Raw genomic sequence first — 288,358 nt, 5'->3', positions numbered from 1 at the left:
GGTAGTAACTTTATGAGTTGGTATTATGGCTCATTGTTTAGCTACATGTCTAAGCAAAAGACTCCACGATGCAAGTTACCATTTTAATAAAATGATGTCACTGTGACAACTGTTGATAGACGTAGTTGGTAAATTCGCTCTGATTTCAGAGCTCTCTCGTCTGAGTGTGCCAAAGCACAGAAAAACTGACGAATTTACGAATGCTCAACACCCGTTGAATATGGCCGGTGTCAGTAAACGTTGGCAAAAAAAGCGTAATTAAATTGTTGCCAGCAGCACAGTTGCAGTCACTAACGCTCTGAATAACATAACAACAGCCTAACCGACTCTGCTGGGGTGAGTAAAATGAGCTGTTCCCTCATTTATGTCAGGAAGCAGCTAGTAAGCTAGCCAACATTAGCCAGTTAGCTTGGGTGTTGTTAGGTCAGAGCGCTCGGATGAACCCTACTCCTTGGACAGAGCGTCCAGCGTGTGCTCTGAACGCTCCGAGAGCGAAACGCTCAGAATTTACGAACGGACAATCTGACAACGCTCTGAGATTATGAATGCCCAAAGCGAACTCTGAGCACACTCTGGCACTCCAGATTGAATTTACGAACACACCCGTAGTAAAAACCAGCCTTTAGTCTTGAAATCTTTGGTTGTTTAGTACATGGCCTCATGTGAATCCTTAAAGAGATGGTTTGGGGCTAAGGCTTAAGAGGGTGTGAACGATTCTGAATGGGTGTAGACAAAGAAGAGCTCTCCGGTAAGTGTATCAAAACATTCAAGGACAATTTTCTCAAAAGTGAGGTTTCAAGTTTATCAACTTTCAAACCAAAATTACTTTCCTATTTTTCCTCAACTGTAGTGTATGATGTACCATTTTCTAGCTCTGAGTCTCTGCTTTCATCCAATGTAAAAAACACTATTTCAAATTTTGCTACATAAGACCGAATTGAGCCGGTCCGTCACAAATTAAATGCAAACTCTGATCCCGGGTCAGCTGATCTGTGTGACGAGGCTCTGTTCAAAGCAGCAACAGGAAGTGTCTCCATTGAAAAGTGAACAGAGAAGCCTAACAGGCCTGGATGGCACAAGCCCTGCCATTCATCCCAAACATATAACTTTGCATGGCAAGTAGAGACCCATAGATATGCACAGGCAGACAGGCAGGGAAACTGTTATGGCCCAATAAATACAACACAGACAATGTTGCACTGCAGTGAGCAATGGTTACTTTTAAAAAGACAGTAGCATTAGTTTTTCAACTCAATACTTATTTCCTCTTTAGCATTACTTCATCATGTACTATGAACCCACTTTGAACTTGCATCAGTTGTTATATCGTATTTGATCAATGCATAAAATCACACACACAAACAAACGCGCATGAAGCTGCCTGCCTTCTACACAACACAGAGTGACTGTGACACAGACCTCACTTCAGGTATATGTTTTGAGAGAACAGAGCAGGCCTGAGACTATGTGCATGTGCCCTTTCCATGCTTTGGAATCTGTGTGCTGCTGAGTGTGATACCCATGTGCAACAGGGTGTGGGCTTTAACCAGCTCAACCTAGGCATGAAAACATCTATGCACCACACACACTAGGCCTTACTCAGTCCGCAGCAACACTGACTGAACTAGTCGCAACTAGCCTCTTTATTGTATCATTGAGGAGAATGTTCCCTCTTGTCAATCCATTAGGGCGTACTTTTTATCTGTGAAGCAACCATTCAATGGGAGCTGAGTAAATGGAAAAACCTTCCTCCTCATTATCTTGTCCACCTTCTGTCTACATCAGATGATAATCTACCCCCCCCCCCCCCCACTATTGTTTAGCAATCAGCCTCAAGTCACGTTCTGCAGGGGGGGAGTTTAAAGAGGCAATCTGATTATTGAGTCCCAAGTCACACACTGTACCCATGCCCACTGACAAAATGAAAAACTGATATGTTTTTGGAAGAATATATGACTTTAAACTGAATTGCAGTCCTGTAGGTGCCGGTCACTCACATAGAGTGTCTCTCTAATCCTTCATTGTGATGTCAAACTCCCAGTTATAATTCCCTTTAAAACCACCAGCGCAACTGCACAGACCATAGCCCTGCCTGCCAACCCCCACTATAAGCCACTGCTGCAGCTCGAGCACCAGCCCCATTCTACCCCTTCCCTCATCAAAGCCCCTGTTCCAGTCCCAGCTTAACCCCCATGAACCCTCAAAGTGAGTAAAAGCCCCAGCCTCATCCCCATAAATTCTTTTGCTTAGCTAATGTTACCTTGCTAGCTAATGTTACCTAGCTGTGTAGCCAATATTATAATATCAATTACACTGCATGATAACACTACTGTACTTTTATATTCGTATGGGAGAGGTAAATGTTCATAATTGATATGCTAACATTACTTGATCATGAAGCATGCCGTTAGTTAGCTAGCTAGCCAGCGGGAGTGAGCAGTATAGCCTATTGTCAGCTAATTTAAGTGTAGGGATGAGAAAATTAACACTTTAATTGTCTGCACATGCTTGTGGATTGTTGCATTACTCAAGAGTGTAATGTGGTTTGGTTTCATTATTCAATATTGCAACATGTTATAGAAGAAAAGTTGCTCGGATTGTTAAATAGTTTGTGCTTACTGGCTCGTGGCTACTGGGATATTTACGGTCAAAATGAGCTCCGGACCAAGAATGTCGCATTGCCAGCCACAATGAAAGGTAAGGATTTATTGTGAATTGAAAAGTAGAAATCTCTTTTGCCACTCCACTCCTCAGACTTCCTCTCTCATAGTGGGAATAGGGCCTTAGACCCAGCCACATGCTGACCCCCTGCCACAAGCGTCAGACAGGGACCAGACAGCCTGATGCTGTTGGCCTCACACTCACTAAACAGGTGCTGATTTAACATGGAACTCATTACAAATACATCATCAGCTTGTCCACATACTGAGCAGTGAAGTGATCACCACCAGCAAGGAACATCTCAATCTCTGCCATTAGCCAGGACCAGGCAGAGACAGTTTGTCAGAAGGAGGAAGAAAGTCCTGACAGAGTGCTGTACGGTGAGCTGCTGAACATGACTACAGAGGGGAGATTAAGAATGACGAAGGAAAAGAAACCGCAAACAGACAAAAGTGGCTCCCTGAAGTAGAAAAACACTATAGGATGGGCCAGGAGAGCGACTGTAGCGGCAAACTGCAGAATCAGCAAGGCTGCGGTTTTCCGCACCATATCCATGTCTAAAGGCATTCACAAAAAAGTAGAGAGGGGGAACTGTTGTTTGTGTGCCTTGGCTAGCTCTCTCTGGCACCGCTGAAACTCGACCCGTACATTGGTCTGCGCCAAAACCCCATAAACCCAATAAAAAGCCGACCATTTCAGAGGGGGAGAGGACAGGACAGGACAGGAAGTGGGGATCCAAATAGGGGGTATGGACAACAAGCAGCTCAGAGTCAGCTCCTCCCAGCATCATGAATAAGTCTGGAGGAGTGAGGGGGAATCCATCATGGGGCTGGTCATGCTCACTGTTCCTGGGACAGTTTCTAGTTCTTTCCTCTGTAAATGGTACTACTGTTGGAGTCAGATGCACAAACAAGTTAGAGGGATAATCAGCTGTCTCTAATTATACACATTGATCTCATCCTGATGCCCTAAGTCCTCACAGTCCAGTCTTGCAGACAGAAAGACAGACGGACAGAGGGATGGACACACACAGCCCTGTACCTACTGACTCACACAGACAGAGCTTGAACTCTGACCTGTAAAGCATCTGGACATCAACTTTTGTCAAAAAAGTTGAAAGGAGAGATGCTCGTAGGGCTGTCCCAGACTAAAAACAAATCTTGGTCGACCGAGAGTTGTCTGTTTCGACCAATCGATTGGTAGAAATTTTCAAACCTGTATTTTTCCATATATAGACACACCCTATGTTTGAATAAAATCAACTATATGTAAGCTAATGAGCTTGTCTGATGCTTTAAGCAGTGCAATGAAAAATGAAGACACACAAATTACTAAAGAGGGAGCCAGAGATCAATACGGCCTAACCAGAAAAAAAAGAAAAAAACTTTTCCTGACCCTTTTCCTTCCGCTGCCCAGTTAACCTCCTGATGTTGCTGGTAATAGGCTACACCAGCTGTCTGCAACCTTTTCCATTTGGAAAGCCAAGTTATCCTAACATTTCTACTGATCTGCGTGCCAGTTATGATTTTTACATGCACATTTTTGTGGAACAGTTTAATTTAATTTCAAATAAAGTGTTCATATCTCAAAATCAAATGTCATGTGGTAATTCTAAATTCTAAATGAAATTATATCAATCTAAAAGTAACTTCTATTGCATTGCCAATATGTAAAATAGCCAACATAAAGCTAACAAATAAAAACATTGCAGCCCGCAGGTAGAAAATATCCTGATTAAAATAAATATCCTATAAATCACATTGGCTACGTATGGCCTGTCTGCAAGGAACTTTAAAAATTGTATCAACTTTGTATTAACTTGGTCCTGCCCGAAGCAGTGCTAGCAAACTTGCAACATTGTATAAAATATAAGGGATAAGAAGTAAATTAGGTAGGCCTATTTTCTGAAGTTTCCACCAGATCAGAACATTACATTTTTTGTTTACTTGCTGTTTGAGGCAAAGAAAAAAATACTTTGAGAATCTCCACAGTGATTGTTAGTTAAGACAATCAGATCCTCAAATGGGCACACTTTTAGGCCTACATTTGCTCACGAGCCAGGTAGATGAGTCCTACTTCAATATGCGTAATCAGGTGCATGCCCTTATTCAAGATTGACAGGAGCTCTCCAAACAAAAGACAATGTATAAATTGACAAATAGTAAATGGAATGAAATAAAGGTAGTGCCCTCTGCAAACAACGTGTCAACTCGTACACCAACAAAGGTAAGACTGTAAAAATAATACAGTGCATTCGGAAAGTATTCAGACCCCTTGACTTTTTCAATATTTTGTTATGTTACAGCCTTACTCTAAAATGGAATAAATAAAACATTCTGCTCATCAATTGACACACAATACCCCATAATGAAAACAGATTTGTATAAATGTTACAATAAAAAACAGAAAGTCCTTATTTCCATAAGTATTCAGACCCTTTGCTATGAGACTCAACATTGTGTTCAGGTGCATCCTGTTTGCATTGATCCTCCTTGAGATGTTTCTACAACCTGGAGTCCACCTGTGGTAAATTCAGTTGATTGGACATGATTTGGAAAGGTCCACACATCTCTATATAAGGTCCCACATTTGACAGTGCATGTCAGAGCAAAAACCAAGCCATGAAGTCGAAGGAATTATCCCTAGAACTCCAAGACTGGATTGTGTCAAGGCACAGATCTGGGGAAGGGTACCAAAAAACAGAATTGAAGGTCCCCAAGAACACAGTGGCCTCCATCATTCTTAAATGGAAGAAGATTGGAACCACCAAGACTCTTTCTAGAGCTGTCCACCTGACCAAAATGAGCAATTGTGGGAGAAGGGCCTTGGTCCCTTTATGGGGTATTGTGTGTAGATTAATGAGGCAAAAAAATGATTTCATCTATTTTAGAATAAGGCTGTAACGTAATAAAATGTGTAAAAGGTCAAGGGATCTAAATACTTTCCGAATGCACTGTATATTGAATGAATTAACAGAAATCACCATAACAAAACAAACATTGTAGATTAGAAATGATGGGAATTAACAGTAAATGTACCACTGGTGATGCTAATGAATTTGTCCACTCAGACAGGCATGAATAAGACGTGTCTCGTGTGCCATGATGTTTAATTATATATTTGTTTAAAAAAATCTTGGTCGACCAACAGTCTATCGACCAGTCAACAAATTGGGGTCAGCCCTAGATGCTAGCCAAGCTTGTCTTTCAGAATTTCACACTCTGCCTCTTCCATGCAGCATATTTGTGTTAAAGTTACACAAACCATACCAATGTCTTTCAAAGACACAAACAAATAACACAAAAGTTAGACCAAGTGGGATTATAGCAGAAAACAGCTTCATGATTTCCATTACCTGGAAAGCGATTTGGACACATATGTTTCATGTTAGTTGCAGATGAACCTGCAGGGCTTCCGTAGTAAGTTTGTGTTCCCTGATATTAATCCTTAACAACAGGCCAGGGTACCTGCGGTGCATGACAGAGCATTGCCTGGAGATGATTCTATATATCCAGAGAAATACCCGTTACTAACCTATAATAACATCTGATCTTCAAAGGGAGTGAGAGAAGAGGGCCTGGCTCGCTGCTACTGCCCTGAAGTTGTAGTTGTTGCACAATAGACCACAGAACGAGTTCAGCCAGCGTAAACTAATACTGTCCCGCGTAAAAAAAATTGCTGCTATAAGTTATGTAAGCAATGTTTTTATTAATATAACACTTATTTTCTCCGCTATACAATCCAGTTTCCGAGCTGGTCACGGGTGCACCTCAGCCACGCTCAAGGTCCTAAATGATATCATAACTACCATCAATAAAATACAGTACTGTGCAGCCGTCTTCATCGACCTGACCAAGGCTTTCGACTCTGTCAATCACCGTATTCTTATCGGCAGACTCAACAGCCTTGGTTTCTCTAATGACTGCATCGCCTGGTTCACTAACTACTTCTCAGATAGAGTTCAGTGTGTCAAATCGGAGGGCCTGTTGTCCGGACTTCTGGCAGTCTCTATGGGGGTGCCACAGGGTTCAATTCTTGGGCCGACTATTTTTCTCTGCTGCGAGTGATTCTTTGATCTACCTCTACGCAGACGACACCATTCTGTATACATCTGGCCCTTCTTTGGACACTGTGTTAACCAGTTGGATTTAGGGGGAGCTATTTTAATTTTTGGATGAAAAACGTTCCCGTTTTAAACAAGATATTTCGTCACGAAAAGATGCTCGACTATGCATATAATTGACAGCTTTGGAAAGACGACACTCTAATGTTTCCAAAACTGTAAAGATATTGTCTGTGAGTGCCACAGAACTGATGTTACAGGCGAAACCCAGATAAAAATCCAACCAGGAAGTGCCACATTTTTTGAAACCGCCTCATGCCAATGACTCCTTATATGGCTGTGAATGAGCTACGAATGAGCTTACGTTTTCCACGTTTTCCCCAATGTGTCTACAGCATTGTGACATTTCCCTTGAAGAATGGCTGTAAGGGACCATATATGGCATGTGGTCACATGGTGTCTCCCGCAGAAAACCTTGCATAAAATACTGAGGTAGCCATTTTTCCAATCGCTTCTTATGAGAAACCCAACTGCCTCGACCGATATATTATCGAATATATTTGTTAAAAACACCTTGAGGACGGATCCTAAACAACGTTTGCCATGTTTCTGTCGATATTATGTAGCAAATTTTGAAAAAAGTTTGACGTTATAGTTGTAGCATTTTAGGGTCAATTTCTCAGCCAAGCATGATGAACAAACGGGAGCTATTTCGCCTACAAAAATAATATTTTTGGAAAAAGGGAACATTTGCTATCTAACTGGGAGTCTCCTGAGTGAAAGCATCTGAAGTTCTTCAAAGGTAAATTATTTAATTTCGTTGCTTTTCTTATTTTCGTGAAAATGTTGCCTGCTGCCAGCAGAGCCTAGCATAGCATTATGCCATGATAAACTTACACAAATGCTTGTCTAGCGTTGGCTGTAACGCATATTTTGAAAATCTGAGATGACAGTGTTGTTAACAAAAGGCTAAGCTTGTGTTTGAATATATTTATTTCACTTCATTTGCGATTTTCATGAATAGGAAAAGTTTATAGGGGTATTTATGTCCGTTGCCTTATGCTAATGTATTTGAGGCTATGATTACGCTCCCGGATATGGGTTTGCTCGTCGCAAAAGTTTAACAAACCTCCAGACGAGCTTCAATGCCATACAACACTCCTTCCGTGGCCTCCAACTGCTCTTAAATGCTAGTAAAACGAAATGCATGCCCTTCAACCGATCGATGCCTGCACCCGCCTGCCCGACGAGCATCACTACCCTGGACGGTTCCAAATTAGAATATGTGGACAACTATAAATACCTAGGTGTCTGGCTAGACTGTAAACTCTCCTTCCAGACTCATATTAAGCATCTCCAATCCAAAATTAAATCTAGAATCAGCTTCCTATTTCGGAACAAAGCATCCTTCACTCATGTATAAGTCTTTGCTAGGAAAAGCTCCGCCTTATCTCAGCTCACTGGTCACCATAGCAGCACCCACCTGTAGCACACACTCCAGCAGGTATATTTCACTGGTCATCCCTAAAGCCAACACTTCCTTTGGCCGCCTTTCCTTCCAGGTCTCTGCTGCCAATGACTGGAACGAATTGCAATAATCATTGAAGTTGGAGACTTATATCTCTCTCACTAAATTTAAGTGTCAGCTGTCAAAGCAGCTTACCGATCGCTGCAGCTGTACACAGCCCATCTGTAAATAGTCCATCCAACCAACTACCTACCTCATCCCATATTTGTTTGGTTTTTCTGCTCTTTTGCACACCAGCATTTCTACTTGCACATCCTCATCTGCACATCTATCACTCCAGTGTTAAATGCTAAATTGTAATTACTTCGCCATTATTGGCCTATTTATTGTCTTACCTCTTTACTTTATTTGCACACACTGTATATAGATTTTTCTATTGTGTTACTGACTGTATGTTTGTTTATCCCATGTGTAACTCTGTGTTGTTGTGTTTGTCGCACTGCTTTTCTTTATCTTGGCACTGGTCGCAGTTGTAAATGAGAACTTGTTCTCAACTGGCCCACCTGGTTAAATAAAGGTGAAATTATTATTAATATTATTATTTTGGGTATTTTTGGTTTTGCATTTTCATGCCAAAAATTGGCATCAGCAGAAAAAGGACGAGCCACTCATTCTGCATGTCACGACTAGTCAAGGTGGGTGGAATCAGGCGCAGAGAGCAAATAGTGAATAGAGGTTTATTCTCCGGTGAACAACAATAAACACGGACAACCCAAAATACAAACAGGGTGAAAAATATCCAAAACAGGAAATAACAGACAAACCGGAGAAATAAAAGACAAAAACAAACAATCCCGCACAAAACAAGGGCGGGACAACCTACATATTATACAGATACTAATTAACTAACACACAGGTGAAAACAATCAGACAAAACCAACAGATAACCGAAAAGGGATCGGTAGTGGCTAATAGGACGGTGACGACGACCGCCGAGCACAGCCTGAACGGGCAGGAGAGCCAACCTCGGCGGAAGTCGTGACACTGCACTTGAAAACATTTGAGTAAAAAGCGAGAAAGTGCTTACCGGTATTGTAATGGCAATAATGGCTTTACTCAGTAATGGAGCACGTAGTCTGACAAACCATGACACAACTACATATTTACTCTGTTTGTGTACATCCTTGGGTTGTTGTCTCAGTCTATGTGGATGAGAGGAGTGTGTGTGGAGTTGATTTGCTCTGCAACCACAGCCTCAGTGCCCTCAGTGGTGGTGGCCATGATGGCTAATCAGTAAACAGAGGAATTGTGGCACATACCTCAGAGTGGTAGAATGAGACATTGTTCCGCAAAAGAACAAGGTCAATGAGTTTAACTTGATTTATTAATCTGGTGAAACACAGACCCGCAACACAGATAGTTAGAGCAGGCTGCAGAGTCTCTCAGGTTAAAGACCTAGAAGTAGAGTATCCCACTAAACAAAAACAGACAACTATGGTCAATCCCAGAATGAGTGGAGAACTCTGTGGAGTTCAGCAACTAAGGCCAGACACCTGTTTGTTTAGTCTGAGTAAATACATCAGACCACAGACTCCTCAGTGCTATTCTCTACCTCTAGTCTCTTTTAGGGAGGCATTAACTGCCCTGAAATAGACTATTTCTCTTTAAAAATCATAAAATATTAAAGTTCTGCTGCAGAACTAACATACTGCAAATCAAATGCAAGGGAGTACCCCGGCAGTAAGTCTGGAGAGAGAGACAGCATTGACGTACTGTAGCTCAAGCCTAGGTAAGTCAATTCCCTATTGCACTACACAATTACCAGGGAGGGATATTAGTGTGGATGTGGATGATGCTGAGACAACAGCACTACACGAAGCCTGAAATAGCATTAGGTGATTACGGATTAGCTGGCTAACTCTAACCCATTTATTACATTACATTACATTTGGTTAGCTTTAACCCTCTCATCTGCACAATCCATCCCAACAGAGAAACAAAAAACTATGAATGGATGATAAGGACTCCCATGTCTTTCAACACAACACAATTACCGTCATGAGTTATTATATGAAAAGCATGGCAGCGATGAGGTATCATGGTACAAGAACACGGCTGGAGCCCTGGTGGAGACTCACGTGCTATTACATGTGCATGCCTCCGTCATGGTGGAGGAATGCATGAACAATCTGAGCTACAGGGGCTGATGTTCAATCACAAGGGTCTGCAGAAATCGTTTGGATGTCAATGTCCCTCCCGTTGGTGGTGTTGTTGCTGCGAGTCTGTGTGTGCATTTACAGAGTCGACTCAGAGGGATAACAGTGCATTGGGGGCTGATGGCGTCGACGCGCACACACACAAACACACTTGTGACATTAACAGGATGTAGCATGTGTCACTCTCTAAGGAACTCGCTAGTGGAACATAGGAATACTTTTGTACTGTGGACTAGTCAGGCCCTCTGAGAGGTCAGGGGTCATGCGCACCATCTCCTGCAGATTGCAGCATTACATAACTGGTTGTGTAGCTGATAGCCATATGCAAGACAACAGAGTACATAGCAAAGACTATGGGCTATCTGAATTCTTCTGAATTCTTCTTAATCAAAGCCTGGTATTTCTCTAACTATGACCAAGCCATCATGTGGTGGGAACAAATCATTAAGTTAGGTAATATTTACATTAAAGAGATTCTCCGGTAGGTTTGTATATTTTCTTAGCCGGTAGTTCTGAAAGTAGTGCTCAAGAGCCAAAAGTGGTACTGGCCTCCAATGCTCAGGAGCATGTCTCTAAGCACCAGAAGCATTCACTAGACTTCGAAAATACCAGCTTAAGTTGAGACCTTCAAAGCGCTCCAGCTTATCTACCCTACCATGACAGGATTCCAATTTTGGCAAATCATTCTTTATGCATTCAATACCTTTCTTATTTATTACACTTGTTTACCATAGACCTGGGGGGGGGGGGGTCTGTAAGAAGTCACCTTGGCCTTTACATGATACCATTGGCACCACTGTGACTGAGTTAACGGCAAGGTAATATTTCTAACACACACACACACAAAGGTGGAACATTGGCACAGATTTTGTTCGTACAAGGAGTGATTAGATTGCATATCTGGCTTAATCATTTCACTTCAGTCACACTTCGTGATTTTAGCTGCCTGTCTCACCTCCTGGAGCTCAACAAATCAGTTGTCTCACAGTTAAGGTCTCCATGCCAACAGACAAACAAAAACAGCTCAGTTAGGAGATCCCTGCTGCAAGTCAATCCCGGGATTTCTAAATGGAGCCCTAGCCATTAAGGGAGTTAGGGAACTGTAGTGCTGGTAAATCAGAAGGGAATATATAACAACTACAGCTGGTGCAGGATCATCATGTAGCAAGGCCAAGACTGCTTTCAGATATATTCAATGTCCTAAAAAATTACCCAACAACTGATGATTGATCTTACTGTTAATGCGTTTTGTAATACAATAGTGTCTAATCAGTCTTCAGACCAATAGCCTGGTGGAACACTTAACAGCTAAGAGTCAAGCAGAAATAGCCTGATGCTCACTGTGTCTAAATCTGTCTCTGGTGCTGTAAACAAGCCTTCTTCGTTTGGGGTCATGGCCTGTGTGCGACTGTGTGTTCTGAGGGTGGGACAGAATCTGTTCAGGTCAGCAGGACAGGAATATTGGGGTTTCATGGAGTTAAAGTTTAACCAGAGTCCTGGTTAATGCTCACCCCATTGGTAACTGCAGGAGAAACTAGCCTCCCACAAACCACCATGAGCCACCTCTCCTCCAGAGGGAAGGGGAAAATAAGGAGACAAAATGGAACATGTAGCATCTCTAAAGATCAGGTTTGGTATAGCAATTATTCAGAGTGCAAATAAAAAATATATATATTTTACTTTTAGTTTCTACGATGAGGTAAAACAATGTAACGGGACATCTTTCAAGTAAACATGGGTCTTCTTAAAAAGGTTTGGCATTTGAGTGGCTGCTCTGAACCAGTGAAGGGTTTTGGTGGAATGCATAACAAGGATGGAGAACACTCAGAACAGACGGAGCATCTAAAAGGAGCCTGATAACCGCCTGTTCTGAAGATGGCGGTGCCCAAATTAAGAGATCGTTAAGAGCTTGAGAGGTTTTCATGCCAGCAAGAACCACTGGTGCACAGAAGAAAGCAAGGCTCTGGGGATGTTAGAGGAGGAGTGGTGGGAGATAAAGTGAGATGAGGATCAGCCCTTGAACTGCAGGTAAAACAATCCAAATGTCGCTCAAATATACTGTAGCCTGGCAGCAATACTGGCATATTGGAAAGAAGTCATGAACTAAAAACAGAATGTGGCCTGTTGTTTGTGAAAAACAAAGCTCTGGATTTGCATATAGCCTAGGTGTGTAAAATCCCAAATACCTTAGTAGCTGTCTGATCACAGTGTTCTAAATGACCTCATAATGTCATCAATCACTTTCTATACAGGACTGACATTTTGCTCCATTATGGCCTGGAAACAGCTGTATTCTGCGAGTATACAGTGGGGTATAAAAGTATTTAGTCAGCCACCAATTGTGCAAGTTCTCCCACTTAAAAAGATGAGAGAGGCCTGTCATTTTCATCACAGGTACACTTCAACTATGACAGACAAACTGAGAAAAAAAATCCAGAAAATCACATTGTAGGATTTTTAATGAATTTATTTGCAAATTATGGTGGAAAATAAGTATTTGGTCAATAAGAACTTGCACAATTTGTGGCTGACTAAATACTTTTTTGCCCCACTGTATGTACAGTATAATCACTGTTTCTAACACATAAATAAGTTAAATAGTCTCTCAAACAGGAGAGAGGGCGCATCTGCTTGCCTCTATTCACCATAACTATGACTATCACATCATCACACACTACACTGCAGCACAAGCAGAAATCAGAGTCCAATTAAAAACCCAGTCTGATGACATTACCTCCCAGTCAGTCCCAGGCAGCGTGGCCGCTTGGACACTCTGGCAGAGAGACAGAGAGCTGCAGCTCATTCACAGACAGACAGACAGACGGACGGGCGGACGGACAGACAGACAGAGACATGCAGGCAGGGGGCTGTGCTGACAATCCCCAATTCTCATCCACCTTTACACAGACTGCCATCCATTTGAAGTAAAAACAAAACATGCATCTCCAAATAGTAAATGATACAAGTGTAAGGCAGGAATAACATGGTGCCCAAAGCGAGCCATGTCTGTCTGTCTATCTGTTCAATTACAGGTCCTGACTGAAACCATAACACCGGAAATGCCGCTACACCAAACTGGAAGTATTCCGACTAGCTTAGAAAGACAGTACCGAAGAGCCCTCACTGCTGCTCAATCATCCTATTTTTCCAGGTTAATTGAGGAAAATAAGAACAATCACAAATGTATTTTTGATACTTTCGCAAAGCTAACTAAATAGCAACATTCTCCAAGAGAGGATGGCTTTCACTTTTCAGCAGTGATAAATTCATGAACTTCTTTGAGGAAAAGATCACTAGAAAGCTAATTACGGCTCCTGTTTAAATCTGGATATTCCTCCAAAGCTCAGTTGTCCTGAGTCTGCACAACTCTGCCAGGACCTAGGATCAAGGGAGACACAGAGGTTTTTTAGTACTAGATCTCTTGACACATTGATGAAAATAATCATGGCCTCTAAACCTTCAAGCTGCATACTGGACCTTATTTCAACTAAACTACTGAAAGAGCTGCTTCCTGTGCTTGGCCCTCCTCCTTGAACATAATAAACGCCTCTCTATCCACCGGATGTGTACCAAACTCACTAAAGTGGCCTCTCTTGAAAAAGCCAAACCTCGACCCAGAAAATATTTTAAAAATATCGGCCTATATCGAATCTCCCATACCTCTCAAAGAATTTTGAAAAAGCTGTTGCGCAGCAACTCACTGCCTTCCTGAAGACTAACAATGTATACAAAACGCTTTAGTCTGATTTTAGACCCCATCGTAGCACTAAGACTGCACTTGTGAAGGTGGTAAATGACCTTTAAATGGCGTCAGACCGAGGCTCTGCATCTGTCCTTGTGCTCCTAGACCTTAGTGCTGCTTTTGATACAATCGATCACCACATTCTTTTGGAGAGATTGGAAAGCCAAATTGGTCTACATGGACAAGTTCTGGCCTGGTTTAGATCTTATCTTTCAAAAAGATATCAGTTTGTCTCTGTGGATGGTTTGTCCTCTGACAAATCAACTGTAAATTTTGGTGTTCCTCAACATTCCGTTTTTAAAACCACTATTGTTTTCACTATATATTTTACCTCTTGGTGATGTCATTCGGAAACATAATGTTAACTTTCACTGTTATGCGGATGACACACAGCTGTACATTTCGATGAAACATGAAACAAGCCCCAAATTTGCCCTCCCTGGAAACACAGGTTTCACACAGAGCATAAGGAAGTGGATGGCTGCAAATGTTCTACTTTTAAATTCAGACAAAACAGAGATGCTTGTTCTATGTCCCAAGAAACAAAGAGATCTTCTGTTGAATCGGATAATTAATCTTGATGGTTGCACAGTCGTCTCAAATAAAACTGTGAAGGACCTCGGCATTACTCTGGACCCTGATCTCTTTTTGACGAACATATCAAGACTGTTTCAAGGACAGCTTTTTTCCATCTACACAACATTTTAAAAATCAGAAACTTTCGGTCCAAAAATAATGCAGAAAAATTCATCCATGTTTTTGTCACTTCTAGGTTAGACTACTGCAATGCTCTCCTTTCCGGCTACCCGGATAAAGCACTAAATACACTTCAGTTGGTGCTAAACACGGCTGCAGGAATCTTGAATAGAACCAAAAATGTGATCATATTACTCCAGTGCTAGCCTCTCTACACTGGCTTCCTGTTATGGCAAGGGCTGATTTCAAGGTTTTACTGCTAACCTACAAAGGAGTACATGGGCTTGCTCCTACCTATCTTTCCGATTTGGTCCTGCCGTACATACCTACAGGTACGCTACGGTCACAAAACGCAGGCCTCCTTACTGTCCCTAGAATTTCTAAGCAAACAGCTGGAGGCAGGGCTTTCTCCTATAGGGCTCCATTTTTATGGAATGGCCTGCCTACCCATGTGAGAGACGCAGATTCGGTTTCAACCTGTAAGTCTTTATTGAAGACTCATCTCTTCAGTAGGTCCTATAATTGAGTGTAGTCTGGCCCAAGAGTGTGAAGGTGAACAGAAAGGCTCTGGAGCAATGAACCGCCCTTGCTGTCTGCCTGGCCGGTTCCCCACTCTCCACTGTGATTCTCTGTCTCGAACCCTGTTACGGGTGCTGAGTCACTGGCTTACTGGTGCTCTTCCATGCCGTCCCTAGGAGGGGTGCGTCACTTGAGTGGGTTGAGTCAATGATGTGATATTCCTGCCCGGGTTGGTGCCCCCCCCTTTGGTTGTGCTGTGGCGGAGATCTTTGTGGGCTATACTTGGCCTTGTCTCAGGATGGTAAGTTGGTGGTTGAAGATATCCCTCTGGTGGTGTGGGGGCTGTGCTTTGGCAAAGTGGGTTGGGTTATATCCTGCCTGTTTGGCCCTGTACGGGGTTATTGTCGGATGGGGCCACAGTGTGTCCCGAGGTGCTGACCTGTTGCACCCTCGACAACCACTGTGATTATTATTATTTGACCCTGCTGGTCATCTATGAACATTTGAACATCTTGGCCATGTTCTGTTATAATCTCCACCTGGCACAGCCAGAAGAGGACTGGCCACCCCTCATAGCCTGGTTCCTCTCTAGGTTTCTTCCTAGGTTCTGGCCTTTCTAGGGAGTTTTTCCTAGCCACCGTGCTTCTACACCTGCATTGCTTGCTGTTTGGGGTTTTAGGCTGGGTTTCTGTACAGCACTTTGTGACTTCAGCTAATGTAAGAAGGGCTTTATAAATGCATTTGATAAATTTGATACCAGTAGGCTGAGGTAGACAGAGTGCAGTCTAACGTCTTTATAGAGGTATAGAAGGAGAGGATGTTTTTAATCACCTGCTGTTTTTAAATCACCTGCTGCTGGATTTCTAAACACCCTATCAGGCCCTGAAAAGGCCTATTGTACAATCCTGTGCCACTATGTTTACACACTGGATATTCAATACTAGTTAAGAAAGGCTACACATCAGCGCACAGTCCACATCAGTAAATAACTTCACTGTTTTTTACAAGATGTACAAAGGTCATTTTGATGAATGATTTGACTTCCCAGAAGGACATGACTAAACACTCCAAACTTCTGCTATGAAGTGGACCATGAAACAGTGTTCATTAAAAGTCATTATTACATTTACATTTAAGTCATTTAGCAGACGCTCTTATCCAGAGCGACTTACAAATTGGTGCATTCACCTTATGACATCCAGTGGAACAGCCACTTTACAATAGTGCATCTAAATCTTTTAAGGGGGGGGGGTGAGAAGGATTACTTTATCCTATCCTAGGTATTCCTTAAAGAGGTTTTCCTAAGAGGAGAGAAATGTAAACGCTCTTACCAAGCCCATGCTCACACCCAAATGCTAAATACACCATCTGTTCTAAGGGTTGAAAAAATATTAAATGATCTTTCTGTGGATTAAGTAACAAAGTGCGTGTAGGGAATTCATAAATTAACAAATGAAAAAGATGGTGTCTCACTGACCTAACCTTTCATAAAAGTAGAAACAAACATTGTTACTGATAACACAGCACAAATGGCAATGTTTACAATTCACTGCACACGGGCTACAAATGGAATACTGCAAATAGCAAAAATCATTTGCAACATGACTCTGACCGATAACTGCTATGATTACATTGGGACTAAGTAGTAGCATATTAGCGACAGAGATCTACCACCACCACAGAGCATGACAAAGGGCAAGGGAGACCGAGGCTGAGCAGATGGTCATGAAAGCTACAGCAGTGTAGTGGATGTGGATAGGTCCAGCTAGCACACTGCTGCTCTGCTCACAGGAAGCTGTCCAGACGCAGGCACATCATCATTAAAAGTGCAGATGTGGGCTCAACTCACACAAAGGAAGACAAGTTGAAAAGGAAGCTGAAGAATCATTCATCTCAGAGGTAACTAAAGGTCACCAAAGTTCACGGCAACATTCAGATCTGAAAGTATCCCAGCACTTTAAAACTCTTGCCACTGGTAGAGTGCTTAACTGAAGGCACTTGTTGGAACTTGGAAAGGCCAGCCTTTTAAGGTCTGAGTGAGTGATTTTCATAACTTATTTTCCTTCCATTTACACGGAAGCTCAATACATATCGAATGCAGACTTTACATCAACAAAAAAATAGGAAGCAAGGCAGTGTTTGGAACATGCAGTGACTCCAGAGGATCCCGTGTGTGTGCTTGGCCAGGCTGAGGCCCACTACACTGATTACAGAAGGGCTAAATATGGAGATGGTGGTGAGGGGGAGATAAAAGCTGTGATGTCACAGTGGAGAGGGGGAAAGGCAGCCAGGCCACAGGCAGGTGTGTGTCAACAGCACAGTATGTGTCTGGGACATGTGCTGTTGGATGCTGTTGGTTGCACTCTCTAGTGCAGATTTGACTTGGCTTGTTTAACACATGCTCCCTTCTGAACAGTTGAGGGCCCTTCTGTAAACTCCTCTATAGTAGGAATGCTAAAAATGAAAGATTGGTACAGAGGATCTGGAGTGAGTTAGTCATGTGTATTATGATGAAATTTAACAAAATAAAACCTTCTGTAGTCATTGGGCAGATCAAGGAAGAACCAAGTTTAATTTGATGAAGTAAAATGGCAGAGATAGAACTCCGAGGCCTATCTGTTTGCAATCAATGTCGTCCACTACAACACAAGGCACAAGTGTGAGTATGACTCGACACAAAGAAAGCCTAACTTGGTTAGCTAATTGCATACTTTTGAATCAGTGCTATGAATAGGAGTGTTGCTTGGTAGTGCCATCAAGTTTTCAACATATTGTAACACAGCCTCTATCTGAAGTTCTATTGTCCCATCCTTTGTTGGAGTAAAAGGTGCTGCATGGTCAAGCCGACGTCTACAATGGCCATGGAGCATTTACGGTGATATGGCCTCTGAGAAGTCAGGTCATTCATACTTGTAAAGGAAATTGTCAAGGAAGTGAGTTTGAGTTTATACAGGACCTCCCACCGTCACCTACCATCAACCAATCATGTCAATGCGGAGCTATATGGAGCCCTCTGCATTATTAGAACATTTGGGAGGCGCACGGCGATATGGTACGGAGCTCAATTTGGCCTCTGCCTCTCCAGAGGCTCCACAATTGTGTCACACCATCCATACAGGACTTCCGACCACATTTTCGGAACATGGGCACTTAATGTGCGTTGCAATTGAGGACACAACCAGAGTTCGGTGTGCAATCTTTCATTAGGGGGAGTTAGCAGTAAGTCAAGCATGCTTCGTATCAGACCGAGACAGTTGGGCACTGGAAAACCACTTCTCAAGTCGCTTAAAACCGGAAATGCAGGAATGATTGAAATTGTGACCATGCTTACCATTGCAGAATAACCACAGACATATAAGTGGAGTGAAGAGAAAACAAAATCACTGGACAGGGAAGACAGTATAGAACACTGAGCTCTGCTCTCATACATTATTTCCCGTCTGAAATAATAACACCCCAATAATTCACCCAGTCCATCTGTGAAACAGCCCAACAGCTACAGTAGCCAAAGTAAGCTTATATTACAGTGGGTATCATAAGTATTCCCCCCTTTGAAAACAGTTTTAACTATTTGAACCAAGACTTAAAAATAACTGATGTTGGCACAAGATGGAGGGAATGTTGCAGCATAACTAACGAAATTACAGTTAATTAAAGTGCACGCTTAATCCAGTATTATCTCATGTATATAATTTATTATACAAGAGACAAAATTCACAGATTCTACAGCACAACAACAAAGTCATGTCTTAAGTGTAAACTAATAATTACTTAATAATCCATGCTTTCTGGGAATGCTATAAAGTACAAAAGTTATGGGTGGAGCTAGAATGTTGGCTGTCAGAAGTATTACTCTGTCTGCATATTTCAAGACAAGAAAGACTCATCTTGAACAAACATATACTAAAAACTTGGAGATCAATCAATCTGCCATCATTAACACAATATAAAGCTCTAATTATTTATTGAAATAGCATGGGCGACCGATAAAAATAAATTGGTAGAATTTAAGGCCATGTGGCCATCAATAATGCAGGCACTAGGGATGGGGGTGTGATCATGTGGATCTGGGCAGATGAGATTGTTGTTTGTGTGCGTCTGTAAATTGATGTTCGTATGTGTATCTGGTGTGAATAATTTGTATTTAAAAAAGAAATATTGTAAAAAATAAAAAACGTATTCACCCCCTTGGATTTCTTTACATTTTATTGTGTTACAAAGTCCGAAGTCAATTATTTTATTCCATTTTGTTCCGTTTTTTTTTCTGTGAGCTCAATGCATTTATCTAGAGATAAATCAAATCAAGCCTGAACTGTGCAATGTAGGGAGTTGAAGTTTCCAACAGGCCAATATTCTACAAAGTTTAGTGCAGAAGATGTGGTTATTAACTACAATAACCATAATCCATTGCAGACCTACCTGTCCGTCTGTGTGGGGCAGACACGAAGAGAGAGAGAAGACAGAAGAACAAGTGATCGAGAGGGCTAGAGAGCAGTTGCTTCTTGAGGAAAATACATGATCTAAGTGATTTACAGTTGGAATTCAGTTGGTATTCATAAAAATATGCAAACTAATCACTAAAATAGTGATTTTGTCATATAGCATAGGCAGCAGCTCTATAGAGATGAGATGAAATAAAGTCATCAAATAGCAACAATGTAATACACACAACAACTGAAATATTTTATTAAAGTAATGTGAATCATCGGGCAAGTAATGTGAATAAAGGATGGTTGCATTAATGGGCTGTCACTACCATCGTGGGAGTGGGACTTTTATTAATGGTTTTATTCTGTATTACATTTACATTTACATTTAAGTCATTTAGCAGACGCTCTTATCCAGAGCGACTTACAAATTGGTGCAATCACCTTATGACATCCAGTGGGACAGTCACTTAACAATAGTGCATCTAAAACTTAGGGGGGGGTGGGGTGAGAGGGATTACTTAACCTATCCTAGGTATTCCTTAAAGAGGTGGGGTTTCAGGTGTCTCCGGAAGGTGGTGATTGACTCCGCTGTCCTGGCGTCGTGAGGGAGTTTGTTCCACCATTGGGGGGGCCAGGGCAGCGAACAGTTTTGACTGGGCTGAGCGGGAGCTGTACTTCCTCAGTGGTAGGGAGGCGAGCAGGCCAGAGGTGGATGAACGCAGTGCCCTTGTTTGGGTGTAGGGCCTGATCAGAGCCTGGAGGTACTGAGGTGCCGTTCCCCTCACAGCTCCGTAGGCAAGCACCATGGTCTTGTAGCGGATGCGAGCTTCAACTGGAAGCCAGTGGAGAGAACGGAGGAGCGGGGTGACGTGAGAGAACTTGGGAAGGTTGAACACTAGACGGGCTGCGGCGTTCTGGATGAGTTGTAGGGGTTTAATGGCACAGGCAGGGAGCCCAGCCAACAGCGAGTTGCAGTAATCCAGACGGGAGATGACAAGTGCCTGGATTAGGACCTGCGCCGCTTCCTGTGTGAGGCAGGGTCGTACTCTGCGGATGTTGTAGAGCATGAACCTACAGGAACGGGCCACCGCCTTGATGTTAGTTGAGAACGACAGGGTGTTGTCCAGGATCACGCCAAGGTTCTTGGCGCTCTGGGAGGAGGACACAATGGAGTTGTCAACCGTGATGGCGAGATCATGGAACGGGCAGTCCTTCCCCGGGAGGAAGAGCAGCTCCGTCTTGCCGAGGTTCAGCTTGAGGTGGTGATCCGTCATCCACACTGATATGTCTGCCAGACATGCAGAGATGCGATTCGCCACCTGGTCATCAGAAGGGGGAAAGGAGAAGATTAATTGTGTGTCGTCTGCATAGCAATGATAAGAGAGACCATGTGAGGTTATGACAGAGCCAAGTGACTTGGTGTATAGCGAGAATAGGAGAGGGCCAAGAACAGAGCCCTGGGGGACACCAGTGGTGAGAGCGCGTGGTGAGGAGACAGATTCTCGCCACGCCACCTGGTAGGAGCGACCTGTCAGGTAGGACGCAATCCAAGCGTGGCCGCGCCGGAGATGCCCAACTCGGAGAGGGTGGAGAGGAGGATCTGATGGTTCACAGTATCGAAGGCAGCCGATAGATCTAGAAGGATGAGAGCAGAGGAGAGAGAGTTAGCTTTAGCAGTGCGGAGCGCCTCTGTGATACAGAGGAGAGCAGTCTCAGTTGAATGACTAGTCTTGAAACCTGACTGATTTGGATCAAGAAGGTCATTCAGAGAGAGATAGCGGGAGAGCTGGCCAAGGACGGCACGTTCAAGAGTTTTGGAGAGAAAAGAAAGAAGGGATACTGGTCTGTAATTGTTGACATCGGAGGGATCGAGTGTAGGTTTTTTCAGAAGGGGTGCAACTCTCGCTCTCTTGAAGACGGAAGGGACGTAGCCAACGGTCAGGGATGAGTTGATGAGCGAGGTGAGGTAAGGGAGAAGGTCTCCGGAAATGGTCTGGAGAAGAGAGGAGGGGATAGGGTCAAGCGGGCAGGTTGTTGGGCGGCCGGCCGTCACAAGACGCGAGATTTCATCTGGAGAGAGAGGGGAGAAAGAGGTCAGAGCACAGGGTAGGGCAGTGTGAGCAGAACCAGCGGTGTCGTTTGACTTAGCAAACGAGGATCGGATGTCGTCGACCTTCTTTTCAAAATGGTTGACGAAGTCATCTGCAGAGAGGGAGGAGGGGGGAGGGGGCGGAGGATTCAGGAGGGAGGAGAAGGTGGCAAAGAGCTTCCTAGGGTTGGAGGCAGAAGCTTGGAATTTAGCGTGGTAGAAAGTGGCTTTAGCAGCAGAGACAGAGGAGGAAAATGTAGAGAGGAGGGAGTGAAAGGATGCCAGGTCCGCAGGGAGGCGAGTTTTCCTCCATTTCCGCTCGGCTGCCCGGAGCCCTGTTCTGTGAGCTCGCAATGAGTCATCGAGCCACGGAGCGGGAGGGGAGGACCGAGCCGGCCTGGAGGATAGGGGACATAGAGAGTCAAGGGATGCAGAGAGGGAGGAGAGGAGGGTTGAGGAGGCAGAATCAGGAGATAGGTGGGAGAAGGTTTGAGCGGAGGGAAGAGATGATAGGATGGAAGAGGAGAGAGTAGCGGGGAGAGAGAGCGAAGGTTGGGACGGCGCGATACCATCCGAGTAGGGGCAGTGTGGGAGGTGTTGGATGAGAGCGAGAGGGAAAAGGATACAAGGCAGTGGTCGGAGACTTGGAGGGGAGTTGCAATGAGGTTAGTGGAAGAACAGCATCTAGTAAAGATGAGGTCGAGCGTATTGCCTGCCTTGTGAGTAGGGGGGAAGGTGAGAGGGTGAGGTCAAAAGAGGAGAGGAGTGGAAAGAAGGAGGCAGAGAGGAAAGAGTCAAAGGTAGATGGGGAGGTTAAAGTCGCCCAGAACTGTGAGAGGTGAGCCGTCCTCAGGAAAGGAGCTTATCAAGGCATCAAGCTCATTGATGAACTCTCCGAGGGAACCTGGAGGGCGATAAATGATAAGGATGTTAAGCTTGAAAGGGCTAGTAACTGTGACAGCATGGAATTCAAAGGAGGCGATAGACAGATGGGTAAGGGGAGAAAGAGAGAATGACCACTTGGGAGAGATGAGGATCCCGGTGCCACCACCCCGCTGACCAGACGCTCTCGGGGTGTGCGAGAACACGTGGGCGGACGAAGAGAGAGCAGTAGGAGTAGCAGTGTTGTCTGTGGTGATCCATGTTTCCGTCAGGGCCAAGAAGTCGAGGGACTGGAGGGAGGCATGGGCTGAGATGAACTCTGCCTTGTTGACCGCAGATTGGCAGTTCCAGAGGCTACCGGAGACCTGGAACTCCACGTGGGTCGTGCGCGCTGGGACCACCAGAGTAGGGTGGCCGCGGCCACGCGGTGAGGAGCGTTTGTATGGTCTGTGCAGAGAGGAGAGAACAGGGATAAACCGACACATAGTTGACAGGCTACAGAAGAGGCTACGCTAATGCAAAGGAGATTGGAATGACAAGTGGACTACACGTCTCGAATGTTCAGAAAGTTAAGCTACGTAGCAAGAATCTTATTGACTAAAATGATTAAAATGATACAGTACTGCTGAAGTAGGCCAGCTGGCAGTGGGTGCGTTGTTGACACTACACTAATCAAGTCGTTCCGTTGAGTGTAATAGTTTCTGCAGTGTTGCTATTCGGGGGCTAGCAGGCTAGCTAGCAGTGTTGTTTACGTTACGTTGCGTTAAAAGAACGACAATAGATGGCTAGCGAACCTAGAAAATCGCTCTAGACTACACAATTATCTTTGATAATACATAATATCAAAGGGCTACCCAGACCGCTCTTTTACGCTGCTGCTAGTCTCTGTTTATTATCTATGCATGGTCACTTTAACTCTACCTACATGTACATATTACCTCAATTACCGGTGCCCCCGCACAACGACTCTGTACTGGTACCCCACTGTATATAGCCTCGCTATTGCTATTATTTTACTGCTACTGTTTAATTATTTGTTACTTTTATTTTCTATTTTCTTGTTTTGTTTTTCTTCTTAAAGCATTGCAGGCAGTCAATTCAAAGGCACTCCATCAATATAGCGATGTTGCGCCTCTGGGTTTAGAAACTCTGTGATTTAGTGTTGTGTGCATTGTGCTGCACGTACCGCCCCATTTGTTACATTTGAAGTGTGTGTGACCTGAGATAAAGAGGCAAAGCAAGAGGTTTACTCCGCCAAAAATCTGGCCACAAAAATAAGCCCACGAATTTAGTATTTGTTTTATGGAGGTCAATGAGAGTGTTGAATTTGGTCAACTAAAAATTTAATTGCTCATTTGCCACGTGAGACGTATTTGATTGAAAAGAAGTTCCATAATGGTTAGGTTGATACGAATGCGCTGATATAAGTGGACGCACCTGGCATTACGGCAACTTTGAAAAAAACTCCTTTATATCGGAGTTGTTTTTTTGTCCTGCAGTATTACTCTAGTGCCTTGCTAAATCATGTCCACCCCTATTATTTTACATTGTGGGAACATTGTCCTTGACTTATTCCACATTTTGTTTTGTTACAGCCTGAATTAATTAATTAATTAAAATTATCTTCAGTGATTGTTCCTGTGCTTAGCTCCATTCTGTTTCTTTTTTATCCTGAAAACCTCCCCAGTCCTTAATGATTACAAGCATACCCATAACATATTGCAGCCACCACTATGCTCGAAAATATGGAGAGTGCTACTCAGCAATGTGTTGTATTGGATTTGCCCCAAACATAACACTTTGTATTCAGGAAAAAAAGTGAATTGCTTTGCCACATTTTTTGCAGTATTACATTAGTGCCTTGTAGCAAACAGAATGCATGTTTTTGAATATTCTTATTCTGTACAGGCTTCCTTCCTTCAGTGAAGGAAGCCTGATTTAGCATGTATTTCTTGGTATGGCAAACTCCCCAAAAATGTTTTAGATGCATGCCAGAAAAGCCACTACACAACAATAAACAATAAATTAATTGCACCACAACGGTGACAAAATGTGCCCATGGAGTGAATACTTACCACTACTACACCTGGCTATCAGCGGAGCCTTGTCTGGCAGCGAATGTATTGCCTTTTTTTTTAAACAGATGATATGGCCGACTTGCTTCAACAAATTTGGTTTCTACTGACAATTGAGATGTACAAATTATGGCATAAGGGGACAATGAGCAAATAAAAGGCAAGCCATAATTTCGATTAATAAATTATTGAGCGAGCTAGGACGGACAGTCAATAAAACTATTCGTTCAGCACTTTTGAAATGTACAGCGACAGAATTCAGAACATGGGCCATTCTTACAGTATTCTCCCTGTACACCAAGTCATAACCGTAGGATAAGAAAAAGGGGGCATATCAGCAGACAATGAAGCTGTTACAATATTCGATGATTACATTTCTCTAAAACAGGCTATAGGATACATGTGCACAACCAAGTCAGAACAGTAGGCTAAATTATGAGGGAGAGAGGGACCAAATGATGAGGGTGAGGCACATGGGCTACTAACAGCTTACTACACAACATACTAGGAATGCACGATATATCGGTGAACTTATCGGAATCGGACAACATTAGCTAAAAATGCCAACATCGGTATTGGCCAGATGTCTAGTTTAACGCTGATGTGCAAAACCGATTTCAAAGCAGATGTGTATACCTATATAACGTAGGTACATGACATAATGACTCCAAGGAAAATATTGCGCTACACAGGCAACACAGCATTCCTAACCTGGCCCACAATGTCTGCTGTGTGGATCGAGCAGTCATTTGAAAGAGTAAGACATTTTCAGCGAGACAACTCAAAGGTGAAATCTATTAATGTCAAGATAATGGAATTCATTGCCCTTGACAATTAACCGTTCTCTGTCGTGGGTGACGTTGGCTTTCACCAGCTGGTCGAGCACCGGTACACACTACCAAGTCAAGTGCGCTATTTTTCAGATGTTGCCCTACCGGAGTAATAGCGTCAGTGATAGCATCACTGCTATTAGCTTCACAACATACTATGGAACGCTGTGTGGGTCTTTAAGTATCAAAAAAGATACACGTCAAATAACACTATTTGACGAGTAAAATTCCCCTATTTGATGAGTTAAATTAGCTTTTAATTTGAGACGTCAAATAACACAGTTCTATTATAGAATGTTGTGTGTTCTGAATTAGCATGTGCAAGCTAAGCACCACCACTACTATTAGCCAAAGCTGTACAAAAAAGTCTACAAACAAGCAAACACCAGCCACGAATGATGTGTTTACAATACCGCGTTGGTAATAAAGCATTATTTGTTTGACCACAACTTCTGGGGTAGCTAGCTTTAGCTTAGTACCTAGCTAGCACTAATACAACCAGCCTGAAAACAATGACCAGAAGAAACTGCAGTCGTTTTCGTTATTCTTAGCAATGATTTAGGAATCCTTGTGAGTAAGTATTAGCTTGGTAGCCACAGGTTGTTCTCCTATTGAAATTGAACTTCAGTTCATGAAAATAATCAGCTGGCCTGCTACTTCCCTGTTGCCTAAAGCTAACGTCATAGGCAGTCAGCTAGCTTCATCTGGCTAGTGATGCTCGACCGGACCGGGATATGTGTTATGTGCTAGCCACAATAAGGATTAGGCACAATAGTGGAATTTTGCCTTCAAAACAAAAGTACCTCTTTCCAAGTGATGGAGACGTTTACAATTGATGGAATCATGCCATATTTAGACTAGATCATGTTAAACAAGGTTGGAATGTGAAGCAATGAAATGGGGTATCAGTCTACTCAGTGACACCCACAGAACACAACTGAAAAGCTTTTACACAAACATTAGCGTTGTAGCTCTTAAAGTGCTTTGAGAGACTAGTCAAGGACCATATCACCTCCACACTACCTGACACCCTAGACCCACTCCAATTTGCTTACCGCCCCAATAGGTCCACACACGACGCAATCGCAACCACACTGCACACTGCCCTAACCCATCTGGACAAGAGGAATACCTAAGTGAGAATGCTGTTCATCGACTACAGCTCAGCATTTAACACCATAGTACCCTCCAAACTCGTCATCAAGGTTTCGACCCCACCCTGTGCAACTGGGTACTGGACTTCCTGACGGGCCGCCCCCAGGTGGTGAGGGTAGGTAACAATATCTCCACTCCGCTGATCCTCAACACTGGGGCCCCACAAGGGTGTGTTCTGAGCCCTCTCCTGTACTCCCTGTTCACCCACGACTGCGTGGCCATGCATGCCTCCAACTCAATCATCAAGTTTGCGGACGACACTACAGTGGTAGGCTTGATTTCCAACAATGACGAGACGGCCTACAGGGAGGAGGTGAGGGCCCTCGGAGTGTGGTGTCGGGAAAATAACCTCACACTCAACGTCAACAAAACAAAGGAGACGATTGTGGACTTCAGGAAACAGCAGAGGGAGCACCCCCCTATCCACATCGACGGGACAGTAGTGGAAAGGGTAGTAAGTTTTAAGCTCCTCTGCGTACACATCACGGACAAACTGAACTGGTCCACCCACACAGACAGCGTTGTGAAGAAGGCGCAGCAGCGCCTCTTCAACCTCAAGAGGCTGAAGAAATTTGGCTTGTCACCAAAAGCACTCACATACTTCTACAGATGCACAATCGAGAGCATTATGTCGGGCTGTATCAACGCCTGGTACGGCAACTGCTCCGCCCACAACCATAAGGCTACCCAGAGGGTAGTGAGGTCTGCACAACGCATTACCGGGGGCAAACTACCTGCTGTCCAGGACACCTACACCACCCGATGTCACAGGAAGGCCATAAAGATCATCAGGGACAACAACCATCCGAACCACTGCCTGTTCACCCCGTTATCATCCAGAAGGCGATGTCAGTACAGGTGCATCAAAGCAGGGACCGAGAGACTGAAAAACAGCTTCTATCTCAAGGCCATCAGACTGTTAAACAGCCACCACTAACATTGAGTGGCTGCTGCCAACATACCGACTCAACTCCAGCCACTTTAATAATGGAAATAATATTTATCCGTTATTTTATCAGGTAAGTTGACTGAGAACACATTCTCATTTGCAGCAACGACCTGGGGAATAGTTACAGGGGAGAGGAGGGGGATGAATGAGCCAATTGTAAACTGGGGATTATTAGGTGACCGTGATGGTTTGAGGGCCAGATTGGGAATTTAGCCAGGACACCGAGGTTAACACCCCTACTCTTACGATAAATGCCATGGGATCTTTAATGACCTCAGAGAGTCAGGACACCCGTTTAACGTCCCATCCGAAATACAGCACCCTACACAGGGCAGTGTCCCCAATCACTGCCCTGGGGCATTGGGATATATTTTTTAGACCAGAGGAAAGAGTGCCTCCTACTGGCCCTCCAACACCATTTCCAGCAGCATCTGGACTCCCATCCAGGAACTGACCAGGACCAACCCTGCTTAGCTTCAGAAGCTAACATCTGCTAACCATGTGTATGTGACAAATAAAAATTAATTCGGTTTAAAAATATATACAGTATATATCTGAGCAGTAGACGTCAGCTTTTTGACTGCAAAAATGATCTGGCCACTGTTCTATGGCAACTGAGTTAGGAAGGATGCATCTTTGTAGTGACTGGGTGTACACCATCCAATGTGTAATTAATAACTTTACCATGCTGAAAGGGATATTTTATTTGAATTTATTTTTTATTTTTTATTGAATATCCGAAAAATACAACATACTTGCAGTGAAGCTGCTCAACAACTACACCATACCAGTCATCCAACAACTACACCATACCAGTCATCCAACAGACTCCCATTCAGAGCGACACACAGAAGCATCCAGAGTCAATGCCCTGCACAAGGGCACATTGACAGATCTCCCACCAGGCCAAAAAACATGAACCCAAACCCTGCAAGATCCCCCCTCCCACAGCTCCCCAATAGCTAACTAGACAAACCAGTTAAGAACACATTCTTATATTCAATGACTGCCTAGGAACTGTGGGTTAACTTGTCCAGGGGCAGAACGACAGATTTTCACCTTGTCAGCTCAGGAGTTTAATCTTGCAACTGCACAGTTAACTAGTCCAACGCTCTAACCATTGCACTCCACGAGTAATCTGCCTGTTACGCGAATGCAGTAGAAGCCAAGGTAAATTGCTAGCTAGCATTAAACTTATCTTTTAAAAAACAATCAATCATAAGCACTAGTTATACTACTAATCCAGTTAAGCAGGCAATATTTTCCAGGTGAAATTGTGTCATTTCTCTTGCGTTCATTGCACGCAGAGTCAGGGTATATATAGGTTTATATAGGTATATACAAGTTTGGGCTGCCTGGCTCATTGCGAACTAATTTGCTAGAATTTTATATAATTATGACATAGATTGAAGGTTGTGCAATGTATCAAGAATATTTAGACTTAGGGATGCCACCCGTTAGATAAAATAACAAACGGTTCCGTATTTCACTGAAATAATAAACGTTTTGTTTTTGAAATGATAGTATCATATTAATGACCAAAGGCTCATATTTCTTTGTGTTATTATGTTATAATTAAGTCTGATTTGATAGAGCAGTCTGACTAAGCAGCAGCAGCCCCGTAATCATTCATTCAAACAGCACTATTGTGTGATTTGCCAGCAGCTCTTCAGCAGCTCTCACAGCACTGTTTATGACTTCAAGCCTATCAGCCTAATGGCTGGTGTAACCAATGTGAAATGGCTAGCTAGTTAGCTGGGTGTGCGCTAATACTGTTTCAAACGTCACTCGCTGCAAGGGGAATAACTTGGGTAACGATGGGTAACGATGCTTCGAGTGTGGCTGTTGTCGATGTGTTCCTGGTTCGAGCCCAGGGAGGGGCGAGGAAGGGGATGGAAGCTATACTGTTACACTGGTAATACTATAGTCCCTATAAGAACATCCAATAGTCAAAGGTATATGAAATACTAATGGTATAGAGAGAAATAGTCCTATAAATACTATATTAACTACAACCTAAAACCTCTTACCTTGGAATATTGAAGTCTCATGTTAAAAGGAACCACCAACTTTCATATGTTCTCATGTTCTGAGGAAGGAACTTAAACGTTAGCTTTTTTACATGGCACATATTTTACATGGCACATATATATATTTACATGGCATTACTTTCTTATCCAACACTTTGTTTTTGCATTATTTAAACCAAATTTAACATGTTTCATTATTTATGAGGCTAAATTGATTTTATTGATGTTTTATATTAAGTTAAAATAAGTGTTAATTCAGTATTGTTGTAATTGTCATTATTACAAATTAAAAATTTTAAAATGTAAATCGGCTGATTAATCGGTATTGCCTTTTTTGGTCCTCCAATAATTCGGTATCGGCATTGATAAATCATAATCGGTCGACCTCTAGTACAAAGATAAAGTAGTTATCCAAAAATCATGTTAAACACTACCATTGTACACATTGTGAGTCCATGCAATATATAATGCAAATGTTTTCTCCTGAAATGATTTTAGGCTTGCCATAACAAAGGGGTTGAATACTTATTGACTCAAGACATTTCAGCTTTTCCTTTTTAATTATTTTTTTTTAAATCCACTTTGACATTATGGGGTATTGTGTGTAGTGACAAAAAAATCAAATTTTAATCATTTTAAAAATCAGGCTGGAACACAACAACATTTTGAAAAAGTCAAGGGGTGTGAATACTTTCTGAAGGCACTGTATGATACCCACCGTAGATTGAAAAACTGAAATAAAACTCTAACAATCCAGAGAGGTGTTGGTGATTCAGAGGTGTAGTGTGGTCTTCCCCCGTGTCACTCGTCCCCCCTCTCTACCAGGGTATCCAGCTGGTGTCATGGGTGTTTAGACACAAGGGCATATGTGGGAGTGCACGCTCTACTGTGGAGAATGTTGCTGACAAGATGCCAGTATGGCATTCCCTTTAACACCTCCATCCTTAGAGTCACACTTGAAAAATAAAAAAGGTCATATTTCAATCAGCAAGTAATGAAATAGGCGAGAAACAGGCACATTGCTCAAAGTGAAACTCAGACAGGATAATTTCATATACCCCTGTTTAACCCCAGGAAAACGTGAAAGCACTTTCAGATCAATCTTTAGCAGGCCCTGTAGTCTGTGAGGAACTACTCATATAAGGAGCTGAAACTGAAACCCAGGCAGTGAGTGGCAGACGGACCCTCTTGTGTTTCATTAGACAGAGAATTCCACTGTACGGAATGTTAGAAACCACTGTTTTACAGTTCTATTCCCAGAGCAATTTTTTCCCACAAGAGTGGCTGTTTTAAACGTCATATTCCAGAATACAATGCGTCAATCTTCAGAATACAATGTTTCTCATGGTTTTAGGCCTATATCATCAAAGTGCTAGAACAATCTTTATGAACCAATGTGACTAACTGCCCCATGCCAAAAGATATCAGACAGATTCAAATACAGTGCCTTCATAAAGTATTCATACCCTTTGAATTATTCCACATTTTGTTGTGTTAAATTGTTTATGCACAAAACACTTCTAGAAATGTTTGCAAATGTATTGAAACTTAAATACAGAAATCTAATTTACATAAGCATTCACACCCTTGAGTCAATACAAGTTTGAATCATCTTTGGTAGGGATTTCAGCTGTGAGTCTTTCTGGGTAAGTCTCTAAGAGCTTTGCACATGTGGATTGGACCATATTTGCACATATATTTTTTTTTATTATTCAAGGTCTATCAAGTTGGTTGTTGATAATTGCTTGACAACCATTTTCAAGTCTTGCCATAGATTTTCAAAACGATGTAAGTCAAAACTGTAACTAGGCCACTCAGGAACATTCAATGTCATCTTGGTATGCATCTCCAGTGTATATTTTGCCTTGTGTTTTAGGTTATCGTCCTGCTGAGAGGTGAATTTGTCTCCCAGTGTCTGTTAGAAAGCAAACTGAACCAGGTATTCCTCTAGGACTTTGCCTGTGCATAGTTATGTTCTGTTCATTTTTATATATATTTTTTTTAAACTCCCTAGTCCTTGCCTATGACAAGCATATTCAAAGTCTGCGTTTTTATATTTACACGGCATGGCCGAGTAATTAGGGCCGATTTCACGTTTTCAGAACAATCGGTAATCACCATTTTGGACACCGATTACAATCCACGAGGAGACTGCGTTGCAGGCTGACGACTTGTTACGCGAGTGCAGCAAGGAGCCAAGGTAAGTTGCTAGCTAGCATTAAACTTATCTTATAAAAAACAATCAATCTTAACATAATCACCAGTTAACTACACATGGTTGATGACATTACTCGTTTAACTAGCTTGTCCTGCGTTGCATATAATCAATACGGTGCCTGTTAATTTATCATCTAATCAAAGCCTACTTCGCCACAATCCTGTCTCTGAGCTCCACGGACATTTCTGTCACGACTTCCGCCGAAGTTGGCTCCCCTGCCTGTTCGGGCGGTGCTCGGCGGTCGTCGTCACCGTCCTACTAGCCGCTACCGATCCCTTTTTCGTTTGTCTGTTGGTTTTGTCTTATTAGTTTCACCTGTGTGTATGTTGGCGTGACCGTTTTTTGCCGGAGAATAAATTACGATTTACCGAACCCTGCTCTCTGCGCCTGACTCCAACCCACCACTCCTTGTAGGCTGTGACAATTTCCTTCAAACTCATGGCTTAGTTTTTAGCTCTGACACGCACTGTCAACTGTGGGACCGTATATAGGCAGGTGTTTGCCTTTCCAAATTATGTCCAATCAATTGAATTTACCACAGGTGGACTCCATTCAAGTTGTAGAAATATCTCAAGGATGATCAATGGAAACAGGATGCACCTGAGCTCAATTTCGAATTATATAACAAAAGGGTCTGATGACATATGTAAATAAGGCATCTCTTGTTGTTTTTATACATTTGCAAACATTTCTAAAAACCTGTTTTCGCTTTGTCATCATGGGGTATTGTGCGTAGATTGATGAGGATTTTTTTATTTAATCAATTTTAGAATAAGGCTGCAATGTAGCAAAAAGTGGAAAAATGGAATAGGTGTGAATTTTTACCAATTGCACTAGAGTTCAACTGATTATGATTTTTCAAAGCCGATGCCGATACCGATACCGATTTATATATATATATATTTATTGTAATTGTTGTAATTGTCAATATTACAAATATATATTGAATGAACACATTTCTATAAAGTTAATATAATACATAAATAAAAATACATTTAGTCTCAAATAAATAATGCAAAAACACAGTGTTGGAGAAGAAAGTAAAAGTGCAATATGTGCCATGTAAAAAAGCTAACGTTTAAGTTGCATATGAAAGCTGGTGGTTCCTTTTAACATGAGTTTACAATATTCCCAGTTAAGAAGTTTTAGGTTGTAGTTATTATAGGAATTATAGGGCTATTTCTCTCTATACCATTTGTATTTCATATACCTTTGACTATTGGATGTTCTTATAGGCACTATAGTATTGCCAGCCTAATCTCGGGAGTTGATAGCCTTGGAGTCATAAACAGCGCTGTGCTTCAAGCATTGAGAAGAGCTGCTGGCAAACGCAGGAAAGTGCTGTCAGACTGCTCTATCAAATATCAAATCATAGACTTAATTATAATATAATAAACACACAGAAATACGAGCCTTAGGTCATTAATATGGTCAAATCCGGAAACTATAATTTTGAAAACAAACCGTTTATTTTTTCAGTGAAATACGGAACCTTTCTATATTTCATCGAACGGGTGGCATCCATAAGTCTAAATATTGCTGTTACATTGCATAACCTTCAATGTTATGTCATAATTATGTAAAATTCTGGCAAATTAATTACGGTTTTTGTTAGGAAGAAATGGTCTTCAGACAGTTCGCAACAAGCCAGGCAGCCCAAACTGCTGCATATACCCTGACTCTGCTTACACTGAACACAAGAGAAGTGACACAATTTCCCTAGTTAATATGGCCTGCTAACATTCATTTATTTTAACTAAATATGCAGGTTTAAAAATATATACTTGTCACGCCCTGACCATAGAGAGCCCTTAGTTCTCTATTGGACAGTAGGTCAGGGCGTGACTAAGGGGTGATCTAGTATAGATATTTCTATGTGGGTGCTATTATGGTTCCCAATTAGAGGCAGGTGTTTATCGTTGCCTCTGATTGAGGATCAAATTTAGGTAGGTTGTTTCCCCACCTGCATTTTTGGGATATTATTTTGTGTTTTGTGCATGTGCACCACATTGTCATTTTTTGTTGTTAGTTTATTTGATTTATTGTTTTGTTTTGGCTAAGTTTCACTTTATAATAAATATGTGGAACTCAACATCCGCTGAGCCCTGGTCTGTCTTTCCTCACCTTCGTGACAGAAGATCCCACCATAACAGGACTAAGCAGTGTGCCCAGAAGGAGAAGGGATCCTGGACTTGGGACGAGGTCTTGGATGGGAAGGTATCCTGGACTTGGGAGGAGATCTTGGATGGAAAAGGATCCTGGTCTTGGAAGAACATCATTGCAGGACAGGATAGCCTTCCTTGGCAGCGGACGCAAGGAGAAGGGAGGACAGTGACGATGTCGGTGTTCGCAGCCACAAAGAAGACGTTTTTTGGGGGGTGGGCACAAGGGGTGGTCGGCAGAGCCAAGGAGTGAACCAGAGCCAGTCTGGGAGAAGAGGGATAAACTGGAGGAGAGTGAACGGAGAGTCAGAGACCGTCAGTGAGTGGATGGAGATATTGGAGGAGAGAGAACGGAGAGAGTTGTTGAGTTGGTGGAAGATGCACGCATTTGCCCTAAGGAGCATGTTATCAGTTTAATGCCACCTGAGTCAGCTCTCCGTACTCATCCTAAGGAGTGTGCTATCAGTCTGGTAAAAATCTGTGCCGGCTCCACGTACCAGGTCTCCGTACGCCTTCCCAGCCCTGTACGTCCTGTGCCAGCTCTCCAAACTCTCCTTGAGGAGCGTGTCATTTGTCCGGTACCAATACTTGTGTGTTGATTTTAAGAAAGGCATTGATGTTTATGGTTAGGTACATTGGTGCTTTTTTCGCAAATGCGCTTGTTAAATAATCACCCGTTTGGCGAAGCAGGCTTTGATTCGATGATAAATTAACAGGCACCGCTGTTTTTTATAAGATAAGTTTAGCTAGCACCTTACCATGGCTCCTTGCTGCACTCGCGTAACAGATGTTCAGCCTGCCACGCATTCTCCTTGTGGAGTGCAATGTAATCGGCCATAATCGTCATCCAAAAATGCAGATTACCGATTGCTATGAAAACTTGAAATCGGCCCTAATTAATCGGCCATGCCGATTAATCGGTCGACCTCTAAACTGCTCTGTACTTATTGACTCAGCTTTTCCTTTTTAATAAATAATAAATAGATTTGACATTATGGAGTATTGTGTGTAGGGCAGCGACACAATAATATAATCAATTTTAAATTCATACAACTAAAAAAAAGTCAAGGGGTGTGAATACTTTCTGTAGGCACTATATCTAGGCTAAAAGTGATGATTTGCAATACAATCCTGATTTCTTACAGACATTAAGGCCTAGCCCTGGGACAAGACCCAAGTGCAGAATTTTTTTTTTTTTTTATACCTTTATTTCACTAGGCAAATCAGTTAAGAACACATTCTGATTTTCAATGACGGCCTAGGAACAGTGGGTTAAGTGCCTGTTCAGGGGCAGAGCAACAGATTTGTACCTTGTCAGGGGATTTGGGTATTTGAACTTGCAACCTTTCGATTACTAGTCCAATGCTCTAACCACTAGGCATACAGATGAGCCACATACAGAGCTAAGAGGGAGAACATGAAACATGCATGTAATGCAAGACAGACTGCGAGTCCAACTGTGTGTGTGTGTGTGTGTGTGTGTGTGTGTGTGTGTGTGTGTGTGTGTGTGTGTGTGTGTGTGTGTGTGTGTGTGTGTGTGTGTGTGTGTGTGTGTGTGTGTGTGTGTGTGTGTGTGTGTGTGTGTGTGTGTGTGTGTGTGTGTGTGTGTGTGTGATCTGTAATGCATGCTGTGGGAAACATATGTTGGGAATTCCACTACTCCAATTCTTAACAACAAACTCAAAGCTACATAATGTAATCAGACATTCTGAGTTAAAAGCAATAAAACATCCAAAACAATAACATGTAGCATGTACTGCAGGCTAGCTCCCAGGCCTTGGCATGTTTTACCAATCACAAACTCTTGGAGAAGTCACACCGAAGTCTGTCTCACAACCATTTAGATGTTGTATGGTGAGACAACTACAGTGTCATGGGTATGTATGTGAATGACTACTGCTACTGTAGCCAATTGGGTATAAACATCTTATCTAAACAAATAGATTGTTTAAAATAAAAAAAACATGTATTATGTTTATCGCAATGCTAATGTTGTAGTCTAGTAATAAATGTTACATTAACATCACATCTGAATCAATGTGTCTGTGTGTTTCAGACCACATTCCCGAGCCCCTAACCTTACAGAAGAAATAGTCCCCTAACAACATATAGCTATTGTACTTTGGTCATCTGCATTTTTACAAAAGTAATACAATCTTAAATGGTGAGACACCTGTATAGTGAAAAGGTAACAGGCCGGATTTTGTATTGAACGAGTTCTATAAAAACTACATGAGATAACATCAGATAACATCAGATAACATCAGAATTACATGTAGGCTAAAGCCACTTTCTACCACGCTAAATTCCAAGCTTCTGCCTCTAACCCTAGGAAGCTCTTTGCCACCTTCTCCTCCCTCCTGAATCCTCCGCCCCCTCCCCCCTCCTCCCTCTCTGCAGATGACTTCGTCAACCATTTTGAAAAGAAGGTCGACGACATCCGATCCTCGTTTGCTAAGTCAAACGACACCGCTGGTTCTGCTCACACTGCCCTACCCTATGCTCTGACCTCTTTCTCCCCTCTCTCTCCAGATGAAATCTCGCGTCTTGTGACGGCCGGCCGCCCAACAACCTGCCCGCTTGACCCTATCCCCTCCTCTCTTCTCCAGACCATTTCCGGAGACCTTCTCCCTTACCTCACCTCGCTCATCAACTCATCCCTGACCGTTGGCTACGTCCCTTCCGTCTTCAAGAGAGCGAGAGTTGCACCCCTTCTGAAAAAACCTACACTCGATCCCTCCGATGTCAACAATTACAGACCAGTATCCCTTCTTTCTTTTCTCTCCAAAACTCTTGAACGTGCCGTCCTTGGCCAGCTCTCCCGCTATCTCTCTCTGAATGACCTTCTTGATCCAAATCAGTCAGGTTTCAAGACTAGTCATTCAACTGAGACTGCTCTCCTCTGTATCACGGAGGCGCTCCGCACTGCTAAAGCTAACTCTCTCTCCTCTGCTCTCATCCTTCTAGATCTATCGGCTGCCTTCGATACTGTGAACCATCAGATCCTCCTCTCCACCCTCTCCGAGTTGGGCATCTCCGGCGCGGCCCACGCTTGATTGCGTCCTACCTGACAGGTCGCTCCTACCAGGTGGCGTGGCGAGAATCTGTCTCCTCACCACGCGCTCTCACCACTGGTGTCCCCCAGGGCTCTGTTCTTGGCCCTCTCCTATTCTCGCTATACACCAAGTCACTTGGCTCTGTCATAACCTCACATGGTCTCTCTTATCATTGCTATGCAGACGACACACAATTAATCTTCTCCTTTCCCCCTTCTGATGACCAGGTGGCGAATCGCATCTCTGCATGTCTGGCAGACATATCAGTGTGGATGACGGATCACCACCTCAAGCTGAACCTCGGCAAGACGGAGCTGCTCTTCCTCCCGGGAAGGACTGCCCGTTCCATGATCTCGCCATCACGGTTGACAACTCCACTGTGTCCTCCTCCCAGAGCGCCAAGAACCTTGGTGTGATCCTGGACAACACCCTGTCGTTCTCAACTAACATCAAGGCGGTGGCCCGTTCCTGTAGGTTCATGCTCTACAACATCCGCAGAGTACGACCCTGCCTCACACAGGAAGCGGCGCAGGTCCTAATCCAGGCACTTGTCATCTCCCGTCTGGATTACTGCAACTCGCTGTTGGCTGGGCTCCCTGCCTGTGCCATTAAACCCCTTCAACTCATCCAGAACGCCGCAGCCCGTCTGGTGTTCAACCTTCCCAAGTTCTCTCACGTCACCCCGCTCCTCCGTTCTCTCCACTGGCTTCCAGTTGAAGCTCGCATCCGCTACAAGACCATGGTGCTTGCCTACGGAGCTGTGAGGGGAACGGCACCTCAGTACCTCCAGGCTCTGATCAGGCCCTACACCCAAACAAGGGCACTGCGTTCATCCACCTCTGGCCTGCTCGCCTCCCTACCACTGAGGAAGTACAGCTCCCGCTCAGCCCAGTCAAAACTGTTCGCTGCCCTGGCCCCCCAATGGTGGAACAAACTCCCTCACGACGCCAGGACAGCGGAGTCAATCACCACCTTCCGGAGACACCTGAAACCCCACCTCTTTAAGGAATACCTAGGATAGGTTAAGTAATCCCTCTCACCCCACCCCCCCTAAGTTTTAGATGCACTATTGTTAAGTGACTGTCCCACTGGATGTCATAAGGTGAATGCACCAATTTGTAAGTCGCTCTGGATAAGAGCGTCTGCTAAATGACTTAAATGTAATGTAATGTAAATGCTAATTACGTCATGGAAACCATGCATTGTATTAATATTGCAGGGGATAACTTTAAGGAGGTCATTCTATTCCGTTTGGTAATAAATGTGTCCGTTTTACTGGCACAATAGTGGAGTGCAACCCCCCACGTCTTTTTGGTGGACACTCATTTACCATTTATGTCTGATCCGAATTTAGGAGGGGATGCATGGGACAGGGTTGTACCGGTGTGTGCCACAATTATTTACCACGGACATAGCTTCGATTTGTTGGATTCTAAGCAGCAAGGCCACCTCGGGGTCACTACGACAACGTTCTTAACACTTTTACATTGGTGCAATCATGAGGCTAGACGCAATTAACCGGCTATAATCTGCCATCTCTAATATGGGGGAAAAAACATTGTATCTCGTGCAAAAGAGACCGAAATAATTGTTTCAAAATAGTTTACAGAAAACAGTTTGTTCACATTTCCCAAATGCTACTGTCCTTTTACTCAACTCGTGCTACAGCCTAAAATGTATCTTACCTCGAATTTAGCGGGTGTTTAAAGCGTGCGTTCCTCTTTCCGAAGCATTCCCCTCTCCATTCACAAGTTATCAGAACACAAACCACAACCTTTTCGTGCCATCTATACTCATTGATCTGCAGAGAGAAGTCCAGATCCCTTGGGCATCTAATTTTCATATAAAGTCCCTCTTCTTCTCAGCATAATGAATGGCCGCTACTTCTAAATGCAGTAGGGCTACTAGATAGTTCCCAGAGCGCCCACTTGTTGATCACGCTTAAAACTCTATTCTCAGTTCACCAGAAGACTAGTATTCTGCCAGCATCACAAACAATGACGTGACTATCATATGGTAATTTTGAAACCTTCAAAATAAAAGCCCGCATTTCAAAACACTGCAATGTGGATAATGCATTCATAATAAACTGAACAAAAATACAAACGTTGGTCCCATGTTTCATGAGCTGAAATAAAAGATCCCAGAAATGTTCCATACACACAAAAAACATATTTCTCAGAAATGTGTTTACATCCCTGTTAGTGAGCATTTCTCCTTAGCCAAGATAATCCATCCACTTGACAGGTGTGGCATATCAAGAAGTTGATTTAACAGCATCATCATTAAACAGGTGCAGCTCGTGCCTCTGGAAAATAAAAGGCCACTCTAAAATGTGCAGTTTTGTTACACAACACAATGCCACAGATGCCTAATGTTTTGAGAGAGCATTCAGTTGGCATACTGACTGCTGGAATGTCCACCAGAGTTGTTGCCTTACAATTAAATGTTATTTTCTCTACCATCAGCAATGTCGTTTTAGAGAATACGTCCAACCGGCCTCACAACCGCAGACCATGCCAGCCCAGGACCTCTACACCTGGCTTCTTCACCTGCTGGATGGTCTGAGATGAGCCATCCAGACAGCTGATGAAACTGCGGTTTGCTGATATCAACATTGTGAACAGAGTGCCCAATGGTGAGGGTGGGGTTACGGTATGGACAGGCATAAGCAACGGACAACAAACATAATTGCATCAATGGCAATTTGAATGTACAGAGATACCGTGACGAGATCCTGAGGCCCATTGTTGTGCCATTCATCTGCCACCATCATCTTATGTTTCAGCATGATAATGCATTGCCCCATGTTGCAAGGATCTGGAAGCTGAAGATGCCCCAGTTCTTCTATGGCCTGCATACTCACCAGACATGTCACCCATTGAGTATGTTTGGGATGCTCTGGATCGTTGTGTACGATAACGTGTTCCAGTTCCCGCCAATATCCAGTAACTTCGCACAGCTATTGAAAAGGTGAAGGACAACATTCCACAGGCCACAATCAACAGCTTGATCAACTCTATGCGAAGCAGATGTGTCGTGCTGCGTGAGGCAAATGGTGAACACACCAGATACTGACTGGTTTTCTGATCCATGCCCTTGCCTTAAAAAATGGTATCTGTGACCAACAGATGCATATCTGCAGTCAGGTGAAATCCATAGATTAGGGCCTAATATGTTTATTTAAATAGACTGATTTCCTTACATTAACTGTAACTCAGTAAAATCTTTTAAATTGTTGAATGTTTCGTTTATATTTTAGTTCAGTGTATATTGCATTTTAATCAATGGCCCCTTTTTATTGTTCCAACAAGAAAATGCAATGTAATTTATGAAAACAAATATGTAACATAAAAATAGAATTAAAAAATAGCTACTTAAATATGATCCCCAATTAGAGACAATGATTACCAGTTGCCTCTAATTGGGAATCATACAAACACCAACATAGAAAATATGAACTAGAACACAACATAGAAATTATAAACTACAATACCCCCTAGTCACACCCTAATCCACTAAGTTAAGGAGGTGGACTGTTTAATAGATATATGCATTTAGTCCTGCGTGTTATATTAATTTCAAACAACACATTAATATACTGTTGTTGTGTTGAATATCAGTTGGAAAGACAAAACCCCTTTTGTTGCTTTCTTTGTTTGCTCCCAGTGTGAAATAAAACTCCATTCCATCCTAAACTTTCATGTATTCTTGCCTTGCCCTAATGGAGGTGCCAAATATTGATTATTAGCAGTTGATTAGTCTACAAGACAACTCCTTCAAAGACACAATGTAACAATGATGGACTGGCAGGCCTGTTACTGACCTAGATTAACTTCATGGTGATAGTAATGGCTTCACCTTCACACATTTACATCAGCCCAAGGCCAGCCTTGACAAAAATGCATCAGGTCAATCTCTTGGCCTGGTAAATAAAATATTTTTTTAGGTTTATATCACCCCAATAATGCATAGCCTTCTAACACTTTCATAAAATCCAGCTCGGTCGCAATTAATCCAAAAGGTTTGCCTCTTGGACTTTGTCTTACATGTCCCTTCTTACTTACTTACTCTCTAAAGTAGTCTTATTAGCAGTCCTACTTTGTCACAATAGCATTTTTATTTGAGTTATTAGAGAGATAATTACTTTGTAATACATTTTTTGAATCTACAAAAAATGGCTGGTAATAGTCATTACATGTAATTTGTAAACGTAAAATGTAAATTAATTCGATTTTTGTTTTGATAGAAAAAAGGTTTGGCTTGAGTGTGTATTGATTTCAGGACCATGGATAGTACCAGGTTATTTGTACGACATGGTTATTTAACGCTGAATATGTATGGCATGGTCCTCCTCCAAAACTATCCATATTTGGTTAGTATCGACCCTACTGAGTATTTTCAACCCCATATTAGCTGAGACAGGCAGAAAAGTTTTCTCTAGAAGCCAATATGTATCCAATGTACACTTTGTTACAGCAGATTGCATTGTGGGCTATGGAGGGGGCGGAGCAAAAAGCCAGCAGCAGGCCATGCGACACAGTCCCCCTCAAAAACGAAACATGTTTGGTTAGTGAAGACTCAACTGAGTATTTCCCACCACTGTTTATATAAGACAGGTAGTAACCTGTTTTTTTTCATCTACAACCCAATAAGTATCCCAGATACAATGCATTGCATTGCAGTGAATGGAGTGGATGGAGTAAGGAGTCACCAGCACAGTATTAAACCCATTGCCCAGCAATGTTTTGCAGATTCTATTGGGTAATTCCAAAAACATATATTTGTACTTTATTACAAGTGTATTTCTTTAAATATAGTTTACACAATAGCTTTCAACATACCAGTATTTGTGTAAACTTTCAAAAGAAATGCTGATTTAAATAATACAATGTGAAAAATAAAATACATCAAATACACTCATTATCCATTTATTGCTTGAAAGGCGGTTGCAATGCTGTGATAAACAGTTGTGCTGCACTAGATGGCTAAACAAATCAATAATCCCAAAGTTTAGCATGTCTTTCCCTGGGGACTTTATTTTGAAAAATGTGTATCTGCGATCCTGCTAACTATTACAGGATAATATATTCTGCTGCTAGGAGAACGGTAATCACAAGACGGCATGCATCAGAGGGCGGTTATACCATCTCTAGGGAGGCGAGGTTTAGTTGGAACTATGTTCCATTGTCTTCTCTCACCAGTCCAACGAGCTGTCACTCAGTCATCCTTATAAAATATAGGTTAGTGCCACCAGAGATCCTTGGGACATCCCTACCCAACATCCTAACCCTAACCTTAACTATTTGAAATGTAAACTTCAGTAGGGTGATGTCAGAGTTATAAAATAGGGTGGGTTTTGGCATTGTTTCGGGTTTCAATTCACGTTTTTAAAATGCACCAATTATAGGTGATGAAACAACTGCATATAGAGTTCAACTTGTCATTTTCACATCATTGCATAAGACTGTACAGTATGCTCTGAAACCATGGAGTATTATGTGTGAAGGGTAAACACAGTACATTTATTAGGCAATAATGAATGTACTTCATGTAAGTAAGGTGGACTTCTAGAGGATATGTGAAGGGACATGGTTTATTAATGTCTCTAACTTATAAATGCATAAGCTTAGACTGCACTGTGATTGGCATGGCAATCATGCATTGCTTTGCATAACCAATAGCATGTAATGCCATCGCACTGTACCTGTTAACGTAGTTTATTTTGCCTCAGCTACTGTACAAAGTGTCATTAAGGGTGGATATTGGTAAAGACAAAACATAGGTGAGAAACTCATCAACTCCAACTTTAATGGTTTTTCATCAATTCTATTTAATGCACAATAGATCTAGTAGCAGGTCCAAGAATGGGGCCTTTAATTAGCAGCTTACGTGCAAGCTGCCCAATAGCACTTTGGTCCTTACTCCTGGAACGGGAGAGGGGGTAAACAGAGGGTTAGCTGCTCCCAAGCTGAAAAAACATTGTGTACGTGTACGTATACGCACACACACACGTACGCACGCACACGCACACATGCACGCACGCACGCACGCACACACACACACGCACACACACACACACACACACACGCACGCACGCACGCACGCACGCACACACACACACACACACACACACACACACACACACACACACACACACACACACACACACACACACACACACACACAGGAGAGGCAGTGTGAGTGCTTTGTGGTCATGCTGAGAATACGCCACAGTTTTATGTCCTCATGAAGTGTGGCAGTCTGTCAGAAAACAGGTGATTGAGGCCTGCTCTCACTGGCCCCCTCTATTTGGTCACCTTTGAGAGATAACTGTTCACGTGAACTGTCCTCGGCCCCAGCAGACCGTATAGTCATTTCAAGCACAGCCGGGGTGCCACAAGACATAGCCATAATAAACATATTATAACCATTAGTAGATGGGTTTTGTGAGTTAGAAGAATTTAGTTCAGCTAAGATCTGTTTATATCACCACCCAGGACCACCTGGCTGGAAGTGGATCATGCATCCTCAATGCTTTAGCAGATAATAAATATTACAACTGGAAACCTGTGTGGGACTGTGCTGTGTAGTCAGTGCATGCATGTGTGAGTGAGGCACCCAGTGTGGGTAGGGTACAGCTCCTTATTCGTATTTGGGGTAACAATATGGTCGAGACAGTGTTAGGTTTTATAGGGAGCAATGGACATTGCATACTAGGGATGAAGGCCTTGCATACTAGGGATGAAGAAGAGAGTGTGAGAGTCGGAGTGGGTGTCATGCAGGTGAAAGAGGACCCAAAAGCGACTTGGCGAAAACAGAGTCTTTAATCCAGTAAAGTAAATACAAACAAAAAACACAACTTTCACTCGAAATGACGAGGACAAACTGGAGACTCGATCTTGAACAGCAGGTGAACAGCAGGTTGCCTCGGGAAGGCACTTGAACCAGACAGACTCAGACACCTGCTCACCACGCAGCATCTGAGGAAAACACGACACGACAGGGCGATACACAAACACAGCACGGTGAATTCTAGACAAGGAACCGACAGGACAGGAACGGAACACAAAGGAAGAAATAGGGACTCTAATCAGGGGAAAGGATCGGGAACAGGTGTGGGAAGACTAAATGATTGATTAGGGGAATAGGAACAGCTGGGAGCAGGAACGGAACGATAGAGAGAAGAGAGAGCGAGAGAGTGAGAGAGGGAGGGGGAGAGAGAGGGATAGAAAGAGGGAAAGAACCTAATAAGACCAGCAGAGGGAAACGAATAGAATGGGAAGCACAGGGACAAGACAAGATAATAAATGACAAAACATGACAGTACCCCTCCACTCACCGAGCGCCTCCTGGCGCACTCGAGGAGGAATCCTGGCGGCAACGGAGGAAATCATCAATGAGCGAACGGTCCAGCACGTCCCGAGACGGAACCCAACTCCTCTCCTCAGGACCGTAACCCTCCCAATCCACTAAGTATTGGTGACCCCGTCCCCGAGAACGCATGTCCATGATCTTATGTACCTTGTAAATAGGTGCGCTCTCGACAAGGACGGGAGGGGGGGAGGGAAGACGAACGGGGGTGCGAAGAAAGGGCTTGACACAGGAGACATGGAAGACAGGATGGACGCGACGAAGATGTCGCGGAAGAAGCAGTCGCACAGCGACAGGATTGACGACCTGGGAGACACGGAACGGACCAATGAACCGCGGAGTCAACTTACGAGAAGCTGTCGTAAGAGGAAGGTTGCGAGTGGAAAGCCACACTCTCTGGCCGCAACAATACCTTGGACTCTTAATCCTGCGTTTATTGGCGGCTCTCACAGTCTGTGCCCTGTAACGGCAAAGTGCAGACCTCACCCTCCTCCAGGTGCGCTCACAACGTTGGACAAACGCTTGAGCGGAGGGAACGCTGGACTCGGCAAGCTGGGATGAGAACAGAGGAGGCTGGTAACCCAGACTACTCTGAAACGGAGATAACCCGGTAGCAGACGAAGGAAGCGAATTGTGAGCGTATTCTGCCCAGGGAGCTGTTCTGCCCAAGACGCAGGGTTTCTGAAAGAAAGGCTGCGTAGTATGCGACCAATCGTCTGATTGGCCCTCTCTGCTTGACCGTTAGACTGGGGATGAAACCCGGAAGAGAGACTGACGGACGCACCAATCAAACGACAGAACTCCCTCCAAAACTGTGACGTGAATTGCGGGCCTCTGTCTGAAACGGCGTCTAACGGGAGGCAATGAATTCTGAATACATTCTCGATAATGATTTGTGCCGTCTCCTTAGCGGAAGGAAGTTTAGCGAGGGGAATGAAATGTGCCGCCTTAGAGAACCTATCGACAACCGTAAGAATCACAGTCTTCCCCGCAGACAAAGGCAGACCGGTAATGAAGTCTAGGGCGATGTGAGACCATGGTCGAGAAGGAATGGGGAGCGGTCTGAGACGACCGGCAGGAGGAGAGTTACCCGACTTAGTCTGCGCGCAGTCCGAACAAGCAGCCACGAAACGGCGCGTGTCACGCTCCTGAGTCGGCCACCAAAAGCGCTGGCGAATAGACGCAAGAGTGCCTCGAACACCGGGATGACCAGCTAACTTGGCAGAGTGAGCCCACTGAAGAACAGCCAGACGAGTGGAAACAGGAACGAAAAGGAGGTTACTAGGACAAGCGCGCGGCGACGCAGTGTGCGTGAGTGCTTGCTTAACCTGTCTTTCAATTCCCCAGACTGTTAACCCGACAACACGCCCATAAGGAAGAATCCCCTCGGGATCAGTAGAAGCCACAGAAGAACTAAACAGACGGGATAAGGCATCAGGCTTGGTGTTCTTGCTACCCGGACGGTAAGAAATCACAAACTCGAAACGAGCGAAAAACAACGCCCAACGAGCTTGACGGGCATTAAGTCGTTTGGCAGAACGGATGTACTCAAGGTTCTTATGGTCTGTCCAAACGACAAAAGGAACGGTCGCCCCCTCCAACCACTGTCGCCATTCGCCTAGGGCTAAGCGGATGGCGAGCAGTTCACGGTTACCCACATCATAGTTGCGCTCAGATGGCGACAGGCGATGAGAAAAATAAGCGCAAGGATGAACCTTATCGTCAGACTGGAAGCGCTGGGATAGAATGGCTCCCACGCCTACCTCTGAAGCGTCAACCTCGACAATGAATTGTCTAGTGACGTCAGGAGTAACGAGGATAGGAGCGGACGTAAAACGTTCTTTTAGAAGATCAAAAGCTCCCTGGGCGGAACCGGACCACTTAAAACACGTCTTGACAGAAGTAAGAGCTGTGAGAGGGGCAGCAACTTGACCGAAATTACGAATGAAACGCCGATAGAAATTAGCGAAACCTAAAAAGCGCTGCAACTCGACACGTGACCTTGGAACGGGCCAATCACTGACAGCTTGGACCTTAGCGGAATCCATCTGAATGCCTTCAGCGGAAATAACGGAACCGAGAAAAGTAACGGAGGAGACATGAAAAGAGCACTTCTCAGACTTTACGTAGAGACAATTCTCTAAAAGGCGCTGTAGAACACGTCGAACGTGCTGAACATGAATCTCGAGTGACGGAGAAAAAATCAGGATATCGTCAAGATAGACAAAAACAAAGATGTTCAGCATGTCTCTCAGAACATCATTAACTAATGCCTGAAAAACAGCTGGCGCATTGGCGAGACCAAACGGCAGAACCCGGTACTCAAAATGCCCTAACGGAGTGTTAAACGCCGTTTTCCACTCGTCCCCCTCTCTGATGCGCACGAGATGGTAAGCGTTACGAAGGTCCAACTTAGTAAAGCACCTGGCTCCCTGCAGAATCTCGAAGGCTGATGACATAAGGGGAAGCGGATAACGATTCTTAACCGTTATGTCATTCAGCCCTCGATAATCCACGCAGGGGCGCAGAGTACCGTCCTTCTTCTTAACAAAAAGAACCCCGCCCCGGCCGGAGAGGAAGAAGGCACTATGGTACCGGCGTCAAGAGACACAGACAAATAATCCTCGAGAGCCTTACGTTCGGGAGCCGACAGAGAGTATAGTCTACCCCGAGGAGGAGTGGTCCCCGGAAGGAGATCAATACTACAATCATACGACCGGTGAGGAGGAAGGGAGTTGGCTCGGGACCGACTGAAGACCGTGCGCAGATCATGATATTCCTCCGGCACTCCTGTCAAATCGCCAGGTTCCTCCTGAGAAGTAGGGACAGAAGAAACGGGAGGGATGGCAGACATTAAACACTTCACATGACAAGAAACGTTCCAGGATAGGATAGAATTACTAGACCAATTAATAGAAGGATTATGACATACTAGCCAGGGATGACCCAAAACAACAGGTGTAAACGGTGAACGAAAAATCAAAAAAGAAATAGTCTCACTGTGGTTACCAGATACTGTGAGGGTTAAAGGTAGTGTCTCAAATCTGATACTGGGAAGATGACTACCATCTAAGGCGAACATGGGCGTAGGCTTCTCTAACTCTCTGAAAGGAATGTCATGTTTCCGAACCCATGCTTCGTCCATGAAACAACCCTCAGCCCCAGAGTCTATCAAGGCACTACATGTAGCACCCGAACCGGTCCAGCGTAGATGGACCGACAAAGTAGTACAGGATCTTGATGGAGAGACTTGAGTAGTTGCGCTCACCTGTAGCCCTCCGCTTACAGATGAGCTCTGGCTTTTACTGGACATGAATTAACAAAATGTCCAGCAACTCCGCAATAGAGGCACAGGCGGTTGGTGATCCTCCGTTCCCTCTCCTTAGTCGAGATGCGAATCCCTCCCAGCTGCATGGGCTCAGACTCTGAGCCAGAGGAGGGAGATGGTTGCGATGCGGAGCAGGGAAACACCGTTGATGCGAGCTCTCTTCCACGAGCCCGGTGACGAAGATCTACCCGTCGTTCTATGCGGATGGCGAGAGCAATCAAAGAGTCCACATCTGAAGGAACCTCCCGGGAGAGAATCTCATCCTTAACCACTGCGTGGAGTCCCTCCAGAAAACGAGCGAGCAGCGCCGGCTCGTTCCACTCACTAGAGGCAGCAAGAGTGCGAAACTCAATAGAATAATCCGTTATGGACCGTTCACCTTGGCATAAGGAAGCCAGGGCCCTAGAAGCCTCCCTACCAAAAACTGAACGGTCAAAAACCCGAATCATCTCCTCTTTAAAGTTCTGGAACTTGTTAGAGCAATCAGCCCTTGCCTCCCAGATAGCTGTGCCCCATTCTCGAGCCCGGCCAGTAAGGAGTGAAATGACGTAAGCAACCCGAGCTCTCTCTAGAGTATGTGTTGGGTTGGAGAGAGAACACAATCTCACACTGCGTGAGAAAGGAGCGGCACTCAGTGGGCTGCCCGGAGTAGCAAGGTGGGTTATTAACCCTAGGTTCTGGAGGCTCGGCAGGCCAGGAAGTAACAGGTGGCACGAGACGTAGACTCTGGAACTGTCCAGAGAGGTCGGAAACCTGAGCGGCCAGGTTCTCCACGGCATGGCGAGCAGCAGACAATTCCTGCTCGTGTCTGCCGAGCATGGCTCCTTGGATCTCGACGGCAGTGTAACGAGCGTCTGAAGTCGCTGGGTCCATTCCTTGGTCGGTTCCTTCTGTCATGCAGGTGAAAGAGGACCCAAAAGCGACTTGGCGAAAACAGAGTCTTTAATCCAGTAAAGTAAATACAAACAAAAAACACAACTTTCACTCGAAATGACGAGGACAAACTGGAGACTCGATCTTGAACAGCAGGTGAACAGCAGGTTGCCTCGGGAAGGCACTTGAACCAGACAGACTCAGACACCTGCTCACCACGCAGCATCTGAGGAAAACACGACACGACAGGGCGATACACAAACACAGCACGGTGAATTCTAGACAAGGAACCGACAGGACAGGAACGGAACACAAAGGAAGAAATAGGGACTCTAATCAGGGGAAAGGATCGGGAACAGGTGTGGGAAGACTAAATGATTGATTAGGGGAATAGGAACAGCTGGGAGCAGGAACGGAACGATAGAGAGAAGAGAGAGCGAGAGAGTGAGAGAGGGAGGGGGAGAGAGAGGGATAGAAAGAGGGAAAGAACCTAATAAGACCAGCAGAGGGAAACGAATAGAATGGGAAGCACAGGGACAAGACAAGATAATAAATGACAAAACATGACAGTGGGGCTAGATTAATACAACTTGGGGCCTCTGGGTTCAAATAAAGTGCACCACACTAACACCAGTGTACAGTATAGCTCGCCATTCTCTATTCATCCAGGGAGGGAGTCCGCTTGAAAGCCGGTCTGTCTTCTGAAGACTGTGGTATTATCTTGGGTACTGCTGTTATATCAAACGGTTTAAAGGTGTTAATGTTATATCAAACTGTTTAAAGGTGCTGCTGTTATATCTTACAGTTTAGAGGTGCTGCTGTTATATCATACAGTTTAGAGGTGCTGCTGTTATATCATACAGTTTAGAGGTGCTGCTGTTATATCATACAGTTTAGAGGTGCTGCTGTTATATCATACAGTTTAGAGGTGCTGCTGTTATATCATACAGTTTAGAGGTGCTGCTGTTATATCAAACGGTTTAGAGGTGCTGCTGTTATATCAAACGGTTTAAAGGTGCTGCTGTTATATCATACAGTTTAGAGGTGCTGCTGTTATATCATACAGTTTAGAGGTGCTGCTGTTATATCAAACGGTTTAAAGGTGCTGCTGTTATATCAAACTGTTTAAAGGTGCTGCTGTTATATCATACTGTTTAGAGGTGCTGCTGTAATATCATACTGTTTAGAGGTGCTGCTTTATATCATACTGTTTAAAGGTGCTGCTGTTATATCATACTGTTTAAAGGTGCTGCTGTTATATCATACTGTTTAAAGGTGCTGCTGTTATATCAAACTGTTGAAAGGTGCTGCTGTTATATCATACTGTTTAGAGGTGCTGCTTTATATCATACTGTTTAAAGGTGCTGCTTTATATCATACTGTTTAAAGGTGCTGCTGTTATATCATACTGTTTAAAGGTGCTGCTGTTATATCATACTGTTTAAAGGTGCTGCTGTTATATCAAACTGTTGAAAGGTGCTGCTGTTATATCAAACTGTTTAAAGGTGCTGCTGTTATATCATACTGTTTAGAGGTGCTGCTGTTATAGCAAACTGTTTAAAGGTTCTGCTCTTATATCATACTGTTTAAAGGTGCTGCTGCTATATCTGTACTCGATACCATCTACTGTATGCTGCTCTGTACCATCACTCATTCATATATCCTTATGTACATGTTCCTTATCCCCTTACACTGTGTATAAGACAGTAGTTTTGGAATTGTTAGTTAGATTACTTGTTGGTTATCACTGCATTGTCGGAACTAGAAGCACAAGCATTTCGCTACACTCGCATTAACATCTGCTAACCATGTGTATGTGACAAATAAAATTTGAATCGATTTGATTTGATTTGTTGTATCATACTGTTTAAAGGTGCTGCGGTTATAAACTGTTTAAAGGTTCTGCTCTTATATCATACTGTTTAAAGGTGCTGCTGTTATATCATATTGTTTAAAGGTGCTGCGGTTATAAACCAACTAAAGGTGCTGATGTTTTATATCAAACTGTTTGAAGGTAATTCATTAAAGTCTAGAGACTCAGGTTAGTGTGAATATTTCAAGCGGGTGCAATATATTTTTTATTTTTTTAATCAAGTGAGTCTGCCTCTTGCTCTTTTCCTATTCAACCCTTTCTCATTCCTGTCTTTTCCCGTCCTCCCTCTCCCTTTTCCTGCTTCTCCACCCTCCTTTCCTCGCCCCCTCCGAGAACGGGGCCCCTGGACTACACACTGGTTCCATGACTACCACGTGTTAGTGGGCTTTGAAGAACTGTCATGTTTTTTTTGGCTGAGAATGCGTCGCTGTCTCTTTTTCTCTCTCTCTTGGTTCTTCAGTAAGCAGCCCAAAGGTTAGATAAATAGGACACTGGGCGCGAGGAGATGCAGCTCAGGTTTTCTATCACGCTGGGCTGCTTTGAAATGCATTTGTCCAGGGCAGCATCAGGCCTGATTCTGAGGGTGGAGGAGCGTAGGGGTACTCTCAACGGCGGTGCTGTGGGACGCTGCTACTGTGGGCTGCCTGGGAGGATGAATGGATGGAGAAAAATACACAGGGGATCACTAACCAATGACCATTAGGACACAAATAAGCACGAAGTAGATTATGTGTTACAGCATCAGTGATTGTGGGTTAGAGGACATCTTGATATGTGCATACAATTGCCTTGTAGTTTTCAGTCATCCGTTATATAGTATGGTACTTATACAAAGGCAATCATATTTTTTCACCAGATAATCAAGAAAAATATCTTGATCCACTGCATATCTCATTTAAATACCCACCAGGCAGGAGACCTACAGGCAGGGAAGGAACAAGTGATATGTTACAGAGATTCCTGCCAAGAGCAATAGGCAGTAATGTCTGAGGCTGACAGACAGAGGTAATATAGAGTCTAAATTTAGTTTCTCTAATCCTGCAGGAGCTCTAATGTGCTTAACAATAATGAGATTCATCCCCCTGTAATTCTTTAGCTTCAGCATTTTATTTCACTAGGCAAGACAGTTAAGAACAAATTCTTATTTATGATGACAGCCAGTGGGGTAGCTGCCTTGTTCAGGGACAGAACAACAGATTTTCACCTTGTCAGCTCAGGGATTCAATCTAGCAACCTTTCAACCATTGGTCCAATGATCTAACCACTAGGCTACCTGCCACCCCAAAGCATTATTTTTCCTTTGCTTGATCTGGAAGTGGTATTCCATTCAAGGTAATTCATGAGACATTTCTAAGCAATGAAGTGTGTCCAGTTTTGGACAATGTAAAAGCAATTTATGTAAATTGAATAAAATAAAGTTTGTTTATACAGGTGGGACCATTATCAGTAAAAAAAAAAATATTACATAATTTGTCAAGTAGAGGGCACTGTTGTCATTTAAATTAAAACACAATGGATGTTTGTTTGTTTCAATGGGAGACATTTACTTGGGCCCGACTCCATGAGGGGGAAAAGGGGACTTAGCCCCCTCAGTTGAAACTTGTGCTCCCTCAGTTTTAGTTTTATGTCCCTATATAAAAATAGCAAAAAATTTCAAATGATTGAGTGACAGGTTGGAGCAAAATCTGTATCTCCGCTGCACATTGTAAGCAATGGACAGAGCGCGCCATGTGTGTTGGGGGGCTATGGAAAGCCTCTGGGACAATTAGGTATGAATCCTTTGGGTTTCCATAAAAAGCGTGAAAACACGCTTCTCTTCTGTTGTAGGCTAAGTAAATAAGGTGATGTGCCTCCGCCTGTAATATTATATTTGGATTTATAAGGGTTAAGTTTACCATTGAAGCTGCTTCACTCAACTTTGCCTCGCGCCCCACCATAATTTCAGAGTTAAGTTAGCTTCTTAGCTAGCTGTAAAAATGATATTAGCATATTTAGCTAGCTCAAACCAGCTATTCTGCAACAGCCACGCACGATGGATATCAGAAATTGGTTTCACCAAAGTATCCAAACAAAGCGAAAGGAGAAGGGGAAACCTGGCTAATGTGTCAGTGGTTGTTAAAAGTTCCACTCTGACATCAAAGTCAGACTCGAAGGTACAGGGCTGCTGAAGGCAGTGATGGACCCCGGCTTTAAGTTTCCAGCCACCAAGGTGCACAGAATCCTCAGTCTTCTCAATACAGATCTTTACACTGGAGTCAAAGTGGTCCGCAGTACTTTGGAGTGCGAGAGAAGCTGAGGTGTGACAGTGAGTTTGAAGTCATTTGGGCGCAGTGCCAGTGGCACTGATGCACCACCAGCTCCAAGCAAATGACTACCTTATGTAGGCTGAGTACAAATAACCAGCAATACGTGGTGGACAGTACCGTAGGCCACCAGGACAGAGGACAAGAGACTGTAAAAGACTGTTCTTCAGGCCGTTGGATGCTGTCATTGGTGTAGTATGAAATATTCTGCTAACATAAGAGCCAACTGGTGGAGGGCCTGCGTGCCCTTGACTGAGAGAGCCATACCTTTCTAGATGTGAAAACGTTAAACCACTGCTGGATCTACGCAAATCAAATTTGGTGGAAGCTGAGTTTAGTGTTGCCCACTAGTTTTTGCAGTTTGAAATGTCCGGCTCTGGTTCCAATGAGGACAAATGGACCAATCACCACCTTCCGGAGACACCTGAAACCCCACCTCTTTAAGGAATACCTAGGATAGGTTAAGTAATCCCTCTCACCCCACCCCCCCTAAGTTTTAGATGCACTATTGTTAAGTGACTGTCCCACTGGATGTCATAAGGTGAATGCACCAATTTGTAAGTCGCTCTGGATAAGAGCGTCTGCTAAATGACTTAAATGTAATGTAAATGGACCCCACTTGATATCCTGCAACTATTCTCTGGGCTATGCCGACTGTGCTTACCACACTGAAACATGTATTGACTTTTGGTGCATCCACAGCTACATCCAAGAACTCGTTTTTCACTTTGACAAACGTATTCAGTCAGCACAGAAGGAGTATGCTACACCTGAGGAAAGCTCAACTAATACAATTGGCATTTGAGGGGGATCTTAAAAAGAACAATGGAATGATTGATTACTCGGGAAGTTTTACAGAGCTTCAAAGAGGCTGCAACTCTTCTGTAAAGGTAAGAAACAATCTAGCTGGTTGTTTTTTAAATCAAAATCTTGGTGTTTTCAGCAAAAACATAGGGTATGGAATGGTAAAAGGACTTCATTAGACAGCCTTGATTTTCAACAGCATTGCTTTAGTGTGTGTCAATGGTGCTGGTAAAGCGCAGCGGAGATGTCGCGCCAACCTGTTCCTTCTTGGGCAAAAGCACTCAATGGTCTAGGCATTTGAACTTTTCTGTTTATTTTGGTATAGCATGAAACTATAGTTGGACATCTACTTTGTGCATGACACAAGTACTTTTTCCAACAATTGTTTACAGACAGATTATTTCACTTATAATTCACTGTATTACAATTCCAGTGGGTCAGAAGTTTACATACACTATGTTGACTGTGCATTTAAACAGCTTGGAAAATTCCAGAAAATGATCTATTAGAAGCTTCTGATAGGCTAATAGACATGATTTGAGTCAATTGGAGATGTACCTGTACCTTTCAAGGCCTACCTTCAAACTCAGTGCCTCTTTGCTTGACATCATGGGAAAATCAAAAGAAATCAGCCAAGACTTCAGAAAAGAAATTGTAGACCTCCATAAGTCTGGTTCATCCTTGGGAGCAATTTCCAAATGCCTGAAGATACCACGTTCATCTCTACAAACAATAGTACGCAAGTATAAACGCCATGGGACCACGCAGCCGTCATTACCGCTCAGGAAGGAGACACATTCTGACTCCTAGAGAATAACGTACTTTGGTGTGAAAAGTGCAAATCAATCCCAGAACAACAGCAAAGTACCTTGTGAAGATGCTGAAGGAAACAGGTACAAAAGTATCTATATCCACAGTAAAACGAGTCCTATATCGACATACCTGAAAGGCCGCTAAGCAAGGAACAAGCCACTGCTCCAAAACTGCCATAAAAAAACAGACTACGTTTTGCAACTGCACATGGGGACAAAGATTGTACTTTTTGGAGAAATGTCATCTGGTCTGATGAAAGAAAAATAGAACTGTTTGGCAATAATGGCCATCGTTATGTTTGGAGGAAAATGGGAGAGGCTTGCAATCTGAAGAACACCATTCCAACCGTGAAGCTCGGGGGTGGCAGCATCATGCTGTGGGGGTGCTTTGCTGCAGGAGGGACTGGTGCACTTCACAAAATAGATGGCATCATGAGGCAGTAAAATTATGTGGATATATTGAAACAACATCTCAAGACATCAGTCAGGAAGTTAACTTGGTCACAAATGGGTCTTCCAAATGGACAATGATCCCAAGCATACTTCCAAAGTTGTGGCAAAATGGCTTAAAACTTCTTAAGGCTAGGGGGTGGTATTTTCACATCCGTATGAATAGCGTGCCCAAAGTAAACTGCCTGCTACTCAGGCCCAGAAGCTAGGATATGCATATTATTAGTAGATGTGGATAGAAAACACACTAAAGTTTTTTTTTTAAATGAAGGATGTCTTTGAGTATAACAGAACTTATTTGGCAGGCAAAACCCAGAGGACAAAGCATCCAGGAATTTTATTTTGGAGGTCACTCTCTTTTCAATGCGTTTTCATTGGGAATCTAGAATGCTAAGGCAGTTGGTTGCAGTTTCTATCGCTTCCACTGGATGTCAACAGTCTTAAGAAATTGCTTGATGTTTTTCCTTTGTGTAATGAAGAAGTAGGGCTGTCCAGAATGAGGATCGAGTGAAGTGTACTGTTTGATAGAGGCAAGTGACCTGAAAAGCACGCTCCACTTTGTTTTCCTCCGGTATTGAACGCAGTTTATCCCGTCTTAAATTTGTATCGATTATTTACATGAAAAAATACCTAAAGTTGTATTATGAAAGTTGTTTGAAATGTTTGTTTGAAATGTTTGGACAAAGATTACAGGTATGATTTTTTGTAGTCATGTTGCGCCAGTTGGAACTGGTGTTTTTCTGGATCAAATGCGCCAAATAAATGGACATTTTGGATATATAACAACGGAATTAATCGAACAAAAGGACCATTTGTGATGTTTATGGGTAAGGCATGAATTATATCTTTATTTCTGAGTTTTGTGTCGCGCCTGGTGGGTTGAATTATGATTGTCTGTCTTTGTTTGATGGGGTGCTGTCCTCAGATAATAGCATGGTTTGGCCTTTTTGAAATAGCATGGCCTTTTTGAAATCTGACACGTTGGCTGGATTAACAACAAGTGTAGCTTTAACTTGGTATATTGCATGTGTGATTTCATGAAAGATAGGAATTTAATTTGAATTTGGTGCTCTGCCATTTCACCGGATGTTGTCAAATCGATCCCGCCAAAGGGATTTGATCCATAAGAAGTTTTTAAGGACAACAAAGTCAAGGTATTGGAGTGGCCATCACAAATCCCTGACTTCAATGCTATAGAGCAATTGTGGCAAGGAGGCCTACAAACCTGACTCAGTTACATCAGCTCTATCAGGAGGAATGAGACAAAATTCACCCAACGTATTGTGGGAAGCTTGTGGAAAGCTACCCACAACGTTTGACCCAAGTTAAACAATTAAAGGAAATGCTAACAAATACTAATTGAGTGTATGTAAACGTCCGACCCACTAGGAATGTGATGAAAGAAATAAAAGCTTAAATAATTTATTCTCTCTGCCATTATTCTGACATTTCACATTCTTACAATAAAGTAGTGATCCTAACTGACCTAAAACAGGGAATTTTTACTATGATTAAATGTCAGGAATTGTGAAAAACTGAGTTTAAATATATTTGATTAAGGTGTATGTAAACTTCCGACTTCAACTGTAAGCAGAATTCAATATAACGTAACAATCCGTATTATCAGCATATTCAACAGCATTTAAAAAATATAAATGTTATTTTGTTATTTTGTGATCAAGCCATCAATGTTTTGTGATTACTTGTGTTGTAAAAAAATTTGCTAATGGGTTACAATTAACATGTTTGACATTTCAGTGGAAATACTACTACTATCAGCTTTTTGATAAGTGGTTTAGCAAAGAAATACATCCTGTATTATCGGCATTTGGTCTCCAGTTATTGGCCACCTTACTATTTTGGTCAATTACAATATATATCCGTTTCATTTTGTTCAAAAAGAGACACCGACCTCGTATGCGAAGTGTTTACTAGATAGTTGACTAGCCGTCCAGTAAAATATATATTTTTTTTAAACGGACCTGTCAACTTTTCAATTCGTAGCCCGGTCCGATGTTAGGGGAAAATTTGCTAATTTCAATGCAAGAACCCAAATGACGTCCCTGCGTATAGTTACATATCAGTATGTTTCACCATAGAAATAGATAACTATAATAGACTTTCTTGGTAGCCTACTGGTTTTCGTGGTTATAAATGGAACTGCACGAATTGGAAATGTGTTTATGGTAGGCTGGCATTGCTTATTTGATTATGTGGGTTGAATTTGATCCACAGAAGTGTATCGTGTCGTATTACAACTCATGATTTCCATGTTTGAGGCGACCTATAGGTCTATTTATTTGACAGGACAGCTGTCGATGGCTGCATCTCACTGTAGTAGGCTGCATCTCACTGTAGTAGGCTGCATCTCACTGTAGTAGGCTGCATCTCACTGTAGTAGGCTGCATCTCACTGTAGTAGGCTGCATCTCACTGTCGATGGCTGCATCTCACTGTCGATGGCTGCATCTCACTGTAGTAGGCTGCATCTCACTGTAGTAGGCTGCATCTCACTGTAGTAGGCTGTGGGCTGCATCTCACTGTAGTAGGCTGTGGGCTGCATCTCACTGTAGTAGGCTGCATCTCACTGTAGTAGGCTGTGGGCTGCATCTCACTGTAGTAGGCTGCATCTCACTGTAGTAGGCTGCATCTCACTGTAGTAGGCTGCATCTCACTGTAGTAGGCTGTGGGCTGCATCTCACTGTAGTAGGCTGCATCTCACTGTAGTAGGCTGCATCTCACTGTAGTAGGCTGCATCTCACTGTAGTAGGCTGCATCTCACTGTAGTAGGCTGCATCTCACTGTAGTAGGCTGTGGGCTGCATCTCACTGTAGTAGGCTGCATCTCACTGTAGTAGGCTGCATCTCACTGTAGTAGGCTGCATCTCACTGTAGTAGGCTGCATCTCACTGTAGTAGGCTGCATCTCACTGTAGTAGGCTGCATCTCACTGTAGTAGGCTGCATCTCACTGTAGTAGGCTGCATCTCACTGTAGTAGGCTGCATCTCACTGTAGTAGGCTGCATCTCACTGTAGTAGGCTGTGGGGTATGTTTTGGTTATTTGGATCTCCATTCACCTTTTGTTTACCATGTTTGTTTACTATGAGTGTAAAATATAAATTGTGTCATGCCTTTATTGATCTGATATTTTGTTTTCTAGGCCTACTTGGTACCTCTGTTTTGTTCCGTTTACATTCATTCGTTTGCATTCGCAGTTGTCGGTATTCTAAGCCAAACTGCTATTCAGTGTTTTTGTTTGCATGCATGAACAAATAGGCTACTACTTACAACATTTAAATTGCATTATTTTGGTAAGACAGCAGTGTGTATGGCTGCATTCACATAGACTGTTTGTAATAGGTGAATTACCCTATCTATCTTGTAGCCTATATTCATTACCAAAATGGCCTTGCTTTCGTGTGTAGGGCGCTGTCCATTGTGCTGATACAGCACATTCCTTGGCAATCTGTCACTTCAAAAGCACTCAAAAGCATTTCGCTAAACCCGCAATAATATCTGCTAACGTGTATGTGACCAATAAAATTTGGATTTGATTTGATATATAAATTCTTTAGCATGGTGGTGGTGCTGGTATGTGATGTGGAATGCCCGTCCACGCTGCATACAATATGAAGGATGACTGCTGCTAGCTGTACTCTGCAATAATGTATGACAGACGCCAGCCTAACCCTGCAGCAGCCGGTGTGTAATGTCACGTTGATATTGATACATTATTTAGCTGTGAACTGCATGCAATCAGAGACCCTGGGTTTCTGGAGTTGGTAAAACAACAAATACAGTATATAATATAAATACATTTGTTTGTTGAAAATATAAGTGTGCCGTTCTTAATTTGATTATGTTTGTTCCCATAGAGAGTGTACTTTTCCTGTAGGATACCTGGCTCTACCTGCCATTCAGGTACATACAACCCTTGTTACAGTATGAGCAGTCAGTCAAGAGTTAGATGCAGGCTGGCAGTGGGTCTATGGTCTGATCCAGCCAGTGGATAGTGCTGACCTGGCAGGATTCTGGTTGTGAGTGGGTGTTACAGGGATATATATGGAGGGGGTCTGCTCTGCACTCCTCCACTCATGGGGAAATGCCTCCACTATCTGATTAGCATTCAGCTAGTGCCCAGACTGCATCAAGAAACTCCGCTGCTCTAAAACTCCACACTCCTTCCTCCCTCCCTTTCACCTCTCTCCCTCTCTCTGCATCATTCTGCTGGACCGGGAGGACCCCCCCAATACAAAGTGAATGCCGTGCAGGGGTCTTCCAATCTCAGGGATGAAGGTAAACACAATTCCATATTCTCTTGCTTTTACAAAAAATAAACAGCACTCAACTTGGCTGAACTCAGGGATTATTGTAGTTTGTTGTTGGGCTCACTGGGTGTACAGTAAGTTCTGCATGATGATTTTACAGAGGTTCCTCATTACATAACTGCTGTGGGAATATCAGTGTACTTATGGAAGACATACTGCAGCATAATCTGATGTCTTTGAAGCATTCCCTCTTGACTCATTACTCCATTATCACTACTGATTACAATTCTGACTCCGTAGAAAGATCAATCGATAAATTGATACATGAACAGGTTTTCATATACAATTTTAATTTATTGTTGGTTTTTACTGTAAGGCAGACTTTATAATGTTGCATAAAGACAGCGCTGTTGCAGTTGGTCAGGAGATTTGCTTGCCCAGTCCCAGGGTGGGGATTCACCTGTAGCTTATTGCAACTTTGATTTGCTAATATTTTCCATTTGTGTTCCAATTCTATTTGTGAATATTCCGATGTTTATCTTTCAGTCTGGAAGAACTCTGGGTTTTGTTGTGGTGTTGGTTGTGCTCTGATGCAGTAGGGTTGGGGTTGCAGCATCCCTGCATTTCATGAATCTTGATCACATTGTTTATTTGAATTCCCTTCGTAACATTAACATCCCATGATTGTGAAAATGGTTAGATTAAAATGGAGTGAAATGTCTTCATGTTTCTCGAAACATAATGAGATGGGCTACCTGAAAGGATAAAGAGTATTGAGAGAACTGATATAGCCTTGAGACCGGTACTGATGTTTCTGATTCAAGCCTTCATTTCCTCAGTGCATCCAGCAATGTCCCAGTTATTCAAAGGAAAATGTATGAGAACACATTATCCACAGTCCACTATCCTAACAAAGACTGTGGATTGATGGGTATCACTTGGATGTACAAAACTAATACACATAGAAAATCTATTGATTCTCAAGCCGTTTGTTTTGCTGGAGTTAATTGGGAGGTGAGTTATCCACTTATCCCAAACGATTCCTGAAAACAAACATTGTTTGTTGCACGTAATATCTGAACAGGGGAACACAACCCTTCTGGGCATAACGTGAAGCGGCAGGGCATTAAAGCATCTAACGACCCACTTAGCTTTTCTACAAGTGGTCTGAGGCAGTTGGTAAATATCGAAAGGCTTCAAGTGCAATTTTAGTAACAATGGTTTTAGGAAACAGATTTAACGATGCACCTACAAAGGTTATAAAGATAAACTTAGCCTTAAGATGCTTTTGTGGGCCTCCCGGGTGGCGCAGTGGTTAAGGGCGCTGTACTGCAGCGCCAGCTGTGCCATCAGAGTCCCTGGGTTTGCGCCCAGGCTCTGTCGTAACCGGCCGCGACCGGGAGGTCCGTGGAGCAACGCACAATTGGCCTTGCGTCGCCCGGGTTAGGGAGGGCTTGGTCGGTAGGGGTGTCCTTGTCTCATCGCGCACCAGCGACTCCTGTGGCGGGCTGGGCGCAGTGTGCGCTAGACAAGGTGGCCAGGTGCACTGTGTTTCCTCCGGTGCATTGGTGCGGCTGGTTTCCGGGTTGGATGCGCACTGTGTTAAGAAGCAGTTGGCTTGGTTGGGTTGTGTATCGGAGGACGCATGACTTTCAAACTTCTTCTCTCCCGAGCCCGTACGGGAGTTGTAGCGATGAGACAAGATAGTAGCTACTACAACAATTGGATTCCACAAAATTGGGGAGAAAAAGGGGTAAAAATTCAAAAAAAAGACAATTATTGGGCAAAATATAGGAATAGGGCTGCCTGTGTCAACGCAGCCTCAGTACCAGGAAATGAATCATAGAAATTAGGTCTGAGGGCTAAGATGGGAACACAGAGGCCATTGACACTACAGGGGAGTTAACGGAAATATGCAGTCCAGCGTTATCATCGTTTCGATTCAGCTCACACACACCCAAACATAATTATAGGGATTACCAATCAACAGGTCAAGAGCTGCTGGAGCTGGTGTTACATCCCTACATCCCATTTGTGATGAAGGGCTATGCTCTCAGGATATTTGAATACACCAGATATATCAGAGTAATGCTTTAACAAGATCATAGTGATATGGGCACCATTCAAAATATATATTTTAAGTGGTTTTGATATGGTATGGATAGGAGCGTTTCATGTTTATCCTAACATGTTCCAGCAGTACACGTTTATATCATACTAGGAGTATTTGACAAGCATAACATCATACAGTATTAGAAATAGCTGTCATTGTACTTTATCAAAGATGACTTATTCATTACTTACATAATATAGTTATTGAAGGGAAATGACCACAGGTGGCCCTTGGTGTCCCTACTAACATACTGTGTAGCCAGCGCAGCGCTAGTGCAGTGGGTGTCGTCATTCATTCACCTGCCCTAGTGCCTTTCAGCTGTGTAAAGAGCAGGAGAATAGACACTCCACCCCCACACCTCGGCACCTGGCCTCTCTCATGGGCATGGTTGTCAGGCAGGTAGCACTCTCTGTTCCCTTTTAGGGCTTTTAAGTATCTCCCTCTTTTCCCTGGGCTAGATCAAGGGGAGACAGACATTACAAGGCCTGATCATTATTTAAGTGGCGTCCAGAAGGGGTTATAAACCAGGGAAATAAAAACAAATATAAAGTTAGGTAAGGTAATTGTGTATCTGGGATATCTACAGTTGGTCTGATTGGGGGGGGGTCATTGTTTATTTCTGGATAATAATTAGGAATGAACTTGTGTTATTTACTGGTAAATGCTCATTGGGTGTTAATTACCCTGTTTTGAGGGGTTGATGCCCAAATGGGCCTGTCTTGTCTGGTCACTGCCATCTGTTGGTAGATAATTATCTGTTGGGGGGGAGGTAAAGTGGTAGTACAGCTGACGGTAGTAAAACATACATTATCCCTGTTTAACTGCGCTTGATCCAGGAGAGATGATAGGCTCCGCAGAAGAATAGAGAGAGATGCTCATCTGGGTCCACGCTGATTTATGAGAGAGAAAGGGAGGCAGAGATGGAGTGAAGGAAAGGGAGAGTCAGAGGGAGGGTGGACTCACTGGATGCCCCACTGGATTGTAATGATGATTTGTGTCAGTGCCTGCAGAGTGGCAGGCAGCATAGTATGGGGGATAGACAGCTCAATGATTAATGTTGGGGCCCTGCTGCACCAATCTGTTCAGAGGGATTTGATGATGCTGGTGTGGGTTTAAACACCCTCCCCATTCCTCCAGGACCCACCCCCTACAGGCTGATATATATATTTCTCTCTCTCGCTCTCTCGCTCTCTCGCTCTCTCGCTCTCTCGCGCTCTCGCTCTTGCTCTCTCTCTTTCTCTCTACCAGTTAACCAGTCACTGATACCATCTCTCAAGCAATGTAGCATTTTGTCATCTGCATATAAACGAATTCTATGGCAGAATATTTTGAGGCGGCAAGCATAGTCATCCCTATGAGGTTTAAGGAAATGCAGCTACACTGATATAATCAAAGTGGTTATGCATACAAAGGATGATGGATGACCACTGGAGAAATATAAACCAGCCAGGAATTATGAATTGAACTCAACTCATTCAAACCACTGAGAATAATCAAATGTGATTTTATACCCCTAGTGTGTACCCGGCATAATCCCTATATCTACCTCAGAGAGCCTCCTGCCTGAAAAGCAAACAGATACACGGGGTCAGTTGGAATCAAAGCTTATCGATCCTGTGTTGACGACTACAACAACTGGACTTGTCGGTTTGCTCTCAGGGTGGAGAGTAAATTGCCCCGGATGGCGTAGTTATTTTAAGTCAGACCGGTAAGAATGAGGTTGGTGAATGAGGTTTGTGAATGGATAAAGGTTAAATATTTTTTTCAATGTACTATACTGTAGTAAAGTAATTGTCAATAATGAAGACAGATTGTCGTGGATGGTTCTTCCTCCTGACCGACTATCTGTTGGAATGAATCCTCTTTCGAGCAGAATTATATGGCATGGGGATTAGGGATCTTTCCCCCTATGCTGTGTTGGCCATCTACTCTCCATAATGATGTCCTAGTAGGCAGCAGCAGGACAAACCAACTGGACCTCTCCAGGGGTGGGCCCTCCTGCCTGCCTGTATGCCTGGCTGCCTGGCTACAGGGAGGGGTTTAGGGGGAATCAGCCACATCACAGCTGTGCAGTTAGGACAGAACGATAGCGGAAGTCCCACTACACCATTTTAGAAGCATGTACAGTACATACATCATCGTAGACAGTTATTATTATTGTTATTATTATTATACAAGGGATGGGTGCGGAATGCTGATATTTGAATTATTGATGATCAATCTGAGGATAGTCTGAGGATAGGAAGTACCAAAAGTTGTATTCTCGTTCTGGGCTTTTCATGGCTCATCAGAGACAGAGAATGTAATTCTTTCTATTGGGTCATTCCTGCAAATGTTCAGTTGAATGTCACTGGTAATAGGAGAAATTAACTGTGTTTTAGACAGACTGGCTATTTCATCTCACAGATGCCATTTCCAGTCAAACTATTTTTATTGAACGTTATGTACATTATGTAGTTGGAATTTGTCAGACAACTTGACATCCTGAATGACCATCTTATGGACTCACCATATTATTAAATGAAGACAACTTTCTGAATCTTAGAAGACAATTACCTTTATTCAGTACAGTATAGGTCTTCTGGCAGAGTAATCAGCAGCCACAGCATCTGTCTGTGAAAGTCAAGGACCAGGCCAAGCCTTTTAATGAGCACAGTGGGTGATGCTCCATATGGACTGCCCTTGGTGCTTTACACCCCCCACACACACACACACACTCATCCACAGTTAGGTATACAGAAAGGTGAGAATAGAGGGCCTGCTGCTCTGGATCAGATAAACAGCTCTGGACAGAAATCTGTGGGCCAGTGTGGCTGTTAATCTAATCCTGACAGCGATCTTTGATTCCAGTATAATAGCTGGTTATTTATCACTGTACAATTTTACCCAAGGCACTCTCATCAATTAAGATGAACGAGAAATATGACAGGGTAGCTTCAATTCCCTGCCACGCTAAAATATATTTTTTAAGCACTATTGTAAAACATTCAAGGGGTGGAAGCCTACAGTTGTATTTGACAGTATGCTGCCAGCCGCATCCTCCTGTGTGTAACATCACTCCATCTTAGAGAGGAGCCAGAGCAGCATACTGTAGACGGCCTGCAGTAATTCATCTGTCCTGTGTGACACTGCTGAACTCCTTCTCCTGAAAACCCATCTGAAAGTGTCACAAGACAAACAGCAGCTCTGAGCTGAGCTGCCTCTCCTCCCACTGTCTATTGTAGGAGTACAGCAAGATCATCCATTTCCACTTTAACCTAAGCCAACACGAGGCATCAGATAACCTAGCTGTTAGGAGCATTGGACCAGTAACCGAAAGGTTGCTGGTTCGTATACCTGGGGGAAAGATTAACACGGTAGTTAACCCCCCAACAACACCGGCTCCCCAGGTGCCGATGACATGGACATTAAGGCAGCCCCCCGCACCTCTTTGATTCAGAAGAGCTGCGTTCAGTGCGGAAGACACATTTTGGTTGAATGCAGTCAGTTGTGCAACTGACTAGGTATCACCAGCCACCCATCTGCCAGCCTCAATCCCTCCTCCACTTCTCTGCGCTCCTCTCATTTTCACTCTCCCTCCATCACACACGCACACACAATTCAGCGCAGTAGTGTGTCTCTCCTTCCTGCCGGGGAAGAGGTGTGAGCTTGTTGCAGAGAGGTTGGGTGGACTCTACCATTGTGAGTGTGATGGGGTGGGCGTGATCAGGGATAGGGAGCTCCTCCTTTGATGAGTGGGGAGGATAGCAGGCGCAGACCCTAATCTGTTCCTGAGTTGTACACTGAAGCTAGAGGAGGGTATCCTCTGTTACTTTACGACCATAGGCCCCAGTCCTGGATTTGAACCTCTTTTAAGGGATGTTTTGGTCTTTATCTAAAGGAGGAATTACTGTTTTGATGCCAACACTGGTAAGATGACACATTTTTGTTTGTTTGTTGATGTTTTTTCATTTCAAATGCATTATTTTCTCTTGATTTTAGATTAGATTCTGATAGAATATTTGCTGGTGTTTTTATCCTAGAAAAAAGGCTGGAGGCAAAGGCTGAGGATGCGATCTCAAAAAGCCCTGCACTTTTCAGCACTTTTTTCACATCTTAAAACAGAAATCATTCCAGGGTAGTTTTGGGAAAACCTTACAGATAAGCAAATGAAGTAAACACGGTCTTCAAATAAATGACGAGGACACTAAGGAAGGAACTCCAATTTCAGCAAGATAGATTACGGGTGATATTGCACAATCAATAGATACGTTTCAGATACACTTTTCCCTGAAATGTTTTGAGTCATTAATGGAGCATTGCCAATGAAAATGTATTTGATACTTACATTTTTGTATTATTCATTTATTTAACCAGGAAAACCACTGTTAGGGTAAGAAATCATGACCAGAATAGCAAGGATGTGAAAACAAATGCAAAAAAAAAGAAGTTTAAATCATATCAAATTTGATTTCACATGCTTCGTAAACAACAGGTGTAGACGAACAGTGAGATGCATATTTTGACATTTTATGTTTGTTTTCAACATACTGTAATATCGTGAAGATACTCATGAAAGCGATTGCCACAGAATCCAGCGCTATTCATTTCTACTGTCGTGTGCAGTAAAAGGTGCTACGGATGAGAGAATGTTGTTTAAATCAAAGAATGTACCAAGAGTTTGTTGCTGTGCTATACAAGTTGTATCTGGATCCTCTGTTGAAGAAGCAGCAGCTATTCTTCCTGGGGTCCACACAAAACATAGAATACGACAAAATACACAACACTAATGGACAGGAACAGCATAGTACATAGATCACAGAATTGATGTGATGCTGCAGCTAAATTAGTGTAGGTTCTATTGCTCTACTTAGCTGGGCTTTACTGAGGGAGTGTGTGTGTGTGAGGGGACAGGCTGCTTCCTGCAGTGGAAAGGAACATATGCATTATTTATCAATAATAATCTTGCCTATGCAAGGCGGAAGCAAAGCACGGCGGTGCATTACTGTCTTTAGATCACATAACCAGAGCTGGCCTGTTAGCACGTTATTCTCCTCCTAAGAAGACAACAGCCAGAACAAGCCTACTTACACTCTCTCTTAACCTGCTGTCACATGCAAAGTGTGGACAGATGGGAGGGTGGAATGGGACTCCCATAAGCACCCTCCATACCAGGACACAGAGGCCAGTGGGCCCAGAGAGGTCCCTGGGTATTTCAGTCACGTTTTATCTGTATTCCACATTCATCTTAACCACGATCAGGAAGAAGATCGTATGTGTGTAAGAGCTCAATCAAATGCTCCAGAGCAAAATATCCAACATTTAGAAGTTGACAGGATATCTTAGACGATTAGATCTCTGAGTTGGCTGGTGTGCTTTGAGAAAGGGCTGATATGGTGTGCACCAATAAAGTGTTGCAGGTAAAATGTGTGTTTAATCAAAAAAGACAGGTTGAGGGGAGACTCGATATTAAACAACGGGACGAAACATCAATGCTTTACTGCAACAGGTTCTGTAGCTAACTTAGATGCCCAAGGGAAAATAACACAATCGACGGTCTACTTTCATCTTGACAATCTGACAGTTTGTCCCTGTTGAAAGGTCGAGAGAATGTTGTTTTCAATGCTGTACGTCTGATGATTTACACAGGGACAATAAGTAGCTTCTAAAAAGTGAAAACACCAGGACTATGTTAAAACCAGTTAGCAATACTTCATGCATGAAGTAAAACCCCAAAACAAATATAACTAAATAGGTAATTTAATTTGATGTTCAATCTATTTGGAGAAATGCTGATTGTCATAAAACAAATACATTAATCAAATGCCAAATACTTTCTCAATGCTCTTTGTATGTACCAGGGGGACATTATGTGGTCAGTTCAATTTACTGTTGGTTGAGAGCCAGGACCAGTGGTTTGTTTTTATAGTGGGCCCTCCACTATCGAGTGAGGAAATTGACTGACCGGCCTTTTCTCAATTAGATTTGCTCAACTCCTGCATCCTCACTCCTGCATCCTCACTCCTGCATCCTCACTCCTCCAACCTCTCTCGCCGCCTTTTAAAAAAGGTCAAAGGTAATCGAGGAGAGGTGGCGAGGAATATGAATGGAGATGAAAATGCTCTTGTTTGAAATAAGCTCCTTTTCCACTCGCTCGTCATCAGGCAAATGATGTTTACAAGAGTGGATATCAAAAGAACCTTGTAAAGTGATAAAAATGAAATAAGTCAGTTGTAATTAAAATGTTTAGTACCACATTGTTTTTAAATGTCTGCATGCTTTTCTCCTGCGACAATACAACAGCTGATTCAAAGAGTGTTTGGCAGATGTCAAAACTCTTCCACGGTAAGGTACACTTGTGCTTCTTCGCCAAAAGGAGGCTATAGAGGGGAGGACCGTTTGCCTGTTAACGAATTGGCACTCCTCGACCACTCTGCCACTTATCGGTTTCTGGGTCACAGAGAGAGGAAGGAAGATGGACTTTTACCCAAATGAGAAAAAGCCATAGAATATGCTAATGCTTGTACACATACAAAATAATTGCCTGCAATCTACGCAGATGATTGCATTTGTGGCAAGAAAATATGAATTTTAAATAAAAAGGACAACTTCAGTAATGTTACATTCATGATACTATACATTAGAAGCTCTATCCGGTGAATCATCAAGACTCTTCAAACATGGTTGAAAGTATTCCTTCTAATGCTAACTGCTTAAGAGTCTATTGATGCTATTTAGCTGTACAGCTGAGGCTTATTGGGGCTGAAAATAATGTGGTACAGACTGTCCCTGAATATGAATCTTTAATATGCTGCACTTTAAAGCATCTCTCTCGTTCTCTCCCCCATTCTCTCTCTCTCCCTTGTTCTCTCTTCCTTTTCATGACCCTCCTTCTCTCCGTGGCCTCTTTGAACACCTTCGTGTGTGTTTTTAAGCTTTGTTCTTTTATTTTATCTGCTAACACCATTCATAATGTTGAATTTTACCGCTACAGTACGTCCCTGGACATTACATAATTACAACACAATGGTCTTCCAGAACAATACCAGTAATGAAAATAGCATAGCTGAGACCCATCTCAGAGAAAGCGTCTCTCTCTGGCTCTAGGATGGACGATTGTAGGAGGCAGTAAATAGAATGTGCAGTCAGACGCCAGTGGGTTCTTTAATATTTAACCATGAGTTACAGCAGCATAGAGGCACTTCTCCTAACGACACAGAAGATCCTCCACTTCATCTTAAACCCACGGCTCGGCTATCATCGCTGAACCTCTTCCAGTGGACCCTTTGTTCTCCCCTCAGGTCACAAAGGCTGTTCAGACCCATGCCATCATATTTCATTTAACACATGTCAAGCAGCTTAGGGCTTCCCAACTGATTCCCTGACTTTGTCATTGTGACCATTCCTTTTGAAGTGAGTGATAGCTGCCCAGGGATATTGGTCATAGGAGACATGTCCTCTGTGTGCCTGAACATTGGACCCTGTTGGTGCACACACCGAGTAGTCCCTCCCCACAGCCACTGTAGTGAGAGTACATAGTGACAGTCATTGGGAGCTCGTCAATAACATCATGATGAGTTCTAGTCCGAGGTTATTATCTCAGTTCTGTCTTTGGTGATCAGTAAAGCTACAATAGATGGTATGGCTACCTCATGATGACACACTGCCAGCAAAGGAGGTACCATCGGCGATATTATGTCATTAGCAATCTTCAATTGCTACCTGGGCATGAAGATCATTGATGACCAATGGTTTACTCCTAACAATATATCCAATCTCCTGTGCTGAATCATTGGTCACACATCAATGTCATTAGGACACTTGTTGAATGACACTGATGAGACTGGCCGGAAATGAACAGTGGGTTCAATTAACAAGAGGCTATGAGAATGATCCAGTAAATTCCATTTTATCCGTAGAACAGGCCCCATAGCAATATGGAATCTCTCTGTCCATTGGTAGTGTTCTTGAAGAACTGAGGGCCAGAAAGTGAATCAATAACAAATTATTGAAACCAATGTGTGCTCTGTTCTATGTGCCTTGAAGCATAACGGTACACACTGGAGGGCCGAGTAATAGACATCAGCCTCCCCCTCTCCGTTTAATGGACCTCTCACTTTTATTTCTCCCTTTTTATTTGCTGGGTAGATGACAGCATGAGACCAGCACACTGCCACCCCTCACCCTGGCCCCTGACTGGCACAACAGGTCTTATAACATATATTTTATTCCCCCACCCAGGGATGGCTTGGTTTATATCTCTGATATTTACCATACATCCAAAATTGGGATGTGTCAGAACATATCTATCTTATTTGTATGTGAGATGTTGATGAAATACATCGCAATGGAGAGGTAGTGACAGTGGTGAAGATAAAAAATAATACTGCCAGGTCAGAACCATGAAATTAGCCTACGTGTGAACATTTTCATTTGCTGAGACTACAATGTCTTGCTCGGTTTCTTGAGCAGATGTAAAATGATTCGGTTTTGGCTTCAGTTCTGTTTTGGACTAAACTATGAGTCATTGCCTTTATGCGCAAAAAGCTCCAGCAAACTTTAATGACGTAACAACACCGAACACTAGGTACAGTATTCTTCCCTTTATAACAAGATTCACTCAAGCATCAGATCTGAATCTGATACACCAGATGCTTAAAACAAACCTCCTTTTGTTTTAGCACTAATTAAGATAGAAATACAGACATATGAGGCTCTAACGGAGATATACAAATATAAGCAATGGAATCCTCACATCACATCAATTAGTGGGAAGAGGGGATGACAGGACAGCACTTTTTTATCTTTTTTTACCCTTTTTCGTGATATCCAGTCTTGTCTCATCACTGCAACTCCCGTACGGACTCAGGAGAGGCGAAGGTCTTTCCTTCGAAAGACAACCCCGCCAAGCCGCACTGCTTCTTGACACACTGCTCGCTTAACCCAGAAGCCAGCTTCAGAGGAAACACTGTACAGCTGGTGACATAAGTCAGCATGCATGCACCCGGCCGCACATGGCATTGCTAGAGCGAGACGGGACAAGGACATCCCAGCGGGCCAAACCCTCCCCTAACCCGGATGACGTTGGGCCAATTTTGCGCCGCCTCATGGGTCTTCCGGTTGCAGCCGGCTACGACACTGCCCAGGCTCGAACCCAGATCTGTAGTGATGGCCTCCTGAATGGCGCAGTGGCACTGCCTTAGACCACTGCGCCACTCAGGAGGCCAGTTACAGACACTGATGTCAAGAGAACTCTTTTAAATGAACACGTATGCAAAAGAACAAGGCAGCATCATGAGCTATGTTTCCATTAACTTGTCCAGTGATTTTTCTGTAAACATTTAGAAAGTTTGCATAGAAAATAGATGCAACAATTACCTGCTAGGGTGTGTTTCCATGGAACTTTGAAAACACCTTGACGTAATGACGTCACAACTAAAAACTATATATCTCAAAAACCTACACTGTTGAATGAAAATATTGTGGTTGAAGGGTTTCCATTACCCATTTAGGCAAATTGTGCATTAATATATTGGCGGCAGCCTGTATGTTCTCCCACCTATCTGGTTCATGTCTCAGGTAGCCCGTGAAAGCCAACATGGATAGAATGCAATAATTGACTAATATTTGCATATTGTAATAATTCTCATGTGCCAACGTATCACCTCGGTTGATGACATGGTGAAATGTGCACTCCTGTAGATCTGAAGTAATTAGATGGTGAAACGTGCACTCCTGTAGATCTGAAGTAGTTAGATGGTGAAATGTGCACTCCTGTAGATCTGAAGTAATTAGATGGTGAAACGTGCACTCCAGTAGATCTGAAGTAATTCGATGGTGAAACTTGCCAACCAACCAGAAAAGTAAGATGAAGAATTTCAGGTATTCTTGAAAGTAAGGACAATCCATTTCCTTCAAATAAACATCATTTTTATAGTTGAAAATTGATTTTGCAAGACGTAGGCATTTACAATGAATTTTGGGGTGGAGCTTTATAGTTGACATCACGTGCCCCGCAGGCTACCTTCATTATTATTTGCCAATCATAATTTATTAGAAAAAAAGTTTCCATCATCATTTGTCTTAATAAAGAAGGTTCTTCTACAGATTTTTCTACGGAAGAAAAATCCACCCATGTCGAACAGATAGAAATGTGGTCGATCTTTAGAAAATGTATCCTAGATCTGCTGTTTCCATTACACATGTCGCAATGATTTTTTTTTGCGACATTGCGTTTGTCGAATAAACCTGGGTCAATGGAAACCTGCCTAGTAACAGTTTTGCGAGATGTTTTAAATCAACTTCTGAAGCATTCTATAAAGTACTGTATTTTTCCAACCAAACAAACCTATAGTGTCCTCTATATTAATCTAATGGCCTTGGGGATATACATTGATACATGATAGAGAAAGGCATAGATGGAGTCAAAGCCAGGTGGAGTCAAAGCCAGATAGATGGAGTCAAAGCCAGGTAGACAGACTCAAAGCCAGATAGATGGAGTCAAAGCCAGGTAGACAGACTCAAAGCCAGATAGATGGAGTCAAAGCCAGGTAGACAGACTCAAAGCCAAGTAGATGGAGTCGAAACCAGATAGACGGAGTCACAGATGCCATAGATAGATTTGTATGGTTCTGGATAGAGTACCTACCCAACTGAAAGGCACAAGCTAGTGTTATGTAACTCCCAGCTGGGCATGGCGTCAGCAAAGAGAGAACCACGGCAGGATGGGCAAGGCGGGGCAGTAACCTGAAACACTCTGGATCATGGGAGAAGTGTTGTCCTCTGACTAGAGAGAGAGAGAGAGAGAGCGAGGATGGTCACATGAGACAGAGTTTATTTTGTTTGTTTTCAGACCGAGATGATGAAAACTGGTGAAAATTGACAACCTGGTTTGAGATGAGTTACGAATGGACTCCTATGCCACTTTTCAGGGTAAATTTCACATTTCCCAGACTACAAAAACTAATGTCGAGATTAGATCCAGTCAAGGAATAGAGATGTCAACGTGCTCTAATAAAACCAGTCTACTCGTGTGTAGAAAGACACCAATGAAAGGGAGGGATTGTTTTTTCATTCAGCCAGACATTCATTTCCTTCTCATACGCAGCAATAAAAGCTGGGTCTCCTCCTGCCATCCTTCACTCCTGACTTTATCAGTTCAGTGTTGACATCGAAGCATGGAGTGCTGCATCTTTTATGTTTGGCCCTGTTTTTCTGCTGCTGGAACAATAATCTAAAGCTTTCGGAGCAGCGCTGGACATAATTACATGGCTGCAGTCTTCAGCAAGATTCAATTGCGGGGCAGCCGATCTCAATGTCTGATTTCTCTCTGTCCCTTTCACACACGCTCTCTCTCTTTCTCTCTCCCGCTCTCTCTCTGCATTAGCGTGAGGGTGGGTTAGAGAGAGAAAGAGCTAGACACAGATCGGGCGGGGGGGTCAGTCCAGTCACTGAGAATAAGTGTGCTGGTTGAGGTTTGATCTCAATGCGGGGGATTACAGATTGTGCACTGTGTTAGTTCCAGCCAACCACCAGTCTCTTTGGTCAACATGTATATTCCATCCAGCCATGCCAATAATCACCGTGACACACACCCTATAAGGACTTCTTACTTTGTTTAATATGGAGATTCTGGGTATCCGTTGCATGCCTGCCAATTAGTGAAAGTTGTTACACATACAAACTGAGAATTATATCTATACCTGTTCAGATATCATCAGTATGTCATGTGGCTTCCCATGGTTCATGTTGGCTGACTAACCTTTTCCTCAAACATTGATGTGTCCTGATTAGTCAGGGGGCAGACACAGAGGTTGTTAGAGAAGGTTGCTACTGTATTATTAAGGTTGCCACGATCACGTGATGCAGCACCCAAGTGCTCTCTGCTGTGCTGTGGCTGTAGCTCCACACTGGTTCTCATGTGCCTTTCTACTTGATTATCTGCATTACGCCCGTTTCTGGTCCTTTGATCCCTGAGGCAGTAATGATGTACTACTGCCCAAGAAAAAACCTCATCATCACACTAATAGATGATTTGAACATGTTGCGATGAAATGCTAATATCGGTCCCATAATTTGAATGGATTTGTGCCACACATGCTAAAACGTTAGCATTTGGAAACGGTGCCAGCCACTGCCAGGGAAACTAAACCAAAGCATGGATTACTGTAATACCTTGTACATAGACAGCTTACAGGGTAAGGAGACCAATGTGTCACTTTGTAATTTGGGTGAACTTTCCCTTAAAGAACAACACCAGGTACATAAAATATAAAATCGAGGATCAGGTCACCCCTGTCCATGTAATCTTATTCATGGTGTCATCTAAAAGGAAAAACTGATCCTAGATCACATTCCTACTCAGACACTTGATAGATATGCTGCTCCTTGCATAAAGTCAGGAGAAACCATAGAATCCTGACCATGGAAACAGAGACCATTTGTATGTACCAGCTTGACACAGATTCATGTCTGCAAACCACCTGCAGTTTCCCTCAGATGTAGCCAACGTAGGCAGCAGGTACCAAGGGAGTGACCGTCCGTAGCCTAGATAGGGAGTTTTGCTTGCTCTCTTGGGTTTTAGGCTCGGTTTCTGGATAAGCACTTTTTGATAACTGCTGTAGTAAAAAGGGTTTATAAATACTTTTGATTGCAATAGATTTGTTATATGTTTGGAGGAGTCATCCCCTTAGACATGCAGAGAAAGGTCAAACCTCATGGATGCAAATGTATATGATGCAGGTTGAAATCATCACATCATCTCATAGCGTGATTTAATAATGAGAGGGCAGAAAAAATAGTATATTATGAATACACCAGAATATCAGAATCACTGCTCACCCACTGGACACGCCCTGGTTCCCTGGTTGTATCAACAATGTTTCCACGTCATTTCAAGGAAATTACATTGAATCAACGTGGAATAGACGTTGAATTGACGTCTGTGCCCAGTGTGCAGGGCATAAACTGGTGAGTCAGCTATTATAGCATTATAGTGTTATAATGTTATAGACCCCAAACAAAATGTAGCTATTGCCACAGAGTCTATTTATGCAATAAGGGTGTGGTATATGGCCAATATACCATGGCTAAGGGCTGTTCTTAGGCACGATGCAACAAGGAGTAGCACGGCTGTCAGCCAATCAGCATTCAGGGAGCCACCCAGTTTATAATGGTATAATTCTCTGTCATCTGGAGTGGAAGTTGTGACTCGTGCCTATCCTGTGCCTGAATGTCTCGCTCGGGATGTCTATACCTGGTGTAGTCGTGGTGGTGCTCAGTGTCAGGAAACAGAGACTGTCCTCTCTGGTGAGACTACACTGGGAGGGAGGCTGGCACAAACTCAGCTCACAGACAATAAAATGGTGGTGCAAGGAGAGCATCACTGTACTGTGGTGGTAATCAGCTCCAGGTCGGTTCTAGTAAACTACCTACACACCACTGTCTGGTGTAGAAATACTGGAGTTTACTTGATCTGTTTGTTTGTGTCAGATTCATCCAATGTTCATGTGTTAAATATTACATTTTTTTCTGAAGAGGAAAAAAATATAGAATGAGTGTACAAAACATTAGGAACACCTTCCTAATATTGAGTTGCACCTCCTTTTGCCCTCAGAACAGCCTCAATTCGTCAGGGCATGGATTCTACAAGGTGTCAAAAGTATTCCACAGGGATGCTGGCCCATGTTGACTCCATTGCTTCCCACAGTTGTATCAAGTTGGCTGGATGTCCTTTGGGTAGTGGACCATTTTTGTTACACACAGAAACTGTCGAGTGTGAAAAACCCAACAGCGTTGCAGTTCTTGACACACTCAAACCGGTACGCCTGACACCTACAACCACTGAAACATTGTGTCTTGCCCATTCACCCTCTGAATGGCACACATGCACAATCCATGTCTCAAGGCTTAACAAGTGACATCAATAAGGATCATAGCTTTCACCTGGTCAGTCTGTCATTGAAAGTGTTCCAAATGTTTTGTACATGCAGTGTATGAGCAGTCTGTATGTAGCCTAGGGAGTGTCTGCCTCAAACACTTAAATTCATCAGAAGAAACAATATCAATACATAAACCTCATATTCACTCTGGCATTCTGCCTCTGGAAAATTTAGATGAGCATAAAGAAAAATATACATGTAGATGGATATTCCAATATGATTTAAGGGAGCTCCTTATTTCCCTTTACATTGTCTATAAAAACCACAAGCACCTTTCTTGTTTTGTTGTCATTACTGAAGCAGAAACAGACAGCCAATACCACAATACACAGTAATCATCATCAAGTAATGGCCCTTCATTTACCAAGCTCACTTCAGACATCCACCATGAATGGCCTTTTCACTCAATTTCTGGAAGGAGGCTTAGTGTGCATGAAATGGTATCTGTGTAAAGAAACTGTTGTTTCTCATGTCATGCTCCACTCAAAATAATGTGCTTTAGATGTTTTCATAGCAAATGGTAGAGAGATCCGTTTGATATATATCCTTTAAACTAAATACCACAGCACTGGATGGGCTCAGCTGATTATCACATAACCTTTATTTGCAATTTATTACACGGTCTGAGTAACATCATGAAAGAGCACTTGATCGCACCACAAAATATGATTTCCCTACCAACACATTAAAAAGGCTATAGATTCTAAATCATCCACTCCATGCTGTCACTTCACACTGTGGATAAAGCCTACCTCTCCTGATACCTGCTGGTGATTAGGCAGGAAAAACTGCAAACTATCATATACAACTGAAATATTTAGTGAACTATAAACGCAAATGTTCTTAGACACACTCTAGTAACCTCAGCTCTATAATAGCATAGAAGATTTTGTTATAGTGTCTATATGCCTCAAAGCAAACTCCATTCAGGGGTCAATTCCTGGGCAGTTGAAAGCACATATTATATTGGACTGGTGCAAGTAACACAGTATAATATGCCAATCTGTGCTTTAATAATCACCTACTATTCTGCATTTTGTTGATATTTCTAATGTTGCTGCTTCCCACATAAAGTCAAATATTGTTCAGACATTGGTGAGAAGGAATCGCTGTTTGAAAAGCACATCTCTAGGCTACCTGCAAAGTATTCTACCTTGCTCAAGGATGATTTGATTCCCATAGACAGCCTCCTGTGTCAAGCTTCCTGTGTCACTTTATGACACTACTGTTATTGACAGTCTATTGCTTATTCAATGAGTTGTTCAAATCTTTGATTCCCTGCTGCTGGTTCCCTCCAGAGGTCTGTGCCTTCTCCTGATGTTAGAGTGCCTTCCTTTCATCATGTCATCACAAGAGAACAGAATAACTCATTCAAACGTAATGTAGCTATGTAGTAAGATTCCTGCAAGCCTGAAATTTAAGCTGTCTTTACATGGTGCTCCCTGCATAATATAAATGAAATAGACTAAAACATATTATTTTAAACCACATAATAAACCAAAACAAGAAACTGACGTTATCTACAGCAGTGTTTCCCCCAACAGCACACATTGTTGTTGTAGCCCCAGACAAGCACACCTGATTCAACTTGTCAACTAATCATCAAGTCCTCAATGAGTTGAATCAGGTGTTTCGTCCGCGGCTACAACAAAAATGTGTGCTGTTGAAGTTACTGGAGGACCGGGGTTGGGAAACGCTGACCTACAGTGCTGGACTCGTACACACCTCAAACACAACCCTGGACATCGAAGCCAGTTCCATTAAATGTTTTCAGGGACTGATTTAGACCTGGGACACCAGGTGTGTGCAATTAATAATCAGGTAGAACAGCAGGCTCTGAACCTCATAGGGTAAGAGTAAAGTAACCCTGTCCTACATGGTTCTTACATGCCATACATTTGTGTTTGATCAAATGTTTTACTGGCCTGTCCTGCAGTCTTTATCCGACAGTGAATTCAACCATTTACACCTCATTGTATTGTACTCTGCTACCAGTACTTTTCGAACAGAGCATGGGTTAGCTACTGATCTTTTTCACTCTCTCTGTCCAATACCTGTTCTGTCTCAAAGGAACCGCTCATCTCTCTGGGATCTCAGAATACAGGGTATCAGGTAGAGTTGGCAACCGTGCTGAAAGTGATTCCCTCCCTGAGCCAAGTCCATATGGGCATCGTGACCTTCACTTGTCTTAGTCAACAAACAAGGAAGTGGCACTAGAGTAGGTTCAGCAGTATAGAGGCAGGGCCAAGGCTTTCAGTATGCATTTTCACACTTTATGAAGAGAAATAGAAGAAGGAAAATATATATCCTACATCAGTGTTATTCAAATCCAGGTCTCAAGCTGCTGCTGGTTTTCTTTTCTACATCACAGATAATTGATAGATATTCAGTTTTATACTCTACAGTATATTCGATTGGTTAGAGAAACAGTCCCTTATTAAGAGCCTAGATGGGCACGAGGAAAACCAGCAATGCTGCAGAACTTCAAGGCCCATATCCCATGTGCTTCATGGTCTTGCCACTGCAATATTAAACAAAATACACTACATGACCAAAAGTACGTGGAAAAAGCTCTCTAATTCATAGACAGAGGTTTGGATGCAAGGACTGACCATCCATGAGATCAAAATTATAGTTTTAACTATGCTTTGAGGCTATACAGTGTTTGTTTACATTTACATTGTTTACAAACCTTGGAGTAAACCAATCTTATTTTGGGTTCTGATGGGTACAACGGTTAAATTAACTCATGAGGCATTTAAGAATAAATGGTTATATATAATTAATTTATGAGTCCAAAAATGTATGTAGCAACTAAGGATTCCCGATTTAAACTAAACCCAGATGGACAAACAATATCATTCAGACAGCTATGGAATTGGGCAGGGGGAACAGCTGCTGCAAAATGTATTATAAATTGATTTTACTCAGACAACCCTTTTCAAACTAGTGGGAACAATGCCTTGGGGAGCTCTCATCCCATGCATTACTAATGATACTATACCTCATGGCATAAGCAGTCTTCTTTTCCTGAACCCCTATTCTATTCATGCAGTATGATTGTATCATACAGGACAACCCTCCAATCTGTCACAGGTATTGCTTTGTGCCTCTTTGCTCCCTGTTCTCATCCAATTTGCCATTCATTTCCTCTTTGTAGAGAGAAGGGCCTTGGTGCATGAGTGCTGTGTGATCTAGAGTGCTTGCATGGAGAGGTGAGAGAATGTTGCTGTATTGCTGAAGGCAGCCAGGCTGGGTGGGTGGGTGTGTGTGAAGGAGGATGGGAAGTGTTGATTAGATGTCAGAGAGGAAGACATGCACTATATATACGAAAGTGTGACCCCTTAAAATTAGTGGATTTAGAGGTTTCAGCAAAACGCGTTGCTGACAGGTGTATAAAATCGAGCACACAGCTATGCAATCTCAATAGACAAACTTTGGCAGTAGAATGGCCTTACTGAAGAGCTGTTATTGTGAAGTGGAAACGTCTAAGAGCAAAAACAGCTCAGCCGTGAAGTGGTAGGCCACACAAGTTCACAGAATGGGACCGCCGAGTGCTGTAGCGCTTAAAAATCGTCTGTCCTCGGTTGCAACACTCATTCCAGAGTTCCAAACTGCCTCTGGAAGTAACGTCAGGACAAGAACTGTTCGTCAGGAGCTTCATAACATGGGTTTCCATGGCCGAGCAGATACACACAAGCCTAAGATCATAATGCACAATGCGAAGCGTCTGTTGGAGTGGTGTAAAGCTCGGCGCCATTGGACTCAGTTGAAATGCATTCTCTGGAGTGACGAATCATGCTTCACCTTCTGGTAGTCCGACAGACGAATCTGGGTTTGGTAGGTGACAGGAGAACACTACCTGACCCAATGCATAGTGCCATCTGTAAAGTTTGGTGGAGAGGAATAATGGTCTGGGGCTGTTTGTCATGGCTCGGGCTAGTCCCCTTAGTTCCAGTGAATGGAAATATTAACACTACAGCATTCAATAACATTCTAGATGATTCTGCGCTTCAAATTTTGAGGCAAAAGTTTGGGGAAGGCCCTTTCCTGTTTCAGCATAACAATGCCCCCATGCACAAAGCGAGGTCCATTCAGAAATGGTTTGTCGAGATCGTTGTGGAAGAACTTGACTGGCCTGCACAGAGCCCTTACCTCTACCCCATCAAACACATTTGGGATGAATTGGAACGCCGACTGCGAGCCAGGCCTAATCGCCCAACATCAGTGCCCGACTAATGCTCCTGTGGTTGAATGGAAGCAAGTCCCCGCAGCAATGTTCCAACATCTAGTGGAAAGCCTTCCCAGAAGAGTATAGGCTGTTATAGCAGCAAAGGGGGGACCAACTCCATATTAATTCCCATGATTTTGGAATGAGATGGTTAACGAGCAAGTGTCCACATACATTTGGTCATGTAGTGTATATCCAGGGAATCATCATCACACACGCACAAACACACACACACAGTTCCTGGCTTGGCCTTCTGGGACTCCTTATCCGTTTAATGAATCCAAGATGATGCCCATGTACCTTCCGGTGTCCCTCATTACACCATGATTAAAATGGAGAAACAAATGAATCCTATTCTCATTGACTACCACTAAAAAATAGGCTATTAAATACTCAAAGGTTGGCTGATATAGAATATTTAGTGGGGTAGATTCACAAAACTTCTAAAAGATTCAAAAAGTAGAGATAATTCTCAGCGAGTCACATTTGCCTCATTCCTACCAGATGAATGATTAGACTCTGATGCCCATGTGGCAACACTCCCTCAACAGCAGCCATAGTGTCATCTCAGTGTAGTGACATGGTGGGAACAAGTGATAAGTTGGAGTGGAGGCATCCTATCCAGAGAGACAGTTGAGAATAGTGACAGCCAGCCAGCATCGCCCAAAGCGAGACGAATCTCATTTGTAGCATTACCAAGCTCTTTGGTGTGTGAGAGGGCTGAAGAAAAGGCCTGCTTGTGACTGTGACAGTGTGGCTTCCCTCCCTCACTTCTCTCTGGCTATAGAGATTTAAAGAGCACTGTTATGGGGTGGATTAGTGGGGAGATTCGTTACGGTTCCGCTGATCTCAATGTCAGAATGAATGTTCAGAGGTTTAACAAGAATCTAGATTCCAATCTGCACCATATGCAACTTTAGAATAATTTACAATTATAAAACAGGTTGTTTGGATCCAGGATGCTGATTGGTTGATAGCAGGGAGAAATAGCATCACAATCATCGCATTCTCCGGGTAATGCATCTTAACAGTTCCATTAGAATTATCAATGCGCATACACTGTCCCACAACCCAGCCAGTTAATGTATTAACTGTACAGAGAAGTTGTGAAAGTGATATATATAATTACACAATTATAAGGCTCATCGGGTATGTCGTGCCTTATTATTGTTGTCATTGTTGTGTTTAAGTGTTAGCTGAATGGTCTGAGAGGTTATATTATTACATTACATATTACATTATACATCTAGTCTATGACCTGAGGTAACTTATTGTTAGTAAATACATGCATAAGTAGCAATAGGAATTCTCTAAGGAACATATTGAAATTGATCATGTTAAGGAAATATTTTATCATGCCAGTGAACAAATGAACCCCCTAAGGCATATTCATTCCATTTGAAACACTTAAGGTGTTTCAGTATTGAGTGCATTAGAACAGCAGAAATGGTCTCATTATAACCCTTTTGTGTGGTAACAAATTAGATTGAAAACTAAAGTGCAGGATAACTGTTTTATTTATTCTGTTTTAAGAGAGAAGTGCAGGCAGATATCAAGGCTGTCGCTGAGACCCAATAGATAGATACAGTCAATAGGCCATATGCAGTATATCCCAATAATATACAGTATGTCTGAGTTCTAGTGTCAGCTCCCAGTCAAATCTATTCAAAATGAAGAAACATTCCTGTGTTTTCTGAGTAAATCAACAGAGTATTGATTTTGTTATCAATCATAAGAAATATGGATGGCATAACTGAATAAACTTCCTCTTTCAGGTTCAGCATGAGGCCTTGTGAAGAACTGAACAGTCAAAGGTAGTTATTCGAAAACAATCATTATTGTTCCAGTCCAGGTATTGTTCAAAATATTACTTGAACAACACCCTCCTCAGATTAGCAGAACAGGAACAAGAAACAGCTACAGCGTAGCACCTGGAATACCAGAACACATACGGAGCAGAACACTGGACCAAGGTGCCCAGAATTATGCCAATCTAGTCAGAATCACCTGAAGGATCTTACTGCAACAGTGCTGACTTGGCTGTAACGTCTCATCGATAGCATGGCTGACCCTTACCAGAACAATGTGTACCACCAAGGAGGAGGTGACCCCTACGGCACCTACGGAGAGGGAGGAGACCAGGAGGGCTACGGTTACCAGGGCGAGTCCTACCCTCAGGAGGAGGATGCAGCCAGCGATGCCACGGAGGGCCATGATGACGAGGATCAGATGTACGAGGGGGAGTACCAGGGGATCCCCCACCCTGACGAGGTGAAGGCGGCCCAGAGGGCAGCGAGGGCCAAGGCCAGGCAGGCTCAGGCAGGGGCCACGGAGCTGGAGGAGCTGGCTGAGCAGTATGAGGACATCATGGAGGACTGTGGGCATGGACGGTTCCAGTGGACCCTGTTTATAGTGCTGGGCCTAGCCCTCATGGCTGACGGGGTGGAGTGCTTTGTGGTGGGGTTCGTGCTGCCCAGCGCGGAGAAGGACATGTGCTTATCCAATGGAGAGAAAGGCATGCTAGGTGAGTCATGGCTAAATGCCAACACTTGTTCGAAGACATACAACCCATATTACGTAACACTTGTCTTGTATAATGTATTGGTCAATTCATTCTGGGAAAAAGGAATAAGAGGCTGAATTAAGAGTCTGAATTGTAATGGGAAAATAATAATGTTATATCTTCAAAAAGTCTTACTTAAAGTTCTGATACCAAATGAAAGAATTTATCAGAGGACACAATTCAGTCCCTGCATGACATTCTGAGGATATCAGTGCAAACTGTAAAATCAAAGCTAATTTGTGGATTGTCTTGGGGACGGTTCCAGCCAATAGCAGCCTTGCAGTCAAAACTAGCCGGCAGGTACTTAAGTGCTCCGTAAATTAGAAAAGTTCTCAAATAAGCTAATGGCACAGTTGATTTCAAGATGAATCTGGATGCTTTTTATGCTCTACTTTACTTCAATATATTCCTGCTTAGTGAAGCATGGGAAAAATTGATTATCCGTTTCTCCACAGCAAATAACACGAGTTTGGCAACCGGAGCGATCTGCGGCATGCCACCAATCACACTGATTGAGACTATGCAGTATTTTGTAGGCCCATGTCTGAGGGAAATGTGGTTCTCTCTCCATTCCACCCTAACATAAGCAGCTAGCTCTATGCAAAAGTTGCTCTCAGAGACTGCCGTAGAATATTGCAACACACAAAGAGACATCCAAATGTTGAAAGTTTTCTACTCAAAGGCTAGATGAAAGTTTACATATCTATAAGAACTGACAGAGCTATATCAAACTAGACTTGAGAAAATGGGGTTGATAATAGGACTTCTTTGAAGAGTTGGACACATTGTTCTAGTGCAGTGTTGGATTTGAAATTCAGAGTCAGACACCACTTTGAAACCTTTGAAACCTGTGGGTAGAAGCTGTCCAAGGAGACAAGTGTCTGGGATGAGAGGGCAGTTTTTTTCTCTTTCTCCACAGCCTTCCCAGCCTCAGTGGGCCAGCAGCCCATCAGGCTGTACTGGTTGATAGTACTGAGTCAGCAGGTGGCTGAGGAGATGAGATCAATAGCCACTCTACTGACCTTGTGTCTATGATACATACTGTTCGCCTGCTGCTTCACTTCCCTTTGGCTAACTACACTCTGTCAATCACAATCACGAGCAACTTTTATTCACTGCACTGTATATTCTGTAGCCCTCAGATCTCAGACTGACTCACATAGACAAAGTAATTGCCCTTCTGGGATAATTAAAAAGATATATTATTGAATGAAATTGAATTGAATAAATAGGGTGGAGTCATATTACTTTTAGGAACTCAGGGGATACAGGATAAGCTGGATCATACACTGACCAATAATATAAAAGCAACATGTAAAGTGTTGGTCCCATGTTTCATGAGCTGAAAAAAAAGATCCCAGAAATTTACCATATGCACAAAAATCTTATTTCCATCAAATTTTGTGCACAAATTTGTTTACATCCATGTTAGTGAGTATTTCTCCTTTGCCAAGATAACCCATCCAACTGTCAGGTGTGGCATATCAATAAGATGATTAAACAGCATGATCATTACACAGGTGCACCTTGTGCTGGGAACAATAAAATACCACTCTAAAATGTGCAGTTTTGTCATACTGTTGTGACAAAACTGCACATTTTAGAGTAGTATTTTATTGTCCCCAGTACAAGGTGCACCTGTGTAATGATCATGCTGTTTAATCATCTAATGTGTAATGATCAACACAATGCTACAGATGTCTCAAGTTTTGAGGGAGTGTGCAATTGGCATGCTGACTGCAGGAATGTCCACCAGAGCTGTTGCCAGAAAATGTAATGCAAATTTCTCTACCATAAGCCTCCTCCAATGGCATTTGAGAGAATTTGGCGGTATGTCCAAATCAAATTTTATTGGACACATACATATGGTTAACAGATGTTATTGAGAGTGTAGCGAAATGCTTATGCTTCAAGATCCGACAGTGCAGCAGTATCGAACAGATAATATCTAACAATTCCATAACAAAACCTAATATTGAACAAATTCCACAACAAAACCTAGTACACACAATCTAGTAAAGGAATGGGATAAGAATATATTGGTATTAAATATATAGATGAGCAGTGACAGAGCGGCTAAGATGCAATAGATATTAAATAATAGATAGTGTAGGATACAGTATATACAGATGAGATGAGTAATGCAAGATATGTAAACATTCTTAAAGTGGCATTATTAAAGTGACCAGTGTTCCATTTATTAAAGTGGCCAGTGATATCAAGGCTGTGGGTAGGCAGCTGCCTCTCTGTGCTAGTGATTGCTGTTTAACAATCTGATGGCCTTGAAATAGAAGCTGTTGATCAATCTCTCTGTCCCAGTTTTGATGCACCTGGACTGACCTCGCCTTCTGTATGGAAGCAGGGTGAACAGGCAGTGGCTCGGGTGGTTATTTGTCCTTGATGATCTTTTTTGCCTTCCTGTGACATCGGATGTTGTAGGTGTCCTGGAGGGCAGGTAGTTTGCCCCCGATGATGCGTTGTGCAGACCGCACCACCCTCTGAAGAGCCCTGCAGTTGTGGGTGGTGTAGGTGCCGTACCAGACGGTGATAAATTGTGCACGTGTAAAAGTTTAGTGAGGGTTTTCAGTGACAAGCCACATTTTTCAGCCTCCTGAGGTTGAAGAGGTGTTGTTGCACACTGTCCATTTCAGTTTGTCAGTGATATGTACACCAAGGAACTTAAAACTTTCCACCTCTCCACTTGCTGTCCCGTCAATGTGAATCGAGGGGTGCTCCCTTTCCTGTTTCCTGAAGTCCACAATCATCTCTTTTGTTTTACTGACATTGAGTGAGAGGTTATTTTCCTGACACCACACTCCGAGGGCCCTCACCTCCTCCCTGTAGTCTGTCTTGTTGTTGGGAATCAAGCCTACCACTGTAGTGTCATCTGCAAACTTGATGATTGAGTTGAAGGCATGCATGGCCACGCAGTCATGCATGAACAGGGAGTACAGGAGGGGGCTGAGAACGCACCCTTGTGGGGACCCAGTGTTGAGGATCAGCGGAGTGCAGATGTTGTTTCGTACCTTCACCACCTGGGGGCGGCCCGTCAGGAAGTCCAGGACCCAGTTGCACAGGGTTGTGTCAAGACCCAGGGTCTCAAGCTTGATGATGAGTTTGGAGGGTACTATGGTGTTGAATGCTGATCTGTAGTCAATAAACAGCAGTCTTACATAGGTATTCCTCTTGTCTAGATGGGATAGGGCAGTGTGCAGTGTGATGGTGATTGCATCGTCTGTGGACCTATTGGGGTGGTAAGCAAATTGGAGTGGTTGTAGTGTGACAGGTAGGGTGGAGGTGATATGATCCTTGACTAGTCTCTCAAAGAACTTCATGGTGACAGAAGTGAGTGCTACGGGGCGGGGCGGTAGTCATTTAGCTCAGTTACCTTAGCTTTCTTGGGAACAGGAACAATGGTGGCCATCTTGAAGCATGTGGGGACAGCAGACTGGGATAGGGATTGATTGAATGTGTCCGTAAACACACCAGCCAGCTGGTCTGCGCATGCTCTGAGGACACAGCTAGGGATGCCGTCTGGGCTGGCAGCCTTGCGAGGATTAACACATTTAAATGTTTTACTCACGTCAGCAACGGAGAAGGAGAGCCCCAATCTTTGTTTGGGGGCCGCGTCGGTGGCACCTTATTGTCCTCAAAGCACGCAAAGAAGTTGTATAATTTGTCTGGAAGCAAGACGTCGATGTCCGCGACGGGGCTGGTTTTCTTTTTGTAATCCGTGATTGTCTGTAGAACCTGTTTGAACCGTTTAATTTCGAACTTCACTTTGTCTCTAAAAGGAGGGCAGGCCTCACATCCGGCCTCACAACCGCAGACCATGTGTATGGAGTTGTGTGGGAAAGCGGTTTGCTGATGTAAACGTTGTGAATAGAGTGCCCCATTGTGGCGGTGGGGTTATGATATGGGCAGGCATGAGCTTCGGACAATGAACACAATTGCACTTTATCGATGGCAGTTTGAATGCAGATGATGAGATCCCGAGGCCCTTTGTCGTGACATTCACCCGCCGCCATCACCTCATGTTTCAGCAAGATAATGCATGCTCCCATGTCGCAAGGATCTGTACACAATTCTTGGGAGCTGAAAATATCCTAGTTCTTCCATGGCCTGCATACTCACCATGTACAACAGGTGTTCCAGCAACATCGCACAGCCTTTGAAGAGGATCGAGACAACATTCCATAGGCCACAATCAACAGCCTGATCAACTCTATACGAAAGAGTTGAGTCGCGCTGCATGAGGCAAAAGGTGGCAACACCAGATACTGACTGGTGTTCTGATCCATGCCCCTACCTTTTTATTAAGGTATCTGTGACCAACAGATGCATATCTGTATTCCCAGTCATGTGAAATCCATTGAATAGGGCCTAATTTATTTATTTCAATTGACTGATTTCCTTATATGAACTGTAACTCAGTGAAATCGTAGAAACTGTTGCATGTTACGTTTATATTTTTGTTTGGTATACTTATCTTGTGTAACATCCAGATTTAAAAAGAACAAGTTAGCAGCTTTCCTGTTTAAGTGTGGCATGATTACAAATTCAGTCAGGTATCCTATTAGTTATTCACTATCTCATCTTGCCCTAAATGCTGCTCTTTACGGTAATTTAATCTACAGTTTATCCAATGCCCCTCAACATTTTTCATTCCAAATGTACAGAATACACTACAGTTTACTTCAATGGTTTAGAATTTGACTTCCTAACCATAATCAATCAGCCTCAATTGGTCTACTAAAATATGAGATGTCTCTAATTCACACTTTCACTGTGATCACTGCAAACATTCTGACTCAATGGATGTAAACTGTCCAATCAGAAGGCAGAGTGGCAGCACTGTCACTGTTCTACAGGGAGAGGAGGTTGGGGGATTGATCCTCATCTCCATATGTTTATCCATTGACAGCAGGCCCGAGTCTTCGCTCTCAAACCAGTCATCACCCACACCCCCCATGGCATTGCCATCTGCAGTGACATCATGCCACCATGCTAGGCGCTGGCACTTGGCACAGGCTGCTGGTGGTAAAATGTGTTCTTTTTGGGAGATTCTTCCCCAGTGATAGAGTTAGGTTGATAGGCTACAGGTAAGCTGAGATGTACAAATAAAGTGCATAGAAAAGTGCTCTCATCTGCAATAGTCAAGCAGGCCACTGATGTACAGTACTTGAATGGGCACATGAATTATATCTACGGTTGGAAATTTACATACACTTAGGTTGGAGTCATTAACTCGTTTTCAACAACTACACAAATTTCTTGTTTCTAATTTTGGCAAGTCTGTTAGGACATCTACTTTGTGCATGACACAAGTAATTTTTCCAACAATTGTTTACAGACAGATTATTTCACTTATAATTCACTGTATCACAATTAAAGTGGGTCAGAAGTTTACATACACTAACTTGACTGTGCCTTTAAACAGCTAGGAAAACTCCAGAAAATGATGTCATGGCTTTAGAAGCTTCTGAGAGGCCTAATTGACATAATTTCAGTCAATTGGATGTGTACCTGTGGGTGTATTTCAAGTCCTACCTTCAAATGCAGTGCCTTTTTGCTTGACATCATGTGAAAATCAAAAGAAATCAGTCAAGACTTAAGAAAAAAAATTGTAGACCTCCACAAATCTGGTTCATCCTTGGAAGCAATTTCCAAACACCTGAAGGTACCACGTTCATCTGTACAAACAATAGTACGCACGTATAAACACCATGAGACCACGCAGCCGTCATACCGCTCGGGAAGGAGACACTTTCTGTCTCCTAGAGATGAACGTACTTTGGTGTGAAAAGTGCAAATCAATCCCAGAACAACATCAAAAGACCTTGTGAAGATGCTGGAGGAAACAGGTACAAAAGTATCTACATCCACAGTAAAACAAGTCCTATATCGACATAACCTGAAAGGCCGCTCAGCATGGAAGAAGCCACTGCTCCAAAACCGCCATAAAAAAGCCAGACTGCGGTTTGCAACTGTACATGGGGACAAAGATTGTACTTTTTGGAGAAATGTTCTCTGGTCCTGATGAAACAAAACTGGAACTGTTTGGTCATAATGACCATCGGTATGTTTGGGGGGAAAAGGGGGCTTGCAATCCGAAGAACACCATCCCAACCGTGAAGCACGGGGTGGCAGCATCATGTTGTGGGGGTGCTTTGCTGCAGGTGGGACTGGTGCCCTTCACAAAATAGATGGCATCATGAGGTAGGAAAATAATGTCGATATATTGAAGCAACATCTCAAGGCATCAGTCAGGAAGTTAAAGATTGGTTGCAAATGGGTCTTCCAAATGGACAATGACCCCAAGTATACTTCCAAAGTTGTGGCAAAATGGCTTAAGGACGACAAAGTCAAGGTATTGGAGTGGACATCACAAAGCCCTGACCTCAATCCCATAGAAAATTGGTGGGCAGAACTGAAAGTGTGTGCGAGCAAGGAGGCCTACAAACCTGACTCAGTTACACCAGCTCTGTCAGGAGGAATGGGCCAAAATTCACCCAACTTATTGTGGGAAGCTTGTGGAAGGCTACCCGAAACGTTTGACCCAATTTAATCAATTTAAAGGCAATGCTACCAAATACTAATTGAGTATGTAAACTTCTGACCCACTGGGAATGTGATGAAAGAAATAAAAGCTGAAATAAATCATTCTCTCTACTATTATACTGACATTTCACGGGATTAAATGTCAGGAATTGTGAAAAACTGAGTTTAAATGTATTTGGCTAAGGTGTATGTAAACTTCCGACTTCAACTGTACTTATCTGAGGCTTAAATTAATAGGCTTTATTACTCAAGGTTAGAAAATACTGTACTTTCTGAGGCAGAAACTCACACCTTCATGATTATATCAAATGTCAGCGTTTAGCGTACTTAAACAAAAACATATATTTTTTTAATGCAAGCATTCCTTTTTTTATGCAAGCATTCATTATATGCTAAAAATAGGTGTTCCAGTCAAGCTTTGAGAGATGGACAAATGCACACATTAAATACTTATGTTTCTTTTGAGACAGGTTAAAGTCCTAAAAGTGGTATGACATTGAAATATGATACCTGTTAAGGCTTCACAAAATACCATTCAAGGCTATTCAATTTGACCAAAAATAAATGTTGTCTGAAATGCGATTTTACCTCTCTGACCTAGCCTTGAGAATGAGTCAGAATGCAGAGTACAAAAATATATTTACAAATGCACAACTATTCCAAAAATGTTTTTTTTTGTTTTTTGGGTATTTTCAGTTAAAATATATTGTATTACACCGAGAGATTTCTCAATACTGCCCTAGGACATTGCCCTCCACTGTCTGTCTGTCAGGAGGGATGTACAAGCCTGTCTCCTGGTGGACAACATCAAAAGTGGCACCAATGTCTAGATATCCAGTTTCAGCATTGCTGCCGAGGCTGTGGTAGTTGTTGAGCATTCAAAAACAACTCTATATACTGTATGTCATCAAAGGTGTCCCTAAAATACCGTTCTGTGATCCATAAAAGCACACCGCATCACCAGAATGTATGGTCACCTCAAGTGTGCTGAGTGGAATCTACCTTCCTCTTTATTCACTGAGTTCAAATCAGTAGATACATGTCTGCTAGTGAACTGTACCTGTGCTGGCTACTAACTGTGTCTTGCCTTTCTCTCTCTCCTGCAGGTTTGATAGTGTTCCTGGGCATGATGGTTGGGGCGTTCATCTGGGGAGGCATGGCAGACAAACTGGGCCGCCGGAAGTGTCTGATCTGGGCACTCACCATCAACTGTGTCTTCGCCTTCTTCTCCTCCTTCGCCCAGGGATATTTCTTCTTTCTCTTCTTTAGGCTCATCTCCGGCATCGGGTAAGAAAGACCCCATCTATTGAGACAGGGGAAACAAGAGATGAGTTTCTACTTGAAGGAATTAGGGTTGTGAATGGGATGCTATAGGACAAGTGAACATGATCCTTTCGACCTGATAAAATAGACTTTGAACAACGTAACGGTTACAAAGCCACAGCCTCTGAAGAAGCTACATAGAAGAGGCAGTAGTTACTGTAGGACTCGTGCTAGATTACACTTCCTCCCATGTTCAGCACATTCAGAGCTACTCTCCTCCTCCACCTACAACAATGCAGCATTGTGCTATCTCAGAATAGCGTTGTTCCACAGGGATGTAAGCAAGCTTTGCTTACTGACTCCAGAATCAGGTCAAAGCGTACGCAAAAACATTGTGTATACAGAAGACCTCAGCTGGAGGAGCATGGCGTATTAGACTATTGTGTATCTATGTATGGTTGGATATTAGTGGAAGCTCAAACTACTTACCTTAAACTACTGACCTTTCGGAAATGTAACTGATTACAAAAATATTGAAGTCTGTTCTTCCTCGAAAAATAGATGATTAATCTAGGGACTTCCTGGATTCATAATGGTGAAATAAAAAAGCAAATATCTTGTGTAATCTACAATCATAATCTGTCAGTGAGTTCCTATACTAATCCTCTGTATCTCCCTTCAGTATTGGAGGTTCTGTCCCCATCGTCTACTCCTACTTCTCAGAGTTCCTTCAGATGGATAAGAGGGGGGAACACCTGAGCTGGCTGTGTATGTTCTGGATGGTGGGAGGCATCTATGCCTCCTTCACAGCCTGGGGCATCATCCCTCACTATGGTACAGTAAAATACTGCATACTAAACACTCAACAGACAACCCTTACTATATCGGCCATGACCTGGGATTAATATCATCCTCCTTGCTGACATAAGCAAGTTCACCCAAGTTCAGCTACAGCAGTCCCTGCATTGGATGTTATGGAAACGTAACACGACTAAGCCACAGGAGGTTGGCGACACCTTAATTGGGGAGAATGTGCTTGTGGTAACGGCTGGAGTGGAATAGGTGGAATGGTATGCCATTCCAGTTGCTACGTTCCAGCCGTTATTATGAGCTGTCCTCACCTCAGCAGTCTCCACCGGACTAAGCATATGTGTTGGGTTAATTAACTGGCTGATAGATTTGTAATCCTAATATTAGTCTGTAAACACACCTATAGACCCAGGGAGTGATTTGGCTTGTGTTCCAGGTTCTAGAGTCTAGACACAGGTAATGGATGATGATTGTGTGGTGGCTGTATTTTATTGTGCTGTGTTCCAGGCTGGGGCTCTAGACCGAGATAATGACTGAGGTTGTATGTTGTGTGTTGTGTTCCAGGCTGGGGCTCTAGACCAAGATAATGACTGAGGTTGTATGTTGTGTGTTGTGTTCCAGGCTGGGGCTTCAGCATGGGGACAGAGTTCCAGTTCCACAGCTGGAGGGTGTTTGTGCTGGTCTGTGCCCTGCCTGCCATCACCTCCCTGGTGGGGCTCATGTTCATGCCTGAGAGCCCCAGGTTCCTCCTGGAGGTAAGATCTATTTTCTTAAGATTAAGATGAACAGTACAGGAACGTAATACTCCGGACCTTTAACATATTGTGTTGATCATACAATATTTTCATACAAAACCCCAAACAGAGTTTGCAGGTGTATTTGGTTTAAAAACACACACAACTGAAATGTGTGGACTATAGGGAGGTTTTGACTTACAGTGCAACGATGTGCGCTGAGAGTCAGGAAGCAAGTTCAGGGAGTGAGTGTTTTTAATAAATAAACGCAACATAATATGAAACATGACCAATGCACAGATATGAAATACAGTATGTGGCTGTCTTTGACAGAATGCCAAACATGACGAGGCCTGGATGATCCTGAAGAATGTCCATGACACCAACTGGAGGGCAAAGGGCCAGCCTGAGAAGGTCTTCCAGGTGTGTAGAGACAACATCACAGATGACCACTAAATAACCCTTGCTTGAAGGGCTGCTTTGCCATTTTCAGCTTCACAGAATATAATGAAACAAAGTGAACATCATTTCATTCCCCTCAGGTGACACACATCAAGGCTCCTAAGACCCAGGAGGATGAGTTCATTGAGATCCAGAGTGCCACAGGGACGGCTATGCAGCGTTGGGCCATCCGGACCCTCACTCTGTGCAAACTGGTAGGACCAAACACATTACTAATACCAACAGGCTATTAGTATGGGATGTGTCACTATGCTGTGTTTTCATTGCAGGTGCTGAAGAACGTTGCTTCTCTCTTGGGACCTGAGCTGAGACTGAGTACACTGTTCATGGCCATCATCTGGTTCACCATGGCTTTCAGGTAAATACAGTGCCTTCCACATTTTGTTACCTTACAGCCTTATTCAAAAATGTATTACATTGTTTTTATTCCTCATCAATCTACACACAATACCCCATAATGACAAAGCTAAAACAGTTTTTCTGAAAATGTTGTTAATTTATTAAAAAGAAAAAATTTAAATATCACATTTTACGTAAGTATTCAGACCGTTTACTCAGTAATTTGTTGAAGCACCTTTGGAAGCGCCAAATACTTACAAGCCCTTAACCAACAATGCAGTTCAAGAAATGTAGATAAGAAAATATTTACTAAATCAACTAAAGTAAAAATATTGAATCAAACCAAAACGTAACACACGAAAATGACATAACAATAATGAGACTATATACCGGGGTACTGGTACCAAGTCAATGTGCGGGGTTACAGATTAGTCGAGGTAATTTGTAAAGTGACTATGCATAGGTAATAAACAACGAGTAGCAGCTTTCAATGTAAATAGTCCGGGTGGCCATTTGATTAATTGTTCAGCCGTTTTATGGCTTGGGGGTAGAAGCTGTTAAGGAGCCTTTTGATCCTAGACTTGGCATAGCTTGCCATGCGGTAGTAGAGAGAACACTCTATGACTTAGGTGACTGGAGTCTTTGACAATTTTTTGGGCCTTCCACTGACACCGCCTAGTATATAGGTCCTGGATGTCAGGAAGCTTGGCCCCAGTGATTTAGTGAGCCGTACGGATTACCCTCTGTACCACCTTACCGTCAGATGCCGAGCAGTTGCCATACCAGACGGTGATGCAACTGGTCAGGATGCTCTCGATGGTGCAGCTGTATAACTTCTTTTCATTCTCCTGAGGGGCAAAAGTTGTTGTCATGCCCTCTTCACAACTGTCTTGTTGTGTTTGGACCATGATCTTTAGTTGGTGATGTGGACACCAAGGAACTTGAAACTCTCGACCTGCTCCACTACAGCCCTGTCGATGTTAATGGTGGCCTGTTTACCCCTCATTTTCCTGTAGTCCTCAATCAGCTCCTTTGTCTTGCTCACATTGAGGATGAGGTTGTTGTCCTTGCACCACACTGCCAGGTCTCTGACCTCCTCCCTATAGTCTTGTCTCATCATTGCCGGTGATCAGACCTACCACTGTTGTGTCGTCAGCAAACCTAAGGATGGCGTTGGAGTCATGCTTGGCCATGCAGTCGTGGCTGTACAGGGAGAACAGGACGGGACTAAGCACTCACCCTTGATGGCAGATGTGTTGTTGCCTACCCTTACAACCTCGGGGCAGCCCGTCAGGAAGTCCAGAATCCAGTTTCAGAGGGAGGTGTTTAGTCCCAGGGTCCTTAGCTCAGTGAAGAGCTTTGTGGGCACTATGCTTTGAACGCTGAGCTGTAGTCAATGAACACCATTCTTGCATAGGTGTTAATTTTGTCCAGGTGGGAAAGTGCAGTGTGGAGTGCGATTGAGATTGCGTCATCTGTGGATCTTTTGAGGTGGTATGCGAATTGGAGTTGGTCTATGGTTTCCGGCATGGGGCTGTTGATGTGAGCCATGACCAGCCTTTCAAAGCACTTCATGGATAAAGACGTGAGCGCTACGGGGTGGTAATCATTTAGGCAGGTTACCTTCGCTTCTTGGGCACAGGGACTATGGTGGTCTGTTTGAAATAGGTAGGTATTACAGACTCGGTCACCGAAAGTTTGAAAATATCAGTGAAGACACTTGTCAGTTGGTCTGTGCATGCTTTGAGTACATATCCTGGTAATCCGTCTGGCCCTGCGGCTTTGTGAATGTTGACCTGTTTGAAGTTCTTGCTCACATCGGCTACGGAGAGTGTGATCACACAGTTATCCGGAACAGCTGGTGCTCTCCCTTTGTAGTCCGTAACATTTTTCAAGCCTTGCCACATCCGACAAGTGTAAGTCGCGTGTATTAGGATTCAATCTTAGTCCTGTATTGATGCTTTGCCTCTTTGATGATTCCTTTGAAGGCATAGCGGGATTTCTTATAAGCATCCAGATTAGTGTCCCGCTCCTTGAAAGTGGCAGCTCTAGCCTTTAGCTCAGTGCGGATGTTGCTTGTAATCCATGGCTTCTGGTTGGGAAATGTACATACGGTCACTCGATGCACTTATTGATGAAGCCGGTGACCGAGGTGATATACTCCTCAATACCATTGGATGAATCTCGGAACATATTCTAGTCTTTGTTATAAAAACAGTCCTGTGCGAGTCACTGGTACCACTTGTTTTAGTTTTTGCTTGTAAGCAGGAATCAGGCGAATAGAATTATGGTCTGATTTGCCAAATGGAGGGAGAGGAAGAGCTTTGTATGCGTCTCTGTGTGTGGGGTAAAGATGGTCCAGAGTTTTTTCCATCTGGTTGCACATGTGATGTGCTGGTAGAAATGAGGTAAAATGGATTTAACTTGGCCTGCATTAAGTCACCGGCCACTAGGAGCACCGCTTCTGGATGAGCATTTTCTCGTCCTTATACAGCTCATTGAGTGCAGTCTTAGTTCCAGCATCAGTTTGTGGTGGTCAATAGACGGCTATGAATAATATAGATGACAACTCTCTTGGTAGATAGTGTGGTCTACAGCTAATCATGTGGAATTCTACCTCAGGCGAGCAATACCTCGAGACTTCTTTAATATTAGACATCGCTCACCAGCAGTTATTGACAAAGAGAAGCTCCCCTCGACTTATCAGATGTAGCTGCTCTGTCCTTCTGATGCACAGAGAAGCCAGCCAGCTCTATATTATCCGTGTCGTCATTTAGCCATGTCTCAGGGAAACACAAGATATTACACTTTTTAATATCCTGTTGCTAGGATAGTCTTAATCGTACATCGTCCAGTTTGTTTTAAATGATTGCATGTTCTTGGGGACCTTCTTAACCTACTCCTCGTCTAATTCTTACAAGGCACCCCGTCCTCCTTCCCCTTTTTTTCTGTCTTTTTCACACTTATGACTGGGATTTGGGCCTTGTCTTGACAGAGCAGTATATCCTTCGAGTCGCACTCATTAAAGAAAAAATCTTTGTCCAGTTCCAGGTGAGTAATTGCTGTTCTGATTTCCAGAAGCTCTTTCAGTCATAAGAGACAGTAACAGCAACATTACGTACAAAATGAGTTACAAACAATATGAAATAATAAAACAAAATAGCACAGTTGGTTAGGAGCCTGTAAAACGGCAGCCATCCCCTCCGGCACACCTGTATTTGGGGAGTTTCTTCCATTCTTCTCTGCAGATCCTCTCAAGCTCTGTCAGGTAGGATGGGAAGCGTTTCTGCACAGCTATTTTCAGGTCTCTCTAGAGTTGTTCGATTGGGTTCATGTCCGGGCATCAAGGACATTCAGAGACTTGTCCCAAAGCCACTCCTACGTTGTCTTGGCTGTGTGCTTAGGGTCGTTGTCCTGTTGGAAGGTGAACCTTCGCCCCAGTCTGAGGTCTTGAGCAGGTTTTCATCAAGGACCTCTCTGCCCTTTGCTCCGTTCATCTTTGCCTCGATCCTGACAAGTCTCCCAGTCCCTGCCGTTGAAAAACATCCCCACAGCATGATGCTGCCACCACCATGCTTCACCATAGGGATGGTGCCAGGTTTTCTCCAGACGTGACGGTTGTCATTCAGACCAAAGATTTCAATCTTGGTTTCATCAGACCAGAGAATCTTGTTTCTTATGGTCTGAGAGTCTTTAGGTGCCTTTTGGCAAACTCCAAGCGGACTGTCATGTGCCTTTTTATTGAGGACTGGCTTCCATCTCGCCACTCTATCATAAAGGCCTGATTGGTGAGATTGCAGAGATGCTTGTCCTCCTGGAAGGTTCTCCCATCTCCACAGAGGAACTCTAGAGCTCTGTCAGAGTGACCATCGGGTTTTTGGTTACCTCCCTGACCAAGGCCCTTCTCCCCCGATTGCTCAGTTTAGCCGGGCGGCCAGCTCTAGGAAGAGTCTTGGGGGTTCCAAACTTCTTCTGTTTAAGAATGAGGGAGGCCACTGTGTTCTTGGGGAGCTTCAATGCTGCTGAAATGTTTTGGTAGCCTTCCCCAGATATGTGACTTGATACAAGCTCTATGGACAATTCCTTCAACCTTTTTGCTCTGAGCAAAGAGTTTGCATACTTATGTAAGAAGGAATTTCTGTTTTTTTATTTTATAAATTTGTTCATTTCTAAAACCTGTTTTCCCTTTGTCATTATGGGGTATTGTGTGTAGATTGCTGACAATGTTATTTTTTTAAAGTCCATTTTGAATAAGGCTGTAACGTAACAAAACGTGAAAATATTCAAGGGGTCTGAATACTTTCCGAAGGTACTGTATATGTACAATATATGTGATGCTAAACAGGAAAGATTGTATACTGTGTAAATACCTGTCGATACAGACTGTGTCCCAAATCGCATCAAATTCCTCCCATGGGCCCTGGTCAAAAGCAGTGTACTATATAGGGAATAGGGTGCCATTTAGGATGCCAAATTACTGTATTTTAATTTTTGTCTACTGTGGTCCAATAACGCTGATACCATCGTATTTCAGTTACTATGGACTGGGTGTGTGGTTCCCTGACATGATCAAATACCTTCAGCAAGAGGAGTATGAGTCCAAAGTCAAGGTGTTCCACAGAGAGAGAGTAGAACGCTTCCACTTCAACTTCTCCCTGGAGAATCAGATCCACAGAGAGGGAGAATACATCAATGACAAGTATGTAATATCCATGCTCTACCTTCTGGCCCTTCTAAGTACTACACCCCAGCAACACCTAGTAATACTGTATTACAACAATTTATCATTGTCATGTCTCTTGATAATATCACAATCTAACATATCATTCTATGTAAGTACGGCACGTATTATTTATTTCACAATGATACAGACAATATTGAGGAAGGACTGTGCTCTCTGTCTTTCTAGCATGTAATGTGCCAAGTCATAAAAAAGTCAGGAATCATGCGTTTGTGTTCTATCCCTTTAGGTTCATCAACATACAGATGAAGTCTGTTAAGTTTGAGGATTCACTGTTTGAAGATTGTTACTTTGAGGACATCGAGTCCACTGAAACAATATTTGAGAACTGTACCATCAGGTCCACCGTCTTCTATAACACAGGTGGGAGCCGCTGGAGGTGTTACAGTAGGCCAACCAATGCACCACATTGTCAACAAGTTTAACCCTTTTGGAATGTTTCCAAAATGAAAAAAGGTTCAACAGAGATTGAACTTTTGCAAAAATCAAGTCCTGCTCAATATGAATGAATGATATATACTGACAATGCAGTATGTAATGCATTTCAAAATCATCAATTACCGTTGCTATATTTCACTGAAAACAGACAGTACATATTGACCAGTGGACTGAGAATTGCAAAGCCATTAATGTTTCTCCAAGTACACTATTTATGTTAAATTGTTGGAATTGTCACGTTTCCTCCAGATCTGTATGAGGAAAGGTTCATAGACTGTAGGCTGGAGAACACCACATTCCTCCATAATAAGAAGGGTTGTCACTTGGACATTGACGAGAAGAACGATGTGCTCATCTACCTGGTCAGCTTCCTGGGGTCCCTGGCTGTTCTACCTGGCAACATCATATCAGCTCTGTTCATGGAGAAGATAGGCAGGGTTAAAATCATAGGTGAGTTGGTCTGTATTGGACAAAGTACAATGGTAATAGGTTTCTATGATTTTAACTGTATTGGTTCTTACAATTGACAGGTAGGACAGGTGTAGATTAAGTGTATAGCAGCAGCTCAGTTATTGTTCTGACATTCTGCTCTTCAATTGGCAGATGAGAAAAGTATGAGCATTGAGTTTTATAAGGGTGTGAGCCTTGATATACGATCAAGGAACATCGAAGTGTGATTGAATCTTACCGCACACCTCACGGCTCCATCTCCCTCTGCACATGATGTGCCAGTGCCACTGAGCTCACTGCTTCCTACTATGATCCCAATCTCCTCCTCCCTTTGCAGGCCTCTCCATGCTGATCTCAGCTGGCTGCACCCTCTTCCTGTTCCTGAGCTTCAGTCAGGCGGCCATCATAGCCTGGCAGTGTCTGTTCTGTGGGGTCAGCGTGGCAGCGTGGAACGGCATTGAGGTCATCACAGTGGAACTTTACCCAGCCTCCAAAAGGTACAGTACAGCAATCTGGAAATCAGACATGAATGTATTAGCTAGGCCCATCTAATTTATTATATTGTGCCTATTGGAAATAGATTGTTGATATGATATTGTATGATTTGCTTCATACTGTTAAAAGTATGTCAACCCATTATCATCAGTTACTGAATAAAGTGGATGTAAAATGGTACATTTAAATTAAATCTTTATTTAACTAGGCAAGTCGGTTAAGAACAAATTATTATTTACAATGATGGCCTACCCCGGCTGCGCCAATCACAGCCAGATGTGATACAGCCTGGATTCGAACCAGGGACTGTAGTGACGCCTCTTGCACTGAGATGCAGTGCCTTAGACAGCTGCACCACTGTGTCCCCTGTGGTGTATTTAACCGATGTCCCTAACCTCCTCCAACAGAGCCACAGCGTTTGGGGTGTTGAATGCTCTCTGTAAGCTGGCGGCCATCCTGGGCACCTCCATTTTTGCCTCCTTTGTGGGGGTCACCAAAGTTGTCCCCATCCTCCTCTCCTGTACTGCTCTGGTGTGTGGAGGTCTGGTGGCCCTCAAGCTACCTGAGACCCGGGAGAAGATCCTCCAGTGAGGAGGTCATACTGGCTAAAGGTCACAGGAGCAAGGAGCCACCTTTACAGGCGGAGTTCCTCTGGAAGACACACAGGCATTATGCAAGATTGGTTGTAACCACCTGGAACTGACAAGAGTTTGTTCCACCAACATAAAGATCCTTTAATTACATGCTAACTAACAGTGTTCTTCATTGTCTGTTCTGTCTCACTAGTTATGATGTGTTTGGAGTGAAAAGCTTTCAAATCAACTCCAAAAATCTAAATTATTATTGGGATTAAATGGGAATTTTTCTCCAATTCCTTATCTATTGGCCTAAAAACCATAGTTTGCCCCATTAATGTACAATATTGTTGACACAAGATAAGAATGGGAAAATATGTAAACCTCTTGATGGAGACTGGTAACCAGAAACAGATTTCTGGTCAAGAGAATCTTTCTCCAATGCCATTTTGAATTCAGGTACTGTCTTATTTTGCTAAAATGTTGTTGTTTTAATCTTGGCCCTGCCTTAATGAATACTTATCAACTCAAACACTCTATCTTCTCTCTAAAATGTAAACTATATTGACTGTAGTGTAGCACTCCCTCCATGTATTCTCATCTTGTGTTTCAATCAACCCACAGTATGTAGTGGGAGGACAGCAAATATCCTTCACATCTATACTGTATTTTTGAATCATTACCTTTAGTTGAGTGTTTGAGGTTATAGTCCATTAACAAGGGGTATATTCAGTAGGTTGCCATTTAGGGAACCGCATACAACTGCTATTTACTGCAGTGTTCTCCATCAAATTGAGGAGATCACGTATTTGGCCGTTCCATTCGAATCTTATTTTCAGAAAAGCTCTGAAAATGTAATCCTGCTGAATATGCACTTGCAATCAAACCAAAAAAATTGCATTCCAATTTTCCAATTGAATCTAACTTGCAACTTCATTCAGCAAACTGTTTGGTCCTACAGTGTGTTTGTGTGCTTGATGTAAATGTTCTCAGTTTCTCACTTGGGCTGTGGTTTATTTGTGTTGTCTATGCAACGACATCTTTAGTTTTTCTGTGGAAGTGGTACCACATAGGAATACGGGGGAAAAAATGAGTTTTAAAATATGTGGGGGAAATGCTCTTATTGGTGATAGGAGATTCACTGAAGCACACAGTGCTGTTACTGCTAACTGTTGACTGAGTTGCATGTGTGTGTTAGTAATGTTTGTGTCTTTCATGTGTTGTTCAAAAAGTAAGTCGTCTGAATGATGATTGCCGTCTGTGTGTGTCACTGTAAATAGCTGACTGGATTGTAGCCTGTACCGGCTTGAATTAACAATCACCTTAGTTAGTTGTTTCTTGTCAAGTATTGTGGAGCCAATTGCATTTCTTTCCAATACAAAACAAGACTTTTGCCAATTATTTCTGTCATACTAACAATCGAACAGTTACACAAACTGAGGCTTTGCTGTTGAAACACTATTTTGCATTTGACTATCCTTATTGCATCTACACCATATTCACACAATAACATATTTCAAAATAGAGAAAGCTACAAAACAAGAATAAAGGTGATGTTGCATTATCCTTTTTCAAAGTGTAGGTTTGGTTTCCTTGAGTCTATAGAACATCTGTACCATTATATGGAGGTATACACAATTATTCCCTATACATTGTGTAATACCTGTTATCAATTGAGCTGCAGGAAGAAATCCGCCTTAACTGAATGCAAGGATTCTGTCGAGCCGTAAGTTGTGTTTTCAATAAAACCTTGTTTCTTTCTCAAGCATCTTTTTGAGCAGCAGCATCACTGTTATAAAGGGATTGGCTTATGGATACACTTCTTGGGTGTATTCATGTTTGTGTCTGCATCTTTGTAAAACAGAAAGCCATACTGCATCTTTGTAAAACAGAAAGCCATACTGCATCTTTGTAAAACAGAAAGCCATACTGCATCTTTGTTTTTATATTTTTATCTCAAAATATTGTCTGTCGTGGAAAAAAAATATTTTGCATAAATTTTTTTGTTTTTGGAGTTTTGTGACTGTGAAAAGATGAAACAAATCAAATAAATCTATCAGTGTACTGTGAGCGATAGTTGGTTTGTTCTTCTTGGCATTAAGTCTGTATAGGCCACAGAGTGGTAGACAGACTTGGTTGATTCAGGTTTCTACAGTGATATGAAAGTTGTAAAATAGGAACATGAGGAACTGCACACCAGTCATTCATTCTGAATTAGAAACATGCTCTCTTACGCTTGGTTGAGATGTTTTGAGTCAGACATAGAACCCATTCAGGGGTCCCATTTTACCTATTTTGAGTGGGGGGGGTACTTCTCAACACAGAGCATTGGAGGGGGGGGGGGTTGTGGGTGGTGCTGTTTACTCTTACCAGAGGTGTGAAACAACTTACTTCACCAGGCAGTTCCTCATGGACACCAGGTCCAACAGCAGAGTGAAAATGGGAGCTGTGGAAATGTATAGGTAAAGTGGGACAGAATGCTAACAATGAATAAATCATATTTCTTCGTTTGCATATTGTATGAAGAATTGTTAACAATTATATCGGACATCTATATAGCGGCAGGTAACCTAGTGGTTAGAGCGCTGTGCCACCAATCGAAAGGTTGGTGGATCGAGTCCCCGAGCTGACAAGGTAAAAATCTGTTGTTCTACCCCTGGACAAGGCAGTTTACCCAATGTTCCTAGGCTGTCATTGTAAATAATAAATTGTTCTTAACTGACTTGCCTAGTTAAATAAAGGTTAAGATTATTATTTTTTTAATCTTGTGATCCTGTTCTGCCTGTGGCTATGGAACCTGCTGCACTGGACGTGCTATCTTGGTTCCTCTCTAGGTTTATTCCTAGGTTCCTGCCTTTCTAGGGAGTTTTTACCAGCCACTTGCTTCTATATTTGCATTGGTTGCTCTTTGGGGTTTTAGGCTGGGTATCTGTATAGCACTTTGTGACTCCTGCTGATGTAAAAAATGGCTTCATAAAATACATTTGATTGACTGACATAATAGAGGTCAACTGCTACAAATATGAATCTAGAGAACATCCATCACAGCTCTTCTCTAAAATCCCAAACAGGGCTTTAATGGTGAAAACTAGACTCACTGCTTTAGACAACTCTGGACAGCTCTGGATTGTACACCCCTGGGAAGGCTCAGGCCATGTCAAGCTGGCTGAAGGTTTTGGGGGCTTGGGGAGGGGACAGGACAGGTGCTAGCTCGGGGTCCAGCTTTCACTATGAGGTGCTAATGGCTACTGCCTCTAACCCACAGGCCACTGGCCTCTCCCACATAGCTGTGGGAAATAGTTTGGGCCCGCGCTGCAGATGGCTATATCAGTCTGCTAATACAGGACTATTAAAGGCCCAGTACTTTCACTACTTTCACTACTTTTGTGAATAAAATATATATATATATATATATATACAAAGAGAGAGAGAGAATTTTTAAAAGAATAATAATCATTCACAAAAGTAGTGAAAGTAGTGAAAGTACTGGGCCTTTAATAGTCCTGTATTAGCGGACTGATATAGCCAACTGCAGTACCTGTCAAAAGTTTGGACACACTGGCTCATTTAAGGGTTTTTCTTAATTTTTTCTATTTTCGAAATTGTAGAATAATAAGTGAAGACATCAAATCTATGAAATAACACAAAATGGAATCATGTAGTAACCAGTAACTTGCCATTCTCTCAAATAGCTTCATGAGGTAGTCACCTGGAATGAATTTCAATTAACAGGTGTGCCTTGTTAAAAGTTTGAGACAATAAGTTGTTTTGTGACAAGGTATTTTATTTGATTTTATTTAACCTTTAATTAACTAGGCAAGTTAGTTAAGAACAAATTCTTATTTCCAATGACGGCCTGCCAAAAGGCAAAAGGCCTCCTGTGGGGACGGATGCTGGGATTAAAAATACAAAAGTATAAATATAGAACAAAACATACATCACGAGAGAGACAACACAACACTACATAAAGAGAGACCTAAGACAACAACAAAGCAAGGCAGTAACACATGACAATACAGCATGGTAGCAACACAACATGACAACAGCATGGTAGCAACACAACATGGTAGCAGCACAAAACATGGTACAAACATTATTGGGCACAGACAATAGCACAAAGGGCAAGAAGGTAGAGACAACAATACATCATGCAAAGCAGCCACAACTGTCAGTAAGAGTGTCCGTGAGTCTTTGAATGAAGAGCTTGAGATAAAACTGTCCAGTTTGAGTGTTTGTTGCAGCTCGATCCGGTCACTAGCTGCAGTGAACTGAAAAGAGGAGCGACCCAGGGATGGGTACCTTTAACAGAATATGACTGGCAGAACGGGTGTTGTATGTGGAGGATGAGGGCTGCAGTAGATATATCAGATAGGGGGTAGTGAGGCCAAAGAGGGTTTTATAAATAAGCATCAATCAGTGGATCTTGCGACGGGTGAACAGAGATGACTAGTTTACAGAAGTATAGACTACAGTGATGTGTCCTATAAGGAACATTGGTGGCAAATCTGATGGCCGAATGGTAAAGGACATCTAGCCGCTCGAGAGCACCCTTACCTGCCGATCTATAAATTATGTCTCCAAAATCTAGCATGGGGGTAGGATGGTCATCTGAATCAGGGTTAGTTTGGCAGCTGGGGTGAAAGAGGAGCAATTATGATAGAGGAAACCAAGTCTAGATTTAAATTTAGCCTGCAGCTTTGATATGTTCTGAGAGAAGGACAGTGTACCGTCTAGCCATACTCCCGTACTCCCAAGCTATAAACCATACTCCCAAGCTCTAAACCCTCAGAGGTAGTTATCAAACCTGTGGGGAGAGGGTCATTCTTCTTACCAAACCACATGACCTTTGTTTTGGAGGTGTTCAGAACAAGGCTTAGGGTAGAGAAAACGCGTTGGACACTAAGAAAGCTTTGATGTAGAGCAGGTAGGGGGGTATACAGAAGAAAACCCTATTTGATAAAATACCAAGTCCATATTATGGCAAGAACAGCTCAAATAAGCAAAGAGAAACGACAGTCCATCATTATTTGTATTCTGATTTTTCAGGATGTGCTGCAGCACCCTATGCACCCCTACCTCCCACGGCAATGTTCTCCCCCAAATGGCCCTCTAACCCCCACCAGAGTCTAGGGTCACACAGGGCTAGGGCAGCTGGGGATAGACACCACACAGGGGTTTCATTATACGATGTACACAATAATGACATACTGTTATAGAGAGACACTACTTGGGCCACTTAGCAATTGTGTAAAACTGTGATACTTGAAATGTGACAAGCATTTTCAAGTCTTTGGTATCTCATCTCTCAAAAGTGCATCATAAATTGTAGTTAGTTATATTGAGATATATGGTCACATATAACTGAAAATGGTTGCTTACAGTGTGCATTAGACATTATTTATCTAGATATTCCATCCACACACTGAAACATTACATGTACTTGATATAAGAGAGGGAATTGAGTGATATTGACATGTTCACCAAGGGTCAAGATGGGTTGTGTATGAGTTAACAGTCCCAGTGCATGAGGTGGGCAACTCATTGGTTCTTTAACTGATCATATAAATTCACAATCTATTTTGAAATTCCTCATATTGTTCATTTTTTTAATATATGGGTTAGTAGGGGATTCAAGACTGGTCCTTCAAAGTGAAAATATCCAAATATGAAATAAAGATAACATTAATAAAATATAACGACTGTTGCATACTATTCAATAAGTCTGTTATACTATATCATAGTGTCAGCATACTGTTGCATGTTTCTCAATCACAGCAAACTATGAAAGGCCTTAATTGTGTTTGACCATCTCTTTAGCCCCAGTTACATGTGGGGTGTGACTTTCCATTACTGGTTCACACAGTCCAGAGAACAGTGGCTGTGTCTTTAGCTGAGCTTATTACAGGTGCCAAGTGACACCTTGGCTGTGAGAGAGTTACCCCTGCTCTAAACTGACCACCCGTGTGTACACACTACGATCTGGTGGCTCTTCATATTGTGGTCTTAAACTGCCATGCTGTAGGCGATATGTGTAGTGCCTTCAGAAATTATTCATACCGCTTGAATTCAAAATGGATTAAATATAGATTTTTTTCACCCATCTACATACAGAACCCTATAATGACAAAGGCCCAGATTCTGACCAGAGTCAAGCGTGCGTACATGGAACTGTAATTTAGAACTTCATAAGATCTATAGAGAATGAGTAATCCATTTGGAGAAGGGGATTGTAAATACACATGTTATACACACAATACACAAATACACACAATACACATTTTCCTTATGATCTCCCGAGACGAATGTGAAGCCAGCCATATGGAAGGAAACTGAAAATCACATCAACATGACATGCATTGCGGTCCCTTTTCCACAGTGAAATAGTCTATAAATATACGTGTTATGTCATTTAGATTTCTAATTGTGTGCCCTCGTAATTTGTGTGGATGAAATTTGGAGACCAAGCTATAGGCTTCTGTAAGACTGAACCTGTCGAGATGATGTATGCGCTTAAGAAAGTTTTGATGATATGCCTGGACTTTTCTCCAGTTTATTTTACGATTTGTATCATTAAATATGTTTTGTATCATTAAATATGTTAAATATTAGCCACTATCGGGAGCCACCGTGAGTAATAGCCACATTGTGTATTTTTGAATGATTCTATTCCGTTTAATTTACTTTCCTCTGTCACGTCCTTGTAACTTGTTCCCGAGGGTCGTTAGCATTAGTGGATCATATTAGTCAACGTTGAGCAATACTTTGGGACATGTAGCCTATTTGAATCATTATGGAACTCAGAACACACGTAGCAGGTTAAACCTGGAGCCTGTCGCACAGTTCACGACGACTGGATCGTTGTCATATAGTTCCATGATTAGTGAGAATTAGGGTAGAGTTATAGGATTATTGTTTAACCCCTATTGCACACTTTTCCCCCCACCTTTCAATATTTCATGGACCTGAATATGACAACTTTCAGGATTAATAAAACGACTGCATTTTGTTATTCATCAATAGACATTATTTCGTGGGTAAAGGCTCTCCAAACCTTTAAAAAATATATATACAGCTGAAGTCAGAAGTTAACATACACCTTAGCCAACTACACTTAAACTCACTTCCTGTCAATTCCTGACATTTAATCGTAGTAAAAATTCCCTGTCTTAGGTCAGTAAGGATAACCACTTTATTTTAAGAATGTGAAATGTCAGAATAATAGTAGAGGGAATGATTTATTTCAGCATTTATTTTTTTCATCACATTCCCAGTGGGTCAGAAGTTTACATACACTCAATTAGTATTTGGTAGCATTGCCTTTAAAATGTTTAACTTAACCTGACAGAGCTGGTGTAACTGAGTCAGGTTTGTAGGTCTCCTTGCTCACACACGCTTTTTCAGTTCTGCCCACACATTTTCTATAGGATTGAGGTCAGGGCTTTGTGATGGCCACTCCAATACATTTACTTTGTTATTCTTAAACTATTTTGCCACAACTTTGGAAGTATGCTTGGGGTCATTGTCCATTTGGAAGACCCATTTGCGACCAAGCTTTAACTTCCTGACTGATGTTTTGAGATGTTGCTTCAATATATCCAAATTATTTTCCTCCCTCATGATGCCATCTATTTTGTGAAGTCCACCAGTCCCTCCTGCAGCAAACCACCCCCACAAAATGATACTGCCACCCCTGTGCTTCACTGATGGGATGGTGTTCTTCGGCTTGCAAGCCTCACCCTTTTTCCTCCAAACATAATGATGGTCATTATGGCCAAACAGTTCCATTTCTGTTTCATCAGACCAGAGGACATTTCTCCAAAAAGTACAATCTCTGTCCCCATGTGCAGTTGCCTGTCCCCATGTGCAGCAAACCGTAGTCTGGATTTTTTATGGCGGTTTTGGAGCTGTGGCTTCTTCCTTGCTGACTGACAGGTTATGTCGATATAGGACTTGTTTTACTGTGAATATATTATATTTACTGTGAACCTTTGTACCTGTTTCCTCCAGCATCTTCACAAGGTCCTTTGCTGTTGTTCTGGGATTGATTTGCACTTTTCGCACCAAAGTACATTCATCTCTAGGAGACAGAATGCTTCTCCTTCCTGAGCAGTATGACGGCTGCGTGGTCCCAAGGTTTTCCTCTAGGATTTTCCTTTGTTTAGCTCCATTCCATTAATTTTTATATCCTGAAAAACTCTGTCACGCCCTGGTCGAAGTAATGTATGTTTGTCTTCATTTATTTGGTCAGGCCAGGGTGTGACATGGGTTATTGTGGTGCGTTTTTGTCATGGGGTTTTTGTGGGGTGTCTAGCATAGTCTATGGCTGCCTGAGGCGGTTCTCAATCAGAGTCAGGTGATTATCGTTGTCTCTGATTGGGAACCATATTTAGGCAGCCTATTTCTTTGAGTATTTCGTGGGTGATTGTTCCTGTCTCTGTGTTTGTAGTCACCAGATAGGCTGTATAGGTTTTCACGTTCCGTTTGTTGTTTTGTATTGTTCGTGTTTTTGTCGTTCAATAAATATGTCTGGAAATCACCACGCTGCATTTTGGTCCGACTCTCCTTCGACGGAAGAAAACCGTAACAAACTCCCCAGTCCTTAATGATTACAAGCCAATCCAAAACATGATGCAGCCATCCCTATGCTTGAAAATATGGAGAGTGCTACTCAGTAATGTGTTGGATTTGGCCCCAACATAACACTTTGTATACAGGAAAAAAAGTGAATTGCTTTGCCACATTTTCTGCAGTATTATTTTAGTGCCTTGTTTGCAAACAGGATGCATGTTTTGGAATATTTTAATTCTGTACAGGCTTCCTCTCTATCAATTAGTTAAGTTTTGCGGTGTAACGACAATTTTATTCTTTTATTTTTTTATTTCACCTTTATTTAACCAGGTAGGCTAGTTGACAACAAGTTCTCATTTGCAACTGCGACCTGGCCAAGATAAAGCATAGCAGTGTGAACAGACAACACAGAGTTACACATGGAGTAAACAATTAACAAGTCAATAACACAGTAGAAAAAAAGGGGAGTCTATATACAATGTGTGCAAAGGGCATGATGAGGTAGGGGAATAATTACAATATTGCAGATTAACACTGGAGTTATAAATTATCAGATGATCATGTACAGGTAGAGATATTGGTGTGCAAAAGAGCAGAAAAGTAAATCAATAAAAACTGTGGGGATGAGGTAGGTGAAAATGGGTGGGCTATTTACCAATAGATTATGTACAGCTGCAGCGATCGGTTAGCTGCTCAGATAGCTGATGTTTGAAGTTGGTGAGGGAGATAAAAGTCTCCAACTTCAGCGATTTTTGCAATTCGTTCCAGTCACAGGCAGCAGAGTACTGGAACGAAAGGCGGCCGAATGAGGTGTTGGCTTTAGGGATGATCAATGAGATACACCTGCTGGAGCGCGTGCTACGGATGGGTGTTGCCATCGTGACCAGTGAACTGAGATAAGGCGGAGCTTTACCTAGCATGGCCTTGTAGATGACCTGGAGCCAGTGGGTCTGGCGACGAATATGTAGCGAGGGCCAGTCGACTAGAGCATACAAGTCGCAGTGGTGGGTAGTATAAGGTGCTTTAGTGACAAAACGGATGGCACTGTGATAAACTGCATCCAGTTTGCTGAGTAGAGTGTTGGAAGCGATTTTGTAGATGACATCGCCGAAGTCGAGGATCGGTAGGATAGTCAGTTTTACTAGGGTAAGCTTGGCAGCGTGAGTGAAGGAGGCTTTGTTGCGGAATAGAAAGCCGACTCTTGATTTGATTTTCGATTGGAGATGTTTGATATGGGTCTGGAAGGAGAGATTGCAGTCTAGCCAGACACCTAGGTACTTATAGGTGTCCACATATTCAAGGTCGGAACCATCCAGTGTGGTGATGCAAGTCGGGCATGCGGGTGCAGGCAGCGATCGGTTGAAAAGCATGCATTTGGTTTTACTAGCGTTTAAGAGCAGTTGGAGGCCACGGAAGGAGTGTTGTATGGCATTGAAGCTCGTTTGGAGGTTAGATAGCACAGTGTCCAATGACGGGCCGAAAGTATATAGAATGGTGTCGTCTGCGTAGAGGTGGATCAGGGAATCGCCCGCAGCAAGACCAAGATCATTGATATATACAGAGAAAAGAGTCGGCCCGAGAATTGAACCCTGTGGCACCCCCATAGAGACTGCCAGAGGACCGGACAGCATGCCCTCCGATTTGACACACTGAACTCTGTCTGCAAAGTAATTGGTGAACCAGGCAAGGCAGTCATCCGAAAAACCGAGGCTACTGGGTCTGCCGATAAGAATCTGGTGATTGACAGAGTCGAAAGCCTTGGCAAGGTCGATGAAGACGGTTGATTGAAGACAATGTTGTTGATCCATCCTCATTTTTGTCCTATCACAGCCATTAAACTCTGTAACAGTTTTAAAGTCACTATTGGCCTCATGGTGAAATCCCTGAGCGGTTTCCTTCCTCTCCGGCAACTGAGTTAGGAAGGACACCTGTGTCTTTGTCGTGACTGGGTGTATTGATACACCATCTAAAGTGTAATTAATAACTTCACCATGCTCAAAGAGATATTTAATGTCCATTTTTTTCCCATCTACCAATAGCTTCCCTTCTTTTTGAGGCATTGGAAAACCTCCCTGGTCTTTGTAGTTGAATCTGTGTTTTAAATTCAATGCTCGACTGAGTGACCTTGCATATACTGTAAGTATATGTATATATATGTGTGGGGTACAGAGTAGTAGTCATTACAAAATAATGTTAATCACTATTATTGCACATAGAGTGAGTCCATTCAAGTTATTATGTGAGTTGTTAAGCACATGTTTACTCCTGAACTTATTTAGGCTTGCCATAACAAAGGGGTTGAATACTTATTGACTCAAAGACATTTCAGCTTTAAATTTGTACTTAATTAGTCAATGTTTTCGAAAAACATATTTACACTTTGAAATCATAGTGTTGGGTGTAGGCCAGCGACAAAATAAATCATATTAATTTTAAATTCAGGCTGTAACACAACTAAAATTTGGAAAAGTCAAGGGGTGTGAATACTTTCTGAAGGCACTGTACCTATATTAAACAATTAATACACATTTTAAATATTATTTTATATTTTATTTAATTGTAGTCTATTTAATCATTTGTCTTTACGCACACAAATGGATATCGCTTTCAAAATGTGTTTGTATGTATAAAATGTGTTTGAAGGAAATATTTCCCACGTCATGAAAAATTAAAGCAGTCAATCAGAATATTCAGCCTCTGAACCACGACGGTCTGAATGAAAGAATATTAACAGTGGCCTTATTCAAATCATTAGCTGATGTATCTCATGAGGGACAAAGACAGATGACTATGGAGGCCACAATGGTAAAAACATTATAAGAGAGAAATTGTTTATTGTTTTGGTGAGGGGTCAAATTTGACACGTCACTCTCTGAGCAGCAGTAGTTGTATTTTTTCCCAGCAGAGGACTGCTGGTGGCTACTATCTCTGTCCAGGAGCTCTGGGAGGCCATGCTGATGGTCTGAGAGGGTCTGTGGAGGTGTCACTTCACACCTCAGACTCCTGCATAAAACCAAGGCTCTCTGAATGACCAGCCCACAGGCCAAGCTCTTCAGTTCAGTCCTACTGCTCAACATACAGGACACAGCATGGATATATCTGCTCCTCTACTCAGCAACTATGGTGTTGGTGTGCAATACCACTGGAGTTATCCCAGTTCAGAGTCTGAGTTCTATAACCTCTCTTCTCCAGAGACCTGTATCATCTCACCGACCTCCTGCATGGACTTCTCCCTCTCCTGGCTACCTCGGGGGACCGCCACAGGACCTCACAGGCCAACATACTCTGGGGGAGCCAAGGCATCCGCTTCCCCGTCCTCCAGCGATGAAGGAACACTCTCTGGAGGGAGGATTAGAAAGAACTGCTCCAAGAACCCCAGCAAGCAGAGACAGAGCGCCAGCGAGAAAGAGAAGCTGAGGATGAGAGACCTGACCAAAGCCCTCCACCACCTCAGGACCTACCTGCCCCCCTCTGTGGCTCCTCCTGGACAGACTCTGACCAAGATCGAGACGCTGCGCCTCACCATCAGCTACATCTCCCACCTGTCTGCCCAGCTGGGACTCAGCGAGGAGGCTCTGTGCCAGAGGAAGGAGCTGAACCTCAACACATCAGGACACCACATATCACCTCAACAAGAGGTATGCCAGTTCAACCCCTCCTCATCGGGGAACTGTTGGGGAGAGGAGGCAGAGATAGGGAGATGTGCAGGGCAGCACCAGACCCTCCACCACACAGCCACGTCCACGTACCCACTCCACAATACGACTGGGATGGAGAGACACCCGATCAGCAGTGAGATGTGTGCTTACGACGACGTTATCAACTCAAGTATGGATTCTCTGTTGAAATCGCCGGTGTATGCAGAGACTGCACAGTCAAGTCAGGTATGTACACTGATTAGACATCCCCACTATTTCAATAAAGCACAGATTCAATGTACTTGTAAGTTACAACTAGGTATTTAAATAATTGTCCAGTTATATGGTGAGTGATACAGTGGATTGTGTCTCTGTACTACCAGTGATTATTCACTGCAGTGTTCCAGTTTGATGAAGTCCCATATTCAATGGAATTAGACATCCTATTTGAACCAGTAAACTAATTACACATTTCTTTCTTTAGGTATTCAGCAAAAATGACCATTATCAAAACTTTGCTCAAGACTTCTGGATGTAACAGATGTTCTCATCAAGAGAATCTACTGTCCAGTCAATTAACTTTTACTTCGATTTACAGAGTCATTATATGTTAATATAACTCGTTTATTTTACTTTCAAATTCTATATTTCATACAACGATCATTGTAAATACAAAACGTATTCTAATATTTATAATAAAATATGAACTAACTACTTAACTGTGTCTTTGGTTGTTCCTCACCTGTATTTAAAGTAAAGTAGTATTGTTTGATAGTAAAGTACCAAGTAATAGTATTGAAATATTAATGATGTATACTGTACTATTCTGTCTAGACAATTTTACGTCAATCATGTAAGTCAGTTCACACCGCCCATATGCTTTCTATGATTATGAAACACAGTCATTCTTGAGCATGGCAGTATTATAAGTTCATTCTAAGAATAAATGCAAACACAGTCAGGCTGCCAGACAACATTTACACAGCAAGATCAATTCAATAAAAGAGAAACCTCTGTTGGTCAATATTAAAACGAGTATTATATGAAATACAGGAAGTCTACAGTCAGACGCATCAGTAAACACATAGAGAAAAGATTCACACACAACTTAGCATGTGTCACGACTAGTCAAGGTGGGTGGAATCAGGTGCAGAGAGCAAATAGTGAATAGAGGTTTATTCTCCGGTGAACAACAATAAACATGGACAACCCAAAATACAAACAGGGTGAAAATATCCAAAACAGGAATAACAGACAAACCGGAGAAATAAAACACAAAAACACAGACAGCCGAAACTAAATGACAAAAACAAACAATCCCGCACAAAACAAGGGCGGGACAACCTACATATTATACAGATACTAATTAACTAACACACAGGTGAAAACAATCAGACAAAACCAACAGATAACCGAAAAGGGATCGGTAGTGGCTAATAGGACGGTGACGACGACCGCCGAGCACAGCCTGAACGGGCAGGAGAGCCAACCTCGGCGGAAGTCGTGACAGCATGACTATGAAACACAGGGCATGAACCAGAGCACAAACATGTCTGTTGTACACAACCACAAAATCTTCTTAACTTTACAGCACAGTTACATTTTCACAGAGAAGCTATACACCAGACTCCACACTCCTCTCTGACGTGAACAGTCTAATGACCCCTCTTATCCTAGTCCTGATAAAGAGTTTAGCACCTCCATGCTAACATGAGAATGACACAACCCTGATGAGAGCCCTGGTGAGGGACAGAAAAAACAAGCTTTTATTTCACACGGAACATAAATAACACTCATGGAGAGTAATGAGGTCAAGGTGAAACCTTAACTTTGACTGAAACCATAGCTGCCAGAAACCTGTTAAAATAACTGATTGTAATATTGGAGAACTAAAGAGAAAGTTAGATATAGTCCTCTATCGTGATCAGTATGTCTGTTGTCTGTTCATACTGACAGAATGAAATATCCACAGAATGTAATATCTTATGTTGTTCTTGTCTGTTCTGTACTTGTATTTGGATTTGTTATGTGGATCCCAGGAAGATTAGTAGGTAATGGGGATCTTAATTCACTAAACTAAACACACACACTGCAGTATCAGCCTATGTATCAACTATCTATCAGCTATGTATCAACTATATATCAGCTATGTATCAACTGTCTATCAGCTATGTAGCTACTATGTGTCAAATATGTATCTACTATCTATCAACTATGTATCTACTATGTATCAACTATGTATCAGCTATGTACCAAATATGTATCAACTATGTATCAACTATGTATCTACTATGTATCAACTATCTATCAACTATCTATCAACTATCTATCAGCTATGTATTTACTATGTATCAACTATGTATCAACTATCTATCAGCTATGTATCTACTATGTGTGAACTATCTATCAGCTATGTATCAACTATGTGTCAACTATCTAACAGCTATGTATCTACTATGTATCAACTATCTATCAGCTATGTATCTACTATGTATCTACTATGTATCAACTGTGTATCAACTATCTATCAGCTATGTATCTACTATGTATCAAATGTGTATCAACTGTGTATCAACTATATATCAGCTATGTATCAACTATCTATCAGCTATGTATCTACTATATATCAACTGTGTATCAACTGTGTATCAACAATCAGCTATGTATCTACTATGAATCAACTGTGTATCAACTGTGTATCAACAATCAGCTATGTATCTACTATGAATCAACTGTGTATCAACTGTGTATCAACTATGTATCAACTATGTATCAACTATCTATAAGCTATGTATCTACTATGTATCAACTGTGTATCAACTGTGTATCAACTATATATCATCTATGTATCAACTATCTATAAGCTATGTATCTACTATGTATCTACTATGTATCAACTGTGTATCAACTATATATCATCTATGTATCAACTATCTATCAGTTATGTATCTACTATGTATCTACTATGTATCAACTGTGTATCAACTATATATCAGCTATGTATCAACTATCTATCAGCTATGTATCTACAATGTGTCAACTATGTATATACTATCTATCAACTATGTATCTACTATGTATCAACTATCTATCAACTATCTATCAGATATGTATTTACTATGTATCAACTATCTATCAGCTATGTATCTACTATGTGTCAACTATCTATCAGCTATGTATCAACTATCTATCAGCTATGTATCTACTATGTATCAACTATTTTATCAGCTATGTATCAACTATGTATCAACTATCTATCAGCTATGTATCTACTATGTGTGAACTATCTATCAGCTATGTATCTACTATGTATCAACTATCTATCAGCTATGTATCAACTGTGTATCAACTATGTATCTACTATGTATCTACTATGTATCAACTGTGTATCAACTATCTATCAGCTATGTATCTACTATTTATCAACTGTGTATCAACTGTGTATCAACTATCAGCTATGTATCTACTATGTATCAACTGTGTATCAACTGTGTATCAACTATATATCAGCTATGTATCAACTATGTGTATCAACTATCAGCTATGTATCTACTATGTATCTACTGTGTATCAACTATATATCAGCTATGTATCAACTATCTATCAGCTATGTATCTACTATGTGTCAACTATGTATATACTATCTATCAACTATGTATCTACTATGTATCAACTATCTATCAACTATCTATCAGATATGTATTTACTATGTATCAACTATCTATCAGCTATGTATCTACTATGTGTCAACTATCTATCAGCTATGTATCAACTATGTGTCAACTATCTATCAGCTATGTATCAACTATGTGTCAACTATCTATCAGCTATGTATCTACTATGTATCAACTATTTTATCAGCTATGTATCAACTATGTATCAACTATCTATCAGCTATGTATCTACTATGTGTGAACTATCTATCAGCTATGTATCAACTATGTGTCAAATATCTATCAGCTGTGTATCTACTATGTATCAACTATCTATCAGCTATGTATCAACTGTGTATCAACTATCTATCAGCTATGTATCAACTATCTATCAGCTATGTATCAACTATCTATCAGCTATGTATCTACTATGTATCAACTGTGTATCAACTGTGTATCAACTATCAGCTATGTATCTACTATGTATCAACTGTGTATCAACTGTGTATCAACTATATATCAGCTATGTATCAACTATGTATCAACTATCTATCAGCTATGTATCTACTATGTATCAACTGTGTATCAACTATCAACTATGTACCAACTATGTATCAACTGTGTATCAACTATGTATCTACTATGTATCAACTATGTATCAACTATCTATCAGCTATGTATCAACTATCTATCTGCTTTGTATCTATTATGTATCAACTATCTATCAGCTATGTATCAACTGTGTATCAACTGTGTATCAACTACATATCAACTATGTATCAACTGTGTATCAACTGTGTATCAACTATATATCAGCTATGTATCAACTATCTATCAGCTATGTGTCAACTATCTATCAGCTACAGGGCCTTGCGAAAGTATTCGGCCCCCTTGAACTTTGCGACCTTTTGCCACATTTCAGGCTTCAAACATAAAGATATAAAACTGTATTTTTTGTGAAGAATCAACAACAAGTGGGACACAATCATGAAGTGGAACGACATTTATTGGATATTTCACACTTTTGTAACAAATCAAAAACTGAAAAATTGGGCGTGCAAAATTATTCAGCCCCCTTAAGTTAATACTTTGTAGCGCCACCTTTTGCTGCGATTACAGCTATAAGTCGCTTGGGGTATTTCTCTATCAATTTTGCACATCGAGAGACTGAACATTTTTCCCATTCCTCCTTGCAAAACAGCTCGAGCTCAGTGAGGTTGGATGGAGAGCATTTGTGAACAGCAGTTTTCAGTTATTTCCACAGATTCTCGATTGGATTCAGGTCTGGACTTTGACTTGGCCATTCTAACACCTGGATATGTTTATTTTTGAACCATTCCATTGTAGATTTTGCTTTATGTTTTGGATCATTGTCTTGTTGGAAGACAAATCTCCGTCCCAGTCTCAGGTCTTTTGCAGACTCCATCAGGTTTTCTTTCAGAATGGTCCTGTATTTGGCTCCATCCATCTTCCCATCAATTTTAACCATCTTCCCTGTCCCTGCTGAAGAAATGCAGGCCCAAACCATGATGCCACCACCATGTTTGACAGTGGGGATGTTGTGTTCAGGGTGATGAGCTGTGTTGCTTTTACGCCAAACATAACGTTTTGCATTGTTGCCAAAAAGTTCAATTTTGGTTTCATCTGACCAGAGCACCTTCTTCCACATGTTTGGTGTGTCTCCCAGGTGGCTTGTGGCAAACTTTAAACGACACTTTTTATGGATATCTTTAAGAAATGGCTTTCTTCTTGCCACTCTTCCATAAAGGCCAGATTTGTGCAATATACGACTGATTGTTGTCCTATGGACAGAGTCTCCCACCTCAGCTGTAGATCTCTGCAGTTCATCCAGAGTGATCATGGGCCTCTTGGCTGCATCACTGATCAGTCTTCTCCTTGTATGAGCTGAAAGTTTAGAGGGACGGCCAGGTCTTGGTAGATTTGCAGTGGTCTGATACTCCTTCCATTTCAATATTATCGCTTGCACAGTGCTCCTTGGGATGTTTAAAGCTTGGGAAATCTTTTTGTATCCAAATCCGGCTTTAAACTTCTTCACAACAGTATCTCGGACCTGCCTGGTGTGTTCCTTGTTCTTCATGATGCTCTCTGCGCTTTTAACGGACCTCTGAGACTATCACAGTGCAGGTGCATTTATACGGAGACTTGATTACACACAGGTGGATTGTATTTATCATCATTAGTGATTTTGCATTGAATTACAGCAACCACTTTTTAACGAGTCTCTACATGTACTTACATGTCACAACATAAACCCAACAAAAGCATTGACTGGTTTGGCCTGCTCGCCTCCCTACCACTGAGGAAGTACAGCTCCCGCTCAGCCCAGTCAAAACTGTTCGCTGCTCTGGCCCCCCAATGGTGGAACAAACTCCCTCACGACGCCAGGACAGCGGAGTCAATCACCACCTTCCGGAGACACCTGAAACCCCACCTCTTTAAGGAATACCTAGGATAGGATAAGTAATCCCTCTCACCCCCCCCTTTAAGATTTAGATGCACTATTGTAAAGTGACTGTTCCACTGGATGTCATAAGGTGAATGCACCAATTTGTAAGTCGCTCTGGATAAGAGCGTCTGCTAAATGACTTAAATGTAATGTAAATGTAAATGTAAATGAGTCATTTAGGTCAACATTGGATCATTCAGAGATCCTCACTGAACTTCTGGAGAGAGTTTGTTGCACTGAAAGTAAAGGGGCTGAATAATTTTGCACGCTCAGTTTTTGATTTGTTAAAAAAGTTTGAAATATCCAATAAATGTCGTTCCACTTCATGATTGTGTCCCAGTTGTTGTTGATTCTTCACAAAAAAATACAGTTTTATATCTTTATGTTTGAAGCAAAGTTCAAGGGGGCTGTCACGCCTTGGTCATTGTATCTTGTGTTTTTGTTATATGTTTGGGTAGGCCAGGGTGTGACATGGGTTTATATGTTGTATTTCGTATTGGGGTTTGTATTAATTGGGAGTGTGTATTATTAGGGATGTGTCTAGTTAGGCTTGGCTGCCTGAGGCGATTCCTAATTGGAGTCAGCTGATTCTCGTTGTCTCGGATTGGGAACCGTATTTAGGTAGCCTGAGTGCGCGTTGTATTCCGTGGGTGATTGTACCTGTCTCTGTGTTAGTGTCCAGTTAGGCTGTAATTAGTTTCACTCGTTTGTTGTTTTCTTCTTCAGTTATTTCATGTACCGCATTATCTTCATTAAAAGTCATGAATAACCTACACGCTGCATTTCGGTCTGACTCTCTTCAAACAACAGACAAAGTTCGTTACAGAATCACCCACCACCATTCACAGACCGAGCAGCGTGTGAACTGGCAGGATCTAAAGGAGGACGTTATGGACGGCAGAAGCAGGGATTATACGATGTGGGAAGAAATCGACAGGTGGGCGGCCGACCCAGAGCGAGTGCAGGAGCCCGCCTGGGATTCCCTACAGCAATGCGAAGAGGGCTATACACGTATGGAATCGAGAAGGAAAGCATTGCTATACAGAGCGAAAACCGAAGGTAACGGGGAAAGCGCAGAGAGAGAGTGGCTGAGTCAGGAAACAGACCTGAGCCTACTCTCCCTGTTAATCGTGAAGAGCAGTTGCAATGGGAGAGACTGCATCATTTGGAGATTTGGACATGGGAGGAGGAATTAGACAGTAAAGGACCCTGGGCACAGCCGGGAGAATATCGCAGTCCCAAGGAGGAAATAGAAGCAGCTAAAGCGGAGAGGCGCATGTATGAGGAGGCAGCACGGCATCGCGGTTGGAAACCGGAAAGTCCCCCCTCAAAAAATATTGGGGGGAGCTAAAAGGGAGAATAGTTATGCCAGGTAGGAAACCTGCGCATACTCCCTGTGCTCACCGTTGGGCTAGAGAGACCGGGCAGGCACCGTGTTATGCTATGGAGCGCACGGTGTTTCCAGTGCGGGTGCAGAGCCAGCTGCGACACATACCAGCCCTTCCTATTGGCCGGGCTAGAGTGGGCATCGAGCCAGGTAAGCTTGGGCAGGCTCGGTGCTCAAGAGCTCCAGTGCGCCTGCACGGTCCGGTCTATAGAGCCACCTCTACACACCAGTCCTCCGGTAGCAGCTCCCCGCACCAGGCTTCCTGTGCGTGTCCTCGCGCCAGTACCACCAGTTCCAGCACCACGCACCAGGCCTCCAGTGCGCCTCGCCTGTTCAGCGCAGCCAGTGCTTTTCTCCCCTCCTGCACTATCGGAGTCTCCCGCCTGTTTAGCGCAGCCAGAGCCTTTCTCCTCTCCTGCGCTGCCGGAGTCTCCTGTCTGTCCAGCGCCACCAGTGCTCCCAGTCGGCCCAGCGCGTCCAGTGCGCATCGCCTGTTCAGCACAGCCAGTGCTTTTCTCCCCTCCTGTGCTATCGGAGTCTCCAGCCTGTTCAGCGCAGCCAGAGCCTTTCTCCTTTCCTGCACTGCCGGAGTCTCCTGTCTGTCCAGCGCCACCAGTGCTACCAGTCGGCCCAGCGCGTCCAGTGCGCCTCGCCTGTTCAGCGCAGCCAGAGCTTTTCTCCTCTCCTGCACTGTTGGAGTCTCCCGCCTGTTCAGCACAGCCAGAGCCTTTCTCCTCTCCTGCCGGAGTCTCCTGTCTGCCCAGCGCCGCCAGTCGGCCCAGCGTCACCAGTCTGCCAGGATCCGCCAGAAGTGCCAGTCTGCCAGGATCCGCCAGAAGTGCCAGTCTGCCAAGATCTTCTAGATCGGCCAGACAACCTGAATCATCCAGGTCCACCAGCCAGCCAGGATTTACCGGAGCCTACTACCTGCCTGAGCTTCCTCTCAGTACTGAGCTTCCTTTCAGTACTAGGCTTCCTCTCTGTACTGGGCTCCCTCTCAGTACCGGGCTTCCCCTCAGTACTGGGCTGCTTCGGTCCCGGGCTGCCCCTCTGTCCCGGGCTGCCCCCCTGTCCTGAGATGCCCCTCTGTCCTGAGCTGCCCTGCTGTCCTGAGATGCCCCTCTATCCTGAGTTGCCCCTCTGTCCCGAGCTGCCCCTCTGTCCTGAGCTGCCCCTCTGTCCCGAGCTGCCCCTCTGTCCCGAGCTGCCCCTCTGTCCCGAGCTGCCCCTCTGTCCCGAGCTGCCCCTCTGTCCCGAGCTGCCCCTCTGTCCCGAGCTGCCCCTCGGTCCCGAGCTGCCCCTCAGTTATGTGGGGATCAGGGTGAGGACTATTAGGCCATGGTCGGCGGAGAAGGTGGATTATCCTAGGACGCGAAGGGGAGGAACTAGGACATTTATGGAGTGGGGTCCACGTCCCGAGCCAGAACCGCCACCATGGACAGACGCCCACCCGGACCCTCCCTATGCTCTTGAGGTGCGTCCCGGAGTCCGCACCTTAGGGGGGGGGGTTCTGTCACGCCTTGGTCATTGTATCTTGTGTTTTTGTTATATGTTTGGGTAGGCCAGGGTGTGACATGGGTTTATATGTTGTATTTCGTATTGGGGTTTGTATTAATTGGGAGTGTGTATTATTAGGGGTGTGTCTAGTTAGGCTTGGCTGCCTGAGGCGATTCCAAATTGGCGTCAGCTGATTCTCGTTGTCTCGGATTGGGAACCGTATTTAGGTAGCCTGAGTGCGCGTTGTATTTCGTGGGTGATTGTACCTGTCTCTGTGTTAGTGTCCAGATAGGCTGTAATTAGTTTCACTCGTTTGTTGTTTTCTTCTTCAGTTATTTCATGTACCGCATTATCTTCATTAAAAGTCATGAGTAACCTACACGCTGCATTTCGGTCTGACTCTCTTCAAACAACAGACGAAGTTCGAAGTTCGTTACAGGGGCCTAATACTTTCGCAAGGCACTGTATGTATCTTCTGTGTATCAACTATGTATCTACTATCTATCTGCTTTGTATCTATTATGTATCAACTATCTATCAGCTATGTATCAACCGTGTATCAACTGTGTATCAACTATATATCAACTATATATCAACTATGTATCAACTATCTATCAGCTATGTATCTACTATCTATCAACTATCTATCTGCTATGTATCTACTATGTATCAACTATCTATCAGCTATGTATCAACTATGTATCAACTATGTATCAGCTAGGTACCAACTATGTATCAACTGTGTATCAACTATGTATCAACTATCTATTAGCTATGAATAAGAATTTGTTCTTAACTGACTTGCCTAGTTTAAAGGTTAAATAAAAAATAAAAATAAATGTATCAACTATCTATCAACTGTGTATCAACTGTGTATCAACTGTGTATCAACTGTGTATCAAGCCCCAGAGAGATAAACAGATCCAGGTAATTACTGATCCTCTGTGTTGGCACCTCTCAGTCTGAAGAGAAGGTATGATCCCTGGTTTAAACCAACCTTAACTTCCCCCTAATGTGAGAGAACATGAGTTAAGATATGTGTGTCACTGGGGAGGTGAGGTGTTGGATATCTGGGGAAATAAAAATAAGCACCTGTTTCATCAGCTTACCAAGGGCATTTGATGTGTTAATGGAAAGCTCAATACACCAATATACACAGGCAAAAGCAAAGATTTAGACTTAAGTTGTAAATAAACAATCCAGCATGCAGCCTAGGAATGAAACTAGTTCATTTTAATTTGCTAATCAACCTTTGATCCTAAAGACTGCAATATTTCCTTATCCTTATCCCTTATTCTGGTTTAAGGGACATTAATCACACATGTTAAAAATCTCCTTTAGAGTTGAGAAGAGTAGAATATACAAAGCAATAATTATGACACAGTTAGAAATAGTAACCAACAAAATACTACATGATAAAATGTCATGACAAAGGATTATGGCTCATATTTTGTGTTCATTAACATCAATGAACTACCCAGTAGCTAAACACAGATAAGAATAATTTTTGAATACATTCAGAGGGGTCAGATTCAGAGGTCAAGACATGGAAATGTTACCTTCTGACCTGTCCATCACTGCACATGTCAGTTCTGTCAGTGCCACAGCGATGTCTCCTCACTTTAAGAAAACCCAGAGAAAAATCAGTTAGTAGACACTCAACTAATTATTTCTACCCATACTCCTTACTTTCAACAAATGTGACTCTACATTAAGAACACCTGCTCTTTCCATAACATAGAATGACCAGGTGAATCCAGGTGAAAGCTATGATCCCTTATTGATGTCACCTGTTAAATGCACTTTAATCAATGTAAATGAAGGGGAGGAGACAGGCACACATACACATTCCATGTCTCAATTGCCTCAAGGCTTAAAAATGATTCTTTATCCATTCAGAGGGTGAATGGGCAAGACAAAATATTTAAGTGCCTTTGAACGGGGTATGGTAGTAGGTGCCAGGAGCAAAGGTGTGTGTCAAGAACTGCAACACTGCTGGGTTTTTCCATACTCAACAGTTTTCTGTGCGTGTCAAGTATGGTCGACCACCCAAAGAGCATCCATTCAATTTGACACAACTTGCGAAGCATTGGAGTCAACATGGGCCAGCATCCCTGTGGAACGCTTTTGACACCTTGTAGAGTCCATGCCCTGACGAATTCAGACTGTTTTGAAGGCAAAAGTTGGGGGGGGGGTGCAACCAGTGGCATGTATTCATGGCTACCAAGGGAAGCCAGGCTTCCACAAAAGAGTGTCTTTCGTCTCTCTGTATTTAATGTCCTTCAATTCGCAACAGGTTGAATGTATCTCACCAGAGAAAGCATCTATCTGATGCTGTCTGGTCAAAAAGAGCATGACATTGTTGTCGCCTGTAGTATTGAATGCAAGGGAAACCAGAGAGCCTTTGGCCTTCCTTGATAAAAAATATATATATATAATAATAAGAGCAAATCAGCGTTAACCTGAACCGAGTGAGCTCAGCTGTGAATGGTCCTGGCGCATCAAAACAAAAAGTGTCAAGGGAAGCCAGTTTGAATTTGGCTTCACACCAAACAAATCACATCAGAAGCCAAATGTCATTGACAGATAAAATCTAGAATAGTTTAATCTCATTGTGTTGTTGTCCTCTGGTGGCTAGCTAGCAAAAAATCATCCCTTTCCTAAATTAGCCATGGATGGAGATAGGGATTTGGATTTGTGGTTTTACTTAATTCTCCGTACTGGCCAATGATTATAATGGCGATTCTGATCCAATCATAACTTCATACATTATGACCCTGGACTGAGAGGATGGAAGTTCAACATTTAGCTAGATGTAGTAGGCTAATGTTAACTAGCTGGCCTGGTGCCTATGAAAGGAAATTAGGCTAGCGAGCAAGCATTTTAGCCAGGTAGCTTAGGAAAACAAAAACTCAAAGCGGGTTATGGATGCAGTGGCGACACGTCACACATTTTCTTTTGGGGGGGGGGGGGGGTTGCCTGTTTGCATGTTATTTTGGCATTAATATGTGTCACATATCAGTTTGCAAACAATGTCAAATATATATATATCATTGAGTTAATAAAGCCAGCTCAAAAATGCAGGTCTTTCAGCTTAGCTCAGTGCTTTCTCTTGTGGTAGGGCAAGCCAGCAGAAAATACGAAGCATTGTGCCATGATTGGCTCAGTGTTCTGTCACTCATGGGGACACTACGTCACCACCAAGTCTAAGGGGAAAGCTAGACAATTCTAGCCCCTTGTGTGCTGCCATAGAGTTACATTAGAAGTGCCGATCCAAGAAGGCTCAAGGTCATTGGCCACAGATGAAATGACGTCAAATCAGGTTTTATGTACAGTAGCTTTGATTGGACTGATCATGTCAACATCCTACTTTCAAAATCTTAAATAGCAGTCATCATCATGAATCACGTTGACAATCTACTGGCAAATCCTTTTTAATCCTTGTAATATGGAGAGAAATGATGAAGAAAATGTTTAGAATACTTTCGCAAGGCACTGTAACTGTTTGACACATGCAATAGGATTTGTGGACTTCACCGGACAGATGTTGCTCTACGGTTTTGTGATGAAACAAACGTGTGGTTGAGTTTATTCTGTGACTGTGTCTTCTTATTGTCTTGACCTTAGCCCTATCACAGTGGCAAGGCATACAGTATGAAGTAACAGGTTATAGAGCAAACAACGCATTTTTTTTTCCTGTCTTGCTTTCCCAGTGATTTTACCCACACACCGCTATTTGGTGCAACTCAATACGAGGAAGGTGTTCCTAATGTTTGATATACTCAGTGTATTTTTAGTCACTGTAGAAATTAATTAGAACCATTGGTTGTGTTGCTGTGAGATGTTCTGAGTCTCATCATCACAGCTCTACACCTATGAGGGAAGGGGTTAAATGTGACACTCTCTTCTGTGGGAACATTCTCTTATGACCAGTTCCACAACCACTGCAATCCACATGGCCAGGGCTGAGAAAGGTTGAGGTGTCACATAACACCTCAGGGCCAGAAGAACAGCTAAAACCACAAAAACACAACATTACTTCTGTTCACAGGGTTTATTAATATGAAAAAGGTGTTAGAGATGGTTTACAATAGAAGTATTATTAGTTATTATTTGAGCCTAGTTTCAGTTTTGTATACGAAACAACTACTACAGAGTAGTTTTCATCCACGTGTGATATCACATTGATATATCCCAGACAATTGGGCCTCTTTTTGCATCTGGTGACGAATTCACTCGCATAGAAGGGCATTGCCCTGGTCTTGTCAGAATAACAACATCTCACCATAATTTGTGATATGACATTAAATGTAGGACTAGTATGCATGAAGGGAGATTTCTTTCTCTCAATATTAATGGTAAATAATAGACAAAACAGCTCTACCTCTATTTCTCGAGGCAGTGTAGGAGCTTGTCTAAACAGAGGCGAGGTGTGACCTCTTCACACATTACAGCTGGCACACTTATTTTACTACTGAGGGCTGCTGAGAACCTTTCTTACTATTGGTCATGGAGAATGATGAGATTCTGCTGAAGGCAGGCATTGTATTGAGTCATGTAGAAATAGAATTGAATAGACTTTGGGTGTTTATAATTATTTGCATAATCTGCATTCCAAAAAACAAATATGAATATTTTATTTGCAAAATATTACCCATATTCAAAAATAAATCAATACAATCCTATCCATTACTGCCAAACTTAGTGAATTGTTCAATACAACAATCGCTCCCACTATGAATTATTGAACTTGATGCAGACTTAATTCTAATCTGCCGGCTACCTCACACCTGGTTCTAGGAAGATGTGTTTCCCAGGGACCCCCTGCCTCTAGTGTGATCTCTCCTCGGGCACTTTGAAGTCCAGGCATCCTGAAGGAACCATTGAAGGTGACACATCACACCTCTGTCTGCAGGATAAATTGGGGAGCAGCTCTGAGGTGCCCCAGTACTCCTCACAACTTCTTCAAGGACTGACTGAACTGAAGATCCCTGCTGCTCAGAAACACTGCAGTCATGGACACCGCTGCCTTCTCCAAACTCTTGCTTCTTCAGGCTGGAGATCATCTGCTGGACAGTGATGCCTTGCTGGAGCCTGGTTGTCCCACCTTAGACCCTGGTTACTACAGTGCCTGTAGTAGCCTATCGCCTGCTTCCTCCATTGACTCCTGCTGCTTCTCTCCCCCTTGTTTCCAGTGGGGAGCTGTTCAGGAGAAGGAGGCTGCAAACCCTTCAAGCTGCATCAGCCAAGCTGCCAAAAGACAGGGGAAAGAAGAACTCCCAGCTCAGGAGAAGAGACGGTCTAGGTCAAAGTTCCCTGGGAAGAAGCGGGAGAGCGCCAGCGAGAGGGAGAAGCTGAGGATGAGAGACCTGACCAAAGCCCTCCACCACCTCAGGACCTACCTGCCCCCCTCTGTGGCTCCGCCTGAACAGACTCTGACCAAGATCGAGACCCTGCGCCTCACCATCAGCTACATCTCCCACCTGTCTGCCCAGCTGGGACTCAGCGAGGATACCCCATGTCTGAAAAGAAAAATGGATTTCACACCATGCCAGTACTCACTAGATATGCCACAATGCCCCCAGGGCAGCTCCATGTCTGGACAGTGGTGTCAAGAGATACTGCAGGGAAACATCCAGAGCAATAATCAATACTGTCTGTCACTGGCCACATCATATACCAACAACACAGAGCCACACATGGAAACAGACTACCTAATGCCAGATGTTTCCTATCAGGACATGTCCTTATATCACAACCAAGTTTTCCAGTGACAAGCTAGTTCATTTAGCCTATTTCCAATGCTGATTTAAGTGGTTGTTGGATGAATGCACCAGAAGAAGATCAAATCAGAGACATTGGACAAAAGATCCCCTAAATATCTAAACTGTGACACAATTCTGATTGTTTCGAAGAGAGATGATTTGTATGTAACTAATTTATCAGATTATATTTTTCCTGAATTGTATTTATTTCTTGGATTAGGTTTTTAATAAAACTAATGTTGAGAGTAATATTGCTTTGTGTATTTTATTTCTTTAATTAATCAATTACCTATCATGTTTTTGGCAATTTGTGAAATATATCCTTTGATTTTGTAGACTATGGTTTACAATAGGCTACCTTAATGAGATTAGTAGCCTACAACTGAATGTTTTACATTTATCATAACTAAGGATTAGGCTGGCTGACGCGGCTCACGTGACTCATATTGCAGGGAGAGCTGTGACAGGAGGACTTCAAGTTAGGTGTTAGCCAGACTAGCTAACGATATATTCATAACCCAGAAAGCGTTCTTTTTTTACCACTTGTAAACTACTGAACCTTTATGAAACCTATGAGGATAAACATTTGACAATGTTGTAACTATGTCACACATTAGACCACCAATCTCACATAATCCTACATCAATTGCACACACATTACACAGTAAACACTTGCCTATGTATTTATTTGACTCTATACTCCAGCATTTTGTACTTGAGATCAAATGTTAAATATGAGGCGACAGTACAGAATGTCACATTTTATTTGAGGGTACTATCATACATATCTGTTTTACAGATTAGAAATGAATGTACTTTATGTACAGTATCTAGTCCCAAAATGTTAAGGTGTCATAAGTATTTGGACAAATTAACTTATAGTGTATAACATTTCGTCAAAAGTTTAGTATTTGGTCCCATATACTTAGCACCCAATAACTACATCAAGCCTGTAACTATTTTTGGATAATGTAGCGCACAAAATAAATCAATGGTAAATAATGTATTGTGTCATTTTGGAGTCACTTTTATTGTAAATAAGAATAGAATATCTTTCTGAACACTTCTATATCAATGTGGATGCTACCATGATAACTGAGAATCATGAATGAATGGTAAATAATGTATTGTGTCATTTTGGAGTCACTTTTATTGTAAATAAGAATAGAATATCTTTCTGAACACTTCTATATCAATGTGGATGCTACCATGATAACTGAGAATCATGAATGAATGGTAAATAATGTATTGTGTCATTTTGGAGTCACTTTTATTGTAAATAAGAATAGAATATCTTTCTGAACACTTCTATATCAATGTGGATGCTACCATGATAACTGAGAATCATGAATGAATGGTAAATAATGATGAGTGAGAAAGTTACAGATTGCCAAAGATCATGCCTCCAAAACATGCTAACCTCTCACCATTACCAATAACAGGGGAGGTAGCATTTTTTGTGGAGTATGATATTTATGCCTCTAACTTTCTAACTTTTTTTATTATTCACAATTCATTCATGATTATCCGATTAATGTAGAAGTGTTTCATTTACAATAAAAGTGACAATCTACCATTCATTTCTGTTGGGCAAAAGAAAAACCCAAAATACAACCAAAACAAACTGTAAATGCATGCTAGGAACACGGGACCAAATACTAAACTTTTGACTAAATGTAAGACTATAAGGAAAGTTGTCCAAATGTTTATGACACCTTCAAATGGGGGGACTAGATACATAAAGTGCTTTACATTTCTAAACGTTAAACAGATGTGAAAATGCCCTCAAATAAAAGGTGACATTCTGTAATGTGTATTTTTATAGTCACTGAACTCCGCCATGGTTCGTTGAACAAAGCCTATGGGAAAATTAATGGAGTTTTGTAGGGTTTTTGGATAAACGCCAAAAATACGGTCTGGGGTAAAGACAGGCTTAGGAGATCTTATATGTTTTGTTCTATGAGATAATATTAATTAGTTAACATTACTTTTTGTGAATTGTGAAGAATTTATGTAATAAAAAAAAATAAAAAAGCAAATCAAGGCTTCATAATTCATAAAGGTCATGTTAACTGACTGATATTATGTCATAGAACAAAACATAAAAGATCTCCTAAACCTGTGTTAACCTCAGGCCTTATTTTTAAAGTTTATCCCCAAACCCTATTCTTTCCCCATTCATTTTCCCCATAGGAATGGCTGAACAAACCAGAGGTAACGCAGTTCCATTTTTAAGGACTATAAACGGGCGAGCTCTATTGTAACTGTCTTTACCATTTTCCTTCTGTCATTGACTGCTGTCAGTGTTGATATCCTCCATCGCCAGGATAAAGATTAGTGCCCGTGTTCACCGCGCGCCCGCCCAATCACAAAAAACAAAAACATTCTCAAGAGTTGTTTCAGATTTGACAAATTATTGCAGTAGGCCTAACGTCAAAACTTGTGACCTAACGTCAAAATGTGTTATTATTTATTATTAATTTAGACCGCATAAAATTATTTTCACTGCAGAACAGAGAAGAGATGACCACCAACTGCGCTGAGGCCTACTGACTGTGAGTAGACATTAAATATAGTAGCATAGGCCTAGCCTATGGTTCCACAAAAAATACGAAAATACAACCAGTATGATGCAGATAAACTTCAGTGAAATACTGACAAAGACATTTACAAAAATGTATACTGGAGCAGATCAGCATATTATTATTACAGCAGGTTGCTGTATGCAGGTCACTGTAATAATAATACTGTAGTGTGTTTCGACTGAACAGGTAGGCTATTCCTCAGGCAGTGTTGAGGGTCGGAAGCAGATGTGCCGCTAGAAATACAAGTGGAGGTGTAGCCTCTAAACTCAACTCCACAATTTACGATGGAGTTGAGCGGTGACTAATGTGGGAGGACTGGAGCTCCGACATCACATAAAATTAACAATGTGGTGTGTAATTGCGGTAAATTTCTGTAGTGTTGAAATCAGTAGTTTAAAAAAAAAAGACTTCAGAGCTCCAGTCCGTCCACACTAATTGCCGCACAACTCCATCGTAAATTGTTGATTTGAGTTTAATCGGCAAGTGGAGTTGCAGAGTGTATCATACGCCTTCAACAACTGTAATCTAAATATATAAAAAAGTTCAAATTGATATCTTATTTTTTCACTCCCCTCAAAACGTTTTAGTGTGCTTGCATACAACATGGTAGGTCAAATAATGAGCCTAAAAACCTCCCTGCTAAACTACAGCCATCGGGTGTGCGGCATTGAAATCAGCCATTTAGTGAATGCTGTCTTTGAAATCAATGAAAACTGCTATACTGCTCTCGTTGCGTCACATCAGATGACAGCGTCCAAGCTCAAGAATCGCTGAGGTTCAATTCTCTATGGCGGACCCGTGCAATCATTCTATGTTGTGAATGGAAATAAGGATTCATTTTGCGTAATTTTGGTTGGTTTCTGTGTAGCAGGTAGAGCTTCACATTGATGGCGACATGTGTAGTGTAGCTGAAGTGTAACTTTGTCTACTCTGTGAAAGATCAAACACATATCCCATCATCATTACATAGGAGTGTTAATTGAACCATCATTGGGCTTGTAAGGGTTTCAGAGGATTATCTTGGTGGTATTTAACACTCAGGGGCAGGACATGGAGCTAATTGACACTAAAAGCTTCCCTTCTTAATGGCCTAAGCAAACAAATTAAACCTATTAGCCCAGCAAGAGGCCTCCTCTGTTACTCATTCAGTCCAGACAGCACCAAGTTCACTCAAATCAACAGCTTTTCTCTATGTGAAACATACTTTTTTTTCCAGATTTCACAAGATTGATCTACACGAGTCCAAGATCAAGATGGCAGAGTCATGAGGTATGTATATCTATGCACAGCCCTTATATAAATTGCCTGTAGGGCGAACCTGAGAGGGGGTGGATGGGTAGTTTATGGTCAGTTTAGGTAGGGGTTGAGCTTCTATTAATCTCCCTGCATGTGCTGTGGGTGAGTCAAGGTGACAGCTAGTCCCCCGCTGTCCGTGTATCCTGTTTCCCAGACAGTCAGTAGAGGAATGTCACACTCTTCATTTGTCCATGTCCCATCCACTTCCTCTCACCAACAACAAATGGACAGGTTAATGGAAAAGTTCAATGTTTTTCAACAAAATAGCATATAATAGAAATTATCTCTTGAAAACTCTAAAAATAATACAGTCATAGATACTCATAAATAAAGGTTAAATTAAAAAATAATTAAAATAGATACTCCTAAGATTATTGTGCTATTGGAAATTGCAATATGGTCCACAGAGAAAAGTATGACATATTGACTAAATGTGATCACCAGGAAGTAGCCAACATCTCTGATTTAACATAAACATCTGATATGAAGGTAAGACCCAGATGCAGACAACGTCGAATTAATGAACAATGGTTTAATAATCCAACAGGGGCAATAGGCAGGGGTCAGTAAACCAGAGGTGGGGCAATTACACGTTACTTATGCCAATACACACAAACCTGTACTGTATATTTGGTTTACTGATAAGTCCCTTTTTGGTGTCCAATTCACTGTGTGAACATGTACTCCCCACTCTCTGTCACAAAGTCCCAAGCCAATGATTGACTTTCAACATTACTGGAGATGTAAATGATGACAGACATTGCATGCAAATTTTGTCATAATCTAAAGTCTATACCAGGTACCTGTAGTCCATAGAGTATTGATATAAATAGACAGATTGTTTAGATTGACTGTATTTGTCAATATGAAGACAATGGAAAATCAAACCAGTAGTTCAACATGATCTTTCTAATAGTACCCGACCAAAATAATCAGATGGAACCTACCTATTTTGAAGTTCATAGTCCTTAGTACATGCCAGAGATGGCATCGGTTTGTATGATTCACTAGCGGTAGTAGCATTCTTGAACACGTTCCAACCGAAAGCCCACTCTGCATTCCCACCTGCTGCCAGGTCACTGCAGTACTCTGTCATCCTCCAATTAGGATGTATCCTGATATCAAATGTTTTAAGTTGTTATTACAGGGTAGAATTCTTTGTTGTTGAAAATATAGCAAAAAAATCCTGATATAGTATAGGCTAAATTATGTATACCAGGTACTCCTTAAAGTTTATAAATTAATAAATTATCTATATATACCAACAGGTTGATGTCAGGGTCAGCCATCCACTGCCTGTACCAGCCTTTAGTCAGATAATCCAAGATGGCGTAGCAGTCAGAAGTCTTTTGTCCTCGTCTTGACATATATATCTTTTTATATATTTTTTCTTCGCATATATATATATTTTTTAATTTTCTTAACCTGAACTTCAACATACTCGCATGTGACATGCACTGTACCAGGAAGCTACAGTGCCTTGCGAAAGTATTCGGCCCCCTTGAACTTTGTGACCTTTTACCACATTTCAGGCTTCAAACATAAAGATATAAAACTGTATTTTTTGTGAAGAATCAACAACAAGTGGGACACAATCATAAAGTGGAACGACATTTATTGGATATTTCAAACTTTTTTAACAAATCAAAAACTGAAAAATTGGGCGTGCAAAATTATTCAGCCCCTTTACTTTCAGTGCAGAAAACTCTCTCCAGACGTTCAGTGAGGAACTCTGAATACAATCCACCTGTGTGTAATCAAGTCTCCGTATAAATGCACCTGCACTGTAATAGTCTCAGAGCTCCGTTAAAAGTGCAGAGAGCATCATGAAGACCAAGGAACACACCAGGCAGGTCCGAGTTACTGTTGTGAAGAAGTTTAAAGCCGGATTTGGATACAAAAAGATTTCCCAAGCTTCAAACATCCCAAGGAGCACTGTGCAAGCGATAATATTGAAATGGAAGGAGTATCAGACCACTGCAAATCTACCAAGACCTGGCCGTCCCTCTAAACTTTCAGCTCATACAAGGAGAAGACTGATCAGTGATGCAGCCAAGAGGCCCATGATCACTCTGGATGAACTGCAGAGATCTACAGCTGAGGTGGGACACTCTGTCCATAGGACAACAATCAGTCGTATATTGCACAAATCTGGCCTTTATGGAAGAGTGGCAAGAAGAAAGCCATTTCTTAAAGATGTCCATAAAAAGTGTCGTTTAAAGTTTGCCACAAGCCACCTGGGAGACACACCAAACATGTGGAAGAAGGTGCTCTGGTCAGATGAAACCAAAATGGAACTTTTTGGCAACAATGCAAAACGTTATGTTTGGCGTGAAAGCAACACAGCTCATCACCCTGAACACACCATCCCCACTGTCAAACATGACGGTGGCAGCATCATGGTTTGGGCCTGCTTTTCTTCAGCAGGGACAGGGAGAATGGTTAAAATTGATGGGAAGATGGATGGAGCCAAATACAGGACCATTCTGGAAGAAAACCTGATGGAGTCTGCAAAAGACCTGAGACTGGGACGGAGATTTGTCTTCCAACAAGACAATGATCCAAAACATAAAGACAAATCTACAATGGAATGGTTCAAAAATAAACATATCCAGGTGTTAGAATGGCCAAGTCAAAGTCCAGACCTGAATCCAATTGAGAATCTGTGGAAAGAACTGAAAACTGCTGTTCACAAATGCTCTCCATCTAACCTCACTGAGCTCGAGCTGTTTTGCAAGGAGGAATGGGAAAAAAATTCAGTCTCTCGATGTGAAAAACTGATAGAGACATACCCCAAGCGACTTACAGCTGTAATCGCAGCAAAAGGTGGCGGAACAAAGTATTATCTTAAGGGGGCTGAATATTTTTGCACGCCCAATTTTTCCGTTTTTGATGTTTAAAAAAGTTTGAAATATCCAATAAATGTCGTTCCACTTCATGATTGTGTCCCACTTGTTGTTGATTCTTCACAAAAAAATACAGTTTTATATCTTTATATTTGAAGCCTGAAATGTGGCAAAAGGTCGCAAAGTTCAAGGGGGCCAAATACTTTCGCAAGGCACTATACATGCCACCGGCATCTACTGCCTAGAGAGGGAGACCAGACACATAGGGGAACTACTAGAGAGATTTTGTATGTTCCCTGAACTATTGGAGGGAAGAATTGTGATTATAATACTGGTCTCCACATTCTCATTGATATGACTATAAATGGAAGATATTAATGTGGGCTCGGTCAATATCATTTGCTGCTGTGAAGACAAACCTAAAATCTGATGGAATCTGTAGTCCTGCTATAATACTGCCAAAATCATTCATTTCAACAGTACAAACCAACTAGCTGAAAATAGGAATAGACAATGCACACTATCGATTGTTTCTAAGGAACTTAGTCATTGTAGATGATACCAAAGGGTTGTCTCCACCGTGTTATCGTAGGCAAAGTGATTGAGGTAGCTCTCGAGAAAAATATGTTTGTTGCACTTAAAGTGGAAAAGGTCAAGGGGTCTGAATACTTTCCAAATGCACTGTATATAGTTATAGTTGATACACATTTTTAATTATTTGAAGTTAGGATAGACTGAACATGTGAAAATTGGTTTGGTTTCTAGCTTGAACGGTTCAATAATGACTGTTGTTGGGTTATATTGAGCAAACCTATGCAGAATTATATAGTTATTAGTTCGTAAAAGTTTTTAATATTTTGAAGTTAGGACAGCTGTACCGTAAAATCTGTAGTAAATATAATAAGTTCATAATTTATTAAATTTTTGTCTAACCTGAGGGGTAGTGATCAAATAGGTCGTTTTTTTTCAAAAGGTTACAGAAAATGTTGTCGATGAGGTAGCTAACTATTATTACACCCGTACCGAATATTTGTTATTTCAGATATAAATAGCGAAAAGTAGACCAATGTCATACCCTCTAACTTTGTCTAAGTCGTTAGAAAAGAGGTCAAAGTAGATCTGTGTAAAAAGTTATTTTGCATTAACAGTGAATTGCAGTCGGAAGTGATGACGTCTCAATGGGGAGCTTTTGAATGTTGAGGAAAATGCCATGAAAGTGAATGAAGAGTTGTTGTTTTCCTTAATTTTGACAATGTATAACTTAAAGCAGTGGTTCTTAACCCTGTTGGAGGTACGGAACCCCACCAGTTTCATATGCGCATTCACCGAACCCTTAATTGGAAAAATAAAATGTGATTTTTTCAAATTCAAAACATAGGTATATATTTTACTGGTGCACAAAATGAACTGTGCGTCAACATCACTGTGTTCAAAGAACAAAATGATCAAAACAGGATTTTCACACAAAAACAAAAACATAATAATGAATATTTACTGCAAATCAGTGTGACTTCTGCTGTTGCCTTTCGGAGACCAGTTCAGAAATGCGCGGCTTCACCTTGGCAAGTGCCACTCTCATGTCATTTTCACAACAAAGTCTGTTCCTTTTCTTCATTTTTATGTCCAGCATCCTCAAAAAGGATTGCTCGCAAAAAGATATGTTGTAACAAACGGTATGAAAATCTCGAGAGCTTTCTTAGCAATAACAGGGTACGTTACCATTTGTTGACACCAAAATGTTGAAAGCGTTGTTGTTCTGAAGAGTTGCTGTTGAACCTGGCTCTGCTGAATTTCAATGATTTCATCGAGGTATTCATCATTGACATCTGTTGTCTCAACACTAAATGTGAACGGCTGTCTCACCCATGCTGGATATGACTCTCTTGTAGGGAAGTATCCGTCGAGAGACTTTGCAAGCTCATCTAAGTGCGTGGCAATTGCTTGCTTCAGTTTCGCGGGTGCAGAAATGTCTCCGATTCCAGATACATCTTCGATCTTACTTACACAGTCGTCCAGCAAGGAAAAGTTTGCGAAGTTATCATTCTCTGTTCGTCGTTTCCATAACGGTAGCTTTTTTTGAAAAGCCTTCAGGTTTTCCTCCGCTTCGATGATGTTGACTCCACCGCCCTGCATCTTTTGATTGAGATGATTGAGAGCTGCGAAGATATCAGCCACGTACGCTAAAATGAGAATGAACTCAGAATTTTTGTAGCAATCTGCATGACAATGTTGGTGCTCTTGCAAAATCAGGGCTAATTCCACACGCACGGCAAAAACAAGATTCAGCACCTGTCCCCGGGATAACCACCAGCAACAAACCGATCCTAACAGCATCGTACGAAGTTGCTTACCTGATCGCAAAGCAGGGCAAACGACACACCATTGGTGAAAGGATCGGTTTATTGCTGGGTACAATGCCGAGAACAGGCAGAGTAGCCTTTTCATCGAATCTGGCTCTCTTCATCTTGAATTCAGCGAGCGTTGTGTTCTTGTATTTCCCATCTCCATGCAGCTTAAGGAAGTGTTCTTAGTTTTGCAGGTGCTAGACTAGAATTACTCATCTTGGCATTGCAAATCATCCGCAAGCGGGGCGTGTCATCACGAATCATATGAGTCGGATGTGTGTCTTGACCTCCGCCGAACCCCTGAGACTGACTCACCGAACCCAGGTTAAGAACCACTGACTTAAAGTATAAAATATATAAAAAGTTTGTATAAAATCAAATAAAGTAAGACTATTTTGCACATTTAAAAGTTTGAACAGCGTTTAGCTGAAGCGGTGTAGGAGGAGTAGCGTGCTAAAGAAGAAGGTCGAAGATTGAAGCTTGGGCTTTTGCTGCACAAGTCCCAAAATAATTAGAAGAATGTCGAAGATTTTGAATTGGATGTTTGCGTTGCAAGTCCCATTAATTACAGTGGAGTGTAATTACAGTGTAACAAGAATTGTAATATCTAATGTAATTTTTACACTGTACTTGGGTTAGGTCATAGGTAGATGTTACTGCTGTAAGTACTGCGTTATAAGGAGTAATTACGATACTTGTTAAATTACAGTGCCCTTATTACTGTGTAACTGTTACCGTAAAAAGTCTAGTTGACAACATATTTAATCAAATAAGTTTGTCCAGTGACTATTTCAGAGTACTAGTCCACCGATTATTATATAATTATTTCCAGCCATGTAAACGTCCATAAGAAGCAAAATTACACCATTAGAAAATGCATTGTTAAACAGTTGTATTTATTATTTCCACATTATTCCACATTATTTCCACAATCCACAGTCATAAACCAGTGTTTAATAGCAATGCAGCATTTTAGAAAGTTATTCTTGTAACGGCTTTCTTGTGGAGGAGGAGAGTCGGACCAAAATGCAGCTTGATGATGATTCATGATATTTTAATGAAGGAAAAAACTATACATGAAGAAACTACAAAATAATGAAATGTGAAAACCGAAACAGCCCTATCTGGTGCAAACTTTCCTAGACAACCCTACTCAGCCACAATCCCAATACCCACTAAAACCCCAATACAAAAACACACCACAAAATAAACCCATGTCACACCCTGTCCTGACCAAATAAATAAATAAATCACAAAATACTAAGACCAAGGCATGACAAAACCCCCCCCCCCAAGGTGCGGACTCCCGGCCGCACACCTAAACCCATAGGGGGGGGTCCGGGTGGGCGTCTGTCCACGGTGGCGGCTCCGGCTCGGGACATGGACCCCACTCCAACCAAGTCTTAGACCCCCTGTAACGCGTCCTTTGATTGGCGACCCTCGCCGCCGACCTTGGCCTAATAACCCTCACCAAGGACCCCACTGGACTGAGGGGCAGCTCGGGACTGAGGTGGAAGCTCGGGACTGAGGGGAAGCCCGGTACTGAGGGGAAGCCCGGTACTGAGGGGAAGCCCGGTACTGAGGGGAAGCCCGGTACTGAGGGGAAGCTCGGTACTGAGAGGAAGCTCAGGCAGGTAGTAGGCTCTGGCAGATCCTGGCTAGCTGGTGGTTCTGGCAGATCCTGGCTGTCTGGCGGATTTGGAAGAGTCTGGTTGACTGGCGGATCTGGAAGATTCTGGTTGACTGGCAGATCTGGAAGAGACTGGTTGACTGGCAGATCTGGAAGAGACTGGTTGACTGGCAGATCTGGAAGAGACTGGTTGTCTGGCAGATCTAGAAGATCATGGCTGACTGGCGGATCTAGCTGCTCTATGCAGACTGACAGCTCTGGATGCTTCTTACAGACTGACAGCTCTGGCTGCTTCATGCAGACTGACAGCTCTGGCTGCTTCATGCAGACTGACAGCTCTGGCTGCTTCATGCAGACTGACAGCTCTGACTGCTTCATGCAGACTGACAGCTCTGGCTGCTTCATGCAGACTGACAGCTCTGGCTGCTTCATACAGACTGACAGCTCTGACTGCTTCATACAGACTGACAGCTCTGACTGCTCCATGCAGGCTGACAGCTCTGACTGCTCCATGCAGGATGACAGCTCTGACTGTTCCATGCAGGCTGGCAGCACCTTGCAGACGAAAACACAAAATACAATGACCAAGGCGTGCGTGACAATTGCATAGTGGAGAAGGTATGGTGGGATTCCAAATAGTCGGTAATCTGTTTGGTAACTTGGCTTTCGAAGACCTTAGAAAGGCAGGGATCTAGAGTGTCTCCCCCTTTGAAAATGGGGAGGACCGCGGCAGCTTTCCAATCTTTGGGAATCTCAGACGATACGAAAGAGAGGTTGAACAGTCTAGTAATAGGGGTTGCAACAATTTCGGCAGAAAATTTTAGAAAGAGAGGGTCCAGATTTTGCAGCTCTTTCAGAATTTGGGTGAAGGAGAAATTGGGGAGGCTTGGGCAAGTTGCTGTGGGGGGTGCAGGGCTGTTGACTGGGGTAGGGGTAGCCAGGTGGAAAGGATGGCCAGCCGTAGAAAAATGCTTATTGAAATTCTCAATATTAGTGGATTTATCATTGGTGATAGTGTTTCCTAGCCTCAGTGCATTGGACAGCTGGGAGGAGGTGCTCTTATTCTCCATGGACTTCACAGTGTCCCAGAACTTTTTTGAGTTTGTGCTACAGGATGCACATTTCTATTTGAAAAAGCTAGCCTTTGCTTTCCTAACTGCCTGTGTATACTGGTTCCTAACTTCCCTGAAAAGTTGCATATCACGGGGGCTATTCGATGCTAATGCAGAATGCCACAGGGTGTTTTTGTGCTGGTCAAGGGCAGTCAGGTCTGGAGAGAACCAATGGCTATATCTTTTCCTGGTTCTAAATTTTTTGAATGGGGCATGCTTATTTAAGATGGTGAGAATGGCACTTTTAAAGAATAGCCAGGCATCTTCTACTGACGGGATGAGGTCAATATCCTTCCAGGATACACGCACCAGGTCGATTAGAAAGGCCTGCTTGCTGAAGTGTTTTAGGGAGCGTTTGACAGTGATGAGGGGTGGTCGTTTGACCGCAGACCCATTACGGGCACAGTGATCGCTGAATTCCTGGTTGAAAACAGCAGAGGTGTATTTGGAGGGCTAGTTGGTTAGGATGATATCTTTGAGGGTGGCCGTGTTTACGGATTTGATGTTGTACCTGGTGGGTGCATTGCTCATTTATGTGAGATTGAGGGCATCAATCTTAGATTGTAGGATGGCCAGAGTGTTAAGCATGTCCCAGTCTAGGTCACCTAGCAGCATGAGCTCTGAAGATAGATGGGGGCAATCAATTCACATATGGTGTCCAGGGTACATCTGGGGGCAAAAGGTGATCTATAGCAAGCGGCAACAATGAGAGACTGGAAAGGTGGATTTTTTAAAAGTAGAAGCTCGAGTTGTTTGGGTACTGTTCTGTCAGCTATCTCTGCAGTAGATTGCAACACTGCCCCCTTTGGCAGGTGTATCTTGTTGGAAAATGTTTTAGTTAGGGATGGAAATTTCAGGGTTTTTGGTGGTCTTCCTAAACCAGGATTCAGACATGGCTAGGACATCCGGGTTGGCAGAGTGTGCTAAAGCACTAAATAAAACAAACTTAGGGAGGAGGCTTCTAATGTTAACATGAATGAAACCAAGGCTTTTACGGTTACAGAAGTCAACAAATGAGAGCACCTAGGGAATAGGAGTGGAGCGAGGCACTACATCACCATAGGAACAGAGGAGGAGTAGGATAAGGGTAAGGCTAAAGGCTATAAGAACTTGTCATCTAGTACGTTCGGAACAGAGAGTAACAGGAGCAGGTTTCTGGGCGCAATAGAATAGATTCAAGGCATAATGTACAGACAAAGCTATGGTAGGATGTGAGTACATTGGAGGTAAACCTAGGCATTGAGTAATAATGAGAGAGATATTGTCTCTTGAGACATTTAAACCAGGTGATGTCTCCGCATATGTGGAGGTGAAACTAAGTGGTTGGTTAAGGCATATTGAGCAGGGCTAGAGGTGTTACGGAGTCTAGTTGATAGGTAATCGACGAGCCGGACTGTTCGCCGGACTCCAGTTGTAGGGATTTGTACAATGCACAAACAAGGCTATTGAACCTGACATTGGTGTTTGTCTTTAATCCTTTATCTAACATATCATACTGAAACAAGAGGCTCTACAGTGAAATAAGACAATAATCACTAACCAGGAAAGTAATGGGCAAGGAAAATTGATATTAGGGAGACGCATGCGTAGCTGAGTGATCATAGGGGTCCAGTGAGTGGTTGGGCTGGCTTGAGACACGGCGATTCAGACAGCTAGCAGGCCGGGGATAGCAAGCTAGCAGTAGGACTGCTAGCTTAGAGGGACATTGCGACGGATGGGCCTTTTGGAGAGAAAAAAACTCGGGCAGATTACGTCGGTAGTCCAGTAGTGATGGATAAGCAGGGTTTCGTTGAGTAAAAGGGGCCCAGGCAAATTGGCAAAATAGGTATAGTGGCCCGAAAAATTGGCCGATGGGCCTATTAGCTAAGAGTCTGATATGCTCTAGACAGTTAGCGGGCCGCAGCTAGCAGGCTAGCAGATTGGCATTCAGGGGACGTCGCGACGTAGGAGCCAGTTGAGTACCCCCTTGAGCAGATTACGTCGGTAGTCCAGTCGTGAAGAATCGGCGGGGTTCCGTTCCCCGTACCGGCAGTAGAAGGGGTCCAGGTATTGTAGCCCAGGAGTGGCTGGCTCATGGGCCTCTTCAGCTAGCTGGGAGATGGGCCTAGCAAAAGCTAGCTCCAAGCTAATTGGTGCTTGCTTCGGGACAGAGACGTTAGCCAGGAGTTGTCACTCAGATTGCAGATAGCTAGCTGTGATGATCCAGGTAAAAAGGTTCAGAGCTTGCGGTAGGAATCTGGGGATATGGAGAGAAAATAGGTCCGGTATGCTCTGGTTTGAATCGCGTTGTACAAACTGGCGAGAGCTTTCCGAGCTTACTGCTTGCTGATGACTGCTAGCAGTGGTTAGCTGACTACTAACTAGTAGCTAGTGAGCTGGCTAGCTTCTGTTGGGGGATTCCGGTTCCGAGGTAGATAAAAATACTTTAGAAAAAAACAGATCCACACCACATTCGGTGAGGCGGGTTGAAGGAGTGTATTTTGAAGTTGAGGTTTAGAAAAAGATAAAAAAGATATGCGAAGAAAAATATGTAAAAATATATATACATGGGATACGACAAGACAAAGGACAAAGACGTCTGACTGTTACGCCATCTTGGATGCGTTGGTCACATACACATGTTTAGCAGATGTTGATGTGAGTGTAGCCAAATGCTTGCGCTTCTAGTTCCGACAGTGCAGTAAAATATAACAAGTAATGTAACAATTTCACAACAGCTACCTTATACACACGTGTAAGGGATGAATAAGAATATGTACATATAAAGGGTCTCGAGCTTAAGGGTCTCGAGCTTAATGACGAGTTTGGAGGGTACTCCTTTGTTATCTACTAATTGGCTTTACCCAAGTGTTAATAATATTCCATAATAGCCCTCATTATCTCTGGTTACTTCAAATTGTTGTGATCAACTCCTGATAAATGTAATGGCTTGGGAATGTTATCCAAACATTGATTGTCAAAATAGTTACAAAGAATGTACATGAATTGACAGGCAGTGCCGGCCCCAAGCGTTAGCGGCCCCCGGCCGCTAGGGAGCCTCCAACCATTTGTATTATATTTTTTTATTCAATTATTTTGGGGGGAACTCAGTCAAGATCTCAACTTACTATTGAGAGTAATTATTTTTTGTGTGTGTATTTTTCACCCCTTTTTTCTCCCCAATTTCATGGTATCCAATTGGTAGTAGTTATAGTCTTGTCTCATCGCTGCAACTCCTGTACAGACTCGGGAGAGGCGAATGTCGAGAGCCATTCGTCCTCTGAAACACAACCCAACAAAGCCACACTGCTTCTTGACACAATGCCCATCCAACCCAGAAGGCATTTTAACTTCATATTTTTAGCTGGTGGTAACTTCGCTTTCCAGCTGGTTCTATTCCACAAGTTACCACCGGCTAAATCTTTGATATTAAAATGCCTATTTACTCTGTTCCAGCTGACTGCCCAATTCACTAACCAATCAGCATTCAGGATTAGACCCACTCATTGTATAAAGTACAATACACCAGGTGGAATTTAGAAATGTGGTTGTGCATCAGCAATTCTTCTTTTGTTATGTCTGTCAGTCACTCAACTAGCCATTTCAGCAACAACAACACAAATAGTTTTGTAGTGTCACAAACGTGTGTATAGGTGGCAGGGAAGTCAGGCGCAGGATAATAAACTTGGTAAATGGAGTTAATAAAACAAAACATAACTCTAAAACCATAAATGAAACAAATTGGGTACGAGGACCCATCGCGCACCAATTACAAACACGAAACTGAAACAAGAAACAATTTCTGACAAAGACATGATGGGAAACAGAGGGTTAAATACACAACAGGTAATGAATGGGATTGAAACCAGGTGTGTAGGAAGAGAAGACAAAACCAATGAAAAATGGATCGATGGCTAGAAGACCGGTGACGTCGACCGCCGATCACCACCCGAACAAGGAGAGGCATCGACTTCGGCAGAAGTCGTGACAGTAACCCTCCCCTGATGCACGGCTCCAGCAGCGCATCGACACTGGCCTCGGGGACGACCCGGAGGGCGAGGCACAGGGCGATCCGGATGGAAACGGTGGAATTCTCGCAGCATGGAAGGATCTAATGCGTCCTCCACCGGAACCCAGCATCTCTCCTCCGGACCGTATCCCTCCCAGGGGCAGGTTTCGGGTCGAGAGCCAGACCCTGTCCCCTGGTGCAAACACCTGGGCCTCACTGCAGTGATGGTCTGCGCCAACTTTCTGGTACAGTATGGCGCGCTGAAGGTGGACGTGGGCGGCCTCCCAGGTTTCCTCTGCCATGGATGCCATGGAGCCAGAACCGGCTGATACCCTAATACATATAGAAAAGGAAAAGGTTAGTGGAGGATTGGCGTAGTGAGTTCTGGGCCATCTCTGCCAAGGGCACGAATTTCGCCCACTCCTCCGGCCGGTCCTGGCAATAAGACCGCAGAAACCTACCCACATCCTGGTTAACTCTGCCCACCTGCCCATTACTCTCGGGGTGAAAACCTGACGTTCCATGAAAACCCCCAGACGTTCCATGAATGCCTTCCAGACCCTTGACGTGAACTGGGGACCCCGATCAGACACTATATCCTCGGGCACCCCATAGTGCTGGAAGACACGTGTAAACAGAGCCTCCGCGGTTTGTAAGGCCGTAGGCAGACCGGGCAAAGGGAGGAGATGACAGGATTTAGAAAAATGATCCACAATGACCAGGATCGTGGTGTTACTCTGTGAAGGTGGAAGATCAGTTAAGAAATCCACCAACAGGTGTGACCACGGCCGTTGTGGAACGGGTAAGGGTTGTAACTTACCTCTGGGCAGGTGTCTAGGAGCCTTGCTCTGGGTGCACACTAAGCAGGAGAAAACATAAATCCTCACGTCCTTAGCTAAAGTGGGCCACCAGTACCTCCCATCAAGACAGCGCACCGTCCGACCTATCCCAGGATGACCAGAGGAGGGTGATGTGTGGGCCCAATAGATCAGTCGGTCACGGACAGCAGACGGAACGTACAGACGCCCAGCTGGACACTGAGGGGGAGAGGGCTCTGCACGTGACGCCCACTCAATGTCCGCATCCAGCTCCCACACTACCGGCGCCACCACACAAGAGGCTGGGAGTATGGGAGTGGGATCCATGGACTGCTCCATGTCTGCCTTAACGTTTTGGGAGCCTGGTCTGTAAGAGAGGGTAAACACAAAACGGGTGAAAATCATGGCCCACCTTGCCTGGCGAGGATTCAGTCTCCTCGCCTCCCGATGTACTCCAGATTGCGATGGTCAGTCCAGATGAGAAAAGGGTATTTAGCCCCCTCAAGCCAATGTCTCCACGCCTTCAAGGCCTTGATGACAGCCAACAGCTCCCAGGCCCCCACATAGTTTCGCTCCGCTGCGCTGAGCTTCTTTGAAAATAAGGCACAGGGGCAGAGCTTCAGTGGCACACCCGAGCACATAGAGAGCACGGCTTCTATCCCAGCTTCTGATGCGTCCACCTCCACTCTGAACGGCAAAGAGGGATCCGGATGAGCCAACACAGGAACCGAGGTAAACAGAGCCTTCAGGTGCCTAAAAGCCCTGTTCGCCTCAGCTGACCACTGCAAGCACACCCAGCCCCCCTTTAGCAGTGAGATAATGGGAGCAGAAACCTGACCAAAACCCCGATAAATCTCCGGAAGTAGTTGGCAAACCCTAAGATTTGCTGCACCTCCTTTACCGTGGTGGGAGTCTGCCAATTATGCACGGCTGCAATGCGATCACTCTCCATCTCCACCTCTGATGTGGAAATCCAAGACGGACTGTTGGAAGAACAAGCATTTTTCAGCCTTGATGTGCAGGTCATGCTTCAACAGGCGACCAAGCACTTTGCGCACCAGGGACACATGCTTGGCACGTGTAGCGGAGTATATCAGAATGTTGTCGATATACACCACTACACCCTGCCCGTGCAGGTCTCTGAAAATCTTGTCCACAAATGATTGAAAGACTGATGGAGCATTCATCAACCCATACGGCATGACTAGGTACTCATAATGCCCTGAGATGGTACTAAATGCTGTCTTCCACTTGTCTCCCTTCTTAATATGCACCAGATTGTACGCACTCCTGAGATCCAGTTTAGTGAAGAAGCACGCCCCGTGCATTGACTCAATCATCGTAGCGATAAGAGCACCACAGAATATGCAGGAGAATGAATAAGAAAAAGACTCATCTTTTTTGTGTGACGCCCCTGTGTTACCATACTCAAAGGAGCGGTGACCTCTCCGATAAACCCTGACCCTAATGGTTCTCCCTGTGCACTGCACCTCCCTGTTCCATAGGTATCGGAGAGGGTGTGCGGGAGGATGGAACAACCAGCCCTGATCTGAACGTCCGCGAGTAGCCAGCAGTTTGTCCAGCCGGATGGACAGGTCCACGAGCTGGTCGAAGGTGAGGGTGGTGTCTCTGCAAGCCAGCTCCCGACGCACGTCCTCACGTAGACTACAGTAGTAATGGTCGATTAAGGCCCGGTTGCTCCATCCAGCTCCGGCAGCCAGGGTCTTAAACTCCAATGCAAACTCCTGGGCGCTCCTCTTCTCCTGCCTCAGATGGTAGAGGCGCTCACCCTCTGCTCTGCCCTCAGGTGGGTGGTCGAATACTGTCCGGAAACAGCGGGTGAATTCATCAAAATCGTCCAATGCTGCATCTCCCCCTCCACACACAGCGTTGGTCCACTCCAGGGCTTTCCTGGTGAGGCATGAGACGGGGACGAAACTCCTCACGGTCCAATGGAGCTGGGTGGACTGTGGCCAGGTACAGGCTTAGTTGAAGAAGGAAACCCTGGCACCCGGTAGCATCTCCGTCGTATCCCTGTGGCATGGATAGCTGGATCCTGTTAGGTTCAGGTGGGAAAGGGGCGTTCAGGGGAGACCCCGGTTGTGCTAGTGGAGGCGCTGGGAAAACTCCCTGTGTCTCCCATCGGTTCATATTCTGGACAACACGATCCATGGCGACGCTCAGTTTGGAAATCATTGCTGTATGTTCCATGACGCACGCCTCCACCTTCATGGTCGGGGTACCTTCTCCTGCTGACTTCATTGGTTGTCAGAGATTCTGTCACAAATGTGTGTATAGGTGGCAGGGAAGTCAGGCGCAGGAGAATAAACTTGGTAAATTGAGTTTTTAATAAAACAAAACATAACTCATAAAACCATAAATTAAACAAATTGGGTACGAGGACCCGTTGCGCACCAATTACAAACAACACAAAACTGAAACAAGAAACAATCTCTGACAAAGACATGAATGGAAACAGAGGGTTAAATACATAACAGATAATGAATGGGATTGAAACCAGGTGTGTAGGAAGACAAGACAAAACCATTGGAAAATTACAAATGGATCAATGATGGCTAGAAGACCAAGGAGAGGCATTGACTTCGGCAGAAGTCGTGACATGTAGTTAGTCTTACCAGCTATCTAAACTTCGCTGAATACTGACCAGGCACATACCCAAGGACCCTGACCTCCAGCAGGTGCCCATTAATTTTGTTTGTCATTCTCACTCAGACATCATATTAACATGGGATAAGTCATATCAAATTGTGTAGAATTGCAGTAAATTAGCTATAAAACTGCAAAACTTTCTCTCCACCCCATAGCAAGAAAGGTAGAATTGCAGGAAATTAGCTGTGAAACAGCACATTCTTTCTTTCTGGTCCATGGCAAAATTAGTAGAATTGCATGAAGTTTGTTATAAAATTGCTAAATGTTCTCTCCGCCCCATGGAAACATTTGTAGAATTGCAGAACACTTGCTTTAAAACGGCAATATTTTCTCTAGGACATGTAGATAACCTTCAATTGAAGATGGCCTATCTACATGAACTCACTTTATCCATGTAATGATCTTGCCCGTAGATATTTTAAAAGCCTAATAACCTATAAAGATAGGTAGGGATGTAAAGATAACACTCGGGTGTGCATTGCTAAAAGTTCATTTAATGTGTTTGAGTCAATCAATTGTGTTGTGAAAAGGAAGGGTTGATGTACCGAATATAGAATATATTTGGTAAAAGACCAAATCCATACTATGGCAAGAACAGCTCAAATAAGCAAAGAGAAATGACAGACCATCATTACTTTAATACATGAAGGTCAATCAATCCAGAACATTTCAAGAACTTTGAAAGTTTCTTAAAGTGCAGTCACAAAAACCATCAAGCACTATGATGAAACTCTCTCATAAGGACCACAACAGGAAAGGAATACCTAGAGTTACCTCTGCTGCAGAGGAAAAGTTAATTAGATTTAACTGCACCTCAGATTGCAGCCCAAATAAATGTTTCACAGAGTTCAAGTAACAGACACATCTTAACATCAACTGTTCAGAGGAGACTGCATGAATCAGGCCTTCATGGTCGAATTGCTGCAAAGAAACCACTACTAAAGGACACCAATAATAAGAAGAGACATGCTTGGGCCAAGAAACACATACAATGGACATTAGATAGGTGGAAATCTGTCCTTTTGTCATGGTTTTCATATGGTGAAGGAGAGTCGGACCAAACTGCAGCGTGTATATTGCGATCCATGTTCAATCAAACAACGTAAACACTAAACAAAAACGAAAACAGCCTATACATGTGTCAACTAACACAGCACAAGGACATCAAGACACTCAGGACAATCACTCATAATACAACCAAAGAATATGGCTGCCTAAATATGGTTCCCAATCAGAGACAACGATAAACACCTGCCTCTGATTGAGAAACACTTCAGACAGCCATAGACTTTCCTAGAACACCCCACTAAGCTACAATCCCACTAGGCTACACACCACATACAAAAACCCATGTCACACACTGGCCTGACCAAATACATGAAGAAAAACACAAAATACTTCGACCAGGGCGTGACACCTTTGGTCTGATGAGTCCAAATTTGAGATTTTTGGTTCCCACAGCTCTGTCTTTGCTGGTGACACTGTCAGTGATTTATTTAGAATTCAAGGCATACAACCAGCATGGCTTCCACAGCATTCGGCAGCGATACACCATCCCATCTGATTTGCGTGTAGTGGGACTATCATTTGTTTTTCAACAGGACAATGACCCAAAGCATACCTCCAGGCTGTGTAAGGGCTATTTGACCAAGAAGGAGAGTGATAGAGTGCTGCATCAGATACACCTGGCCTCCACAATCACCCGACCTCAACCCAATTGAGTTTGACCGTGAAGTAAAAGCAGCCAACAAGTGCTCAGCATATGTGGGAAATCCTTCAAGACTGTTGGAAAAGCATTCCTCATGAAGTTGGTTGAGAGAATGCTAAGAGTTTGCAAAGCATACCAGATCCTCAAAAGGTTCTACAACTGCATCATCGAGAGCTTCCTGACTGGTTGTGTCACCGCCTGGTATGGCAACTGTATATTGGAGAGAAAAACAGCTAGAGAATGTAATGTTATCTGACAGTATTGATAATAGTATTATAAAATGGTATTGAATATTGACGCCAGTAGACCATTACAGTTGATACAATTTGACAATAGGAGTTAGCTAAATGTTTGGTGCAATTTCTTAATACTGACTGCTGTTGGAATTTATTTATTTTTTAAACTGTGGCTTTAAATCTAAACAACAATCACGTTTAGAAATGTTCAAGTATGCCAAAAACATTTATTTTATTTGATTTATTTCAACCTTTATTTAACCAGGTAGGCTAGTTGAGAACAAGTTCTCATTTACAACTAAGACCTGGCCAAGATAAAGCATAGCAGTGTGAACAGACAACAACAGAGTTACACATGGAGTAAACAATAAACAAGTCAATAACACAGTATAATTATTTTTGTAAAGTCTATATTGTTTCTGAAACGTTGGTTACACTTTATTATGTATGTTAATACACTCACATATGTATTTATTTGGAGAGTGAAGCTAAAACTTTTAATTTGATTCTTACTCCAGCATTTTGGATTTGAGAGAAAATGGTTCAATAGGAGGCAACAGTACAAAACGTTACCTGTTATTTGAGGGCCAATAGAAATTAATGGTAAATATTGTATTGTGTTATTTGGAGTCACTTTTATTGGAAATAAGAATATATGTTTCTGAACACTTGGATGCTACCATAATTACAGAAAGTCTGAACTCTAGAAAGAGGCCAGAGTTCCCCACTTGGAAATCTGAGTTGGATGACGATTCAGTCTCATGGTCCCAGCTTTGAAACACCTGTACTGACCTCGCCTTCTGGATGATAATGGGTGAACAGGCCATGGCTCGGGTGGTTGATGTCCTTGATGATCTTTATGGCCTTCCTGTGACTTCATGTGCTACATTTGTCCTGGAGGGCAGGTAGTTTGCCCCCAGTGATGTGTTGGGCAGACCACACCACCATCTGGAGAGCACTACATTTCCGGGTGGTGCAGTTGCTGTACCAGCCCGACAGGATGCTCTCATTTGGAAATCTGTAAAAGTTTGTGAGGGTTTTAGGGGCCAAGAAAACATTTTTCAGCCTCCTGAGGTTGAAGAGGTGCTGATACACACTGTCTGTGGGGGTGGACTATTTCAGATGTGTATGCTGAAATAGTGATGTGTACGCAGAGGTACTTAAAATGTTCCACCTTCTCCACTGCGGTCCTGTTGATGTGGATAGGGGTATGCTACCTCTGCTGTTGTCTGAAGTCCACAATCAGCTCCTTTGTTTTTTTGACATTGAGTAAGAGGTTATTTTCCTTGCACCACTCTCCCAGGGACCTCACATCCTTCCTGTAGGTTGTCTTGTCATTTATTTTTTACCTTTATTTAACTAGGCAAGTCAGTTAAGAACACATTCTTATTTTCAGTGATGGCTTATGGACAATGGGTTAACTGCCTTGTTCAGGTGCAGAAAGACAGATTTTTACCATGTCAGATCGGGGATCCGATCTTGCAACCTTTCGGTTATTAGTCCAACGCTCTAACCACTAGGCTACCTGCTGCCCCATTTGTTAGTAATCAAGCCTACTACTGTTGTGTCATCTGCAAACTTGATGACTGAGTTGGAGGTGTGCGTGGCATTTTGGCAAAGGGAAAGTACAAAGGCTGAGTGCAATAATTATTCTATAAGAGTTGAATAGGAGCCATATGTCATAACACTGTCTTAGGTCTTTACTGTTTTCTATCATTATGTACTCTTAGTATGAATATACCATTTTTATATATTCTTCGAGATTGAAAGTAGTGTCAGGTTTAAGCTCTTTGTGTATGAGAATTGCAATTATCTAGTGGACTTCAGGAGAATGTGGGAATGTGTACTCCCAATAACTCAAGGCCTCTCCTGACTGATAAGACCCATGAAAGGCACAGAGGAGTACAAAGGTTCTGAACTCAGTTTGGGACATGATAAAATCAATAGGAAGAAAAGACTAGCAACAGAGACAGATTGTCCATCCTAGACATAGAAGGAGGGAGGGCCTAGTCGGAAAGTATAAATATATGTGCTTGTGTGACTGTATACATGCTATGCAGCAGGAACACCCAGTATGGTGAATACATTTAGCTTGAGTTTGTCTTGGTCTGTCTGGATGATTGCACCAGAAATTATAACCTAAAACCAATAACAGGCGAGGTTAGCATTTCTTTCCATTTTTAAAAATGTAGCCTTTATTTAACAGCCCGGGATCGAATAGGGTCTGTAGTGACTTTGATTAAATGTAATACACTATAAGTGAATTTGTCCAAATACTTAACACCTTCAAATGGGGGACTAGATACAAAAAGTTATTTAATTTTTAAATGGTAAAACAGATTTGTATGAAAATGTCCTCAATAAAACGTGACATTCTATACTGTCACCTCATATAAAATATGTTGAACAAAAATATAAACGCAACAAGTGTTGATCCCATGTTTCATGAGCTGAAATAAAAGATCCCAGAAATGTTCCATACGCACAAATTTAGAGCATATATTTCTTTACATCCCTGTTAGTGAGCATTTCTCCTTTGTCAAGATAATCCATCCACCTGACAGGTGTGGCATATCAAGAAGCTGATTAAACAACATCACTACACAGGTGCACCTTGTGCTGAGGACAATAAAAGGCCACTCTAAAATGTGCAATTTTGTCACCCAACTGGCATGCTGACTTCAGGAATGTCCACCACAGCTGTTGCCAGAGAATTGCTTAATTAATTAATTTCCCTACCATAATTTTAGAGAATTTGGCAGTACGTCCAACCGGCCTCAATCGCAAACCACGTGTAACCAAATCAAATCAAATTTTATTTGTCACATACAAATGGTTAGCAGATGTTAATGCGAGTGTAGCGAAATGCCAGCCCAGGATCTCCACATCCGGCTTCTTCACCTGCGGGATCGTCTGAGACCAGCCAGCCGGACAGATGATGAAACTGTGGGTTTGCGCAACCGAAGGATTTCTGCACAAGCTGTCAGAATTAATCTCAGGGAAGCTCATCTGCATGCTAATCGTCTTCACCAGGGTCTAGACCTGATTGCAGTTCAGTGTTGTAACCGACTTCAGTGGGCAAATGCTCACCTTCGATGGCCCCTGGCACACTAGGGAAGTGTCCTCTTCACAGATTAAGCCCGGTTTCAACTGTACTGGGCAGATGGCATCATGTGGGCGAGCGGATTGCTAATGTCAACATTCTGAACAGAGTGCCCTATGGTGGAGGTGGGGTTATGATATGGGCAGGCATGAGCTACGGACAATGAACACGAATGCATTTTATCAACGGCAACTTGAATGCACAGAGATACCATGATGAGATGCTGAGGCCCATTGTTGTGCCATTCATCTGCAGCCATGACCTCACGTTTAAGCCTGAGAATGTAGGGCCCCATGTCGCAAGTATCTGTACACAATTCCTGGAACCCTCCCCTAACCCGGGCGACACTGGGCCAATTGTGCACCGCCCTATGGGACACCCGATCACGGCCGGGCCTGTAGTGATGCCTTTAGCACTGCAAAGTGCCTTAGACCGCTGCAAGCGTTTCATTCTAATAGTAATATACAGTGGGCAGAAGAAGTATTTGATACACTGCCGATTTTGCAGGTTTTCCTACTTACAAAGCATGTAGAGGTCTGTAATTTTTATAATAGGTACACTTTGACTGTGAGAGACGGAATCTAAAACAAAAATCCAGAAAATCACATTGTATGATTTTTAAGTTATTAATTTGCATTTTATTGCATGTCATATGCTCAGTGGTGATATTTGCATGTAAATATTAGTGGGGCAAACATAAAAATAAAGAAAAAACCTTCAATGAGCAGGTGTGGCCAAACTTTTGACAGGTACTGTTTTTCTTTATTTTTACTATTTTACATATTGTAGAATAAAAAAAGTGTTAAACAAAACAAAATCGTATTTTCAGTTCGCTGCAGCTAGTGACTGGAACGAGCTGCAACAAACACTAAATCTGGACAGTTTTATCTCAATCTCTTCATTCAAAGACTCAATCATGGACACTCTTACTGACAGTTGTGGCTGCTTTGCGTTCTGCTACCATGTTGTGCTGCTGCCATGTTGTGTTGCTACCATGTTGTTGTCATGTTGTGTTGCTACCATGCTGTGTTGTCATGTGTTGCTGCCTTGCTATGTTGTTGTCTTAGGTCTCTCTTTATGTAGTGTTGTGTTGTCTCTCTTGTCGTGATGTGTGTTTTGTTCCACATATTTTTTGAAAATCCCTACCCCCATGCCTGCAGGAGGCCTTTTGCCATTTGGTATAAATATTATATATAATTTAAATAATATCATTATAAATAAGAATTTGTTCTTGACTGACTTGCCTAGTTAAATAAGGTTAAATAAACAAAATAAATAAATATATTATATTTGAGATTCTTCAAAGTAGCCACGCTTTGCCTTGATGACAGTTTTACATACTCTTGGCATTCTCTCAACCAGCTTCATGAGGCCGTCACCTAGAATGCATTTATATTAACAAATGTGTCTTGTTAAAAGTTAATTTGTGGAATTTCTTAATGCGTTTGAGCCAATCAGTTGTGTTGTGACAAGGTAGGGTTGGTATACAGAAGATGGCCCTATTTGGTAAAAGACCAAGTCCATACTATGGCAAGAACAGCTCAAATAAGCAAAGAAAAACTACAGTCCATCATTACTTTAAGACATGAAGGTCAGTCAATACTGAACATTTCAAGAACTTTGAAAGTTTCTTCAAGTGCAGTTGCAAAAACCATCAAGCCCTATAATAAAGCTGGCTCTCACGAGGACCGCCACAGAAAGGAAGACACAGAATTCATTACAGTTACGAGCCTCAGAAATTACAGCCCAAATAAATTATTCACAGAGTTCAAGTAATCTCAACATCAACCATTCAGGGGAGACTGCATGAATCAAGCCTTCATGGTTGAATTGCTGCAAAGAAACCACTACTAAAGGACACCAATATTAAGAAGAGACTTGCTTGGGCAGAGAAACATAAGTAATGGAAAATCTGGTGAAAATCTGTCCTTTGGTCTGATGAGTTCAAATTTGAGATTTTACGCTCCAACTACCGTGTCTTTGTGAGACGCAGAGTAGGTTAACGGAGATCCCCACCGTGAAGCGTGGAGGAAGAGGTGTGATGTTGTGGGATGCTTTGCTGGTGACACTGCCAGTGAATTATTTAGAATTCAAAGCCAGCATGGCTACCACAGTATTCCGCAGTGATACACTGATCAGTTGTTTTATCATTTTTTAAAAAGAAAAAACAACAACTTTTATTTAAGTCAGTTAAGAACAAATTCTTATTTACAATGACAGCTTACCCTGGCCAACTCCGGACAATGCTGGGCCAATTGTGCCCTGCTCTGTGGGACTTCCGATCACGGCCGGGTCTGTAGCGATGCAGTGCCTTAGACCGCCATCCCATCTGGTTTGCACTTAGTTGGACTATCATTTGTTTTTCAACGGGACAATTACCCAACACACCTCAAGGGTGTGTAAGGGCTATTTGAACAAGAAAGAGAGTTATGGAGTTCTGCATTAGATGACCTGGCCTCCACAATCACCCTACCTCAACCCAATTGAGATGGTTTGGGATGAGTTGGGCCGCAGAGTGAAGGAAAAGCAGCTAACAAGTTCTCAGCATATGTGGGAACTCCTTCAAGACTGTTGGAAAAGGTGAACTTGGTTGAGAGAAAGTCAAGCGTGTGCAAAGCTGTCATCAAGGCATAGGGTGGCTACTTAGAGGAATCTAAAATCTAAATTTGATTTTGATTTGATTAACACTTTTTTGGTTACTACATGATTCCATATGTGTTATTTCATTGTTTTGATGTCTTCACTATTATTCTACAATGTATAAAATAGTACAAATTTAGAAAAACCCTTGAATGAGTAGGTGTGTTCAAACTTTTGACTGGTACTGTATATTATAATCAAAACTCTGCTGTGAGAGTAAAAGTCTCCCACTCAATGGTGTTCTGTTTCAAATATGTATGAATGCCACCACTGGGAAGACAGACAAACAAACTAAAGCCAAAGACAAATATGCTGTTAAAATGAACAAGAATGCAGTAAGTTCAAAGACAGATCACTGTAACTTATACCATACACGCTTACAGCAATTTAATTTGAATAATTTTGAAGTACTAACTAACAATGGAATGTTACTCAATAAATTGGAAGATTGTGGGACTTTAAACGGGTGTCCCAACTCTGTGGACACAAAGGATCCCATGGGGTGGTTCTTATATCTGTCCTGTTTTCAACTGCATGTGTATATCATCAAACTATTCCTATCATTTAATACTGTACGTAAATGTAACATTGTATGTAAAGTGTATGAATAATGCATATGTAACAAAATATCTGTAAAAACCCCAAAAAGTTACTTTTGTCCTCCGAAGAGGGGGTAGATGGACAACAAGATAAATAAAAATAAAGAGGATGTAAGTGGGTGGTGAGTTTCACACTGTAAAGAACTTTAGGTGTCTAGAAAAGTGCCATGTAAGTTCAATGTATTATTATTAAATGTTTTGCTATCATCTATAGCTTGAAACCATGTCTTTGTACAGAGACGGAAACTGGTACGAAATATATATATTTAACCTTTATTTTAGTTAGTTAAGAACAAGTTGTTATTTGCAATGACAGTCTACCCCGGACAAATCCGGACGAAGCTGGGCCAATTGTGTGCCGACCTATGGGACTCCCTATTATGGCCGGATGTAATACAGCCTGGAATCAAACCAGGGACTGTAGTGACGTAGCTTGCACTGAGATGCAGTGCCTTAGACCGCAGCATCACTCGGGAGCAAATAAATAAATAGACTATACTAAGTGCCTAGGTGCCAAATAAATTCACAAAGCTGAAGTTTTCATCTTAAATCAACCAAAAAAATCTACTAATATCAAATATTTTAATTTCTGTGAAACTGTGTACGCTTTACTTGTGGATTTTGAAAATAAAATCTACACTTAAGCAGTGTCAATTTGTTTGTCTCACATGCCATTTAAAAAACTTTGTAGATATTGGAGTAAACCTTCAGTATTTTGGGTTAAGACAAGTAACTATCAGCCTATCAGCCATTGTTTAGTACCTACACAAATAGCTAGCTAGAACAAAGTGTTAATAAGATAAATTCATTTAAAAAGATTAAAAGCAATGATAAGCTTGCAAGCTGAGTTTGAATAAGACATCTGATAAACACTTTGCATTTATAATGGTTGTTTTTCTTTATCTAATAAATAATCAAATCATTGACGAATCAATAGATCAAATAAATACGTCTCTCGCATGTCCCTGCAAGCCGGCCGGCATCCGCATCATCACATCTCGTCATCTGATTGGTTGTTTACTACGAACCGTAAACCGGCCTACGCGTCATCACACTCCCTCATATGATTGGTCGAGTAGGCGGACCTTCTGACTTTGTGATTGTGGTAACTAGTGATGACGACCTTTAAGTAGTTGTTTGCTTAGGCAGTTAGCTACTTCAGTTAGCTACACCTGTGTTGGAAAGTGGGAGGTTTGCTGATGTTGGTTGACGTGAGATGACACGTCTTTGGTTTGTCTATAGACTGTCAACTGCTATGGTGTTTTCTAGCTACAAGAACAGAGACATACGTTGACTGAAGGTGTGTATTGTTAGCCTCCTGCCTGGGTGAGTTTCATTTGGTATTCAACTAACGTTAGCTAGCTATCTAGCTAGGCGGCTAGCTAGTTAGCTGGCTCCCCTACCTAGCTACTACCAAATAATATTGAAGTGGGTATTGACTGTTGAGTGTCATTTGCTACCAGAGATATGGGGTTATTTCTATACAGTCTCTGTTACTACTAACAACTTACTTGGACCTGTGCTGTGGTGGATGTGGTAGGAACTAGCGAAGTGAAACTATCCTGTACTAACTGTTAACTATCCAATTGGCTAATAAAGTAGCTAGCTAGCGAACGTTAACAAACTAACGTTAGTTATTAGTTAGCGGCTAGCCAAATTACTGGGCAGGGGAGAGGTTCGTTCTTTTTCAGCTCCCTGTGTTTAAAAAAAATAAAGATCTCCATCTCGTTGAGTAAACTCAGCTAGGGAGAGGTCTGAAGACAGATGCGTGTATGTTTAGGAAAAAGTATTGCAGGTTTAGCTGCGACGGTATATGGTTAAAACCTTAGTGCCAAATGAATGCACAATGGGTTAAACATGTGTAATAAATAACTAGCCAGAAGGCTCTGGTGGTTTTCATACACATACTCTGTAAACTGGTCGTTTGTCCAGTTGTGGAGCAAATCCATTGTTGAGCCCATCACATGATCTCCACTTTGGCATACATGTATAGTAGTGAACTGTGACAACTTGCTCAGCTCAATGCTGATTATATTTAGGGTAGAGCCAACAGGAGTGCTGAAAAAGTGTTCTTGAGTTTGCCTTTTGTAAACTTGAGCATTGTCTACAAACAGTGAGTGTCCAGAAAGAATGAACAGGACTCTGGAATTCAAAAACTGCTTTGAGGCCTACTCAGTTGAATGTCTGACCTGTATACGTGTGATATTTATTGTATCACAATTATAGTGCCTCAACATAAAACCTGTACCTGAAGGCCAGAATAGTTAACAATGGTTGGTATTGCCCTGTACAATATCAACTTTTGTGCCTTTCTGCAAGCTTAACTTGCTCTCTGGTCTTCAGGCTAGCTAGATCTTAGAACTGTAACCTCATGTATAATTTGTGTAATAGTCCATACAATTATAGTATCTTGGACATACTATGGAAACCAATTGCGTGAGATTTTAGTTCCTCATTACCCGAGATGAATAAATTACGAAAGTCCCACCTTGCCGTTTCCGTGCAATCCTGCTAGATGGTGGTCATGAGTCAAACTTGGATTCAAAACTGCTCAGGTCCCGTTACTCAGGGCAGACGCCTACAGCAAAACATTGACTGTTTTATTTTGGATGTAAAAATTGACAAATTATTTTTATACAAATGTGTCTTGAATAAACTGGAATTTACATGGTTATAATATATTCCAACTGCTGCTCTATTGAAAAAATATAATGAAATGCAATTTTTAAAATAAATAAAGTCAAGTCGCAAACACCTTATTTAAGACCGTTTTCCATGCCTGTGTCCTTTAGATGTTAGAGCTGTGATGGTGGTGTGTCTCCTGCCTTCATTGTGACTCCTGTCCACCACCTCTCTCCCTGCCCAGTGTGTGCCACCATTTCACCATGACCCTGCATCTTCTCCTGGTCCTGGGGCTCTTTTTGCTGCCTTGTCTGTCATCCCATGTTATCAGCGAGTCCTGTGTTATAGCCAGCCTGAAAATGACAAATCAAACCCAATGCTTGGAAGTATGTAAGTTTGAGTCAGCCTATAAATCAGGTGTTATTGCCATGTTGCAGTGGGTTGTCCCACTGAAAACGCACCTAATACTCAAACAATTGATTTGACTGTAAAAGTATAAAATAGCTTGTTGTTCAATGTAGCCTACATACACCCTGTTCACAGAAGTGAATTAAGTAATTTTTGTTATGTTGTACTACATGTGGAAATTGTATTTGCTCATAAGGTGTCTAAAAACTAATTTAGAAGATAAGCTATGCTGTATGCTACCTAGAGTTGCATCCAAATATATTGGCACCCATGCAGTTTTCATAAATGATTCCACATTTATTTTAAAATAGACAAACATTTTTTTAAATATACATTGCTCACCATACTGTGTTATTGGATTTTCAGCATTGCGCAACCAATTTTATATTTGTAAACGTAAGTTTACAATTGTAATTTAGAAAATAACGACAAATGGCATGGAAAATATTATTGGCACCCCGGAGCTAGTACTTGGTTGCATAGCCTTTGGCTAAGAACCGCCAAAACAAAGTATTTTTGTAGCCATCGATTGTTATGTTTACATGCAAACTAATAATTTGATCTTAAACTGATCGTCATTTTTGCAAGGTTACGAAGATGGAAAAAAGCATTTTTTGAAATATTCTTGATTTGTTCGTCAAGAGCGAGATCAGGGTCCAGTGTAACGCAGAGGTCCTTCAGTTTTATTTTAGACAACTGTACAAGCATCAAGATTCATTTTCAGATCTGACAGCAGATCATTGTTTCTTCATTACCTGAAACCTAGAACCAGCATCTCTGTTTTGTCCAAGTTTAAAAGTAAAACATTAGCCGCCATCCACTTCCTTATGTCTGAAACACAGGCTTCCAGGGTAGGCAATTTTGGGGGTTCACCATGTTTAATCGAAATGTACAGCTTTGTGTCGTCCACATAGCAGTGAATGTTGATATTGTGTTTCCGAATGACATCACCAAGAGGTAGAATATATAGTGAAAACAAGTCCTAAAATGGAACCTTGAGGAACAGTGAAACTTGTCAGAGGACAAACCATCCGCAGAGACAAACTGATATCTTTTCGATAGATAAGATCCTAACTAGGCAAGAACTTGTCAGTGTAGACCAATTAGGGTTTCTAATCTCTCCAAAAGAATGTGCTGATCGATGGTGTCAAAATCAGCACTAAGGTCTAGAAGCACGGGGGCCGATGCAGAGCCTTGGTCTGACGCCATTAAAAGGTCATTTACCAGCTTCATGAGTGCAGTCTCAGCGCCATGATAAAAAAACTGACTGAATCATTTCGTATACATTATTTGTCTTCGGTGAGCTGCTGCGCAACAGCATACTCAGGACAACTGAGCTTTGGAGAAATGCGCAGATTCAAAGTGGAGTCCTTAATTTGCTTTCTAATAATCATGATCTTTTCATCGAAGTTCATGAATTTATCATTGCTATGAAAGCTAACCTCTCGTTGAATTATGCTTTTTTAAAGTTATTTTTGATACTGTTGCAAAGCTCAATGTTGAATTCTTCCTATTCTCCTCTAAGTTGGAAAAATAGGATGATCTAGCAGCAGTGAGTGCTCTTCGATATTGCACAGTACTGTCTTTCCAAGCTCGTCAAGAAGACTTCCAGTTTGGTGGAGCACCGTTTCCGTTCCAATTTTCTGGAAGCTTGCTTCAGGGCTCGGGTATTTTCTGTATGCCAGGGAGCTAGGTTCTTGTGACAAATGTGTTTTTGTTTGCATCTAGGGTATTGTGCAAGGTTAAATTAAGATCCTCAGTTAGGTGGTTAACTGATTTTTGTTCTCCGACGTCCCTGGGTAGGTGGAGGGTGTCTGGAAGTGCGTCTAGGAATCTTTGGGTTGTCCAATTAATTTATAGCACAGCTTTTGATGATCCTTCGTTGGGGTTAGAGCAGATTATTTATTGCGATTGCAAATGTAATAAAATGGTGGTCTGATAATCTAGGATTATGAGGAAAAACATTTAGATCCACAATATGTATTCCACGGGACAAAACTAGATCCAGGGTATGACTGGCAATAAGTAGGTCTGGAAACATGTTGGACAAAACCCACTGAGTCGATGATGGTTCTAGGGGGGGTGGATTTAAAGCTACTATCTGTACTTACTGGTGGCACAGATGCTGTTTCATCCTTTCCTACACTTAAATTGCCCTTGCCTAATGATTGCATCTGAAGCTGTGCTTGCAACACGGCTATCACTATAAGGCAATAGTTCTCCTGTATATTATGAGTACAGCGACTGCAATTAGATGGCTTAGTGTTAATGTTAATACTTAGTTTTTTCGGCTGGTGGTGGTTAGTGTCGGAGGAAAAATAAAATAAGACGTTGATAAATGTATTAAAAGTTTAAAAAAAAAATGTTTGGAAGATTGCATTTTGGTACATCAGGTTGTATCACAACCAGCCGTGATTGAGAGTCCCATAGGGTGGGGTTACAATTGGCCCAGCATCTTCCGGGTTTGTCCGGTGTAGGCTGTCATTGTAAATAAGAAGTTGTTCTTAACTGACTTGCCTCGTTAAATAATGATTAAACACCGGAAGTACATTAAGTTCCAGTGGAACGGTGCGTTTGCCTTGCAGAATTGCGTTTCAGTGTGTTGTTGTGGTGCGTACGTTGGCTTTATCGAACGTATGCATCAAATTCAATGCATGGACAACTTCACAGAAATGGTAGCAGAAGGTAAATGTTCAACTTTTTTGTTGCACACGTATCCAGATGATGCTACAGTCCACTTTGCGCGATGACACTGCAGGTGTGATCGAGGCATTCTGTGCGAGTCAAGTCGGCTACGCATGCCTCTACCTAATGTCAATATGCCTTGTCCATTGCTGTTTTGATTAGTGATTATTGCCTTATTTCACTGTAGAGCCTCTAACCCTGCTCAATACGCCTTAGCTAAACCTTTAGTTCCACCTCCCACACATGCGGTGACCTCACTTGGTTTAAAGGATGTCTCTCTCATCGTCACTCAATGCATAGGTTTGCCTCCACTGTATTCATATCCTACCATACCTTTGTCTGTAAATTATACCTTGAATCTATTCTACCGTGCCCAGAAACCTGCTCCTTTTACTCTCTGTTCCAAACGTACTAGACGACCAGTTTTTATAGCCTTTAGCCATGCTCTTATCCTACTCCTCCTCTAATCCTCTGGTGATGTAGAGGTTAATCCAGGCCCTGCAGTGCCTAGCTCCACTCACATTCCCCAGGTGCTCTCATTGGTTGACTTCTGTAACCGTAGAAGCCTTGGCTTCATGTATGTTAACATTAGAAGCCTCCTCCCTAAGTTTGTTTTATTCACTGCTTTAGCACACTCTGCCTGACCCGGATGTCCTAGCCGTGTCTGAATCCTGGCTTAGGAAGACCACCAAAACCCCTGAAATCTCCATCCTTAACTAACATTTTCCGACAATATAGAACTGCCAAAGGGGCCAGAGTTGCAAGCTACTACAGAGATGGCCTGCAGAGTTCTCTCTTACTATCCAGGTCTGTGCCCAAACAATTTGAGCTTCTACTTTTGAAAATCCACCTTTCCAGAAACAAGTCTCTCATTGTTGCCGCTTGCTGTAGACCATCTTTTGCCCCCAGCTGTGCCCTGGAAACCATATGTGAACAAATATACACAGGCAGTTAGGTAAGCGAAGGCTTGATTTTTCAAGCAGAAATTTGCCTCCTGTAGCACAAACTCTCAAAGTTCCAGAACACTAATGTCCGTGGAGAATAACAGCACCTCCTCCCAGCACTGAGGCTAGGAAACACTGTCACCACTGATAAATCCACGATTGAATGTCAATAAGCACTTTTCTATGGCTGGCCATGCTTTCCACCTGGCTACCCCTAACCCATGCAACAGCCCTGCACCACCCCACAGCAACTTGCCCTAGCCTCTCCCATTTCAATCCAGACAGCTGATGTTCTGAAAGAGCTGCAAAATCTGGACCCCTACCAATCAGCCGGGCTAGACAACCTGGACCCTCTTTCTAAAATTCTGTTCACCTCTCTTTTGTATCGTCTGAGATCCCCAAAGATTGGAAAGCTGCGGCGGTCATTCCCCTCTTCAAAGAGGGAGACACTCTAGACCCAAACTGCTACAGACCTATATCTATGCTACCCTGTCTTTTCTAAGGTATTCGAAAGCCAAGTGAACAAACAGATCAGCGAACATTTCGAATCCCACCGTACCTTCTCCGCTATGCAATCTTGTTTCCGAGTGATCATGGGTGCACCTCAGCCACGCTCAAGGTCTTAAACAATATCGATAAAAGACAATACTGTGCAGCTGTATTCATTGATCTGGCCAAGGCTTTTGACTCTGTCAATCACCACATTCTTATCGGCAGACTCATCAGCCTTGGTTTCTCAAATGACTGCCTCACCTACCTCTGGCAGCCTATGGGGGTGCCACAGGGTTCAATTCTCGGGTTGACTCTTCTCTGTACACATCAATGATGTCGCTCTTGCTGTTGGTGATTCTCTAAACCACCTCTACGCAGACAACACCATTCTGTATAGTTCTGGCCTTTCTTTGGACACTGTGTTAACTAACCTCCAGACTAGCTTCAATGTCATACAACTTCTTCCATGGCCTCCAGCTGCTCTTAAATTCTAGCAAAATGAAATGCATGCTCTTCAACCGATCGCTGCCCACACCTGCTCGCCCGTCCAGCATCACTACTCTGGACGCCTCTGAATATGTGGACACTTTTAGAATATGTGAAAATACATAGGTGTCTGGTTAGACTAAACTCTCCTTCCAGACTCACATTAAGCATCTCCAATCCCAAATTAAATCTAGAATTGGCTTCCTATTTCACAACAAAGCAACCTTCACTCATGCTGCCAAACACCCTCGTAAAACTATCCTACCGATCCTTGACTTCGGCGATGTAATTTACAAAATGGCCTCCAATACTCTACTCAGCAAATTGGATGCAGTCTATCACAGTGCCATCCGTTTTGTCACCAAAGCCTCATACTACCCACCACTGCGGCCTGTATGCTCTTGCGGGCTGGCCCTCGCCTCATATTTGTCGCCAAACCCACTGGCTCCAGGTCATCTACAAGTTTTTGCTAGGTAAAGCCCCGCCTTATCTCAGCTCACTGGTCACCATGGCAGCACCCACACGTAGCACTAGCCAATTCCTATTTTGGCCGCCTTTCCTTCAGGTTCTCTGCTGCCAATGACTGGAACGAACTGCAAAAATCACTGAAGCTGGAGAGTCCTATCTCTACTAGCTTTAAGCACCAGCTGTCAGAGCAGCTCACAGATCACTGCTCCTGTACATAGCCCATCTGTAAATAGTCTATCCAACGACCTTATCCCCATACTGGTATTTATTTATTTTTCTCCTTTGCACCCCAGTATCTCTACTTGCACACTCATCTTCTGCATATCTGTCACTCCAGTGTTTCATTGCTATATTGTAATTATTTTGCCACTGTGGCCTATTTATTGCCTTACCTCCCTTATCCTACCTCATTTACACACTGTATATATACTTTTTCTACTGTGTTATTGACTGTTTGTTTATTCCATGTGTAACTCTATATGTGTCGCTTTGCTTTATCTTGACCAGGTCGCAGTTGTAAAAAAATTAATAATTGCTGCGTCATTGCGCAAAATGGTATGCAGCATCAAGTTAAACATTCACCTTATACTACCAATTCTGTCATGCCGTGTGCGTATACAGTTTGATGCATACTTTCGATAAATCCTACTTATGTACAACACAGAACGTACTGCAAATGCCTCTGCAACACAAATGCAGCGGCTCATTGGAAATTAATGTACTTCTGATGTACCAAAATGACACTGTCTGTGTGATCAAGGCATAAATTCAGGAACAACTGAAAAGTATGCGTCTTACAAAGTTAGAATGAGAACTATTTCTATGTCTGATCTCAATCAAATAGTCTTTGCAAAAATAACATGGTCACTGTGGTAGAGCGTTTATTGTGATGGGCGATTTTTCTGCATTTATCAAAAGTCCCGTCAAGTAGCCTGATTTCAAATGTGTCCGTGTAAACAGGATTATTAGGGATTATAATACATTTGTGCCAGTAATTTTGTCCATGCCATTTGCCTTTATTCTCTCAATTTAAATTTAAGGTTACTAAAATAACGTTTGTTCTGCAATGTTGAAAATCAATTTAAAAAAAACTTAGTCTAGAAGAAATAGGGAATTGTTTAATAAAAGTGCAGGGTGCCAATGTATTTGGCAGCAACTGTATCTCCCTACCTCTAAAAGTCTACCTCTTGGATGATGTAGGAACACAACTGATATGGGAATAGTCTGTGGAATATCGTCTTTGTTAAAAGCAAAGCCATGTGGGTTTTTTTTTTCCAAATCACATCTCTGCTAAAGGACATACAATTTCAAAGAAGCCATGTGTTTCAGATTTAAGATGAAAGGGATGCTTAGGCCTTGCTGTGTTTATGAGCCTGGCCCTGCTTTGGTGAGTCTTTGTCATGACATGTTCTTTAATTAAATCTTACAATACTTTTGCCGCACACGCTGCACCACCTGAGTGGTCGGATGCATGCAGCAAGTACATGCATGTACCCCAGGCAGTATTTATCGGGAGGAGTTAGTTGTAAATGGCCCAGCCCTCTTCCAGTTCCACCACATGATCCACTCTAAACAAGCAACAGCTTTTCTGAGGCATACGATGCAATGTGGTTTGGGAGTATTAAGGCATGAAAACAAGGTTGGTAATTACCATCTGGAAGCATGTAATGTGTGATATGACAAAGCGCTATAAATACATAATCATTCAGCATTCCAGCTTAGAGACCTGTATGTTTGGTATACGTCAAGCCCCTAGCATAGGGTGACCCCTAGTAATTTAAGAGGGAGGGGAGAGAGGGGCCCTCTGCAACTTTGATTTTCAAACCCACTGACCCTGCTTTCCCCAACTCCCAACCCTCCACTCTTTTCCCGTCCCATTTGGAACAGCTGCAGAATAATTTAAAACGCAAAGTGTCTGGCCTTCCAATTAGTTTACTGTCACTGACCAGGAATGGCTCTCTAGGCCATTTCACCTGAAGTTTTTAACCACAAATGACTTTTTATGCCTCAGTGCCTAGCAGCAGCTCCAAAATAAGGCAGGGGAGGAGTGTGACATGAGGTCTCACAACTAGCTCTGCTATCTCTCACACTGACTCCCTAACGGGCTAGCTCCTCTCCTTCGGTCCAGGCCCAAGGCTGCCTCTGGTCTGAAGATTTCCCCCACCTGTTGTCCTCATCAGTAGGTCTGCTCTGCAGTGGGAGAAGAGACACCAGGCAGGCACTGCTGGATGCTGAGGTGTTCTGGAGCTACCTCTTCAGTCACACACAAAATTTGGCAGAGATCAAAGGAGGTGTAAACAGGCCTGTTTTTCTCCCATCTGTTTCTGTAATGGATCCCAGGTCTCCTGAAAAAGCCCTGATGGTGGTTGCTGAGCGGAATTAAATAAATTAAGAGTTGCACAAAAAAAATAGAGTAAAAACAACCATAGTGCTGTGGTGAAAATGTAAAATTCCCAGGGCTGATTGTGGTAACTTTCAAAACATTTTTTTTTTATAAGGATGGTAAATGTTTGGATTCATTGTTGACCAGCTATATTTTTGTGTTTAAAAAAAATAAATAATAATTTAACCTTTTATTTAACTAGGCAAGTCCGTTAAGAACAAATTCTTATTTTTTTTTTTATTTCACCTTTATTTAACCAGGTAGGCTAGTTGAGAACAGGTTCTCATTTGCAACTGCGACCTGGCCAAGATAAAGCATAGCAGTGTGAACAGACAACACAGAGTTACACATGGAGTAAACAATTAACAAGTCAATAACACAGAGAAAAAAGGGGAGTCTATATACAATGTGTGCAAAAGGCATGAGGAGGTAGGCGAATAATTACAATATTGCAGATTAACACTGGAGTGATAAATGATCATGTACAGGTAGAGATATTGGTGTGCAAAAGAGCAGAAAAGTAAATAAATAAAAACTGTGGGGATGAGGTAGGTGAAAATGGGTGTGCTATTTACCAATAGCAATGACGGCCTACACAGGCGAAACCCGGACGACGCTAGGCCAATTGTGCTGCCGTTCGGGAGTCCCGATCATAGCCGGTTGTGATACAGCCTGGAAAAGAGCCAGGGTGTCTGTAGTGACACCTCAAGCACTGATATGCAGTGCCGTAGACCGCTGTGCCACTCTGGAGCCCAAAGGTGATGAGGTAACATATTGATGTTACCTGCATAACAAATGCTTTTGGTTCATGCTGTTGTTCAGTCTGAATTGATTTGATTCATGGCAGGAAAATTTACTGAATTCATTTGAGATGTACAGATTGTCATGGTGCCAGGAATCTTGCTCACAATGAAGCATAAAGGGATACAATTTCTTTTGAGCAATTACTTATTTGGCGACGGTTTAATATAAGATTTTGACTGCATGCAAGAGTTTCTTTTAATTTGTTGTGTTCATTCCACAGGCTTGCTGTATATGACCTGTGATCATTCTGTCTTTTGGAAAGAGAACTACACATGCTTTTTCTTGAAGTGTCCCAATGGCACTAACTGCAATGATATCTCCGTCGATGACCTGATAAGGATACAAGGTAAACAAATGCTGCGATATTTAAACACATGCACATGTGTACTCATTGTTAGTAATGTTCAAAATATAACTTATTATATCAATATAAATATTATTACACTGAACAAAAATATAAATGCAACATGTAAAGTGCTGGATTCATGAGCTGAAATAAAACATCCCAGAAATGTTCCATATGCACATTTCATCCCTCTTAGTGAGCATTTCTCCTTTACCAAGATAATCCATTAACCTGACAGGTATAGCATATCAAGAAGCTGATTAAACGGCATGATCATTACACAGGTGCACCTTGTGCTGGGGACAATAAAAGGCCACTCTAAAATGTGCAGTTTTATCACACAACACACTGCCACAGATGTCTCAGGTTTTGAGGGAGTGTGCAATTGGCATGCTGACTGCAGGAATGTCCACCAGAGCTGTTGCCAGAGAACTGAATGTTAATTTCTCTACCATAAATCGTTTGAGATTTTGGCAGTATGTCCAACTGGCCTCACAACCACAGACTAAGTGTAACCATGCCAGCCCAGGACCTCCACATCTGGATTCTTCACCTGCGGGATCGTCTGAGACCATCCACCCAGACAACTGATGAAACTGGGTTTGTACAACCAAAGAATTTCTGCAGTAACTGTCAAAAACCGTATTGGGTAAGCTCATCTGCGTGCTCGTCGTCCTCACCAGGGTCTTGACCTGATTGCAGTTCGGAATCGTAACCGACTTCAGTGGGCAAATGCTCCGCTTCGATGGCCACTGGCATGCTGGAGAAGTGTGCTCTTTACGGATGATTTCCGGTTTCAACTGTACCAGACAAGCATTTATCTGATTTGATTTATTTTTCTGCATTTTAGTGATTGCAATTTGTTTGCACAGAGATACTGTGAATGAGCTACTGAGACTTATTGTTGTGCCATTCATCCGCCGCCATAACCTCATGTTTCAGCATGATAGTGCACGGCTCCATGTTGCAATGATCTGTACACAATTCCTGGAAGCTGAAAATGTCCCAGTTCTTCCATGGCCTGCATACTCACCAGACATGTCACCCATTGAGCATGTTTGGGATGTTCTAGATTGACGTGTAAGACAGTGTTCCAGTTCACGCCAATATCCAGCAACTTAACACAGCCATTGAGGAGGAGTGGGATAACATTCCACAGGCCACAATCAACAGCCTGATCAACTCTATGCCCATGAGGCAAATGATGGTCACACCAGATGCTGACTGTTTTTTAAATTTATTTATTTTAAGGTCTCTGTGACCAACAGATGCATATCTCTATTCCCAGTTATGTGAAATCCATAGATTATGGCCTATATGAATTTATTTCAATTGACTGATTTCCTTTTATGAACGAACACTGTTAAATCTTAGAAATTGTTGCGTGTTATTTTGTTCAGTGTAATTGATAAATCTAACGTTCTTTTGGTTTGTAAATTAACAATCTATTTTGTGATTTGTAATGCTTATCATGTTATGCATTTACATTTGTCAGACTTTAAAATCCGTTTTTTCCCCCCAGATAAGAACATCAGTGATCTTAAGTGTGACGCTGGACCTACCACTGAGTCTTCAAGTTCCAGTTCCATAACTTCATCAGAAATCTATCAAAACCCCACTGCTCCTGAATTGACAGCCAGCAATAATGCCAGTCAAATTACAGACACCTCTGCCCTCAATGAGACTGACTCTACCTTGCATTTTCGTGAGGAAAATGGTCAGGCCCCCATCTCCACTGCATTTACTACCATTACTGCAACACCCATGCCAGCCGCTGAGAATGACACCTTCATTCCAAGTAAGACTGTTAGCAATGCCTCCAGAGGAACTACAGTACCTGACATACCCCATAAGTCAACAGTCCAAACCTCTGAGACAACCACTTCAGTAAAGCAGGAACCCAGAACTACGACTCCCTCAGCCCTGACCCCTCCACCAGCCAATCCACAGATGACGACAACAGCATTATCAACAACAAATACCACTACTATCACCACTGTAGTAGCAATGCTGTTAACTACCACCACCACAACACACCCAACAACAAATCCACCACCAACAACTACCACCACAACAGCAATACCACCACTGCCAACAACTACCACCACAACAATACCACTAACAACTATTCCAAACATAACCACCCCTACCACCATAGACTCATCTACAGTTGTGGAGAGGAATCCATCACCAACCATTCCGGCGGTCCCCAGCTCTCAAGCTACCTCCAGAAATGCCATAGTCCCTTCGACCTTCACTGTTGAGGTCAGCACAAAAAGGCTTGATGGAGGTACCAACAGAGCCATTATAGACGTTGTTGCCGGGGGGCCTCTGACACGCCAGTTGGTGGACACAAGTATCCTATTGGCTGTCCTGTTGTTTGGCCTAGTCTTCTTCCTGGTTATGGTTGTCCTCTTCCTCACACAGGCCTATGAGAGCTACAGGACGAAAGACTACACCCAGGTGGACTATCTCATCAATGGAATGTATTCTGATTCAGGGGTTTGAAAGTGACAGTTGAGTGTTTGTTTTTCTAATTTCTTCATTGGAACAGGATTAATAACTTGTGAGTTAACAGAGTGCCAATTTTGCACCAGCCTTTGCTGTAGTATTGTATAATTTCTGTCTTAATGGTACTCATGCCAATTTCATAGATTTTCTTTCTTCAGCTACTGTATGTATAAATTGCTCCATGCCTGTTGTGGTTTTATTCAGGCCGTAACCTCTTACGAAGGGCCAACAAATGCACCTCTTGGTCATCAGGCCAAGGGCCAAAGTATCGCAACAGTGGTTTGTTTGTCCTATATTTCTATGTCTTACATTTCTACGCAAATGCTTCCAGCCCCAACCCATAGGACGAAAGACATATATGGTTAAGTACGTTTTTTTTCCTAAGGAATGTCATTTGGATTGTTGTGGGAAAGAGGGTGAAAAGGTTTATGTCCGGTGTTTATTATTTTGTATCTATTGCGTTGTGTATGTATATAATTTTTCATGCCTTTTTCTTTGTTCATGACGAGCATATTTCCTTTGTTTACCATTCATCTCCTTGGATTAAGATTGAATGCCAAATGGATCACTGAAGCACATTAACGTTGAAGCCAAGGGAATTGTCTAGCCATTTATAAAGGAGGAGGAACAGTTTGTATGATGACCAAAATACTTTTCCAAGGCAGAGGAACTTCTGTCAAGGGTGGAAATGGGTATGAAGGCCTGTTATGTGCCAATTTTAAGTCTTACTAATGCACTGTTAAATTACGGTATTTGCAGTAAAGGGAAAAAAAGTAAGAATAAAATACATTTTCCTTTCATATTTCACAAAAGAAAGTTTGATAAAACGGCAGTAGGGGTAAATCAGCACTTTAGCAATATGCATTAGTAGGCTGCTAGTCTTTCAACTGTTGTAAGACTTCAGATTTCTGCAGGCCTGTGAACAGTATATGCTGTGTTTCCCAGGCAGGGAGAAATATTGATGTTTATTACAAGGGCATATCAATCAGTCTGGGTGTACTCAAGGTGGTGCACATAAATATCCCACATCTGTAGCCCAGTAATTACTTCCTGGGAATGTGATGCACATGTAATGTCTGAGAAGGTTTGAAGGTGTGGAATAGGAATTAATTGACAGAAGAAAATGAGAGCAGGGAGGTGGTCTGACACCTTAACAATGCACTCACCAGTGATGCATTTTTTTTTTTTTTGGGGGGGGGGACAACATGGATTCCAATTGTAACATTTGGGAGAAAACAACTTTTGGTGCCTTGAGGCAGTTTTTAAATGGTGTTTTTGCTGTGCTTAGCTCTCTTAATTTCAGTGCTTTCTAAAATGTCATTGTTCAGACATCTATTACCTTGGACTTTATCCCTGTTTCACACACAGTTCTCTTGGGAACTTCCTGGTCCACACATGCTCTAGTTTCCCATTTCCTGGAATAGTTACCAATAAAATAACCTTTTTGACCCTTGCCAAATAATATTGCATTTAGTAAAAAAATAACTAACAATTGGTTGCTACAGTATTTGTCATTAATAATTTATCACCCCTCTGCAATTCCCCAATATATTGCTGCCAAGACCTGATTCATAAAAAAAAAAAAAATTATACTTCAATATTCTGTATGTGCTCTGGTTGTGTGTTTGCTCCCATTATTGAGCTCTAACTGTCAGATCAGAGACCGCAGGAAATCACAGCCTCCAGGACATGCGATTTCAATATCTGCAATATGAATATCTGGTGAGAAGCAGAGAGTGAGGGGGTTAGTGATAAGCTCACTGACATGCCTGTATAAGCCTTTTGTTTTGAGAGGGCCTGTTCCAAATGGACTTTGTTACACTGTAGTGTGGATATTACTGGGAGAAACAATATTTATAAGCAACAAAGACCAATGATTTTAATTTTTTGTGGATAAGGCCCAGTGGATCAAAGGGAATGCCGATGGCTATATGGTGCAGGTGATTATAAAGACAGGTTTCATTATGGCATATTTATCTGGGCTGGGAATGATTGCCTGCCTCACTCATACACAGAGGGACATCTGCTTCTACTTTTCCCCCTTTTGAGTTCATGCCAGTTGGAGAACCTTAGCATTCAACCCGAGTAGTGCTTTTTCTGCCAGGACTATGGCTTAATCCTCAGTGTTTTACAATGCCTGGTGTCTTATGAAGGAATGAAGGGAAAATTGTATATCATAAAAGTAACTTGTTATTGTATATTATAGAGAACATGAGTAGAGACCAAGTGTGCCATTGTTTAAAATGTTTTTTTTCTTAATTTTCTAAAAATAGTCCGGATGGCCATTTGATTAATTGTTCAGCAATCTTATGGCTTGGGGTTAGTAGCTGTTAAGGAGCCTTTTGGTCCTAAACTTGGTGCTCCGGTACCGCTTGTTGTGCAGTAGCAGAGAGAGAAGTGCATGACTTTGGTGACTGGAGTCTTTGACAATTTTTGACACCGCCTAGTATATAGGTCCTGGATGTCAGGAAGGTCCTGGATGTCAGGAAGCTTGGGCCGTCCTGGATGTCAGGATGTACTGGGCCGTTCGCATGACCCTCTGTAGCGCCTTACGGTCAGATGCCGAGCAGTTACCATACCAGGCGGTGATGCAACCAGGACCCATGCCAAGTCTTTTCAGTCTCCTGGCGGGGAAAGGTGTGGTCGTGCCCTCTTCACAACTGTCTTGGTGTGTTTGGACCATGATAATTTGTTGGTGATGTGGACACCAAAGCATTGAACTCTCGACCCGCTCCACTTCAGCCCCGTTGATGTTAATTTCCTATAGTCCACGATCAGCTCCTTTGTCTTGCTCACATTGAGGGAGAGGTTGTTGTCCTGGCACCACCCTGCCAGATCTCTGACCTCCCTATAGTCCGTCTCATTGTTGTCGGTGATCTGGCCTACCACTGTTGTGTCGTCAGCAAACTTAATGATGGTGTTGGAATTGTGCTTGGCCACGTAGTCGTGGGGTGAACATGGAGTACAGGAGGGGAAAGGCACCCCTGAGGGGCCCCAGTGTTGAAGATCAGCGTGGCAGATGTGTTGTTGCCTACCCTTACCACTTGGGGGCGGCCCATCAGGAAATCCAGGATCCAGTAGCAGAGGGAAGTCTTTAGTCCAGGTGGGAAAGGGTAGTGTGGAGTGCGATTGAGATTGCGTGATCTGTTTGGGCAGTATGCGAATTGGAGTGGGTCTAGGGTTTCCGGCATGATGGTGTTGTGAGCCATGGCCATCCTTTCAAAGCCACCTCATGGCTACTGACTGCTACGGGGCAGTAATCATTTAGGCAGGTTGCCTTCGATTTTTTTGGGCACAGAGACGATGGTGCTCTTGTTGACACATGTAGGTATTATAGACTGGGGAAAGATTGAAAATGTCAGTGAAGACATTATGGGCTAAGTGTAGTGTCAGCTAGGCAAATCAAAGTGCAACACATTTGGAGACTGATACTGTTAGGTAATATATTTATAAATGTTATTTCACCTTTATTTAACCAGGTAGGCTAGTTGAGAACAAGCTCTCATTTACAACTGCAACCTGGCCAAGATAAAGCAAAGCAGTGCAACACAGAGTTGCACTGGAATAAACAAACACAAAGTGAGGGGGGAAAGTATTTGATCCCCTGCTGATTTTGTATGTTTGCCCACTGACAAAAATAATCCATCTATAATTTTAATGGTAGGTTTATTTGAACATTTTTGACATGTGTTTTTCTGGATTTTTGTTTTGTTTTTCTGTCTCTCACTGTTCAAAGAAACCTACCATTAAAATTATAGACTGATCATTTCTTAGTCAGTGGGCAAACATACAAAATCAGTTGGGGATGAAATACTTTCCCCCCTCACTGTACAGTCAATAACACAATAGAAAAAGTATATATACAGTGTGTGCAAAAGAGGTAAGATAAGGGACGTAAAGGCAATAAATAGGCCACAGTGGTGAAATAATTACAATATAGCAATTAAGCACTGGAGTGATAGATGTGCAGAATAGGTAATGCTAAAAAAAAATAAAGGGTTAAGCATGCCAAATATCCTCTGGGAGGATGGAGTAAAGCCTACATGGCCATTTGTTGTAAAGGAAGTGTACAACCCTATAGCCTACCCTTATTGAGAAGTGGATGTTAGTCTTCTGATCAATCATCCTAAACTGGACCAAAAAGGACTCAATTTGTCACTTTGTTTTCACATCCACTGTAGTGGATCAAAAGTCAAAATGATTCTCACTTTAAGTTGTTTTGTGTTTTTAAGCTAAGAAGAAATAATTTCAATATTTACTACTTTGGTATACTGTCAAATATTGATTGATATAATCTAGTTTGTGACAGAACACTACATGACCAAATGTATGTGGACACTTGCTCATCAAACATCTCAGTCCAAAATCATGGGCATTATTATGGCGTTGGTCCCACCCCCCACCCCCCCTTTGCTGCTCTAACAGCCTCCACTCTTCTGGGAAGGCTTTCCACTAGATGTTGGAACATTGCTGTGGGGACTTGCTTCCATTCAGCCACAAGAGCATTGGTGAGGTCGGGCACTGATGTTGGGCGATTAGGCCTGGCACGCAGTCTGCATTCAAATTTATCCCAAAGGTGTTTGTTTGGAGTTGAGGTCAGGGCTCTGTGCAGTCAAGTTCTTCCACATTGATCTCTACAAACCATGTCTTCATGGACCTCACTTTGAGTACAGGGGAATTGTCATACTGAAGCACAGAATCCTATAGAATGTCATTGTATGCTGTCGTGTTTATTTCCCTTCACTAGAACTAAGGGGCCTAGCCCGAACCATGAAAAACAGACCAACCCCAGACCATTATTCCTCCACCAAACTTGACAGTTGACACTGCATTCGGGCCGGTAGCGTTCTCCTGGCATCCACCAAACCCAGATTTGTCCGTCGGACTACCAGATGGTGAAGCATCACTTCAGAAAGCATGTTTCGGCTGCTTGTCCATGGAAACCCATTTCATGACGCTCCTGACGAACAGTTATTGTGCTGACCAGTTATTGTGCTGAAGTTGCTTCCACATGCAGTTTGGAACTTGGGAAGTGAGTGTTGCAACTAGATGATTTTTAAGTGCTATGCGCTTCAGCACTCAGTGGTTTGTGTGGCCTACCACTTTGTGGCTGAGCCGTTGTTGCTCCTAGAGGTTTCCACTTCACAATAACAGCATTTACACTTGGCCGGGGCAGCTATTGCAGGGCATACATTTTAAGAAATGACTTGTTCTAAAGGTGGCATTCTATGAAGGTGCTATGTTAAGTCACTGATCTCTTCAGTAAGGCCATTCTACTGCCAATGTTTGTCCATGGCGATTGCATGGCTGTGTGCTCGGTTTCATATACCTGTCAGCAACTGGTGTGGCTGAAATAGTCAAATCCACTCATTTTAAAGGCATGTCACATATATTTATATATATATATATATATATGTTCCACCCCTTTAGAATTAGTGGATTTTACTATTTCAGACACACCAGTTGCTGACAGGTATATGAAAACTACTATATAGAGAGTACTTGTGAGATTTTTTTTATTTAACTAGGCAAGTCAGTTAAGGACAAATTCTTATTTACAATAATGGCCTACCCTGGTCCAACCCTAACCCGGACGACGCCTGGCCAATTGTGCGCCGCCCTATGGGACTCCCAGTCACGGCCGGTTGTGATACAGCCTGGAATCGAGCCAGGGTCTGTAGTGACGCTTCTAACACTGAAATGCAGTGCCTTAGACCGCTAAATTAATTTGTGACATTAGATATGTGCTTTTAAAAAAAAGGTGCAACTATAATTTAAAAACTATCAAGTGAAACACCACGGGCATAAAATAACCGTATGTCTAGTGACGTCGTCCTTTTTCCGCTGTCATTCTCGTTTGTGCCTCCACGATGAAGGCAGGCAGGCAGGCGGGAGTAGCGTTCCAACAAAAGTATCGACCAAGACAGTCGCTCGGATTATAACTTTATTTTGCACAAATAACCAGAAGAATGGAGTCGGAGTTATGGAATTAAAGCTACGAGCAATTGCAATGGACGTTTTTCTCGTGGAATTACTGTTTTATAGTAGCTTGCTCTCTGTAGTTAATGGTAAGTAGCGACTTTTATTGTTCTGACTTTGCTCCGAGTTTACAAAGTTTTAATATGTTTTTTTAGAAAACACTGGGAAGCAATGTGGCTTTAGTTACGTGAATGTGTCTCGCTAGAGGTCGGTAGTTATAATAGCCATAATTAAGTTATCCATTTGTGTTTTAAAGTTAAATGGGCATGTATTTTCGTATATTTTCTTTAAATATACGTTTGAGCCTTTTCTTAACAAGTTGAATACTCACTCCGTGGCAAGGCTATCGCAGGAGTTCACTCAAGTCTAAACTTTCTCGCGTTTTCAATTGATCAGAAGAGTGAAATTTTGCAAAATAGGAATTTTGACTATTTATCCCAACTTTACTTAATTCTTGCGGGGTACAGCAAAAGTTCATTTTAGAGCCTATACTCGGAGGCCTCAATGCACTGCGATTGATCGCCGGTGTCGGGTGTCATAAGGACACTGTTTCTGCTTGAAAGTGTGCAAGGTTTGTGGAAAGGAACGACGTTATTTCTCTGATTTCTTTCCACACACTTTGTTTTGGAGTAGCAAAATATAGGCCTACAGAATGTCCCAATGAGATAGGTGAGACAGTCTTGATGGGCACAAATATTTCGGAATACAAATATACATTTTAGTTATTTTGTAAGATGTAAACCACTAGCAAAATGCATAACAAACCTTTCACCAATTACATTCCATATCTAATACAAGTCTACAAGTGGGACTAGGTCTATAGAGTTCCTGGTTATTTTGGTGCATCTTTTGTCTACTACACTGTTATAGGTCCCATACAAATATTTGTATGCACTATTAGACAGCTGTTGACTATGGATGAGTTTGCACTATAGACGAATGGACTGTATGGATACAATTAGTTAATCTTTGATCAAATACCTAGGCTGGCTATGTCTAGGAATCAATCAATCAAGTATTTCTGTATGCAGTGTACTTGCATGATAAGGCCTGCACATCAAGTGCAGTAGACAACAATTTCCAAAAGTTGGAGAAGTTGAAATAGAATCTTTTTCGGTTTAATGGCCGTTCTTCTTTCAAGTTGAAAATGGCAGATTAGGTCATGTTTTTAAAGCCCACAATGAATTTGTTGATCCATTTTCCTGGCATTGATTTGGGTGAATTTTCATATAGAGTGTGTTATCATGAAATACTCTCTTTCGCCAACTGTTAATTTAGTTACACCCATGGGTCACTGCTACGGTATAAGCAGTGTGTATCAACCTAAGAAAAAATCTCAGTGTGTGACTTTGACAGAATTTAGGGAGGGGGTGAGTGGATGTAATACACACTCACAGGCTAAAACACAAAACATGTGTCATTAAACACCAGTCAAGCCAAACACGCAGTGCTGTGTGTAGAGAGAAGCCCTATATTGTCCTGTGACTTGTATCAATCATTGTTTATTAAAAAAATAAGCCAATATATTTTGTATGATTTTATAAAAGTTTTAAAACTCACATCTCACATTACACATCCCAGGTAAGATTCAGCCCGTAGATCACTTCAGTGTTTAACATTTAAAAAATATGTTTGACCATGTTATGTAATTGTGTTGCTTTCTTGCAACTGCATGTTATCATTAATCAATCCTTTCATACCTACGCTATTTACACAATAGATCTGAGTTTTGGCTACTTTTAAAAATAAAGCATGGCAGTGTATGGAAAAATTAGCTTGTCTTGAGGTGTGGATGTTATTCAATTCCATGGGTGAAGAATGTATAGCTATGGATTAAATGTTTTTCCATTTAAAAAAAAAACTTTTGAAATACAAGTAGGTTATTGGTTTAATTTCATCTGGGGATTTAGAGAGGACGTTTTGTGGAAAGTCTACTCAGTAGCAGGCTGTCTTGATTTCCCCTTGATCTCCCACACTCCTTTCCCCAACACCTAGGCCTACTCTTCCTCTGTCCTCAACTCCACACACCCAGACACTGCACAGCGCTGATAAGGCTTTAGAGTTGGTCTTCCTTCCAGCCAGAACAAAACAATAGAAGAAGAGTTAGGGAATCACTTCTCAAGCTGGGCACAGTGCTAGAGCAATGGAGGCTTTCTACCTTTCCTTTCAGGACCCTGTGAAGATGCTGGAGGAAACGGGTACAAAAGTATCTATATCCACAGTAAAACAAGTCCAATATCGACATAACCTGAAAGGCCGCTCAGCAAGGAAGAAGCCACTGCTCCAAAACCGCCATAAAAAAAGCCAGACTACAGTTTGCAACTGCACATGGGGACAAAGATTGTACTTTTTGAGAAATGTCCTCTGGTCTGATGAAACAAATATAGAACTAATTGGCCATAAGGACTAGAGGTTGACCGACTGATTTTTCAACGCCGATACTGATTATTGGAGGACCAAAAAAAGCTCATACCAATTAATCAGACAATTTTATTTATTTATTTATTTGTAATAATGACAATTACAACAATACTGAATGAACACTTATTTTAACTCAATATAATACATCAATAAAATCAATTTAGCCTCAAATAAATAATGAAACATGTTAAATTTGGTTTAAATAATGCAAAAACAAAGTGTTGGAGAAGAAAGTGCAATATATGCCATGTAAGAAAGCTAACGTTTAAGTTCCTTGCTCAGAACATGAGAACATATGAAAGTTGGTGGTTCTTTTTAACATGAGTCTTCAATATTCCCAGGTAAGAAGTTTTAGGTTGTAGTTATTATAGGAATTATAGGACTATTTCTCTCTATACCATTTGTATTTCATATACCTTTGACTATTGGATATTCTTATAGGCAGTTTAGTATTGCCAGTGTAACAGTATAGCTTCCGTACCTCTCCTCGCTCCTACCTGGGCTCGAACCAGGAACACAACGACAACAGCCACCCTCGAATCAGCGTTACCCATGCAGAGCAAGGGGAACAACCACTCCAAGTCTCAGAGCGAGTGACGTTTGAAACGCTATTAGCGCGCACCCCGCTAACTAGCTAGACATTTCACATCACATCGTTACACCAGCCTAATCTCGGGAGTCGATAGGCTTGAAGTCATAAACAGCAGAGCTGCTGGCAAAACGCACAAAAGTGCTGTTTGAATGAATGCTTATGCGCCCTCTGGTGCCTACCATTGCTCAGTCAGACTGCTCTATCAAATCATAGACTTAATTATAACATAACACACAGAAATGCGAGCCTTAGGTCAATAATATGGTCGAATCCGGAAACTATCATCTCGAAAACAAGACGTTTATTCTTTCAGTGAAATACGGAACCGTTCCGTATTTTATCTAACTGGTGGCATCCATCAGTCTAAATATTCATGTTACATTGCACAACCTTCAATGTTATGTCATAATTATGTAAAATTCTGGCAAATTAGGCGGCCCAAACTGTTGCATATACACTGACTCTGCATTCAATGAACGCAAGAGAAGTGACACAATTTCGCCTGGTTAATATTGCTTGCTAACCTGGATTTATTTGAGCTAAATATGCAGGTTTAAAAATATATACTTCTGTGTATTGATTTTAAGAAAGGCATTGATGTTTATGGTTAGGTACACATTGGAGCAACTATACGCACCGCATCGATTATATGCAACACAGGACACGCTAGATAAACTAGAAATATCATCAACCATGTGTAGTTAACTAGTGATTATGATTGATTGTTTTTTATAAGATAAGTTTAATGCTAGCTAGCAACTTACCGTGGCTTACTGCATTCGTGTAACAGGCAGGCTCCTTGTGGAGTGCAATGTAATCAGGTGGTTAGAGCGTTGGACAAGTTAACTGTAAGGTTGCAAGATTGAATCCCCGAGCTGATAAGGTAAAAATCTGTCGTTCTGCCTCCTGAACAAGGAAGTTAACCCAACGTTCCTAGGCCGTCATTGAAAATAAGAATGTGTTCTTAACCTCTTGGTCCTACCTGGCACGCAGGCGTCCCATCTAGAGCTCTGGAAATGCAAATGCGCTACGCTAAATGCGAATAGTATTAGTTAAAACTCAAACGTTCATTAAAATACACATGCAGGGTATTGAATTAAAGCTACACTCGTTGTGAATCCAGGCAACAAGTCAGATTTTTAAAATGCTTTTCGGCGAAAGCATGAGAAGCTATTATCTGATAGCATGTAACACCCCAAAAGACCCGCAGGGGACGTAAACAAAATAATTAGCATAGTCGTCGCTAAACAAACCGCACAAATAAAATATAAAACATTCATTACCTTTGACCATCTTCTTTGTTGGCACTCCTAGGTGTCCCATAATCACTATTGGGTCTTTTTTTCGATTAAATCGGTCCATATATAGCCTAGATATCGATCTATGAAGACAGTGTGATAAACGGAAAAAAATAGCGTTTCATAACGTAACGTCATTTTTTAAAATTCAAAAAGTCGACGATAAACTTTCACAAAACACTTCGAAATACTTTTGTAATGCAACTTTGGTATTAGTACACGTTAATAAGCGATACAATTAATCAGGAGGCGATGTCAATTCTATAGGTGTCTGTTTCGAAAAAATGTCTTGGAGAGAGCTCGACCAAAACATCCGGTCGGAGACCGGAGGGAATCGATTCCCTTGATTCGGTTAGACCAATAATCAATTGTGAATCAAATGACAAGACTCTAGACAACTTGTGGAAGCTGTAGGCACTGCAACCTCGGGCTCATTTAATTCGATTCACTTTGAACAATTCCTTGAAGTCTCGGATGGATATTTATTTCCATTTTCAGTGATCAGATATTCCTGCACTTTTCGATGAAACGCACGTTCTGTTATAGTCACAGCCGTGATTTAACCAGTTTTATAAACGTCTGAGTGTTTTCTATCCACACATACTAATCATATGCATATACTATATTCCTGGCCTGAGTAGCAGGGCGCTGAAATGTTGTGCGATTTTTAACAGAATGTTCGAAAAAGTAGAGGGTCGACTTAACAGGTTAACTAACTTGCCTAGTTAAATAAAGATTAAATAATAAAGGTGTAAAAAAATAAATAATAATCTGCCAAATCAGTGTCCAAAAATACAGATTTCCGATTGTTATGGAAACTTGAAATCGGCCATTCCGATTAATCGGTCGACCTCTAATAAGGACCATCGTTATGTTTGGAGGAAATATGGGGAGGCTTACAAGCCCGAAGAACACCATCCCAACTGTGAAGCATGGGGGTGGCAGCATCATGCTGTGGGGTTGCTTTGCTGCAGGAGGGACTGGTGCACTTCACAAAATAGATGGCGTCATGAGGGAGGGAAATTGTCGATATATTGAAGCAACATCTCAAGACATCAGTCAGGAAGTTAAAGCTTGGTCGCAAATGGGTCTTCCAAATGGACAATGACCCCAAGCATACTTCCAATGTTCTGGCAAAATGGCTTAAGGACAACAAAGTCAAGGTATTGGAGTGGCCATCACAAAGCCCTGACCTCAATCCCATAGAAAATTGGTGGGCAGAACTGAAAAAGTGTGTGCGCGCAAGGAGGCCTACAAACCTGACTCAGTTACACTCAGAATTCACCCAACTTATTGTGGGAAGCTTGTGGAAGGCTACCTGACACGTTTCACCCAAGTTAAACTATTTAATGGCAATGCTACCAAATACTAACTGAGTGCATGTAAACTTCTTACCCACTGGGAATGTGATCAAAGAAATAAAAGCTGAAACAAATAATTCTCTCTACTATTATTCTGACATTTCACATTCCTAAAATAAAGTGGTGAACTTAACTGACTTAAGACATTGCATTTTTACAAGGATTAAATGCCAGTAATTGTGAAATACTGAGTTTAAATGTATTTGGCAAAGGTGTATGTAACCTTCCGACTTCAACTGTACATATTACCTTGCAGTCAATAGTCCGTCTACAAATGATTTGTAGTTATGTTCCGGCCCCCCGACCATCCGCTCAAGAAAAATAAGTCCCCCGGGTGAATCTATTGAATCTATTTAATGATCCCTGTTCTAGTGTATATAGAGTTGATAGAGAGTTAACCCTCACCGGTTAGACCTAGATGTTAGTGCTGAGTTAAGCTACAGCCGGATAATCCTGCTGGTGGAGCCACTTGAACATGATGATGGTAAAATAAGGAACCACATTCTTCTGAGTGAATGATCGTGCCCAGAGGCCAGTCATGGATGTTTAGGAAAGAGCTGGCATTGTTTTTTGTTGTGAGACTGGCTTTCTCCTTGGCCCTGCCTCTTGGGTTGTGGCAGAGACCGAGTGCGACTGCTTTGCAGGATGTGGAGTGGACAGGCCTGGCTGCTGCCTCTGCTCTGTTCTCATAAAAAGATCAGCTGTTGTGGAGAGATTGATCTTTGTAATCCCCGCTGTATGCACTGGGGGCTGAGGTGTCAAGAATCCTCACTGATGGCTTTCATTGGTCTCTCCCTGGTCCTCCACATTCTGCTGTCTTGTTAGGAATGCCTTTGGATTACCACTGCTGCATATTTATTTTTAACACGCCAATACACACAACCACTTAGGACTTCTTCTACACTACATCCTTAAGATCTCATAAGAAGTATGTAGGCTACTTGTTGTATGCCAAGTGTTGAGTATGCCTATTTTCTAGAGGCAGCGTTTCTGTGATTGTAGCTTTTCTAGAGCATAGGTCTAGTTATCCTGTACCTTTTTTAGGGATTGATACTGTGTTCATTGTGTTCTTGTGTTCCTATGTTCCTCTGTAGGTCTTACTTATCCTCTTTCAGTTTTGACCTATGGACCTGTGATTCAGGGCAGAAAGGAAAGAGGCACACATGGCCTTATGGTAGAATTAGGCTATGACTTGTGGCTTTACATCTAACATCAAATTGTATTGGTCACATACACATGGTTAGCAGATGATATTGCGTGTGTAGCGAAATGGTTGTGCTTCTCGTTCAGACAGTGCAGCAATATCTAACGTGTAATCTAACAATTCCACAACAACTACCTAATACACACCAATCTAAGTAAAGGAATGGAATAAGAATGTATATACATGTAAATATATGGATGAGCAATGACAGAGCGGCATAGGCAAGATGCAATTGATGGTATGAATCAAATCAAATCAAATTTATTTATATAGCCCTTCGTACATCAGCTGATATCTCAAAGTGCTGTACAGAAACCCAGCCTAAAACCCCAAACAGCAAACAATGCAGGTGTAAAAGCACGGTGGCTAGGAAAAACTCCCTAGAAAGGCCAAAACCTAGGAAGAAACCTAGAGAGGAACCGGGCTATGTGGGGTGGCCAGTCCTCTTCTGGCTGTGCCGGGTAGAGATTATAACAGAACATGACCAAGATGTTCAAATGTTCATAAATGACCAGCATGGTCAAATAATAATAAGGCAGAACAGTTGAAACTGGAGCAGCAGCACAGTCAGGTGGACTGGGGACAGCAAGGAGCCATGTCAGGTAGTCCTGGGGCACGGTCCTAGGGCTCAGGTCCTGGAATTAAGCATATGTGGGGTGGCCAGTCCTCTTCTGGCTGTGTGGAGATTATAACAGAACGTGGCCAAGATGTTCAAATGTTCATAAATGACCAGCATGGTTGAATAATAGTAAGGCAGAACAGTTGAAACTGGAGCAGGAGCATGGCCAGGTGGACTGGGGACAGCAAGGAGTCCTCATGTCAGGTAGTCCTGGGACATGGTCCTGGGACATGGTCCTATGAAAATACAGTATATACATGAAATGAGTAATGCAAGATATATGTAAACATTATTAAAATGGCCAATGATTTCAAATCTGTATTTCGGCAACAAACTCTGTGGTAGTGATGTCTGTTTAACAGTCTGATGGCCTTGTTATAGAAGCTGTTTTCAGTCTCTCGGTCACAGCTTTGATGCACCTGTACTGACCTCGCCTTCTAGTGAACAGGCAGTGGCTCGGGTGGTTGTTTTCCTTGATCTTTTTGGCCTTCCTGTGACATCAGGTGATGTAGGTGACCTGGAGGGCAGGTAGTTTTCCCCCAGTGATGCGTTGTGCAGACAGCACCACCCTCTGGAGAGCCTTGCGGTTGTGAGCAGTGCAGTTGCCGTACCAGGCGGTGATACAGCTCGACAGGATGCTCTCAATTGTGCATCTGTAAAAGTTTGAGGATTTTTAAGACAAATTTCTTCAGCCTCCTAAGGTTGAAGAGGCGCTGTTGTGCCTTCACTACATTGTCTGTGTGGGTGGACCATTTCAGTTTGTCCGTGATGTGTATGCCGAGGAACTTAAACCTTTCCACCTTCTCCACTGCTGTCCTGTCGCATGTTGATTTTGTCCAACCACACCAGACGCAATCAGGACACGCAGGTTGAAATATCAAAACGAACTCTGAAACAACTATATTCATTTGGGGACAGGTCGAAAAGCATTAAACATGTGAATTTAGCAAGCTAGCTAGATTAACATTGGGTTGCTATTTTACCTGAAATGGACATGGTACTCTACTCCGACAATTAATCCACCGATAAAAGGGTAAAAGTTTGTTTCTAGTAATCTCTCCTCCTCCAGGCTTCTTGTTCCTTGGACTTTATATGGCGGTTGGCAACCAACTTGAAGGTGCACTACCAACTGGACTTGAGCAAAACCCCCACCTGTGGACGTCGGGCCCTCATACCACCCTCATGGAGTCTGTTTCTGACCGTTTGAGCAGACGCATGCACATTTGTGGCCTGCTGGAGGTCATTTTGCAGGGCTTTGGCAGAGCTCCTCCAGCTCCTCCTTGCACAAAGGCGGAGGTAGCGGTCCTGCTGCTGGGTTGTTGCCCTCCTACGGCCTCCTCCACGTCTCCTGATGTACTGGCCTGTCTCCTGGTAGCGCCTCCATGCTCTGGACACTACGCAGACAGACACAGCAAACCTTCTTGCCACAGCTCGCATTGATGTTCCATCCTGGATGAGCTGCACTACCTGAGCCACTTGTGTGGGTTGTAGACTCCGTCTCATGCTACCACTAGAGTGAAAGCACCGCCAGCATTCAAAAGGGACCAAAACATCAGCCAGGAAGCATAGGAACTGAGAAGTGGTCTGTGGTCACCACCTGCAGAACCACTCCTTTATTGGGGGTGTCTTGCTAATTGCCTATAATTTCCACCTGTTGTCTATTCCATTTGCACAACAGCATGTGCAATTTATTGTCAATCAGTGTTGCTTCCTAAATGGACAGTTTGATTTCACAGAAATGTGATTGACTTGGAGTTACATTGTGTTGTTTAAGTGTTCCCTTTATTGTTTTGAGCAGTGTATTTCTTCTGCATTTTAACACTTATTTTCTGGTAGATGTTTTACCAGAAATCAAAGACTTTGCATTTTCCTAATTATTTGGATGGAAAATGGTATAAAAAAATGAGCCTTTAAAATAAAATTGATTCTTAGTTTTCATTTGACACCTACATTGACATTTGTCAATATTTCCGCTTTGAAAATGTGGCGCCGGACAACATGACCAGAAAGATAAAAATTTTAACGGCCATTTGAGAAATTTACCGGACCCATATGCATTGCTCAGAATGACAGAAATCCCATTTAGATTATGGCAATGCATTTTAACAGAACGTGCAACTCCTGTTCCGTATGTGACCGAGATTAAAATCTCTTATACATGCGGGCTTCAATTACCAGTTAAAAAATAAATAAAATTGTAGCTATTTTTAATCATGCACCAAAATGTTTTTTAACATGCGATTGCATTTAGAATTGTTGCGCAATGAATGTTCTTATAAAAGCACGTTTTATTACAGGAGGAGAAATCCCATTCAAAATACGCTCTCTGTATGCTGTCTGCGTGTGATAGTTGTGTTGGATAAATAAGATACATGATGACTAACAAAAATACACACAAATAACCTATCAACTGATAAGCATGACTGTCAAACGTATTTCCATTGATGAATAAGAAGCATTATCTTGCAAAGGGATTTTTTTTCTGCTGGTCATTTTGTCCGTAAACAATTTGTTAGTTCAGTAATAGGGAAAAAAAAAAGGAAAAAGCTGCCAGTTGCCAGCCAACGGAAACCCTGGCTACGATGAACTTCACATGTTGGTGCTCATGGGTCCTTTTAGATGGAAATACTTTAAAAAAACTCTATTAGGCCAAGTACAGATTTTTATGCTCTTTAACAAAAGTCTATTCAAGTGGCAGAGAGTTGACACCATAAGTTTTCTATTACTATGCCACTCAGTCTTATTCATATATATTAAACTGGTGCATTGGAGTAACTGTCCCAGTGAGGCGCTGTGCTGTGGTGGAAACCAATGATGGCTCTTGTCTGGTGTTTTGGTGCTTAGTTACCTGACATGCTGGTAAACCACAGCGTGGCACACCTAACCCACAGCCCTCTCTCCTCTTTTCTCTGCAGGCATTGTATCAGTACTGTCTGCATGTGATGACATCAGTCTGTGTGCATGCATCCAATGCCTCCATCCCACTCAAAAGTCACTGAGGCACCACTTACTTACTGGGTGGCACATTATGCAATCCAGCCTTTGGCTTTCACTCTCATTGCGGAATATCTAACTCGATTCTAAATGTAACTAACATGAACTGTCATGGAATTCTCTGCTTAGTTACTTTTCAACCTTGGTAGGTGGCTGTACTAAATGAGAATAGTGTGTATGGCTGTGTACCTATTCTTTAATGTAATGTATTTCTTCTAATTTTCCTCAGGATCCCCCTTGCTGCTGTTTGCCAACCGGCGGGATGTGAGGCTGGTGGATGTGGAGATGGGAAGGCCAGAGTCAGCAGTGGTGGTCAGTGATCTGGAGGATGCTGCTGCTGTGGATTTCCTCTACTCTGAAGGACTCATCTTCTGGACTGATGTCAGCGAGGAGGCCATCAAGCAAACCTACTACAATCAGTCCACCAACTGTAAGCTTCACACTGCTACATCCAAGTTAGGGACTGTTCTTATGTTGGTTTCTTACATTTGTAAGTGTGTTAAATATTTAGTTGTTTTTAAGTTTGGTGCAAATATAATCAAAAAACAATTTATTCTGCAAAACAGAAAAACTTGAAGATCCAACACCTATGGATACATCTAGAAAATAACAGCAGAATGTCACTATTAATGGAGGGATATTGATATTGAAGTTTAGACCTAAGTGTTCCTACTGAAATGTTGGGCTTTTGTTTTCAGCTCTGAAAGAGGCCTTGGGGACAAGGCAAACGGTTGTTGTGTCGGGTCTCGACTCCCCTGACGGACTAGCTTGTGATTGGCTGGGCCGTAAACTATACTGGACCGACTCAGAGACCAATCGCATTGAGGTAGCCAACCTGGATGGCACCTCTCGCAAGGTGCTATTCTGGTTGGACCTGGACCAGCCCAGGGCCATCGCCCTGAACCCAGCCCACCGGTGAGTCTCTGGCCTGGCCTCTCTCTCTCCCCTGACTGGGATGTTGGTGATGTTTCCACAGCAGCAGCCCCTTCCATCCATGTGTATTTATGGTTCATATATGCATCTGTTGGTTGAGTGAGATGATGGAAAACCTGCTTTTCAGCTGGGTCTGTTTCCTGTTGTTGTGTTGCGTGGATCCTCTGGAGTTGACTGCTCTTCTCTCATAGGGCACTGTTTCTAATTATATGTTGGGGACTAAGGATGTGTATCCATTGTTAGCATTATTGAGTCAGTATAATTTCACTCTAGTCAATGGAAAGTACTGCAGTAATACCTTTTTTATTTCATGGATTTAGTGCTATTTTTGAACATGTATGATTTTGTGGAAAAAAACTTCAAACCTCAAGAACCTGAGTTTTTCAATTTATTAACATGGGGTTATAAAACGAAACAAAGGTTAAAAGGGTGAAGAGTGTAAAACGATGATCCATTCTTCCACAAATCCACATTTTGATTTTAATGGAAGTGCAGAAGAGGTAGATATGGCACTTGGTCAAAAACAATACTTAGATTCTTTCCAGACAAGGCATTTTTTCGGTTGCATGTAACTTCTTTAGACCTTTTATGGAAGTACTTACCGGCCGTAATGGCAATAGTTGCTCTGCGAAACTCCATTATTTGGTAGGCACCGATCAAACTTTGACATTATTAAGCTTGAAAGCTGGTGAAAGGCCAGTTGAATGGCTGCTTCCTGGACTTGAAGGAGAATCGCCATATTCAACGTCTCCTGTATGACCAGATTCTGGTTCAGTGTAGACCTAGATCAGCATGTGTATGCAACGGTATATTTTAAATCGGAAGAATATGCGAAGCATTAATATTTTTGAAGCATCAGATGATAGAATTAACTTTAATGTTCCAAGGGAAAACTTGTCTTAGACACACAGCTACACACAAGCTACATAAAGCAAGATAACATTTAATGTAACCTATATTTAGGGTCCACTGGGAAACACTGACCAACACTTTGGTTGCAGCCCTGTCACAATAACTCCTCCCTGGCTTTTTCATTCATTGTCATGTCAAACAGCATTGAATTCAAAGTGCCCACGATATCCCAAGTTTTGGTTGAAGTTTGTTTTATACAAGGAGAAATCCCCAATTAAAACACTTAGAATGTACTGTATGTGTTGCCACCGTAGGGTCATGCACTACTCATAAAGCATATTTAGAACTTTTATTATTTAAAAAACTAAAATACCTTCAAATATGTCATACTGTCAAAAATGTGAAAAATATTGTGATGATATTTTGGCCATATCGCCCAGTCCTACCAACACCGTCTCTAGCCATTTTGTGAACCACAGACCAGGACAATTGGGAAACCAGGAGGCAGCTCATACGTTGTTCACAAATTCTGTATGTTCGTGTCTGGTTAGGTTATTTTAGAATCGCTTTTCAGTTCTTAGACCATTTTGATTCTGTCAATTTAACCGAACCTAGGGCCCACACCTAGATCTGTTATATTTGCTGGTGGCCTTCCCCGCCCATCCACCTCCATAGCTGTCTATGAATAGAAATTTAGCATGCCTGCTTTCAATGTAGTGCACATTGAAGCGACTGCAGCTATTCTGGGCACAACTTGCAGACAGCTTAGAGATCTGGCGAATTTTAAGATATATATCTGGCTTTGTCAGAGGACCTGTAGACATGTGAATTTGTGTGTGTTTGTGCATGCGTATGTTCGCGAGCATCTGGTTTTATGAGGATAAGCAGAAAAAAGGTTTCAACTTTCAAGCCTTTTGTAGAGCACCACTGATAAGACTCACTCTGTGTTTTGCTGGGTGTTTTGTCTAGTTTGTTTCCTGCTGCATTTGGCTCCAACCACAAGACTTGCCCAGTAAAAATAAAACCCTACCATTTGTTGGACTTTTCTTTCATAGGTATCAGATGTGGTTATGTGGGTGGGTTTGTTTGGCCTGATTGGTTGTGATTTTGACACAATTATTTTCCAGCTATATGTACTGGACAGACTGGGGGGAGGAGCCTCGCATCGAGAGGGCAGGGATGGACGGAAGCAACAGGAAGATCATCGTGGAGGTGGACATCTATTGGCCCAATGGCCTCACCATTGACCTGGACGAACAGAAACTGTACTGGGCAGACGCCAAGCTGAGCTTCATACACAGAGCCAACCTGGACGGCTCCTCACGGTTAGTTGGTCTTCTCTCTCGAACACACATTTTCTCCCTCTCTCCCTGTTCTTCTCATTATTGTTTTTTACACCCTTAGTGGAAAAACAGCCAGGGATCCCAGACTGAACTATGGCACTGGGCTGAACTTAATTTCAGAGGATGGTATGGATGAAACCTCCAATCCAAACACATTTGAATCTGGAGGCCCCAATCTAAACATTGGCTCTGCACGTAGGCCCAGTTGTGATCCCTCCCTCTGTGTGGTTCTCTAAACTGGAAATTACATCTCCGCCATACTGTTGTAACCCTATCTGACTTGGCATTATGGTTGTGATTGGGGCCCTCGGGGCAAAGATTGAATTTTCTTTGTGTAATTGAGGTTTAATGGCAATATTAATAAAGAGGTATGGTATGTTTACCTTTTCTTGTTTAGACAATAGACCACTTTCAACAGGATGTAGAATGAGATAGGTTGTTTTCTCAAGACCAATGCAGTTGTATTGCCCTTAGAGTTTGTGTATAAGTTGCTCAGGAAACGATTTCCCAATTTGAGATTGAGGATACGAATAAGATGCACCATGGTAGAATTTTCCAATTGGCAAGAGACAGTTGAATTGCATAATTGACCTCCAGTAATGGTACTCCATTGTTGAAGTTGGTCGGAATTATCATAAGCACTTTACAGAGAAATGTAAACTTCATCCCAGAAGTAGTTTCTGTTAGCATTTACCTATTCTCTGTGTTAAAGCGAGAGGTTTTGCTTGTCATGTGCACATTCTTGAGACGTCTGATTAATGGAGCAGTTTGCAGGATGTTTTAAATGGCTTCAAACACACACATGTCCAACTTCCAAGTACGTCAAATGCGAAATAGCTATGAAATCGGGATGTAATACATTTCTTCTCTCCCAACCAAGTTCTTCAAACGCTATTAACGTTTTGGGAGAACATGCTGTCACCCTCTATCCCTCTGGAAATGGATCCCTTACCAACCAACAGTTGAAGTCGGAAGTTTACATACACCTTAGCCAAATACATTTAAACTCAGTTTTTCACAATTCCTGACATTTAATCCTAGTATAAATTCCCTGTTTGAGGACAGTTAGGATCAATCACCACTTAATTTTAAGAATGTGAAATGTCAGAATAATAGTAGAGAGAATTATTTATTTCAGCTTTTATTTCTTTCATCACATTCCCAGTGGGTAAGACGTTTACATGCACTCAATTAGTATTTGGTAGCATTGCCTTTAAATTGTTTAACTTGGGTCAAACATTTTGGCTAGCCCCTCTACAAGCTTCCCACTATAACTTGGGTGAATTTTGGCCCATTCCTCCTGACCGAGCTGGTGTAACATAGTCAGGTTTGTAGGCCTCCTTGCTCGCACACACTTTTTCAGTTCTGCACACCAATTCTTTTATGGGATTGAGGTCAGGGCTTTGTGATGGCCACTCCAATACCTTGACTTTGTCCTTAAGCCATTTTGCCACAACTTTGGAAGTATGCTTGGGGTCATTGTCCATTTGAAAGACCCATTTGCGACCAAGCTTTAACTTCCTGACTGATGTCTTGAGATGTTGCTTCAATATATCCACATCATTTTCCTACCTCATGATGCCATCTATTTTGTGAAGTGCACCAGTCCCTCCTACAGCAAAGCACCCCCACAACATGATGCTGCCACCCCCATGCTTCACGGTTGGGATGGTGTTCTTCGATTTGCAAGCCTCCCCCTTTTTCCTACAAACATAACGATGGTCATTATGGCCAAGCAGTTCTATTTTTGTTTCATCAGACCAGAGGACATTTCAACAAAAACTACGAACTTTGTCCCCATGTGCAGTTGCAAACCATAGTCTGGCTTTTTTTGTGGCCTGATAAGCAGCCTTTCAGGTTATGTCGATATAGGACTCATTTTACTGTGGCTATAGATACCTTTGTACCAATTTCCTCCAGCATCTTCACAAGGTCCTTTGCTGTTGTTTTGGGATTTATTTGCACTTTTCGCACCAAAGTACATTCATCTGTAGGAGACAGAACTCGTCTCCTTCCTGAGCGGTATGACGGCCGCATGGTCCCATGGTGTTTATAGTTGCATACTATTGTTTGTACAGATGAACGTGGTACCTTCAGGCGTTTGGAAATTGCTCCCAAGGATGAACCAGACTTGTGGAGGTCCTAGCTTCTAAAGCCATGACATAATATCTGGAATTTTCTAAGCTGTTTAAAGACACAGTCAACTTAATGTATGTAAACTTCTGACCCACTGGAATTATGATACAGGGAATTAAGTGAAATAATCTGTCTGTAAACAATTGTTGGAAAAATTACTTGTGTCATGCACAAAGTAGATGTCCTAATCGACTTGCCAAAACTATAGTTTGTTAACAAGAAATTTGTGGAGTGGTTGAAAAACGAGTTTTAATGACAACCTACGTGTATGTAAACTTACGACTTCAACTGTATGTAGTCACCGGCCTGACTGTGTTGTCTGCTGGAGCAGAAGGGAGCAGAGTGTTGCACTATGCTGTTCTGCTCTGACTGACTTCCTTTCTGAATCAGGACAGCTGTACCATTAGTGCAACCGTTCCCTATCTAAAGAGTGTACCAGATGCTCCATTAAAGTCTGACAACCTGATTTGTTTTATTTCCTCCTGGAAAATGCTTGAAGCGGCTCCTGAAAGCTATGTGTTCTAACAGATCTGCTTTAGGGTCTCACAGAGATCCCAACCAAGGGGCTCTCGGTTGTTTTTGGGTGGTTAGTTTTGAACTGTCATGCATTAAAGATAAAAACAGTATTCTGATCTGTAAACATATGTTGAATTCACAGGGAGACTGTGGTGGAGGGCACCCTCACCCACCCGTTTGCCCTCACCCTGTCAGACGAGACTCTCTACTGGACAGACTGGCAAACTCGCTCCATCCACGCCTGCAACAAACACACTGGAGACAAGAGGAGGGAGATACTCAGTGGAATCTACTCCCCCATGGACATCCAAGTGCTGGGTTCAGATAGACAGCCAGATAGTAAGTACTGCTGGGTCCTGATAGACAGTCCAGACAGTAACTGTTGCTGGGTCCAGATAGACAGTAACTGCTGCTGGGTCCAGATAGACAGTCCAGACAGTAACTGTTGCTGGGTCCAGATAGACAGTAACTGCTGCTGGGTCCAGATAGGCAGTCCAGACAGTAACTGTTGCTGGGTTCAGATAGACAGTCCAGACAGTAACTGTTGCTGGGTCCAGATAGACAGTAACAGTCCAGACAGGAACTGCTGCTGGGTCCAGATAGACAGTAACTGCTGCTGGGTCCAGATAGACAGGAACTGCTGCTGGGTCCAGATAGACAGTAACTGTTGCTGGGTCCAGATAGACAGTAACTGCTGCTGGGTCCAGATAGACAGTAACTGCTGCTGGGTCCAGATAGACAGGAACTGCTTCTGGGTCCAGATAGACAGTCCAGACAGTAACTACTGATGGGCCCAGCTAGAGAGTCAGACAGTATCTACTGCTGGGTCCAGATAGAATGACAGCCAGACAGTAACTATTGCTGGGTCCAGCTAGAGAGTCAGACATTATCTACAGCTGGGTCCAGATAGAATGACAGTCAGACAGTAACTAGTGCTGGGTCCAGACAGTAACTAATGCTGGGTCCAGATAGATAGACAGACAGTAACTAATGCTGGGTCCAGACAGTAACTAATGCTGGGTCCAGACAGTAACTAATGCTGTGTCCAGACAGTAACTAATGCTGGGTCCAGACAGACAACAAGACAGTAACTAATGCTGGGTCCAGACAGACAGCCAGACAGTAACTAATGCTGGGTCCAGACAGACAACAAGACAGTAACTAATGCTGGGTCCAGACAGACAGCCACACAGTAACTAATGCTGGGTCCAGACAGACAGCCACACAGTAACTAATGCTGGGTCCAGACAGTAACTAGTGCTAGGTCCAGACAGACAACAAGACAGTATCTAATGCTGGGTCCAGATAGATAGTCAGACAGTAACTTGTGCTGGGTCCAGATAGATAGTCAAGACAGTAACTTGTGCTGGGTCCTGACAAATAGCATCTAATGCTGGGTCCTGACAAACAACACGACAGTGTCTAATGCTGGGTCCAGATAGATAGACAGCCAGACAGGAACTAGTGTTCGATTCAGATAGATAGACAGCCAGACAGTAACTAGTGTTGGGTTCAGATAGATAGATAGACAGCCAGACAGTAACTAGTGTTTGGTTCAGATAGATAGATAGACAGCCAGACAGTAACTAGTGTTGGGTTCAGATAGATAGACAGCCAGACAGGAACTAGTGTTGGGTTCAGATAGATAGATATACAGCCAGACAGGAACTAGTGCTGGGTCCAGACAGAACGACAGCCTGACAATAACTAGTGCTGGGTCCAGACAGAATGACAGCCTGACAGTAACTAGTGCTGGGTCCAGACAGAACGACAGCCTGACAGTAACTAGTGCTGGGTCCAGACAGAACGACAGCCTGACAGTAACTAGTGCTGGGTCCAGACAGAACGACAGCCTGACAATAACTAGTGCTGGGTCCAGACAGAACGACAGCCTGACAGTAACTAGTGCTGGGTCCAGACAGAACGACAGCCTGACAGTAACTAGTGCTGGGTCCAGACAGAACGACAGCCTGACAGTAACTAGTGCTGGGTCCAGACAGAACGACAGCCTGACAGTAACTAGTGCTGGGTCCAGACAGAACGACAGCCTGACAGTAACTAGTGCTGGGTCCAGACAGATCGACAGCCAGACAGTAACTAATGCTGGGTCCAGACAGATCGACAGCCAGACAGTAACTAATGCTGGGTTCAGACAGATAGACAGCCAGACAGTAACTAATGCTGGGTTCAGACAGATAGACAGCCACACAGTAACTAATGCTTAGTCCAGACAGACTGTAACTCATTTTGGGTCCAGACAGATTGCCAGCAAGACAGTAACTAATGCTGGGTTCAGACAGATAGACAGCCACACAGTAACTAATGCTGGGTTCAGACAGACTGTAACTAATTTTGGGTCCAGACAGATTGCCAGCAAGACAGTAACTAATGCTGGGTCCAGACAGACAGCCAGACAGTAACTAATGCTGGGTCCAGACATACAGCCAGACAGTAACTAATGCAGGGTCCGGGCAGACAGTTAGACAGTAACTAATGCTGGGTCCATACAGACTGTAACTAATTTTGGGTCCAGATAGCCAGCAAGACAGTAACTAGTGCTGGGTCCAGATAGACAGCCAGCCAGACAGTAACTAGTGCTGGGTCCAGATAGACAGCCAGCCGGACAGTAACTAGTGCCGGGTCCAGATAGACAGCCAGCCGGACAGTAACTAGTGCCGGGTCCAGATAGACAGCCAGCCGGACAGTAACTAGTGCCGGGTCCAGATAGACAGCCAGCCGGACAGTAACTAGTGCCGGGTCCAGATAGACAGTCCAGACAGTAACTGTTGCTGGGTTCAGATAGATAGTCCAGACAGTAACTGTTGCTGGGTCCAGATAGACAGTAACTGCTGCTGGGTCCAGATAGACAGTAACTGCTGCTGGGTCCAGATAGACAGCCAGCCGGACAGTAACTAGTGCTGGGTCCAGACATACAGCCAGACAGTAACTAATGCAGGGTCCGGGCAGACAGTAACTAATTTTGGGTCCAGATAGCCAGCAAGACAGTAACTAGTGCTGGGTCCAGATAGACAGCCAGCCAGACAGTAACTAGTGCTGGGTCCAGATAGACAGCCAGCCGGACAGTAACTAGTGCCGGGTCCAGATAGACAGCCAGCCGGACAGTAACTAGTGCCGGGTCCAGATAGACAGCCAGCCGGACAGTAACTAGTGCTGGGTCCAGATAGACAGCCAGACAGTAACTAGTGCTGGGTCCAGATATACAGACAGACAGTAACTAGTGCTGGGTCCAGATATACAGACAGACAGTAACTAGTGCTGGGTCCAGATATACAGCCAGACAGACAGCAACTATAGCTGGGTCCAGATATACAGCCAGACAGTAACTAGTGCTGGGTCCAGATAGACAGCCAGCCGGACAGTAACTAGTGCTGGGTCCAGATAGACAGCCAGCCGGACAGTAACTAGTGCTGGGTCCAGATAGACTACCAGCCAGACAGTAACTAGTGCTGGGTCCAGATAGACAGCCAGCCAGACAGTAACTAGTGCTGGGTCCAGATAGACAGCCAGCCGGACAGTAACTAGTGCTGGGTCCAGATAGACAGCCATCCATCCAGACAGTAACTAGTGCTGGGTCCAGATAGACAGCCATCCATCCAGACAGTAACTAGTGCTGGGTCCAGATAGACAGCCAGCCGGACAGTAACTAGTGCTGGGTCCAGATAGACAGCCATCCATCCAGACAGTAACTAGTGCTGGGTCCAGATATACAGCCAGACAGTAACTAGTGCTGGGTCCAGATAGACAGCCAGCCGGACAGTAACTAGTGCTGGGTCCAGATAGACAGCCAGCCGGACAGTAACTAGTGCTGGGTCCAGATAGACAGCCAGACAGTAACTAGTGCTGGGTCCAGATATACAGACAGACAGTAACTAGTGCTGGGTCCAGATATACAGCCAGACAGTAACTAGTGCTGGGTCCAGATATACAGCCAGACAGCAACTATAGCTGGGTCCAGATATACAGCCAGACAGTAACTAGTGCTGGGTCCAGATAGACAGCCAGCCGGACAGTAACTAGTGCTGGGTCCAGATAGACAGCCAGCCGGACAGTAACTAGTGCTGGGTCCAGATAGACAGCCATCCATCCAGACAGTAACTAGTGCTGGGTCCAGATATACAGCCAGACAGTAACTAGTGCTGGGTCCAGATATACAGCCAGACAGTAACTAGTGCTGGGTCCAGATATACAGCCAGACAGTAACTAGTGCTGGGTCCAGATAGACAGCCAGCCGGACAGTAACTAGTGCTGGGTCCAGATAGACAGCCAGACATCAACTAATGCTGGGTCCAGATATACAGACAGACAATAACTAGTGCTGGGTCCAGATATACAGCCAGACAGTAACTAGTGCTGGGTCCAGATATACAGCCAGACAGACAGCAACTATAGCTGGGTCCAGATATACAGCCAGACAGACAGCAACTAGTGCTGGGTCCAGATATACAGCCAGACAGACAGCAACTAGTGCTGGGTCCAGATATACAGCCAGACAGACAGCAACTAGTGCTGGGTCCAGATATACAGCCAGACAGACAGCAACTATAGCTGGGTCCAGATAGACAGCCAGCCAGACAGTAACTAGTGCTGGGTCCAGATAGACAGCCAGCCAGACAATAACTAATGATGTGTCCTATTAGACAGCCTACATAAATGTGTGTGTTCATGCATGATCATCTTGTTTGGATAAAGCAAATCATGTTTAATAAGCCCATGTGGGCTGGGCATTGTAAAGATGCATGACACAACAATAAAATCAATCAGACAACCAGACTGTATGTAGTGCCTTTTCAGTTCAATCTGTGCGATATGTTAATGTTAAGTACACATGAATGTCCCCCCAGTACTCTTAGTTTTCTTATGCACAACATAACAGATTGCCTTTGTTTTGCAAGGATATTTTCTAGACTGACCTGATGGACAGTTAGTGTCCATGCACAGTAAAATGGGGTCATGCTGTACAATTAATCTGTCAAGAAATGAACATTTTCAAATGTCTGACATTCCTGGCTGGACAAATAAATGTCTGTGCTGTGCAGAAGCAGAGATGTTCCAGCACGCTATGATTCCCATCTCCTTAGCATGTGTGTATGCGTGCGTGGGTGTGTGTTGAGACTGGAAGTGACAAACTGATTACTTTGGCAGTGTGTAAACATTGGTGCGCCAGTTATTGTGTGTGTTTGTTTGGGGAATGAATGATAAAGAACTCCACCATTATGGTAGTTTGCTTCTCTCCAGGAGTGTGGGGAGGGCAGGGGATGTAGAGAAAGAAGGGTTAGATGTTTTGAGTAAATGACATGGAAATTGAGGAGGTAGCCTAGTGGTTAGAGCGTTGGTAAAAAGCTGACAAGGTAAACATCTGTAATTCTGCCCCTGAACAAGGCAGTTAACCTGCTATTCCCTGGTAGGTCGTCATTGTGATTAAGAATTTGTTCTTAACTGACTTGCCTAGTTAAATAAAAAATGTTTTTAAAAATCTAAACATTGGCCAATAAATCATCACCTTACCTGTATATTAAGCCTCCATAAATCAAATCCAAAAATGTATTGGCTTTTTTTTAGACTGTGTGTGTGAGAGGAGTTTGAGTAGTTTGAATGTAGCCTTGTTGTAATCAGCCTGTAGTGCTGTGTGAAGGGGAGGGGGTTGGTGTTTGCTGCTCTGCTGTGCCAGCCACTGGGCTCTGTAGCTCTGTAGCTCTGTAGTGCAATGCTGAGAGTAGACAAGGAAAATCTCACCACATGATATCAAACTTTATGGCACAGCTATTGTCCAAGCAGTGATTTTATTGTGGAGGGAAATATCAATGTTGGTCTTGTTTGAAAATGTTTTTCTTTGGTTTCATTTTTAGTCTTCCCAAGTTCTCCATCAATTGTTATGTTGTGAAAATGGTTATCTGAATATACATCAATGCATATGACTAGATCAGACCCTCCAGGATTATGCGATTCTGTGATAGAATTGTTTTTGTTGAATCATCAATTTCCTGCATATTATGCGTGGGCTTGCAAATTTGACCAATCACTGCAATGTTTCCGCATAAAACATTCAAATCATCACAATATTATCGCCTAAAACTGACCCAACACCGCAGTACAAAAAGAGGGCTTGCAATTTTAACCAATCGCATATGTTTCAGTCAAGCTACACATCAACTTTCCCTAGTCAGTGGATTTTCGTGAGAATTTGGACAAAATAATTTGAAAATGTCAAAATTGATGCAGCAAAGTCACAGCAAATATCACAAAAAATCCAAAATAAATTCTGGAGGGACTGATGGGTGTTTGCAGTGTGGATTTCAGTCTTAGTCAGTGAACAAAGGACCCCATCTGTGTTATCTCTTCTGACATTGCTCATTGCGCCCACAGTCCATACCCCATGCAGCGACAGCAATGGAGGCTGCTCCCACCTGTGCCTGCTGTCGCCCATGCAACCCTTTTACAGCTGTGCATGCCCCACTGGAGTCAAGCTCAAGGAGGATGGGAAGACCTGTCGCCCAGGTAAGAGACCATCTAGACCATCATCTGGTGTGGGTTACTAGCTACTCAAGTCTTTTATAGGGGGCACTATGCGTCCCAAATGGCACCCTATTCCCTATACAGTGCACTACTTTCGAACAGAGTTCTATGGGCCCTGAATGGTCAAAAGTAGTGCATTATATAGGAAATAAGGTACCATTTGAGACTCGGTCCATACAGTGCCCCCTCAGTGATCACTCCCTTTGCTTATGCTACTGTACATGTGTTGTGGTTTCACAGACATTCCCATCTGGTGTATGGGACTATTGACATTCCTGAGGTGATTTTAGTTTTGGACTGTCTTGCATTAGGCCTATTGAACTGCAGAGCTGCTCTTAATAATTTCATGTTATCGTGTCAGATGTCATTTTGTCCCATTTTCTTTAACTAGATTAGGAAATAAGACAAGGCTCTACTTTTAATTTCATAACTATGTAATTAAGCATAACATTTTGTGGATAAAAAAAAATGTATACAGTCGTTCAATTGAGATATTTGTCTTTGGTGCATTGGCATCCTGTTCCTCGTCAAAACATTAGCATGCCTAACCAGAGAGCCATGACAAAGACCTAATCTCTGACAGATGGCAAGCTTCTGAATGCACAATTTACCATGCCGTTTGCTCTTAATTTCTATTTCTCTCACATACAGACAGCTACATTTAGGCTAGAAGCATAGCACTCCACCCTTTCTCTCTGCACATTCCCTACTTTCCAGAGTTTACCAAAGACCACATATGAGACAGACTGAGATTCAGGAAGGTTGGACCTCCTCTTTTTTTGCATTGTTATGTTTCTGCTGCTGTCATTCTCCTTGCTCTGCTACTCCAATCTCATTGCCTTGCTTCTGGGCAGAGAGACATTACGTAGGTAGCCAGGCCTAATCAGGTCACTGCTCCGTTTGTGTGTGTAGTGGTTACGGCCCTGTTTATTTGACTTGCCCCAGGGTGTGTTTAACATTCCCTCTGCTATGGTCTCGCTCTCTCTCTGGAGGGTCTGATCTCTTAACCCCTCCTGCCCATGACTTAAGGCATTCACATGTTTCCCATCTGAAACAGTTTGTTCATACACTATATATACAAAAGTATGTGGACACCCCTTCAAAATTTGTGGATTCTGCTATATCAGCCAACCCGTTGCTGACGGTGTATAAAATCGTGCACAGCCATGCAATCTCCATAGACAAACATTGGCAGTAGAATGGCCTCACTGAAGAGCTCAGTGCCTTTCAACGTGGCACCGTTATAGGATGCCAGCTTTTCAACAAGTCAGTTGGTCAAATTTCTGCCCTGCTAGATCTGCCCCGGTAAACTGTAAGTGCTGATATTGTGAAGTGGAAACGTCTAGGAGCAGGAATGGCTCAGCCACGAAGTTGTAGGCCACAAAAGCTCACAGAATGGGACCGCTGAGTGCCGTCTGTGCTCGGTTGCCACACTCACTACCAAGTTACGAACTGCCTCTGGAAGCAACGTCAGCACAATAACTGTTAGTCGGGAGCTTCATGAAATGGGTTTCCATGGCCGAGCAGCTGCACACAAGCCTAAGATCACTATGTGCAATACCAAGCGTCAGTTGGAGTGGTGTAAAGCCATTGGACCCTGGATCAGTGGAAACGCGTTCTCTGGAATGATGAATCACGCTTCACCATCTGGCAGTCTGACGGACAAGTCTGGGTTTGGCGGATGCCAGGAGAACGCTATCTGCCCGAATGCATAGTGCCAACTGTAAAGTTTGGTGGAGGAGGAATAATGGTCTTGGGTTTTTCTTTCATAGTTCGGGCTAGACTCCTTAGTTCCAGAGAAGGGAAATCTTAAAGGCAACAGCATACAATTACTTTCTAGACAATTCTGTGCTTCCAACAGGAAGGCCCTTTCCTGTTTCAGCATGATAATGCCCTCGTGAACAAAGCGAGGTCCATACAGAAATTATTAGTCGGGATCAGTGTGGAAGAATTTGATTGGCCTGCACAGAGCCCTGACCTCAACCCCATCAAACACCTTTAGGATGAAATGGAACGCCGACAACGAACCAGGCCTCATCGCCCAACATCACTGCCGACCTCACTAATGCTTTTGTGGCTCAATGAAAGTAAGTCCACGCAACAATGTTCCAACATATAGTGGAAAGCCTTCCCAGAAGAGTGGAGCAAAACGGGACACCAACTCCATATTAGTGCCCATTTTAGAATGAGTTGTTTGACAAGCAGGTGTCCGCTTACTTTTGGTCTTGTAGTGTTTATTATGACTCCATTTTGTGAGGTTTTTGGCCTCACAGCTGTTTGTGGACACACAAAAGAATTGAGGCAAGCCCAAGTCTACACCCCTTTACAGTAGTGTATTTTTTGTCATTCAACGACAGATCAAATAAAATTTTATTAGTCACATGCCCCGAATGCAACAGGTGTAGGTAGACCTTACAGTGAAATGCTTACTTACGAGCCCCTAACCAACAATGCAGTTTAAAAAAAATATGGATGAGAATAAGAAATAAAAGTAACAAGTAAGCAGCAGTAAAATAACAATAGCGAGACAATATACAGGGGGGTACCGGTACAGAGTCAATGTGCGGGGGCACCGGTTAGTTGAGGTAATATGTACAGTTGAAGTCGGAAGTTTACATACACCTTTGCCAAATACATTTAAACTCAGTATTTCACAATTACTGGCATTTAATCCTAGTAAAAATGCAATGTCTTAAGTCAGTTAAGATCACCACTTTATTTTAGGAATGTGAAATGTCAGAATAATAGTAGAGAGAATTATTTATATCAGCTTTTATTTCTTTGATCACATTCCCAGTGGGTAAGAGTTTACATACACTCAATTAGTATTTGGTAGCATTGGCTTTTAAATTGTTCAACTTGGGTCAAACGTTTCGGGTAGTCTTTCACAAGCTTCCCACAATAAGTTGGCAAAATGTTGGCCCATTCCCCCTGACAGAGCTGGTGTAACTGAGTCAGGTTTTTAGACCTCCTTGCTCGCACATGCTTTTTCACTTCTGCCCACAAATTTTCTATAGCATTGAGGTCAGGGCTTTGTGATGGCCACTCCAATACCTTGACTTTGTTGTCCTTAAGCCATTTTCCCAGAACTTTGGAAGTATGCTTGGGGTCATTGTCCATTTGGAAGACCCATTTGCGACCAAGCTTTAACTTCCTGACTTATGTCTTGAGATTAGAGGTTGACCGATTAATCGGAATGGCTGATTAATTGGGGCCGATTTCAAGTTTTCATAACAATCGGAAATCAGTATTTTTGGACACCGATTTGGACGATTATTATTATTTTTTTTACACCTTTATTTAATCTTTATTTAACTAGGCAAGTCAGTTAAGAACACATTCTTATTTTCAATGACGGCCTAGGAACGGTGGGTTAACTGCCTCAGTGGGTTCAGGGGCAGAACGACAGACCTTGTCAGCTCGGGGGATTCAATCTTGCAACCTTACAGTTAACTAGTCCAACGCTCTAACCACCTGATTACATTGCACTCCATGTGGAGACTGCCTGTTAGGCGAATGCAGTAAGCCAAGGTAAGTAGCTAGCTAGCATTAAACTTATCTTATAAAAAACAATCGATCAATCATAACTCCTAGTTAACTACACATGGTTGATGATATTACTAGTTTATCTAGCATGTCCTGCGTTGCATATAATCGATGCAGTGCGTATCGCACCGATACCAATGTGTACCAAACCATAAACATCAATGCCTTTCTTAAAATCAATAGACAGAAGTATATAATTTTAAACCTGCATATTTAGCTAAAATATATCCAGGTTAGCAGGCAATATTAATCAGATGAAATTGTGTCTCTTCTCTTGCGTTCATTGCACGCAGAGTCAGTGTATATGCAACAGTTTGGGCCGCCTAATTTGCCAGAATATTACGTAATTATGACATAACATTGAAGGTTGTGCAATGTAATAGAATATTTAGACTTATGGATGCCACCCGTTATATAAAATACGTAACGTTTCCGTATTTCACTGAAAAAATAAACGTCTTGTTTTCGAGATGATAGTTTCCGGATTCGGTCACATTAATGACCTAAGGCTCGTATTTCTGTGTGTTATAATATTATGATTAAGTCTATGATTTGATAGAGCAGTCTGACTGAGCAATGGTATATTAGCCTGGTGTAAAATGGCTAGCTAGTTAGCGGGGTGCGCGCTAATAGCGTTTCAAACGTCACTCGCTCTGAGACTTGGAGTGGTTGGTTCCCTTGCTCTGCATGGGTAATGCTGCTTCGAAGGTGGCTGTTGTTGTTGTGTTCCTGGTTCGAGCCCAGGTAGGAGCGAGGAGAGGGACGGAAGCTATACTGTTACACTACAATACTAAACTGCCTATAAGAACATCCAATAGTCAAAGGTTAATGAAATACAAATGGTATAGAGAGACATAGTCCTATAATTCCTACAACCTAAAGTTTGTTACCTGGGAACATTGAAGACTCATGTTAAAAGGAACCGCCAGCTTTCATATGTTCTCATGTTCTGAGCAAGGAACTTAAACGTTAGCTTTCTTACATGGCACATATTGCACTTTTACTTTCTTTTCCAACACTTTGTTTTTGCATTATTTCAACCAAATTGAACATGTTTCATTATTTACTTGAGGCTAAATTGATTTTACTGATGTATTATATTAAGTTAAAATAAGTGTTCATTCAGTATTGTTGTAATCGTCATTATTACAAATAAATAAATAAAATCTTCCGATAAATTGGTATCGGCTTTTTTTGGTCCTCCAATAATCGTATCGGCGTTTAAAAATCATAGTCGGTCGACCTCTACTTGAGATGTTGCTTCAATATTTCCTGCTTCATGATACCATCTATTTTGTGAAGTGCAACAGTCCCTCCTGCAGCAAAGCACCCCCACAACATGATTCTGCCACCCCTGTGCTTCACGTTTGGGATGGTGTTCTTCGGCTTGCAAGCGTCCCCCCTTTCCCCTCCAAACATAAAGATGGTCATTATGGCCAAACAGTTCTTTTTTTGTTTCATCAGACCAGAGGACATTTCTCCAAAAAGTACAATCTTTGTCCCCATGTGCAGTTGCAAACCGTAGTCTGGCCTTTTTATGGAGCAGTGGCTTCTTCCTTGCTGAGCGGCCTTTCAGGTTATGTCGATCTGGGCCTCGTTTTACTGTGGATATAGATACTTTTGTACCTGTTTCCTCCAGCATCTTCTCAAGGTCCTTTGCTGTTGTTCTGGTATTGATTTGCACTTTTCGCACCAATGTACGTTCATCTCTAGGAGACCGAATAAGTCTTCCTCCTGAGTGGTATGACAGCTGCGTGGTACCATGGTGTTTATACTTGCTTACTATTGTATGTACAGATGCATGTGGTACCTTCAGGCGTTTGCAAATTGCTCCCAAGGATGAACCAGGCATGTGGAGGTCTACAATTTTTTTTCTGAGGTCTTGGCTGATTTCTTTTGATTTTTCCATGATGTCAAGCAAAGAGGGACTGTGTTTGAAGGTAGGCCTTGAAATACATCCACAGGTACACCTACAATTGACTCAGAAGCTTCTAAAGCCATGACATCATTTTCTGGAATTTTCCTAGCTGTTTAAAGGCACAATCAACTTAGTATATGTGAACTTCTGACCCACTGGAATTGTGATACAGTAAATAAGTGAAATAATCTGTCTGTAAACAATTGTTGGAAAAAGTACTTATGTCAAGCACAAAGTTGATGTCCTAACTGACTTGCCAAAACTATAGTTTGTTAACAAGAAATGTGTTGAGTGGTTGAAAAATGAGTTTTAATGACTCCAACCTAAGTGTATGTAAACTTCCGACTTCAACTGTACGTACGGTCACTGTGGGGACAACTTCATCGATGCCCTTATTGATGAAGCCAATGACTGATGTGGCGTACTCCTCAATGCCATCGGAGGAATCCCGGATCATATTCCAGTCTGTGTTAGCAAAACAGTCCTGTAGCGTAGCATCTGCTTCATCAGACCACTTTTTATTGATCTCGTCACTGGTGCTTCCTGCTTTAATTTTTTTCTTGTCAGCAGGAATCAGGAAGATAGAATTATGGTCAAATTTGCCAAATGGGAGGGAGAGCTTTGTGTGCATCTCTGTGTGGATTAAAGGTGGTCCGGCGTTTTCTTCCCCTCTGGTTGCACATTTAACATGCTGATAGAAATTTGGTAAAACGGATTTAAGTTTCCCTGCATTAATGTCCACGGCTACTAGGATCGCCGCCTCTTATTTCTTGTTTTTCAAGCAATGGGTGTATGCGAGCACACTAGTTTGGATTGAACCGAACCAGCTAAACCGAAGCACGCAGATGCCTTAAGGAGAGGCCCCACCCACAACCCTCCTCGTGAGTTGTTGTGGTTTTCTTGGTCAACCCTTGTTTGTGGAGTGACAGCCCTGATTGGAGGCTGTTTTACCCGCGTTTACTTGTCAGGTGTGCGTAAGTGGCTGCAAGGAAGTCAGGCGCAGGAGAGCAGGTATTTGGTAGCACACGGAGCCTTTTATTCAGGCGAACCAAAAGCACAACAAGATAAAACAAATGGAAAATGAAAAATGGATAGTCCTAGGTAGTCCTAAATCTGAAACCCAGGTTCAGGCTGTCATAGTCCTGGTTCCCATCCCTCTCTGCAGGGGACAGAAAACACTATTGTCTATGTGCACCAGTCCTGTTAACGACAGCCCATTCATTAGCCCAAAAGGACTCTCCTCTCCCAGGCCAGGGATGCAGCGGAGCCTCTCTATTTGAATTTATAACTCTTCCAAATTGAGGCGGTTTATTCCCAGGCCAGGAAACAATGAGTCTTATTCTTTTAGCCTTCATTCCAGAGGCACAAGTAAAACATAGAGAGGGCCTGTGTGTGTGTGTGTTAGGGTAGCGGAGGGTTAGTTATCCCAGCCTGATAGAACTTATATGTATTCAGTGACTACAGGATTAAACAGACCCCCAGCAGTGTTGACAGCTAAACGGAATGTAAGACAATACAACATTGTATCAGGTCTGATTAGGAGGAAAGCAGTGTGTGTGTGGGGGGGTGAGGGGCTGTGTAAAGTTTTTTTTTTTTTAAGCACGCATACACGCTCCTCATTTGTTTAACTTGGGTGGCTAAATGGGGGGCATTTGTTGTGGATTTAGGGGACATCTTGTCACTTTGTCAAATGTGAAGCAGACCGAGGAGCGAATTTATATCAAAGACGTGGCGTTGTTCTCTTCTTGATGGAAAACGAAGGGCTATTTTTTCACTGTCATTACTGATTGGTGTCACCCCTGATGGATGACCCTTCTGATTGGGTGTCAGTAGTCTGCAGCTGGTTTTAAGGGTACTGGAGCATAAATGGCTAAAACAGGAGCTTAGGCAAGGAAAAATTGGACCTAATTGCCTCTGCAGAGTGTGGCCCCAGTGACCAAATGCAGCTGCTATTTCAGCTATTCTGCGATTCCCCTAAGGAAAACATCTTTATACACTTTTAGATAAAGGCTAAACTTAAAGACATTTGAAATGGATATTTAGATCTGGTCTTTTGGCTTTGTTTCAAAATCTTGTCTAAAGCCTCTTCTCACTTTTTTAAAATGAAAAAGTGAAAGCATTTTTTATTTTCATAAGCTAAACAAATAAAATCAAGATTTTAAAGTTACACTATAAATTGCCCCCTGAAATGTTCATTACTAAAACATATTCATTTATGCTTGTCAGGTAAGGCTATGTAGAACCTCAGATAAATCCCCAATAAGCTGTTATTTCACATGCTAGTTGAATGTTATGCTCTCTCCCCACTCATTCCCAATTATATACACTTCTCTACCCTAGGTGCGGAGCAGGTTCTACTGCTGGCCAGGCGGACTGACCTGAGGAGGATTTCTCTGGACCTCCCAGATTTCACTGACATCGTTCTGCAAGTGGACGACATCCGCCATGCCATCGCCATCGACTATGACCCTGTGGATGGATATGTGTACTGGACAGACGACGAGGTTAAAGCCATCCGCCGCTCCCGCATTGACGGCACCGATGCCCAGACCCTGGTCACCACGGAGATCAACCACCCAGATGGCATTGCGGTGGATTGGGTGGCCCGGAACCTTTACTGGACGGATACGGGTACTGACCGTATTGAGGTTACAAGGCTGAACGGAACCTCGCGCCGCATTCTAATCTCAGAGAACCTGGATGAACCAAGGGCCATTGTGCTGGACCCTGTCAATGGGTATGTGTGTCCATTGTAGATTTGTGGCTTTTTTCTTACTTCATCACGGTAATCAATTTAACTAATTTCAGCAAAACATTTGAATTAATGTATTTGAACTCAGTAACATTTTTACAGCATTCCTTTTGATTCCAACAAAACCTTCCATACATATGTGCCCATTGAAGAAGTGATCAGAAAAGTGACTTTAGACCTGAATGCCAAAACATTCAGGAGATAAAGGTGCTCAAAGTTGACCCACCATACCATGAGACAACCATGTCTGCTTTACTGGAAAAGATTAACGGTTGAGTTTGATATCATTTAAAAGCTTACAAACGGTGTCAAACTAATTTATTATTTAATAAAAATGTAATTGAGTAATCAAACCCTTTACTCTGTACTTTGTTGAATCACCTTTGGCAGGGGTTACAGCCTCGAGTCTTCTTGGGTATGACGCTACAAGCTTGGCACACATGTATTTGGGGAGTTTCTTCCATTCTTCTCTGCAGATCCTGGATGGGGAGTGTTGCTACACAGCTATTTCAAGTCTCTCCAGAGATGTTCGATCGGGTTCAACTCCGGGCTCTGGCCGTCCCATTCAAGGACATTCAGAGTCTTGTCTCAAAGCCACTGCTGTGTTGTCTTGGCTGTGTGCTTATGGTTGTTGTCCTGTTGGAAGGTGACTCTTCTAACCAGTCTGAGGTCCTAAGTGCTCTGGAGCAGGTTTTCATCAATGATCTCTCTGTACTTAGCACTGTTCATCTTTGCCTCGACCCTGACTAATCTCTCATTCCCTGCCGCTGAAAAACATCCCCACAGCTTGATGCTGCAAACACCATGCTTCAACATAGGGATGGTGCCAGGTTTCCTCCAGGCGTGACGCTTGGCATTCAGACCAAAGAGTTCAATATTGGTTTAATCAGACCAGAGAATCTAATTTCTCATGGTCTAAGATTATTTTTGGCAAACTCCAAGCGGGGGTGTCGTGCCTTTTACTGAGGAATGGCTTCTGTCTGGGCACTCTACCATAAAGGCCTGATTTGGTGGAGTGCTGCAAAGATGGTTGTCCTTCTGGAAGGTTCTCCCATTTCCACAGAGGAACTCTGGCGCTCTGTTTGAGTGACCATCGGGTTCTTGGTCATCTCCCTGACCAAGGACCTTCTCCCCAAACTGCTCAGTTTGGATGGGAGGCCAGCTCTAGTAAGAGACTTGATGGTTCCAAACTTCTTCCATTCTTCCAGAATGTTTTTGGTACCCTTCCCCAGATCTGTGCTTCGACACAATCCTGTCTCGGAGCTCTACGGACAATTCCTTCGACCTCATGGCTTGATTTTTGCTCTGATATGCACTGTCAACTGTGGGATCTTATATAGACAGGTGTGTGCCAATCAAATGAATTTACCACAGGTGGACTCCGATCAAGTTGTAGAAACATCTCAAGGATGATCAATGGAAACTGGATGCACTTGAGCTCAATTTCAAGTCTCATATCAAAGGTTCTGAATACTTATGTAAATATGGTATTTCTGTTTTTTCAAAATGTCTAAAAACCTGTCTTCACTTTGTTATTATGGGTTATTGTGTGTAGGTTGCTGAGAAGAAAAAAAATAGTAAATCCATTTTAGATCCATTTATATTCAAATGGATTTTCCGTATGTACTAACCCAAACCTGTTTTTTTTTTGTTCCATTCTCACTTAAAGCATTTTTGTTTGGTTTTAATTCTGTGCTGGACTCTCTCCACAGTTACATGTACTGGACAGACTGGGGGGAGAAGCCTAAAATAGAGCGTGCTAACCTGGATGGAATGGACCGTCTCGTGCTGCTCAATACCTCGCTGGGTTGGCCCAACGGTTTAGCCATCGACTATGAAGCAGGAAAACTATACTGGGGCGATGCCAAGACGGACAAAATTGAAGTAAGTAAAAAAAAGTGTTTCTTATGCATCAAATAGTTGTGTATGGTGCAACTATACTATTACCATCATGGTTTGATGCTGTTGATTGTGGAAGCAGTTGAGTTTAGATCTCCCTAGGACTTGTTGTTCTCTCATTCATTCTCCTCATTTGAGGTTGTCTGGTGTGTTTGTGTTGCCTGTGGAGGTTGAGAAGTGCTTCAGGAGCACATTCTTAGATGAGGTGAGGCAGCCGTGGCCTGATATTTATCTGACCATTGATCCCATGTGAGCGACAGAGGAATGTCAGAGAGAGAGAGCTCTTATGTAATACCGGGAGAGGCAACACTAGATTTCCTGTCAGACATGCACTGCAGTTTTATCGTTTTTTGTATTCTTACGGCTAGGACTTTATACTGTACATCTTTCCTGACTGCCTCTGTTTAAAGCCTACTTTTTTGAAACACTGATATTGCCCAATATTGTTATTTTTGGGGAGCCATGTGAAGGACAGAATTATTTGAAGAGGATAGAAACTGATCTAGGCCCCTCCTATGTGAGAGCGCGGTGGGTGATCATATCTTTAGAGGAATAGCTGTGTGTGTCTTCAAGGTTTCTGACTGTATTGTATGATTTATCGTCTACCTGCATGCACAGATCCCTGGGTGTTGACTACCATGGTGGCCATTTTTCTCCAGTCACACGCTCCATATAATATGTAAATACAGGAAGAGCCGGAGCCTCCTCCCAGATGAGGTTTAACACAGGACTTGATGGAAATACGTTTGTTTTCCTTTTCCTTCTGTGTGTGTGTGTGTGTGTGTGTGTGTGTGTGTGTGTGTGTGTGTGTGTGTGTGTGTGTGTGTGTGTGTGTGTGTGTGTGTGTGTGTGTGTGTGTGTGTGTGTGTGTGTGTGTGTGTGTGTGTGTGTGTGTGTGTGTGTGTGTCTCTCCTGTTGGTTGAATATTCCCCTCATCATAACTATGCTTTTACCAGTGGCTATTGAACTCCCTTTAGTTTCTGCTTGTTTAGGAGCAGTATGTTTGACTGACCCCATCAGTCTTTGGAAGTTAACCCAGGGAATAGTTTTCCTAGCTCGCCTCAGTCGCCTAGCACCCTGCAGGGGCATTGTTCACAGTATCTGAAAGCATGAACTGCCCCTAGCTCCAGAGTTGGAAGGGCAGCAGGGGAAAGGGGTGGCTAGGGAGAAGACATTCCATTTACAGATTCACTCAAACTCTTGGTTGAACTGTACCTCATTTTGACCTACCTAGCTAAAATGCTCTGAAGCTGTTGATTTTCATTAAGGGGGTCAGACGTGCAGGCTGAGATGAATGAGCAGGGATTAGGGAGCTCCCGCTGAGATATTGAGCTCACTGAGAGGCCATAGACTTGTCCACATGGCACGATACCAGAATATATTGACTTCGGTACCAGGTTTAGTATAATGATACTCGATGCCATCGCAATAGCAAAACAATACCACGTCGGTAATCAGTTTATAATAGCAATCAGGCACCTCAGGGGTTTGTGGTATATGGCCTATATACCACGGCTAAGGGCTGTATCCAGGCACTCCTCATATATAAAAAATATAATTTCTGGATTACATGTGTTTTTTTTTAAAGTATTATTGCAAGGTATTACTGCACGGTTGCAGCTACAAACACAAGCATTTTGCTGCACCTGTGATAATATCTGCAAATCTGTAACGGCCGTTGTTGGTGGAAGAAGGTGAGGACCAAGGTGCAGTGTGGTATGTGTCCATATTTATTAAAATGAACACGGAAATAACAAAAAATACCAAAGAGAAACGACCGAAAACAGTACTGGCTGGTGCAGACACACAACAGAAAACAATCACCCACGAAACACAATAGAAAACAGGCTCCCTAAATATGGTTCTCAATCAGGGACAAGGATTGACAGCTGCCTCTGATTGAGAACCATACCAGGCCAAACACAGAAATAGCAAATCATAGAAAAACTAACATAGACAACCCACCCAACTCACGCCCTGACCATACTAAAACAAAGACATAACAAAAGAACTAAGGTCAGAACGTGACAAAACCTGTTTATGTTACCAATAAACTTGGACTTGATTTATGATGGTAAAATGCATCCCACCAATGCACGATAGGAAGAAAAGCAAACCGTTGTGCCGGTATTGGGGTCACATCTTTTGAATATATTGGCTAGAATCAAGCAGTTTTTTCTGGGGAAAAGAGGGCGTCGTGGCTATGGAACCTGGCTATGAAGTGGGGAAAGTGGGAGGGAGGGTACAAATTCAAGTACAGACTACTTTTCTATATTCAAGGGGGGAGAAAAACATAGCTGGGCTGTTTTTAATTTTGTAAAGCAGCTTGTTTCTTAACCAGGCAAGGGTAGCAAAACTATAAGGCTGGTTGGTGGTGACTGGTTAGCTATGGGGAAGCAAGAGTCGCCTTCGCGATTTGTATAATGTGTTATGCGCATATCAATTGAAGTCATCGCTGAAAAGCTCTCAATCTCTCCAAAAAGCATTGTCCAGTCCACTTAGTAGTCAGATTTTAGTCACAGAGATAATTTAGTCTGGTTTTAGTCAACGAAATGAAAAATACCATTTGTTTAGTTATAGTTTTTTTCTGGGTCAGTTATAGTGTCGTCAATTGAAACTCAAAAATAGGTATTTTTGTTTTCACACTTTGTCCCTTCCAGACAATTTTCGTGAAGGTGGTTCACTGAATTTTGCTCAATTCAAAAGAGTCCCCCAAAGCGAACCAAACTGAGACCACCTTTTTTAGGGCAATGTGAACACAAAGCTCCCCGGGTTTGCTTGTCATTATTCCCGCACCACAAACTAGACTACTGCAACACCGTTTCCCCTGCCATAAACCTTCTCCCATTGGGAAAAATGTGTGCTGTTTCTGGATAGGCCTATTGATTAGCGATTGTCAAGGATGCACAGAAATGCCAAAATACAGTTGAAGTCGGACGTTTACATACACCTTAGCCAAATACATTTAAACTCAGTTTTTCACAATTTCTGACATTTAATCCTAGTAAAAAGTCCCTGTCTTAGGTCAGTTAGGATCACCACTTTTTATTTAAAAAATGTGAAATGTCAGAATAATAGTAGAGATGATTTATTTCAGCTTTTATTTCTTTCATCACATTCCCAGTGGATCAGAAGTCTACATACACTAAATTAGTATTTGGTAGCATTGCCTTTAAATTGTTTAACTTGAGTCAAACGTTTCGGGTAGCCTTCCACAAGCTTCCCACAATAAGTTGGGTGAATTTTGGCCCATTCCTCCTGACAAAGTTGGTGTAACTGAGTCAGGTTTTTAGGCCTCCTTGCTCACACACGCTTTTTCAGTTCTACCCACACATTTTCTATGGGATTGAGGTCAGGTAGTGTATGTAAACTTCTTACTTCAACTGTATGTGTGGTGTTTTTTAGTTCAGATGATTTGTTTGCAATGTGTGATCTATAGGCTAAGAGGGCTTCATATACTGTTTAGTCGATTGTGGGGTTTGAATAGTGTGAAAACACAAACATACAGTATTTGGTGAGATCACAACACAGGGTAGAAAATGTATTCTAGCTCTTAAAGGGGCAGTAGACTACATTGGATGTACAATTTTCAATAACAGCATTAATTAATCTGCAGCTATTCTTCTGACATTATTATTCTAATATTTACATGTTAATAGTATCGTTTTTTTACTAAATGTTATTTAGCTTTTTTTTTTACCCCAGAGTTCACTTTAAAGTGGACTGAGATATGTTATTTTAAAGAGCACTATATGTGAAAACACATTTTTTAAACTGTCTGTTTGAGTTCGGTCTTTTATTTCTCCCACTTTATGCTTTGGTCAAAAATATGAGAATAGGGCTCATAGAGTCCACTACATTATTTGGGCATAAGTTAACAGAATGCAAACTTTTAAAAGTGAAATTTTCACTGGACAGTTACTTAAAATTGAAGTATTAACCTGTTTAATTTAAGTGCCACATTTCTATAAGCATCACACACTAGTGTTGCCAGAAGTCTTACATTCCTTAACTTTCTGTCTGGTGAAGAGTTGTTTATTTTGTCTGTAGTCTGGACCCTGCAGCCCAGAGCCCCCCTGCTTGACCCTCTCCGTCTGTGTAGAGCAGATGGAGAAACAGAAACCGAGCAGGACTAGTGGTGGAGGGCTTCAGAGAGGAGGGGGTTGGGCAGCACTGCCTCTCCTCTCACAACACAGCACACCTAACCAATGTGCTGACTGACAAGGGGAGCCCCTCGCCCATGTGCTCTACCGTGACCCCTGCACTGGACCTGACAATGGCAGCAAAGAATGGTGGCAGGGCTGGCCCTTAGTCTTCCTCAGCAGCCCCCACCCCTGAACCAGATGCACACTTTGGTGGCAGCCCTGCTTCCAGAGGCTCCCAGCAGCTGACAAGTGTGTCTTGTTCTGCTCTTTTCACAAGGGTTTTTCAGCTTCACCTAATGGAGGCCCGGGCCATTCTCCCACAGACCCACTTAGCTGCTGAAAGGGACAGTAGTGCTTGAAGTGCTAATGGGGGGAATCCACGTGCAGCTCAGACATCAGCAATTTCTCATTACATTTTTTTTTACAGAATGCAGCACTTGTTTTTAATTCCCCTTTGTGTTTTTGTAATGGCTGTCCAAGACAATATTTTCCTTAAAGAAGTGTTAATTTAGTTCTTACTGTATTCTTTTTAACCTTTTTCTTTTTATGATGAAAACAACATTAGGCATTGAATGAAAAGTTTTTAAAAGTGCCTTCTGGCATTTGGAATGTGGCAGTTCACTGGCTGAATGGTTATAAATAGAGGTCTGGAGGCTTTTTATCCCTCCTCCCAGCCTCTCTTTCCATCCCCCTTTTTCTATTTTTCTGTGCTGTTGAAGGAGCCTGTCTGAGAATATATTTCTTTCTTCCTTTCTGTTTCAAAGTGAATTACTTTTGTGTCCAAATACATTTCCATTATAAATGTTTCATGTGTGAGGGGTTAGATCTTCAATAAATGTTTTTCATCTTCACACATAGCATAGCTTTCATGCACTGGCATGTGTGGCTCTGACCCAATTTACATCATCCGATATGGCTGAGAGTGTCTCTCAGGGGATGTTTCGTATTAAATACCACTTTTACTCTAGTTTTTAAAGATAATTACGGCTTACAATTCACCATTTCCATCTCCAGAGGTAGCAACCTTTCAGAGTATGCTGGAAGAGGCATGTTTCAGTCGGCATTTTCCATTGCTTGCTTGTTGAGTAAATAGTCCAGAGTAAGTCAGACACTTTCAATTAAGTACATTTTGTAAATATCATTTGTTTTTCTTTGTCCATCTTTATACATTTTCTGAAGTGAAGTTACAATACTATTAAAGGACCCATCTTCTGCAACGTAATTGAATGATCAAGGATGAATAGAGTTTAGAATGTACTGGAGTTTTACCGACGAAACTAGAGGCAAGGGCTGTGGCTGTCACAATTTCGTCAGCCTGTGATTGTCAAGCAAATAACTGTCAGTCAAGCGGGAATTGACCGTTAATTCACAAACACATTTAGCATCTCCTGGCTATAATGATATAATGATGAATCCAAGGACCGGTGATTAGTATTCTGGCAACGTCGTACGCCAGAGGGGAGGATCAGAAGACGTGACAGTACCCCTGATGCGCCGCTCCAGCCGCAGGACGACGCCGACCAGAGGGACAACCCCGAGGACGAGGAGAGCCGGCTTATTCTATCCACTGGAATCCCAGGACCAGTGATTAGTATTCTGGCAATGTTGCACGCCGGAGGTGAGAAGCAGGAGAAGATGTGACAGATATGAAGAAAATGTATATTTCAAAAGAACAGAATAACATACTCTGAGTTGTCCTTGTGTTAGTCCTGATCTGGTTATGCCATATGGCTGCGGGCTACACTAGTTCATTTAGCAGACAATAATTGCTTAGAATTACATAGCATTATTTTATAGTATGAAGAATACAATTGAACAAAGCTGAATAAAATAGAAAGGATATTTTCTCCGAACAGTAAAAGCACGAGCCTATATCAATCTACTATCCCCCATAGTAGAAAAGATGACCTATTCTGTGTGAGAAGTAAATATTCCAAAGATAAGTCTGGGACAGTTGTGGGATGTGGTAGTTCCCAAATGAATACAACCACTAGCGTCAACAAACCTTTTTTACACAATGTGGCTGACGCAACAGATCAGAACGTTTAGCTTAAAATGTTGATAAACTATTAGGCTATTTCTTAATATTATAAGCGCAGCAATGCACAAACGGCAGTAGGCTATCAAGGCACAAGGTGAGACCCAAATGCAGACACAGGAGGCAGATGGTTGGAGTCTTACAATGTTTATGAATCCAAATAGATGGGCAAGAGAATGGTCGTGGACAGGCAAAAGGTCAAAACCAGATCAGAGTCCAGGAGGTACAGAGTGGCAGGCAGGCAGAATGGTCAGGCAGGTGGGTACAAAGTCCAGAAACAGGCAAGGGTCAAAACCGGGAGGACTAGGAAAAGGAGAATGCAAAAAGCAGGAGACCGTGAAAACCGCTGGTTGACTTGGAAACATACAAGACGAACTGGCACAGAGAGACAGGAAACACGGATAAATACACTGGAGAAAATAAGTGACACCTGGAGGGGGTGGAGACAATCACAAGGACAAGTGAAACAGATCATGGCATGGCCGTAGGCTACAAGCTTGAATGTTCCGTTAATGGGAAAACACTTATCAAAAGTTTGCTGCCAATGCGATTGTGCATGCTTTTATAAAAGGTGCATTATATGGTGAACATTTTCTTCCCCAAACTTGAAACTCACGCGCTTCTTATTTATGCCAGTTAGGCTCTACACCCCTTGTAAAGTGGATTAATATGCGTAATTTTAAGATGGTATTTGGCCACTATTTAGTTGTGATACAAACCTTATCAAAAGATAAGGCCTAGGCTACATGAGGTGTGCGACTATGATTTGAAAAAGTCGTAAAAAATAAGGCGGCAATGTTTCTTGCCTCACAAGTGATGGTATATAATTCAAAAGTGATAGGCTAATATTGTCACCCATGAGACTATTCTTTATTTAATCTTGTCTTTACATATACTAAATACTGTGTGAAATTGGTTTTGATTTAGAATGGACCATTATCAGGCACCTGTCTCGAAACATGTCAGCCAGGTAGGTTATACTCCTGTGGTAAAGATAAGCAATATGCCTAATATTAGGAAAGTTGAGAAATAAATATAGTAGGCCTAGCCTATATAAAGCTGATGGGATCCTCCTCTTTTTAATAGAGGCCATCACTCTGTTTCATCGCACAATTGCAAAGCCTATAGAAATGTTGCTGCTCTCATGAAGTGTTTGATTAGATTTTCTATTACATTTACATTGATGTCAGAGTGATTAGAGGGACAATATAGTGCTGTGTACCAGGCAGTTGGCAAGTTTGGTAGACTACTAACAACCATCAGCAGCATCACAACTTTGAGAAGGCTAATTACCATAACTAAACGGTCACGTGGAATTTGACTGCCTTCATGACTAGTGACTGCTAGTGTGGCGGTAATACGATTACAGCCTTACTAGAGGCTAGCAAACCTATTCCCTGCACTAGTAAAAAAGCTAGCCAGGTAGCTACCGGTAACTATTAGCAACTGTAGATAATTGTTTCCAATGTTGTTTCAATCATAGGAATATCTGTCACTATGCTAGCTAGCTACCATTCTACTGTTTTTCATTATCTGAAGAGCAATGGTTAGGTAGCTACTAACTACTGTACTCAATGTAGTTAGCTTACTAAACAACAACTGGAATGACCTAGCTGTAATGTTTACAAGTATCCCCACTAGCTGGTTATTAGATGAGCAATATAACAGTTGGCCCTAAATCGTTTTGTAGTGAGCTAAGGAAAGCAACTCTTGCCTGTATGTATCAGTAATGGACAGTAGCTAGAATGTGTAACGCTAACAATACTATTAGAAATAGGCCACTACCAACACAGTATGCCAACTTCTTGCACATTGTTGTGTTGAGCCGGTGCCCTTAGAATCAGGTTGTCACTTGGTCAAATATGAATTCATATTCTTTACAAATACATTGCATATCAGTAAACATCATACAATGTATGCATACCATGTAATCCTACTGTATGCTCCTTTTGTATTAGCAAACTTCATCCAGATATTACACTGTTGATGTGTATGTAGTAGTGCTGCAGCTCTCTGCCCCCCTGATTGCTGAATCATTAACCCATATTTTTAACTTGATTATTTTATCTGGTACTATCCCAAGGTTTGGAAGGCAGCCCATGTACTCCCCTTCTAAAAAGTGGTGACCCTTGTGAACTAAATAATTATCACCCTATTTCTAAACTTTCTTGCCTAGCTAAAATATTAGAATCCTTTATTAATTCTCAGTTAAGATCTTTCTTATCTTTGAAATGTATTCTAAATGTACAACAGTTGGGTTTTAGACCAGGTCATAGTACTCTCTGCTGCATCCCTAGTTATAAATGATGTGGTTACCTGCATGGATAAAAGGCAACATTGTGCCGCCCTCTTCATTGACCTGTCAAAGGCTTCCGATAATGTTGATCACTCACTGCTAATTCAGAGGCTTTCCTCAATTCGCTTAGACCACGCTGCATGTAACTGGTTTAAAAATTACTTGACAGATAGAACTCAATGTGTATCTACTTATGGTGTTAAATTAGGTTTCCTGGATATTACGAAAGGTGTTCCGCAGGGGTCAATTTTGGGTCCACACATTTTGGGTCAACAGAACTTTTCTTTGCTACCAAGTAGGCCTATTCCTTTTCCCGAGATACAATGGAGTTTGAAATGGTGATTGGCCTAGAGTCCACTGCCTCCTTTTCTTTTAAACGTGCTGCTGAAAGCCTGGTTTTGAATACGGTCCAAGAACATCCCCTTTCATCTTGGGACTCGCATGTCTGAAAGAAGGCTAAATTATTGGCACTCTGATTAGCAGGTCTTTCCTTAAACAGTAAGGGAATTGTGGTCTTTTATTTGTCTCTCTTTGTGTTTTTGCCTCTTTTTGAGGAATCTGACTCCCTCTGCAGCCGCGCCACCCCCACCTCCCGGTGAAAGCCTCTGATGTTGCCGCACACCCCCTCTTTCACCCCATCACTGGTGAGATCCTGAGGATAACTCATTTGACTGATGCGCTAGTCCTCTATACAGAAACTCCTGCTTTGTTGTACAATTATGCAGATTCTCCTTCGGTGGAGCATTTAGTCACCCTTCATTGCCGTGTGTGTGCCGCGGGGTTCCATATGGTACATTAGAGGGAAATAACAGGGGGCGGTGATGGAATTTCCTCCTGTAAAATATGAGAGGAATGAAAAATATATCTAGGAACTGGGTGTTAGTTCTCAGAAGTGGTCTGAACCTCAAAGACCTCCTGTGATCTCAACAGCTAGGCCTATACCCATCTCTACGTGCTGGTGAGAAAAGAGTAGAGGCAACTTTGAACCCATGTGTGAAAATAACACTTTTCCTTCTATGGCACTCTGCTGAGCCATGAATCTCATTAAAATAACTAAGATTAAGGCCTCCCGAGCGGCACAGTGGTCTAAGGCACTGCATCGCAGTGCTAGCTGTGCCCCTAGAGATCCTGGTTAGTCCCCCCCAAAAAATAACTACGATTAAATGGACAAAAATAGATTCTAAATTGCCTGTTTTTATGACAAATAAATCATTATGTGAAGTGGTCTATTTCTTTTCTTTTTTTTAAAGTGGAGAAAGTGCACGAACAACAATGAGTAATTGAGTGCATTTGATTACTTGAGTTGTTTTCTGTGCTTCAGTCAAAGTAGTGGCATCCAGGCCTTTTTCACCACCACAATGAAAAGCCTTGCTCTGAAAGGAAGTCTTTATTTGGGCCTGAGAGCTGAGTCTGACCAGCTGAAGGCCCTGGTGCTGATGGATGCTGGCTGAAACCCCTCTCATCTGAAAGCATCAATAATGTTTTCTTTAAAGTTCCTCCGAAGCGTCGCTCAGGTGGCCTCGCCACATTGTTGTGTCTTGAGCCGTGAAACTTAATTTGTGGAGGATTTTCCAACAAGGGGCCTCTCTCTAAAACATTGGCCATGCTAATGACAGCTTTAGTCTCAGTGTAAGTGGCCTGTCCAAGCCTCTTCACATTCAGGACGGTGGGTAAGACAGCAGCTGAGTAAGCCATAGAGCACTCAACACGTACATAGCCCTCTGATCGGTCAGTCTCAACTGCTCATCAACAGGTAGACTCACTCTGCTTATGCCTGTCCGACCACTCCCACAGTCAGTAAACTCAAACCACCAACTTCTAGGAATTCTTTTTTTTAAACTCCTTAATAAATTCCCATTCCCCTATGGATTCCTTTGCCCATCATAGTCAATTCTGCGTTTTCATTCAGTAAGACTTTTGAGGGATTAAGTCTGGCCCAGCATCAGCTGGGATGCTCCCCTCTTCCTACAGGCTATCCAAAGGCTTACTATGGAAATCTGTGGCTTTTATTAAGAGGGAAGGGGGGTGATGGCATGTGTACCTCATGTTCAGAGGTGTCCAATAAGACCTCTTTGTACCAGCTTGTTGTGCTAGCCTTGTTGGCTTGTTTTGTTTGCACTGCTACGTTATAGCTCACTTGTCACCGCATCTGGACCGAATAGTTTGGCTTCCGTTGCCCTTTGCTTTAAATTACACAAAAAATAAATGACTGGCCTTTCTCCCTGAAAGGGTCTGCTCCCATTTAACAGTGCCTTGATAAATTATACTTGTTTTTGTGGAGACTTCAGTCAAAACCCAGATTTCTTTAAAAAGCGCCTTGTCCGATAAGCCAAGAAGTTAATTGCCTGGTAACAGATTGTTGCTGTTTTTTGCCTTATACAATGAGGTCTTAAAACATTAATGTGCCAAGCTCTGAGGAAGGATGCAATGTTTGAGGAGAATAAAAGACACCTGACTTTTGTAATATTTTCCACCCCCATCGGCCCATCTGCTCACTCACTTCGCCATACATCATGTACAAGGCTGTTTTAGAAAACACATCTCTAGGTATCTGAAAGACTCATTTGTGGCAAGTGCAGCTCTTTGAGTGCATTCATCAAGGTTAGTTAGTGTTTTAAAGATGGCTGCCCAGACTGATGGTTAAGAGCTGGCTTAAACCTATTAAACTCCAATGTGTCTGACATAATTAGGCTAGATGAATGGAGGTTTTCCAATACATTTTGTACAGGAAGAGAACTATTAGCTATTACCTGTTTCAGGTGTCTTGCCACAATTTTCCAAGATACCTCGCCGGTAAATGCTCATCATCATCGTCTTGATGGCTCATAGCGGTGCACCTTTTGTAAATAACAAATAAAAACTAAAGATGGTTTGGAGACTAGGCTCTTGAATCAACAAGAACGTCTGTTTTTGTTTTTGACGTTACATCCCTGCTATATGGGAGGACGTGATCGGCTTCTTCAAAGGTTAATACCTGTACAGAGTGCTGTCTGGCTCTTCTACTTAGCTCCAGCTATGAGCCTGCCTGTTCTCATAGTGTTCAGCCAGAAAGGCAGTCCCAGCTCCGTGCCGTCTGTCTCATTTCCGTAGGGATGTGCATTATTCATTATTCCACATCTGTCAGCAGGCGTGGGGGGGGGGTTCCTCTGCTCCTGTTCTGGCTATGTTTGTGGCTTAACATGATTTTGCCGTGGCTACCCCTCGTTCCATAGCAGTGTTGTGATGAGGAGTTGCCGGCAGTTGCGACTTGTCTGTTCACAATGCAGCCCATATGTATCCTAAATACCACATTGTGTTGGAATTTACAGGCAAATAGGCCTGAGTGGCATTTAAAGAAGTTGCTGAGACATCCAGCCTGTTTAGACCGTTCTTTGAAAACCCAGTTGAGAAGAAAGGAATTAACTCTGATAGTTCCTAGCTACATTAACATTAAGTCTACATATTCCTTTTATGTGGTGCTTGGAGGGTTGATTTCCCCATCACTTTTGCCTAAGTTATGTGTGTGTGCAGGTGGGCTCAACGATTGACTGACATTGTAAATATAGGCTAAATAATGTTTTGTATACTGGTTCTGTACACTGTTGACAGTACTCTTCGCTGTAATGATTCTGAATGAACAGCCTAAATGAGCCCCAAAGCTCTTCTTACCCAAGTTATGTATTTACTCATGCCTCCTGGATCAGCAGGAGTGTGAAAGCTGCAACACCATGTAAGTGTAATAATGTTTTGGCTATGCTGGACATACTGTTGGCAGGCCTGGTAGGCGAATACATGGCTGTTTATAGACTGGTGCATGAGATTGACTGTGAGTGAATCTCTCCAGACACTATATCCATATCTCCCGGGAAGGTGTCTGGATCAGGAGAAGATGGAGTTCCATGGATCAATAATTATTATGTTCAGCTACAGGTAGACCAGTGTTTCCCAAACTCGATCCTCGGGAACCCCAAGGGGTGCACATTTAGTTTTTTTGCCCTAGCATTACACAGCTGATTTAGATCATTAAAGCTTAATTAGTTGACTATTTGAATCAGCTGTGTAGTGCTATGACAAAAATCAAAACATGCACCTCCTGGGGTCTTGAGTTTGGGAAATACTAAGCCAGACCCACTCTGCTTCTGGTTGTGTGTGTGTGTGTGTGTGTGTGTGTGTGTGTGTGTGTGTGTGTGTGTGTGTGTGTGTGTGTGTGTGTGTGTGTGTGTGTGTGTGTGTGTGTGTGTGTGTGTGTGTGTGTGTGTGTGTGTGTGTGTGTGTGTGTGTGTGTGTGTGTGTGTTGGAGTTTGTCCATATGGTACAGTGGGATTTGGGCAGGTTTTTGTATGGAAATATTCATGCCATACATTCTAAATCCCAGTATATCAACTTGATCCTGTGGGGTTAAGATGTCTACTTCAGCCAGGAAATAACTCAATCATCTACCATTTGAAGGTATGCCTTTATAACCAAATTATTGTATTTTATATATAGTTTTCTAGCAATAAGCTAATCCTGTTACTGTACTATGTGAGGAAAAGCTGTTTGCCCAGGCTCTGAGGGGGGAGTTCGGCATCATATTAGGCTCATGTTGAGTTCCAGAGGAGGGCTACGATTATGATAATATAAATATGTATTGCAGTAGGATGTTGATATTTTGTAAACAGGATACAGGAGCTCATGAAGACTAACATCAACATGTAGGAGCAAGCCAGTAAAACATATTCTAGAAGAATTTGATCATACAGCCAATAGTGTAGTCTTTAAACCACATTTTTGGTAAAGGATTCAAACAGTAGAAACATTTTATATTGGGTGACATAGTTTGAATGTTATTTGAGAATATAGCGTTTTTTTCTCCTTTCCTGCTTATTTCCTGTGGAGGTGGTCGACCCTCAGAAGGGGGGGAGAGAGAAAAGAGAGAGGGAGGCTTGAAAAGAGACTGAAGGGGGTTGGGGGGAAGTGCATGGAACATTGAGATGGATTGGGAGGATAATGGAGGATTGGAGGGGAAAAGAAAAGCAGTATGGACATTCTGTTTGACTTATGGCAACGCTCTTCTCGGCAGATAAAAATATAATATAATTTGTTGCCGAGTCGGGCCCTCGGAAGAACTGGCCGAACCCTATAACATTTCAAAGCCAATTGTGAATTTGAAGGTTGTTTGGTGTGAAGGGGCCTTGGAGGGGGGGTGTAAATGATCAAATCTGCCAGGTAAAAGGGGTTGGGGGATGTTTATGTGGAGATTTAATTTGTGCTCTTCTCCTGAACTACTTGAGGTCATGCAGTCCACCAGGTTATGTGCATCTTCATGGTGATCCCCAAACTGAGCCAACAGGCCATATGCTGGGATTGTGTTCCTACCTGCCCAATGATATGAAGGGCAGGTAGGAACACAAACCCAGGAAAATACCCAGATCCCACAACTACAAATATCTAACTTTTTAAGGACATTGACTTTATAGCCTACATGCTTTTTAATTCAGATGAAATAGGATAAACTAGTGCTTGATATTTTAAAAGGTCTTTGGAATTATGATCTGTAATTTTGAGACGGTGGTAAAAAAAAATACATGTTATTTATGTCATAAATGCTGTGTGTGTCTGTCGTCTGTGTAGAGCATTGGTCAGGCCTCAGTCATTTTCCTCAGAGAAGCTTTAAAGTGGAACTGACGGCTTTTTAGCTTTTTAGCAAAAAGGAAATCTTGATAAAATGTTTTTTATATTTTCTGACAAGCAAGCACAAGAGTCATTTTCATACTTTCATAGAATGTTTGGGAATGGCGTAGAGTAAGGCATTTGTAAAAATATATATATATATAAATTTAAAAAATACAGCCATGCGTTTGGACAATTAATAGCCACTGCAGTAAATAAAACCTAAACCGCCATAACCAATCAGAACTTGTGTAGGCATATATGTAACTAAGCCATTTGCCACATGTGCCTGCCATCATACACTTTGAACTGGACTGTGTGTTTACAGACTGTAGCATTAGCTCAACTTTAGATCATTAGAAAGTGTTTGTCAAAAACCACAAAATACCCCTGAATGGTTTTCTGCTAAAATGCAAATAAATACTACGGACATCCTCTTATATTTGGGAACTTAACAGTCCTATTGATCAAACAACCCTGAACAGGTAGGCTCTCTCTCTCTCTGTTGCCTATAAGGCAGGGCTCTCCAACCCTGCTCCTGGTGAGCTACCTTCCTGTAGGTTTTCACCCCAACCCGACTCTAGCACACCTGATTCTAACAATTAGCTAGTTGATAAGCTGAACCAGGTTAGTTACAACTGGGGTTTGAGCAAATTTTGATAGCACAGCAAAAGACAGTTATTATTTTATTTTTTTATCCTCTGTTTTTCCAGCAATTTGTATTTTGAAATATTACAACAGGCCTAGGTCTATTATAGATGCTTTTCACTTACAACCACAAATCAACAATCAGCTATTTCATATGCTGCTCGCGCTGCCCAAATATCACGCTTCCTGACTGTTGGTTATGCCCTGGCATTGTAATTTAAGGCTCTCCAACCCTGTTCCTGGTGAGCTACCTTCCTGTAGGTTTTCACTCCAACCCGAATCTAGCACACCTGATTTTAATTATTAGCTAGTTGATAAGCTGAACCAGGTTAGTTACAACTGGGGTGGGAGCGAAAACCTACAGGAGTGTAGCTGTCAAGGAACATGTTGGGATACACCTGCTATAAGGGCTCCAACACACTGGTAGGATTGTCAAACGTTTGCCTGCCGACAGTATTTGGCACCTCTGAACAGAATGTCGTCAGACAAACTCTTGTGTTCACACACACCAAAGACTTTGGAAGTCGTCAGCCTCGCCGCCTAAAATACTTTAAACCAGAGGGTGGCAGACTAGCATTGTTTGGCAATGCATATCCGTGCATACTGCTTATGATCTAGATTCCAAGCTTTCTATGTAATGTTTCAATGATATTTTGAAGAAAGCCTTTGTTGATACTAGCCAGATGGCCACGGCTAGATAACTACCTACAGTTGAAGTCGGAAGTTTACATACACTTAGGTTGGAGTCATTAAAACTTGTTTTTCAACCACTCCACAAATTTCTTGTCAACAAATTAAATTTTAATTAAATTAAATTTTCCAACAATTATTTACAGACAGATTATTTCACTTATAAATTCACTGTATCACAATTCCAGGGGGTCAGAAGTTTACATACACTAAGTTGACTGTGCCTTTAAACAGTTAGGAAAATTCCAGAAAATGATGTCATGGCTTTAGAAGCTTCTGATAGTCTAAGTGACATCATTTGAGTCCATTGGAGGTGTAGCTGTGGATGTATTTCAAGGCCTACCTTCAAACTCAGTGCCTTTTTCCTTAACATCATGGGAAAATCTGAAGAAATCCCTCAAAATCCAAACCCTCAGAAAAGGACCTTGTGAAGATGCTGGAGAAAATGGGTACAAAAGTATCTATATCCACAGTAAAACGAGTCATCTATCAACATAAACTGAAAGGCTGCTCAGCAAGGAAGAAGCCACTGCTCCAAAACCGCCATAAAAAAATCCAGACTACGGTTTGCAACTGCACATGGGAACAAAGATTGTACTTTTTGGAGAAATGTCCTCTAGTCTGATGAAACACAAATAGAACTGTTAGGCCATAATGACCATCGTTATGTTTGGAGGAAAAAAGAGTAAGGCTTGCAAGCCCGAAGAACACCATCCCAACTGTGAAGCATGAGGGTGGAAGCATCACGTTGTGGGGGTTCTTTGCTGCAGGAGGGACTGGTGCACTTGACAAAATAGATGGCATCATGAGGTAGGAAAATGATGTGCTCTGTCTGGAGGAATGGGCCAAAATTCACCCAACGTATTGTGGGAAGCTTGTGGAAGGCTACCCAAAACGTTTGACCCAAGTTAAACAATTTAAAGGCAATGCTACCAAATACACATGGAGTGTATTTGACCCACTGGGAATGTGATGAAAGAAATAAAACCTGAAATAATTCATTCTCTCAACTATTTTGACATTTTTAAATAAAATGGTGATCCTAACTGACCTAAGACAGGGCATTTTTACTAGGACTAAATGTCAGGAATTGAGTTTTTAAATGTATTTAGCTGAGGTGTATGTAAACTTCCGACTTCAACTGTAACAATTTAATTCACTCATCCCATACTGCCAGTGTCAGCCCATAGCCAAATGTTTAGCTAGGTAGCCAGCAAGCTCGGCAGCTAACACAGGCAGCTCTTTCATGGAAACTAGCTGATCCATTGTGATTCAATACTAGCTACAATGGTTAGCTATATTGGAGGAAGTATTTTTAGTGTTGTGTGCATTGCGTCTTTGCACTTAGCTAGCTACCATCCCATAGCCAACATTGCATATGAAGTGTGACTGGCTCATCCGTGGATGTATGGAAAAAATGCACCTTTTTTCCGTTTGTTGGCTCCCCCACTTGGGGGTTCATACTTTCTGATTGGCTCAAAGTGAAGTTGTTGTCCACTTACAAGCGTTGCGATTCTACAAGTAGAATCAGTAGATTTGTCGGCACGAGCAGGAATCGATTTTGTTCTAGCAAGAGAAGGAACGGCCACCCACTGTGAAAAGTATCTATCCGCAGTCAATCAGTAGTGAGATTCTCATTGTGTTTCATGCTTAAGATAAACAACTAATTTCAGCAAGAGCAAGTTGAGCTAAAATCTAAATAGGGAACTGTAGATAAACCCTCTCAAACCTTTTCAGCTTGTAGTTGGTTGTCAAAATTGCGCTGATAAACGCTGGGGAATAGTAGCCTGCTCACCCTTCTGCAGCTTGCCTGCTAACGCATGCTTCTATCCCAACCCACGTTTTGACAACAATGGGAACTTGCCTGCCTGCCCATTTGTCCGATGCCAAATATATTCGATTGACAACTAAGAGATGGTAACTCTGGATAAGTCGTTCAAGTTCAACAGCTGTATTTGGGGAAAGCAAAACATTTTTTTTTTTAATCACCTTAATTATAAAGTATTGCTGCATCTGTCATCACCTTTGCAGACTAATGTAAGATTATTCCTATTCCTAATATGATGTAGATTGGATAGTCGTAAATTAGGCTAATAATATATGTATTTTTATTTAACTAGGCAAGTCAGTTAAGAACAAATTCTTATTTACAATTATGGCCTACCCGACCAAACCCTAATCCGGATGACGCTGGGCAAATTGTGCGCCGCCCTATGGGACTCCCAATCACGTCCGGTTGTGATACAGCCTGGAACTGAACCTGGGTCTGTAGTGATGCCTCTAGCACTGAGATGCAGTGCCTTAGACCGCTGCGCCACGCGGGAGCCCAATATAACTGACTCACTGTTCGAATAAAATACTTCTGCTTTTCTTCGCCTTTCTTTGCACACATCCAGAGCTCTGCCCCAGCTAGAGTGACATTGTTTAGGTAGATCCAAGAAAAATCTTTAACTATTTTTGCCTTTTTATAAACGTATTTCATTCAATTCTACGAATCTTTACCTTCGACTGGAGACACTAGTAGAATCTTTAATACCCCAAAAATTACAGGGTAGGCTACTCTGCTGACACTGACAAACTGAGGTAAATGAAAGCGACCTCGTCTTGGAGGAAGAAATTAATTGTTCTAAGAAACTGTCAAGGAGCACGGAGACACCCAATGATAAAGACAGTGAATATGAGCACTCACCGGGATATGGCCGATGCTCTACACTATAGTGCCAATAAGATGAGCTACTGTTCACTCAAACTATTGCGAGTTGAGAATTTTGATAGCGTAGCAAAAGACAGGTTTTTTTTTCTTTATCCTCTTGTGTTTTTCCAGCGATTTGTATTTTGAAATATTGCGGTAGGCCTAGGTCCATTATAGATGCTTTTCACTTACAACCAGCTATTTCATATGCTGCTCGCACTGTCCAACTAGAAAGCTTCCAGACTGTTGGTTATGCCATGACCTTGTGGTTTTAAAACAATCCAAATAGCAAGCTTCCAGACTGTTGGTTATGCCATGACCTTGTGGTTTTAAAACAATCCAAATAGAAAGCTTCCAGACTGTTGGTTATGCCATGACCTTGTGGTTTTAAAACAATCCAAATAGCAAGCTTCCAGACTGTTGGTTATGCCATGACCTTGTGGTTTTAAAACAATCCAAATAGCAAGCTTCCAGACTGTTGGTTATGCCATGACCTTGTGGTTTTAAAACAATCCAAATAGCAAGCTTCCAGACTGTTGGTTATGCCATGACCTTGTGGTTTTAAAACAATCCAAATAGAAAGCTTCCAGACTGTTGGTTATGCCATGACCTTGTGGTTTTAAAACAATCCAAATAGCAAGCTTCCAGACTGTTGGTTATGCCATGACCTTGTGGTTTTAAAACAATCCAAATAGCAAGCTTCCAGACTGTTGGTTATGCCATGACCTTGTGGTTTTAAAACAATCCAAATAGCAAGCTTCCAGACTGTTGGTTATGCCATGACCTTGTGGTTTTAAAACAATCCAAATAGCCAACCTTGTGGTTTTAAAACAATCCAAATAGAAAGCTTCCAGACTGTTGGTTATGCCATGACCTTGTGGTTTTAAAACAATCCAAATAGCAAGCTTCCAGACTGTTGGTTATGCCATGACCTTGTGGTTTTAAAACAATCCAAATAGAAAGCTTCCAGACTGTTGGTTATGCCATGACCTTGTGGTTTTAAAACAATCTAAAGCAACAAAGAAAAATAATAAGCTAATGATCCTCTGTGGCTAAATCATTTTCTCTGGTGTAGGGTTTTGAACGATTGTATTTATTATTGCGTAGACCGGAGAAATTATATAACTTTGCCAAGTTCAATTTACTTTAGGGGAAGTGATTCACATTTTTTGCTAGCTTACCAAATGACACCTGCATCTCTAGCTGTAGCCACCAAAAAACGAAGTGGGGGGAAAGTCTGCCACTCAACCACTCGTCCATCCAATGACATGACATCCTTCCAGCAGGTAGCGAGGCTCTGTGGTTTTAGCTTGCCAAACAAATAGCTACATATTCTCTCCACACCATGGAAAAATGTGTGGAATTGCAGGAAATTAACTTTAAAATGTTTTGCTCGCAGAGGGGGAGTGGTATGGATGTGGTTACGCAAACCCACGAGCCACTGCAGCCCCTCATGATGAGTTCAGGTTTTTGTGTGGCTCCCATCCCAATGAAAGTTGCCCATCCCAGCTCTACATCATGACATTTTTTTGTCAAATATAACCTCTTTTGTAAAACCTCTTATGAAGTTGGTTTTGAAGCATAAACTGTCAATTTTATATTTTTGACTGATATTATCATTGTCTGTTTATTTCATATTTACAAAGTAGTTAAAACACTGTCAGTTCCACTATTAGCTGCTAGCTAGTAGAAACGAAGACTGGGCTTTGAGGGCCATGCAGCCTTCTTCCGTCACACTGCCCCGGCCTGCAGATTGAATTTGTAAGGCATCTCAATGACACTGAGGCGCAAAGAGGACATTTACAATTGGCTGGCATTGAAGCCTGTCGAGGTTTGACTTTTCCCTGAATTACTGATGAGACTTTTGTGTTTTCTGTTTTGTTTATCTTTTCCTCTGTCAAGAAAAGGGTTCTCACACTATAAAAAAAACCTCTTCCAGTGAAAAAGAGAAGGGAGAAAAAAATGGTGCACCCATCTTTCAGTGGCGAGGACCATGTCTAATTGTCTCAGTAAAAAAATGAATAGAACGTCTGTAAGGGAGGGGGATAGACTCCTGCTGATAGGATGGCCATCAAAGTGCTGTTTTTTTGTTTTCCTGGTTGGTCCTAAATTTTGAGTCCATTTTGTGTTTTGTTTCCAAGATGTTCCTTTTTGGTAGAAGGGGAGGTAAATTCCATCAACAATTTTTATTATTTTTTCCCCCTGTGGCATTATGTGTTTTAATGACCTCAGAGGCCTGCTTAGGTCTGTTCTGGACTAATTAGCCTGGGCAGCTGGCGTGTTCTTAACAGCACAGAGGGTCCAGTGTGTGCTGGCAGCCATGCGTTTACCCGTGCCTGCAGTCTAGGGCCTCACCTCCCCCACTTCCCTCCATCCCCCCCTCCACTCCCAGGCTAGACCCAGAAAGAGTTAACCTGGAGAAAGTGTGGCCGCACCGTGCCTGCTGTCTAGGGCCTCCCCTCCCCCACTTCCCTCCATCCTCCCCTCCACTCCCAGGCTAGCCCCAGAAAGAGTTAACCTGGAGAAAGTGTGGCCGCACCGTGCCTGCAGTCTAGGGCCTCCCCTCCCCCACTTTCCTCCCCTCCACTCCCAGGCTAGCCCCAGAAAGAGTTAACCTGGAGAAAGTGTGGCCACACCGTGCCTGCAGTCTAGGGCCTCCCCTCCCACACTTCCCTCTATCCTCCCCTCCACTCCCAGGTAAGTCCCAGAAAGAGTTAACCTGGAGAAAGTGTGGCCGCACCGTGCCTGCAGTCTAGGGCCTCCCTTCCCCCACTTCCCTCCATCCTCCCCTCCACTCCCAGGCTAGCCCCAGAAAGAGTTGGAGAAAGTGTGGCCGCACCGTGGCTGGAATCCAGAAAATCCAAAAATCAACCAGCTGCACACTTAGTCCTTTGATGTGCTGCGCTGCAAGGCGAGCAGTGTATGTGGAATTGTCAGGATGTGGAGGAACATGACTCCATAGAAAGAGCAGTAATCTTACCTGGATTAGACTACGAAAGAAATGGAGAGGGAAGGAATGCCAGAGTTGGAGATTTTCTCCATTGCTGGTAAAAATAGCTGGGGTTTTTGGTGGTTACTCGGGTGAGCAGTCAAACAATGTCCTATAGTCCACTGAAAGCATAAATGCAAGGGGAAACAGATGTTTGAAAGGTATGTCATCCAATAAAAAGGTCTAATTACAACAGTGAAGAGAATTCATGCCTTACTCCTACGTAACCATGAGACGAGAAAGATCAACTCCAGCCCATCCTATGTTCAACCACGCTCCCAAGATTGTGTCTGCTTCCAAAGCACAACTGGTCATCCATATTTTAATTGGGTCACAGATAACGCTCTAATTAGGCCTAACTGCAAAATAACATATTTGCATTCCAAAGTCAGGAAAAAGTGTTTAAAACGGTAAATTTCCCTAAAACAGGGAATTCATAACATTCATGGCATACCACACAAGTTGTGTGAAGCTTCCAGGGAAGTCCAGTTGAGGTATTATATCTCTGCTAGCTGGGGCTGCTATAGAAACTATGGCTGCTGTTTTGTTGAGCATTATGACCTACCCTCTCCCCCTCAGTGTGTTACTGCAAACCTTTCTGAATATCCTACCAGTTCCCCTTTAAGACTTTCCACTGAGTTGTGCTTAGCCTTCTTAATCAGTGCTATATGCTGTCTTTATCTAGTGTCTTTATCCTAACAGACACACAGGTATAATGTTCCATAAAGAATGCTCGGCGTGAACCCAGTCCACCCCTCTAGTCTCTCTCTCTTAGCCATGTGGTCAGAGCAGTTTAGTGAGCTGGATTATCCTCCATCTCACCTTCTCCTCAAAAATGACACCATTTCTCTGTGGTGTCAAATTCTGCCTGTCCCCCTCATATTGTGCTGTCTGCAGTGTTTGTGAATAGATAAAGTATTTCACCCAACAATGTGCCAATTATTTATTTATTTTCATATTGTGAGAGCGGGAGGAAGTCAGTGAGTCGCTCCATCAGCTGTAGGAAACGAGGGACTGAATTACAGAAATGAATCAAGTGGACACCCCTCCAGGGCAGGCAGCCCTTGGAAGCAGCCTCAGCCCCATCTCCGTCTGCACACTCCAAGCTCCCTGGCCACACAGGAAGAGCTCAAGATGGGAACCACACCGTACAGAAAGTATTTGTTTTAAGAACTTCTTGGCAAAACAACATGCCACACTAATATGGCCGTCACTGCCAGAGCCGTCTGTGAATGCGTAGGTAGTATTTAGACATCAGCCGATATCTGTCGAAAGGGCCTAAGTTTGTATTCACTAGAGCGATCCAAAGTCATCTGTAAGACCACCAGATCTTATAAATTCAAGTTGCCATTGTTAAGTACCTGCTGTGAACAGGATATGCAAGTGTACTGGTGCCTTTGTGCTCAGTTCCTATAGGGTTTTACATTTACATTTAAGTCATTTAGCAGACGCTCTTATCCAGAGCGACTTGTTTTGTAAAGTGCTTGTGGACGGAATCGTTTTCATCCAGAGAAGTCAACTTTTCATTAGCATTTTTGTGTCCGAGCCACTTCGGCTTGTCTCCCACCAAAATAAAGACCTAGGGTTGGTTGGTTGTATGGAGTGATTAACACCAACGTGAACCCACTGATACCTCCATGTAAACTGAAATGGGACAAGCACACAGTGCTGATCTGTGTAGTGCTCAGTTTCTCCTAGAGTGGAATATGCTCATCATGTCACGTAGGAGTAGCCATAATAAGATGCCACACTCCAGAATTTTCAGTCAGACTGAAATATTTCCTGGAACTTACACCAGTTTGCTAAAATAAAAAACACAGGTCTATTTTCAGTGGCACAGTTTTGTGTAATAGTAATGCCGGGTCGGCTAGGATTCGTGTCGAGTGTAATTGCAGCCTTTTCAGAAATAAGCAGTTAAGTTCCCAGTAAAGGACACTCAGTTTCAGCTCTCTCTTTCTGCTCCTCATAAGACAGAGGCATGCTTTGGCACCACTCCCTATATCCGTTTACTTCATTTTCTAATGCAACCCTTGTGACTGGAATCCTATACTGTCACATTTATTCATTTAAATATGATATACTCTGCATGAATAAGGATTATTTGTGTTCTCCCACTTAGCAGAAGTTGTTTTTCCCCAGATAGAGATATTGACGGTCATGCTCCACAGTTAATGGTGATCTTTGAATATAAATAGCTTGTCAGTTTGCAGTTAGTTACATATGGAGTTTTATTGATTTTAAATGTCTCCATGATTTGGCATTGAAACAGTCTTGAAATTAGTGCTCTCAACAACTCTATGAAATACTATTGTCATTGTCAGTGCATTCTATCCAGTGTCAGTAACCTGCTCTGACCTGTTTGTGTGTTTTAAATTGTACCTTACCTCAGGTTATCAGGAATTAGATGTCATAACTCATATTGACACCTACAGCATCAATGGCAGGGATCATCAACTAGATAATTAAATCATTTGATTTGCTATTGTTTTTACAAAAAAATATCTGTTTGGTCAGTAAACTTTGGCAGCCAAATAAAATCCCCACCAGTTTCTTTCCGCCAATTGGGGAATCCTGATCTATGGGTGTGGGTAGATGCTTGTGTGTTACAGAACAAGAGCCGGAGGACAAACTTTCCCTTGGACAATTGCTTATGCCTAATCAGACAAATGCCTATCAGTTGCCGTTTCCTACCACTGTGACCTTGAGCAAAGCACCCATCTGCTCCACGGGTGCTGAAATGACAAACTTTTTTGCTCATACTTGGCAAAAGATACTGCTTGGGTTGCCCATCAATATTAAAACCCCCTCCTCTCCGTAAACCCAGGTGATTGATGTGGACGGCTCCAATAGGATGACCCTACTGGAGGACAAGCTACCCCACATCTTTGGCTTCACGCTGCTGGGCGACTACATCTACTGGACGGACTGGCAGAGGAGGAGCATCGAGAGGGTCCACAAGACCAACGCCATCCGAGAGATCATCATTGACCAGCTGCCTGATCTCATGGGACTCAAAGCTACCAGAGTCACTGAGGTTTCCGGTAAGAGAAAGAGGAAATTATGGGGTTTTATTGTTATTTGGATGTACACAGCTATAGTAGTGTAAGAAGTGTGTTTCATTTAAACTCAGCAAAAAAAGAAACATCCTCTCACTGTCAACTGTGTGTATTTTCAGCAAACTTTTTTTTTAACGTGTAAATATTTATGAACATAAGTTTCAACAACTGAGACATAAAGTTCCATAGATATGTGACGAACAGAAATTGAATAATGTTTCCCTGAACAAAGAGGGGGTCAAAAGTAACAGTCAGTATTTTGTGTGGCCACCAGCTGCATTAAGTACTGCAATCCATCTCCTCCTCATGGACTGCACCAGCTTTGCCAGTTCTTGCTGTGAGATGTTACCCCACTCTTCCACGAAGGCACCTGCAAGTTCCCAGACATTTCTGGGGGGAATGGCCCTAGCACTCACCCTCCAATACAACAGTTTCCCAGACGTGCTCAATGGGATTGAGATCTGGGCTCTTCGTTGGCCATGGCAGGACACTGATATTCCTGTCTTGCAGGAAATCACACACAGAACGAGCAGTATGGCTGGTGGCATTGTCATGCTGGTGGGTCATGTCAGGATGAGACTGCAGGAAGGGTACCACATGAGGGAGGAGGATGTCTTCTCAGTAACGCACAGCATTGAGATTGCCTGCAATGACAACAAGCTCAGTCCGATGATGCTGGAACACACTGCCCCAGACCATGACGGGCCCTCCACCACCGAGTACAGGCCATCGATGTAACACTCATTCCTTCGACTATAAACGTGAATCTGACCATCACCCCTGGTGTGACAAAACCGCGACTCATCAGTGAAGAGCACTTTTTGCCAGTCCTGTCTGGTCCAACGTCAGTAGGTTTGTGCCCATAGGCGACGTTGTTGCCGGTGATGTCTGGTGAGGACCTGCCTTACAACAGGCCTACAAGCCCTCAGTCCAGCCACTCTCAGCCTATTACGGACAGTCTGAGCACTGATTGAGTGCGTTCCTGGTGTAACTCCGGCAGTTGTTGTTGCCATCCTGTACCTGTCCCGCAGGTGTGATGTTTGGATGTACCGATCCTGTGCAGGTGTTGTTACACATGGTCTGCCACTGTGTGGATGATCAGCTGTCAGTCCTGTCTTCCTGTAGCGCTGTCTTCGGCGTCTCACGGTACGGACATTGCAATTTATTGCCCTGGCCACATCTGCAGTCCTCATGCCTCTATGCAGCATGCCTAAGGCACATTCACACAGATGAGCAGGGACCCTGGGCATCTTTCTTTTGGTTGTTTTTCAGAGTCAGTAGAAGGGCCTCTTTAGTATCCTAAGTTCTCATAACTGACCTTAATTGCCTACCATCTGTAAGCTGTTAGTGTCTTAACGACCGTTCCACAGGTGCATCTTCATTAATTATTTATGGTTCATTGAACACGCATGGAACAGTGTTTAAACCCTTTACAATTAAGATTATGATATTTACGAATTATCTTTAAAAGACACGGTCCTAAAAAAGACGTTTCTTTTTTTGCCGAGTTTAGGTAGTGACATAGTGTGGCGCACAATTGGCGAAGCATTGTTAGGATTTGGCCGGGGTAGGCAGTCATTGTAAATAAGAATTAATTCTTAACTGACTTGCCAAGTTAAAATAAAGGTTAAATATTTATTTTTTAATTTAAAGTTCTACAGTATTAAGTATGCAATAATTCTGAGTACTACTAGGGTAAATGTTTTCTTATGTATGATGTATTATCACAACTGACAGCTGTAAACAGTCCTTAAAGAGGACAGTACCAGACCTCCCGGTCTGCTGCAGCTAAACTGACCATGTCTCTCTCTATCCCTCTCTCCCTCAAAGGCACAAACGGCTGTGTGGAGGATAATGGCGGCTGCAGCCACCTGTGTTTCCACCGGCCCCAGGGCCTGCGCTGTGACTGTCCCATGGGCCTGGAGCTCCTCAGTGACATGAGGACATGCGTGGTGCCCGAGGCTTTCCTGCTCTTCACCAACCGGGCTGACATCCGCTCCATCTCCCTCGGGACCAACTCTAACGACGTTGCCATACCCCTCACTGGGGTCAAGGAGGCCTCCGCCCTCGACTTTGACGTCTCCGAGAACAGGATCTACTGGACTGACGTCAGCACCAAGGTGAGAATGACTCCTTTTCTCTGTCATTCTATTCTAGTAATTCGTTTTAGGGTTTGTTTTCTGTCATCTGGGTTAATTTAGCTATCGGGATGTTTTATTTATATTTAAGCTCCAGTCCTTTTTGGTTCATATTGAGCTCAGTGCCTGACTGTTGTACAAGAGTCTGACTCTACTCTACTGTCCTCCCTCCCTCAGACCATCAGCAGGGCCTTCATGAACGGCAGCTCTGTGGAGCATGTGATCGAGTTTGGGCTGGACTACCCAGAAGGCATGGCAGTAGACTGGATGGGCAGGAACGTGTACTGGGCCGACACAGGGACCAACCGCATAGAGGTGGCCCGGCTGGATGGACAATACCGGCAGGTCCTGGTGTGTAAGGACCTGGACAACCCTCGCTCCCTGGCCCTTAACCCTGCCAATGGGTAAGATTGACTGGGATCCAGCTCATCTGCATGACACAACTCACAGACCTGTCTGACTGGCATGAGCCTGGTATCAGATCGGTTTGAGCTGTCTTGCCAGCTTTGAACGTGTGAGAATATCCATAGGAGTTGGAATGGCAAGGCGGTACAAACGGATCTGAAACCAGGCTAGGCTGACGTCATCTGTTCACCAGTACCCATAGAGATGACTGTCTGGCTGGATGAATTCCCTTCGCATGATTCGTTCCCTCTGACTTTCTTAGGCAGGGAGTGTAGTGAGGTTGCATCAGTGGCACAGCACTGCGGCTTTCAAGTTTTAGTCACATGCACATGTACAGTGAAGTCTTTCTTGCAAGCTCTTTCCCAACAATGCAGTAAATCAATATCAGTAGTACTATATAATATAGCCGAACAAAAACACACGAGAAATAGAAATAAGAAGAACACGAGTAAGCTATATACAGGGTCAGTTCATGGTCCGTGCCAATACCATAGTTACAATGAGCAGGAATACAGTGTGGTAGAGGTAGATATGTATTGGGGTAAGGTGACTAGGCATCAGGATATGATAAAGGATATGAAGATAAGATAAACAGAGTAGTAGCAGCAGTGTGTATGCGTGATGCGTGTGTGTAGAGTCATTATGAATGTGTGCATGTTGTGTGTGAATACATTTGTGTGAGTGTATAGTCACAGAGTCAGTGCAAAAATAAAATAGAAGGGTCAATGCGGATAGTCTGTGTAGCCATTTTGTTAGCTATTTAGCAGTCTTATGACCTAGGAATAGAAGCTGTTTAGGAGCCTGTTGGTGTCAGACTTGTTGCTCTGGTACCACTTGCCGTGCGTAAGCAGAGAGAACCGTCTTTGGCTTGGGTGGCTTGTGTCTTTAGCAATTTTCACCACCTGATTTGGAGGTCCTGGATGGCAGGGAGCTGGGCCGCAGTGACGTACTGGGCTGTCCGTACCACCCTCTGTAGCGCCATATGATCAAGGGCAGTGCAGTTGCCAAACCAAGCAGTGATGCAGCCAGTCAAGATGCTCTCAATGGTGCAGCTGTAGAACTTTTTGAGGATCTGAGGGTCCAATCCAAATCTTTTCAACCCATTTTGAGGGAGTTAAGGTACTGTTGCGCCTTCATGACTGTGTGCGGACCATTTTAAGTACTTTAGTGATTTGGACACTGAGGAACTTGAAGCTCTCAACCAGCGCTCGATCAGCTCCCCCCCCGTTTCCTGTAGTCCACGATCAGCTCTTTGGTCTCTGACGTTGTTGTCCTGGCACCACATTGCCAAGTCACTAACCTCCTTTCTGTAGGCGTCTCATCGCTGCCGGTGAAAAGGCCTACCACTGTCATGTCGTCAGCTAACTTGATGATCGTGTTGGAGTTGGAGTAGTGCGTGACCATGCAGTCGTGGGTGAACAGTAGGGGACTAAGCACACACCCCTGTGGAGCCCCCATGTTGAGAGTCAGCGTGGCAAATGTGATGTTGCCTACCCTACCCTTACAGACGGAGACTTCTCCTCCATGTGAGGAGTTGTTAGTCGATACATGTGTGCCAACATGTCACAGCTTTTACATGTCACTCTGCAGGATGAAGTCATGTCCTGGAGCTGTCAAGAGTCATGCTTGTGGCTTCTGATGCATTTTTACCACCTAGCCTTAACCTTCAGCATGGTTTCCTTTCTCAGATACTGAACTGGGTTGAGTTCTACAGGTATTGTCCCCATTGCTGGGGCCGTTGCCATTTACCAGTCCATATTGACTTAGTTTGGGAATGCAGACATAGTCTTGGCTGGCATCAAATGTTTGGGGATATATGGGCTAGAGGTCGACCGATTATGATTAATACCGATTATTGGAGGACCAAAAAAAGCTGAAAAATCGGCCTATTAATTGGTATCGGCTTTTCTTGGTCATTATATATATATATGACAATTACAGCATTTCTGAATAAACACTTATTTTAACGTAATATAATACATCAAAATTAATTTAGTCTCAAAAAAATAATGAAACATGTTCAATTGGGTTTAAATAATGCAAAAACAATGTGTTGGAGAAGAAAGTAAAAGTGCAATATTTGCCATGTAAAAAAAGCTCATGTTTAAGTTCCTTGCTCAGAACATATGAAAGCTGGTGGTTCCTTTTAACATGAGTCTTCAATATTCCCAGGTAACAAGTTCTACGTTGTTCCATATTTTATCTAACGGGTGGCATCCCTAAGTCTAAATATTGCTGTTACATTGCACAACCTTCAATGTTATGTCATAATTATGTACAATTCTGGCAAATTAATTACCATCTTTGTTAAAAAGAAATGGTCTTCACACAGTTCGCCATGAGCCAGGCGGCCCAAACTGCTGCATATACCCTGACTCTGCTTGCACAGAACGCAAGAGAAATGACACAATTTCCCTAGTTAGAATAAATTCATGTTAGCGGGCAATATTAAGTAAATATGCAGGTTTAAAAATATATCCTTGTATTGATTTTAAGAATTGCATTGATGTTTATGGTTAGGTACACATTGGTGCAACGACAGTGCTTTTTTTTGCGAATGCGCTTGTTAAATCATCACACGTTTGGAGAAGTAGGCTGTGATTCGATGATAAATTAACAGGCACCGCATTGGTTATTTGCAACACCGGACAAGCTAGTTAAACTAGTAATATCATCAACCATGTGTAGTTAACCTCTAGCGTCGAGCAATCCCGTATCCGGGAGCGTAATCATAGCCTCAAGCTCATTACCATAACGCAACGTTAACTATTCATGAAAATCGAAAATGTGAGACAATATATTTATTTAATTTCAAGCTTAGCCTTTTGTTAACAACACTCATCTCAGATTTTCAAAATATGCTTTTCAACCATAGCTACACAAGCATTTGTGTAAGAGTATTGATAGCTGGCATAGCATTAAGCCTAGCATTCAGCAGGCAACATTTTCACAAAAACAAGAAAAGCATTCAAATAAAATAATTTACCTTTGAAGAACTTCGGATGTTTTCAATGAGGAGACTCTGTTAGATAGCAAATGTTGTTTTTCCAAAAATATTATTTGTGTAGGAGAAATCGCTCCGTTTTGTTCATCGCGTTTGGCTAAGAAAAAAACTGAAAATTCAGTCATTACAACGCCAAAAGTTTTTCCAAATGAACTCCATAATATCGACAGAAACATTTCAAACGTTGTTTAGAATCAATCCTCAAGGTGTTTTTCACATATCTATTCGATGATAAATCATTTGTGGCAGTTGGGTTTCTCCTCTGAAGCAAGTGGAAAAATGCACGCAGCTGGAGATTATGCAATAATTTCGACGGAGGACACCAAGCGGGCACCTGGTAAATGTAGTCTCTTATGGTCAATCTTCCAATGATATGCCTACAAATACGTCACAATGCTGCAGACACCTTGGGGAAACGACAGAAAGTGTAGGCTCATTCCTGGCGCATTCACAGCCATATAAGGAGACATTGGAACACAGCACTTTCAAAATCTGGGCCATTTCCTGTTTGAAATTTCATCTTGGTTTCACCTGTAGCATCAGTTCTGTGGCACTCACAGATAATATCTTTGCAGTTTTGGAAACGTCAGTGTTTTCTTTCCAAAGCTGTCAATTATATGCATAGTCGAGCATCTTTTCGTGACAAAATATCTTGTTTAAAACGGGAACGTTTTTTATCCCAAAATTAAAAGAGCACCCCCTATATCGAAGAAGTTAACAAGTGATTATGTTAAGAATATTTTTTAATACGATAAGTTTAATGCTAGCTAGCAATTTACCTTGGCTCCTTGCTGCTCTCGCGTAACAGGTGGTCAGCCTGCCACGCAGATTCCTTGTGGAGTGCAATGTAATCAGCCATAATCAGTGTCCAAAAATTACAGATGATTATGAATACTTGAAATCGGCAATAATTAATTGGCCATTACGATTAATCAGTCGACCTCTAATATGGACTCGTTCTACTATGTATAAAGCAGCTCTATGTGTCTCCTCAGCTACATGTATTGGACAGAGTGGGGAGGCAAGCCCAGGATCGCCAGGGCCCACATGGACGGCAGCAACATAATTACCCTAGTGGACAAAGTGGGCAGAGCCAACGGCCTCACCATCGACTACATCGACCAGAGACTCTACTGGACCGACCTGGACACCTGTATGATAGAGTCAACCAACATGCAAGGTAAACGCATACAGTAGTCAAGCTCTTCTCCAACCCCTCTGTTGTTTATGATTGATGATACATGATGAGCATAAAACTCTGTAATATTGCTGTGGTTGACAGCAATATTCATTCATGTCCATTCTCCTTTTCCACCCAATATTACTGTACAAATATATCATATTGCTGTGGTTAACATCAATATCCTCAGATCTTCAATCCATATATTGATAATCATGTTTCATCCAGGTCTGCAGAGGGAGATAGTGGCTGACGACCTCCCTCATCCGTTCGGTCTGACCCAGTACCGGGACTACATCTACTGGACAGACTGGAACTTGCGCAGCATCGAACGGGCCGACAAGCGCTCTGGGCTGAACCGCACCATGGTCCAGGGACGCCTGGAGTACGTCATGGACATCCTGGTCTTCCACTCCTCTCGCCAGGACGGTGCCAATGACTGCTCCCAGAACAACGGCAACTGTGCCCACCTGTGCCTGGCTTCGCCCTCCGGCTCCCAGTGCCGCTGTGCCTCCCACTACATCCTGGACTCAAACAGCAGGAACTGCAGCTGTGAGTAGAGAAATGACCAGGGCCGGCATTAACAGGGGGTTGTTGGGTTTATGTTTTTAGTTTGGTTCAGTGTTGTATTTAGTGTGTTGGTACAGTCAGTTTATTCTGTTTTGAGACATATGCACTAATCTCCTGTGGACATTTTACTGTAAGTTGGAAATTGAATCTCTCTGAAGAGTAGGCGAGTCAGTGTATTTTACAACGTCTTTGCTCTAGAAGGATGTATTGTCTTAATCAAATCCAGGTGTGTCTACAGCCCTTGGCCATGCAAAACCTCATAACATGTGTCTGTCTGAATCATACCATGAGCTGACCTCAGACTTTCACTGAGGCCTGATGTGGACAAGTGTTAGAAAGGAGGTTGCTGTGCACATATCACAGACTGAGCATTCCTCTGGTCTTGGCATGGGATGAAGGCCCTGTGTTCCTACATGTCTTTTTCTTTCTTACTGCTGCATACTTCCCTGGCTTCTGGGGACCACTGATTACTGCATTCTATTAAGCTGATTACAACATCCTGAGTCATGGAAAGGTTGGTAGGAGAGAGGGAGGAAGAAATGTAGAGGGAGGGGACAGAGGGAGTGAGCGAGATGGAGAGATTCAAATGTTTGGATTGGGCCTGTTAACCTCTGACCCCTCCCTCCCTCCAGCCCCCTCAAGCTTCCTCCTGTTCAGCCAGAAGGCCTCAATCAGCCGCATGGTTCTGGGTGAGCAGAGCCCCGACATCATCCTTCCCATCCACGTCCTCCGCAATGTCCGGGCCATCAGCTACGACCCCCTAGACCACCTGATCTACTGGGTGGACGGGCGGCAGAACATCAGGAGGGCCCGCGACGATGGCACACAGGTGAGTCATGCTGATAAAGAGGACCATATAATTACATACACACTTAAGATGCATATAGTATATTGTGTATATTAATGTTTTTCAATTATATTCTAGTTTACATGCATATAAAGTTGAGGGAGTTATAGAACTTAATTTAATTGACGTCAGTGCAGCCATCATGCACAAATACATTTGTTTGAACACTCGCATATCTTTTGTCGACAGTGTGAAACCTTTCACAATTATAGGCCCTTTCTCTCATTTAATATCTCTCTCCTTCATCCTCTTCCAGTCGTCAGTGGTGGTGTCCACCACTTCCACCCACCAGCAGCAGCCTGACAAACAGCCCCACGACCTGAGCCTGGACACCTACAGCCGTACTGTCTACTGGACTTGTGAGGCCACCAATACCATCAACCTCCAGCGCCTGGACGGAGATGCCGTGGGCGTGGTGCTGCGAGATGAACATGACAAACCCAGAGCCATTGTAGTCAACGCCGAAAAAGGGTGAGGAGGAAAGGGGGTGTTATATCAAAGAGGGGACTGGAAAACAAAGTGCTGCCTGGTTCATACTGTTACAGCTCGAGGCAACTTTTTTTGTGCAGATAGAGGCAGACTGACTCAATAACTGGATTTAGGGATGGCAACATTTCTATTTCAAATCTCCCAGGCTCGGTTTTCAAATCTACCCCGATTGTGGTGGACTTGGGAATGAAAATCCGAGGGACCTCACTCACTTGAAAGCTTTTGAAAATAAACAGGACTTCCAAAATAGTTCAGTGTCCCCTTATGAAATATTTTCAAGTGAGCGATGCCACTTGTATGTGTGTAAATATAGCAGTTGGCTGGCGGGCAGATCAGGGACTGGGTGTGGCACTCCTCCAAGCAGCAGAGTAATTAGTGGGTGATCAGGTGTTTAGTGATGTGGTGTTGACAATTTGACATAGGAGACTCTGTGGAACAGTGTTTATTTTCCTTCGATAGGGCAGGGAAGGAACCACAGCCCCAAGTAACTACGAGGCTGAGAATGTCAGGTCATGTGTGCAGCAGATGGTTGTGTTTACTGTTCTGCCTGCACTACTTTCTCCTCTCCAGTGGTGCAGTAGTATGGTCAGGGCCGTAGGTCAGGGCCTGGCAGGCTGCACTGTAATTGTGATGCTCATTGTCGATGCGGCCGTCCTCCATGTTCCGTTCTATTTGGGGCTCTCTATGTGGTTTGGCTTGGATGTGGCGGAGGTAACTTCTCTCATAGGAGTGACCCGGAGTAAACTAATCATCATGAGACGTTTAATCCCAAAAATCTCAAACTGAATATTGTTGGCAATCAGCTTGACAACTTTGATAATTTGACATGGTCTTGCATTTGTTTTTATCCGATTTGAAAGTTGCATTCAGTTGCTTGGGTCTCCATGGGCATGGAAAGCACTAAATAGACATTGAAAATATTTGGTCGAGCTCAGTACAGACAGTCTCAAAAGGTTACAGGTAGGTTGAAGAGCTGTGGGGTTCATTTGTTTTCTCCCACTTTCCCTTGAAGTGACGGCTTCTACATTTACTCAAAGCATTATGTTATTACATTAATACTTCAACTGATTACACTCAGACTGATATTTTTTTTTAATAGTTCCCTTTTAACTTGAAGAAGCAGAACCAAATTACAAACAGACGAGTGTTTGCGCAATAGCATTTCTTCCTTCAAGTCTTCTGTCTAAACAGGTGTTAAGGGAGGTTCTTATCAGAGCTGATAGAAGCTGGTGTGAGACGTAACAAACCGGGAAGGCCCACAGCCCGATAATAGCCTCTACTCCTCCAGGCTCTGAGAGGGGGGCCAACTTAACAGTCCTGCGCTCTTGTCTACACCCAGCACAGTACAATACAGGCTGCCCTGCCCACTCATCAAAACACATATCTCAACTGTTATTTATCTCCCATCTATCAGTAAATCTCTCTGACTGATTTCCATGTTGTAGTGTGATTAATATATATATATATAAATAAATGTTGACTAATGTCTAAAATCCTGTACACAGTTGGTGGTTTAAGGTTGGGCAGCAACTGTTCAAATGTCTGTCAGTATGCTTTTCGTTGTTTTTTCTTACTGCCTCCATCTCTCCTGTAGGTATATGTATTTCACGACCATGCAGGATCGCTCTGCTAAGATCGAGGGAGCGTCTCTGGATGGGACAGAGCGGGAGTCTTTGTTCACCACGGGTCTGATCCGGCCTGTAGCCCTGGCCCTGGACAACAAGCTGGGGAAACTCTTCTGGGTGGACGCTGACTTGAAACGCATTGAGAGCAGTGACCTCACTGGTGAGTCCCAATGCTAAAGAAGTGTGGACAGCCATTCTAGATCTAGAACATCAGCACTCAAACACTGCTGATCATCTGAAAAGCTGTTGTTGATATGGTTTATCAGTTGACAGCATTTATTTACATCTTTCATTCTCAGTAGTACACAGCAGTACCATGGAAAATGACAATGTTCCTCGAGTCCAAACACAGTTTGTGGTCTAAAATAGTCTGCCCATCTTCCTAATACGTTTCAAAGCCTACATCTTCACACTAGAAAAGCCTGGCCTCTTTGGACCCTCCTTCAGGCCAATGAGGAGTCATTTGGACTCAACATACTAATAAATACAATTTAATGTATGCTATCGGGAAAATAATACTTTGGTTGTGTTCATGAAGAACACAATAGCATTTGTATTAGTTTGTTACTGTAGGCTGTGGAGTAGATGGAATTGTGATATTTTGAAAAATGGCTCATCTCTTCAGTCTTAAGAGTTATTTGGCAAGGGTAAGTGTTTTTGTTGTTGTTTTTTAAACATCAGAATCTGCTTTTTCCGATACTATATAGAAATCAAGTCTTGCCTTCCTGTGACACTACAATGATATGAAAAGGTCACTTGTTCGTGCAAAACAACTGTTTTTAACAAATCAGTTCGATACCGGTGCTAGGCGCACCGGTTTGAGTGTTGAACTGCAACGTGGCTGGGTTTTTCATGCTCAACATTTTCCTGTGTGTATCTAGAATTGTCCACCACTCAAAGGACATCCAACCAACTTGACACAACAGTGGGGATGCATGGGGGTGCAACTCAATATTAGGAAGGCGTTCCTAATGTTTTGTACACTGTATGTGTGTTAAATAGACTTATTTTAGGAGAAGTCCAGAACAGAGGGGGGCATGACTTTAAAATGGCAGGGAAATTTCCATTTCAATTCACATTGGGTCAAAATGATCCCCTTGGCCTTTCTAGTGTTAAATAAATCCCCCTGCCTCTGAAGTCTGGACTGGATATGAACAATACAGCATCCAGACTGATTTCTCCAGGCCATTTATGCACCATCAGACTGTAAAATTATACAAGAAAGTGTCTTTATTTTGGCAGACCATGTTTGGCAACAGTTATTGAATATTAGTCAACCTGGTTTTAGTGATGGTGTCTATATTTATACCTATATACCTATATGTTCTATGATAAAGTTTAGAACTTAAGAAGGAAGACCTAAGGGTCTGAAAATAAATGCATTTGGGAGGATACACCGTCTTTGATGTGAGATATAGGATATCTATTGTTTGGTGTATACCAACCTTGTTCTGAGGTCATTCCTCTTCCTTCTCCCAGGAGCCAATCGGATCGTCCTCCAGGACTCTAACATCCTGCAGCCCATGGGTCTGACAGTGCTGGGGGAGCACCTGTACTGGATCGACAGACAGCAGCAGATGATCGAGAGGGTGGACAAGCTGATTGGGGAGAAGAGGACCCGTATCCAGGGCCGCATTGCCTACCTCACCAGCATTCACGCTGTGGAAGACATGGACCCTACAGAGTTTGGTAAGGCACCTGGAGGAGCCTGTGTTTAGCCACTTCCTATTGCCTCAGCAGATACCAATTCTTTTGGAAAACAATGTGTGATGCAGTGCTTTACTACAACAGAGTTCCGTTACTCTCCAGGGGCAAAAACTCAATGTCCACGTCTTCTCCTTCCTCTTCTCCACAGCTTCTCATCCCTGTTCCAATGACAACGGAGGCTGCTCACACATCTGCATTGCCAAAGGAGACCGGACACCTCGCTGCTCCTGTCCCATGCACCTGGTCCTGCTGCCCAACCTGCTCATCTGTGGAGGTACAGCTGCTGCTGTAACACATTCAATAATGATGTACGATACACAATAAGTCAAGTTTTACACCAGGCATTGGCTCTGAATCTAAACTCCTCCCACTTCAGACCCACCAACCTGTTCCACAGAGCAGTTCACCTGTGCCACGGGCGACATTGACTGCATCCCCATGGCATGGCGCTGTGACGGCGTTGCTGAGTGTGATGACAACAGTGACGAGGAGAACTGCCCCGTGTGCTCGCCAATCCAATTCCAGTGTGACAAGGGCCAGTGTGTGGATGCTCAGCTACGCTGCAACGGAGAGCCAGACTGCGCAGACAACTCCGATGAACAGGACTGTGACAGTACGTTCACTCAACTGACTTTATGCACAATATTGACACATACTGCTGCACCATCTTGGTAGTATGGAAGAAGTTTTAGTCCAATGTAAATATAGTCTTTCGGTTTTTGTATACATTTCACTATTTTTTACATTTTCAAATTAAATATACCTTCCTGCAACCCGCGTCACCCAATGTGGTACGGATGTGCTATTTTTTAGACCTTATAACTGGAACCTCCATCAGCAGCTAGCCAGCTAATTAGCTACTAGCTATTTAGTCATTGTTAGCCACTGCTTGCGGTCTTTACCTTTAGCTCGGATTCCAGACGCTTTAGCCCAGATAATACTTGCCAGTCTGCTGATATTTCGCTGTACATTCTTTTTTTCCCACTACATCACTGGATTCCTGCCGCAAGCTCTGGACCATTACACCGGATATTCGCAGCTAGCTAGTTGCTACTGAGTGGCTATTGTAGTGAACGCCCTTGTCCAGAAGCATGCACCAGTTAGCCTCGAGCTAGGCCCATCTCCCGGCTAGCAAACGAAGTACACCAACTACAATACCTCTCTTGCCAATTGGCCTGTACCCTTTGTCGACACTGAGCCCCACCAATCCATCACCACTGGTCTGCTGACATAATTCAGCCAATGTGCTCTCAATCGTGGATGTTGGTGATGATCCATGCCTCCCGCTCGCCTAGCATAGTAATCGACTACCGAACGGTTCCCTGTTTCATCTATTGCTGCTCATTGGACCCTATGATCACTCGGCTACACAGCTTATGCCTGCTGGACTGTTCATTAACACAGTACTTCATGTTGTTTATCTGTTGGCCCCAGCCTCGAACTCAGGCCCTGTGTGTAGCTAACTGATCCTCTCTGCCCATTCATCACCATTTGCCCGTTGTTGTTGTCGTCCTAGCTGTTTACCCGTTGTTGCCTTAGCTCCCCCAATCAACACCTGTGATTGCTTTATGCCTTTCTCAAATGTCAATATGCCTTGTATACTGTTTAGGGCAGCTCTCGTTTTATTTTACTACAGAGCCCCTAGTCCTGCTCAACATGCCTCAGATAGCCCCCTTGTCCCACCCCCCACACATGCGCAGACCACACCTAGCTTAACTGGCGCCTCCAGAGACAAAACCTCTCGTCACTCAATGCCTAGGTTTACCCCGACTGTACTCGGCACCCTACCATACCCATCTGTACACTATGCCCTGAATCTATCCTACTACACCCAGAAATCTGCTCCTTTTATTCTCTGTTCCCAAAGCACAAGACGACCAGTTCTTATAGCCTTTAGCCGTGCCCTCATCCTAATTCTCCTCTGTCCCTCTGGTGATGTAGAGGTTAACCCAGGCCCTGTGTGTCCCCGGGCACTCTCATTTGTTGACTTCTGCAACCGTAAAAGCCTTGGTTTCATGCATGTTAAATCAGAAGCCTCCTCCCCAAGTTTGCTTTATTCACTGCTTTAGCACACTCTGCCAACCCTGATGTCCTAGCCGTGTCTGAATTAGGAAGGACAGCAAAAATTCTGAAATTTCCATCCCCAATTACAACAAGACAGAACTGCTAAAGGGGGCGGAATTGCAATCTACTGTAGAGAGCCTGCAGAGTTGTTGTCATACTATCCAGGCCTTAGTTAGAGCTTCTACTTTCATAGATATCATCCTGACCAACTTGCCTTCCAAATACACCTATGCTGTTTTCAACCAGGATCTCAGCATTCACTGCCTCATTGACTGCGTCTGTTATGGGTCCGCGGTCAAACGACGACCCCTCATCACTGTAAAATACTTCTGCGAAAAGGTCTTTCTCATCGACCTGGCCCGGGTATCCTGGAAGGATGTGGACCTCATCCCGTCAGTAGATGATGCCTGGTTGTTCTTTAAAAGTGCTTTCCTCACCATAAATAAGCATGCCTCTTTCAAAAAATTTAGAACTAAGAACAGCTATAGTTATTGGTTCACTCCAGGTTTGACTGCCCTTGACCAGCACAAAAACACCCTGTGGAGTACTGAACTAGCTTCAAATAGCCCCCGCGATATGCAACTTCTCAGGAATGTCAGGAACCAATACAGAGTCAGTTGGCTAGCCTTTTCAGATATTTGCATCCTGCAGCACTAATTCAAAAAAGTTTTGGGACACAAGTCCATGGAGAAGAGTACCTCCTCCCAGCTGCCAACTACACTAAGACTAGGAAACACTTGTCAGCACTGATGAATCCATGGTAATCGAGAATTTCAATAGGCATTTCTCTACGGCTCGCCATTCTTTCCACCTGGCTGCCCCAACCCTGGCCAACAGCTTTGCATCCCCCCGGGTTTGAAAATAAATGAACCCAACAGCAACTAGCCCAAGCCCCCCCACCCACTTCACCCAAATGTTTTGAAAGAGCTGCAAAATCTGGATCCCTACAAATCAGCTGGGCTAGACAATCTGGACCCTCTCTTCCTAAAATGATCTGCTGCCATTGTTGCAGCCCCTATTACTAGTCTATTCAACCTACCTTTCGTATCGTCTGAGATTCGACCGATATCCATCTTGCCCTGCCTTTCTAATGCCAAGTGAACAAACAGATTAACAACCATTTCAAATCCCACCATACTTTCTCCGCTAAGCAATTTGGTTTCAGAGCTGGTCACGGGTGCACCTAAGCCACGCTCAAGGTCCTAAACAATATAACAGTCATCGATAAAAGACAGTACTGTGCAGCCATCTTCATTGACCTGGCCAAGGCTTTCGACTCGGTCAATCACTGTATTCTTATCGGCAGACTCAACAGCCTTCGTTTCTCTAATGACTGCCTCGCCTGGTTCACGAACTACTTATCAGATAGTTCAGAGTGTCAAATCGGAGTGCCTGTTGTCCGGACTTCTGGCAGTCTATCGGTTGGCACAGGGTTCAATTCTTGAGCCAACTCTTTTCTTTGCATATATATCAATAGTTGCGCTTGCTGCGGGTGATTCTTTGATCCACTTCTACGCAGACAACACCATTCTGTATACATCTAGCCCTTCTTTGGACACTTAAACTTCCAAACGAGCTTCAATGCCATAAAACACCTCTAACTGCTCTTAAAACCTCTCTGGGATATGCGGGACGCTAGCGTCCCACCTGGCCAAAAGGCAGGGAAGAATGCAGAGCACCAAATGTAAATAAATTACTATAAAAATCAAACTTTCATTAAATCACACATGCAAATTGCAAAATTAAAGCTACACTTGTTGTGAATCCAGCCAACATGTCAGATTTCAAAAAGGCTTTTCGGCGAAAGCAAACGATGCTATTATCTGAGGATAGCACCATAGTAAACCAATAGAAAGCATATTTCAACCCTGCAGGCAGAAATAAAAATAATTCATGCCAAACCTTTGACCACCTTCTTTTGTTGGCACTCCAATATGTCCCATAAACATCAAATGGTCCCTTTGTTTGATTAATTCTGTCGATATATATCCTAAATGTCAATTTATTTGGCGCGTTTGATCCAGAAAAACACCGGTTCCAACTTGCTCAATGTGACTACAAAATATCTCAAAAGTTACCTGTACTACTTTTGTAATACAACTTTAGTGATTTTTTAAATGTAAATAATTGATCAAATTGAAGACTGGATGACCTGTGTTCAATACAGGAAGAAAACAAACTGAAGCATGCTTTCTGGTCACGCACCTCAAACTAACAGTACACTTCATGTGACCCTCGTTCAAGATGGCCGTACTTCCTCCTTACACAAAGGAATAACCTCAACCAATTTCTAAAGACTGACATCCAGTGGAAGCGATAGGAACTGCAAGAAGGTCCCTTAGAAATTTGGATTCCCAATGAAAACCCATTGAAAAGAGTGACCCCCCAAAAATAAATCTGAATGGTTTGTCCTCTGGGTTTTGCCTGCTAAATAGGTTATGTTATACTCACAGGCATGATTCAAACAGTTTTAGAAACTTCAGTGTTTCTATCCAAATCTACTAATAATATGCATATCTTATTTTCTGGGGATGAGTAGCAGGCAGTTGAATCTGGGCATGCATTTCATCTGGATGTGAAAATACTGCCCCGTCACCAAGAAGTTAAATGCTAGTAAAAGGAAATGCATGCTCTTCAACCGATCGATGCCCGCACCCGCCCGACTAGCATCAATACTCTGGACGGTTCTGACTTGGAATATGTGGACAACTATAAATACCTAGGTGTCTGGCTAGACTGTAAACTCTTCTCCAATCCAAAATTAAATCTAGAATTGCCTTCCTATTTCACAACAAAGCCTCCTTCACTCATGCTGCCAAACATACCCTCGTAAAACTGACTATCCTACCGATCCTTGACTTCGGCGATGTAATTTATAAAATAGCCTCCAACACTCTACTCAGAAAATTGGATGCCGTCTATCACAGTGCCATCCGTTTTGTCACCAAAGCCACATATACTACCCACCACTCCAGGTCACCTACAAGTCTTTGCTAGGTGAAGCTTTGCCTCTCAGCTCACTGGTCACCATAGCAACACCCGCCCATAGCACGCGCTCCAGCAGGTATATTTCACTGGTCAACCCCAAAGCCAACACTTAATTTGGCCGCCTTTCCTTCCAGTTCTCTATGACAGACAAAATTAGAAAAAAAATCCAGAAATTCACATTGTAGGATTTTTTATTAATTTATTTGCAAATTATGGTGAAAAATAAGTATTTGGTCACCTACAAACAAGTAAGATTTCTGGCTCTCACAGGCTCCTCTGTCCTCCACTCGTTATCAGTATAAAAGACACCTGTCGACAACCTCAGTCACACTCCAAACTCCACTATGGCCAAGACCAAAGAGCTGTCAAAGGACACCAGAAACAAAATTGTAGACCTACACCAGGCTGGGAAGACTGAATCTGCAATAGGTAAGCAGCTTGGTTTGAAGAAATAAACTGTGGGAGCAATTATTAGGAAATGGAAAACTTACAAGACCACTGATAATCTCCCTCGATCTGGGGCTCCACGCAAGATCTCACCTCGTGGGGTCAAAATGATCACAAGAACGGTGAGCAAAAATCCCATAACCACACGGGGGGGCCTAGTGAATGACTTGCAGAGAGCTGGGACCAAAGTAACAAAGCCTACTATCAGTAACACACTACGCCGCCAGGGACTTAAATCCTGTAGTGCCAGACGTGTCCCCCTGCTTAAGCCAGTACATGTCCAGGCCCGTCTGAAGTTTGCTAGAGAGCATTTGGATGATCCAGAAGAAGATTGGGAGAATGTCATATGGTCAGATGAAACCAAAATATAACTTTTTGGTAAAAACTCAACTCGTTGTGTTTGGAGGACAAAGAATGCTGATTTGCATCCAAAGAACACCATACCTACTGTGAAGCATGGGGGTGGAAACATCATGCTTTGGGGCTGTTTTTCTGCAAAAGGACCAGGACCACTGATCCGTGTAAAGGAAAGAATGAATGTGGCCATGTATCGTGAGATTTTGAGTGAAAACCTCCTTCAATCAGCAAGGGCATTGAAGATGAAACTTGGCTGGGTCTTTCAACATGACAATGATCCCAAACACACCGCCCGGGCAACAAAGAAGTGGCTTTGTAAGAAGCATTTCAAGGTCCTGGAGTGGCCTAGCCAGTCTCCAGATCTCAACCCCATAGAAAATCTTTGGAGGGAGTTGAAAGTCTGTGTTGCCCAGCAACAGCCCCAAAACATCACTGCTCTAGAGGAGATCTGCATGGAGGAATAGGCCAAAATACCAGCAACCGTGTGTGAAAACCTCAAAGACTTACAGAAAACGTTTGACCTCTGTCATTGCCAACAAAGTCTATATAAACAAAGTATTGAGAAACTTTTGTTATTGACCAAATACTTATTTTCCACCATTATTTGCAAATAAATTCATTAAAAATCCTACAATGTGATTTTCTGGATTTTTTTCTTCCATTTTGTCTGTCATAGTTCAACTGTACCTATGATGAAAATTATAGGCCTCTCATCTTTTTAAGTGGGAGAAATGGCACAATTGGTGGCAGACTAAATACTTTTTTGCCCGACTGTATATATAGAGAGAGATATCTCCCTCACTAACTTTAAGCGTCAGCTGTCAGAGCAGCTTACCGATCGCTGCAGCTGTACACAGCCCATCCAACTACATACCTCATCCAATATTAGTATTTCTGCTCTTTTGCACACCAGTATTTATACTTGCACATCCTCATCTGCACATCTATCACTCGTGTTAATTGCTAAATTGTAATTACTTCGCCACAGGCCTATTTATTGCCTTACCTCCTTCATTTGCACACACTGCATACAGATTTTTATATTGTTATTGACTGTACGTTTTGTCGCACTGCTTTGCTTTATCTTGGCCAGGTCGCCGTTGTAAATGCGAACTTGTTCTCAACTGGCCTACCTGGTTAAATAATGGTGAAATAAAATAAATAAAAACACTTCCAGTTCAGTAAAACACACCAATGTCATAGGGATTAAAGGGCGACTGCACTTCCTGATTTGACCTCGTTTTGAAGATTGCTCATTAAGAAATGCTAGCGGCTATGACTAAATGATAGTTATCTTGGATGTGGGCGTGTTATGTTCCCATATCGTACCCTTGCAGGTACTGTTGTTTGTCCCTCCTGATTCACCGTAGCAACAGCCACTTCCTCAAAATAAATTTAATTAATCTAAGAGAAATCTGTAATTAATTTAGATATTTTAGCTTAGTCGCGCAATTTTACATCTAGCTAAGGTGTTTGGTCCAGTGTTTCTCAAGTTAAAAAATGTGCATGGAAAACTAGTCAGTGGGTTTTGGAATATTGACAAGTTGCAGTTGAGATACAAATGCGCTTTGATCGTCTCAATTCTCATTTTGCTCCAAAAGTTGGCAGGCGTTAGTGATTGACACGGTCAAATACATCAGCATGTGGCCACTCCATAAAGGGCTTAGGGCCAAGAGTTATTTCAACATAACATTGGCAACGTGTTGTCTTATGTAAACATGTCAGAGGCGCTGTGTAATGGGCAGGTCTGTCTCGCTGTCTGGAAGTTCTGGCTGCTATGGTTGGAGTGCACACAGCTGCTTCTCTCGTGTTAGTGGGCACGATCGTAATCATACCCAACCCTCCAGTAAGTTGCGACGAACTCACAAAACTCAGTTTTGGACAAGATGGACTGACAAATGATGCTATTTACACTTTGTGGTTAATTTTTATACTAGAATAAATGTGTTCTATGCTTCATAGATGCCACATAGAATCAATTTCTCTGAATTTAAATGGCCTAAAGGGCAGTTGACATTTAATACTGGGAGATTGTACTATCACCTCCACCAGCAACCTTGTTTGTATTGATTTGATGATAAGCCATGCCAAGTCTTGTAACGTGGACTTTGCTCTGCTCTCCTCCCCTCAGCCATATGCCTGCCCAACCAGTTCCGCTGCAACAACAAGCAGTGCATCCTGAAGAAACAGCAATGCGACTCCTACAATGACTGTGCTGACAACTCTGACGAGCTCTTCTGTGGTGTGTTTAACTTCACTCAGTCACATGAGAAAATCAAGGGAGTTCAGAATTTACACTATTGTCATATTTTTCAGTAAGGAGAAACCAGTCAATCCATCTACAATATCACATTGATTTAACCGACTACTCATACTTGGCAGCAGTCTGTTTAAACCTGTTGTAATGTCTTTGCCCGTCTTGTAGAATTCCTCACCCCCCCGTCAAGCGACGTTCAATCACCATCTCACACCAGCACCATCGGCCCAGTCATTGGCATCATCCTGTCAGTGTTTGTGATGGGAGGAATGTACTTTGTGTGCCAGCGGGTGGTGTGCCGCCGTTACAAAGGTCCCAACGGAGCCTTCCCCCACGATTACATCAGTGGCACCTCACACGTACCCCTCAACTTCATCGCACCCAGCAGCTCACAGCACGGAACCTTCACAGGTAAAGGTTGGCTATTACACAACACTGAAAACTAAAGATCAAATGGATGAGTGTATAGATATGGCCTGTACTGTGAAAGGATAGTATTTACATGCTGAAGCAGGTAGTTGTTGTCACTGTATTTGACTGTTTTGTTGTTTCTTAGGTATCTCGTGTGGGAAGTCTATGATGAGTTCTGTCAGTCTGATGGGGAGCAGCTGTAGTGGGGCGCCACTCTATGACAGGAACCATGTAACAGGGGCCTCCTCCAGCAGCTCCTCCAGCACTAAGGGAGCCTTTTACCCACAGGTATGTACCCAACTTCTCTGCCCTCTCTTAGGAACCCAACACCCATCCTCTCCGCGGTGTCTCTCATACATTATTTCTAAAAACTGGGGGGAATGTACATTTTCTCCTGTTTGAACTTTACTGGACACTTGATGATCTCAAAACTTAAGTTTGTAATTGAATGGGTAAGGGTTTTGTATTTGCAGATGCTCAACCCGCCTCCCTCTCCAGCCACGGATCGCTCCCTGTATAATGCAGAGATCTTCTACTCCTCTAACAGTCCCTCCACCACCAGGTCTTACAGGTAAGAGATGAGAAACACTTGATCAGTTTCTCTCTTTGTATTATGCAACAGTCAGCTTGATGCAAATTGGCACCTCTTTGCTGTTGTGAAATAAAAAAGTATTTTCTCTCCATGCTTGCTCCTGAAAGGCCTTATCTAATGCGCGGTGTGGCACCCCCCACCACCCCATGCAGCACTGACGTCTGTGACAGCGACTACACCACAAGTCGTTGGAAGAGCAACAAGTACTACATGGACCTAAACTCAGACTCTGACCCTTACCCTCCTCCCCCCACTCCCCGGAGCCAGTACCTATCAGCAGAGGAGAGCTGCCCCCCTTCTCCATCCACAGAGCGCAGTTACTTTCACCTCTGTCCCCCACCCCCGTCACCATGCACTGACTCTTCATGACACCCGGGGAAATAGCCATGTCTGTAAATAATTTTAAATATAAACAAATGAGAATTATATTTTATTCATTTCCACTGATTGCCATGGGTTAAGGTGGGGATGGAATAGGGCCAGATCAAGTGTGACGTTGTTGTACAGTGAATTGTATCACTTGTCTATATTTTTCATGTTTCCCACCCTCGTTTCAGATGGAGTATCCTCCTAATTAGAAGACTTTCAATTTCGTTTTTTTTCAGCAACGTACTTTAGAACTTCCTTCAAACGTACCAATTTAAAGTGAAATTTGAACAAGGTGGTCACCAATATTGGTTTGAGAAAATATTCCATTCAAAATGTTACACTGGTGATGTGGCCAACCACATTACCATTAACAAAACAAATTGTAAATATTTGTAATTAAGTAAATAAGAAATGTTTCACAAAAGCCATGGAATGCTCTTATTAATTGAAATGATCCCGAGCATGTCTGTTTTGGAGTTTACCAAAAATGTGTTTGCTGCTACTGTACATATATACTTTACTCTGAATTATGAGAACACCCAACAAAACAATTAGACAATAGATCATTAAGCCGTTTCAGTTAGTAACGTTATTATTTTTGTGTAGAACAGTATGTATACATGTTAATTGTTTTGAAGGAGTCCTTATGGAATAACTCATAAGAGCAGCTTCATCGTTGATATAGTTATCAACCAGAAATGACAAGGTTTTGCACAACCTTAACTCTATCATGAATCTCTTATACAATGTCCATGTGACATACTAGACTGACTATTTCCATTTATTGAAACAATAATACTGTTGATATTTCAGCTTTTATCAATGAGACAAATGTCTGTAGTTTAGTAAAAGCTATTCGATCTTTTGTAAACATGTTTGAAAACTGTAGATGATTCAATTGTAGTGAAACCCTCACTATCTTCACATACCTTTCAACTTATAGATTGAATTTCAGAGTGGTGAATATCATGCACCTGTAAAATCATGGCTCCATTATATTGTCTCACTTTGAAGATTGACAATGTTGCCAAACTGAGCACTTCCTTAAATGAACTATCCAACCAGTTAAGAAATGTGAACAGTGAATGTAAAATTACATAAAAAGAGGGAAATGTATTTTGAATTCATACCTCGTGCTTGTTTTCTGAGCTTTTTCTCTGCCATTTGTATATAGGCAATTAACCATGGTGCTGACAAGTGAAATGAAATCATATGATCGAAAGTGTCAGGCTTCCATCTGTATGTTGGACACCTCTGGCTTCTAGCGGAGAGGTTGTACAGGTTCCTCAGACCTCCACAACACAACCTGCTGCCCAGCCCATTTCAAGCCATGTCCTTACTGGACAGGGACAACTCCAGCTGTACTTCATTGTGCCAGTATGTAGATGCTCCCCAAACAAACCTGTGTTGTGTTATTTACACTTGTGACAATTTTTGTATCAAAAGCATTTTTATATAATAAAGGTTCTATTTTAAGGAATATTTGTGTGGCTACTTTGAAGAATCAACAATATTTTGATTTAACAGTTTTTTGGTCACTAAATGATTCCATGTGTTATTTCCTAGTTTTGATGTCTTAACTATTATTGTACAATGTAGAAAATAGTAAAAAATAAAGAAAAACCCTTGAATGAGTAGGTGTCCAAACTTTTGACTGGTACTGTATATACAGTAATATTAATTTGTTGCATGGAAAAGGTTTTTGGTGATCCAAATAGGGCTCACATTTTCTATTGCGGTACTATTAACTGCACTGGTTATGCGAGTGAATAATAGCTAAATGCTGCCACCACGTGTAGAAAAGTTGGAACGTCATCCTGATCTATTTTTCAGGACTTTTTTATATTTTTACAAATGGACATCCATGTCAAAAAATCATATCAATCTACCCCAGTAAAGTCTAGTTATGGCCAGAATATTTTGAGTGGACTGAAGGCGTGTTGTATGGGCTGACCCAAAGACATCCCTAGAGCAATTGCTGCTGCTTACAAACTTCTCCAGCATAGCACATCAGTCTGCAGTTCAAATAATAATGCTGAGCCAGTGTGGTGTCAACCTCAAACAATAACAACCTGTATAAAAGCTGCTGTCAATGTGACCCCTATTAAGAAGGATTACACTCTGGACATGGAAAACTCCTTGAAACTTTGCAACTCTCATGCCTTGGGTATGTAAAACCAAAGGAAACTATGTATGAGGAAACATAGCTATTCAATGTCTTTGACGTTCCTATTTTGGTGTACAGTACATTACAGAAATAGTTGTGCATGCGTGAAAGATTCCTGTGAAACTTTTGAGCGGGTTGATTGAGAACAAACAACGATATAAGAGTATTGCATTTGGAGGCTGGCATTAGAGATTACTAAACTGCTCTCCATTCACTGTTAGAGGGCCGCTATACTCTTCAGGTGAAGTTACTCAAGTGCAGGCCTGTAATGACAGGCCTTAACTGGAAAACCCCTCACATCACGTTTTTTGTTTTGCTCATTTCGTTTGGATGTCTTCCATCTCCGACAAAGTTCTACTTTCACTTGCTACAATCCCTAATGTTAACAATGATTTTGTATTTATTAAATAACTCAATGTTATCAGGGGAGTAATAGCAAAAGACAGGGGAGACCCAACTTGGCAATCGAGGGCCAGTGTCTACAGGATTTTGATCCAACTCCTATTGATTAAAAAATGATCACACATAGACTGTAGTCTGCAAAACATCTTTGGCACTCTGTGCATTTGTAACATGACGATACTGTAGGCTTGCAATACATCAATGTTCAGTTTAAGATAATATCCATCTTCAGACCCCATGGTTATAGGTTGTAATGTCACAATAAGAGAAAAACTATTCAGAATACTCATGACACCAACACTTTACAGTGATAATAACCACAGGGACAACACAACAGTTAAAAATGCTCAAACTCCAAATGCTTGTCTCAAACACCTGGTTTCCATGTGTTTGATATCATTCCATTTACTCCATTCCATTCATTATTATGAGCCATCCTCCCCTCACCAGCCTCGGATTGAGTTGGGTTGCGACCACTGTGGGAAAAGTGTAGCTCCGACTACATCGGGTCGCTGTCATTCGATACGAGGAAACAGTTGGTGGTTGTATTTGACTAGTTTTATTAAAAAGTAGGGATTTCAGCAAACATAGAAAGGCATGCAGCTGCAGAAGAAAAACTTACATACACCCTAAGAGTTTAAGAATTCAAAATTGCACAAGTACCGACTGATAGTGACTCGATGTAGTCTGAGGTTCAGTCCGCCCAGTCGTCTCCGCTCAACTCCAATGACGTGAGGTACATCTTGGAGTTGAGGAAAACTTGGCTAGCCAAGACATTAACTTCAATCAGTTGCACTGGCTCTAAATTCTCTAGATGCAAAGATAAGCAACTTTCCTGGCAACAATTACAATTACCAATTATTGGAGGACCAAAAAATTATAATCTGCCGATTTTTATATATATATATATAAAATAATGATAATTACAATAATGACAATTACAACAATACTGAATGAATACTTATTTTAAATTAATATAATGCATATATTTGGTCTCAAATAAATAATGAAACGGGTTCAAATTTGGTTTAAATAATGCAAAACACAGTGTTGGGGAAGTAAAAGTGCAATATGTACCATGTAAAAAAAAGTTAACGTTTAAGTTCCTTGCTCAGAACATATGAAAGCTGGTGGTTCCTTTTAACATGAGTCTTCAATATTTCCAGTTAAGAAGTTGTAGGTTGTAGTTATTATAGGACTATTTCTCTCTATACCATTTGTATTTCATATACCTTTGACTATCGGATGCTCTCATAGGTACTATAGTATTGCCAGCCTAATCTCAGGAGTTGATAGGCTTGGAGTCATAAACAGCACTGTGCTTCAAGCATTGCGAATAGATGCTGGGAAACGCAGGAAAGTGCTGTTTGAATGAATGCTTACGAGCCTGCTGCTGCCTACCACCGCTCAGTCAGACTGCTCTATCAAATATCAAATCATAGACTTAATTATAATAAACACACAGAAATACAAGCCGTAGGCCATTAATAGGGTCAAACCTGGAAACTATCAAAACAAAACGTTTATTCTTTCAGTGAAATACAGAACCGTTCCGTATTTTATCGAACGGGTGGCATCCATAAGTCTAAATATTGCTGTTACATTGCACAACCTTCAATGTGATGTCATAATTATGTACAATTTTGGCAAATTAATTACAGCCTGTTAGAAAGAAATGGTCTTCACACAGTTCGCAACGAGCCAAACTGCTGCTTGCACTGAACCCAAGAGAAGTGACAATTTCCCGAGTTAATATTGCACGCTAACATGAATTTCTTTTAACTAAATATGCAGGTTTAAAAATATATACTTATGTATTGATTTTAAGAAAGGCATTGATGTTTATGGTTAGGTACATTGGTGCAACGACAGTGCTTTTTTGCAAATGCGCTTGTTAAATCATCACCCGTTTGGCGAAGTAGGCTGTGATTTGATGATAAATTAACAGTGTTAACTCCTCCCACATTGATTATTTGCAACGCAGGACAAGCTAGTAATAGCATCAACCATGTTTAGTTAACTATTGATTATGTTAAGATGTATTGTTTTTTAATACGATAAGTTTAATGCTAGCTAGCAACTTACTTTGGCTCCTTGCTGCACTCGTATAACAGGTGGTCAGCCTGCCACGCAGTCTCCTCGTGGAGTGCAATGTAATCGGCATCCAAAACTGCCGATTAATAGGGCGACCTCTACCCTTTACCTACGTGTTCTGGCTTTGGCCCAACCCATCGGAAACTAGTGTCTGTGCATGTAGTAGCATTTGGCCGCATTCACCAATTCAAAACGCCGAGTGGAAATCTTATGCTAGAGTGAATCACAGACCATAACCACAGGAGGCACTTATTTGCAAGAGATCCTGCAACATATAAAATTGTGTGTGTCCCACTCAAAGCAAGGTCTACTGTGTGTTCGAAGAATGTTCCAACATAAGGGCGTGCTAAACTATAGTTGTAGATCAGTTACCAAAACAAATCAATCTACTATCTTTACCTCTGCAATGTGTTGAGAAAAAGTCCCGCTATTCCCTGCAACTGCGTCCAATTTTGGCGAGAGTGAAACCTCGTTAGCTAGTTTGTTAGTTAACATTTCAAACAGGTTGCCTGGGTCCAATAAGCAACTAAGGCATTAGAACTTGAACGGTAAGGAGTCGTATACCAGTTAACGTTAATACTATAGCGAATTGGTTAGGTTACTAACGTTAGCTCATCCGATGTTGTGTTGTCTGACTTTATTAGCCAGCTAATCTTCACACAATAAACTCAAATATTTGATCAGTTAAGTTGGCTAATGTTGCTCCACATTTCTCTGGCTAGCGAACGGATAATTCGATCCAGCTAGCAAGATACTTAATAACAATGCTAACAATACTTGTTCCACCACACGTTCTCCCTCACCTAAAACGTTCTATTTGCCAGTTGTTTTTACACTTCATCACCTTCTGACCAACCTCTTCGTTATCGTTCAGGGGCCTGTAGCTGGCAAACTGACGGCTTTCCGCTGTCTTTCCAGGGTGCACGCTGATACTGTAACTAGGAAATTGCCTGTCTCTTATCTCTTCGTGCTGCATTCTGTTATGTGAACGATTGGCTGAGCCTTGGGAACAGCCATTATTGCTCCAAACGCGCATCACTCGTTCGCTTACAGCCAGTAGTGATTCAAAGCCTCTTCCCCCAAAATGTTTCTCATCGGATCTACACGAATCACATAGGTCACCTAATTTTTTTATTAAAAGCGGCACATTTCTCCGAAAGGTGACGAGTTTGCATCCCTGCAGTCCAGCTCCAAAACGTAAGAAATCACTTTTCACTCAGTGTTAACTCCTCCCACATAATCGAATCCCTTCCTTGTTTTTTCACGCGTTCCACTCTCCTCTATCTGCGGAAAATGGGAGTTTCTCGACGCCGCAATGTTTTTTTTTACCGCAAAGGAGTGGACAGTATGCAGTGTACAGTATCAAATCACAAGACTGAACTCGCTAGAAGTAGGTCTAATTGGCGTAATTCATAGCCAATAGAGCGCCACCAGTATGTTTGATTGACAGGTAGATACTTCAGTTGTGGTGGGGGAAGGGGTCGTTGAAGTTGATGGAACCGCCATCTTGAAAAGTGCCCTCTGATGGTCTACCTTTTCGCGCCTGTCAGAATCACTTGTAAACATATATATTTTTTCTTAGGATTTGAATGTTCCTCGCTTTTAACACTTTAGGCTAATGGATCAATAAGCTACATGCCGGGGACTCGCCATATACCGCTGTTTATCGGTACGTACTTGCTTGCTATTCCTTGCAGTTCTGAGGAGACACGAACAGCACTGGACCAGCTAACTCGCTAACCGGAGCAACACTAACTTTAGCATTTTTCCGTTAGTTCCCGGTAAGGTTGCTACACCGATATATTTCACTTGTTGTATCTTGTAGTCGATATTTAAGGTAAGTTAGTGTTGTTATGTGGGACTGAAAGTCGACTGTGGTCGATTGAAATACACAATATTGTTAGCCAACGTTAGCCGTATTTTAGTGTTCGACACCGTTTGGTTTGGCCTGTGCTCTGGTTAGGGTACTTCCGAAAATGCTAACGTTAGTTAACCAGTTAGCTAGCTAGTTTGCATGTTCTCCAACAGTGTTTATACCTCTTTCCAGATGTTGGTATGTTTTAGCTAACTAAAGTAGATACCATAGTTGGAGTGTCAAGTCTTCCAAAAGAACAACCTTGTTGACACCTATGTTACCTAGCTAGCTAACCAATATCCGGCTAGGTAGGTAACATTAATGTTTGTTTGCTAGTTAGCGTTTGCTTTTCGGGTAAATATGCTTTGAAGTAGTTAGCTAGGCAACTAGTTAGTAGTTTGGAGATACCGGGAAAACACTTTGTATTTTGCTTTCTTGTTTTGTTCTCAAAATCCAGTTAGCCAACTTGGCTAGCTAGCTATCAATTAGCGGTCTATTGATGTTTTGTATGTAGCTAGCTAAGTCGTCTTTGAATTGTTTTAAGATTCTCCAAGTCATGCGAAGTATTGCATTTAGCTAGTTCAGTTTCTGATCCCAATAGTTAACGTTACATAACCAGCTAGCTAGTTCCAGCTTGTCCTGTTATATCTCTTAGTTAAGTTCCCTAGCTTGATAGCATACTCGTAAAAGTAGTGTACAGTACGAACACTGAACAGCAATTAGCCCCACTTGTTAGGGAAAACAGCAATGTAAAGTATATGTAGCCCTTTGCTCTGGGCAATGTATTACACTTGGCAAACAAAAGTAAGCCTATAGCAAAACACATTACCTAGGTTAGATGACACGTTCTAGTTTAGTTTACATGGAACAGTAGCTACAGGTTGTACACCTGATAATGTGTCCATCATTGGGCGTTACAGGAATGCCCCATACAATCCGCCACCATAGATTTTTTTTAACTAACCTGTCCTCCGAAGGAGGGGCAGGTAGCTGATGTTAACTGATGTTATTCAGATAATGGGAAGAGGTTTTTAATTAGACAATGTATTAACTTTTTGAATGCTAGCTAGGGATACTATAGTTATCACATTTCACATTTGCCTCATTAACCACAAAAAGGTAAGAAGTGGTTTTATCTGGTGCCGCTCTGCACACACAAGCTTGTTAGATAGCTAGCTCTGGTACAACATTAAGACAACTGAAGTTCAAAGACATTCAAAGAAACGTATAAACCGGTACTTGTTTTTGGTTCGAACTGGTTCAGAACTTTTATTTTGCTGGTTGGAACAGTGGAACGAAGAACATGTAAAATGGTTCTATTCAGAACAAACTTGCAAATATTTTGCCCCCCCCCCCCCCCAGGGATGGAACTGAAATTCTTGGAAAGGTCATTTTTCACATGCAATTGTAAGACAGACATTTCAAAGATACTTCCTTAGTTCTCGATTCATTGAAAAAAAGGATTTCCAAGGACAGGTTAGTTGAAAAATCTATGATGGATGTTTGTATGGGGGCATTCCTGTAAATGCCCAGTAATGGACACCAACCATCTTTGTACACCAATCTGTAGCCAATGAAACAAAATATGTTTCCTTTGGTAACCCCTGAGGTTCAGTTTTACACTTGTCACTGGAATAGGCATACATAGATGTTTGACTGAGTATACAATGTTTTGTACAGTTAGGATTTATTTGACATATTGCATGTTTTTGTTTTCACCCACTGGGGATTGGCTATCCAGTATTCTTTGAGTGTCCTGTCTTTTTCAACTGGGACTGATGGGGTTATGCCTTAAATATGCACCATGCAGAAATCGCTCTGCCATTTCCTGGTTGCTAAAATTCTAATAGTTTGCCTAGTTTAAGTTTGTAGAGAATCATTGTACCATCTAAACCCCTATGAAATATAGTTTTCATATTCAGCTGTTTGAAGTTGGTGTACAAAACCCAAAAGTAAAGGATGCAAAAATGAAACTTCAGCATAGAAATAGTACACATATCTTTCATTCCAGATGAAAGCAACTCTAAGAGGTGGTAGATCTGTTAGAACTCACGTTTCGATGTGAATTTGGTGTGGTCCCCCACAAAGTTACACATTGTAGCTTTAAATTATGGAAATTGGAATTAAGTGCTTTCATATGCCTTCTCAGTAGCTGCTGTTTTCCAAGGAGAGCAAACACTTTTGCCATAATAGAGGGCTATTACAAAGCAGGATCAATAAATTAGCCAGGGGGGGTTGCATTGTAACAATATATCTGGCTATAATAGTAGAATTATAGTGTTTCACAGTATTACTTACCTGCCAGTGTTGTGATATTTCACCTATTGATTTCTCCTGCTGGCATGGCATCTGTCAAAATACTAAAGCTGGTTTGACTAGCTGTTTTATCTAGTGGGAATCGCTGGCATTTCCTGGTTGCTAAAATTCTATGCTGTTTGCTCAATTTCAGTTTGAGAAAAGAAGCACTGACTAGTGTAGGGAATCATTGTACCGTCTAAATCGCTGTGAAATATATTTTCATTTACCAAAAATAGCTGGTTTTACAGCTGTTTGAAGCTGGTGGACCAAAACCGAAAGTAAAAGGCTCAAGTGTTGAGTTCAGCCTTTTACTTTTGGTCTATCAACTAGAATGAATATCACAGCCAACCACAAAACTGGCAGGTAAGTAATACTGTGCAACACTATTTTTGTTCAGTATAAGTTGAACTTTAAGGTGCTAAACAGGTTTACATTGTAATTTTAGAAAATGTCCAGAATATATATATAAATGGCGCTAATAGTGGAAAGAAACTCAACATGCAATAAATTTACAGAGTTACAGTTCATATGAGGAAATCAATCAATTTAAATAAATTCAATTGGCCCTAAACAATGGATTTCCCATGATCAGGAATACAGATCTGCATATGTTGGTCACATACCGGGAAGAAAAATGGGCCTCAGGATCTCGTCACTTTATTGTTGTGTATTGAAATTGCCATTGATAAAATGCAATTGTGTTCGTTTTCCGTAGCTTATGCCTGCCAGTACCGTAACACCACCACCACCATGGGGCACTCCGCTCGCCCACACAACGCCATACATGAGTCTGCGGTTGGAAGGCCGGTTGGATGTATTGCCGAATTCTCCAAAATTACGTTGGAGGAGGCTTATGGTAGAGAAAGTTACATTAAGTTCTCTGGCAGCAGTTCCTGCAGTCAACGTGCCAATACCACGCTCCCTCAAAACATGAGACATCTGTGGCATTGTGTTGTGACAAAACTGCACATTTTAGTGTCCTTTTATTGTCCCCAGCACAATGTGCACATGCGTAATGATCATGCTGTTTAGTCAGCTTCTTGCTATGCCACACCTGTCAGGTGGATGGATTATCTTGGCAAAGTAGAAATGCTCACTAACAGGGATGTAAAATGTAAGAATTTTGTGTGTATGGAACGTTTCTGGAATCTGTTATTTCAGCTCATGGAACATGGAACCAACACTTCACATGTTTTATATTTTTGTTCAATGTAGATGTCTGTTTTTGGTTGAGGCAAATTGCACCATGCCTATTTTAAGTTTATCTTTCTAAAATTTAGAAAGTTCTTTCAGAATATTTAGGAAACTTAGCCAGCTAACTCATTTATCCTTCTTTGTAATATACACCTCTGGCCATGGTTAGAATTAAGGATGCACAATATCGGTGAACAATTTTTTGGGGATCGGCCGACATTAGCTAAAAATGCCAACATTGATATTGGGCCGGTGTCTAGTTTAACACCGATGTCAAAGCTGACGTGCATACCTATAGTGGGGAGAACAAGTATTTGATACACTGCCGATTTTGCAGGTTTTACTACTTACAAAGCATGTAGAGGTCAAATTTTTTATCATAGGTACACTTCAACTGTGAGAGACTGACTCTAAAACAAAAATCCAAAAAAAATTGCATTGTATGATTAAGTTATTAATTTGCATTTTATTGCATGACATAAGTATTTGATCACCTACCAACCAGTAAGAATTCTGGCTCTCGCAGACCTGTTAATTTTCCTTTAAGAAGCCCTCCTGTTCTCCACTCATTACCTGTATTAACTGCACCTGTTTCAACTCGTTACCTGTATAAAAGACACCTGTCCACACACTCAATCAAACAGACTCCAATCTCTCCACAATGGCCAAGACCAGAGAGCTGTGTAAGGACATCAGGGTTAAAATTGTAGACCTGCACAAGGCTGGGATGGGCTACAGGACAATAGGCAAGTAGCTTGGTGAGAAGGCAACAACTGTTGGCGCAATTATTAGAAAATGGAAGAAGTTAAAGATGACAGTCAATCTCTCTCGGTCTGGGGCTCCATGCAAGATCTCACCTCATGGGGCATCAATGATCACGAGGAAGGTGAGGGATCAGCCCAGAACTACACGGCAGGACCTGGTCAATGACCTGAAGAGGGCTGGGACCACAGTCTCAAAGAAAACCATTAGTAACACTACGCCATCATGGATTAAAATCCTGCAGCGCACGCAAGGTCCCCCTGCTCAAGCCAGCGCATGTCCAGGCCCATCTGAAGTTTGCCAATGACCATCCGGATGATCCAGAGGAGGAATGGGAGAAGGTCATGTGGTCTGATGAGACAAATATAGCTTTTTGGTCTAAACTCCACTCTCTGTGTTTGGAGGAAGAAGAAGGATTAGTACAACCACAAGAACACCATCCCAACCGTGAAGCATGAAGGTGGAAACATCATTCTTTGATTTTCTACAAAGGTGACAGGACGACTACCGTATTGAGGAGAGGATGGATGGGCCTTGAAATACATCCACAGGTACACCTCCAATTGACTCAAATTATGTCAATTAGCCTTTCAGAAACTTCTAAAGCCATGACACAATTTTCTGGAATTTTCCAAGCTGTTTAAAGACACAGTCAACTTAGTGTATATACACTTCTGACCCACTGGAATTGTGATAGTGAAATAATCTCTCTGTAAACAATTGTTGGAATAATGACTTGTCATGCACAAAGTAGATGTCCTACCCGACTTGCCAAAACTATAGTTTGTTAACCTCATGCACAAAGTAGATGTCCTGACCGACTTGCCAAAACTATAGTTTGTTAACAAGAAATTTGTGGAGTGGTTAAAAACCCAGTTTTAATGACTCCAATGTAAGTGTATGTAAACTTCTGACTTCAACTGTATGTTTTTGGGGAAAAACGCTGTTTGCATCCGTGAGCTAGCTAGCATTTTTTAATGACCAGCACTGTAGGTGCACGAGACAACTTTACCAGCTTCATAGTGTACGTATCGATGACATATGAAATACGAGTGATAGTCTAATCGATGTGTAATAACTGCATACATTTATGAACACGTTAAATTATAATGTGCAGTCATATTCAGGTCCTGATTGGTCAACAAGCTTATAGTGTTATTTGACATATTTTTTGACATGCAAAGACTTAAACGGCATCCAATAGAAGTCCTGGTTCAAAATTAAACGACTGAACAATGAAACAGCACAGCAAGTAAGTGAAAGAAATCGGTTTTGATTGTTTTACTGGTTATGGGGACATATGTAAATGCCAACAAAGTGGTAACTTTTTGGTGTGTGTGTGTGTAACCTTTTATTTAACTAGGCAAGTCGGTTAAGAACAAACTCTTATTTACAATGACGGCCAAACCCGGACGACGCTAAGCCAATTGTGCGCCACCCTATGGAACTCACAATCCCGGTCGGATGTGATATAGCCTGGATTCGAACTAGGGACTGTAGTGACGCCTCTTGCACAAAGATGCAGAGCCGTAGACTGCTGTGTCCGTGTGTGTTCATTATTTAACTCGTGCTTAAGACTGCAAAAAAAGTTAAATATCGGTATCAGTTATTGTTTTTTCTATGGAAAATATTGGATATTGGTATCGGCCAAAAATGTCATCGTTGCATCAGTATTTAGAATAGATGGAAACATTTACATTTACATTTAAGTCATTTAGCAGACGCTCTTATCCAGAGCGACTTACAAATTGGTGCAATCACCTTATGACATCCAGTGGGACAGTCACTTAACAATAGTGCATCTAAAACTTAGGGGGTGGGGTGAGAGGGATTACTTAACCTATCCTAGGTATTCCTTAAAGAGGTGGGGTTTCAGGTGTCTCCGGAAGGTGGTGATTGACTCCGCTGTTTGAGGGAGTTTGTTCCACCATGGGGGGCCAGGGCAGCGAACAGTTTTGACTGGGCTGAAACTTCCTCAGTGGTAGGGAGGCGAGCAGGCCAGAGGTGGATGACGCAGTGCCCTTGTTTGGGTGTAGGGCCTGATCAGAGCCTGGAGGTACTGAGGTGTTCCCCTTGTAGGCAAGCACCACGGAAACTATTGGCTGACAGTGCCTATTGCTGTTTGTGGCACGGGACTTTGTTCATTCTTCGGTTGTGTTCCTGGTTGATCATAAAGTCATTGTTACTCATTATTTGGTTGCCTTTGGTAGACAGAATTAATGCCAGACAACCAATGTTATCCCTGTCATTCATTTTGACCTCTGTACTGGTGTTTTGAAAATCACGTTGTTTTGTATTTCATAGAGCAATGATTTGAGTTGCACACTTTCATCAAAGCATGCATGTGCCTGGACAGGGGCCAATGTCAATTCTCCCCCAGCCCCCGCTTAGTCTATGAAAAACTTTTTCCTCTCAGCCATTGAATCTGAGGTGCTGGTTTAGCATAAGCCAAGATGGCTGCTATGTAACCTTTAACCCTATTTCTCACAGGCTTCCCCACAAGAAAATACTTTTTTTTTTTTGTACTGAGGGCCAGGTGTACACAGGGGAAAATATTTTGAGTCATATGCCTATTGTGTGCATTGAACATATTTCACTGCATGGTTCCTACAGCGAGTTCTTGACACAGTGTTATGGTGCCTCTTAAAGGGGAAATAAGCAGTTGCTATCAGTTTTTTACTTCTAAATTTGTTTTTTGTACCCATTTATTCTTGAAGAATGTAACTTAAATGCTTCATGGGATTAATGCAACTGTTGTACCCCATCAGAACCCTATATATATATATATATATATATATATATATATATATATATATATATATACAGTGCCTTGCGAAAGTATTCGGCCCCCTTGAACTTTGCGACCTTTTGCCACATTTCAGGCTTCAAACATAAAGATATAAAACTGTATTTTTTTGTGAAGAATCAACAAGTGGGACATAATCATGAAGTGGAACGACATTTATTGGATATTTCAAACTTTTTTACAAATCAAAAACTGAAAAATTGGGCGTGCAAAATTATTCAGCCCCCTTAAGTTAATACTTTGTAGCGCCACCTTTTGCTGCGATTACAGCTGTAAGTCGCTTGGGGTATGTCTCTATCAGTTTTGCACATCGAGAGACTGAATTTTTTCCCCATTCCTCCTTGCAAAACAGCTCGAGCTCAGTGAGTTTGGATGGAGAGCATTTGTGAATAGCAGTTTTCAGTTCTTTCCACAGATTTCGATTGGATTCAGGTCTGGTCTTTGACTTGGCCATTCTAACACCTGGATATGTTTATTTTTTTAACCATTCCATTGTAGGTTTTGCTTTATGTTTTGGATCATTGTCTTGTTGGAAGACAAATCTCCGTCCCAGTCTCAGGTCTTTTGCAGACTCCATCAGGTTTTCTTCCAGAATGGTCCTGTATTTGGCTCCATCCATCTTCCCACCAATTTTAACCATCTTCCCTGTCCCTGCTGAAGAAAAGCAGGCCCAAACCATGATGCTGCCACCACCATGTTTGACAGAGGGGATAGTGTGTTCAGGGTGATGAGCTGTGTTGCTTTTACGCCAAACATAACGTTTTGCATTGTTGCCAAAAAGTTCAATTTTGGTCTCATCTGACCAGAGCACCTTCTTCCACATGTTTGGTGTGTCTTGTGGCAAACGTTAAATGACACTTTTTATGGATATCTTTAAGAAATGGCTTTCTTCTTGCCACTCTTCCATAAAGGCCAGATTTGTGCAATAATACGACTGATTGTTGTCCTATGAACAGAGTCTCCCACCTCAGCTGTAGATCTCTGCAGTTCATCCAGACTGATCATGGGCCTCTTGGCTGCATCTCTGATCAGTCTTCTCCTTGTATGAGCTGAAAGTTTAGAGGGACGGCCAGGTCTTGGTAGATTTGCAGTGGTCTGATACTCCTTCCATTTCAATATTATCGCTTGCACAGTGCTCCTTGGGAAATCTTTTTTTGTATCCAAATCCGGCTTTAAACTTCTTCACAACAGTATCTCGGACCTGCCCGGTGTGTTCCTTGTTCTTCATGATGCTCTCTGCGCTTTTAACGTACCTCTGAGACTATCACAGTGCAGGTGCATTTATACAGAGACTTGATTACACAGGTGGATTGTATTTATCATCATTAGTCATTTAGGTCAACATTGGATCATTCAGAGATCCTCACTGAACTTCTGGAGAGAGTTTGCTGCACTGAAAGTAAAGGGGCTGAATAATTTTGCACGCCCAATTTTTCAGTTTTGAAATAGTTTGAAATATCCAATAAATGTCATTCCACTTCAAGATTGTATCCCACTTCTTGTTGATTCTTCACAAAAAAATACAGTTTTATATCTTTATGTTTCAAGCCTGAAATGTGGCAAAAGGTCGCAAAGTTCAAGGGGGCCGAATACTTTCGCAAGGCACTGTATATATATATAAAAGCTATTTCACTATATAGCCTCAACATGGTTAAAACTATGATTTTGGTATCATGGTCAGTCCATGCATCCAAAGCTCTCTGAATTTGACTGTTACATTTTTCATGCCCCATCCCTCTGTCCTTTACCGAAACAGTGGAGGAGAGTTTGCTTTATTGTTTCCGCTCCAACTACCGTTTTGGTGTAGTATTCAGTAGTCCGCTGTTAACAGTCAAAGGTTTTTGCATGTCAAGATAAGATATTGGACTGATGATGCAAAATGCATCATCATGATGATGTGACACTTTGCTTCTTAAAAATCCTATAATTTGACTACTGATAATCGCATGCAAAACATTTTGGGACTATCAACTAATTGGGGGGTGGGGGTACCAATAGGTGTTTTTGAGTGGTATTTTCCTTTAAAAATGTGACAGTGATTTGACCAAGTTCTGTGCAAGCAATGACGTTGCCAGTATGTTTGCATGAGGAGAGATTTGCTGAGTAGAGCTTCTCTTAATACTTTTAAGGTTAAACAAAAAGTGCATACACCTTCTGTTTTGGGCAAAGTTGTTGGGATGATGACAAGGAAGTGCAGCCTTTTCCTACAATGATGGAAAAACCATGGTTTACCGGCCCAAATACTTTCCTAGGGCTTTGTTTGTCTTATGACCTAGGCTAAATATTTGTTTTCAAGGGGTTTATCATATTACTTATTTTAGAAATTAATGTAAGCCAAAATGAACATATCTTAAATTGCTACTTGTTTCAGTAGCACTTAATATTATTTAACATAATAAATCTCACATAGTAAATACCAAAAGTTGTTTCCATTGCAGGGAGTAATATGCTCTGATGGCTAAATTCGGTTCTTTCTTTCAGGTGTGCGTTGATCTGTTGAGGCCGAGGTGGTCATTCTGCTGCATGTGTCCTGTGTCCAAAGGTCTCTCGTCACTGCTGTCTGTGAAGCCTGTAATGGGCCAGAACTCCCAAAGAGCACAAGCATTATTTTATTTTTAACCTCTGGACGGACTACCCCAGTCAGGTACGTTTGTGAAGCTATCAGTTTGACCACCTACTTTCCATTTGACTACCTCCTCTCAACCTGCGCCGTGTACTTTTAGTCACTGAGTGTTTTACCATTTTCCTTATGACCATTTTCCTTCCTTGCAGAAGCATCATGTTTTGGAAGTTTGATCTACACACAACGTCTCACATTGACACCCTCCTGGAGAAGGAGGATGTGACTCTGACTGAGGTGATGGACGAGGAGGATGTTCTGCAGGAGTGCAAGGCCCAGAACCACAAGCTGGTGGACTTCCTGGTGCGGCCTCAGTGCATGGTGGACCTGGTCACCTACATCACACAGGAGCCAAGTGATGATGTAGAGGAGAAGATCAAGTACAAGTGAGTGAGATTCACACACACACGGTTTTGAGAATTATTCTGAATTTCTTTCATCTTCCCTTGCATTCATGTGTTTACATCATAAGGGAATACCCTTACAACCCCAAGGGGGCAAGCATGACTTGCTAGGCTGTCAATTATACAGGAACTTTGTGTTTTGTGTGGTTGGCCAGCTGTACTGGGTAAATCACCAAATGATGTATTTGCGCTATTTACAGGTACCCCAACATATCGTGTGAACTCCTTACATCAGACGTTGGACAGATCAATGACAGACTGGGAGAAGATGAAAGTTTGCTGATGAAACTTTATGGATTTTTGCAAAGGGACTCTCCACTCAACCCTTTACTGGCCAGCTTCTTCAGCAAGGTCCTTAGCATCCTCATCGGCAGGAAACCAGAACAGGTGAGATCAGTACACGCCGCTAGTCCTAATCAGTGTGATTTTGAAGAGTTTATGACATGCTGCAGTGTCTTTTAAGGCTTGAGAAGAAGAGTGTCTTCTATCTCTTGTAGATTGTGGAGTTTCTGCGGAAGAGGGAAGACTTTGTGGACTTAATGATTAAACACATAGGGACCTCTGCCATCATGGACTTGCTGCTCAGAATGCTGACCTGCATTGAACCACAGCAGCTCAGACAAGATGTCTTAAATGTGAGTGTTGGAGTTTTCTTAGTTTTGAAGTTTCTGTCCATTTTCTTAATGATCAATCATCATCAACCTGTAACTTATTCATCCACAGTGGCTGAACGAGGAGAAGGTGATCCAGAGGCTTGTTGATATGGTTCAACCTTCTCAGGATGAGGATGTAAGTTGCATTTCATTAACCATTTGTGTGGAGTACTGTTTCTTCAGACAGTGTTTTTACAAGTCTCTCTCTCTCTCCTCACGCAGAGGCACTCCAATGCATCCCAGTCTCTGTGTGAAATAATCCGCCTCAGCAGAGATCAAATGTTTCAAGTGCAGGGCTGCTCTGAGCCTGATCCCTTACTGGCCACACTGGAAAAGTAAATCAACAACCTCTGCTTGATTCTTTCAGCGAAGAAAACTTGTTGCTATCATGATATCCAAAGTATGACTTTATTGTCCTGGCAAAAGCATGATATTTTATCCCTCCCATTTCTCAGACAAGAGACTGTGGAGCAGTTGCTATCCAACATCTTTGACAAAGAGAAAAATGACTCTGCCATAGTCAGTGTAATTCAGATTCTCCTGACACTCTTTGAGACACGAAGACCAGCGTAAGTTCACAATGTCCTGTTTTGGGTTTAATGTTGGTTTGGTTGTGTGGTATAGTGTTTTTAAGATACTATTAGTGTTGAGCTGTTAGACTTGTCTGATATGCTGTTCTTTTGTTCAAGTCCTGGTTATTTCTGCATGTTCATGAATGTTGCATTTTACCTAATGATACCCATAGCGGGTGGTAACTGTAACAAAAGGCTTTCAAGTGTAAGAGATTACATGTTACCTCAAACACATTCCGGGTGATAACTGTAAAGTCTATAATACCCCTGGATACCCAGTTACTATAGAAACAAGGTGGCTTTATTCACGTCGGGAATATAACGAGAAGTGTCTGCCGGTTTGACAACGCACCTCCTTATTGCATTTCCGTTTCTTTGTTACACTTGCATTCAGTAGTGTCTATGAATCTTATTATTATTATTATTTTGATGGCATGAATGTATGAAATTGTTTTTTTTTTTATGCACATGGTTCTGTCCTTGTGATGCACTTGTCTATTTATGTGTTTTATGTGGACCCCAGGAAGAGTAGCTGTGGCTTTGGGGATCCTAATAAAATACTAAATACTTCTTGTCATGTACAGGTTCGAAGGCCATTTGGAGATCTGTCCCCCTGGTATGAGCCACCCATCCTTCTCAGTCAATCAGAGCATTCTGGAGGCTGTCAGGCCCAGGCTCAAAGACTTTCATCAACTGCTGCTGGAACCCCCAAAGGTAATACTTTACATACCTATAGTGTTACGTACACACACACAGTAAAAAGTGCACACATTTCTTAGATTAGTAAACTCATTAGAGTAGGTTGTCCTCCTTGCTATCCACTTGAGTGAAATATAACTACCACAATATTTTCAATAAACTTATACTACATTTCTGTCTTAGATTTTTTTTTTGTGATCCTGCTATCTCAAGCTTTTTAACTTTGAGTCATGTTTATCTTCAGTGGGTGGTCCTTCTAATTTACTCTACATGTGCACTCCAATGGTGGTTTTATTTGCATTACCAAGTTAAATGAATATAGACTGAACGAGACCCTGATTGTTCCTTTCATCCCCACATTTGCAGAAGAATATCATGAAAACCACATGGGGCATGCTGGACCCCCCAGTGGGCAACACCCGGTTGAGTGTGGTCCGTCTTGTGGCCAGCCTCCTGCAGACCAACACTCATATTATCAACATGGAGCTGATCAACCTCAACACTCTTGGAGTCATACTTGTCAGTTGCCTGTCTTTTTGTGTTTTTTACTTGTATTGGCGTACTAGTTTTTCCTACCAAAACCAGCACCATGATCTAGACTTAATGCTGTGCACAGGGTTTTCACTTTCTTTTGACACTGGTTCCCTTACTACCCCCATCTCATAACCAAGGTCAACAGGAATGATGAGCATTTAACTAGATTTGGGATGTGTAATTAGTGGCTGTCTTTCTCTCTACATTTATTCTCAGGACATGTACTTCAACTATATATGGAATAACTTCCTGCATATACAAGTTGAAATCTGCACTGCGATGATCTTAGCAATGCCCCCAGCCCAAAGTGAAAACCCCGAAATCAACAGAGATCAGGACCAAGAGCCTGTCAGAGAAAGCCACCTCATCAAACACGTGAGGCTTTATCACCCTTTACATCGATGGCATTCATGTCAGACAGGTCAATTAACTGCTTTTTTCTCTTGTGTTTTAGCTGTTTCAGAAGTGCCAGTTTATCCAGAGAATTCTTGATGCATGGAGCTCCAATGAGAAGGAGCAGTAAGTACTGTTGTCTTTTTTTCTCATTCCACTATGAATTTAGACCATAATGCTGTTGTTACTAGACCACTGGACTTTGCATATTTTTCTAACTCTCTTTGTGAGCTGTTTGGTTTTTACCCTTAAGTCTCAATGTAGTGTAAGAAATGTCACCATAATGTTCATATAGGCTTCAATATGCGTGTTTTTCCTGTTTCAGGGCTGAGGGTGGACGTAGACGGGGCTACATGGGGCACTTGACCAGAATAGCCAACTCAATAGTGCACAACAGCGACAAGGGCCCCAATGGTGCAAAGATACAGCAGCTCATCTCAGGTGAGTGTGTTTTGAGGTGTCATGTCCCAGCAGAAATTAAGTTGGAGCTACTAAAATGAATTACTGTATTGAGGTGGAATAGACTAATCTTGTGTTATTTATATGTGTGACTCATAAAATGGTGCTGGAGAAGGTTGACGTTTTTACGTGCCCCCAATCGATCGTTTTTTCTTCGTTTATTTGCAACTTATTTTTTTCACGGATTTTGTACGTAATGTTTTCGCTACCGTCTCTTATGACCGAAAATAACTTCTGGACATCAGGACTGCGATTACTCACCACGGACTGACAGAATCCTTTTTTTCCTTTAACGAGTCTGACAAGCCCGACGCGAACAATATACCGCTTTCTCGGAAGCAGGCCCAGATCCCTGTGATTTGCGGGAGGAAAAGTGGCCGGAGTACGGGCTGCCTTCTGAGAATTCGTAGGCGATCAAATAAACCCCCACTGCCTTCGGTTATGCTAGAAAACGTGCAGTCTTTGGACAATAAAATAAATTACCTACGCAAAAGATTAATCTACCAATGGGACATTCAAAACTGTAATATATTATACTTCACGGAGACGTGGCTGAACGACGACACTATCAACATGCAGCTGGCTGGTTATACGCTGAGCTGGCAGGATAGAACCATGCTGTCTGGTAAGACAAGGAGTGGCGGGCTATGTATTTTTGTAAATAACATTTGGTGCACGATATCTGAGGAAGTCTCGAGCTATTGCATGCCTGAGGTAGAGCTTCTCATGATAAGCTTTAGACCAAACTATCTACCTAGAGTTTTCATCTGTATTTTTAGTAGCTGTTTACATACTGCCACAGTCAGAGACTGGCACTAAGACAGCATTGAATGAGCTGTATTCCACCATTAGCAAACAAGAACGCTCACCCAGAGGCGGCGCTCCTAGAAGCCGGGGACTTTAATGCAGGGAAACTTAGAAATTTGGTAAAACGGATTTATCAGCATGTTAAATGTGCAACCAGAGGAAAAACAAACTCTGGACCACCTTTACTCTACACACAGAGACTCAGACAAAGCTCTCCCTCCATTTGGCAAATCTGACCATAATTCTATCCTCCTGATTCCTGCTTACAAGCAAAAATATTAAAGTAGGAAGTACCAGTGACTAGATCAATAAAGAAGTGGTCAGATGAAGCGGATGCTAAGCTACAGGACTGTTTTGCTAGCACAGACTGGAATATGTTCCGGGATTCCTCTGTTGGCATTGAGGCGTACACCATCAGTCAATAAGTGCATCGATGACGCTGTCCCCACATTGACCGTACGTACATACCCAACCAGAAGCCGTGGAATACAGGCAACATCCGCACTGAGCTAAAGGCTAGAGCTGCTGCTTTCAAGGAGCGGGACTCTAACCCAGAAGCTTCTAAGAAACCCTTCTATGCCCTCCGATAAACCATCAAACGGGCAAAGCGTCAATACAGGACAAAGATCGAGTTGTACTACACCGGCTCTGACGCTCATCAGATGTGGCAGGTATTGCAAACAAATACAGACTACAAAGGAAAGCACAGCTGAGAGCTGCCCAATGAAACAAGCCTTCCAGATGAGTTTAACTACTTCTATGCTCGCTTCGAGGCAAGTAACACTAAAACATGCATGAGAGCATCAGCTGTTCCGGAAGACTGTGATCACGCTCTCCGCAGCCGATGTGATGACCTTTAAACAGTTCAACAGGGCCAGACAGATTACCAGGACGTGTTCTGCGAGCATGCGCTGACCAACTGGCAAGTGTTTTTAGTGACATTTTCAACCTCTCCCTCTCTGAGTCTGTAATACCAACATGTTTTAAGCAGACCACCATAGTGCCTGTGCCAAGAACACTAAGGTAACCTGCCTAAATGACTACCCACCCGTAGCACTCGCGTCTGTAGCCTTGAAGTGCTTTGAAAGCCTGGTCATGGCTCACGTCAACACCATTGTCCCAGAAACCCCAGACCCACTCCAATTTGCTTACCACCCCAACAGATCCACAGATGATGCAGTCGCTATTGTACTCTACACTGCACTTTCACACCTGGACAAAATGAACACTTATGTGAGAATGCTATTCATTGACTACAGCTCAGTCTTCAACACCACAGTGCCCTCAAAGCTCATCAATAAGCTAAGGACCCTGGGACTAAACACCTCCCTCTGCAACTAGGTCCTGGGCTTCCTGACGGGGCCGCCCCCAGGTGGTAAGGGTAGGTAACAACACATCCTCAACATGGGCCCCTTGGGTGCGTGCTCAGTTCCCTCCTGTTCACTCATGTCTGCACAACTCCAACACCATCATTAAGTATGCAGATGACACAAGTGGTAGGCCTGAAAAATGTCAAGACATCCTATAGGGAGGAGGTCCTAACCTGGCTGTGTGGTGCCAGGACAACAACCTCTCCCTCAATGTGATTAAGATAAAGGAGATTATTGTGGACTACAGGAAAAAGAGGACCCAAGTATGCCCCCATTCTCAACGACTCTGCTGCAGTGGAAGGAGGTTGAGAGCTTCAAGTTCCTTGGTGTCCACTTCACCAACAAACTAACATTGCCCAAGCACGCCAAGACAGCCGTGAAGAGGGCATGACAAAACGTTTTCCCCCTCAGGAAACTTAAAAGATTTGTCATGGGTCCTCAGATCCTCAAAAGGTTCCACAGCTGTGCCATCGAGAGCACCCGCTCTCCCCCTCTTTTTACACGGCTGCTACTCTGTTATCTATGCATAGTCACTTTAATAACTCTACCTATGTGTACATATTACCTTAACTAACCGGTGCCCCCACACATTGACTCTCTACCGGTACCCCCCCCCCCCCCCCCTGTGTTGTCTTGTTTTACTGCTGCTCTTTAATTACATGTTACTTTTTTATTTCTTATGTTGTTTTTTAACTGCATTGTTTGTTAGGGGCTCGTAAGTAAGCATTTCACTCTAAGGTCTACTGTTGTATTTGGTGCCTGTGACTAACATTTGTTTTGATTTGTGTTTCAGAGCTCACAGAGGATGACAAAGAGAGATGGGAAGCCTTCACTTCTGGTCAGCTAGCTGACACAAACAAGAGAAACACTGTAGACCTAGTAAGTCTGATCCAGACACCTGTTACTCGATGCCAAAATGTTTGCAAAGTACAGAGTATTTACACTGGAAGTAGAGGTGCCAGTAGTGCCAAAGCTGTTTGAAGAAGGTCTAATGGTTGCCCTCTTAGTAATATGGTTGTTTGCATTGTGCCCTAGGTGAACACACACCATATTCACTCTTCCAGTGATGATGAGGTAGACTTCAAGGACAGCGGATTCCACCAGGATTCCTCTCTACAACAGGTAAGTCTGTAACTGGATAAGACTGTAGACACACTGCTAAATCTGCATATTTATAGTGTTTGTAATTGTTGATAACATTATTATACTGGACTTATGTCTCGTAGTAGTACTGATATATGATTTAAAAACTAACATTAAACATGTAAGTATGCATGTGCTCTTAATCTTAACTATTAACCAATAGCTACAGTACTAGCCAATTGTTTTGAATTGTAGAACTTGAAGACTTTTGTAAGTGCCAAGACTATATCATTATCGTTGGTCCTGGGTTTGCCAGGCCTTTTCTGATTATCAGATGCAACAAATGACGTCCAATTTTATTGAGCAGTTTGGCTTCAATGACGAAGAGTTTGCCGATCAGGATGATGTCGTGGAGTGAGTACTGATCCTGCATGATGTTTTGTTCATAACCTACTATTACATTGGTTGTGGTTTTTTAATGAGGGTTTGGGGAGACTAGAACTCTAATATATTATCTGTTTAACGTAACAAAGGACTCCAAACCAGTTTCTTTCTCTGCACAAGGTTTAGGTCACATGTTTGTAATTTAACATCTATATATGAAAATAATATGCCACTGTTTGGATAGTGATATCTCTAGTGTGGAGAAATAAAGCTGTATCTAAATTGGATGCCAGTTTGAATTCGGCAACACAAGTCAAATTTCTTTATGCTTCCATTTAACTAGCTGTTATTATACAGGCCTACCATTTAAATTGGATACATGACTGTAAAGTTCAAAATGCTTGTCACTGTCAATCGACTGGTGGTTTGCTTGGACCAGAGTCTAGACAGTAACTTTGTAATTGCAAAATTCAGTTTAGTTTGGAGTAAGTAGCACACTTCTGCCCTCCTCTATGCCACTTCTGTCTGGATCTTGTTGTTATGTGGGAATCTGCTGGTGTTTGGGTTCCTGTGGAGAATGGCTGATGGGGTTTCTGCAAAAGCTGTTTTTAATGTGAGTTAGTGTGCTATCATTGTCCTTCTACCTGTTACTGGGCCTCTGTCGGGAGGAGTCCTGAAGCCATTTTGTGAAGTCATTGTCTCACTAATATAACTAAACTAAAATCTTTTCTTTAACATTTCAGTATTCCCTTTGATAGAATATCAGACATCAATTTTTCCTTGAATACAAATGAAAGTGTAAGTATTTTAATGTAATGTATTATGCAATTATATAGAAATAGTTGTCCTTTCCAACTGTGCTCTAGGCTAGATGTAGTAAAAATAAAACTGCTACACTAACTCCCAAAACATTGACGTTCACCATTTTTATAATGCTGTACATAGTATTAGACAATGCTGATGTTTGAAATTCCGTTACGTATGAATATGAAAAAGGTGCACATACTTATTTTTTATTTTTTTTCTCCATGTACAGTAAATGAAGTGCAAGCAACAGAGCATGTCTTTTTGTGCATCTTGTGCTTTACCCTGGTACTGGTGTTGTCTTCCAGGCAAATATAGCTCTGTTTGAGGCCTGCTGTAAGGAGAAGATCCAGCAGTTTGAAGATGCAGGCTCTGATGAGGAGGACATCTGGGATGAGAAAGATATCACTTTCGCACCTGAAGCTCAGAGATGTCCTCGGTACGGCAGCGCCTTTTCGCCATAAGTAAATTTAATATCTGAAATGACTAACGGCTTACCTTCTGAGGCCTATTCAAGGCACTTGCTGATTATTTTTAAGACTTCTGTCCATTTTGTGACTTGAACCATTAGGAGCTCTGGCAGTACAGATAGTGAGGAGAGCACAGACTCTGAGGAGGAGGATGTGAAACGTGATCCCTTTGAGCCTAACAACGCCAGCTCGGATGACAGAATGGAGGTGGACACGGGTGAGGGTGAGTGATTGTCCCAGACTGACACGGTTGGGTTGGTGGTTAGGTAGGTCTGTCTGGTGTGATCTCCTCAAGAAAATGCTACATGATTTGTCTTGGCTGGATTTTTTGTGACGGTTGCCCTGTCGTTTCAGGGCCTGTGTGGACAGCTAACTTTGACGACATACCCATGGACACTGGGAGTTCTACGTCGATCAGAGCACCTGCCCCAGCCACCACTACTGCCACAGCATCCCCTTCCTCCCCTGCAGTCCTACCAGAATCTGCTGGCTGGAGCTCCCCCAATGTTTCCCCTGACACAGCCACGGGCTGGGCAGACTTCTCTAGCAACTTCTCACCAGTCAAGTAAGGGTTCATTCCACCAGCCTCAGTCCCAAGACTTTGTGGCACGATTGCCACATACACTACCATATTGTTATCCTCCCATGTACATGCTATATAGAAATATGTGGACACCCCTTCAAATTAGTGGATTTGGCTTTTTCAGCCACACCCGCTGCTGACAGGTGTAGAAAACCGAGCACACAGTCATGTAATCTCCATATACAAACATTGGCAGTAGAATGGCCTTACTGAAGAGCTCAGTGACTTTCAACATGACACTGTCATAGGATGCTACCTTTTCAACGAGTCAGTTTATCAAATGTCTGCCTTGCTTGAGCTACCCCGGTCCACTCTAAGTGCTGTTATTGTGAAGTGGAAACGTCTAGGAGCAACAAAGGCTCAGCTGCGAAGTGGTAGGCCACACAAGCTCACAGAACGAGACCACTGAGTGCTGAAGCGCTTAAAAATAGTCCGTCCCTGGTTGCAACACTCACTAACGAGTTCCAATCTTAACGCTACAGCATACAATGACATTCTAGACAATTCTGTGCTTCCAACTTTGGCAATAGTTTAGGGAAGGCCTTTTCCTGCTTCAGCATGACAATGACCCACTGCACAAAGGGAGGTCCATACAGAAATGGTTTGTCGTGATCGGTATGGAAGAATTTGACTGGCCTGCAAAGAGCCCTGAATTCAACCCCATCAAACACCTTTGGGATGAATTGGAATGCCGACTGCGAGCCAGGCCTAATAGCATGAAATCAGTGCCTGGCCTTGCTAATGCTCTTGTGGCTGAATTACATTTAACATTTACATTTAAGTCATTTAGCAGACGCTCTTATCCAGAGCGACTTACAAATTGGTGCATTCACCTTATGACATCCAGTGGAACAGTCACTTTACAATAGTGCATCTAAATCTTAAGGGGGGGGGTGAGAGGGATTACTTATCCTATCCTAGGTATTCCTTAAAGAGGTGGGGTTTCAGGTGTCTCCGGAAGGTGGTGATTGACTCCGCTGTCCTGGCGTCGTGAGGGAGTTTGTTCCACCATTGGGGGGCCAGAGCAGCGAACAGTTTTGACTGGGCTGAGCGGGAGCTGTACTTCCTCAGTGGTAGGGAGGCGAGCAGGCCAGAGGTGGATGAACGCAGTGCCCTTGTTTGGGTGTAGGGCCTGATCAGAGCCTGGAGGTACTGAGGTGCCGTTCCCCTCACAGCTCCGTAGGCAAGCACCATGGTCTTGTAGCGGATGCGAGCTTCAACTGGAAGCCAGTGGAGAGAACGGAGGAGCGGGGTGACGTGAGAGAACTTGGGAAGGTTGAACACCACACGGGCTGCAGCGTTCTGGATGAGTTGAAGGGGTTTAATGGCACAGGCAGGGAGCCCAGCCAACAGCGAGTTGCAGTAATCCAGACTGGAGATGACCAGTGCCTGGATTAGGACCTGCGCCGCTTCCTGTGTGAGGCAGGGTCGTACTCTGCGGATGTTGTAGAGCATGAACCAAGTCTGGAAGCAAGTCTCTGCAACAATGTTCCAACATCTAGTGGAAAGCCTTCCAGAAGAGTGGAGTCTGTTATAGCAGCAAAGGGAGGACCAACTCCATGTTAATGAGCATAATATTTGAAAAGAGATGTTTGACAAGCAGGTGTCCACATACTTTTGGAAGGTGGTGACTGGTGTTCAGTTTATTCCCTTGCCTTTCCATGCATTTTATATTTGAATTTGGCTATTTTAGGAGGACAAATTAAAGACCCTTTTTACTTTTGATCTTCCAGCCCCAAAGATCCTTTGAGGAACAATTCCCCAGTAGCGATGGAGACCTGCATAGGGACAGGAGACCCCTTGGGTGTCAACGCACCAATGCAGCCCGAAGGTGAGCTTTGCCACAGTGCCATACAGGAATAAGCATTTTACTACTTACTCATTGATCACTGTAATGATGCTATCCCTGTGTGATGTCCCAGTTTCTGACCAGTGGCCAGGTGACGAGGCAGCCAGCTCCCCTGGAAGGAAAGCCGGAGGCTCGGACGCGGAGGAGACTATCACCACTGAGACGGTCACCAATGGATCCATGAAGGAGACAGTTAGCCTTACTGTAGATGCCAAAACTGAAACGGCTGTTTTCAAGAGGTAAGGCTTCTGTTAACACACCATACCCCTTTCCCCCTGTCACCAATCCTTCCCTTACAACACAGCCATTCACCTCACAGTGCATGTGGAATTGACCTCTGTGCCTTGCCAAGTTTTCTCCCTACACTGGGTGATTTCCAGCCAGGCAAGACAGGGACACTCCAGTTGACTTGTATAAATATCTATGTACCATTTACGTATCACCCTATCTTCCCAACCTACATTGCTGTCCTTTTGTTGTTTGAGAAACTGTCCTTCACTTTAACTGCAACACTTACAACATGAGCTTCCTCTTTCTCTCTGCGTGTGGCTTCAGAGTGTTGAAATCTTATCGGTATGTACAGCCAATCGGGGGGGAAAAGTCTGCTGTGTCTTGTTTTCATGTCAGCCACTGAGTTTTAGTTTTATTTTTAAATTATTAATTATTTTACCATCTCCATGTGCATGTCTATCTCCGATGTAATGATTTGGTCGTTGCTCGTCGTCAGTGATGTCATGAAATGGCCATCGGCCCTCAGGATTAGCCATTCCCAGGCTTTCTGAATTGGCCATTTTCTCTTTGTGTTGTGGATTGGCGAACAAGTCTTCATTATGTATCCACCCCTCCCTGTGCTGGTATCTCATTGGCTTCAGTTCGCAGCACATGGCATTGAGGTGGCTGGAATAAACTGGAGAGATGAGTGTTAGACTAGCAGTAGGCCTGTTATCATGCAAAACTCGGCTCTACTTGAAATTAGCTTCATTTTTTAAATTGCATGTAAAAATCAAAGACCTTCAAAATGCTATCTGGGTAGTTGTTTTTAGTGAATACTCTTAACTTTGCCAGGTTATTGTGAATTGGTTCTAAATTGACTTGCCTGGTTAAATTAAATAGCCTACCTTACAACTTCAACTTCAATGATTATGTAACATTGGCTGTAGAACCCAAATACATAATGTCCTGGTGCATATTAGTTTTGCATAGTAATCGCGGTGGTTTAATGACAAAAAGCAAGACTGATGGCTGACATGAGTTTGATCCATTCAGTGAGTTTCTAAAACGGTCATAATCACCCCATGCTCTGCTCCTCAAAGCAAGCTCACCCATAAAGAGGTAAACTCCTGTAAGTGGATGGTCAGAGAATTTGCTGCTGCTTTCCATTTAGTGTACATTATGATCCTTGTATCCATTTTTAACCGCCAACCACATTTCAACACTTTTTCTTTACCCCATCGCTTTGTGGTCTTTCTGTCCCGTTCTGCATGTTTCTGTCTTTTCTGGCCACTGTCTTAACGGAGGTGGGGGGGGTCTGTATATTTAGAAATGGCAAGAGCTCTGTAAATGTGTTCCTTTCTTCTGCAGTGAGGATGAGAAGTCTACCTCAGAAGACACATCTGCGAAGTACACTGTGGGGGAGAGTAGAACACCTGAGAAGGGTGTGTCTGCATCAGTCCAGCCTGCCAGCAACTGTTTGAAACCAAGGTCTGGCTCCATGACCATACAGTGAACTTATACCTTCACTGGAACGGTCTAGCACTAGTGAGCTGTTTTCAGACATGCTGTTGTATCTGTTCTAATTGTCCACCAGCAGCTCATGAGTTCCTCTAATTTCCTCCCTTTCAGCAGTGCAAAACATTCAGATACAGAAAAATCTAAAGTCTCCAGTGATGCTGTTAATGGTCCTCTAGAAGAAGGAACAGCAATGGACAAAGCCAAGTAAGTGGCAGCTAGAATCAAAGGTTGTGCTGTGGATTTCCACAGTCTGGCATGTCTTATAACTAGTGTAGTCATCCAGAATGTTACATTGTAGCCTCTTTCTGCACCCCTACAGAACACAGCAGAGTGTGACCTCACCAGAGTCAGCTGTGAACGGCCCGGTGTGATATGTGGTTCCTGCCAGCCTGTTCCTGCAACTCACAGCTCTCTGCCTGGATCACCAGTAGAGGGCAGTGCAAGCCCAGTCAGAGCTGCTGCTGCACTAACTTCAACAGTTCAGGACCAGCAATATTCATAATAGGCTATTACAGACAGTTGTACAGAAAGTTGGAACTGAATGAAGAGCAAAATGTAATGGATACAGATTTTTTTTTTTTTTTTGCATTCGTTTATATACTATTGTTCTTATGAGGTTCTGTCCATCTTGCCACTCAGTTAAATAGTAATGTTGATATAGTTAAAATGATTGTATGAATAAAATATTTTATAAAAAAATGTATACAGTAACAGAAGATTAATAACTGAAATATACCAATTGGAACACTTAGTGTGACCAAAAGCTGTTTTTGATAGGGTTTCCTCCTGCACAAAATTAAATTTCCTACTAAATACAATAGCTGCCATGAAATGTTAATTGGAAACCAATGTTGGTCTATTTGTCAGTACGCTTGTTAGTAGGGATTCAGAATGATTTTTAAATATTCAAAGTTTATTTTGCCACAGGTATTATTTTGTAAATGTTTCTTGTATCCTTTCAACATGAGCAAGATTTGAAAACCTTTGGTATAGTTTTTAACTTAATTTATTATTAAGGTAGATGATACTTAGAGCCATACACATGGGGTGTATGCATTCCGCAGATTCTGTTGCAAAACTTTTTTTAATTAAGCATTTCTTAATGGAATGGGGAGGGACCTACCTGAATTTGTCCAATAGAAACTAATTTTAATCTGTTTTGGTTCTTAACTAAACAGATTGCGTAATGAATACACCCATGTTCTCTCCCCCCTTGACAACATTAAACTGTACAAACCCCACGATGAATAACTGTAGAAGATGGTTTCCAGTTGCATGTAGCTAGTGAGTGTTAACACTGTCTGAAGGCTCGTGGTAAATGGGTCCCATTTTAAAACTTTTCCCGTATCACTCAAGTCAACCTTTCTACCTGCAAAATGATGGGGATGTAATGCATATTCTTGGTATTGCTTCAATCATGCATCAACCATTGAATCTTTTTTTAATAAAAAGGTATCTGTGCCAGCAATGGGAAAGGGGTAAACTATTTATATAAGCACTTTTCTACCCTATTTTCCCAGATATTACATTTCACCTTGTATTGTGTTAATCTCAAGATAATTACTCCTAACATGACATTGACTCAGGGCACTGTTTGATTAATCTCCTGTCAGGAGACTCCTGATGTCTTACTGTAATTACTAATTGTGACTTGTCTCAACTTGCTTTCAAGGTTATTCAATGGTAAATTCTCCAAGAGTATTGCTCAACTTCTACATCCTCTCACACCACCTTGTGAAATGGGTCAGAGTTTAATATGAATGTTAATATAAGATTTAGTTCATTATTCACTTAAACTGTTCTCAGCAGCCCTGATCTATCATGCAGCAGGTAGCCTAGTGGTTCAAGCATTGGGCCAGTTACCAAAAAGTCGCTGGTACAAATACCCGAGCAGACAAGGTGCAAAAATGTCTGCACTTAACCCCAATTTGCTTCAGGGGTGCACTACTATGGCTACTACTAAAACACATTTCGCTACATTTATCAGCTGTATGTGACAAAACAAACTGCTTCAGGGAGAGGGGAGGAGAGTCTCAGTTAATTTACAATATGTGTAAAGCTAGTTGTTAGTCTGTACTTAAAACATATCAATTATATAAAGCCCACATGAAACGCTAGTCAAGGGCTAGGTAAGAATGTGTGAAATTCTAAGTTCAGAAGAAAAACACCCACCACTCCTCTGAGCTGCACGTCTCAGATTGGGAGCACTGTCCAATCCCAGAAATTCTGAGATTTTAACTTTACTTTAAAGGCACAATTAAGAGTGTTTTTTTGCTGTACCCTGTACCTATACCAAATTGAGTAAAAAAAAATGTTAACACTTAATCTAACTGAATGAAGAGGTCAAAACAATAGAAAGACCTATACATAACAATTATCAATTGAGTTATATTGCAACTTTCCTGAGGATGTTGACCATTTAGTTGTCATGCGATTATGTTGCACTGACAAAGTTTTCAGCAGGTGGCACTATTTCCCAGTGACAAGGCCTGGTTTTCCAAAAGCATTTTAAGGTTAAATTCATCGTTAACTTCGTAGGAGCATCATTAAAAGCCATCGCTACTAAAGTTGCTCTTGAAAACGGACGTTATTTATCTACTGCCTCGGACCACTCACAGAACAGTGAAGTACGTTGTTAGATGCGTTTTTTCCCTACCGAATCACTGAAGATCGCTAAACTGCCGATATAGACCGCTGTTAACTTCACAACAAAATTGACTACGAATACAAAGTTGCCCGTGTCTGAAATTGTTATAAACGTGAAGGATAAAAAATAATAATCTTAAAATGAAAACCAAGATGACTACCAGGGGTTTATGCATCAGATTGAGCAACAACAAAAAGTATACATTACTATAAATTTTTAAAAAGACAGTCCCACCCCACACTCGCTACATACAGGTATGCAAACTAGTCACCTTTCGGCGAAATTCGCCTTTTCCAAAATTCGGTGAAGTCGGAAGTTTACATACACTTAGGCTGGAGTCATTTAAACTCGTTTTTTAAACACCACACATTTCTTGTTAACAAACTATAGTTTTGGCAAGTCGATTAGGACATCTACTTTGTGCATTTTCTAACAATTGTTTACAGATTATTTCACTATAATTCTCTGCATCACAATTCCAGTGGGTCAGAAATGTACATACACTAAATTGACTGTGCCTTTAAACAGCTTGGAAAATTCAAAAATTCATGTCATGGCTTTAGAAGCTTCTGATAGTCTATTTGACATCATTTGAGTCAATTGGAGGTGTACCTGTGAATGTATTTCAAGGCCTATCTTCACTCAGTGCCTCTTTGCTTGACATTATGGGGAAATCAAAAGAAATTAGCCAAGACCTCAGAAAAATAATTGTTCACCTCCACAAGTCTGGTTCATCCTTGGGAGTGCCTGAAGGTACCATATTCATCTGTACATACAATAGTACGCAAGTATAAACACCATGGGACCACGCAGCTGTCATACCGCTCAGGAAGGAGACTCATTCTGTCTCCTAGAGATTAATGTATTTTGGTGCGAAAAGTGCAAATCAATCCCAGAACAACAGCAAAGGACCTTGTGAAAATGCTGGAGGAAACGAGTCCTATATCGACATTACCTGAAAGGCCGCTCTGCAAGGAAAAGGCCACTGCTCCAAAACCGCCATAAAAAAAGCCAGACTACGGTTTGCAACTGCACATGGAGACAAAGATCATACTTTTTGGAGAAATGTCCTCTGGTCTGATGAAACACAAATACAACTGTTAGGCCATAATGACCATCGTTATGTTTGGGGGGGGGGGGGCTTGCAAGCAAAAAAACACCATCCCAACCGTGAAGCACGGGGGTGGCAGCATCATGTTGTGGGGGTGCTTTGCTGCAGGAGGGGCTGGTGCACTTCACAAAATAGATGGCATCATGAGGGAGGGAAATTATGTGGATATATTGAAGCAACATCTCAAGATGTAATCCCTCTACCCCCCCCTAAAAGATTTAGATGCACTATTGTAAAGTGGCTGTTCCACTGGATGTCATAAGGTGAATGCACCAATTTGTAAGTCGCTCTGGATAAGAGCGTCTGCTAAATGACTTAAATGTAATGTGAAATGTCAAGACATCAGTCAGGAAGTTAAAGCTTGGGTCTTCCAAATGGACAATGACCCCAAGCATACTTCCAAAGTTGTGGCAAAATGGCTTAAGGACAACAAGTCTAGGTATTGGAGTGGCCTTCACAAAGCTCTGACCCCCCCTCCCATAGAAAAACTGGTGGGCAGAACTGAAAAACTGAAGAAAAAAAAACTGAAAACTGAAAAAGCGAGGAGGCCTCCAAAAATATTGCTTTTGTTGTGTTACTTGACAGTAACACTTGTGTGTGAGTGAGGGGGGATTATTACATTTTGTACTCAGTGAATGTTATTTTTGCACACATGTAGCCTTGTACACTTGATCAATATCTACTATAGTGATCACTATAATAGAGCAAAAATAGAATGTTTGTTTCATTCTATTTCTACTATTTCTATTTCTACTAATATGTTTTTTTCCCCCAAGTGCAATATTTAGATGTGTGTGGTCACACGCGTTCTGTTATAAAGGCTGTCATGGCTAACTGCAATATTAGTGTATTGTTTTTTCTCAAGACTTGAGTGTCATTTGCAGTAAAGTCCAGGCAACACATTTACATTTAAGTCATTTAGCAGACGCTCTTATCCAGAGCGACTTACATAACATTGGATTGCTTTCCTTACATTTTCTAGCTGTGAGTTAGGTTCACATGAACCACTTTTTATTTTACACACATACTGATCATGTAGATCATATATTATTTGTTGTATAATTAAAACCTCCCCCTAGCAGGGACTTGTTGCATGTTTCAGTGCAAAAAAAAGTGTCACCTTTTTGGGCCCTCGCCAGTTTGCATCCCTGTATACAACATAACATTTTTTTGGTGAAAACCCATCAGTAGAGTGGGAAATAAAAAATCACTTGTTTCCGTACATGCGAATTTAAACGTAAAAGGTATTTTATGTGCACTACATCATCACCAACAGCCTTTTATCCGTAACGAGTAAATTTGATGGAAGAAACATCTCTGGAGGGAAATGAGCGTATGCATATTTTACAATATTCGCATGAAAATCTGTCGCCAATTGGATGGAAACATAGCTATAGGCCTATATATTTCAATTATATCAAATCAAATTTATTTATATATCCCTTCGTGCATCAGCTGATATCTCAAAGTGCTGTACAGAAACCCAGCCTAAAACCCCAAACAGCAAGCAATGCAGGTGTAGAAGCACGGTGGCTAGGAAAAACTCCCTAGAAAGGCCAAAACCTAAGATGAAACCTAGAGAGGAACCAGGCTATGTGGGGTGGCCAGTCCTCTTCTGGCTGTGCCGGGTGGAGATTATAACAGAACATGGCCAAGATGTTCAAATGTTCATAAATGACCAGCATGGTCAAATAATAATAAGGCAGAACAGTTGAAACTGGAGTAGCAGCACGGTCAGGTGGACTGGGGACAGCAAGGAGTCATCATGTCAGGTAGTCCTGGGGCATGGGCCTCCGAGAGAGAGAAAGAAAGAGAGAATTAGAGAGAGCATATGTGGGGTGGCCAGTCCTCTTCTGGCTGTGCTGGGTGGAGATTATAACAGAACATGGCCAAGATGTTAAAATGTTCATAAATGACCAGCATGGTCGAATAATAATAAGGCAGAACAGTTGAAACTGGAGCAGCAGCACGGCCAGGTGGACTGGGGACAGCAAGGAGTCAGACCATTCCATTAAAATGGAGCTCTATAGGAGAGAGCCCTGCCTCCAGCTGTTTGCTTAGAAATTCTAGGGACAATTAGGAGGCCTGCGTCTTGTGACCGTAGCGTACGTGTAGGTATGTACAGCAGGACCAAATCAGAGAGATAGGTAGGAGCAAGCCCATGTAATGCTTTGTAGGTTAGCAGTAAAACCTTGAAATCAGCCCTTGCTTTGACAGGAAGCCAGTGTAGAGAGGCTAGCACTGGAGTAATATGATCACATTCTTTGGTTCTAGTCAGGATTCTAGCAGCCGTATTTAGCACCAAATGAAGTTTATTCAGTGCTTTATCCGGGTAGCCGGAAAGTAGAGCATTGCAGTAGTCAAACCTAGAAGTGACAAAAGCATGGATTCATTTTTCTGCATCATTTTTGGACAGAAAGTTTCTGTTCTATATAAATATTTTCACATAAAAGTGTTTCCACCATCATTTCTTGCATAATTCATTTTACTGAAACAAAACAATCCCACCTTGTCTAGTGTATTTTCTTTTGTCAACATTTAGAAAGTTTACTGAAAAATGTTCTGTTTCCATTAGGCCTGTCATTACATTTTACGCTGAAAAACATCCACACAGCATGGTGCTGCCATCCTCATGCTTCGCCGTAGGCATGATGCCAGGTTTCCTTCAGACGTGACGCTTGGCATTCAGGCCAAAGAGTTCAATCTTAGTTTCATTAGACTAGAGAATCTTGTTTCTCGTGGTCTGAGAGTCTTAAGGTGCCTTTTGGCAAACTCCAAGCGGGCTGTTGTGCCTTTTACTGAAGAGTGGCTTCTGTCTGGCCACTCTGACATAAAGGCCTGATTGGCGGAGTGCAGCAGATGGTTGTCCTTCTTGAAAGTTCTCTGGAGCTCTGTCAGAGTGACCATTGGGGTCTTGGTCATCTCTCTGACCAAGGCCCTTCTCCCCCAATTGCGATTGCTCAGTTTGGCCGGGCGGCCAGCTCTAGGAAGAGTCTTGATGGTTCAAAACTTCTTCCATTTAAGAATGATGGAGGCCACTGTGTTCTTGGAGACCTTCAATGCTGCAGAACTTTTTTGGTACCCTTCCCCAGATCTGTACCCCAACTCAATCCTGTTTATTATGGAGCTCTACAGACAATTCCTTCGACCTCATGGCTTGGTTTATGCTCTGACATGTACTGTCAACTGTAGAACCTTATATAGACCGGTTTGTGCCTTTCCAAATCATGTCCAATCAATTGAATTTACCACAGATGGACATCAATCAAGTTGTAGAAACATCTCAATGATGATCAATTTTGAGTCTCATAGCAAAGGGTCTGAATACTTTTATTTTTAATACATTTGCAACATTTT

General features: G+C 42.5%; 7 protein-coding genes across 28 annotated transcripts in view; 6 read left to right on the top strand and 1 right to left on the bottom strand.

The window, feature by feature from the left end:
* LOC123999463 (A-kinase anchor protein 13-like) overlaps nucleotides 1-39,177 on the bottom strand; it is a 173,909-nt gene extending 134,732 nt beyond the window's left edge. For all 8 annotated transcript variants that reach the window (XM_046305293.1, XM_046305312.1, XM_046305319.1 and 5 more), the window contains exon 1: nucleotides 38,927-39,177. The gene's annotated coding sequence lies outside the window, so the exon portion shown is untranslated. The remainder of the gene's footprint in view (nucleotides 1-38,926) is intronic.
* Nucleotides 39,178-65,181: 26,004 nt separating this feature from the next.
* On the top strand, nucleotides 65,182-101,088 carry LOC123991937 (synaptic vesicle glycoprotein 2B-like). Its single transcript, XM_046293389.1, has 13 exons — nucleotides 65,182-65,346; nucleotides 81,363-82,111; nucleotides 89,818-89,998; nucleotides 90,657-90,808; nucleotides 91,406-91,539; nucleotides 91,852-91,941; nucleotides 92,061-92,174; nucleotides 92,250-92,338; nucleotides 96,854-97,018; nucleotides 97,290-97,423; nucleotides 97,748-97,948; nucleotides 98,286-98,445; nucleotides 98,851-101,088. The coding sequence occupies exons 2-13, from the start codon at nucleotides 81,649-81,651 to the stop codon at nucleotides 99,032-99,034; spliced, it is 2,067 nt and encodes a 688-aa protein (XP_046149345.1). The 5' UTR covers nucleotides 65,182-65,346; nucleotides 81,363-81,648; the 3' UTR covers nucleotides 99,035-101,088.
* A 9,587-nt stretch (nucleotides 101,089-110,675) lies between these two features.
* Nucleotides 110,676-125,067, top strand: LOC123989758 (mesoderm posterior protein 1-like). The gene is made up of 2 exons (XM_046290745.1): nucleotides 110,676-111,470; nucleotides 125,029-125,067. The coding sequence occupies exons 1-2, from the start codon at nucleotides 110,676-110,678 to the stop codon at nucleotides 125,065-125,067; spliced, it is 834 nt and encodes a 277-aa protein (XP_046146701.1).
* Nucleotides 125,068-125,243: 176 nt separating this feature from the next.
* On the top strand, nucleotides 125,244-126,002 carry LOC123989742 (mesoderm posterior protein 2-like). Its single transcript, XM_046290744.1, has one exon. It carries the CDS (start codon nucleotides 125,244-125,246, stop codon nucleotides 126,000-126,002), a length of 759 nt encoding a protein of 252 aa, XP_046146700.1.
* A 28,684-nt stretch (nucleotides 126,003-154,686) lies between these two features.
* On the top strand, nucleotides 154,687-168,518 carry LOC123999429 (uncharacterized protein C11orf24-like). 8 transcript variants are annotated; one of them, XM_046305249.1, is made up of 4 exons: nucleotides 154,687-154,869; nucleotides 156,436-156,581; nucleotides 165,082-165,207; nucleotides 166,730-168,518. In XM_046305249.1, exons 2-4 carry the CDS (start codon nucleotides 156,455-156,457, stop codon nucleotides 167,713-167,715), a joined length of 1,239 nt encoding a protein of 412 aa, XP_046161205.1. In that variant the 5' UTR covers nucleotides 154,687-154,869; nucleotides 156,436-156,454; the 3' UTR covers nucleotides 167,716-168,518. The 8 variants fall into 8 exon arrangements, with proteins under 8 accessions (XP_046161205.1, XP_046161196.1, XP_046161185.1 ...); XM_046305240.1 differs by having other exon boundaries at nucleotides 154,687-154,895; XM_046305229.1 differs by having other exon boundaries at nucleotides 154,687-154,895; nucleotides 156,362-156,581.
* A 4,900-nt stretch (nucleotides 168,519-173,418) lies between these two features.
* Nucleotides 173,419-253,730, top strand: LOC123999421 (low-density lipoprotein receptor-related protein 5-like). Its single transcript, XM_046305208.1, has 24 exons — nucleotides 173,419-173,786; nucleotides 184,416-184,616; nucleotides 184,885-185,101; nucleotides 187,099-187,296; nucleotides 190,109-190,305; nucleotides 196,351-196,482; nucleotides 204,305-204,701; nucleotides 206,429-206,600; nucleotides 230,569-230,785; nucleotides 232,631-232,920; nucleotides 233,116-233,342; nucleotides 237,343-237,527; nucleotides 237,756-238,079; nucleotides 238,730-238,926; nucleotides 239,201-239,415; nucleotides 241,028-241,218; nucleotides 242,538-242,747; nucleotides 242,914-243,039; nucleotides 243,142-243,378; nucleotides 250,753-250,863; nucleotides 251,047-251,289; nucleotides 251,435-251,577; nucleotides 251,763-251,860; nucleotides 251,989-253,730. Exons 1-24 carry the CDS (start codon nucleotides 173,702-173,704, stop codon nucleotides 252,248-252,250), a joined length of 4,875 nt encoding a protein of 1,624 aa, XP_046161164.1. The 5' UTR covers nucleotides 173,419-173,701; the 3' UTR covers nucleotides 252,251-253,730.
* Nucleotides 253,731-258,389: 4,659 nt separating this feature from the next.
* LOC123999385 (serine/threonine-protein phosphatase 6 regulatory subunit 3-like) lies at nucleotides 258,390-282,718 on the top strand. 8 transcript variants are annotated; one of them, XM_046305195.1, is made up of 25 exons: nucleotides 258,390-258,582; nucleotides 268,310-268,472; nucleotides 268,601-268,834; nucleotides 269,053-269,239; nucleotides 269,350-269,487; nucleotides 269,576-269,641; nucleotides 269,728-269,840; nucleotides 269,961-270,074; nucleotides 270,662-270,791; nucleotides 271,143-271,295; nucleotides 271,527-271,685; nucleotides 271,765-271,829; nucleotides 272,029-272,144; nucleotides 275,133-275,218; nucleotides 275,375-275,461; nucleotides 275,790-275,836; nucleotides 276,550-276,604; nucleotides 276,919-277,049; nucleotides 277,182-277,303; nucleotides 277,435-277,645; nucleotides 279,397-279,494; nucleotides 279,586-279,751; nucleotides 281,094-281,213; nucleotides 281,358-281,447; nucleotides 281,563-282,718. In XM_046305195.1, the coding sequence occupies exons 3-25, from the start codon at nucleotides 268,608-268,610 to the stop codon at nucleotides 281,612-281,614; spliced, it is 2,733 nt and encodes a 910-aa protein (XP_046161151.1). In that variant the 5' UTR covers nucleotides 258,390-258,582; nucleotides 268,310-268,472; nucleotides 268,601-268,607; the 3' UTR covers nucleotides 281,615-282,718. The 8 variants fall into 8 exon arrangements, with proteins under 8 accessions (XP_046161151.1, XP_046161135.1, XP_046161118.1 ...); XM_046305179.1 differs by having other exon boundaries at nucleotides 275,739-275,836; nucleotides 277,182-277,297; nucleotides 277,450-277,645; nucleotides 281,355-281,447; XM_046305162.1 differs by having other exon boundaries at nucleotides 275,739-275,836; nucleotides 277,450-277,645; nucleotides 281,355-281,447.
* Nucleotides 282,719-288,358: the final 5,640 nt, after the last annotated feature.

Source organism: Oncorhynchus gorbuscha, linkage group LG02 (genome assembly GCF_021184085.1).
Source record: "Oncorhynchus gorbuscha isolate QuinsamMale2020 ecotype Even-year linkage group LG02, OgorEven_v1.0, whole genome shotgun sequence".
NCBI lineage: Eukaryota > Metazoa > Chordata > Actinopteri > Salmoniformes > Salmonidae > Oncorhynchus > Oncorhynchus gorbuscha.
Note: the sequence above shows the minus strand (reverse complement) of the source record. Positions and strands in the feature narration are given on the sequence as shown.

What these genes read in the sequence shown, in the direction of transcription:
- LOC123989742 (XM_046290744.1), top strand. Translation starts at nt 125,244, where the DNA reads ATGGACACCGCTGCCTTCTCCAAACTCTTGCTTCTTCAGGCTGGAGAT.
- LOC123991937 (XM_046293389.1), top strand. Translation starts at nt 81,649, where the DNA reads ATGGCTGACCCTTACCAGAACAATGTGTACCACCAAGGAGGAGGTGAC. An exon ending in AGGCTCATCTCCGGCATCGG is followed by an intron (nt 89,999 to 90,656) that starts GTAAGAAAGACC and finishes ATCTCCCTTCAG; the next exon opens with TATTGGAGGTTCTGTCCCCA. An exon ending in GGAGAATACATCAATGACAA is followed by an intron (nt 97,019 to 97,289) that starts GTATGTAATATC and finishes CTATCCCTTTAG; the next exon opens with GTTCATCAACATACAGATGA.
- LOC123999421 (XM_046305208.1), top strand. Translation starts at nt 173,702, where the DNA reads ATGGAATTAAAGCTACGAGCAATTGCAATGGACGTTTTTCTCGTGGAA. An exon ending in GCCCTGAACCCAGCCCACCG is followed by an intron (nt 185,102 to 187,098) that starts GTGAGTCTCTGG and finishes ATTATTTTCCAG; the next exon opens with CTATATGTACTGGACAGACT. An exon ending in GTAGTCAACGCCGAAAAAGG is followed by an intron (nt 239,416 to 241,027) that starts GTGAGGAGGAAA and finishes TCTCTCCTGTAG; the next exon opens with GTATATGTATTTCACGACCA.
- LOC123989758 (XM_046290745.1), top strand. Translation starts at nt 110,676, where the DNA reads ATGGATATATCTGCTCCTCTACTCAGCAACTATGGTGTTGGTGTGCAA. An exon ending in AGACTGCACAGTCAAGTCAG is followed by an intron (nt 111,471 to 125,028) that starts GTATGTACACTG and finishes ACCTGGTTCTAG; the next exon opens with GAAGATGTGTTTCCCAGGGA.
- LOC123999385 (XM_046305134.1), top strand. Translation starts at nt 268,608, where the DNA reads ATGTTTTGGAAGTTTGATCTACACACAACGTCTCACATTGACACCCTC. An exon ending in TCGGCAGGAAACCAGAACAG is followed by an intron (nt 269,240 to 269,349) that starts GTGAGATCAGTA and finishes TATCTCTTGTAG; the next exon opens with ATTGTGGAGTTTCTGCGGAA. An exon ending in GAAACGGCTGTTTTCAAGAG is followed by an intron (nt 279,752 to 281,093) that starts GTAAGGCTTCTG and finishes TTTCTTCTGCAG; the next exon opens with TGAGGATGAGAAGTCTACCT.
- LOC123999429 (XM_046305249.1), top strand. Translation starts at nt 156,455, where the DNA reads ATGACCCTGCATCTTCTCCTGGTCCTGGGGCTCTTTTTGCTGCCTTGT. An exon ending in AACCCAATGCTTGGAAGTAT is followed by an intron (nt 156,582 to 165,081) that starts GTAAGTTTGAGT and finishes TTCATTCCACAG; the next exon opens with GCTTGCTGTATATGACCTGT. An exon ending in TGACCTGATAAGGATACAAG is followed by an intron (nt 165,208 to 166,729) that starts GTAAACAAATGC and finishes TTTTCCCCCCAG; the next exon opens with ATAAGAACATCAGTGATCTT.